This window comes from Lemur catta, chromosome 11, assembly GCF_020740605.2.
Source record: "Lemur catta isolate mLemCat1 chromosome 11, mLemCat1.pri, whole genome shotgun sequence".
NCBI lineage: Eukaryota > Metazoa > Chordata > Mammalia > Primates > Lemuridae > Lemur > Lemur catta.
The window spans coordinates 72576576-72864933 of record NC_059138.1 but is presented as its reverse complement, the minus strand read 5'-3'; the positions used below and the strand labels follow the sequence as shown (position 1 = coordinate 72864933).

The following is a 288358-nucleotide window of genomic DNA, read 5'->3' as shown; positions in this document are numbered from 1 at the left end:
AAATGCAGTGGCAACACCAGGAGCACTGGGTCATCAATTGCTCCCCCAGAGAGGCACGCAGGCCCACAAGTGCCCCTCTCCTGCTCCATGGTCACTGACTCATGATTTGATGGCAGAAGTCAGTGGACCTTCTACACCAAGTGTTCTTGGGATTTTCCTTACCACTTCCCCCACCACTTCCACTGTCTAAATTATACACATCCTTTAGAAGACAGTTCAAGTAAAACCTCCTCCCAGTGGGATGTAACACCTCATGGCATTTTCTTCCCACCTCCCTTTTTGACATTTATCATTCCTACATTGTATCATACTTACATGTGGACTTGCTTTCTCTTTCTTATCAGATTATAGACTCATTGAGGGTAGATCCCACTCTTGATGCATTTGTGTATCCCCAACACAGGGTCTGCCTCCCAGAGAGCACGGTGGATGCCTGCTGAGAGAGTGATGAATGAATGAATGAGTGAATGGATGACATGATTGCTGAACTCTCGATGAGCAAAGCAACAAATCAAGTCAGCCAGGGCAAAATTCTTCTTATCAGTTCTGGGTTGGTTGGTATTTTATCCCAAATAGGAATCCTTATCTTCAAAACTTCTTTTTCAACACCTCAATTTTTATTCCTTGAGCTTAGTAAGAATTATAATAAGAAGAGCAATCACAATTTTCATGACTGGGTCACCCATTTCAGTTCCATATTTTAAATAACATGGATCCATTTTTACCTTAGTAAAGGCCAACTTTGATTGCTTAAATTTGCTTTAATATGCATCTCAGACCTCTTATACCAGACATAAAGCAAAACACCACACAGAAACAGGGTTTCCTAAAACAAATCCCAGACTTGCAGTGACCCTCCCTCCTTCCTTGCTTTCATGTCCCCTGCTTTTCCAGAGGACATTCTTGCGGGATCCTGGCCCCGGCATCGTTTTCTTGCAGGTGCCTACTACAGTTACTCCTTTCCCTCACATTCTGCTTTCTCTGGGAAGGCTCTCAGCCGCCCGCCAGACTGGCCTTGCATGCCTTTGTCAGCTTTAACGTGAGGGGCTGACCTGGCATTAGCACTAGGCCCTCCCTGCAAGGCTTGTTGTCCCAGGCCTGCCTGCCAGGTCTATGCGGACCGTCTGCCAGTACAGAGGAGGTGAGATTCACAGCTGGGTGGGCAATGAAGGACTTCAGATGGCAGATAGGGCATGAGCCGCCAGTGCCGCCTCACACCTGGAGCTCCTCTGGGGTTGCTGTCAGGGACTCACGCGTGACATTTTTGTTATCTAGGCAGAAAGTGTGTTTGGGTTAAACTGCCAGTGCCACCGTGTCACCGAGTTCTCTGCCGAGAGCCCAAGACAGGCGTTCCCTATCAGTGATAGCTACAGCAGGCCAGGATTAGCTGCCTCCCCAAGCAGCTGCTTTCTGCACGCCATAGTGTTTACAGGGCGTCGCAGGCGGCCTCCAGGACTGGCACCAGTATTCCCCCTGAGCTTGCAAGGAGCAAAAACTATTACTAAAGACGCACGAGGAGGAAAAAACATGGCAAAACGTCCTATGACTTCAGAGATGCCTTTCGCAGCAAAGTGTGGTCTCACTGTTAATTAAAAGAGTTAAACTTGGAAACTAGACTTTGATGCAATATGTTGTTTCCATTCTTGGAAATACATTCAAGAGGAGCTAATAAATAATCCATGAATGCTAATCTTTTTAAGTCATTCCAAAGGCATGAAGTCAGCCCCGATAATTGTAAATGCAACGGCTCAGCCTCAACTCCATTAAAATGTAAAGGTGCGAACTGATTAGAGACACTCAACTGCTTTTGATAGAAGTCTTAAATTCAAATGCCACATCATTTGTTTTTAGCAAATGGAGTAATTACAATAATATTTTCTCCATTTTTAAGGTCAGATCTCTTAAATTCTACATGCTTCTGCCTGATTTGAATGCAGCCAGAATCATTTTCCTTGCATTCATTAATTAAATGTGTGTGTTGTTTAAAGGTAATATCCTTGCTTATTTTCTCTGAAGGAGAAATAAATAAATATTCAGGTTGCCTAACTACAAGGTTGGAGGGGAGAGTTGTAACATTATTTCATTTCAGATACTATTAATAAAACTGAAATTAACCTTATTTCCCACCCTAGTAACTCTATTCTTGCAGAGAAAAGGTGGCTTTTGTTTAAGCAAAGTCGTTTTCCTACTGCTATAGCTTGTCAAATCTATGGTAATCTTAACAACCAAAAAAAATTAAAAAAGGATTCACTTGATGATAAAGTCAACACCTTTTAATATTCTTGTAGCATCACTGCCCAAAACAAATTTTGTAAATATTTACCTCTTATGGGAACTATGGTATATTAACAAATAGGTATTTTTCTATGATTTTGGTAAATATATGAGTTTTTAATAGGAGAAAACTATACAGGATTTTATTGCTTCAAGTGCACCTAGCATTTTAAATGAGCCAAAAAAAAAAAGGAACTGATCTCTACTTACTATAAATTAAAAGGTTTCTTTTGCCTCCTACCTCCTGGCTGTCAGGGAGTTAAGCTCTGGGTGTCAGTCACTATGCAGAAGTTAAGTGATGGTGCCGGAAGCAGTTAATCCATTTGTTAGGACAGGCAAGTCTGGTTATAGCTGGACCCAGAAACCTGCAGATGCACCACTCTTCTGTGGTGTCAAAATACTTAAATTTCCTGCAAACACAGAGCTATGGGTCTACTTTTCAGGATTCTACCAAAACCAAAGGATTAAGTGCAATTTAACAAAGCCAGGTAATAATGGCCAGATACAAGCCATTGACTCAACTTGGCCAGTCCCTGGGTAGAGTTCTAACCAGGGGTTCCTATCTGGGAAGCACCTTCTAAAATTCGTATGTGCAGACATTCTGATTCCCAGCTCTAGTGGAACCCAGGTGTCTGTCCTCTGGTGATTCTGGTGTGCCATCCTAGAGAAGAACCACTTGGATTTTATTTTTCATCTGTTTATGTATTAGAAAGAAAACACAGGGGTGAGGGTGGGGGTGGGGGATCGACTTGGAAATGTTTGATGTGGGCTACCAGAAGCTGGGGAGAGGCAGCTCTCACACAGCTGGCAGCCCCAACACAGTGTCACGCAGATCTGCATGCGAGTCCTGCTCATCCAGGCTGCGGAACCTTGGATCCACAATCTATCTTCTCTGCAACTCAGCTTTTCCCTCTGTAAAACAGGATGGCAATACTACCTCCTTCATAAAACTGTTATGAGAATTGCATGACCTAATGAATATGAAATGAAGGTAATTAACAAAACTCTTAGTATGTAAGAAGTGCTAAGTGATTATTATTCATAGATTCGTAGACTGTCTACAGATGGTCTCCAGGGCTGGAAAGGACTTTAAAGGTCTTCTCACCCAATCCTCCTCCAACATCTTGATCCCATCCCGTTGGAAACCTAAAGTTGTTGGCTCAGAGCAGGGATTCCAGATGATATAGTTAGAGAACAGTGAGAAGACTAGTTTGAGTGGAGGGTTTGAAGATAACCTTGTCAAGGGTTTTGAATGTCATTGTTTTAAACAAGGTAGGCAATTAAGGCAAAGCTTCCTTAGTGGGTGTTACCTCCTCCAAGTGCCAGTTAAGGAGCCGGGTGTAGACTTCAAGAAAAGGAGAGGGGGTGGGCAGCGGCAGGAGTGGTTCCATGTTTTAGAGGGAGGGGTGTGAGGTATGGTGGCCTTGACCTGGTGAGGACCGTGAGATAGAAGGAAAGAGCCCGTGGGAGGGGACTCTGAAGTCTAAAGAATGAATTGATGGGGTGGAAGATGAGACAAAGGTGAGTTGAGGCTTATTTCTGTGTCTTGAGTCCGAGCAGAATTCTTTCTGTGTTTCGTGCAGGCCCTGGTGACGAAAATTTCTGCAAAGCTTTTTAAGGTTGTACTGTCTGTCTTCTTAGCGTGTAATGCTTTGATTGCATTTGTCTGTGTTCCTCGGGCTGGATACTTATCACCTGCATGTAGACTCACGTAACTGTGAATTCTGCACACATAGGGATGTAATAAAAAGCAACTGATGCTTATTGAACACTCACCATGTGTGCACCAGAATTAACTTACTTAGTCCTCATAACAACCCTAAGAGGTAGACACTGTCATTATCCCCATTTCACAGATGAGGAAACTAGGGGCACTGAGAGGTCAAGTAACTTCTGAAAGCTAGTCAATGGGGAAGTAGGACCTGAACCCGGGCAGCAGCATGGCTCCAGAGTCCTGGCCCTTGATCCCTGGGGAAGGGTTGAGTACAATTTACCCACAGTCTCACGGCTGAACCGTGACCTTGGGATTCAAACCCAAGTCAGACTCCAAAGCCCAGGCTCTTTCCTTCGTTGCACACCTGGCCCTGGAGACACCATTAGCAATACAAAAACCACGTTCAGTCAACAAGGCAAAGGGGAAATGGGGTTACACTTGTCTGGGGGTTCAGAAAAGCAACTTTGCTGTACCGCAGAGAGGTAAGAGTAAGCAGATTTTCTCTTCATAGAATATAAAACTTGTATGAGAGGAGGCCCTTTTAAAAACCATTTTTAGATTTTTTTTTTTTTGCATGCTAAGCTTACACATACCTAGAAAAAGGATCACAGGGATAAACAGCAAACTATTAAATTGTTGGAGGGTGGGATGAGAGCCTTCTGGAGTATGGACTGTATAAAGGGGCATTTTTCACATTTTTTCATATGTCCCTTCAGTATCGTTTGAGTCTTTCATAATAGCATTGTATTTATATATTATTTTTCCAATTTAAAAATAAATTTTAATAAAGGAGAAAGAAAAACATCAGGTTCTTAGGCAGAAATAAGAAAGTCCTAGTTATCCAATGATATAAACACACGTTTACAATTAGTATTCTGAAGACAAGGAAATAATTCCAATGTAACCAAATATTACATCTATATGTGTGTATGTGCGCAGATACAGATAGACATCTCAGCAGGCTGGCAGGCTGCTTAATTATCCCTCACTTAATTGAAGGAGGAATCTCACAAAAGCTTTATAGATTCCAGGAGGCAAATGTGCAAAACTTGGTAATGCAGAAGAAATGATCCAGTATCAAGAGAAAGCATTTCACCTTTGAAAGAACGGGGAAAAAAAGCCAACAGTGAAGTGCCTGCCAGTTGCTGGTTTGCCACTCACTACAGCCCTCAACTGCAGCCCTTCAGTGACAGCGCTAGCCTCACATGCCAAGGGAGGGCACAGACGGGGTATTTTCACATCAGTTTGCAAGGAAACACACATCTGGTTTGCCTAGGACAGTCCCAGTTTTACCCTTCTATTCTGCCTCATTAATAGTACCCCCTTTCACTCCTAAAAGTATCTGGTTTGGATGATAAATTATATGATCATCTTAGAATAAAGCCTGTATCTTTCTAGGTCCGAGGAACAGAGCTGATGATATGCCTTCTTCCCCGGTGCAGGTGAGAGCCCCAGTCGGACCCACCCTGTGCACAGCAGCTCTGGTCCATCCCTGGTCTTGCTGCCTCTGCATAACCACGGGGAAGTCTCAGTCCTATTATCTCAGCTTGGGTCGAAGTCAGTTCTCCCTGTCCCTTTCATCCCTCCTTAGCACTCCCTTTACCCAAGACTAAGACAAGCTCCCACTGCTCCCCGAAACTTACCTCTCCCCATTGCCCTGCTCAAGGTAGATGAAGGTTTACACAGTAGCTCAGGATTCAGGTGAAGTCCTGGATGAAGGGGAGAGGGGAAACTGAGGTCACCAGAGGCCTCATGACAATGTTAGAGAAGGTAAGCAAACTGCTAGAGTGAAATGAAGCTAGGTATATGGACAGGACATTTGATCCACCCTCAACACCAACGCACCATGCAAATAAGCTATTATGAGCTTGGAGGCTGAATGGACACGCTTGAGGCTCTGACTCAGGGGGTGGGCGGGACATGGTCAATGTATATAACCTGAACTTATGTACCCCCATGATGAGCTGAAATAAAAAAAAAAAAAAACGGTGTATTTCAACTTCAAAAAAAAAAAAAGAAAGAAAGAAAACACACACAGAGGAAGATGTGCTTTTAGGATGATCAAGTGCTTAAGAAAAATAAAAGGAGAAAGGGCATCACTCTGGGCTTCTCTGAGAGGCAGTGTCTGCAGCGGGCAAGAACCACATCCCTGGATTCAGACTCACCTGAGTTTGCAACCCAGCTCAGCCACTAACTACGTAAACCTGTTTTATTATCTGTACAATGGGAGTAATAAAAGCACCAGCCTCAAAACATTGTTGTGAAGTTTTGAAGATTAATGTGATCACGCAGATAAAGGAATCACAGTAATGATTCAATAAATGTTAGCGAGTGTTGCTGTTATTATAGATAGACTGTGACAATGTAATGATAAAGGGACATTGTGACCTTAAAAGAATATTTTACTGGAGCATTGTACATGCTGCATAAATGTTAATTGTTATTATTATTACAATTTTTAGTTCAGCCAGTGTAGCAATTTATCACTGCAATGGCAAGAAATTGCCAATCAGGTTCTCGACAGTAAGTTTGCCACCTTTTGCTGTCACCTTGGTTTTCGCTTTGTGTAGGATGAGAGGCCACTGAAGACCAAGGGTACATCAAGCCTGTGCTCCTGGTGGCCTCTTCCGTGGCTCCCCACCCCAGCTGCGAATGTCCAAGAGACCTTTCTCTACCAACATAACACCTGCTCCAAGGAGAAATCTCCAGAATTTCCCTGGCCCAGCCTTCAGCATTTTCCAGCGTGAATTCGGGAGCACTTCTGATGTGAAGCAAGAGGAGAGGAAGGTAGTGGAGTCATTTAATACTAAGAAGGTTTTTCCCACTGGACAGTTTTACAGCATCATCTTCAAGGATGGCCCTTTCTGACGGCACTATTCTGTTCATTTCATAGTTTGGTGGCAGGAGCAGTAGCGTTTTTACGCTGAAAAATGAAGGCTCTAAAATGAGATGGTAGCTGTAAATTTGTGATGGGTGCTTTGCACCGTTACACTCCTGCTTTGCTGGGACCGCTCCACCTGCAGAAACTTGCAGCTCCATTTGCAGCAGGCTGTACTTGCGGAGGGTGGCTGTTCCAGTGGCACCCAATGCTGGGTGGGGAAGAGACCTAATCCCTTTCTTAGGCATCATCGCCAGCTGCTCTGCCCTCATGGAGAATCTGTTCTCCCTTGGCCTCCCCAGCGCCCCGCTGCCTGGGTTCAAATTCCAGCTCTCTGCTCACCAGCTGTGTGAGCCTGGACAACGACTCCACCTCTGTGAGCCTCCCTCTCCTTATCTGTCAGGTGAGGCTAACAGCAAGACTCTTCTCAGACCGCGGTAGGGATTAAATGAGCTAATGTTTAATCCCAGGGAAGGCCCTGGGCGTCCATAGCAGTCACTTGTAAGTGTCTACCTTTGCCTTAGCGAGCAGACTGGCATGTACCCAGCACCTGCCTTGTGCCACACCCTGGGTCAGGTGCTTTGCTTGTGTATCCTGTTGCATCTTCACGGCCGTGAAGGGTGTAAGCATTGCCATCCCCATGAGCTGAGGTTCAGCGGGTAAAGCCACTTGTCCCAGACCCGCGGTGTAGAGTGGAGAGCTGGGATTCCAACTCGGCCCGTCTGATTGCAGAGTCTTGCTCTTCCTACCACACCCACCACACAGAGGCCTCATAGATAAAGCCTCTCCCGTGGGGCCCAGGGCCTGTGGACAGTGGCCTTGGCTTGGCTGTGGGTCCTTCCCCGGGAGCAGCACAGCAGGGTCTGCCCCGGGCCTTGTGGGTCCCACTGAGCCATTTTAGAGGCAGGATGTGAGGCGAGGGCGCTCACATTCCCAGCTCGGCTTATCTGCTCTGGGGCCTTCCTGGCTCAGCCCTGTGGGTTCCTGACTTGGCACAATGACAGTGACCACGGTGAAGCCGCTGGCTTTGCTCAGGCGCTACTCAGCCTGGGAGCCTGAGAGGAAACAGGAGGGGGCATCGGTTTGTATTTCAAGGGCTGGAGAAGGAGGGATCAGCACTCCAGCTTCACCCCAGCTTCCCAGCCAGCGCCCTCCAGTAAACGCAGCCCTCTCCTTACTCTGCTGCTTCTCCCATTATTCTAAGAACTGAAAATGGAAGGAAAATGATGTTTTACTTTCTCATACCTGGCTCACTCTCCATTGCAAATGGCAGTTCTAGGGACAGCTGTCCACTGCTGTTTTTCACTTATAGTGGTCAGCTGCCCCGGCTACCTGGCAGCCGCTCCCTCTTCTTGGGTCCCGTGTCTGGATGTTCCTCTGGAGAATGGCCTGTCCCCCTCTCTTCGTCCTTGGGCTGTGGGAGGGCACTCACCCCTGCCAGGCGCAGGGCGGGCAGCATGTGACTCAGCCAAAGCGCATTAGAACATCACATTACACTGACCACAGGACTGAGTCAGGACTAGAAATCGGTCCACTGAGATGGAAAGAACCCTTTTCTATAACTTCTCAAAAACCATTTTGAATTGTTTACCATCAAGAGAGGCTATAAAGAACGTTTTCATGTATATTTACATACTTCCTGGCATACCACTGGGGACCCCTGGCAGTACATGTCCCCTATGTGAGAAGCATGGGCCTTCAGGTGAATTCCAGACTCCTGTGCACTCCATAGAAAATTCTTTACAATCTGACATAAACCAATCTATTCAGCCCCAGCTCTTGCCACACTGGGTTTCTTGTCATTTCTGAAACATGCCGCACTCTGCCACTCCTCTGGACCTTTTGCATGAGCTGTTCCCTTACCTGGAATGTCTTTCCCCTTCTATACCTAGAATATTCTACCCAAGCATCCATCTAGAACCACATCAAGTATCTCCTCCTCAAGAAGTTTTTTAACTTTCCAGAATTTTAGCTGCTCTCTCCTTGGTCAGAGCACATATCTTAACCATCTTAACCCTGGCTTTCAGATTCTCTCTTCCTCACTGGACTATGAGCACCTCCTAAATACCTCCATATGCCTAGAAGTTAACACAGGGCCTGAAAAATGATTTACTGGAAGTGTGGATGGATGAATGGATGGGCCATTGAGCTTAGAAAAACCAGCCCATGCAACTGCCACAGCAACCTGCCCCATCAGTAATGGGAAATAACATTTAACCCAGTCCTTGCATGAGTATAATTCTATTAATTGCCAACTTCATAACAATTAATTTCATTGTCCATGCCTGTTAAAGTCTTGAATGCTTAATAACGAAAGGTGCTCTTCCCCCTTAGTCTACCTGCTTCCTGACATCAGCAGTGAGGGGGGCATCTTAGTGCTGCTGCAGAATGGGGCTGGATGCCCACCCACCCCATTTCCTTTCTTTCTTGGGCATATGGCTAGATTGTACTTCTAAGCCTCCCTTGCCATTAGGTGCGGCCATGTGACAGAATTCCAATGAATGGAATATGGATAAAAGTGAAATAACCATTTCCAAGCTTGGCCCATAGAAAACACCCATGTGAGATCCTCTGTGCCCTTTCTCTAGCTCGCTGCTGTAAGTGAAGGGCTCTGAGGTCCTTAGTGGGTAATGGAGGTTCAAGGTGGAGGGAGCCTGGGTCCCTGAATCACCATGTGGAGAGCCAGTGCCACAAACCCACACTGGACTGGATTGTAATGGAGAGAGTTCGTTTTACACTCTTAAACCCAGTGGCGTGCTGGAGCTGCCTTATGTTAGGTTTTGAGAGCCAATTGTTACATTTTGAGGAATTTTCCAAGTCAGTTATTAAACACAGTCATTATTAAAAGTTACATTTTACAAACTTACAATTAAATGCATTATATTTTTAAAAGGTAATGAATATTCAAAACTCATCCCATCCTAATCATTTTACTATATTTAACTATCACATAGTGCTCTTAAGCTTATTTTCATGGAAATACTATGTAATGGGGGTGTTACAAACATTTCTTCCCAACTCTGCATTCAATAATGTCATGCTGGTAGCCTGAAATCAGCCCTAGCGACAAATTGGCAAACACTGCCAACCGGGCTTTGCCCCTACCCAAAACAAAAGATTCAACATTTATCGGTACACGATTGTAAGGTTTACCTGGTACAGGAGCAAGTACTCCCCTAACATGTTGACTTTCTGCTCTAGGAAGAGAGAGCTTAGCAGATTAAATGCACCTTGACTCAAGGCAACTTGGCATACAGGAAAAGCAGCCTGAGTGCCCACAGCATCCCAGGCCCTGGCAGATGAAGAATCCTGCTGATGCGCAACATGCCCAAGCTGAATGTGACATTGCGTGCTTGAGATCCTTGCTAATTTTCAGAGCATGAGATTATTGTGACAGAGGCACAGCGGTTGTCATCGCCTGCTTTCACATGCGTTGGGTGACAAGTGTAAGTAAGAGAGGATAGAAGTACAGATGCTGATTTCAACCCACAGCTCTTGCTAGAGAATACAAAAATGGTGACGCTCTTGGCTCCTACTCTGACTTCTTTGGGGAAGGGAATTTCTCCATGTTTTAACTCTCAGCATAAGCACGCATGTTGGCACCAGTCTCTGGAGTGGACCTATGCAGAGTGCAGAAGCTGAGAAGGGCAGAAGCCGGTGGCCAAGACAGGTCCTGGCTGCAGGTGTGAGGACAGCAGGCTTTGGGCCAGAGCCTGATCCACGGTGTTTGGAATTCGCCAGGTCTGCACATGGCAAAATGATCCAAATAATTATCCTTTGTGGAAGCCATAATATTTCACTTAGAGGAAGGCAGTCGGATCCTTGGGCAGCTCGGCCCTCCTCCGCAGGATATAAACTGCTGAAGTAGACCCCAGAGTGCAGGGCCATTTACGAAGACATCACGCAATTCGCAGGACATTTCAGTGCAGACACTGAATGAACTAATTCTGCTAATAGAGTATTTGATTTAATGGCACATTAAAGGGGAAAGGGGAGTGCTGAACACATCCTTCAGCTCAGCAGCTGATGGGTTACTGTAGATATCATAAGCGAAGGAGCCAATTCTCCCCTGCCTTCAGAACAAGCGAGAGTCGCCAGAGCAGAGGCGGGTCATTTTGCAAGTCGAGTTTTAGTTCAGCAGCTTGGAGCAGAAATCATCAGGTTCATACAGCTCTTCTGCACAAAGTTTATAATGACTGGTTAGAAAGACTCTGACCCATACAATGACCAACAGTTTCTTTCCCTTTTTGGTAAAAAAAAAAAAAAAAAAAAAATGCTAGATCATGCCAGAGAGGAATGAAATAGAAATAGGGGTCACTTGGTGGATCGTCACATTTCCTTTCTGAGTCATTTGCTTTTGATCTTTTGCCCACTGGTTCCTTCTACCATTTCTGAGTGTTCCCAATATGCCAGACTCCGTGCTAAGCTCCTCACATGTGTGCACATGGACTGACGTGTGTTTCCTTGTTTAGCCGGGGAGGGAGGTGCTATCGCAAGCCTGGTTTACAGATGAAGAATCTGAGCACAGAGAAGCACAGTAAATTTCTCAAGGTCCCACAGCTTAGTCAGGGGCAGAACTGGGATTTAAACCCAGATTTCTCTGACCCCAGAAACTGGATTCTTTTTTTTTTTTTAAGACAGAATCTCGCTCTGTTGGCTGGGCTAGAGTGAGTGCCGTGGCGTCAGCCTAGCTCACAGCAACCTCAAACTCCTGGGCTTAAGCGATCCTACTGCCTCAGCCTCCCCAGTAGCTGGGACTACAGGCATGAGCCACCATGCCCGGCTAATTTTTTCTATATATATATTTTAGTTGGCCAGATAATTTCTTTCTATTTTTAGTAGAGACTGGGTCTCGCTCTTGCTCAGGCTGGTCTTGAACTCCTGACCTCGAGTGATCCTCCCACCTCGGCCTCCCAGAGTGCTAGGATTACAGGCGGGAGCCACCGCGCCCGGCCAGGATTCTTAATTAATCCTACAAAGAACTGTCCTTTCAGCTGGAAGGTGGAGGCTAGCAGGGCTCAGCAAACACCATCACCCCCCAAAAAGCCCAAGCTGAAGTCATTTGTTTAGAGAATCAAACAAATATATGTGTGTGTATAACCCCCAAAACATATATATTTGGAGCAAAACTTGTCATTTTTCAATTTTTAATTTAGTGCTTCAATTTAAAAAAAAAGTTCTTGCCTAAAACAACCCAGTGGGAGTTTTATGGCAATTCTTTTTCTTCAATAAAACTTTGCCATCTATCTTTTTTTCCCCAACAGCCAAATTTGAACCCTAATTGGAAAAAGTGGCAAATTTGAATGGTCTTGGTTTGTTCAGTCTATAACTGTTCATTGCCCCCAGCTGCCAGGATACTTTTTCTGAAACTGGAATCTGATCTCTGCAGTCCCTTCAAAGGGTTTTCCATAAAACATGGGCTCCCCTTCCCAGCACCACCAAATCCTCCATCGTGGGACCCAGCTCGCCTCTCACCCCACCTGCCCACCTCCCCTCTGACCTGATTGTACACGCTGCAGCAGGCTCCTTGTAGATTCTCCAGGGCTTTGTACAGGCTACCTTCTCCATTCTTGGACCGGATAATTGAGAGTCCCCGCTGCTTCTTTGAAATCAGCTCAGTGTCAGCTCCTCCTGCCAGTCGTGGCAGACGCCTTCTTCTCCTTGCCCTGTCTGGGTTGGGCCTGCCTCTCTCTGCCTCTATCAAAAGCCTATTGTGGCACTTGTCTCATTTTGTCACCCTGAATCATGAGGACAAGGACAATGTTCTATGCACCATGGTATCTGCAGTGCCTGGCATAGTGATTCAACATTGACTGCATGATAGAATCATCCAGAAAGTCTGATCTGGTTGGTTAGTGGTGGGATAGGGTTGAGAACCTCTGGCCTAACTAAGGTTTTCTGACCAGCTGATTGAATGGATGAATGAATGAGGGTGTGCCTGTAGTTCCAGCTACTAAGGAGGCTAAGGCAGGAGGATCACTTGAGCCCAGGAGTTTGAGTCCAGCCTGGGCAACATAGTGAGACCCCCCCCCTCAAAAAAAGAAAAAGAATGAATGAATGAACAACTGAGGCACACAGTCTTGAGACTCTGGCCTGCCTCCACCATCCCTGGAGACGCATAACTCACTCTGCCCTGGAGTACTTAGAATTTGCCTAACAAGGCTTGAGCACACACGGACTCAGGAGGCTGTGAATTTAGACCCAGATTGTTCATTGACTCTGTGTTTGACTTTAAGACCGCAAGTGAACTTCCACTTCGCCCAATACACAAAATGAGGATGATGATTTCTCCCACAAGAAGGACCCTGAAAAACGCTTTCTGGAACTGGACAGCAGATGTTGTGAAGTTATCGTTTCTGACTCAGAATGATCTCCCTTTTCTCCTTGATCAGCTCAGAATGAAAAAACACTGGAACCCTTGGTGGCAGGAAGGGATGACAGCACCGCCTGATAACCACTGGTGACACCTCCATGTGCTAAGGGCCAATTGTCCTAGCAGGCTACACCCCAGACAGAAGCTTCCTCTTTCTTCCTGTGCGCCCCATCTCTGAGGTCATGGCATTATAGGCAAGTCGAGGAGGCCAGTCATGGAAAGATCCAACCTCCTCCTTTTTCCATTGCTGAGAACTGCAGGGGGCGGGGAAGAGAGAGAGGGAGGGAGAGAGAGAGGGAGGGGGGAGAGAGAGAGTGCCCTTGCTTAACCTGAACTCCTTTGTCCTAATTCGGAGGAGAAAAAAGCCAGCAGTCCTAGAGAGTTTAGCTCACGGAGCCCAATTTCACATGCTATAAAATAGTTGGAAATCTCTTACATTTGAAAAATCACAGCTGTATGCTCTGCCTTCCAGCACCAGGCAGGAGAAATGAGACAAACAAGCTTTGAAAATAAATCTGACTCTCTCGAGGCCCCAGATAGCCGACAAGTGTTCGTCCATCTGCCGTGAGCGTTCACACTGTGAATTCATTGATTTGATAATACTCTGGCATAATTGATTGAGGATGAGGCTGGCTTCTCGACTTGCCTCCATGTTTGCTGTCTGCTATCTTCCAGCATTGCTCTCTCCATTTTCTGTGTGACAGGGAAGGAGAAACCAAAGATTTTTCCAGTACTTTCTGATGGGATGACACATACACTATTGGCTGTCCGGAGACAGTGTACTTTTCCAGTTCTTGAATGGCAAGAACTGTTAGTTGTGTGCTTCCTTCGACTGAAATATTTCTCTCAATCCTCACCATACTGTATACATCCTCTCCACCCACGCTGCCCCGCTGTATTTCTAGGTAGTGAAAAAACTAGAAGTCCATTAATATGCCTGAAGTTTCTCCCTGGTAAGAGGGAGCCTGGCAGAGACCACAGACTGACGCAGAACAATGGTAACTGCAGGATTGTCATATGAGATATTAGCCTGGGGAATAATACTGATCTTTCTCCTCTCAGCAACCGCAACAACCCGTCCGCCTCTCTGCAATTTTGACATTCAGATGTCACCACCATTTCATTAAATGGAATCAAAACAGCTGTGAGGATTGCTGTTTTATTTTATAGCACAAAGTCATCATAACTTACTTTACAAAGCATCTAGCAACTAGCAAGCGTGGCTGAAATGGAAAAGCTGATTGCAGAAGGATGAACATGGAAGAGGAATGGACTGACTGCTAAATGACACAGGGGCTGGAAGAGCTGGCTCACTGGCTGGCCCCTGGCTCACTGAAAATGACCCAGGAACATATGTTCATGTAGTCATTTATAATTGACTATTAATCAAAGATATACCATAGGGCAAGTTGAGTTTAGCACCCAGTAAACAAACACCTGGCTACTAAGATTCAAGTTAGCCTAAGATGGACAGATCACTCCTAGAGGCAGGAGCTTCAGCAGTATAGCAATTCCAGGGACCATTTCCTACCTGTGATATTCAGCCCCTCGCCCTCAAAACAGAGTTTTGTAATCTTGGGAAGCATGACAGCTTCCTCAGCTGAACAGCATGGCCAGAGCAGTGTGGCTAAATGGTTAAGCCATTGACTTTCAGGTGAGGTGGAGGCTAGGTTTGCGTTCTGCCTGTGCTGCTTATTAGCCGCGTGTCACCAGAAAAACCACTTAACCTCTACTTTTTTTCTGTAGTTTACTCATATGTAAAATGGGCTTCATAAGATAGCAGACCTTATCAGTGCCTTGTGCTTACCTTCAACCTTGCCACTTCCAACTGCATTCTTTGCCTTAAGGCTTTTGCTGGTGGTCAGAGCCCACTGTGCCTGCTTGCCTGGCAGGGTGGATGCACCAGAGAACTAATGCTCCCCAGGGGCAGTTCTCAATGAAGGAGGATGGGAATTATGTATAAGCATGTATTAGTGTATAAATACAGCAGCTCCCTTGCTCCGTGAGTGGCTAACTCTAAGACACAGGGTCTACATGGACTCCAAGATTTCTATAGCAGAATCAAGCTCTAGTTGGCCATAATGGTGACTCACTTAGTGACAGACCCTTTATTAGCTGCCTCCTTTCTCTGTCTCAGTTCTCCACTCATCTTCTGGAATTTCGTGCAATCATCTCGCTGCACGTCATATTTATACAATGTGATGGATCAATACCACATTCTGACAAAGTGAACCACTTGCTGTCCCCCAAGGCCACAAGCCCACATCTCCAAGGACAGCACAGCAAATCTCTTTATCACAAAGTCCATTTTCTTCTTGACTTCCAGGATATAATTGGAAATATTTCCACAGGAAAAAAAAATCTGTGAATCAATTTTCCTCTCTTAACCTTGTAGGGTCTTGTGATAATTCAGGCATTCAAAAAATGAGCAACTACACAGCAAGGCCTTAGGGTTCCTTGGTAATGGTACAACTTGAGAATTAGCAGTTATTAGTGGGAAGGTGGAAGTCTAGAGCTTGTTAGCACATTTAGTTGGAACAAAGGTGTTAATGAAAGTAATGTTTGCATTTATTTCTCATCAAGGCTAAATGAAACTGGTAGAAGAGTCAGATCAAGTTCACCTTCTCGGATAAAAGAGCAATTCAGAGCACATACTCTCTTAATAGAGAGACTTATGTAGGAATAACAGCCAATATTATTATTAATTCCCAATATTTTAACTTTGGCTTTTGGATCAGGGCACCTATGCAAAGGAGTGGCCTGGGCACCTGGGGGCCACATACAACGACACAACACGACCTTGCACTTTGCATGGGCTGCCATTTTCTAGATGGCAGTACCAGCGTCAGCTCCCTCTTGGGAGCTGATTCCTCTCTGAGGGTCTATAATCTTTGAGAAGTCTAGTAATTCTGATATGCGTCTCAGAGTATCACTTGTTTCAATCCTTCCCCCTTTTTAATCAGTTCAAAGTCAGACCCATTTCAAAGCTGATGGGCCAGCACCTTCCTGGGGGATTACTCATGATCCTTTTCCTCTTCATTTAAGGGACTTAGGGATGCTTGGTAGACAGCATCTTATTGGAAGCAATGAAACCCTTATAAAGCTTAAGGGATGTTGACAATCCTACTCGGAGCTGTCATAGAATTTCTTCCTCTGGTGTTCTGGACGGCCCCATAACTTCTCTATGGAAAGGGCTGCTTCAGAAAATTGCATTCTTTATGGTGGCAATTCAGTCTCACATATGCGTCCTTGATAGTAAAAGGTATTTAAATTTAGAAGCGTGTTTTGATATAAAGTCTATGGAAACCTCCCTCCCTCCCAGCTTATTTGGATACTCTCACTAACAAAGACCTTGGGGCTGGCTGCTTCATGCCTATTTTGGTTTCCCATTCAATCCATTTTCACTGAAAAGGAGACATAAGCAGTGAAGCCAATATAGTTTTATTGGATCCAATGCACTGCCACTAAAACAAATATATGTACACTCGGGCCAATACATTTTTATTAAAACAAATAGAATTTAATTCAAACCAGCATTCAATACGTTTTCTCAAAGCAATGAAATTAAGCTCTACCAGTACTTCTGCTCAATATGTTTTCCCAATCAAATCCATTTGAACAAAGTGAAATATATTTATCATAGATAACACATTTTTATTAAAAACAAATTCACTGAAGCCAAGTTTCCCTTTGAACCGATAGATAGAAATTTTAACCAATTGCACAATTAGATCATAGAAAGTGGTGTATTTTTACTTTGGCAAAAAGCATTTCGTTTCAGGTCCACTTGAAAACACACTAATATATAATATTAAATAAAAGTTGTTCCAACGGTGTCTCTAATGGAGTATTTTTTTTCAAAGGTATGTCCTTTGGGGTTGAAGCACAATCTAGAAAATTTAAAAAAAAAACACTTAGCGAAAAAGAATAGTACTGGAATAGGATTACAATGCCTTCAGATATTTAATGATTAAATATTTATTCTATCTATGTGTACTTAATAGTGAGGTTATTGGATGTGTTCAAATGCACAAAGACATGCTTGGGGGCATTTTTCAGTTGTGTTTGCTACCATACTACATTATCCAGAAAAATCCTTCCTTATCAGTGTTCAAAAATATTATCAGTTCTTGCCTGTCTGAGGTTAACTGGGGATTTCCATGCATAGAGAGAACTTGATGGAATGGAAGGTCATGTATCTGTGTGGCTCTTTGAAGGGAATTGCAATTTTGGTGTCTAGATCAGAAAGCATATTCAAGTCTTCTGAAGAACCATGCAGAAAGAGAACTACTTCCGAATGCCACACACCTTTTGGGAGGTAACAAACTCACTACAAGCAAGAGCATCCACATACGTTCTCTGTGAGGGCCACTGTGCTCCTGACACGTGGCAGACCCTCAGGTAGAAGCACAGCTAGAGAAATTAAGGCCTATTCCCCTCAAGAAATACTAGGGCTCTAATCGTGGCCCCTGGGAACCCCTCCCTGTCTGCCTTCACAGTGATCCCCACACTCTGTCTTCTCTGCTTCCCTCCTACTCCAAGGCTGCGGGGTTGTGGGACAGAAGCAAAGGATTCTACTCCCTTCACTAAGCAGCCCATAGAATGCTCTTTAAACCAAGACTGTGGGGTCTCGGTACTACTTCCTCCTTCCTATCTGGCAAAGTACAAAAAGTACAGAATGTCCACAATTCATTGGGCAAATAATTCATTGACCTTTTGGGGCACCTTGGCCTTAAATGGACTAGACTTGCCTTCTATCTACCTATCTCTCTCTCTGTCTATCTATTTATTTATTTTAGAGACAAGATCTTGCTTTGTCACCCAGACTGAAGTGCAGTGATGTGATCATAGCTCATTATGTCCTCAAACTCAGTCTCTGGAGTAGCTAGGATTACTGGTGCACCACACCCGGCTAATTTTTTTTTTTCTCTGTACAGATGGGATCTCACTATGTTGCCCAGGATGGTCTCAAACTCCTGAGTTCAAGTGATCCTTCTGCCTCAGCCTCCCAAAGTGCTAGGATTGCAGGCGTGAGCCACCACACACAGAACTGTTTAAAAGAGTAAGATGTTAGAAGCCCAAATATCTAGTACACAGGGGATTGGTTAAATATATTGTAAAAACATATTCCTGATATATTCTGTAGTATTAATATCAATACAGATCACAAGCATTCAAAGTAACATTGCAGAGATACTTAATAGAATGGGAAATATTCATGGTATATTATTAAATTTAAAAAGTTAAAAAAATTATATATAGTAATTCTTTGTAAATTACTACACTTAAAACATTTCTTTGTAAAATAGACATGCATGTCCATGCACAGACAAAAATGTGGGAAGATGACACTAAAATGTTAACAGTGGTTAATGAGTGGTAGAGTTATAGATTTCTCTCTCTCTCTCTTTTAAATATGTATTTTACAAATTTCATACAATAAGTATTACCTCTGATATAAGAAAAAATTGTGTTAAAAGTGGTTATTTTTTAAAATGATGACATTAAGTCCAATTTAAAAGGTAGTGACTTGGGTCTGCTTCTGTAATCTTAATTCTGCCATTCTTACGGAAAGAGTCAGTATTTCACGTCACATACTTTGTCATTTTGCAAGACTCTATTTGAAGGCTTTGTTCAACTGGTCACCCCATGTGCACTTAAGAACCCAGGCAATAAATTCCTCCTTGAGTTTGTTCCAGGAAACAGTGTGGCTCGGCACAAAAGATGTGCATGCTTTATTTTGTCAGATGATATGAACTATGTCACTCCGGATTTTCCCTTTTGCCTTAGCTCAGAGCCATGCCTAGCTGTTTTAATGATCTCATCTCAGATGTCTGGTAACATCTAATTCCTCTGCTCCTTTTCAGTAATTTCAGTTCTATTTTTTCCTCTATCATTCTGGGTTTTTGTTGTGTTTACTTATAAAAGAGATCCAGATGTATTTTGGAAATAGATTTGAATTATAAAAACATCCTATGGAAGCAAATCCTAAATACATATAAATATTTGACCATGATTATGCAAAGAAAGCTCCTATTGTCTTGTGGGGACGTGGTGTGTCCACAGAGCCCCAGCTACACGGGTGAGTGACACCAGAGGAGGAACCCCGGGGAGAACTGAAGCATGGGAGCCATCTCATTTCCCTTGCTCAGGCACAAGATCCTCTGCCTGCTGCCTGGCACTGATAGGGGCAGGTCAGCTTCCCTGCCTGCAGGAGCAGCTGGGGCAGCCTCCCGTGACCTGCAGGCACTGGAGAGTGAACCTAGGCACGGCAGATGTCCTCCCTCCTTCCTTAGGAGTCTCTGTGTGCCCTTCTGGGAATCATTTGCTCTGCTGGGCTTCTTCATGCACCTGGTTCCCAGTCGTGGATTCAGCCCCTTCAGTTCAACTGGGTCCCCCCGTTCAGTGTTTTCCTGTGCCCAGCTGTAAGGGCAGACAATGGAGAAGGAGGAAGGAGAAAGGGATGATGGTGGTAGAGAAAGAGAGATACAGAGAGAGAAACAGAGCAGACATGCACAGAGCACACGGAACGTGTTTAATTAATACTGACATTTATCCAGCTGCACTTGAAACCAGGGTGGGAATAATTGCGGTTCATTGTATTGTTTTAGGTGAAAATGGGAGAAATAAATGGAACTGTCAAAGCTGCAAACCTTCCCATCTTCATTATAAATAAAGAATTAAGAAATGAAAAGCAGTAAGCAAAAAGGCACGGGTTCAGAGATTTCTTTTTCTTCCCCCAAGGCAACGTCCCCACCAACACGTCCTGTTTTCTGTCCTGCTACTTAGAGTTATTTCATTTTCTCCTCCCTTGAGAAGGGTCGCCCAGAGCCCCTCCATCCCACCCCAAGGTTACCTCTCTCCCAGTCTGACTTCTTCATAAACCAGCTGTCCCCTCACTCACCTTCAAAGCCTCCACTCCCCTGCTTTTCTTCCTGATCCTGGGAAATTTCCTTACTCAGAAGCTGTCTGTGCATTAACCAAGCAAAGCCTCTTAATGATCCCTTGAGGTAGATACCTTAACCCCATTTCACAGAGGTGGAAACTAAGCCTCAGAGAAGTTGAGTAATTCAACCTGGGTCACACAACTCTTACATGAACTGAGCCATAGAGCTAAGATTAAAGCCAGTCAGCTGGCTCCAGCTCAAGTGCGCTGCCCTGAGCCTCACTGCTTTCCTGCGAAATCTCAGGGATTGTCTGGCTTAATGTGCACCTGACACAGAAGAGGAAACTGAAGCCCACAGAGGTGAAGTGACTTGCCCAAGGTCACTCCTACTATGCCACTTAGACTGGGGCTTTCTCCACTCCAGCTCATTATATTCAAATGCTTCAGCTGATACATTCAGATGCTAAAAACCTGCCACTAAAATTACTGCCAGCACTTTCTAAGAGAAAGCAGTTTCGTCCTCTTTCCCCATCTTGTTTTTTTAACCAGAAGCCTAATAAATAACACAGCTGTGATTTTTGTTTCAACCCCTTTCATTTCTTCTCCCTGCCCTCAGGTGAGGGTGCCAATGTGTGACAACATGGCTCTAACATGGGCCAGCAAGAGAAGGAAAAGGGTTGGAAAAGACAAGAAGAGAATCAGCTCTCTGCATCACGCCCCTGCCAATGCTCTTTCTCTCTGTGTCTTCTTTTCCACCCGGTGTCCTCCCTGTGTCTCTGGGAATCCAGTCTCAGTCTGTTAGGCTTGGAAAGGGACTGAAGCCAAAGGCTGGCCTGCGAGAGAAAGAGAAGACACACAGGGAACTGAGAATTACTCTGAAACACCCCACCCTCCACGGTGCAGGGAGCAAGTTGGCCGAGTCCCTGCCAGCTGCTGCTTCTCCTGGCTTGAGAAGGGGTCAGCTGCCTGTTTCTATCAGATTCATGGACACTATCAAGAGACCAGTCGGAGACATTTAATATTTGTTGAGACATGGAAGGGTAACCATTGAGTGAGACACATAGGGTGGTAGAAAGAGCATGGACTTGAGAATCCGGTGGGTTTTATTTAGAGTTGGGGCTAAGCACTCTGCTAGTGGTCTTGGGAAGTTATTTAACCTCTGTGAACCTCAGCTTCTCATCTGTAAAAAGAGACACTAGCATACAGTAGGCTACCAATATATATATTTGTTGAATTGAAATGTGAGTATTCAAAATCATTGGGGTTGCTGATTGAAAATAAGCATAATAGCTCAATTCCAGCCCATCTGGAATCCAATTGTCCAGTTTGGAGTTTCAAAGGCAACAAAGATCCTAATGACCAAATGTCACTGGGGTAATCCTAAAATTCATTAGGTGATCTGCAGGCTCCTGCGTGGTGACTGTATACTGGAGGCAATGCACAATGCACATAGTCAGACCTCCCTAAGAGTTTGTTAGACTGATTTGAATTTGCAGCACACTTCCTTTTGAGTAATTGTTGCATGAAGACACTACCACATGCACACACACACACACACACACACACACACACAACAAAGAAACTCACACTATAGTAAGGGAGGTCAAACCGTTACATTCAACCAAAATGAGTTCCTGCAGAGTTCAACAATGAGTCTAAGTTTTCTAATATCCTAATGGACTAGAATATACACAGGCTTTTAAATCATATATTTAGTATCCAAATACTAGCAGGCATTTAACTGAAATCTGGAAGCATTTTGTCAAGAAGGAAAAGAACTAACTAAAGAGAGAGAGAAGTGGCATTTCATAGCTGTTTTACCACATCACACCTTCAGCAAAACCAACCCTATCCTTGCCTCGTCTCTGATGGCTCTGCCAGCAGAGAGAGCGAACTGGAGCAGATTTAAGTTTTAAAATGCCGCCTAATATCATTTGGGCAAATTAGCTTACATGGCTGGACATTGTGCTCCAGCCACAGAGAACGTTCTTTTCCTGTCAGAAGCTCTGACAGCCCACTCCCACGGTGAAATATCATGAACCTCTGAACATTTTTCTTGATTTCTTTAAGAGTGAACATTAGACATATTAAGAACAACAACCCAATCATTAAGCCCTGTGCAGTTCTCCTAGGAGCCAGCTCTATCGCTTTAATCAGATTATGGACAACTCATTCTCATCCCAGCCATTTATCTTTTTTGTTTACGCGCACACCAAGTGGCATTCGTCTTAGCATCAAAAAAATAGTAATCAAAATTGAGAACAACAAAAGACCTTTCATTATTTACAGTGTTAAGTAACATCTATTTGCTTTCATTAGTTGCCAGACAACGGAAGTACACTGGTTCTGATTAAACTTGGCATGTGTTAATTACATCCGAGGCCTGGGGTTGTTTTGTCTACAATAAAGGATTACTTAAAGGTGAAGCCTGAGCTGAAATTTGAGGTGCCCCGGCCTCAGGAGTCACCTGCCTCTGTGTGTCTCCTCAGTGAAAGTTGCCAGCCTCGGAATGGCAGAAGTGGATGTGAGCCTGTCACAGAAAGTTACGGGATTTTTTGGTTTGGTTTTGTTTTTAAGCCCACAGCTTTATCACCCGTTTTATGGGCCCGAGTTAAATGGCAGTACAATGCAGTTTGCTCTCTTACTGCTCAGCGCTAACAGCCATGATGAGCCGTAATTAGAAGTAAAAACCACCACATAAATAATGTGGCAGAAAAATTGCCACTAGGAGAAGCCAGACTTTGGCTATGGGAAACTTCAGCCCGTCCCGAGTATGCATCATACTTAAGGGGCACCGCGTGTTTTAGCTCATATTTGTCTTACTAAAGCCAAAATGGGAGCCATTTGGACTTTCAAACAAGCTTTTAAAAATAGGGAACACAGGTTCAAACAGACTGTCCGCTGCTAAATGTGATGTAGAAACCCATTGTCTGGAGGCCAGGACAGCTACCAGGGATGGGAGGGAGAGCCTGGGAGCCCGGGAGCGAGGAAGGGGAAGGAAACAGTAGAGGAAAAGGAGGCCTGGACTTCTGCCAGCAGGGAGGTCTAGAAATATCTCACTAGAGAGCTGGAGAGTCCCTGCACACCACTGAGAACAGGAGCTTAGACTTCCACTGGGGGAACGAGTGAGGCTGGGACACCTTGCCAATTTCACTTTCATGACCTACACTCAGTGACCAAGTAGGAGCAGGAGACTGACATTTTTCAGCACCTACTGTCTCCTTGGCATTTTATGTCTATTTTCTTTAATTCTCTTAACAGTCTTAGGAAGTCAAGGAAAAGGAAGGGAAAATAAATTGTGTTCTGCACTTGAAAAATGGCATTGAGAAAACAAGGACCAGCAACTAGCTTTCTGCATGTGAGCAGAGTCGGCCTGCCCATTTGCAAAGAGGCAACAGATAAGAATTAACTTCAGGACAGAGGCACATGGCATGGATGCCACAGAATAATCAGAGCCATTTCCTTTTCACCTGAGGTAGCTTTTCTTGTCTCGAGGATTAGGAAACAAACCCAAGATAGTAAACTTGTAACAGAAGGAACATGCTTTGTAGTGGAGTGTTTTTCAAAGCCTGCATCATGTAAAAAAGTTGATTTAACCGTATTAATTTGCTTTTTAAAATGAGTTCTATGTATTTTTTGATTGATCAGCCAGAATAGCTAAGGTGTGATCTTTACGTGGAATGAAAAGAAACATTCTTCTGGGTATTCTAAAAGTCCACACGTGTTCTCTAAAGAGGATGGTTTGCTTTCTTCTTTTCTTCCTTGCTTTGCAAAATCAATCAAATGAGCAAAAATAAAAACCAAAGCAAAAAAAAAATCATTAAAACCCTTGTGTTGAGTTTTCTTTTGTTTTGTTTTGTTTTAGATGTATCTGGTATTAGGCAGTACATTTAGTGAAATGGCTTTAAACTTAAGTAGGTAATACAGCTCCATTTCACACGTGGATTTTGTCTGCATTTACATCTTTGTGGGCCTCATATGGTGTGACATGGACATTTTTTAAATTAAGATATGAAGTGCTCATTTTTTTTTTGTGGACCTGCTATATTCTAACAAATTTACTGCATGTCTCAGAAAACACATAGCTTTGCCAAAGTTGGTGAGTAGCCCAGCATGGTTTATCTCCAGCCCACAGCTCTTTCCATGAATTCAATACTGCAGGCACAATTTAATGCAAACCCAATTTATGACTTAATGCTCTAGGGACCGTAGTGGGAGATTGTTACATTATTCTTTTCTAATCCTATTTGTGTTTTAATTTGCTAAGTCTGTAATGAGGTGCATGCCTTGAATAGATTCAAGATCTTTCACATTGCTTTTGACTTTGTTTAATATAATAGATTTTACAGTTTGTATTAAATACCCAGGTGCTTCGGTCAGTATTATCTCTTTATTTTCTCAACTAGAGTGAATAAAATTACACGATGAAAGTAACTGCGTACATGTTTCCTTGTTTATTGTAATGGTTTATTTCCTATTATAATTCTTGATTCAAATTACATCTAGTTCTTCAAAAGTCAATTCTCCATGGGCTCTTACTTCCCCTTTCCAAACAATTGTTAGCCTCCAAAGAGAATGGAATCTTGGCTGGCAATTGATTAGTTGAATAATAATAGAATATTTTCTAGTCTAATTTATGACACTTCAATTAAACAGAATGGGAGCACATGAGGAAGAAAGGAAGAAGAGAAGGAAGGAAGGAAGGAAGGGAGGGAGGGAGGGAGGGAGGAAAAGAAGGAGGGAGGAAGAGGGAATGAAGGTGCTGTGTCACTGTATGCTGCTATTTTGTTTCTGGTGTTGAGCTGAAATGGACCATCCCTAATCAGAGCTGCTACATCACCCAACTCCACAGTGTGTCATTTGCTGTCCATAACTGTGTTATAGCCAATTATAGCTAAATTCTCTATTCTGTATGCACAATCAAAGGGCGTCTGGAATGCATTTTACTATTTTCTGAATCCTATTATTGCAGATATGTTTATTACATTCAGAAGATGGCTTTCTGAAATTACATTGGAATTGTACGACCCACCTGCCATTTACAAACAAAAGGACCTAAGCATTTCTTAACAAGTAGGAAGTTTATATAGCTCTTTCCTGGTAACTTTTGTCCTGTTATTTTCTTTCATGAGTATTTTTATGAGACTCATTGCACAAGCCTCTATATATTTGTAAAAATACCTAAGCTCTCCAGTTAATGTTTATTTTTAAATTAATAACCCAGAAGGTCAAAAAGGAGTTGGAAACCAGTGTTTTTTGACTCCTGTGGTGGATGCTGGCTATAATATTCATGGTTAATAGTTTCTTCAACTATGAATAAAGTGATTGTAAAACTGATCCCAAATTATAACAATGTGATAGCCTTGAAATAGTTCTTTAGGTTACCCATCAAAAGAAAAAAAATTTCAAGTTACGTCCTTAAATTTCATTTGGGGCCATTTTAAGAGGAAAGTCGGTGGTGTTAGAAAGACACATGATATCTATTTGAAATTGTAGCATCTCATCATTAATTATTAAGGGAGAAATGAAAGTGTTTCTAAACCAAATGCTTTCCTTTTCCCTTCTACTAAAGTTTATGCTCTTAAATTCCTAGCCACCCCCAAGCTTGCTTTATTACTGGTATTTGCCTCCACAGAGCCAGGGGATATTACTACCTTTTTATTTGCTATTTTTACAGGACCCAACAAAGTGCTTTTAAAATATATAACCACTTAATTCAAGTCGAGCTTCTTCAATACTCCTTTCATTCAAGCCCTTTCTAATTTGTTTTCCTCCAGCCAGGAGCCTGGAGAAGACACTGTGATTTATGTTTTCATTTATTTATTTTATTTGGGCTTTTCATTTAAGAAAAGAAATTCTGCCCAACCCCCACCACCCTCAATTCTACCTCATCTCACCCCACCCCACGCCTCTGTATTTGGACCATTAAGACTTTCTCAAGGCCAGACTTCAGAGTCTTAAACTGATGTCTTGGGAGCTTTGACCACAGTCTGGATGAGGCTTGGCCCGCACTCCTTATGCCACTCAGAGTGGCAACAACCCAGTGCTTGCCAGTCCCATCTTCTTGAGGGCAGTGGCTTTGCCTTTTTCGTCCTTTATCACTTCACACCCTGCCCAGGAAAGAGCTCCCAGTACAGAGCCTTGGAGGACTTCAGCCTTTTCCCAAAGATGAGAGATGCTTTGCCATGGAGCTTCAATTCCCACAAAGATGAGATGACAGGTGCGTGCCTCAGCAGCAGGCAAGACAGGCAGGATACTATTGCTCAAATCAAGGTTTTGTTTTTGTTTGGGGGCTGGGAGGTAGAAAAAACTTCTGCATGACATTGATGAGTTTGGGCTTGGGCATCCACAGCAGCCATGGACTGGAGTCACAGTGACTTGAAGTGAGTTACTCCTTCTTTCTACACTGATGCATGGATCCGCCAGTCTGTCAGCAAATACTTATTAAGCACCTACTATATGCCAGGCATTGATTGGGTAACAGGTATTGACATAGACATGATTCGTGCTGCACTGATCTAGCAGGACAAACAGATAAGCATTTACAATAAAGTGTGATAAGCACGATAATAGGGGAAGCCAGGGAAATCATCCCACCAAAAAGGTGATGTATAAGTGACAGGAGATCAGTTTCCTCAAGCATAAAATGGAGGGTAACATAATACCTGCCTCGTGGGGTCCCTATGAGAATAAGTAAGATAGTATACAACCAGGGTTTTGGATTGCTGCCTGCATAAAGTAAAAACCTGCAAAAAAAATGGTAAAGTAATTATTGTCATTATTGCTAAGTACTGCCCCAGGATTCCTAAAGAAATTAATAGTAGAGAATCATGACATTTCACCTGCAAGAATATGCAAGCATTACTCTGTAGTTCTAATTCTTTTTTATAGAGAGAACTAAACAACAGTGTTGTCTGTAGAACATTAAAGTAAATTCGAAGATAAATGAACTAAAATTAATAGGCTCTCTCAAGTAAAAATTGCTGAGCAATAGAGTCTTCATCAAACGCCAGCTTCTCTGGGGCAAAAAGACATCAGACAACTTGGTTCCATCCACTTCAACAGAGGATTCATCTTCCCACTGAATCTTGGACAGCCCCAGCAGAAGAATTTTTCCCCAAAGCATTCTCACCAGTTTATTAAAGGTAATAAAATTTACTTTCATTTAAAGATTGCCAAGAAGCATTTTAAATGAATATTTATACATTGGAACTCATACTTGCTCATTACAACCTCCGAAATGCATTCCCACAGAAACAAACCTTGGCTCCACCTACAATCAAACAAAACCAGCCTTGAGAGACCACGGTTCAGTCCAGGAAGTGTGATGCCTTACTTGACAGCGTGGGTAATGGCATTCTCCAACACAACTCCCCTAGATAAGAAGACAATCAAATATTAAGGCACATGATCTTTGAATACTTACACAAATGTCACAAATATTTGGGGGAAATCATCTGTTAGCTGAGCTGCAGCAGAATTCCTTTTAGGGGAGAGAACTGCCTTCATTTTACCAAGCACTTAGATGGGCCATTTTGGTGACTTTCATACGTGTCCAAGCCAAAGGCAAATTGCTCCACATAATAATGTTGGAGGAATTTTGAGGTTCTGGGAGCACCCCAAGAAGCAGAGAAAGGGGAAGAAAATTTTGACAGAGAGCAACAGAGCAGCTAGTCAGTGGTAAGAGATGTTTAGGAAGAAAGCTGCCAGAGAGATTTACGTAGGTATGGGTATGATAGAGGAACCATTATGAAAAGTGATGTCCAATCTTCAATTCTTAGCAGTCAGTTATTTGACAGACTGGATTGCTGGGTGACATCTGCTACACACACACATATGCATGCCCATGCACACACAGGGAATTGTCCGGATAGGTCTATATACGTTGCATTTTATTAACATTAGTAGTGACTGGAGGCCCTGAAGGGACCTGGGAGTGTCTTCATGGCCACAGGGCACCAAGAGAGATTAGAGGTCAGCAAGAACAAGGGTTTGGAGGAAGAGACCATAAGAATATGAGCCCCTAGAAAGTCACAGAAATCACGGGCAAGACAATGAGATTCATACAACGCACAGACAAAAGAATTCGAGCCAGTTTTACCCCACCTGAGCTGTATATCTATATATGAAATACATCAAGCCCTATTCTTTTATTGGAAATTCTTACTACATCAAGGAAACTGAAAGTTGAAGCAGCTATACTGGATGAGCCCTCACTTTGGATTTTGGAGTAACTGACAAGTTGAAAACATGAACTGGAGCAAATTTTCAGAGTTTCAGAGATGCCAGCAATAGCTGTTTTGCATTCTAATAGTACTGTCTCTTTAAGCATTAATAGGCGAACACTGCCATCAATGAATGGTTGCTGATCTAATGACTAATTGATGGCAAAGAGTCTCTAATGACCTAATAGCTCATTAGGGTTGACTGAGCCAGCAGGGGTCTTCGAAAATGTTTTTCATTCCACTCTGAGGCTTTTCAAGTTTTCCTGTACATATGTCAGACCACTGCCCAGTTTGTTAAACCTACAAATGTGAAACCACAAGAATGGAGCAGATCTATACAGATATACCTTGGAAGCATAAAGGCAAATATGGAACCCACATGACAGAGGTGTGTCACGCTGCCAAAATAACATTATGGGAAGCTCAAGAGAGACATGCTGGGAACCAAATGGATTCCCAATAGGTAATGACTTATGCCAAGAATTGAGTTGTCACCATGATAGTATGGAAACAGCTTCAGGGTGTGTAAATTCACCATTCATTCATCATTTAATAAATCAGTGTTTATTAAAGACCTATTACCCATATGGTAGTATATAGAAATGCTTTATATACATTATGTCAATTTATACAATTGCTATGGTCATTCACATATGAAAAAATTGAGGCTCTGGCAAGTTAGGAGGCTTGAATGACTTATATAACATGTGCTTTATATGTTATAAGTCAGTAAGGAACATATGTAGGACTCAAATCCTGGTCTCTCTCCAAAATTCCTGCTTTTTTTTTTTTTTCTTGCCACATTGTTCCCCATTAGAGTTCAAGCAACTCAAGCACTTTATTTTTTGGAAAAAAATATTTGTCTCTAAAGGTATAAAGAAAGATGATTACTGTTAGTATCCATTTAAAAAGAATAGCCAGTTCCGAGTTTTATGGCAAAGATAGCATGAATAATGAAAATATTCAGGTGAGCCCCAGGTGATGATGATGAAGAATTCTCACTCAGCTCTTCTTTCTGAGTCAGCCCACTCCTGGGCTGTTCCCGGGACAGGATGTCCAATGGATGGATGACTTTCCTTCCTGGCATCAACCGTACCCACCAATGAAGCTGGCACTGCCAGGAAACAGGGTGAGAGATGAGAAGCAAACACCCTGAAAGACCGACCCTATGTGCAGAAGTGTCTCGTTAAATTTGAGAAGATGCTGATTATAATATTTTCCTTTGGCATAACAAACCCCAACCTATGTTTAACTGAACTGGAGTTTTAACTGAAAAAACAGTCATTAGAGAAGCAACCAGTGTATCAGGAGCACAGCCAAGGGATAGATTTCAAGAGAAAGGTATGTCCATAAATTTGGCCAAAATATTTATTCTCCAACTCCCATCTGCCGTGGCTGAGGGCGGTTCCCAGGGGCATTCCTTCCCTGGCACCCCAGGCTTGGCTGAGGCCCAGTGGTGGCGATACTTGCTGTAGGATGCTCAACACGAGTGCCCAGGGGATGTGAACAGGGCTCTCAAAGCATCTGCTACGTCTGCTTTTTATCTAAAAGAATGACCAGAACAGCCCCCAAGCCCACATCTGTCCACGAACACACAGAATAGGAACATATTTTCACCTTAGTAGAGTGTAGTTGATACACACTGCCCAGTACCATGAGAGTATATAATACTAGCATAAACATGCTAAAATATGTCAAGATATGGAAAGGCAGCTGTTTGCTCCTCTTTTGAAGGATTCAGGCAATGTTGGTTGACCTCTATTATAGAACTGGCATATATTAGCTGAAATAATACTTTAACAGTTTTTTAGTACCCAACTATATGTTCTGTTATAAGGAATAGCAAATGTTTAATCATAAATATTTTAATGGCTTCAGGGATTCATGGTATTCAATGACCGTGTTAAATGATAATAATCACATCTGGTTTATTACTATAGTAATTCAGCAGCTTCTCTTCAGCAGTTATTTTTTATTATATGTGCTGTGCTACTGTCATGGTCATTTATAGCAGCAATATTTTAAAGTGGCTCATTTGTTTGTTTAAGGACAGTTTCACAATATATTTCTGTATTAATATACATTTTGTACTATTATTTCCAAGCTGCCACTGGAAAATTGATCCTAGCCTGTTACGACTGGAGAGCCGGGAATACACGCAAAATGTCCAGGCAGAGATGGAGTGGAGCCCCAGATGGGACTGGGGTTATGACAACTGCCATTGAGCCTTATTCATAAATGAGGAAGTGCATTGAGAAAAGAGTTAAGAAATTAATAAATGTAAAGAGAGGACTGCAGATTTGGGGAGGTATTTCAAGTCAAATAACCATCCCAGCGGCAAAGGCATTTAGGAAGAGCCCAAAGACACATGGTTTGCAAGCCCGAGGTGGACGGCAGGCCCTGAAAGGCATCTCATCTCTGTTTCAATAACAAAATGATAGTGAGGAGGCGAGAGTGAAAGCACGTGAAATCACAGGAGTGACGCAAGGGCAGATCAAGGTCACCCGCCGGGTGGCTTCGACACTGACATCAATTTCAAATCTGCTCCAAGCGGGCACCAGGAGTGAATTGCCCAGACGTGGGCGAGCAAGGTCTCCTCCATGGCCTTTCACTGCGATGCTTCGGAGCAGCAGGTGCTACAGCGGGGTGTGTGTGATGCCTGCTGCACTTCTGCCCCTTGTGGCACATCCCAAGGTGTGGCTTGTGATGGGGTAAATACGAGCCTGAAATCATATCGTTCCTTGTGAACGATATATGATTTCATCTATCGTGGGGAGGGGTTCTTAATAACCAGGGGAGTTAATTTTCTGTGACATTCTGCTGAACCAGGTTGTGGAAATTCAGAGGAGCCCGAAGAAAACTGCCAGACCCCTGCTCTGCTTCCTCTTGGCTGGATCCTGATTGGTTGGGTGACAGAGGGCAAATGGCTTTTACGGCTATGAATGATGTATGACCGTAAAATGGTCTGTAACCAGAAGTGCCAACTGACATGCCTGCTGATTTAACGGACACCCAGGGTTATGTTTGTAGAGACGCTTAAATAAACACGTGCTAGGTTTGAGGCCGTTTACTGAGCAATCATTTCTCTCACTCTTCCTTTCCATTTTATTTTACTTCATCATAAAAATGAGGATAGTAAAGCCATGATTCCCTTTTTTATAATAATGAAGATTTACTCATTGCAGTGGCAGTTCCTCTTTCCTCCTTCTGTCCTACTGCGCCTGGCTCTTTTTTCCTTCTTTCTGCCTGCAGGGGTAGCTGTGATGGACTTGGGGAAGCCCGGGCAGGGTTGGCAAGCACAGCCCCTTGAATGAGCTGCCCCTTGGGAATAGAAGAGATGTTGTCTAGTCGCTTTTGCGTTTGGTGAATTAGGAAAATAAAGCCCTGAGATCACGATTAGACCAAGGGAATGGGAAGATTTCTGTCCAGCTACAAATCAGCAAAGGCATCAGAGACGAGGAAGACGACCTTCCCACAATGGTCTCATGCTGGGAAATATCCCATGAGTTCCCTGGTTCTGTAACCTTGGGTTTTCCTGACCCATTTGCTACACCCATCACAGTGATGACTAATACAAAGTTAGAGTTGGGTCTGAGAGCTTAATTTAGATGATTTTCATACGACAATTGAATGGTCATTAGAGGAATATAAATTTTACTGAATGTGGAAGTTTTCTCAAATAAATTGATCAGAAATCTGTAAGACATCATAGAGTAATTCCTGGCTATATCTGTGGAAAATATCACATAGGATCCATTTGACTTTATATTCCACGCTGAGTCAAGAATGGCAAACTAATCCCCAATTTTTTTTTCCACTGGATCTCAACTGGGCCTCATAATCTCTTTCACAAAGCTTCAGCAGACACATTGATATGAGTTGGCACTCAAGATAAAACCTGTTTGCTGTTCCTGGTTTAGAATGTTCGGCTCTTTACTTTCTAAAAGAAATTTACAAAATGTTTTGCCTTTTTCTATTGCTAAAATGTTAATTTTTTTTAATTAATGAAATTATTTGTTTTTTTAAAGAATATATAAATCTGTGAACCCATCTGATTCTAGTGCCTATTGCAATGGGAAATCTTTATCCACTTTCCTCTATGGTAATTGGCCCACTCAAGTTTTCATTTCTTCTTGAATCAATTTTGGTTGTGTTTGCTGGGAAATTATTCATTTTAGGTTTTCAAATTTATTGCTGTAGAGCTGTATGTAGCATTCTCTCAGATTTTCTCTTAGATTTATCTTAGATTTTAACTTAATCCCTTCTGTACCCATAGTTATGTATCCCTTCTCATTGGTAATCTTGTGTATTTTTGCTCTCTTCTTTTTTCTTATTCAGACTTCAAAGGGTTTCTCTATTTTTTTTGTCTTGACAGCCAGCTTTTGGGTTTATTCATTCTTTCTACTATTTGTTTTATTTCTTGTCATTTATTCCAGCTTTTGCCTGTATTCATTTCTCTTTATAATTTTATTTGTTTTTGTGGTGTTGTCACCATGTTTCTAATTTCTTAAAATTGGTACTTAGATTTGTTTTTTATTTTTTGGTCCTTTTTAATAATAGAAGCAGGAGCCAGCAAACTATTATGCATGTGCCAAATTGAACCCATAGTCTGTTTTTGCAGAACTTGGGAGCTAAGAATGATTTTTACTTTGTTTTTGAGACGGTGTTTTGCTTTGCTGCCCGGCTAGAGTGCAGTGGCATTATCACAGCTCAGGTTTTACATTTCTAAAGGGCCGTTAACAAAAGAAAACCAAACAAAAAAGAATCTTTGACAGAGACTATATGGCCCACAAAGCTCTCACCCTTTACAGAAAAGGTTTGCTGACCCTTGATACGAGCATTTAAGGCTATACTTTTCCCTCTGAGTACAGCTTTCACTCTACCCCTGGATTCACATGAATTGTTCTACATCTCTTGCTTCCTAGATACTTTATAATTGACCTATTAATTTTCTCTTTTGTCAAAGGGTTGTTCAAGCGTGTATTTTGTTATGTCTGCTTTTACCCACCTTTTGATTATTTATGTCTAATTTTACAAGCATGTGATAAGAGAATGTGGCCATTCTCTGTTCTTCAGCTTGATATAATTCCTTCCAATTCCTCTATCTGTCTGGCTGTTACTGTCTGGTCCTGAAGGCATTTGGGTTTACTACCTTTGCAGTTTGTTGGTTTGTTTGTTTGTTTTTTGAGACAAAGTCTCACTCTGTCTTCTGGTCTAGGGTGCTATGGCATCAGCCTGGCTCACAGCAACCTCAAACTCCTGGGCTCAAACAATCTTTCTGCCTCAGCCTCCCGAGTAGCTGGGACTACAGATGTGCTCCACCACATTTAGCTAATGTTTTCTATTTTTAGTAGAGATGAGTCCTTACTCTTGCTCAGGCTGGTCTCGAACTCCTCACCTCAAGAGATGTAGTTTGTTTTTTTCTTTTAAGAGACAGGATCTCGCTCTGTCACTCAGGCTGGAGTGCAGTGGCATCATCATAGCTCACTGCAGCCTTAAACTTCTGGGCGTCAGTGATCCTTTCTCCTCAGCCTCCCAAGTAGCTGGGACTACAGGCACCAGCCACTGTGCCTGGCTTGAATTTTTTTATGTAGTATTTTTTAACCTTTCTAAATCCATGTTCCTCCTTTCCCTGAACACTTTTGATAAGATTAAATCCTCTTGCCCTCCTTCAGTAATAATTGGCATTCAACCTAAATTAAATATTGAAAGTAAAATAAAGCAAAGCAATGGGACAAAATAATTGCTGTGTTTCAAAGTGTACACTCCCAAAATATTGACTCTATCCCTAGGGTTAACTGTTACCAATCCATACAAAATTGCTCTGATCAATATGTTGCATTTCTGACCTGGTAGAACTCCACAGACCCCTTATTCACTGTAGTGTCTTCATTATAATTCAGACAACAGAGCTGCTTGGTGTAATGTGAGTGACATATACAAATGTATCTGAACCCAGGCATTGGTAAACCTACTAGCTCAGTAAAATAAAGATGTCCAAGAATTCAGGTCACAAAGGAAGAAGTTACACTTAGAATCCTGATATCATCATCACACACAGTGGAAGAGGTAGAAGAAATGACTTAAGTACCTGGGTTTCAAGGAAAGAAACTTTCGTTCTCTATGAACTATATAGAATTTTTTTAAATCCCATAACAAACATCGTAAGCACTTGCCCAGAAAGACCACCTGGGCATCAAGTCTGAAGGTAGCATTTACCTTTGCAAATTTACCCCTCCAGACTCTGACCTCAGCTCTACAGAAATGTCATTTCATCTATGGCTACAAGTTGACACTGTTTCATGCTAGTAAGTCTCAGAGAGACTAGTATAGTAAATCATATGCCAACTTATGTATTTACTATGAGAAATGGAACTATTGTGTGGATGGAACAGTCACATGTACATGACCAGCACATTGCAATAAAGTCGTTTGTCCTATATTAGCACATTGCCCCTCTCTTGTTCTCTTATGTATTTCTATGGTTATGTCAAAAGTACCACTGAGTTCATCAGTGGATGAATGGATGAATAAAATGTGGTATATCCATACAGTGTAATATTATTTGGCAATAAAAAGGGATAGAGTATTGATACATACTACAACCTAGACAGAACCCTGAAAACCCTATGCTAAGGGAAAAGAGCTTGTCACAAAAGATTGCATATTGTATGAATCCATTTATATTAACTGTCCAGAACATACAAATCCACAGAGACAGAAAGTGAATGGGTGGCTGCCTAGGACTGGGAAGGAGGTGCAGAGTTGGGGAGGGGGAGGTAATTGCTAAAGGGTATGGGGGGTTTGGGGAGGTGATAAAAATGTTCCAAAATTGATTGTGGCAATGGTTGCACAACTCTGTGACTAAATGAAGAATCATTTAATTGCATACTTTAAATCAGCAAATTGTATTGTGTTGAATTATATCTGAATAAAGCTGCTACCAAAAAAGGGTCGCTGAGATGATGTCGGGTTATAGCCCTTCCAGGTTGATATCTTCATATCTTTGTATTTTCATATATGAGCATTTCATTCAAGGGCACAGCCTTTTTACAGAGATGACAGAAGTATAGAAGAGCAAGTGAAACTCAAACACATTTAAAGCCTCTACCTGCATCACAACCACTAACATCCTATTGACTGAGCAAGTCACATGGCAGAACATAACGTCAATGGTGAGGGGATGTATATTTTGCCTACTCTCCCAGGAATCACTGCCAATGACCAAAACAACTTGAGATTTTAAAAACTGCTATGAAATAAATTGAGCCATGATTTTTTTAAAATAGGTCATTAAATATGAAATGTCCGATTTCAAATCAAACGTTTAGTTTATTATATCAATAACAAGAAGCAGTACAATTAATCGAAGTATGCGCCTAAACTATGACACAGTTTTGCCATCTTAGCAGTAGCCGGTTTATGGCAGCAGCAAGGAATCCCAGAGAGGCAGTGGTGATGAAATCACAAAAGACATTTTCCACAACTTGTTGAGAATTGAATATTTTTGCTTGCAAGAAGTGGTCCAAAGCCTGGAAGAAGTGGTTGTCAGTTGGTGCAAGGTCTGGTGAATACAGTGCATGACAGAGAGTTTCCAAGCCCAACCTCTGTAGTTTGAGCAGCGTTGTTTGTGCGATATGTGGTCAAGCATTGTCTTGCAGGAAGATTGGCCTGTCTCTGTTGACCAATCTCGGCTGCTTAATCACAAGCATCCTCATCATTTCATCCAATTGGTTGCAGCAGACATCCACTGTGATTGACTGACCAGGTTTCATAAAGCTGTAGTTGATAATATCAGCACTGGACCACCAGACACCATTAGCTTTTTTTGATGAATATTTGGTTTTGGACTGTGTTTCAGCACTTCCTCCTTATCCAACCACTGTGCCAGATGCATACGATTATCAGAAAGAATGCATTTTTCATCACACGTAATACAGTGTAGAAACAGTTCACCTTTATGTCGTGACAGCAAAGAAAGGCAAGCTTCGAGATGAGTTCTCTGCTGACATTCAATTAATTCACACAGAACCCATCTATCCAGCTTCTTTACCTTGCCCATTTGTTTCAAATGGTCCAATATTGTTGGAATAGTAATGTCAAACCTTGCTGCTAATTCACACATAGGTTGAGATGGATTCACTTCCACTACAGCTTTCAGCTCATCATTATCCACCTTGGTCTCAGGTCACCCACGTGGCTTAAGATTAAAATTACTAGAATGGAACTTCTCAAACCATCGATGTACTATCCATTCACTAGCCACATCCTTTCCAAACACTTCATTGATATTTTGAGCTTTCTGTGCTGCATTGGTTCCACAAAGGAACTCTTTCAAAAATAACACTAATTTTTTATTTATCCATGGTTTCACAAAAATTGCTCTAAAAAAATATTTGAAAGATAATCACAAGCCAAACCATGCATTTGAAAGAATGAGGATGTACATTCACGACAAAAACAAAACAAGAAATGTCAAAGTGAAATGTGAGAGGTATCAACCGTCAAAAATAGTACTTAAGGAAATAGGACATTTCATACTTAATAAGCTTAATATGTTTTGCAGAATTGACTTATCATATCTCTCAAATCTACAATTTTTTTCCCCTCTAGAAAGCTGGAGGATGTATTAGTTAGAATTAGATTGGGCTGAAAGTAACAGACACCCAAAATAACACTGTGCTAAGCAAAATAAAAGTTTGTCTTTCAGAGAAAATACTAGAGGAAGCAGTTCAGGCTGGCATGGCATCTCTGCTCCACGAAGTCTGCAGGTATCCAGGCTCCATCCAGGGAGTGGCTCCTGCTACCACGACCTGAGATGTTGGCCACCACACCTACATTCCATGCAGCAGGATGGAGAAAGGGATAGGGAAGAAAGAGGCAAAGGGCAATGCACCGATCATTAGAAACATTTCTGGGAGCTGTCACACAACACCCCCACATATCTCATTCACCAGAACTTTGTTTCATGGCCGTGCCTAGCAGCAGGGATTGCTGGGAAGTATAATTTATATACTAGATGGTTGGGTGCTTAGATAAAAATTAAGAGTTCTGAGAGAGAGAGAGTGGATATTAAATGGACATCTAGCCATCTCTGCTACAGAGGACAATTATCCCCTATCCTGCCTCCCCTGCATGATACAAGTAGTTTGGGTGTTTGTCATTTTTCATGAGGACTATTACAGATTCTTAGACTGTAGATTTCTAGAAAGACATCATTGCCTAATGTTTACATCTCCAGACTCTGGAATCATGCTGATAGGGCTCAAATCCAAGTAGCCCACATAAGTAGTAGTGTGACCTGGGGATAGTTTTTTTTTCCCTGTATCTCAGTGTCTTTATCAGTAGGGTGGGGATGATAGTAGCACCCACCTCATAGGATCCATTTGAGCATTAAGTGAGCTAAAACATGAGCTATTGTTACTAACTTGTCTCTCTGCTTCCAATCTCAGCCCCTTTCCTTCTGTGATGGAAATCTGATGCTGCCACTCCCTTAAACCCCTAGAAAGTTTTCTTAGTGTATACTTAAAAAAGCCCCAGATCCCTGGTGTGGCCTGGAAGCTCTCTTGTACTCTGGGCCCTGTTGGCCTCTCCTGGCTCGTCTCCCACTTCCCCCATGTGTACCCTGCCTTCGGTGCATCACACCACCTACAGTCTGGGGACAAAGAATGCCCCAGGCCTCCTACTCCCCTCCCTGTGCTTCCTCCATCTCAAAGCCTGCCTCGCCCTCCTGCTTTCCTCCAGACACGGACAGCTGCTCCCTCTCCTGCCTCCCACATATTTCCCATATATGATGAACCGAGATAACCATTACATAAGTGATGTCTCCCTGCACTAGAACTTGGCCTCCTGGTGCACAAGAACCTATAGTATACAGGTCCAAATCCCTAGGAAGAGAGGCCTCAATATTTGTCAAATAAATAAATAAGCACATTTAATACTACATAGATATTTGGCAGTGGGCAAGAGAAGGGAAGAGGTGTCGCAAAGAAAAAAGAGCTTCAAATATAGTTTTCCCAAGTAATATACTCTATAATGCAAAATACACAAACAAACAAAAGCCGTAAAATGCAATGCCAGTAATCACTTTCCAAGTAGGAAGGGCGTCTCTTAGGCATGTTTTATTAATAATATGTATGGCACCAACTCAGAAATGTAAACCCTCTTATTCATTTCAAGGTGTGGAAACTCTGGGAAGCTGTTTCTCTCTGTTGCTGGAAGGTGAGTGCTGCGGGGGAGGATGGACAACCTCCATGAGCGGAATCTATCAGAAGCCTTATTAGAACACCACTCCCATTCAGAGCTCCAACATGTCCTTGCCCTGGCACAAGTGACAGATGATCCTCACATGAGCCACACAGGCCTGTGCACCTGCTGCAACTTGACCCTTTTCCTTCCTGCTCAAGAATCATGGCCAACATTTACAGAGCCTTACTCCGTATGCACACAGGTTGTGGGGGTATCTCCCTTCACATTTAACAACTGAGAATAGATACTACTATTATTACTCCAACTTTATCAATGAAGTACTTACGATGTGCAGAGGGTAAGTGTTAAGAGCTGGGTCCGGAACGCAGGCAGTCCAATTCAATCCAGTCTGTTAATAATTACTGCCATTCAAAGAAACATCAGAATACAAGCAAGTGAGAGTGATATGAATTCACTTTATGGAAAAAATATATTATTCACAACATTAAGTAGTAACAACAACAACAACAACAAAAGCAACTTGTATTTGACCTTCCAACCTATAGGACCATGCTGTCACTGTGTTGTGTTTGAGAGCCATTGCTCCACACCTCCTTTGTTGCCCAGTCTGGTCCAGACTGGGAGGCCTGGGAAGCAGTGTGCATCACATAGCGGGGAAGGCTTTGGAGCCAGCCCGACCTCCTCCACTAACTGCAATCTTGACCAAGACACTTTTCTCAGCCGGGTTTCCCATCTGTAAAGTAGGGATTATAATGCTTTCCACACGAGATGTCACAAAAATTAAATTAAATAATACACAAAAATGGCCCAGAACATAATGAGTGTTCTATAAATGTTTTTCTTTCCTCTAAGGCAACAGGAAAAAACACAGAATGGCTATACATTATCAAAAGTAAACAAGCCAGTTGCTCTAATTTAGCTACAATTGATGTGGGCATCACAAGCCAAGAGTCCACATCTAAGGAAGGCAAAGCACATTTGCTTTGCACCCCACAGATTCTAGAGTTTTGCTCTTAACCACAAATGGCAAATTAGTTCAATTCCAAGGGAACCAAATCCTATTCACTTTCTAAATACATGTAATAGCCAAACATAAGACATTAATCCCTTAGAAAGGATGCTAACTTCAGAGTCAGTCTGTTTAATTAAAAAAAGAAAAGAAAAGAAATCTAAAGCCATTGCATTCCAGAAGCCACTCTGCTGAAGCCAGCGGAAATTGCTGCATTTAACCTACCCGCACCCTGGCTCTCTCCCAGTTAAGGCAAAGTCTCTGACTGAGCTTTAAGAAGTTGGAAAGATCAGTTGGTGGAGACAGATGGAAAGAGTTTATCAACCAGACAAGAGGCCCATGGGAGCATTTCTAATAAGAAAGAAGCCAGTTGAGCCGCTATATATAATTAAAGGTGATTGAAGCGCCTACAGGAGCCAGTCTTGGGGCCACTTGCCTTTTCCCCTACCGGCCCACGCGGGTGCCCACCCCAGATGCACAGCCACTCTCCCATAAGGCATTCACTCCACACAGACCACACTGGCCAGAAGAGGTGGAAAAGCACAGCTTTCTCCCAAGCGTGGAGGAGCAAAGACAGGCACATGTTCCAGAACCTCCGCCACTGCCTTCCCAGCGTGGAAGCGGTTAAGATCCAACGAGAGTGGAGATTCCTCCTTTGCTTACCCCCTAGATCCAAGGTCCCACCCCTAAGGCAGCAGACACCAGTGCTCCCACAAGAAAGCTGTCCAGGGACAGCCACACGCGCTATGCCCAGCGCCCACTCCCAGCCCTCGGAGCTCACAGGAGTGGTCCCGGCCACTGGGACTGCAGGAGCGCGAGCCCCAGCGGCTCGTGGAGAGGCAGAGCTGCCAGGGACAGGAACAGGCTGAGGGCTTCTGACAGGAGCTAGTGCTCTACAGCCCTGCGAAGCACTGTTAAATAAATAGAACCTGTTACACACAGGAGAAAGATGGTGAAAACGAGCAATGATCCCTGCCCTGCCTCTCACTGGCTGGGGGCCCCTAGGTCAATTAGCTTGGCCTCACTCAGCCTCGGTTTCATCATCTGTAGAGTAGGGTTGAAACTATGTATATTACTGAAATTTTGCAAGGATTATATGAGATAATGGATGAAAAGCACTTAGCGCAATAAGCACCATTATGTAGTACGTGGCACCCAATAAGCTCTCAAAAAATCATAGCCATAACTGTTGGTAGGTTTGAGAAGTGAGGGGACAGACACACCCAAGGTTATGCCGGAGATGAGATTCACATCCACACATGTCTGCCTCGAAACCCAGACTCTTTTAAAAAAGTATTATGCAATGTTGGTATATCCCTAAGAACACATAGAATATGTGTAATGTAAGTTATGAAACAAAATAAAATGAGGTCTTCCATAGCCTCCTTTGAGTGACTTGCATAGAGCAGATTATAAGTATTTAGTAAGTGAAAAGTAGGTGAATATTCATATTTAACTCTTCCTTTCTATTTTTCCTAACTTATACCTGCATCTTACAGGGGCTCCCCTTTCTTAATGGAGCAATGGGCAGTGGGTTAATTCTCCCCCAGAATGCTGAAATTGGTGCTGTGACACCTCTGTCCCACCCTCTGTCCCACCCTCTCCTCTATTCTTTCCTGCACTAGCCATTGTTCACACCCTGAGATCGAGTGCAGAGTGCTCTTTTGTTCTCAGGAGACTACACTGTTTGCATCTGTTCAGATTTTCAAGATTTGTGTCCTGTATCTCCGGCTCAGGTGGATTCAGTTTTCTGCCTGCCATTCAGTCGTGCCACCAGATTTTACGGATCACCAACTATGCGCCTGGCATCAGGGATCCAGCAGGGAACTCGAGCTGGGGAAACATAAATAAAAGACCAAAGAGTAAGATCTCTAATCTGTCAGAGGGTGGTGAGTACTGAGGAAAACCCCAATGGGAGAGTGGAAGAGGAAGTGCCGGGGGCTGCCAGGATGACCTGGCCCCGGGGGGGCTGACAGGAAGGCAGCATTTGAGCAAAGACCTGAGGAGGGTGAGGGAGCAGCCTAAAGTGCCCTTTGAGCTCAGATGCCAGGAAGTAGTGGCATGTGGAGGGAAGAGTGTTCCAACCAAAGAGACACTAAGACAGCCAGTGGGGCTGGAGCAGAGCCAGCAAGGGAGAGAGAGGCGCCAAGAGGGCACTGGTGGCCCGTAGGAGGGTCCTGACTCATCCTGCCTTGGGTAGGAAGCCCTTGGAGAGTCCTGAGCAAAGCCTCGCCATGATCTGACCCATCTGAAAAGGCAATCTGGCACCGCTGGTGGAGAGGCAGGGCTGGTGAACGGTGGAGGGCTGGCGGCATGGGCTGGCGAGAGGATGTGGGGTGCTGCGTGCTGTTTGGTGGTGTTTGGAAATGAAATTCCCCATGAAGACCACTGGGCTCGATTCTGCACTGCTCAGCTCATGGGTGCAACTTATTCCCAGGGATTAACTTGCGTATATCCCTGCATAGAATTTGGGGGAAGCCAGTTTGGGGAAATACAAAAGTGTGCCTGGCTTCTCACATGTAAATTGAATTCAACCCCCTTGTAGGTCATCTTCTAAAATGAAAAGCCACACAGATACTGGTCTCAGTTTCCACTCAAAAATTCTCAAAAGCTCCCCTAAGCAGTGAACATACTTTCTCTCCGAGCAAGTCCCTTCACTTTTCCCTTCTTTTCCAAACTCCGTGTCCCTGCAGAGATCTTTGTAGATTTCCTGGGGATGCCCTGAAGCTGTGGGGACCCATGAATCTTGAGTCCTTTGCCCCACACCCTCAGTGCATTGGGACAGCCAGGAACCCAGGCGGCTGGGCCTGGGACACCGTCCAGGAGCAGGTTGTGCGTCTGCAGCTAAGCGAGGGCAGATTGCTGGAGTTTGGTCAAGAGAACAGATGTGCATTATGGGCCAATCTGACCGCAGAGAAACATTTCACAGTACCTTTTAAAGGTGCACAATTGCCTGGTTAAGCCAAGGCAATTTGACACACATTACCTTGTTCATAAACAGAGAGCGAGAGAGGGGGAGAGAGAGCCCTTCCTCCCCAAGGGTGTGCAAACAGTCGGAGAGGAAGCCAAGTGCCTCAGAAATGCCGCAGCAGCACAGCTTCGGGAAACAAATGTCTGTGGAAAGGGCCCAACAGCATATTAATGGCCTGGACGTTACCATACCCAGGCCAGAAGCAAGAAGCTATTGATCGTCTGTTCACTCTTCATTTCAAGGCAGGAGTCACAGGGGACAAGCCTTTTTGAAGGAACCCTCCCCTGCAGACTCCTTCAGCAAATACCTGCCAGACATCTGCTCTTCTGTTTTTCTCTTTTTAAAGTTGTATTTTATTTTTAATTGACCAATAATAATTATACATATTTATTGGGTACAATGTGATGTTTCGCTGCATGTAGACTTAATAGTGCCTGTTGTTCTAGTGATTTTTCAAGGAATCTCAAAGAAGACAAGCATCTTTACTCTTAAGACTCCTACAATAGAGCCCGAGAGACCAGATGTCCACTGAGTGACATGCTCAAGGCAATAGAGCAGGAATCCTGAGAGAAAGGGCTTCGTCAATGAGGCCAGTCCTATATCCTCTCTCTCCACCTGGAATGTTCCCCATCTCCTACCAGGCTATCCTGCCTGGCTTCTGCCATCCCATCGTGTGCACCTAGCGATCTCCATGTTCTTCTCCAAGACTGAGCTCGGGTGTCAATGAAACCTCCCTGAACTCTGACGTCCCAAGCACATGCACTGTCCCCTGCTCCCTGCTCTCAACTCCCGGGGGCACTTACCACACAGATTCTTCTCCATACGTCTGCTTTCTCCACCAAACTACTCACAATGCTTAGCATTGCGTGTGCTCAGTTAATACCGGTGTCCATGAAATGAAAGTCTGGGCTTTGGTTTATCTGAAGGAGCTTAAGGAGAAAATTTCTACAAAAGTATAGGAGAGAATGTGAAAAAAGGCACGGTGTGAACAAAGCAACAGCTATTACTTGCGGTCGGGGCTGTGGCTCACACCTGTGATCCTAGCACTCTGGGAGGCCAAGGCAGGAGGATCTCTTTAGCTCAGGAGTTTGAGAACACCTTGAGCAAGAGCAAGAAAGAGAATCCCTTCTCTACTAAAAATAGAAAAATTAGCCTATAGTCCCAGCTACTCAGGAGACTGAGACAGGAGCATCACTGGAGCCCAGGAGTTTGAGGTTGCTGTGAGCTAGGCTGACGCCACTGCACTCTAGCCCAGCAACGGAGTGAGACTCTGTCTCAAAACAAAACAAAACAAAACAGAACAAAATAAAACAAAACAAAACAACTATTAGTTACTATGTGAGAGATTGAGCCAAGTGCTTTCCGTGATATAAGGAATGGAAAAAAAACCTGAGATTACTCAGCATGGTGTTATTACATATATATTGGTTTTAGTCCATGGTTCCTGGCTCATAATTCCCATAGCCCTTGTTAGAGACTTCTGTTATGATGTTGGGTGTGTCAGGCCTCAGGAACAGGCCTCGGGAAGCAGAATCTGTCTGGCTTTCTCCTGCCCTCCTTTCACTTGCCCAAGTAGGACTCTAAACCCCACCCCACCTTTTTGATTGTGGGTCACAAGACCTTCATTCCAGAGAGGGTCGTGCCCCATATCCTGGAGCCTAATCCCATTTCAACACAGTTGAAAACCCAAGAGGACTGTGTTCAGAGAGCTTTCTCATAGCTGCACACGTGGAGGTTCCTGGAAGGTGCACCCCCCCACCACCCTAGGGAGGCCATGGAACCTCGGCACCTCTTCCCCCATACCTCACCCTATGCATCTCTTCGTCTGAATCCTTTGTCATATCCTTTATGATAAACCAGTAAACATAAGTGTTTTCCTGAGTTCTGTGAGCTGCTCCAGCAAATTAATCAAATCCAAAGACAGGATCATGGTAACCCCAACCTAAAGCTGCTCAGTTGGTCAGAAGTTCTGGAGGCCTGGACCTATAATTGGTGTCGGTGGGGCACAGTTTTGGGGACTGAGCCCTCACCCTGTGGGATCTGACACTGTCTCCAGATAGATGGTGTCAGACTTGAATTAGACGACACCCAGCTGGTTGGTGTCCACTGCTTGGTGGGGGGAGGGAATCCACACATCTAGTCAAAGAAGTCTTCTGTGTCGATGCTTAACAGGGTTTGAGAGTTTTTCTCAAAGCGCCAGAATATAAGTTTTTAAAAGAAAACTGGTTTTTAGATAGGGGATAAGCTTTCCTAGGGGAAAACAATGAGATCTAGAAATGTGGACAGGGCTCTGCCTCACCAATATGGAGGGAGACTCCTGGGGGCCTGGGGGCGGGTGAGATCAGGGGGAGAAGGAAGGTAGGGTGGTTGTAGGAGCCTTGGGGAATTTAAACGAATTAGGTTCCAAAACATGAAAAGGGAGGAGAGAAATACTGTGCACCAGGAGTATGAATATCTGGCACATTCTCTGCACAAAACTTGGGAAATTCACCATCTGGAGTGAGGTGATTTCAAAGAAAGGCATTGCCACCCTGGAATCAAGAGGGAACCCAGAAACCAGCAGATAGAAGGACAGGGAAGCTCTGGGAAGGAATGAGGTTATAGAAAGAAGGGAAATGTAGGAAAGTGAAGGACGACTACAACAGCTTGCTGCACAGGTTAACCGGGGCCAAGATAAAAGACAGACAATGGCTTGGACATCATTAGGGATACTTTGTCCTCTACAAAAAGTCCTATGCTACAGAAAGAGGGTTTGAATCCTAAATCTCAACTAGTGGCTTTAGGAAGGAAAAAGTGATAGTGTGTTACCACAATAGCACCTGAAGAGATCATTCACTCATCCATTCATTCATGCACGGAGCAAATTATTTAGCGGCAAATACGTACACAGTATTCCATTGGGTGCCGTGAGGGCTGAAATGTGACTCTGTATCCAGACCCTCAGCTCTGAGAGCTAAACACAGGAGATCAAGAATACTTTATTAACTGTGCTACAAGGTAAAGAAATAAATGTCATAGGTCATATACTATGAAAGTCCAGAGAAAGGTGAGGTTGTTTCCAAGAAGAGCAATCAGCAAAGGTTTCATGAGGGAAATATCATTTGGGCTGGGCTTTGATGGATAGGTAGAGGTATTTTAAAACTTGGATAAGGTTTTGCACATAGTCAGAATTACATGGGGGTTGTTATTAATATTATGATTAAAGCCAATATTCTTGTAATTACCTGAGGCAATTGGATGCCTTCCCTATAATGGTCCTTCTACTTGGAATGTTCTTCCCCTCCCCCAATTTCTTTCTCGCTGGCCAACTCCCTATTCGTCTTTCAAGATCATCACCTCTCTACAAACATTCCCCTAACCTCTGCCATGCTGTCCCTGTGGTCTGGACCCTGAGCACACCTCTGTAATACACTCGCTGCTCAATCAGGGGCCCATATGTGGCTTCCTGTACATATTGGGAGTATCAGGAGGGCCCTGTCTGGGTTAGATTCACCTTCACAGTCTCAGTGTCAGGTCCGAGCAAACACTGGAGTGATGAAAACGAGATTGGCAAACGTGGAGAGCAGAGATAAGGGCCAAGAAGAGATCTTTGGAAACTGTCTGTATTTTGAAGACAGTATGAAGAAAAACAATCCCAGGGAGAAGTCCTGCTTGCTTACCCCGGCGGTAGACATAGAAAGTGACCTTGAATGTCTTTGGGGCTTCCCTTACTCAATGTTCCACCAGAGAAAAATAGCTCCCCTCTCTCCATGGGGATATCTGGTCACAAACAGATCTCCACTGGAGAGGTCCTTGCCCCTCCACCACACACAATCCCTCCCCAACATAATAATAAATAGTTATGTAGGGCACTGTTTTTATTCCACTGTGTGTGCATCATCTGAGTCTATTTCCTATCCCCCAAAAAGGGAGAAGTGAAGGCAGATATCGATCCATGGGGGACCTTATCCGGAACTGCACACAAATTGTCAATGAGCACTCCCCTGGGTCCAGACAGGAGCCCAGGTGAAGGGGCATCCTTTGTTTAAGGAACTTACAAAGGAAGAATCAAGTCTATTGTTTTGCAATCTAAGATACCATCAGGGCACACAGTTTGGCATTTGCCTCTCTTCTCTAAAACATGGGTCATGCAAGAGGCCCTTTGCTTTGAAAACCAAAACAAAAAACTCACCCTTGCCAACTTACCAAATTACAAGAGGGTGATATAGCTTAATTTTGAAATTAATTCCTTCTCCTTTGGTACCTTCAGGACTCCTCCAGGAAGCACTGGCTGTGCAGAGTTTTTGCTTTCTTTGTGTGTTCCATGGCACCCAATGGCCAGCACTAAGGCATTTTAATCTAGCCTTTTGTAAGGGGGAATGTGCCCATATGCCATTCCAGAGCTTTGTGTGTAACAGATGTCAGCATTCTGTGTTATAAAATGGACACTATTCGTCAACGAAATATAATCCTCAAAGCAAAAAAATGTAGTATGTTGAATTTGTGGTACTATGTAGATAAATGGCCAGTCTCCTACTTCTCCTGGGCATCTGAGCAGGAAAAACACTCACTAAGTAGGAATTGAATTATTCCTTCAAGGATTTTAAGGGAGCTCTTCCTCCCCTGCGGTTTCTTACTTAGGCAATGAATGTACCGTTGCTCTCCAGAGCCTTAGATTGCAGTGAGAATGTGGTCAGGATGTGGGTTTTTTCTTTATGTAACACTTTTCTGTTTTATTTCATGAGAAAATTCAGTTAAGGATTAGTTTATGTAGTTTGAAATCTTGATAAAAATAAAATGCTATTATTTATTCAAATGTTTTTGATTACTTTTTCCTCATTTAATTGTTCTTTTTGAGTCAATTTTATTGAGGTCTAACTATACACAGAATGCCTCAACTTTAAGTATTAATATATAGTCCAATGAGTTTTGAGAGTTGTGTATGCCCATCATGGAATTATCATCCCAATCAAGAAGTAGGCTATTTCCAACACCAAAAAGTTTTCCTGTGCTCTTTTGCAGTCAGTCTGTCCCCTCCCTAACCCCAAGAAACTATTGCTCTGCTTTCGGTGACTCTAGATTAGTTTTGCCTTTTCTGTGAGTTAATATAAACAAAATCATATATTACGTAGTCTTTGGTATCTGCCTCCTTTCACGCAGTATAATGTATTTGAGATTCATCTGTTTCATTTCTTGCATCAGTGATTTTTTTCCTTTTTATTGATGAGTAGTATTCCATGGTGTAGATATCCTACAATTTGCTTTTCCACTCAACAGTGGATGCCCATTTGGGCAAATTGGAAAGATCCAGTTTGTAACTATTTTGAATCAAGCTACTATGAATATTCATGTAAAACAATTTGTGTGGATATATGTTTTTATTTTTCTTGGTTAACTACCAAGAATTGTACTAGAATTGTTGAGTAATATGATAACAGTATATTGAACTTCAGAAGAAATTTCCAAACTCTCTTTTCCAAAGCAGTTGGGCCATTTTTTCATCCCCATCAACATTGTACGAGAGTTCCAATTGCTCCCCACACTCACCAACACTTGGTACTGTGAGTCTTTCTTAATTTTAGCCATTCTCATGAGTATGTAGTGGTATCTCATTGTGGTTTTAGGTTTTATTTTCTTGATAACTGGTGATGTTGAACATCTTTTTATGTGATTTTTGGCCACTTATATATTTTATTTTGTGAAGTTATTGTTCATATCTTTTTCCCATTTTAAAAACTGACTTATTTTTCTTATTAAATCGTAAGGGTTCTTCATGTATTCTGGATTCAAGCTTTTTGTCATATATATGTTTCGTGAACACATATCTTATTTGCCTATACATTTTCTTATGCAATCATTCAAGGAATCAAAATTTTTAATTTTTATCAGGTCAAATTTACCTTTTTTAAATGATTAGTCCTTTTTGTGTCCTCAGAACACTTTACCTAAAACAAGATCATGGAAATTTTCCCCTATCTTTTCTTCTTCCAACTTTTACATTTAGGTCATTTTGATTAATTTTTGTGTATGGTGTGGGGTAAGAGTCAAGATTCTTTTTTTAAAAATAGATATTCGCTTGTTTCTGTACCATTTACTGAATAAAACTGTCCTTTTCCAATTGGATTGCCTTAACACCTTTTTAAAACTCAATTGACCAAATGTATGTTGACCTAGTTCATTGTTTTTCTAAAAATCAAATATTAAACTTTGAATCTGATAGATCTAAAAAATTAAGTTAAATGCTGTTTGAGAAGGTCAAGGAGGGGAATATATTTGAGGTATTTAAAAAATAAAAAAAATAAAAAAGTCCTGAAAAAAATTGTCTGATTCTGTGTGAACCTTCACCACAACCTGAGCCTCAGAGAGCTGAGACTGTGCCTGGCTTAGGCTTGTCTGCCCGGTGCCTGACACATAATAGGTTCCCAGTGTGTGTTTATAGAATGAACAAAAGAATGAATGAGTGAATGAGGTCGGCTTTTTATGGGGCAGCACCATAAAAAGAAACAGAGCTTGGTGAATATTGCTGCGTTTCCCAGCGAGGCTATTTATTTCCAAAAATTCATTCACAGCCACCATAATCACCAAGCGCTTCTTCCTGTAGATGAAATACACAACTTGGAATAGAACCGGAGACTCACATTGCCTTTTGGGGAGGGCAAAATCTCAGTATGGGGGGCTCCTGCTGGGGTTCCTAGCTGCCTCAACTCCTTGACCTGTGCTTCTGTGAGGAACTGCTGAGCTAACAATGCCTCCACAATCTTAGGTGTGCCAAAGAAAAAATTCTTATAATCCAACTCACTTTCTGATTTCGAGCTTTCACTTTTCCAGGACAGAAGAGAGAGCAGAGCGGGCAGCCGACTCACTACCCTCAGCCCGCGCAGGCTGCTGCCGAGAGGGTCCACATTCTTGCCCAGATGGTGCATCTGGGCCTGGCTGCTCTGGTTCTGAGCCATGCAGGTGGCCAGAGTCTCCATAAGGTTCCCCAGCCCTCTCCCCATCTGGGCTGTGGGAGACGGGGCGGTAACTCTGCCTAGGAAAGCAGATGCCCTCGCCCCATGGCCCTGTCCACTCACATCGCCTGGCAGGAGAACTGCTCTCTGGTCTGAGGACGGGAACCTCTGCTGCTTGCTTCTCCCAAACATTCACTCTTTATACCCTGCATCCTCTACACTCTGATCCCATTTGTCCTCGGAGACAATCGACACAGTTGACTAGCTGCTTGAAAGGGAAGATGAAAAGACAAATTTCTGGGGCTAAGAGAGCAAAGGGTCTCCATAAGATGAAGTGTCAGGAACATTGCATGTGATCAATTAATGTTAGTTGTTGATATTATTATTACTATTACTATTACTATTACTATTACTATTAGTGGGGGGTTGGAGAAAGAGGAGCCCGGTCTGTAACAGGAATTAGAAGGAAGCCTTGCCACCACACTGCTGCTCAGGGAGAGAGTGCCAGCCAAGTTTCAACCCATGTGACCACACTTCCATCCAAGACAATTTGAATTAATTTTGTGCATGAAATTTGGTGGGACGCAGTGCCAAATGTTTAACTGAAATCAAGATGCAAACTTCCCTTCATCTACTCGTTTTGTAAATCCTGTCAAAAATAAAATAAAAGCCATTAGGCTTGTCTGGCAACATTTGTCTTTTATGCACCACACTACTCATTGTTCCTGACTCCCTTGTCCTCTGTCTGCGTGCCCCCCTCCCGCTCGCCAGTATTTGTTCTGCTGTATTTATGGGCCCTGGGCAGGGCCAGCATACTGTCAGCTCTACTGACTTTGCCAAGTCTAAGATCCCTTTTAGGGACTTATTTTATTTAAAGACCACCCCATTAATGGGTTTAATGGCCTTTCAATCACTTAGTATGCATTGTCAATGAGGGAGAATCGATTTTCTGAGAATTCCTGTTCTGGGAGGAAAACAAACAGCCCTTCCTTCCCATTGCAATTTGGCCAATGAACAGATGATGCAGAACCAGCTCTGTCCCGGCTCACGGAGCTCTCCTGGCAGGGGGGCCGTGAGGGCGAGGGTGTGGCTCACCCAGCATCACGCTGAGTAAGACTTCTCTGTGCTGCTTTCTCCTTCGGGACTTGACTTGTGGGTCATAGGGACACCTTGCATATGTACTCTGGATGGGCTTGACTGTCGCTCTCACAAAAGACCCACTGGGTTTGTGCCACCCTCTCTGGTAAAGAAGCAAACCATTACCCAGGGAGATTTATGGGATCCTCTTGGTCCACAGTAACAGGGGGAAAATGGCTGGCATTCCAGAGTCCCCGCAAGATGTGGACTTTTCTTGGAACGCCACCATCTTGAGTTCCACAACCTTGAAGCAATGATCAAGCACATATACCCTCCCTGGGGTGACCTCTAATTCCATCAGTATCTGTTGACGACCTTCTGCGTAGAAGACGTTATGCCTGGCACCGTGGGAGATAACGCAGGGGACACAATGACAGTCAAAAGCAGTCTCGGCCAAAACTCAGGTTTGCCCCTTCCACATTAGGATCTCCTTTAGCTGTTGTTATGCACGACTCTCTCTCCTCCCTCTCCTGTTCCTCCACCCCTTTCCTCCTCCCCTTTCTCCTCCTGTTCCTCCCTCTCTTCAGCCTTCTCCCCAGAATCCTGCATTAACCCCCAGATTCTCAGTAACAACAGCTGCGTTGCATGCAGGCTGCTGTGTGCCCGAGTCCCCCTCTCGGCACTCTGCACGCACAGTAAGCCTCACCACAACTCTACGGAAAGGCTATTGTCACTGGTATCCCCATTTTACAGAGAAGGAAGCTGGGTTTAAGGAACATTAAGTCATTAGCTGGGGAACCAGATTCATCTAACTTGAAAACATTTTCTTTTAAATCTTATGCTTCCTTTGTCTTTTCTTGCCTTTTGGGGGCACTTGAACTCCCAGGGAGTCCTGACTAGCAGGCAGCCATTGTCCCACAGTAAGCAAAACAAGTCTGTTTATGTCCAACTAGTTATAATAATAATAGCTGTCACCTATGAAGTGACAATTCTGTGCCAAACACCTTGTATATCTTTTTCCACTTAATTCGCACAAAACTACCTCTAGAGAAGGAGCAAAGGACACCAAGGGGTTAAGTGACTTGCCCAAGTTCTCACGATTATAAGTAATAATAATGGTGAAATTGCTAGCATTGATTGAAGGCTTATTATTACATATGCCAAGCAATGGCCTAAGGTTTTTATATCTATAGATTTTTCATCCTAACAAGGCAAGTAGTATTATTTATAGCTTACAAACCAGGAAACTGAGGCTCAGAGATTTAAAGCAACTTGCCCAAGGTTGTACGCCCTGTAAGTGGTGGAGCCGGCATTTGACACCAGGCAGCCTGATGCTTGTGCTTGTGATAATAGCACCACGGTCACATCCCAAAGCCTGTGTTCTTCATATTGCACCAAAGCCACGTCTGACCTCTCCTAAAGCCTTTTGGAAAACGGCCCATAAGTTTCCCCAAAACAAGTGTTAAAGACAAACCTGGGAAACTTCAGGTTTTGTGGCAGGGCTGTCTCTTAACAATCTCCTACCCTGAACCAGAATTGCATTTGCATTTGTCCTTCTGCAGTAGTTTCCAATTCCCAGGCAGAGCACAATTTAACTGTAAAATTTGCCTTAACTAGGCAGCTGTCTGCTGCAGTCAGGCGCCAGGCTCAGGTGCGACTCCCAGTAGGCTCTCCCGAATCAGCGTGCCAGCCTCTGTAAAGCAATATAAAGTCACCTCCGAGAAATTAGATGCCGCTTGGAAGAGGCATATGCTGCCATGCCCGCTTGTTGTCAGCTCAGAGCACTGCAGGGGGTGCCAATCACGACTCAATTACTCCCAGGACTTCTCTCCTGAAGGCTTCCCTGTCATTTTTGAGAACTGGCGCAGGGCAGACTACCAAATGCCCTGGCCCAGGAGTGTTTCTTGGGATCGTGTCTTGGAGGGGAGGGTTTATAGACTGAATTGTCCTCTCTTCACCGCAGTGTCAAAGGCCATCAGAAGGAGGGATCCCAACATCCTATAGGGAAGGTGATTCTACTCAACAAATGTCACCTGAACCTCTACAATATTTAGGACACCATGCTGGGGATACAAAGGTAAATAGAAAGCACAATGTCAACCCAATGTGACCCCACAACGCGGCTGTATAGTGTACCAGGTACAGTACAGAAAGGCATAACCAATGGAGTTCAGACATCTCCTTAGAGGCGTTAGTTGAAACAAGGGAAACAGATGAGATTATCACAAGAAAGACCATAGAAAACAAGAAAGAAGAGAGAAATGCCCAGAAGGGGGCTTCTACGGAGACCTAAATCTGTGGGACAGAGGAAATGGCAAATATGTCATAGAAAAGGAGAAAGGGGAAAAGAGTAATGGCACAGACTCCCAGGAAGCAGGGGGTGACATGTGGGAGGGACATTTCCATAGTGTCCAGTGAGAACAAAGAAATGATCCAGGAGAAAAGGCCATGGGACCCGGTGCTGGGAGGATGCTGACAACCCTCAGAAAATGGTATTGGGAAAGGGTGACCCACAGTTTGCCCAAGATCAAGGAGTCCCGTGGGTGTTGAAGAAAGTGACTAGAGAGTGAAGACAACTCTTTAGAGACGTTTAATCATGAAAGGAAGCGGAGGTTGAGGCCAGTAGGGTGAGGGGGAGCCGGCCTAAGGGAAGTGTTTGAAGGAGGGAGGAGATCCAGGCATGCCTGCGGGCCCGGAGGGGACAGCTGGAGGACATAAGGGGAGCATGTGTTCTTGCTAGAGCGAGATTCCAGGGCAGCAGGAGGGAACAAAGGCACAGGGGGACAAGCTCACAACAGAAAGGTGGAGAGACACTTCAGAGACAGGAGCAAGGAAAAGGCCAAGCAGCCACATAGTCATTTTCAGATGGAGAAGGGGAAGTGGAAGGAACTTATAACTGGTATCCTTGACTGCACCGTAATATCAAAAATCATCTCCAAAAGAGTGATTATTCTGTGACAAATGATCATCTTCCAATGGCAGATGCTAGAGGAAATGGGGAAAGATTCACTACATTCGTTTGTCATCACTCTGTTCTTTCTCGTTGGTTTTTTTAAAATTACATTTATAATTGTAGTAACTTTCGTTCTTCACACTTCTCTGTCTTTACTTCTTCTTAGAAGTATCTTCTAACCTTCATCTGTGGGATTTGCTTCTTCTCGTTACCATCAACTCTAGATTCCGAGAGGGCTAGTTATCCAGTCTCAAGATGATCTAGGTCTTTCTCTTCCTCCTGTCCATTCCCCTGCTCAGCAGTCCTCCCCCCAGACATGGGCAGCAGACACACAAAAAGCTAAAACTCAAGCCGGTTGCTTTATTACTTATTTTTGGGATCTAGCCAAGTACTGTGAAGCTATTAGCTCGGAAGAGATTGGGGGCTATCTGAGGTCCATAGTTATTTCATTATCCCTGAATGGAACCACCACCCATGGCTCCTCCTTAAGTCAGAAAGATGAAAATGTCTATGTGAGGGGGAAGCACACACGGAGTGAAGGTCCCACTGGCAGAGGTTTAAGTCAGCACCTCTTAGTCTGGCCACCTCCTTGCTTTCACTCTGAGTCTCACTTTCTCATCAGGGCGGCCTAATCTGCAATTCCAGATGCAGCATTTTCAGATTGGAAGCACCAAGAGCTGACACTGCGGTATGAACCGGTCAGCGGTTCTTCCAGTGCCTGGAAGATTCTCCAAATATTCATTAGCGTTATGGTTAGGACAGCGTCTGATGCTTTATTCTCTACCTATCTCATTGACAACTGAGCACAGGACATGATGAGATGGTGTCTGGCTTCTGTTTACTTCTTATTGAACTCTGAGAGGTACGTATTTTCAAAACGCTCTAATAGGTTGTGATGTTGTTCCATAGGTTTGCAAGCTGATACCACCGGCTGATAATGGGTAATAAGTACACAGGATGCCTCCATATTATTTCTTACAACTGCATGTGAATCTATAATTATCTCAGAATAAAAGATGTAATTTAAAAAGGCTCCTCAGGGAGGGGAAATGAAGAGTCTTTCTCAACGGATATAGTGTTTTCAAGACGAAAATGTTTTAGAGATCTGTTGTACAATAATATGAATATATTTAACATTAATGAACTGTACACTCAAAAATGGTTAAGATGGTAAATTCCTATGTTGTGTGTTATGTGGTTTTCTTAAACCATGATTTAAAAAATTTTTAATGTTTTTTAAAAAGTCTTTAAGAATGTCTTACCAGGAGAACAACCAAACCTAACAATGATTTTTATAAGTTCAATACAGCCACTAAAATGGCTAAAATTTAAAAGGCTGACAATGCCAAGTGTTGGCAAGCATGTCAAGGACGTGGAACTCTCATATGCTGCTGGTGGGATATCTGATCACTGTGGAAAATAGCTTGGCCATTTCTTATAAAGTTATATACACTTATAATATGATCCAGAAATCCTACTTGCAAGTATTTATTCAAGAGAAATGAAAACATATGTCCACAAAAAAAGACTTGAACTTAGTCCCTTTATTCAAAATAGCCAAAAACTGGAAACAGCCCCAATATCCATCAACTGGAAAATGGATAAACAAATTATGATATATGCACTGAAATATGTCAGTGCATTAAAATAATTAAAATTACTGATAAATGCTACATGAGTGAATCTCAAAAATATTTATGCTAAATGAAAGAATTTAGACATGAGTGTATACTGTGCAATTCCATTTATTTGAAATTCTAACACAGGTGGTGTTAGTCTGTATGATAGAAAGAAGATCTGTGATTGTCTAGGGAGAAGGGGAATCAAAGGTGGGAGCTGGTTACAAAAAAGCACAAAGGAACCTTTTGGGGTGGTAGAAATAGTCCATATTCTGATTGAGGTGGTGATTACTCGGGTGCTCATGTGTGTATATTTTATGTAAAATATACTTCAATAAAGTTGATTGAGAAAAAACAGAAGGATCCAAGAATCTTTAACCATATCAGAAAATGAAATAAAGCCTAGCTATGATTTTTTTTTTATACTCAATAACTTAACTTCCTAATCCTAAATGCATCTTCAGAAATTATTAGGTACCCTGAGTCGACAGACTCTGGCTTAGATCAGCCAGTAGGGGGAACTCTTTCTCAAATTCAGGCTCCATCAACTCAACAACCTACCAGGTTAATTGCAAAGCTTTGAAGATGTGACTCTTACTGTCTACACATCTGTTCCCTCTCCATAGGTGCAGCTACTCCCCAAGTAGAAGGAGCTCAGAGCATCGCTGTTGAGAAACCAACCCTGTTCCCACTGAGGGATGGCGAAGGAATAGGTCCAGTCCCACTCTGATCTTGAGGAGGAGACTGGTGGATGATTAAGGCTGCTTGTAAACAAGGCCTCCCCTTGGTCCCCAGCCACAGCGTTCAGATCTCTGCCACAGTGTTTGTGCCTGTGCTCCTGTCTCAGGTGCCTGAAAACAGGATCCAGACTTGTTTTTGCTAGTTATTCCATAACCTGGAGCCCCCATGAGACCTAACGTCAGACCACCTAGCCTGCCTGGACTGCCGTTGGCCTGCACCCAGGTTCCCACAATGCGAATCTCTGCCCACACACAGGACTGCACCTGGGACGCTGCCCTACAGGAACTCCTGGAAATCAGGCCTTGCCCATCCCTGCTCTGCCACAGCCTGGCATGCCACCCATCCACCCTCAGTGTCCTCGTCACCAATGCCTGAGGCCTTCCAAGATTTATGAATATCAGGTTCATCCCCCAGGGATGCCCACCCCCTACCAACTCTAGTCTGGTTCTCAAAGGCATTACTTCTAGTCATTGTTCACCAGAAAACACCTTGGTAAGACAATCCATAAGTTCTTAGAGGGCAAATTCCGAGTCTTTGTAAATTAATTCTCTTCATTTTCCATCTAGAATCATGGAACGGTAGATCCAGAGGGGTTTCAGAGCCCATCTGCTCCAGCACCCTGCCATAGCAGCGATTGCTGAGTGGACACGCAGGGTGTACTTTTGAACACTTCCAGTAGGGGGCACTCACTACTTCTCAAGGCTGCCATTATTAGGCAGATAGGGTTGCTAAAATCTCCTTTCTATGAGCTTCAAATTTATCTCCTTGCACATCTGCCTACTATCTTGGTTGCTATTGTTTTGTGAGGAACACAGAATTTTCTCTTCTGTAGGACAGCACTTTAATTGTTCAAAGTCAGCAACCATGTGTTCCTGTCTCCTCTGCTTGTCACATTATTTTTCTCCTGGCTCAGGAAAAAGTCAATTTAGTTTAATTCGGTTCCTACTCAGTTCTAGGCAACATCCTGGTGCTTGGGATGCAAAGATAAATAAGTCACGGCTCCTGCTTTCAAAGAGCTCGTAGGATGAAAGGGAGAGTGGGTGTGTCTGGGGTGGACGCTCAGAGGACTTAGCAGCTCTGGGTGGGGAAGGAAAGAGTGAGAAGGTATTCCAAGCACTGGAAACAGTATGTGCAAAGGCCCAGTGGCATTGCTGGAGAGGTTTGGCAGTGGGGCAGAGGGTAGTGTAATGAGAGATAATGCTGGAGAGGAAAGCAGAACCGGACTGCAAGTCATGCTAACAAGTTTTAAGCAGAGAATGACATATTTCAGTTTGAGAAAGACTTTCTTGACTGCTGTGTACAGAAGCAATTGGAGAAGGACAAGACTGAAGACAGGGATGTCCCTGAAGAGGCCATCATGTGAGCCAAGGGAGAGATGTCACCAGCCATACCTAAGGCAGTAGAAAGAAGTGTACTCAGTGGGGAGGTGCTCAAAATATCAAATCAATAAGACTTGCATGTAGAAGTACAGAAGGAAATTCAAAGCCATTTTTCTGGCTGGACTGGATCATGCTACCCTAAGAAGATAGACAACAGGCAACGAAAAGCAGGAGGGGAGCAGGGGCTTGGGAGTACCACTTGTACATGTTCGGTGTTTGTGGGACACAGGTGATGTTGAGCAGGTAGTGTCACAGCTCAGAGGAGATATCTGGGTGGGAGACTTGGGTGTGTGAGTCATAGGTCCGTAAATGGTTATTGAAGACATGGGTGTGGATGAAGTCAGCCAGCAAATGTGTATAGCGTGACAAGAAAAGGAGACTGAGAACCAAACCCTGGGAAACATTTTTGGGATGAGCACAGAACAGGAAAAGTAGGGAGTGGTAGCAGATGTGAGGAAAAGCAGACGCAACTGTAGCAAAATAAAGTTTCTAAACACTTGGTCATCCTTGGTGCTTCATCCTGTGTGCTTTTTGTTGTTGCTGTTTTGTTCTCTTTTTCAATAACCTTTATTAGCTAGGGAGTTTCAAATGGACATAGTATTCCAGATGTAGTAGAGGAAACTACCTCCTACAACTGGACCCTATACTTCTAAAAATGCAGGCTGTATGTTGTGATGGCTCATATTGAACTTGTCAAACAGAATCATCTGAAGTGTTGCAACAATTAGCCATCAATCAACAGTTATTGAGGCTGATTGTGCTGAGATTTTATATGTAGGAGTATAACACCATTACTGACGCTTCCGGAAACATACGCTGTGGTTGAAGCCATCAGAGACAGATACATAGATAGACATGGATGACCCTGTTTGATTGTCAAAATAAAAACCTGCCACTCCCAGAATCTGACACACCTCCTCATGCCTTTCTGCCTTTTTTTTTTTTTTTTTTTTTTGAGACAGAGTCTCACTCTGTTGCCTGGGCTAGAGTGAGTGCCGTGGCGTCAGCCTAGCTCACAGCAACCTCAAAACTCCTGGGCTCAAGCGATCCTCCTGCCTCAGCCTCCCGAGTAGCTGAGACTACAGGCATGCACCACCATGCCTGGCTAATTTTTTCTATATATATTTTAGTTGGCCAGATAATTTCTTTCTATTTTTTAGTAGAGACAGGGTCTCACTCTTGCTCAGGCTGGTCTCAAACTCCTGAGCTCGAGCGATCCATCTGCCTCGGCCTCCCGGAGTGCTAGGATTACAGGCGTGAGCCACCGCACCCGGCCCCCTTCCTGCCTTGGCTTGTGATATTTCCTCCACCTGGGATTCCCCTCCCTTCTTGTGCTGGTTACCAATTTACTGCCTCTTAGCTCCAAATTTATCCTTTTTGGCTTCTCTGTGAAAATGGATCTGGGCCCTTCAATGATATTTTTTTCTTTGCCCTCTGGCACAATGTTAAGCTTTGTCAGTAGAGGGTGCTAGAGAGACATTGCAGGAGGAAAGGGGGTTTGTTCTTTGTTCCCAGGTGCCTGCTCAGTAGGCTTCCCCAGTGCTGCCCAGGGCCAGCTCCTTGGGGCCAGCAGCTTCTCTTAGCATCCCTCAGCTTAGGGGAGTTTTGTAGCAGAATGCCTCCTGTGAGACACCTTCCCTTGAACAGCTTTCCCCAGTACCCTGGGTGAGAGCATTTCTGACAAGTACCAGGTGGCAAATTTCCAGGAAGTTTCACTGGCACTGCACCACATCTTCTCCACCAATCAGTGACACACAGTCATGCCCCCTCCAAAAAGATCTGCATTTCAGCCCTGGAGATAGTGGCTTCTCCTTATATCTGCTATTCTTGTATGGTTTGGAGTGTTTTTTGCTTCTTACTAGCCAATACTTTGTTACTCCAATTCCTAATATAGTTAATAATTCTTCATATTAAGCTTTCCCTGTTCAAATTATGGTGGAGTTTTGCTCTCCTGCTTGGACCCAGATTGATAAACTTCCCTTGTCTACCAGTTAATCTTCTACTTATTCCTTGAGATTAGACTTAGGCATCATTGCTATACTTTGCCTGACAAAAAGCTCAGTAGGTACATGTTGAATGTTTTTATTCACGCATGAATGAATGAATTCTACTATTGCTTGGAAGTTATTTAGGAGACAAGTTGGCAAGTGAGACTCACCTTTTACTTGATTAATAACGAGAATCCCACAGAGGCCATGGTTGGAAGACTCTGGATTTGGCGTCTTAGGGACAGAGCTTGGCCCTTCTGGAGTCTTGTCATCAACCCAAGCCAGACCTCTGTAGCCATGTCTACCTCCCCACACGGACAACTCTACCTGTCACCTTGCCTGCTTCAGAAAAAGTGGGAACTCAGGGTGCCACACCCCAAACTGGTTTTTACAGCCTAATCTCATGGCACAAAGATGAGAACCAAAGGAAAATTTCCCAAAGATGTTTATCTTTCAGTTGCTCTGATGGCCTTAATAAGCAAATGTTGTTAAATAGTCAACTTTCATATCAATCAGGCAGGTATTTACTGTAACAATTCCCAAACCCTGGTTTTCCATACAGTTGGGTGTTTCCAGTTACCTCCAGAGGTTTTGCAGAACTCTCAAAAAGATCCCAATGGACAATCTTAATTTACTTTATGTTAAAAATTAAATATATGCTTGGTGGCACTTTTAAGAGGCATGAAGTAGGAGTAGGAATGTTACAAAAAGAAAATAACAATAGAGTAGGAAAATTTTACAGCATGGAAATTATTCACCTACATTAGAGGAAAATGCATAAATCAATTGACATTATGTGCCACACTTTTAACCACTTCCAAAACAAGGCCATAAAAAAAAAATCATCATACACACACACACACACACACACACACACACACGCACACACACACACATACACACACACTGGTTTACCTTGCTTTACCTTGCCCACATAGATTACATATATACATAAATATTAGTATATAGAGACAAATATATTTCTCCTATAATATTCATCACAATATTTTACTACCTTTTTGCTATACCTTCATTTCTCTATTCTTGCCTCAGTTTCTCCCATGTACAGAATGTTGTGTTATAAGGATTGAAAAAGTGAACATTTATAAAGTTTTAGTATAGGGCCAGGCACAAATTAAAGACTATTTTAGTGTTAAAAATAATTACATAGGAATAAATTTAACCAAGGAGGCAAAAGATTTGTAGACTGAAAAGTACAAAATGCTGCTAAGAAAAATTAAAGACATAAATAAATGAAAAGACATCTCATGATCATGGACTTAATATTGTTAAGAAGTCAGTACTACCCAAACTGATCTACAGATTCAATGCAATCCCTATTACAATCCCAACAATATTTTTGCAGAAATAGAATAATCCATCCTAAAATACATATGGAATCTCAAGGGACCCAGAATAGCAAAAACAATCCTGAAAAAGAAAAACAAAGTTAAAGGCCTCACACTTCTTGATTTCAAAATTTGCTACAAAGCTATAATAATCAAAAGAGTGGTAGTGGAAGAAAGACATATAGACCAACGAAACAAAATAAAGAACAAAGAAACAAACTTTCACATACATGATCAAATGATTTTCGACAAGGCCGCCAAGACCATTCAATGGGGAAAGGGCAGTCTTTTTCAACAAATGGTGCTGGAAAAACTGGATATCCACAGGCAAACAGATGAAACTGAACCTTTACTTTACAACACATACAAAAATTGAATCATAATGGATCAAAGACCTAAACATAAGAGCTGAAACTATAAAACTTTTAGAAGAAAACATAGGAGAAAGCTTCACGACATTGAATTTGGCAATGATTTCTTGCCAAAGAAGTATAGGCAATAAAAGAAAAAAATAGATAAACTGGACTTGATCAAAATTAAAATCTTTTGTGCATCAAAGAACATTGTCAAGAGAGTGAAAAGGCAACCCACAGAATTGAGGAAAATATTTGCAAATGTTATATTGGATAAGGGGTTAACATCCAGAATATATTAAAAAAAAAAAACCTCCTACAACTCAACAACAACAACCACCACAATTTAAAAATAGGCAAAGAACAATGGTCACTAGGGCCTGAGGGGAGGAGTATGTGAGGAGTTAGTGTTTGATGGGTGCAGAGTTTCAGTTTGGGAGGATGGAAAGTTCTGGAGACGGATGGTAATGGAGGTTGCATGACAAGGTGAATGCATTTTATGCCACTGAACTGTACACTTAAAAATTTTAACAAATGGTAAATTTTATGTTATGCATATTTTGCCATGGTAGAAAAACCTAAAAGATAATAAAATAAAATAAATTAGAAACATGAGATCTGGTGCTTATTATGCACCATGTGCTGTTCTAAATGTCTTTCACATATGACTTGGGTTGAGCCTCTCAACAATTACCCTCATTTTATAGAAATGGAGGCTCAGGGAGTGTAAGTGCTTTGCCCATGGAAATGAAGAGAGTAACTGGTAGAGCTGGGAGAAGGGGCCCGAGAGGTAGGCTCAGGCTCGGCCCCCGTAACCTGCATACCACACATCGTCCCTGCTGGCTAATAAAGTAGAGTGTGACCTGTGTTTGGGGGGGAGGAGGCTACATAAGGAGGGCCCCAGACCAGGCCTCCCCCCAGCCACTGGCTGTCCTTAGGCCTTTGTCCCGCCTGATGAAGGACAGACCAGGAATGCCCTGGGCCAGGGCCTTCTCCTCCCCACCTTACTACCTATGGCAGAGCACTCGAGAGAGATGTAGCCCAGATATAGTCACTATCAATACAAAGGGACATGTGAGGGGAGAGGTTTCTTTAAACATTACCCAAGAACAGGCACAAGGGAGCCTGTGCCCTCTAAAGATGTCTGGTGATTACTTGACCCCTCATTCAGCTACAAATCCTTCCAAGTTAAAAAAAAAATGGAGTAACTAATGCTGTGGATGAATCATTCACTAAAACACCTGTACAATCCGGACTTGGGGAAAATTTTTAGATTGGAGTTTTCAAAATGTTAATGTTTTTACCAATGTGTGTGCTGGTTTTCAATATATTATTAACAAATGGTATCCTGGTCTTTGTTATATTAGTATATTGTATTAATACATTTTTAACTAGTAGTATCATGCTTTTTCACACATTAATATATTTTTGTTTTCTGTAATACCTCTCTCTCTCTGACTATAAAAGAGACCAGTGTCATCACAAAGGCTTTGTATTATTAATATTTATTGAGCACTTACGACATGTAAGCTCATTACATGTATTATTTAATCTTTAGACAATAACATCATTTTTCCTTAACCTCTATGTGTTCCTGAGAAAACACACAGAGTCTAAGTAACCTGCCCAATGTCAAATAGCAAGTAGGGAGAGAACTGAGAGTCACACCAGGCAGTCTGACCCAGATCCTTCCTATAAACTACCCTGGTGACCTCTGCAAGTTTCCGTCTACACTCTTTGGGGCCATTGTCCTCCTCTGTGGATGAAATGAGGATGTTGCATCAGAAGACGTTTAAGGTTTTCTTCCAGCTTGAACATGTCTATTTCCTTGTCCCCACCTGCAAATGGCCCTCCACCAGGGCTTCCCAGACATGTCCACCAGCACTCCTCACCTGGACTCTGGGTGCCATCCCAGCCACTGGGCTGGGAAGGAGAGTTGAGCCTGGATGAAACCAACAGAGTCCCTGAGCTGTTTGTCATCCCGTTGTCCCGCCCCAAACCAGCCTTTGCTCTTCACCTGCATGCACCCCTGAACTGTCTAAATATCTCAACTGTCTTAACAGTTCACCCCACACTCTGAAATGACCCAGGAAAAGAAAGCAACAGATAAAAAGACTCAACACCTGGGAGGAGAAGAGCGTTCAAACTGATATTTTCATTTCACTTGCCTCTTTCCTCTCCTGGATCACAGAATTTCTTCCCACTTGTGAATTTCCTAACAAGCCTGGGCAGTGGCGTGCTGGTAAATGTTTAATAGCAAGCTCCAGGAAAACAAAAAAAAAGCCCTGATCTGAAGCATTTTCTGATTTCTCTAGTTTAAATATTCCCACCATGGCTGATCTCCAGCTACCAACATAAAGTCACTGGACACGAAGCTGGAAAGAGATGTGAGCCAGTAGGGGCTGGTGCCACCACACCCCTAAGTCTGTGTCTTAGTATTTCCTCTGTATGCCCTGTAGCCTAAAGTGTTGTCCATTCATTCATTCTGTGAACGTCTTTAAAATTATACTGGGAATGTGAACAAGGTATCCATTAAAATAGTTACTCATTACAAATCAAAAGCCCTATTCAGTTCATTACAAAACATTGTTTTCCCAGTACTTCCCCCCACAAGACAGGAGAAATGATGGTTTTTCTACATTCAAATAATTGATTTACCCAACTCTGATGAGACAATTTACTTCTCTTGGATTAGCTATTCTCATTAACATCCTAAGCACTGGAAAAAGTGGCATCAGAATAGCTTGACTGATCTAAAGCCCAACCTGCTTTATTGTTGAAAGCTGTCAAAACCAACAGAAAAAATATCACCTCTAGGAAATGCTTACCTAGACATATACCTTCTATAACTTTTTCTATACATTATTATATTCCAGATATATGTGAGATATGAAGAGTATCAACCCTGGTGCCTGACTGCCTAGATTCAAATCATAGTCTCCCAACTTATTAGCTGTGTGATCTTGAGCAAATTGCTTAACCTCTCTGCGCTTTGATTTTCTCACTATAAAATAGAGTAATGACAGTAGCTGTTGTAAAAAATTGAGTAACTGTACATACAACACCCAGAACAACATATAGGAAGTTCTGTATGACTGTTAGCAGTTGTTATCATCAAACACAATCAAGGCTTTCTTGAATGTCGTCTAAGCATCTCTCCAAAAAGATGATGTGGTCCTTAAAGTCTTTTTGCAGTTTGCCCCCCCAGTGCCTCGCACATAGTATGACTTTAATAAATTCTTGTTCAATAAACAAATGGAGTCATTAATTGATTAAATGCAATTGATCAATGTGACTCCAAAACATCCTTGCCACAAATAAACCATTCGATCTGTCATCAGGACGTTAGGCACACTTTATGTCTCCATAAGCCCCTATGAAAGTAGGAAAGGTAATCACGAATAAGGTCTTGGAGTAATTTTTCAGAGCTGTTAGCATATATTTATGTTCAAGAATGTTTATATAAGCTAGAAAAAATGAAAACAACCTAAATGTTCGTCAACAAGGGAAAGGTTGAATACATTATGCTGTAACCATTTGATATTTATGTTCTCAGGAAGTATTTATTAACATGAAAAAATGCCCTAATTGTAATAAGCTAAAAAAGCAACATATAAAATTGTATAAACAATATAATACCAATGTTCTTTTTTTTAAAGTGTGTTTGTATGAAGAAAGAAATAAAAAGAGGCTTATAAGAAATATACTGAAATCATTAATACCTCTCCCTGATTGGTGGGATTTAGGGTGATTTTTTTTAAGTTTTCTCTTGATATGTTTCAATATTTTTCTTTTTTCAAATTACTTCAAAATATTATGGGGGTGCAAAAGTTTTTGATTACATGGATTGCTTTTGTTATGTTTGAGTCAGGGTTATAAGCGTGCCCATCACCCGGGTAATGTTCATTGTACCCATTAGGTAGGTCTTTTCCCATCGCTTCCTTCCTCCTCCCCCTGCTTGATTTCCACTGAGTTTTACTTAAAAATATGAGTGTCATCCTTGTGCAGGGGCCATGCTAATCTTCTGTGTATTGTTCCAATTTTTCATATATGTGCTGCCAAAGCAAGCAAATACTAGATATTTTTTATCTAGTATTCCTAAAAATGATAAAAAGAAAAGAATTGCTTTTAAATAAAATACATCTGAATTATCCACCTAAGAATTAATGTCTCAGGAATGAAATTATGTGTCCCTATGTTCACTGACTTAACCACCCCTGCTGATCTGCTACATCACTCACCTACACACCCACTCAGTCTGATATTCACCGACACCCGTCCCCATCGCATTCCCAACCTCCGAAGTGTTCCAAATCTGACGTGATGGCATAATCTATGTGTTGCAAATATGACACCAACATCCAGCTGTTTGGAGGCACCAGTGATTACCTTAATTTTTCACACTCCTTTCAGATATCTGGCGTTGGGTAAATACAGCCAACCTCACGTAGACATATTTCCAGCTATTAAAAACCAAGCACATTTGTGTTATCTCCTGCCCTTGAGGTGCCTGATACAAGGGAAGCATGATTGAGTACCTTACAGATAAAGCTAAACAAATATGTCTTTTGAAATAGGCTACAGGAAAAACCCACACTGGAGATGTGTGATATACATTAAAATCTAGCTAAATTTGGATAAAAGGTGGGTCTCAATTTAGTGAATTGTGAATCCTACAATATTTGTTTAAGAAAAGCCATTTTATTACTTTAAAGTCCAAATGGGCTTGAAGCACTATATTGTCTAGGTAGAGGTAGTAGGTACGTAATAGGCTCCTGCTTTTAGGAATAGGTAAGAATTATTTATAATGAGCCTATCAGTCAAGTATGATTTGGTCCCTCTGATGTGCCTAAAAACATATTATTCAAGATGATGAAAAGGCAATGTATTCCCTTAAGTAGTGCAATTTTTTGCAATCTTATTTTTACTCTTTTTTTTTTTAAGTGGAATCCAGAACAATTATTTTTATTCTTAATTTGCTTACCTACACCATTCCTCAAGGCGATCTCGGGCCAAAACCTTTCTAAAGCATCATACATTTCAAACAGCTGAGCTAAATCAATAAGGTTTTATAGTACATATTAAAGACACAGGAGAAGAAGATGAGGAGGAAGAGGAGAAGGAAGAGGAAAAGATATAACAAAATGCAGCTGGAGAAACGCACAGAAGTTAGTTCTGGCCCAGCTCCTTTGCTATGGACGGCAAAACCAAGCAGTTCTATTTCATATGAGAAACATCTCAAGACATTGGCACGTCGTGGGATGTGATCACCCCACGTAAGGAGAAACAAGAGAGCAGCTTGGCAGTTCCTGAAACACTTTAGGGAAGGAAATGATTCATATCAATGAATATTGTACTGTGGACCCAAGTCTATTACCTCTGTCGGTGAGTTGATGCTTTCATGGAAAGAACCTATTTACATAATATTTGTTAGTTATCCCATTCACCTTTTCCGTTTTATTCTTCTCCACAGCACGTGTCACTGGCACATACATTTTATTTCATTATTTTTATTTTGTCTGTCTTCCCAGATAGAATGTAAGCTCCATGAAGGTAATAGATTTTGACTTTGTTTCCCTTTGCTTTTGCTGGATGCATTTAGAACATGCCAGTACATTAGAAGTGGTCAAAAAGAATTTGTCGAATGAATCAAACTTCCTCATAGCCAAGGGGCATGTGTCTATGGTGAAAGTCTATGGTGAAGTAGAAAGAGCACCAGATTCAGAGTCCAAAGTAAGAAGCACTTTGCTTGACTCATAGTGACATTCAAGGACCACTTTGGGGGTGGACAATGGGTAGGTGAACAAATGGACTGATGGGTGGATGGATTAGTGGACAATCTGTAAAATGGGGACAACTGTTCATTAATAAACAGTGTGAAAACAGTTGTGACATCTTAGTTGCTCAGTAACCCTATCCTTTTCTTGTAGCTGATGGAGAGAAAGCAGGGACAGGGTGGTGAGAACGCTAGCAGTATAAAACTAGGAAAGAAATTGTTTAATTCCTGTATAAACGAGAGGAGACAGGAATTGAGGCAGAAGTGTATGTTTTTATTCCGCCTTGCAGTGCTGCCAAGGCAAGATCGTGTTTGAGCAGAGGCAGGCGAGAGGCAGGGGTGTGGAGCAGGTAGACAGGCCGCCGGACCAGCCTGCAGTTTCACTTCAGTGGCCTCCTGGAACTGAGAGGCACTCAACTTCAAGCAACGTGACAAAAGCCCTCAATAGTCACTCTGGTCTCAGAAATCTTAGTTCTGGTCATTAAATCTCAAGGGTAATCCAACTCTGGCATTCTTGTTCTTAAATTTGCTCTTCCTGCTACAAGAGCAGAAGCCTTCAGCTGAGAAGACTGCCTTTCTCAGCCCTGCCAAGCTTTCAGGCTTGCGGTGTGGACGGCCTGCTCAGTTAAAGCCAGAGTCGGCTGAGTGCAGCAGCGTTGTCCTCGGGGTGGATGTTGAGGGTGAGCCAGGATACCTCTGAGCAGATCCACTTCGGGTCCAGATAGCTCGGGGTGCTGGCGCTCTTGGAGATATTTCTGGTGCTGGAAAGCAGAGCCAAAGCGGGATGATTAACCACAGTTGGCGCGGGGACCCTGGCTACTGACTTTCTTGGTTGGCTGCTCCCCTCCCTGGCGACTGTGTCCTAGAAGCAGGCCAGAGCGGAGGAGCAGAAGAAAACCCCAGGCCAGCAGTGGGTGGGACCTTGGCCGTTTCAACAGCAGCAGGTGGGTTTTGAAAGATGATCCAGGGTCCGGGGACACAGCTCGTCCTGAAGAACTCTGAATGCCCATTGGTAGCTAACTGGGGTAACCTGGGGTAACCTGGCTGAGAATGGAATTTTTCTAAGGATCTCAAAGTGCCCCAAAGCTATACCTAATGCTGTGATATGCTTAAGAAAATGCCTTTGTTTGGGGACCATAGCCCCTGCTGCGTTAAGTGGTTTAAAAGATAAACCTACCAGTAAGAGACCTTCAGGCTCCCATGGGCACCAACCGCTGTTATTGTGAGTGTGGATTATTCTAAATCTCTGTTGCTGCAGGGCCTGTAGGCGGCTAGACTATATGCAACCTTGAAAACCGAGCCCTCCCATCAAGCGCTGCCAGGAAACTGCCTTTCTCCCAGAGCTCTGCTGACACACATGCTCCTGTGTTAGGAGGCGACGTTCCCACCCCTGTCTATGGGAACGGTAACACTGCACAGATATCCTAAAATACAAAAGAGGAATGAGAACAGCATTGGGGTTGGCTGGTTTCCCACCTGTAATTGACATGGAAACCACACCTGTTAATTTCCAACACACAAAACAAATCTGCTGCGATGTGGCAGATCGGTGTCCCCAAAGTTACCCTCCCCATGCTCTTTGGTGATTACTGTCCCAAGGGACAATCTGTGGAATGAACATGCATCTTGATTTTCACAGGATCACCTGGAACTTGAGTCCCTCAGGTGTTAGAATTTGAACCCCTGGACGCATGGCCAGCACTGTAGTAAACCAGGCAAGGCAGGAGGAGGGAAAGCATGGATTAAAGGAAAAGATCTGGAAACTGCTTTCAGATGAAGTATGAGTATGATTCCCTGCTTAGCTAAAGCCATTGCTCTGGCAATGCCACTGAAAGCTAGAACATGAAGACGAGGTTCCAGAGAGGAGGCGGCTGGGGCCACCCTGAGCTGGGAGCAGGATGGGGGCTACAACTTTACCACATTACTGCACACCCCCACCCCATGAGAGGACAGCAGAATGACGCACTGGACTCAACTGTGAGAGTTTCCCATTCCAGCTACCAATTCGGAAGGGACTCAGGGTCCCTCTCGGGGTGTAGGCAATCACAAGGTCCCCTCCATCTCCCCCTCCCACTGCTCACTCTGGGGTTCAATAGAAGTGTATGGGGGTCACTATATCACAAGCTCAGCCAAGCTTCTCCCCAACCTCACATTCAGCCCACCCCACCGGGACCCAAGCTGGCTGGGTCCCATACCAACAGCCACCATTCCAGCCTAGAACAAGGCCTGGTATATACTAGATGCTTAATAAAAAGTTGTTGAATAAATTGTACTTACTGAATTCTTCCTATGTGCAGATCAACGTGCTAAGAGCTCTAAAATTTTTATTTCATCTATTGTTCGCAAGAACCTTGTGAGGTAAGTATCAACTCATTTTCACATGGAAAGTGCAACTCAGAGATGTTGAACAAATTATCCAAGGTGCTACCACCTGGTATAACTGGAAGTTAAACCTGTCCCCCACTCTGCCATCTTCAAAGACGGGGCTCTTAAACACAACGTTACACTGTTTTTCTGTCCCACTGTTCTTTGAAGGCAGGAAGAGGAACCAGAATACGAAAAGGAGGGAGGGGTAGAAAGTGAGCGGGATTTTCGTACCTCGGCCCTGGCAATGGCCAGGTGGAGCTCGGCCTGGGACCCCAGGACCCGGAGGAGGCCTGTCACAGGCAGCCTATTTCCTTGAGGTTCTACCAACCAAGGGACTCCTGTCCCTCCTCTCTGCCTCTTGGCCCCATCTTTCAGGAAAATGAGGTTGGGAGGGGTGGTCCATGGAATTAAATTCCAAATTATATTTCTTAGGTGGAGGAAGTATAATCTCACTTATAAGTTTGTTTATCCAACATGGATGCATGCAACTGCCTTTAAAGCTGAGTAACTAAGTCCTTCGATATGAATAATCTCACTGTGTGTGTGCACACACACACACACACACACACACTCGCGTTCCTTCAGGATAGATTAGCTGGATCTACCTGGAATTATGCCAGCAGAGCTTTTAAACATATTTCTTTGTGGAACAAGTTGCTGCAGCCCAAACCAGGTAACAACTTTGGGTGGGAACGTTCGACAAGGGGAAGACGCCACCCCTCCTGGTGCTTTTCCACTCTGAGGCTCTAATAAATCAAGCTCCCCTTCAGTCTCCCAGGAAACCTAGCTCAGGATCCAGTCTGTGGGCCTTCATGGGCTGGATGATCCAAAAAAAAAAAAAAGGGCACTGGAAATGGAGCATTCCCAGAAGCTGTCCAGTCTATCAGTGTCATTCAGTCAACCAGATGGCCTCAGTGAGTGTCCCATGACAGGTATGGAAAGTATGAAAAAGTATGAAAGTATTGTATAAGACTCTGCCCTCCATGTCTTGTCATCCGGTTGGGGAGACAACCCGTGCACCTCCAGAGAGGCACCCAGGCAGCCTTAGGTGTCAAATAAGCACTGCAGGCCATGAGGACCAGGGGTGTGCAGAGGCTGCTGAGCCGGCTCTCCAAGGGCTGGGCATCTGGGAAAGCTTGGGCGGACACCACCCACTGCCTTGCAAGATGGCTTAGAGGGGTGAAGAAGGGAGGAGCCCTAGGACGGGTGGGGACCATTTGTACATGTGTGACATGAGCACGCTCATCCCAGCCCAAATGACTGAGGCGGTCACAGGCTTTGATTAGGCAAAGTCAGCAGGGCATCTCGAGCACGCCGGCATGCCCGTGTTCATCTCCGTGACATCACATACCCCAAGCAGCTACACGGGCTGCTGAGTTATGCCTTTTAAGCCAACTCTTTACTTAAGCTGCAAGCTAAACCCCAACCAGATTTGTGAAGAATTATTGTGACATTTCCAATCCTTCATGCAGCGTCTTTGTGATCAAAACCAAAATTGCTTTTGGCTCAAGTCTTGTAGGTTCCCAAACCCCACCCATCGCCAGTATTCTTCCTTTTCTGAGTGTCTCAGACTCAGGTTTCCTTTTCTGTGACATTAGCCGCTGCCTTACCCCAGGCGTCCTCACCGGCAAGGCTCATCGCATGTAGATTAGTGTGGCCTTCCCCCTCCCCACCAAGCTGGTCTTCTGATAACTCATGCACTAAATGTTTTGAAACTGTGCACATCCTTTGACTCTTTAAATCCACTTCTCAAAAATTATTATTTCCTAACTTTTCTCTTCTATTCATTCTTTCGTTTGTTCATCCAATATGTACCAGGAGTCTTGCTAGGCACAGGAGGTTGATAAACAAGCCCAAGACTTGAGGCCCTGAGTGGAACTTACAGTCTAGGTCATTTGTTTGGTTTTTCCCTAATTCAGATTTTTTTTTTTTTTTATTCTTGGTCAAGACATGTCTGTAATACTCTCAGAGTGAATATACGATCACTGTGTCATACTATAAAATAAAAGCTCATTGTCAAAACTGCAGACACAAAATGACAGTTGTCGAGAGAATAACAAAGAAAATTGCCCGAGGTCAGAGGTTTTCAAACAGTTCACCACACCCCAAGAGTCTCAGGAGTGGGGTGTGGACACCCAACAGAGAGCTGGGGACAGGAAGGACTCTCCTGTCCCCAGCACCACCCCCCACACACACACACCTCTCTTCAACCAAGCAGTTCTTTGTCACGTTCTCCATGGTACTTTGGGGCTTCCTAGTAAGATTTATTTGAATAGAATGTTCTGTGACTGAAAAAGTTTGAAAACCACTAGTTATCTCAAGTTTCTAACAGTGCTTCTATTAATATATTTAGTCTGGAAATCTTCCAGACTGGGAGATTTTTTTTCCCCCAAAATCCCTTTAAGTCCTTGTTTAATTAATGGGCTTTAATAATGCCTGATCCATGTTGGGTGTGTAATCAATGGGCAGTGACAACATGAATATGATAAGTAACAAAATCCCACTGACGATGCAGACATGCTGTCCGCAAACAATTTTGCAATATTTGTTAAGTTTCCACAATGTGCTGGGTAACAATCTCTTTTGTCTAATTTTTGAGCCAACAGATTTTATATCCAAACCTCCATCACTCACATGTAACCATTGTGATGATTGTTTTTTACAATATCTGCAAGCCACTTGTACTTCTAAATATTTTATTGAAATAGATTTACTTTATATCTAAATACATTTACTTTGAAATAAAACTTTATGTCACTACCTCTAAATAGAAGACCAGAAACCCCTGCCATAATAAAAGGTAACCTGTAACAAATTCATAATGATGAAAATAATAAATATTTTTCTGTCAGTGTACCTGTCCACTACATTTTGTGAAACACTGTTTGAGCTCAGACTATCACAGCACTCTGCTGAGAAGTTACAAATCAGGTGTAGATTCTTTCTTTCTTCCCCTTCCCTTTGGGGTCCCCCTGCTACCCACACACCCACCCAGTGCCCTCGAAGCACTTCCCTTGCTCTAAGCTAGCCAGCAGCTAATAATTGGTAAGGTGTTAACCTCCTATTTTCACATGTTGACAAGAGTCTATTAATTTTTCAAAACTCAAATATCAGATCTTTATGGGAATTTTAGACATAACGCACAAGAATTATACCATTTAATTAAATCACATACAATGGGTGAATGACTAACCACCTCCTGCTGATAAACCAGCCCTCATGCCTCCACACAGACCCGTAATTAGATTTCCCCCAAGCATGGAAATTTTCCTAAGAATGTATTAAAGCTTTTAGGATTTAACAGATATGGCCTTTTCAGGTTGTGATGACATTTGGGCAAAAGAAGTATGGATCAACCACTTCATTAGTCTACACCTTATTGGCATCACACCTATGGCTACATTCTCCCTCCACCCGCCCAGGAGAGAGGGAGGGGAAGTTGGCCAGGGAGTGTGATGATGGTCATCCTTGCATTGTTCGCCCTCTCGCATTCCAGAAGTCTTTCCTCCCTTGCTGTTCACTAGGAGACCCTTCTCCCGGGGGACTTTGGAAGAGTTGTCATAGGTCAGGTTTCCAGGGACACAGACTCTGAGATGAGATTGTATGCAGGTGGCTATTGGAGAGGGGTCCTGGGAGCCACAGCTGTGAGTGAATGTGGGCAGCAGGACTGGGCCACAGGAGAGGTTGAACTGTGCTTTGGTCCCAGCAGAGGCCTCAGCCAGCCCCACTGGAGCTGGGATGGCCCTTCAGAGCCGGCCCAACGGAGGCAGGGGGGTGGGCCTTTGTACCCCTCAACCCTGGCCAGTCATTGGATGCAAGAAACCCCAGGGAAGGGTCATAACCTTGAGCAAGGCAGCCCTCTTTGGCCAAGGGCAAAGGGATTCAACTATAAGCCAGCAATGAAAACATGGGTAAGCCATAGGGCCTGGTTTCCAGGAAGCTCCTTGTGATGACAAATGATGACTCAGTAGGCCTGCTGGCTGCGAGAGAAGGTGAGAGGCAGTAGTCTAGTGTCCATGTGTGGGGGCGGGGTGGGGCAGCAGCACACCCCATGTGGACCTTGATATTCCACTGTGCCCTTCTGCATTCACCCCTTCTCCTCTGGAAAAGTCCTGGGCAGAAAACAAATGTGGTCTTGATGCCTATTGGGCTATCAATCTTGGGATACAGCATTCAATTTCGAAGTTATTTGACCAAAGCCAAGTTACAAATCTTGAGGGAAGCTGGCTTTCCAGAGAGACAAGGACATTTGAAGGCATAAACTGGGGTGAACTGTATAAGCAAAATCTCAGGAGTCTTTGGTTGCCAACAGTTGGCCAAGCATTTTCTTTCCTTAGGACTAGGGAAATTTTACGTAGAACTGGAACTTGCAGTGCAAAGCCCAAAGTAAACCTGAAGGAGGCATGTGGCTCAGATTTCCTCCTTGGTGTGCTTTCCTCCCCCCAAGCCAGACCACATGGATGAGTGATAAAGCCACGGTCACAAATGGCTTGTCTTCATTCACTTTGTTCTTCTTGGGAAACATGTTGGAGCCTAGAGCATTTCTCTTCCGTATCTACCCTTTGCATGGGTCTGATTCGGGTAGAGAGAAGACCATCATTTTGTAGTACTTCCAGATCAGGGTGACAGGTGTGATGACATAGTTACCATTTGCAGAGCACTTACAACGTGCCAGGCACCATGCGTGCATCCTCTCATTTAATCCTTACCAGCACCCTCTGAGATGGATCAGATTGTTCTCTTTTTGCCCGGAGAAATCAAAGATCAAAGAAATAAGTAATTTGCCACGGACTCACAGACTCCTCACACCTGGTAAAAGACAAAGTCGGAACTTGCACCCAGACCTGCCCTGCTCCAGCCTATTTCTGTGGACGGTTAAGAAGCCCCAGTTCTCCCGTGGCCATGGTGCCACCCTGAAGTTGTCCTTTCACATAAACAGGATATTTCCTGGCAACTTTTGGCATGCCCAGAATCCTGTCCATCTGCATGTCCCGCTCAGATACCCAGGGCTCAGTGCCTCAAAGACAGGGACTTCTCTGCCTCTTTCCCACTTGCCCAGTAACCCCCTGCCATCTCCTCAGCACACCGAGAAGCCTGACAAATGTCACCGACTGACTGGCTGATGTACAAGTGAGGCTAAAAGATAAATCAGCCAAGAAGAGAGCCAGCCCTATTTCCCCGAACTGGCAATGTGTCATTCCAGATAATATTCTTTTATACACCCTGTTTGGTTCTCTTGGCCCAAGCCTCCTTTACCTGCTCTGAAATCTAGATCATCGTTTCCTTGTGTTATGCTGATCATTTATTTTAAAAGATTTTTTTTTTTTGATTCAGGGAGAAAATGCCACTGGTAATTAAGCCTGAGACGGTAATTAATTCCTACAATGGGTGAGGCTCTTCCTCCTGGTGGAGGCATGCCAGCCTGTGCAGACCCGGGTACGAGTGGTCATACCTGTTTATGTATGGCTTGTCCTTCTCCATATTTCACAGATGATAGGATACGGCTCTGCATCTCTTCATGTTAATTCTATTTGAAATACTCCCTACCAACATCTTAGGGCTCTGCCATCTAATAAGTGCAGCCAATTTATTGATAGTAAATCTAGGACAAGACAGACTCACATTGATGTGGGCCACAGGGCATTTAAATTAAACAGGAACTCTCCAGCCATCTGTGTTTTAACTTTTTTATGCCTTGATAATAAGCCCTGTTTAGAATAATTTGCTGTGGAGACTGGGACTTCGTGACTGACAGAGAAAGGCCGGGTATAAACAACCCAAGCAGGCCCCTGAATTTGCGAGAATGTCAGGCGAATTTAGACTCATCATAAAAGAATTCTCAGTGACTGTATTTCAATATGACACTTTTATGGTTTTTTATTTTCTAGCCCATTGCAGCCCCAGAGCCCTGGCATGATTTATATAGCCTGGCAGTGCATAATCTTTTGTATAAGATATACAGGCCTCCGGAGGTTTAATTTCTTTCCTCACTGCCACTGACAGCATTTGTGCTTCCCTTCTCTTCTATTTTCATTTCTAATGAGATATTGGACTTTGCTCAGTGAGAGGTGATATTTCCACATTTGCAGCCTGACAGGCTAAATCACCAGATCTCAGTGGTGAGGATACAAACCCATTTAAACTGTGTCAAAATATTCATGGAGCCCCATTGATTTGGGCAACGGTTATTAGGAAGCTATTTGGAAAGTTCAGGTTTAATTTTTGGAGCTTTCTGCTGCAAAATCACTCAGTTACATCACAGAGAAAATGGCATCAAAAGGATAAAGAAGAGTGGGAGGTGTGGTGTGGTGCATTCATCTTGTTGAGATTATTTTTAGTATACAGATGACCTTCGTTAAAAAAAGAAAACAAAACAAAAACAAAAAACCCAGAACGATACATTGGGAAACATGTAGCATGAAGCAAAGTAAATTCTTCCTGTTGTATATAAATGAATAATATGTCAAGCTATTGAAATGTTTTTTTTAAAAAGCAACAGTGAAAGCAACTGACATAGGAGATTAATGCTTTGCATTGCTACACTGACTTTTACCTCTGCCTTTGATCTTAAATCTAGCTGAAACTATTGCGACAGGAGTTTAACTTCTAAGTAGGATGGGTTCAAATAGCCCTGGTTTGCTTAGTATTCAGATGTGTCACAGAGGAAAATTCCCATCAATAAGGGAGGCAAATGTGGCTGCCCTTGTGAGAGGCCGTCAGGATAGAAATGTAGCAAATGGTCAACTGAGGGAATCTGGGAGCTCCCAGTGGAAATACCCAGGAAGTACACATGGCTGAAGGGACCCTGGATATCAGGCCATTGGAACAAACTGTTTGGATAACCCCTGGACACTGCAAAAGATCAAAGTCCTTTGATGGGACCAAGCACATTTGACCTTTAGATGGTAAAGTCATTTGCAATAGTTGCTTGATTTGTGACCTGGGACTTGATATGAAGTTTATATTTACTGGGGTTAGGGTTCCTAAGTTCACAAGGACCTCATCAAATGGCACACGCAACATACATACACACATGGGGAAATCACTTTGGCAATTTGCAGGCGATAGAGTGTTTTCAGTACCACTTTACAATAAGTGGACATTAATGAATGCTAAATTACAGTGGGATTCCTATGGAACGGCGTATTACATTCACATTAATACCAAATGAGTTCATTGTGAGACACATTATCACAGCAAATATCACAGGAATTAGTGAGGAATTAGGAAATGCCACTGCAATTAGATCCGTGTGGGGAGAAGCGGCCATCCATTCAGATGGCGGGCTACTCACACACCAACACTTTCTGGTCTGGCTTGAGGGAACACTTTGGTGCCAGGAGGCTTGCAAAGTCCTCTGTGAACACAGTATTTCTATGCTAACAGACTTGAGAACTTTTCATAACCCAAGATCCGCAAAATCCCCAAGGGTTGTGGCTGTGTGAGTTCTCTGATGACAGGGCATCCCTAGATCTGGGAAATGTACTCAAATACAGTGAGAAATTCAGGGCAGAAGTAAATTAGAAATTCCTGGAAGTAAAGTTAGTTAAACAGTGGAACAAGCCACTTGAGGAGTGTCCCGGAGTCTCTCTCTCTCTTGAGGGCTTTAAGGACGAGCTTGGCACGAAACAGTCTTCCTTAAGACCCTCTCTTCCTCCAAGGCCGGAGGACTTGACCTCCATGAAAGAAGCCAGGAAAATTCCCAGCAGAGAAGCCATTAAGCTGTCTTCAGAGCAGCAGAGCCCTGTAACAACTCCAGAAACTTTCCCAATGTGCCGATGATTCAAATAGCTTAAAAGAAAAAAATCCAATGTCCTCTTGGGGCAGTTTGCATACATACACACCGAAATGTAATCCAAAACATTCTCCATGGCCAGGATACTAGGGCCCATGAGAAAAGAAAGCCCTATATTATTGCCAAACCTCATGCAGTCAGGGAGGCAGCCCAGTGGGCACAGCCAACACCAGCCCTCCTGAGTGGGCATCCGAGCTCTGCTACAGACTGGTCTGGTTATTTAACCTCTCAAAGACTCAGTTTCCTTAAATGTAAAATGGGACTGGTAATAGGGCTTTATAAAGGTAGCTGTGAGGTTTAAATAAGATAGTGTATGTACAGTATGCAGCACAGTCACGGGCACCTAAGAAGGACATGAGCCAGTTCTATAACCAGTATAACCTCCCCTCCACCTCACCTCTCTCGCCTCTCCTGCCTCATTCCAGCTGCAGTCTTCACCATGCTCCAACACACTGGCACTGCATACCAAACACAAGGTGACTTTCAAAGGCCATGCCATAAATAGAAAAGATGACAGAAGAATGGAGAACCAGTTCAGCTACCATTCCAGATGTGAACACTCCTAGAGCTTCTTCCAAATAAAGCAGCCATTGCATCCCAGAAATTACATCCTAATTGCTAGCCCCAAATTATAATGGACAAAGGACTTTACATTTTTTTTTGCTCCATTTTTTGGTCTTCCCGTGTTTTACTCTTGCAATAAAACTAACAATTAGTTGATCTGCTTGTATTGAGATAGATTATTTGTTCAGCATTTTTTGAGCACTTGCTGAATACAGGCTCTGTGCTAGGCAAAATAGCAAAGGATTGAGTCAGACATGGGCTCTTTACTCAGGAATCCCCTAATCTAGGTAAGATAACCTCCTGAATAAGTTTGCTTTCTACTGGGGGTTCCCAAGGAAAAATTCACTGGTTTATATTTGTAAATGTGATTAAGGCAGTGATGTGCCAGCAAGCAGTTAATGATCAGCTGGGGGTGGGAAGAGAAGCTATCCATATGTATAAGCTGTAAACTTATGGATAGGAAGTTTATTATAAATTTTACTGATTTAAAGGATGTACAGCACATAATTTACAAGTAAAAATAAAATTAGCAAAACTCATTATTGTAATTCCTCATAGTCAATTGATTCTCTCAAAAGGTTTTTGCAGATTTTTGACTGAATACCCATCCAAGGGTACAAGTGATGAACAAGTACAGTTCTGACATGAATAGTGGTTGATATTTTCATTTACATTAATGAGTAGGACAAAAGTGAAAAACGAAGACATATGTCAGAACTATATTCGTTCATCAATGACATGAGTGACATCTTTGCTGAATCAGATAATATTAATAGTTTTCAAATACTGGAAGAATATTTCCTCAAAGTTTTGTGCTATTCACAATGTAACAGCTACAGATATGACAGACACCCTTTTAAACTTAATCTACATTATTAAACATTTTCTCCATCACTATCTTAAGTCCATATAGTCAACAAAACAATAAATCAAGCGCTGATTTGCAGCATTTGCTGATTTCCACAGTGTAAATATTCCTACCCTGGTCAATTTCAAGTTACCAAGGGGATGTCACTGAATACAAAATTGGGACAAGACACATAGTAGCCCACTATTGTATATTTCAATATTGTATATTTCTATCATAAAAATAATCTCCACGGCACAGACAAAAGTAAAATACAGTAAAATAAGTAGGAATCAATGAGTTTTGAGTATTTATGATGTTTGTTTTCGATAGGATTTATCTAATTGTAAGTGTTCCATGAGTTTTCTTCCCAACTCCCATTGGGTGCCTACAAATCTGCGCCATCCTGTCCAGGGGCTACCTTTCAACAGATGTCACCTGAGAGTACAGGCAGGTATGTGGTGCTGTGTACCCAGGCAGAGCTCCCTCCTGGGACAGCATCTTCTCACCTCTGACCCTCCCTGGATGGCCCAATGGATTCTCCTAGTGATCCAACGTCACAGAGGTGGGTCTGTTGCTTCCTAGAAAGCAGCATTTTCCTCAAGTCCCTGGGGGGCTTTGTTACTGAGCAATAGTTTGCGTATTTTTTGTTCTAGAATATTTTTCTTCTTCCCATCTCCCTCCTGTCTCTTCACCACAAATTTGTATTATGCGGCTGATTCTTTTGGAAAGGAGGGAGCAGCATTAATATCATTTCTGATTTGGGCCTTTCTCCTAAGTGGTTATGTTCTTCTCTGAAATATTCCTTGATACCAGAGCCCAAAAGTGGGGAGGAGGAGGAGAGAGAAGATTCTACAAGGCAGGAGCCAGGAGGGAAGAGGGTGGAGCCTGGGTCAGGGCACAGAGCCCGTGGCCTCCCGTCATCTCCCTGCCATCCTTTCGCCACCAACCATTCAATGCCACCCCAAACCTTTTCGTGAGCATCACCTGAGCAATTATTTAAAATGCGGATTCCTGGGCACCACCCTTACACCTGCTGCATTTCTGGGGTTGGGGCCCAGGAGTTTACTTTTCAATAAGCCCCCGAAGGTAATTCCCATGCACGCTCAAATTAGAGCCACTAGGTCAGACCCCACACGCAGAGGCAATCTGACTTCTGTGTACTTCGTAATCCGGGAGTTTTCACACAGCAAGTGAGGATGGCCTTGATTGGTTGGTTCCCCAGGAATCAGGGACCTTCAAAAGTAGTGAGAAATGCATATTACAGAATGATGGTACGATTTTATTTGTCGGCCAAAATTACAGATGAAAGTGAGGAAACCTGGCCTAGATGACAGGAGAAGTCGATAATCAATACGGTAACATAAAGCAATAATGCAGCCGCTACAGCAAAGCCGTCCACCGGGAGCGCAGAGTGCATCATTAGCGCCCCGTTGTAATCAAGCCACAGAATGCAGCTCGCATTAGCCAGGGCAAAGCCTATTCAACGCTGAATATTCTGCCACGTTGCAGGCACATTTATTTTATTTGAAAGAAGAATGGCCCTGTTGCCAAGCCATCAGATGGTAAAAGAGATATATTTGATGGATAATAAAAAAGGGTCTGCCACAGCCTCACAAAATACGTCTCTAATGTAAATGCTTCTTGTACGTGGAATTCATCCCTGGGATGTGTGGATACCTGCAGACAAGGTGGGCAGGGACTGGAGAGCTGCGTGGGGCGAGTCAGGAGCATGGCTGCAGAGGGGGGGACCATTATTTTTAACAATAACAAACAAAAACAAAAAAACCCACTCGGCACACATCACTCACTCTTTCTCAACCTGTTCTCTTGATGCAGATTGACAGCCCTCTTAATATGAAATAAATCAGGCAGGAGAAGGAGTGTCTGGCAGAACATACAGATTGAGGGCTGACTGACAGAACGCCTCCGGAACGCGCTCCATTTGCATTTGCCTTTGTAGCAGCGAACTTGAAAGGATGTCAGGCGCTTTGAAAGGCTGTGAGGATGCTCTTTGAACCTGGAGGATGAATGTTCAACGTGCTTATTTGAGGCTCCCCGTGATGCTGGAGCCCTGCTGCATGTCGCCAAGAACAGGAGCAAGCAGATTCTGCAAATACGGGTGGCCCTTCCAATCTCCCTCCTGACCTTGGGGTAAAAAGGCATTTTATCTAATAACTGGTTTCCCACTTAGTTAGGACCAAGTAATCCTCCCAAGCCAGTGTGCTCACACCGAAGCATTAGGGTCTAGTCACTTCTCACCAGGAACGCTAGCTGGTAATGAGCCGTGACACCTTTCAAGGAGGTGTGTGGTCAGTGGACATCCCTGTCAAGCCCTCCCCCACCTCCGTCCGGTCTGAGAGATGCTGAAGTCCCTGTGGTTAGCTGCCTCCTTGGATTTCCTGGACTGTCTGGTGTTCACAGCCGTCCTGCAAAGCAAATGCCAGTACCCATCAGTCCTGAGACAACCAAAGTGGGTTTCAACATCTCTCACGGCACAGGCAAAGGTGGCCATTTTTGCTGTGAGCAAGAAAATGCTTGAGCGGTAGGAGGTGAGTTGGGAGAAAGCCTGGAGGAGAAATCAGAGAACAAACAGCAGGCAAGCACAGAAAAAGCACGCCATGTTTGGAGGATGTCTTCCTTCTCCAGCCCACACACCTGTCCTCTTCAGCACCCTGGCTCCCTCCCACCTGGAAAGCCTGCTCAGCCCACACACCTGCCAGGCATCCAATCAGCAGTCTGGCTCCTGCTAACTTGGCTCCTTGATCATTCAGCGGTGGTGGCTGAGCACCTATGAAGTCCGGTCAGTGTCCTAGATGCTAGGGCCACCATGACACATAAGTCAGACAAAGCTGCTGTCCCCGTGGACTTACATTCCAGTGGAAGATAATAAAAGAAACAATGCTATTGCAAAGAACATAAGTATAGATTATGATAAATGCTATAAAGAAAAGAGAGTTGCTATCGTAAGTGGTGCTTACCCAGCTATCCAGGAGGCCTACTTCCCATGGAGTGACCAGGGACGGCCTGCCCAAGGAGGTGACGTGTGAGCAGACACCTAAGTCATGCAAAGAATCCAACCACATGATGACAAGCAGAAGGAGCAGACTGGGCCCAGCAAACATGAAGTGCAAGGGCAACGAGCCCAGGAAGCCCTTGGAAGGGTTGAGAATCAGCAGGAGGCCTGTGCAGCTGGGTGCAGGGGACAGGGAGATGAACGAGGGGCCTGCTACAGAGGAGAGTGGGGCAGCTATTGTAGGGCTTCTACTGGGATTTGGAGCCAGTGTGTTTGTCTCCCAATGCCTGTGCAACCTTGGACAACAAAACTGACCTCTCCAGTGGTCTCCAGCTGGGCCAGTGACATCTGCCTCATAGCACCCACCTCATGGGGCTATCATGAAGATTACAGGAGCCCAGGTGGTACATGCAAACTGTCCTACACCATGCCTGGCAGTGTCAGCATTCAAAGAATGTTGACTGCTACTATTATTTTCAAAGACTTGGGTTCATTTGGGGTGGGATGGGAATATTAAATCAGCTTCTTGGGGCCATACGGAGCCAATGTATCTGAGTTCCCTATGATGTCAGGCCACCAAAAGCATTGAAGTGCAATTATAAAGAAATTACTTTCCCAGCAATTAATCACCAGTATAAGATTGCCAATACACATCATTGCAGCATTATGACACGTTGCATCACGCGATCAGAATGTAGAGTAGAAAGGGGACTATTTGTAGCTGACCTTATTCAAGTCAAATCAGCTCAATCAATTGAAAGTCAGTGGGAGTTTTGCCTGAATAAGGGTCAAGACCAATTATCGAAAGCCATAATAAAACAAAAGAATGTTTGTAAAGATATTAGATCTTATAGTGATTTTTCACAGTTCAAAGATATATTGAGGTAGTGCCTCTATAATTCAGGAAATACATTGTCCATAAAGGTTTTCTGTCTAGTCCTTTATTTCAAAAGAGTCTACTTGCATCTTTTTTTTTTTTTACAGATTCAAGAATAGGGTAAAAAAAGCACAAAATGGCTAAAATGTGTATCTAAAACAGAAGACTTCTCACCAACTAAGCACCAATTATGCTAACTTGCTAACTTGGATTATCTGTCCTCTATAGCAGCCCGATAGCAGGAAAATCCTGGAAACCTCTGAAGCCTCATTTTTGCCATAAGATTTCTCCTCCATCTTGTAAGTCCACTTGTGCTTTGGACACTGCAATTGAATCATAACATTGGCTTGAACAAGTTGTAATTAAAATTATAAATCTATCATTAAAAAAAGTTATTCTGTATATTTTAGAGTCAACATTGCCTATGGAATACTTGCTGTTTTTCTATTGTCTGTGACTCTTCCCCCTTCAAGTTTCCTCAAAGCACCAGCAAGAAACTAGAGGAAGTTTCCTTAAACCTGCAAAGGTCTTTCACTGGCTCTGGCTACTGCATCTTTTCTTCTCTGCAGTCTCCAAGCTTAGTTGACACCTGCTAGCTCATCGTCCCCAGGAGTTCAATGGCTCCAACAAAATCATTTGAACTGTGGAACATGGTTGATCAAAATATTTTTATAAAAATATTTCACATGTCTAATTTGGTAAGTATATTTTCAATTTGATGAGGGAACAAAAAGCAAAAATACTTGGTGGACTATAAGCAATTTGGGAGCACAAATCAACGTGATGTATTCTTGCTACTCTTCACATGTCCTGCACTTACAAATTATCCAATAAATAAGCGTTATGTAATTGGTAAGTTACAAAGTTAAATTGCTTTGTCTAGACAGTGAGGATTGATTTGGACTATGTGAGTCAAGCTGACAAAATTAAAGTTCAGATTCTGTGCACAAATAGTAATAATAGTACCTGACATCAAAGCTTGGTACATAATATACAACAGGTTTTTAACAGGACAGAAAGAATCAACTGAAATAATGCAATAAGAGGGTCTCTTGAGATGATACAAGAGTGCAAAGTTGGGGGGACATATTTTGTACAATGGGCTTCTGGATTTAATCAGGTTTGCTGGTCAAGAAGAAGATATAGTAGCCCAGGTTCCTAGAAGAATTAAGCTTGAGATAGAAGCTTATGTGCTGAAACCTTGCTGGGAGGTACAACCCCAGGGAAGCAAAAGTGAGGGAAAGGAGTGATCAGGAAAGAGGAAGATCAAGGGGGTGAGACATCAAGCTGGGCTCCGCTTAGGTGGAAGCACGACTCCCTGCTCAGTTGCACACAATGGCCTCTAGAGAGGCCACATGAACTCTGCATTTTAGGTAGTCTTTCAGGGCAGGGGCGGTGGGCTGGTGGGGTGGAGAACAGGGAAGGACAAGAAGAATAATACTCTGAGAAACACAATTTCTATCACTGAGTCAGTGGATAAATGATTCTTCTCGTCCTTCCCTGCCATAGTCCAGTTGGTCTACTGTGCCAAGGCAAAGGCTGAAGGGAAAAGGTAAGTATGAATGAAACTTGGTATCTTCAGATGGTTCATCAGAGGCAATCTAATCCCTCATGATGGTTAATTTTATGTGCCAACTTAGAGGGTGGTTTCAGATAACATTAACATTTAAATCAGGCCGGGCGCGGTGGCTCACGCCTGTAATCCTAGCTCCGGGAGGCCGAGGCGGGTGGATCGCTCGAGGTCAGGAGTTCGAGACCAGCCTGAGCAAGAGTGAGACCCCGTCTCTACTAAAAATAGAAAGAAATTATCTGGCCAACTAAAAATATATATACAAAAAAATTAGCCGGGCATGGTGGCTCATGCCTGTAGTCCCAGCTACTCGGGAGGCTGAGGCAGTAGGATTGCTTAAGTCCAGGAGTCTGAGGTTGCTGTGAGCTAGGCTGATGCCACGGCACTCACTCTAGCCCGGGCCACAAAGTGAGACTCTGTCTAAAAAAAAAAAAAATAAAAAAAAAAAATAAATCAGTGACACCCTGCCAGCCTTGAGACAGGAATTGTAACATCAGCTCTCCTGGGTCTCAAACTGGTTTCAAGCTGGCCCACACTGCAGATTTTGGACTTGCCAGCCTCCGTAATCACATAAGCCAACTCCTTCAAATAAACCATATGTGTGTTTGTGTGTATATATAAATATAACACACACACACACACACATATATATCCTCCACTGATTCTGTTTCTCTTGATCAAAACCCTCACTAATACACCCCTGTACTTCCACACTGCTCATGCAGAGGTGCAGAGCAGGGTTCTGAGTAGTCCCATGCATCAGTGTCTGCCGGGCAGCCCACGGACAGCCATGAGGCAGGCACTGCCAGGCTTTGCCCATAAAAGGCAGTTGCCATGGTGACCAGGAGGGAGCAAGAGGCTAAGGTCCAGGAGACAGTACAGGTAAGAGGATCTGAGATGGTGCCTAAGGAGTTGATAGTACAGTGGGAAATGCAGAGACCCGGTCCTGGCCTTCAAAAGATATGTTGATAAAACCTTCTACAGTAGCCTTATGGATAAAATGAAGAAATGTGTGCTCATTTTACAGTGGATAAATTTTTAAATAACAAGACAACATAAACTCAAAGAGTATCCATGGTTTAATGCCACTACCTAGATGCATGACTTTGGGAAAGTAATTTGGCTGGTCTAGTTCCTAGTTTATTCATTTTTAAAATGAGCTTTGGATTGATGGTGTGTAAAGCTCCAAAATTCCTATTTTTCTCTATGATTGGACAAAGATATAGAAATTTAGAGAGTACACACTATGACACATTAAATGTCAGGTTCAAAATTTTTAAATATTTCATTAATAGAATAGAAATAATGGGCCAAAATCAATATGATGAAATTTAGCATAACTAAATGTCAAGTATTACATTTATGTCTAATATATTAATTCCACAAGTATAGATTGGGAGAGATTTGGCTTGAGAGTCATTTGTATTCAATAACAACAACAAAATCTCCAACCAACCCTGGAGATTTCTGTTGACCCCAACGTCAGCAGAATGAATCCACTGCTAAATAAGCGTGTATTTATTGGGATCCCTTCATTGAGGGGGAGGTTGGATAAGAAGGATCAGCTGGCCTCTGATGACCCATCTGAAGATTCCAAGTTTGATTCATACTGACCTCTTCCCTCCAGCCTTTGCCTTGGCACAGTAGGCCCAGCTGGATGATGGCACAGGGCACGATCACCACAAGGTCAAGTGCTCTTTTAGGATTTTAATGGGATCACTGAATGGCACAAGGTCACTCAGAGAGCCTCTTGGCTTTTACCTCTCCTCACCCTTCCGGGATGATAGTTCTAGATTGTGGCTCCCACGCCTGGTTTATAAAGTCACCTAAACACAAAGCTCACAGCCAGAAGGCAGCTTCAGGAACCCTCGCTCAGCTCTCCAAGAGTTATAGGCATTAAAAGGTGGTCCCCCGGAGTGTGCAGCCACTCTGCTGACTGGAGCCAAATCTATCTTAAAGTTAGAAATATGATCCAGTTGGGGACTGACTGTGATTTACCACTATCCAAGTACTACAGGGCGCACTTCTTAAAGAAACCATTGTAAATTATTTGTGGCTAATTCTGCTGGTGGATGGAGGGCATGGTATATTCTCAAGTACAAGAGCCCAGCTTGTATCTAATAATTGTTATATCTTCTCTGAAATTTACTGCCGATGTCTCAATTTTAACAATTTAAATAACAAGCTTAACCAAGTGGAACGAGGCTCAGGCAGGCTGGCGCTCTTGATGAAAGCAGGACAACTCTTATGTCTGAGCACATTTTTACTTTGACATGAGCAGTGACACACAGAGATGAAATCTGGTTAAAGCGGCAGCTTTCTCAACCCCATGACAGCTTCTTAGGCTAAGCAAAACAATTTCAAGAGAGTGCACACATATACTTGTTAACTTTACTTAAGAAGACTGATTAGAGGCCATGCTTATGAATATGATAATATAAGGCGGGAGCCAGAAAGGTAAGCCAAAGAGCTGGTAATTGGCACTGCTATTTTCTTCACTTTTAATGGACTGCTCAGTGGTCTTAATCTTTGGGTGCATCCATTTGTTCAGAAACTAGATGGATCTCCTCTGTGCTCCTAGGATTAAAGATAATCACACATTTTTATTTTACCTGCTGTTGAATTGGTGCTGATACACGAGTGGTAAGACATGATTTCCTGAAGATTATACTTTCATTACCCTTTTGACTCTCTTTACTCCATGTCCTGAAAAATGCTCCAATTTCCAAAGATGTTTCATGCCCAAAGTTATATAACACATGCAAAGCAAGGCCTGTTTTGAAGGACACCTTTGCCCTCCTGGCCATTACACAGGTTGTGCAGAGAGATTGCAACATGACTAGCAGAATTTCTCCCAAATTGCAAAGTCTCACAGAAGAGTGAAGAGACCAGCCTATGAGCTGAAAGACCTTGGAAGACTTGCTCTAGCTTTGTAAATCACTGTCTCCTAAAGCAAAGAACTGGATGTACGATCTCAAGTGCATTCTAGATCCACTATCCTATGATCCTACACTCCTACTCTAATGACACTTTAGACTAATTCAAATTCACTTGCATTACTTTAAATGTCAAAGATCTTAATATGGTACAACCACTTTATCAGTTTGGCAGTTTCTTAAAATGTCAACCATACACCTACATGTGATCCATCCATTGTACTTGCGGGCATTTACCCAAGAGAAATGACAGCTGAAGCTTGCACAAAGTCTTGGACACAAATGTTCACAGCAGCTTCATTTCTAATAACCTCAATCTGGAAATAACTCAAATAACCATCAGTAGGTGAATGGATAAATAAATTGTGCTCTGTCTACATAATTGTTGATAAACTCAGCAACATAGATGAATCTCAGAAAAAGTATGCTAGGTGAATGGAGCCAGATGAAAAGAGTACACACTGTATAATCCCATCTATGTAAAATTCCAGAAAATGCAAACTAATCTATAGTGACAGAAAGCAGATCAGTGTTTGCTTGGGGACACAGCGAGTGGGCCAGGAGGACAGAGGGATTACAAAGGGACACAAGAGTGGTGGATATGATCACTATCTTGATTGTGATGATGGTTCTATGGAGCCATGAAAAAATCTATCAAAGTGTACACTTTATATGCACATTGTTGCATGCCAATTATACCTCAATAAAGCAGTTTTTAAAAAGTCTAAATATTGTGCATACACATTAATTCTCATTCTGAGAATTAATCACAGAGAATCAGAAACATATGCTAAAGTATAGAGTATAAGGGCATTCATGGCAACACTATTTTTACATTTTAAAGAATTGGATGCAGCCTAAATGTCTAAAAGAAGAGAACTGATCGGGTAAAGTATGGCACATCTATATGTCGGGTTACAATGACACCATTAAAAGTCATGCTGTAGACAAAGTATTTGTCATGAAAAAAATGTTTGTGATCTATTTCAACGTGGAAAAAGCAAGGTACAAAACAACATATGTAGTATATAATACTGTAATTTGTTTTAAGTCTGTGTTGGAGGTTGATAATTAATCACACTTCTCGCTTCACCTCAGAATTAGAAACCAGTTGAGACAGACTAAAGGGTTGGGCAAATGGAGAGCAAAATACTTGCTTTGTTACTAAGAGTTCTGATTGGAAAATGTAGTTTGGAGTTAAGGCAAAGCAAGCTTTCTATTCTCTTCCTCTATGAATTACCCTTGCCCACCCCAAACTACAGGCCGACTCAGAGCCAGGCGGGGCTGCCCCTGTAAGCCCATCGCTGTGTATTTGTCTCCACTGCTGGGCTACTGGCATGCTTGGTGGGGCCATGGGACACATTACAGAGGGTTTACCATCCCTAGCCCCAACCCATTACACACCATCGTCTCCCCCAAACATTGTGACAACAAAGAAACAGCCCCATATGTTTCCAAGTGCTCCCCCAGCCAGAGATGGTGGTGCTGCCCCTGGCTGATGACCACCGCAGGCGAGCTGAGATGAAAGCTGTGAACTTGAGATGAAAAGGGCATGCAAAAGATTTTCCCTGGTTTCACCCCGTTCCTGCACTGACAGCTCCTTTTCCCATGGGGGTGGGGGAGCTGGGGAGCGAGTGAGGCGGCAAGGGGGGAGGCAGAAGAACGTGCTGTGATGCAGGTTCACTGTGCACCGGTCACCCCCATGTCTGAGTCCAGCGAGAGAGAACACCGACAGACAAGAAGTTACAGGAAGCAGATTTCTTACTTCCCGGTGGGCAGCAAGAGACAACAGAAGCCCAGGATTCATGGAGGGCTGGTCCCCCACCTTTCAGGAAAGTTTTCTGGGATGAATGAGGCCTCATCTGTGTGTGCCCTACTTGCACTGCAGCTGAGGGGCCCTGGCAAGCAGCTTGCACTGGGCTCACACCCTGGGGAAACAGCTCGCTGGGCTAACGCACTGAAGGGCTTCCTGCTTCCAGGGGGCACTAGAACAGAGCAGGGCGTTCCAGGCTGTCCCCCCCATCTCAGGCTGTTGCATTCCCAGCACATTCTACAGTTATTCTTGAGAACTACAAGCGTAAAATCGGGGAGAACTGGGTCGGTCCAAGGCCACCCAGACAACTGTCCTGCACTCTGCCTAGGACTTCTTTTGGAGTGGAAGTTCCAGTTTAGTTGCCCCAGATAGAAACACAGGAAGGAAAAAAGAATGATGCCCCTTATAATCGACACGTCTCTGTAAAGGAAAAGAAAAACAGACTGCAAGGACATATGCCATGCTAATGGCGTGATGGCTACCTCGCCTGGCTAGGTAGTGGGGGGGTAAGATTACAGATGATTACTTTTTTTCTTTGGCTTTGGATTATTTTTAGGTTTTCCAAGTTTTCTGAACAGACTTTTGTTATGGGGCAGGGGAAGACCCTTTTCTTAAATAAGAGGAAAAGTAAACTAAAAGGAAAAAAAAAAAAGTCCTGAGCTTTCCAGACCTGCTGTGCTGGGTAGTATTTGGCCTGAGACTTCTGCTTCCCACTCCATTATTTCTGGGTCAGTGTCATATATTCTGTGAAGATGCCACCCGGGACATGTTGCCCAACATCTGTGACAGGGCTACCCTGAAGATGTCCAAAGTGCTCAGTAAACAGGATTAGATTCTGCTTTTACCTTTCCTTAGCTGAAGAAGAGAGTAGCGTGAAATGATTTTTCTAGAGTAGCCTCCACTTAGCATTCTCCTGGGATTGACATGCAGGCATGTCCTGGATCAGTCTTCTCAAATTGATCAAACCAAAGCCCATAGGCCTCAGTCTATTACAAAACTAAAGTTACCAAAAACTGTAGACATTTAACTATCTAAAGCTTTTAACACCAAAGAAAATACAGTTCAGTATAATAGTGCTATTTATAATATAATTACATTATTTGTTTTTAGGTATTAATTTATAAAGTTTTATCAGTAGTTTTGTCCTACAGTAGGACACAAAGTTGGTGCAAACCATCTTCCTTCTATCCTACTATCCTGTAACTCTATCCATAACCTCATTTTGAAGATAACATCAAATGTCTAAATTTAAGACCCTTTTTGAATGCAAGCTGGTGCCCACATCCCCTCACACCCCACCTCGCCCCCAGGGTTATCTCAGGTTCAAACCCCAGCTGTCACACAGACTCAGTCCCTGCGACAGCCCAGCACTTGAAATGGCGGGGATCCCACAGGAAATGTGGGAGACTTTGCTAGAAGTCCAGCCAGGCAGCATGGAGAAGCTGTCCTGCAAGATCCCGCACACAGTCATTACCAATTCAGAATTTTTGCAATTGGAAAAATAAAAGCTTCTTTACAATAATGGATTTTCCATTTGTGATTGTAGCAAACGCCACAGAGATCACCTGAAACTATTCAAGGGCTAAAAGCAGTCTTCATAAGTGTTGCTTTTAGAAATTCTGGCCAGTCCAATCTCTGTCTGTCCAGTCTGATTCTGGACAGTGTCTTCCACAAAAATCTTACCCAAACACGGACTCTTCTGATGGAAGGGGGTTAAGCCCATCATCCTTTGACTTGGAGGTCCCCATGTTCCTCTGGTCCCTGGGTCCCTGCCACTGAAGTAAGTGACTGCCTTCTCTCTGAGCCACATGCTTCCAGATGCCAGACCCCACCCTCTGCCCCCCAGAAAGGAGAGCAGGAAAAAAATCCTTAAGAGCACACACTCTGAATCCTGCCAGCAAGCACTGGGCTACCAAGAGCCCTAAAGACTGGAACTGAGGCTCAGGTTGGCCGCTGAGGGCCTTGGAGCCAGAGTGGGTTGGGTTTGCTTGGATCCTGGGATATGCTGGGAATTGCATCAGGGATTCTCCCAGATCTTTTTAAACAATCTACAGTAAGAGATACATTTTATATTGTGAGCCAGTATACATATGCCTACAAGTGGACACAGGAACATATAACTGAAACCGGCTTAGTGAAACAATACTTACCTTCACCAAGCACAATGTACTCTCATAGGTTCTATTCTATTCTATTTTTCATTTCTTAAAAAAAGTAATTTATTGCAACCCACTAAAGTGGTGTCACCACCACTAATAGGAAGCAAACTTCAACTTGTGAAGCCCCGGAACCAGGAGCCCAGAAATGCCCTGTTCTGAAAGATCTGAATGGAGTTTTTTGTTTTTTAGAGACAGGGTCTCGCTCTGTTGCCCAGGCTGGAGTGCAGGAGCATCATCATAACTCACTGTAATCTCGAACTCCTGGGCTTAACCAATCCTCCTGCCTCAGCCTCCCAAATAGCTGGGACTACAGCCTCGTGCCAACAGGCCCAGCTGATTTTTCTTACTTTTTGTAGAGATGAGGGTCTCGCTATTTTGCCCAGGCTGGTCTTGAACTCCTGGCCTCAAGTGACCCTCCAACCTCAGCCTCCCAAAGTGCTGGGATTGCAGACATGACCCACCATGCCCAGCCTGAAAGGAGTTTTCTGCATAGCCTGTCCCTCATTAAAATTACTGAAACTTGTCGAGTAGGAAACCAGGGGCCTGGGGACACTGGGGGCATCAGGCTAGCGCTGGGCCGTAACCAGGATGAGCAGAGGACTGCTGGGTGCAGTGAGGCCACCACAAGCAGCAGGAGCAGCATCACGGGCCATGTCCTGTGTCTTGGCTCCAGTCCACACGCTGCCCCACTGTCCCCTCATGGGAAACCATGCTTCAGACCCACGCTGATTTTGCAAATGGAGTCACAAGTCAGGCAGGTAATCGCTAGCAGTGGAAGGATCGGGAAGCCGGGAGACAGCGCTGTAAAGCAGCTGTGAAAATCACGGAGTAACTTGGTAAATGAAAAATCCGCTCAAACCCACAACGAGCACAAAAGCAAGGAATTAAACAACTTTGTAAATAAAGGGATCATTACTCTCAATGCATTAATACACACTTAAGACCTATTGAAAACTTCCCATTTCAAGACAAATGAAGAGCATTATCAGCTCATTTCCCAAGCTGAATGGGCTGTTTTCACAGCCCAGCGCTGGGCATCAGGGACCCTGGTCAGCGGGCTGGCTTGGGTGGCATGCCAGCAGGCCTATGTTGGGGACACATGAGGGGATGGTCCCTGCATTGCTGCTACGGTGAAGGTGGAGTCACAGCCCCGCTTTTCACTCGAGGGAGGTGCTCAGTGCACACCTGCTGAAGTCGGGAGGAAAGTTCTACTCCAGTACACTTGCCTCCTCCAAGTTTCATCATCATTCACCAAATAAGCATAATTGCTCCGTGTTTAAGAGGTGCTGGGAACAGAGGCACTGCTAGTAATTGCCTAATGGGCCTGCGAAATGAGGTGTGAGGCACATCGGTGTGAAAAAAGCAATAGCCACAAGTTTATTAACATTGAAAATTAAAATAAGCTCGGCCCCAGCCAGGCGGTCCTTGCTGAAATGAATCCCATTATCCCTCTAATAACTGTGCGGGGCTCAATTTGATGCCACCCAGGGGGTAGAAAGGCTTCAATACGGGTCACCTCTCTGCCAGCTTCCGGGAGCTGAAGATTCTCTGGTTCACTGGTAACTATCACAGAGGAAATACAAACACCTCCGGCCTTCCTTGCAGCTCCTCCAATTCCACTTAAATTCATCCGGTGTGTGAAGAGCCACGAAAGGCGGAGGCTGGAGAGAATTATCTGTCGTACTGATCTGGGTGCCATTTTTTAATAATTGCTGAATGGAGTTTGCAAAGGTGCGCTGTACCTTTCTGGGCTGGAACGGTACCAGGGCCGTGGGAAGGAGGTCAGGGGCTCTGCTGGGGGACTCAGCAACCAGCCTTATCTTCTTTTTCTCACCCTGATCAGATTGTCAAATATTTCTAGATGCCCAGTGCTAGAAGGAGAGGTGCCCTTGACCTCAAGCTCATCCAGTGTATGCAGGAAATGAGGCTCTCTCAGTAAAATAATCAGAAAACAATCCGCTGTTCAGTGCCTGCTACGCCTGAAGCATAATGACAAGGCAGAGAGGGGAAAGCTGGGGCTGTCCAGGGGGGACACGGATTGCAGGTGAAGGAGAGGGAACTGTGTCGACAGAAGCTGACAGACTTACAGAGGCACTCGGAGGAACCGGAGGGAGACCGGGCAGGCAGCAGGCAGGGTCTGAGCTGGGAACTAGTGGGCAGGAAGCAGGGGTGGGTAGAGACAGCAGCACTGGGAAAACCAGCTGCTAGGGTTTGGGTTGAATTCTGGATTTAAAGTGAATCTTTGGAGGTTTCAAAAAAAAAAAAAAAAAAAAGGAACCACATCATTAAAGGATTTAAATCACTTTACAGTGAATTCTCTTTTAAAATTTATAATTTTTTGTGACTTCTTTCTTACACTAAATAAATGTTCGTTTTTATACATTAAAAATGTCTGAAGTTTAAATTTTAATTCACTTTAAATTTTATGAATTTCATTCACTGCCATTTACTTCAAATGGGCTTTTACTGTTTCCCAAAAACACGACTGTATTCCCCCGCCCATCCACGCCCTTAGTCTCGGGAGACTGTTCTGCACCTTTTTCTCTCGCCTCCAACTTTCCGCACCCCGTGCCTGCTCCCGCAGTTCCCACGGGCTCCCACCCGCCCCCTGTGCCAATAAGGCCTTGCTCCCACCGGTCCCACAGCGGATGTCTCCGTGGCCACCCCGGCCCAGCCTCCCCCTGAGCACCAGAGCTCCTCCCTCACCTCCCCAAGGACGCTGCTCCAGAAGTTCCCCGCCTGGAAGCACACATGCTTCATTGTCTGCCCCTCTATTGTATCCATCCCATCGGCATGCAACCCTGCAGCAATTTCTCTCATCTTAGAAAACATAATCCCTTCTTGACCACACGTTCCAGCCCCATTTCCCTCCCCTTCTCTGCAGCACCAACTGTCTACACCACGGACTCCACTGCCCCTCCTCCCATTCTCTCTTGAACCTGGTCCATTCAGGCTTTAGCCCCACCCCTCAATGGAACCTCTCTGGTGGAAGCACGGATGACTGACTGACGCTGTGATGCTAAACTGGACAGCCAACTCTCCGTTCTCATGTGACTTGAACTTGTAGCAGTTCCTTCACTCTGCTCCCAGAACACTGCTCCTTCTCCATCTCCAGCTGGTTCCTTCCCATGTTTTCAAACTCTAAAAATTATAGTGCCCCAGGGCTGCGTCCTTGGTCCTCTTCTCTCTCTAAACTGTAACCCTAGTGTGTCTCATCCAGTCCCAGGGCTGTAAACACCACCTATTTGCTCGCAAGTCCCAAATTTATGTCTCCAGCCTGGACCACTCCCCCAGACTCCAGAGAGATGGCTACTTGGATGTCAATAGGCATCTTGAATGTAATAGTTGCTCCTGGTTCCCACCTCCCAGCCCCACCCAAGCACACATGCACCAGACCTGCTCCTCCTGCAGCCTTCTCAGCTGATGTCAGTTCCTCCTGTCCTTTCTCTGGAGCACGACCTTACTCACCCCTGACCTCCCTCACACCCCCACATTCCAATCCACCAGCAAACTCAACTGACTATTTTCAAACTATATCCAGACTCTGACCACTTCTCACCACCCCTGCTGCCACCTCCCTGCTCCAAACCACCAGCCCTCGCCAGGATGGCTGCAACTGCCTCTTAACGGGCCTCCCTGCCTCTACCCTTGCCCCACTACAGGCTGTTCCCAACACAGCAGCACAGCTACCCTTTTAAAATAAAAGTCAGATCATGTCATTTCTCTGCTTACATGCTCTGCTTCTAATGACTTCCCAGATCCTCTAGACTAAAATCCATCATTCTGACAATGGCCTAAAAAGTCCTGTACTCTCTGGCCCCAGCTGCCTGTCTGACCCATCTACTGTCCTCTCCCCTCACTCATCTCAGACACACTGACCCCTCGCTGCAGCTCAGACACACCACACACATCCTGCCCCGTGATCTTCACACTTAATGCCCCTTCTGCCCAAGTTTTCCTTGTCAATTTGTTCATTGTCTCTCCACTAGACTATAAGCCCATTTGGGAGAAGGACTTTGTTTCACTTGCTCCTGTGTCAGTGTCTAACATGTAACAGGTGTTCAATAAATACTTGCAGAGTGAGTGTTATTTATTTGAACCCATTTGTTAAAGCACCTATATGCACAAAGAAAACAAAACCTACCTCTGCTCCCTGCATCAGTTGTCAAGTGCACAATGTGCAAGGCCTTGACAAATACCCAGGGTGACACAAAAACTACGTTGAATACATAGTGTTGCTGGCATTCCCCTTTTGTTTGTCCCTGCACCCTTCATGATTATCAGGATGAGTTTATCTCTGCCCTCTGTTCCCTGGCCTAGGAAAAGAGTGTTCTAATGCCAGCTGCTGCCTGGTCGCCTTCCTCCAAAACAGAAGTAATTGACCCTAACTCGCAGTTACCTTCCATTTGGCCAAGGAAGCAGGGCCTGGGATCTTAAGGCTCAGCTCTTCCATTTACTTTCTGTGTGATCTTGGCCGAGTTATTTAATCTCCTGAACCTCAGTTTTCTTAAAAATAGAATGGCAAAAGTAAAGCTAACTTCTAGAGCTATTGCAAGGATGAAATGAAATATAGAATGGATAATACTTGGCACATAGTACTTGCTCACTAAACGTTGGTTTCCTTTCTCTTCCCACCAGAAGGTGACCCTAGAATCACTGTGAAATCAAAACTTTAACCTGACACTTGATCATGGCCTCCAGAGATGCCTGGCTGGGGCTCAGCAGTCATGGAGACCAGCATGGGCTGTTTGGACACGTGTAGGCCTCCCCTGCCCCCCCACCTCCTTTACACAAGCCCACAGAGGGACAGGCTGCCCTTGGCACCCCTCTTGCATTTATGGCAGTCCTTCACCGTCCTGCAAGGGTGGTGAACTGAATTCAGAAAAATGACAGGTCGTTACAAATATATTGCATGTTGTAAAATAAAAGAACGTCCTTGTTGGAAAGCCAAATGACTTACTTTGGAAGCAACTTTAAATGATAGGCATAGGATATTGCAAATGCAGAATGCATGTTACACTTTGGTATAATACTTTAAATATACATGTGGTGCTCTAATATTGATACATGTGGACGTTGGCTTTAATCCTTTAACTGGAATGCTCTCTGACAGTAACTCTCCATTACTCAGCTCTCTATTGATTTGGGTTCATCTCTTAAAGTTCAGGCTTGGAGAATGCTCAGGCCAGGTCTCCGCTGAGAACAACGGCATGGAGTGTTGGTAATTATCCAATGAATTCCAGTAATTATGCCATGAATTACAAATTGCCTAGTGTTTCCCAGAATGTTTAATTCAGGAACACACCTGTGAACTTTCCAGGACACATTTTGGGGAGGAGGTCAGGGAAGAGGGTGTGTCCAGTGGGGTCGTTGCCCAGGTCCTACTGTCCTAGTGCTAGTACGTCTGTATCTCCTCACCCCAACACATTCTTATAAACACATGCAATTTACACAGGCTTCAATTTCTGTCTGCCACTATCCTATCTCTAAGGTAAAAGCTATGAAAAAAAATTAAAAAGCTGCTAAGAAAACCACAACTGGCAGTGTGACCCTGAGTAAGTCACTAGCTGCACTAGATAGTTCAACTCACGTTCTCTGACTACTGTTCTTGAACCAGGACGTTGTCGAAGGTCGCGGACCTCTTCAACAGTTAGGGAACAACAGGCTCTACACTCAGAGCTCACTTTCTTCTGGATCTTTCTGCTTCTGAACCCATCACAAAGGTGAGAAAGACACAAAGCTGATAGATCGAGTTCTCCCAAAGGTGTATTTGATGTGGCCATTCCCAGACTCCTGCAAATCTACTGTTTGTGAGTCCACGATTTGGCAGAGTTTAGAGAAATAGTTTTCCTTATGTTCATTTACAACAACAAACTTCTCAGAGCGAGTGACTGCAAGAAGCCATGTAGTTTTGATGATGAAAGAGTCTGGGAATAAAAACAAAGCCTCTGGATACTTTTGAAGACAATCATCTCTCCCTGTTTCCATGGTACTTTCCTTTGTATTCTGCCATAACAGATATTCATTGCATTTTCTTCCAAATCAGTATGACAATACTAATTAAACTCCTGATATTTCATTTTCCCTTCTGGGCCATGATTCATGTCCAGCCAGATGACCAAAGTAGGATGAACCTGTGGTTCTCTTCAGGGTAACTGTGGGGCAAGAGATAGCTTGTTAAAGCTCTCATTCCTCAGTGCACTCGGTTTTCCTTCCGGTGCAAGTCAGTAGGGCTGGAGGTATTTTTCTCCTCTGCATAATCACAAATGCACTTGCCACAGAAATGGGGACTGTGGGGCCCACTGAGGGGGGGAAGGAGTGGGTGATTCATCACCTCAGTGTTCCACTGAGTATTCATGTGGCAACCGTGGCTACTGGGGCACCAGGGGAGGTATTTGCTTAACAAATGTTTATTGAGCACCTGTTAAGTACCAGCCCTGCACTAGGACCTGGGGCACAGCAGTTAAAAAGGTAGACGTCACCACTGCCTTCACAGAGTGGGCTCTGTGGTGGTCAGAAGGCCAGCGTTCAGATCTAGCCTCCCCGTTTTACCTCTTTGAGTCTCAGTTTACTGTCAACACAATGAAGGTGTCAGCACTACTGCCTACCTGTCTACTTCCTAGGACCAGATAGACATGTTAACACGCTCAGCAAACCATAGATCACTGTGGAAAGATAAAGTTTTGCCACTGCAGAAATTGTTCTCTCATGCTCAAAAGAATGGAAAGCAGGGACTTGAACAGATATTTGTACACCCATGTTCCTAGCAGCATTGTTCACAAGAGCCAAAAGGTGGAAACAGCCTAAATGTCCATCAACAGATGGATAAACAAAATGTGATACATACAGACAGTGGAATATTATTCAACCATAAAACAAGATGAAATTCTGATATGTGCTACAACATGGATGAACCTTGAAAACATTATGCTAAGTGAACTACACCAGACACAAAAGGACAAATATTATATGATTTCACTTACATGCAGTACCTAGAATAGTGAAATTCACAGAGACAGAAAGTGGAATGGTGGTTACTGGAAGCTGTGGGGAGGGGTCAGTGGGGAGTTAGTGCTTAATGGGGACAGAGTTTCAGTTTGGGACGATGAAAAAGTTCTGGAGATGGATAGTGGTGATGCTTGCACAACAATAAGCATGTGCTTTATGCTGCTAAACCGTGCACTTAAAAATGGCTAAAATGGTAAGGAAAAACCCTCTCTCAGGAAAAACCCTGTCAAGGTAGACGCCGAGGTGAAGGAGCAGTTTGGCGTGCCCTCGCTGTCCGGGGCCCATCTTCAGCTCCAGGGAAAGGCTCAGCACCCTGCCTTTGTCAGCACAGTGAGAACTTACCCAACCCTCTGTGGGCACATCCCAGAAGCACAACATGTATGTGTAAGATCAGAACACAGCATTAGCATTTTTAATAGGAAATCACTACCAGGGATCTTCTCAGTCAGTGTCATCATCCTGCTTGTTGGCAAATGTTCACAGAAGCCATATGGCAATCGGAAGGCTGTTTGGTGAACACTGAATCAAGACAGGGAAAACTAAGAGTTTAAGCAGCACCGTGATAGAATGGGATGTTCTTGCTAAAGAAACTTGAATCCTTGACATCTGTTGATTACAGATATGTATGTCTATGGCTTCCATCACTGTATTAGAGAAGCATCTTCTAAGAGGATCAGAAATCATTCAAGTCAATTGACAGCTCCTTCTCCCCTGGACAAGGTTTGGGTGGGCCCTGCTAGCATTTGCCTTTGAGACCTTCCTTTTGTCCTGTTTGCCTGGCTGAACAAGCTTTCTCCTTTCTGGTCAAAGCATTCTTTCTTTAGATTTGCTAATATAACGTTCAAACAAGTCCCATTTGAGTATGTGGGTGGGCTTGGGAACTATTTCAGCTCCTTCAGATAGATGACTTCTAGCTCCTCCACTCTGATCCATTTTGTGTTGAAGATTTAAATTTCAGAGAAGAATGACAGCCCCTCTTTATAGAGTTCTCAGGGACACCTCCTGGAGCCCCCAAACACTTACAACAACTACTATTACCCGTCATTTCCATTTTCTGAGCATATGGATAACTGGGGAGAAGCTAGAAGGTTTCTGTCCTGTGTAGTTGAGCTGAGAATGGAAACCAGAGATGTCTCTGACAGTGACTGATGCAAAGATGATGATCTTGCTGGAGAGGCAAAGCCTTCCCTCTCCAGCTTCTCCTTTAGCTTTGTGTGCCAATAATTGCCCAATGTCCATGAAAAATTGCAGTTGAATCCCAGGCTGAGAGCTCAAAATGGACTTTAGATATTTTTCTTCCTGGCAGGCCCTTGTGAAAAGAAACGAAGGATTGCTGGCAGTGAGACCATCTCCATGGAAATCCACCTGGTGGAGGTCAGGGAAGAAGGCCCAGGGCGAACTTTTACCTTAAGCAGACCAGATCTGCAGATAAACAAGGGGAACCAGGCTTTTGAGCCTGGTCAGTTTCTTAATCCTTGGTAAGCACACACATCACTCCCTGCAAATTCTTCTCCCAAACTGGAATTTACCGGAAGAAATCAATTTATGGAGGCAGCTGTTTCTTCTCCTGCATGTCTTGCATTAAGCAATATAAATTGTACAACTAGCAAGATTGATGGTAATAATATTAAGTCCATAATAATCCAAATCAATTCCATCAAGACCTGGAAAGGTAAGTGGGGAGAAGGTTATGGTAAGGCATAGTTCCTGGGAAGCAGTAATAGTGCTATGCTCTGTGCTAACTGTGACCTAAAGAACATGTTCCCGGGAGTCAGACCAACCTGTGGTTAAATCCCAGCCCTGCTGTCAGGTCATTCTGGGTCAGGTTGGGCCATTTCTTAAATCATAAATTGGGATAATAAGGTTTGATGGGAGACTTAAAATCAGAGAGCCTGGGACAGCGCTCGGCACATAGTGGGTGCTTCATAAGAGGTGGTCCCCACCTCCCTTTCTTCTACCCCAAAGCAAGCACAGCCTAGCTTGCACATTTAACAAGTAGCTCCTACCTCAAACCTCATGTCCTTATATGATACAATAAATCCATACCGTTGCTAAATGGCTTTACAGTGCTTGTGCTATATATCTTAAAATCAAATTGACAGACAAGCATCTAGAAAATCTAAAAGAAACAAACCTTGCCCGTTTCCATGACCCCAAAGCATATCACACCATCAAGGACCGATTTGATAGGAAACTCCCCAATTTATTGCCACCGGGAGCAGAGCTGTGCATGGATCAGCCCAAGAAGTAGCCATACAGGAAACCTGGTTTATAGAGGGTTATGGGAGGAACAAAGAAGGAGAGACTAGAGGTGACTGGCTTGTCCTTGACCTCTGGCTACATCCCAGGGCCACCTTTAGGATGCTCCAACCCCCCTTCACATCAGAGAATGAGGACTTTGAAGATGTAGGAGTTGCCCCTGCTCCAGCAAGGCAAGCTGCTCCGGGACTGACCGAGAGAGGGAGGTAGGAAAGGATTGGGGTGTCCCCTTGCTTCTCTTGTCCTTCCTCAACAGCCCAGATGCACTTATAGGTCCCCCAGGACCACATTGTTTCCTTTTTTAGCTGTCCTTACAATTGAAACTCCCTGAAGAAAGCAATAAAATGAGAGGTACCCTCAGACTGCCATTTGCAGGTGTTCCACCATGCAGCGAGTCATTTGAATCCCCCCTTAGGCCAGTGGATTCACTCCATCTTGTGCTTGCAATTCAGCCGAGACCAGTATTTTCTGATGCACAGCTTTCCTGGAATGTCTCTTTCTCCATTTTTTTGCACGTACCAAAGGAGAAAAATCAATGTTTCCGTCTGCATTATTGGAACCAAAAATAGGCCCTTTTCTCCCCAGTCCACATCATTGCCATGTTACAAATATGTTTTGTGTATCCACCATAAAGGTGGTTATGTCTCCCTCCTGCCTCCTCCTTTCATTATACAAGATTTCCAGTTATTCAGTATTTTGTTCTCATTAGAACACTGCTTGTCACATGTTTTCACCAGAGACATTCATCACCAAGGTCAAAGGGTGAATATCGTGATCTATTACGCTTAGAGGAATCTGATGAAAAGCCACATAATTATCCAATTTAAAGAGAAGCATGTAAAAAAGAAGGGGAGCACTTGCTATAATTTAAATTGTTTTGTTTCCCTGAAGCAAAATTCAGCACCTGATTGACAGGACCTAATGATAATTCTTATTGATATGGTGATGTTAATTGTGGAGAGATATTTAATAAGTCCCATATTCCGGAGGTAAATGCGTGCTCTTAACCTGCACCTGAACCTGATTTTTGATGCAGCATGGGGATGAGGTACAGATACAGATAAGTGAGCACAAGTGGATTTTCAGTCTTGTGTGGCAGAATGGAAATTGGAATCTTCAGAATCTATTAGGAGAACAATTCCACAGTTGCTCACACTTTTATAAATTATACTGTATATTACAGAAAGACACAAAGTCAGGGGAGTTGCAAGAAGAGGATATTGTCGTGACTTTGCAGAGAAGTTTTTAAGGTGGCATTTGGCGATGGTGGTGGTGGTGGTGGTGTTTTTTCAACCAAGGATACACATACAAAAATGTGATCTGTATTCATTTCCAAACAAAATGCACTGAGGAAATCCATGTCCTGAATCACCTCTCTCCCACCCCCAGGTAGGTCAGGCTGACCTGCAGACAGGGAGGCCGACTGAAACGTAGGGCGATTGTTGGAAGAAAATGACTTCTTCCACCATGAACAAAACCATTCAAAAAGGCCTTCATGGGTCTAAATTACAAAAGGAAGTGATCCATAGGGGCAGAAAACATCAACTAGATCTGCATCCCATCATGAGATCGCTGGGCTTCGGGAAACAGCTGCTGGGCTGTGGGTGAAGCTGAGGTCAGTGCCAACGCTGAGAGAGGCCATTTCAAAATCATTATCTGGACAAGAGACAGTGGGTCGCCAGACCTGGTTATGCGTGATTTGACCTGGTAAGCCACTGAGCCATCCCTCACTGAGACACTGCGTGTTTCTCGTGTTTTTACTATGTGCTAACAAAGTTTTAAATATTGGAACTTTAAAACTGCATCTGCTATTGTTGTGAGACAATTGCACCATTTGGGAACTAACACTCATAGGAGCCATCTTTGTGCAAATGATACAAAGTAAAAAAACGAAAGAAACTGTAAAGACAAATAGGCTTGAAAAAAGATAAATAGACTGAAAAAAAGAGAAGTAGGCTTGGAGAAAAATAACCAAAGTGGCTTAAATCTGAGGGAGGGCAAGTTGTGAAATTGAGTTCAAATTATTTTTTTAAAACTCCAGGTTAACTCAGTCACGCATTTTTCTATTACATAGTGAGCATTTTAATATCATGTCCTGGTCAATATAATTATCTGTGCCAAAGCATACTTAACTTCAAAATAATCAAACCAAAGAGAGTTATAACCTGAGTCACAAATGGGTCACTGTCACGGAAAGAAAGCTATTGATCTACAAACAGGGACACAAGAGCCAAAGTGTAATCATTAAAAGGGTGTCACAGAAAACAAGAGTAATTTTTAATGACCAAAATATTAAGAAGGTTCAGAGCATTTCAAGATAAGATTCTTCTTGAGCTTAGCAGCTGGGGTCTGGCACATCGTGAGTGATCAGTAAATCAGCAAAGAACACGAAATTCTTTCTTTTTGCTGTTTTTTGTTTTGTTTTTGCTTTTAATACACACACACACACACACACACACACACACACGCATACACACACTTGGAATATTCCGGATATAAATTACATTGACTTTGAGCCATGTGCTTACCTTACCTGAAAAAAAAGCCAAGTTAATTGGGGACAACCAAATTGATTGCAGGTTATGATACTGATGGCAGCTGAAAGTGCTGCCATGATTTTTGACTTCCTAGGCCAAAGCATTACATCATGCACAGGAGATTATAATTTCTCTGAAGCACACTTCTGGTATCTCACTACCCGAAAAGCGATATGCCAGCAAATTGAAGAGAGTTCAGAGAAAAGCAATAAAAATAATTAAGGAGGCCCTCAGACTGACTGATGGAAAGATGAAAAGAATTAAATGTGGGCTGCCTGGCCCAAAGATGACCCGGGTGGTTATAGGAACATTATGCAGGTATCTGGAGGGACGAAATTCCTGTCTGAGACATGCAGTAGTCCCACAGAATAACAATGCAGTAAACACAACCAACCTGGTGCTGCGCCAGGCAAAACTGAGGTCACATCTGCACTGGGCAGCTGCCAACAGCCACTCTGCGCTTCTGCGTGTCTCTTGGTGTGGGTTCAGGGATGACATAGAGGGTGTCATGTCACCGAGGTTCTCCTATTTCCACTCTATACACTTATCCTCTGCTAGACATCTGGGTCCTTGAAGTGGGCTGCAACCCAAAAAGGAAATGGTAAGGACTGGTTAACATCATGGTTAGGAGTCTGGATTCAAATCTCAGCTCTGGCACTTCCCAGCTAAGTGACCTTGGGAAAGTTACTCAACCTCTCTGAGCAGCTGTTTCCTCACTTGTAAAATGGAGATAGTAATAGTGCCCTATTCCTAGTGATATTGAGTGAAATCATTCACATAAAGCACCTCTCAGTGCCTGGCCTGCAGTAAGTGCTCAATACATGCTCACTATCGTATTGTCTTTTCATATTATAATTAGCAGCAAGGGCAGGAAAAACCTAAGGGTCAACAAAGATCTGACCTTCCTAACAGGGGCTCCAGGCCCTAAAACACTCAACCATGAGTGGCCTGGCTGGTGCCTGAGCAGATGCCACAAAACTTCTCATGTTATTGATATACCTCCCCATCCCCCCAACCAAATGTGCCTGTTTCCTTTATACCTATTATAGGTCGGGGGATCCGGTGGCCCAGTTTGCCCAGGACAGCCCTGGTTTATGGTTGTTGACCCAAGGTGGTTATTAGTAGCACCCTCTTTCCCTCGTGAGGGTCACAGTTATGACAATGCATGATATGGTCACCCTAGTTATGAGCCTCTCATCTTTTTCTCTAAACCTTTCCACCCCACACCACTCTTGATAATGAATTTCATAAGTACAATGAAGTTACCATGAAAAAGTATTTTTCATCAGTCTTGACCTACCCAGGCCAACAGCTTTACCATCTCAGGAGCTGGCGAATGGCTCCATGTCATTCTAGTCTCATACTGTCCAAACTGTAATATGCTCAGGCCAAAGAGCCCAGCCGGTTACTGTGTCCTGGACCAATAAGCCTTCTCCACTCCTACTCTCATTTTAGTTGATTTTCTCTGGAAAATGTCACTGGATCTTCCTTAAGAAGCATAACTGAAATTTTAGATTTTTTTTAAGTGAAAGAAATAGTCTTTTTATGTATTCCAGTGTTTGGAGTCAGGACATCCAGGTTTGAGCTCTAGCTTCATCCTTTACTGCCTGCATGAACTCACGCATCAGTCTCTCAAAGCCTCACTCTCCTCATCTTTATAATGGCAACAATATGGAGATGGTCACGTCATCCACACATAATGACAGCTTTTCTTCTTCCTTCTGAATCTGTATTCCTTCTTCTCTCTTGCGTACTGTCCTGGCTAAGACTTCCCCTACAGTGTTGAATCAACGTGGTGAGGACTGACAGCCTTGCCTTATTCCCACTCTTATGGGAAAGGGGTTTAATATTTCACCACTAAATATTTAACCTGTATATTTTCATAGATGTCCTAGTATCAGGTTGAAGACATTCCCTTCTAGTCCTAGTTTACTAAGTGTCGAGTTTTGCCAAATTCATTTTTTCTGTTTATTGAAATGATCACATACTTTCCCCAATATTCTTTAATTTACTTACTAAATTATAACAATGAATTTTCAAATGTTTAAAGAGTCTCATATTCATGGGATAAATCCCACTTATTGTTGGACTCAATTTGCTAATAGTAGTATTTTGTTAATGACTTAAGTGTCTCATGTTATTGGTATAATGCTTTAAGAAAAGTGTCTTTATTCTCTTCCTGTATTTGACAATCAAATGAGATTGTGAATTCTAACATGTTCTGTAGACTGTAAAGTTTTGTCCATGTGTAGGTTCCAAAGCCGCTGCCTTTTCTAATGATGATAAAAATACATAGCACTAAAGTGGCCTTTGGCAGGGCAGCAGCCCGCAGGCCGGCCAGGAGCCAGCCCCACGACTCATCCCCATTCTCTCACAAGTTCACTCACAACCAGTATCTCAGAGCCCTCCGCCTGTCAGTCTGGCAAAGGCGCCTCCTGGATTTCCCAAGAAGGCCCCCATTTTAAATAGTTCCTCCTGTTGTCAAACCTCATCACACCATGTGTCCCGATTTTGAGTTTAAGGGGTATTTTTCCCTGAACACATTGACTTATTCTTGCCCAAAAAGAAACTCATCTGCCACATTCCTGACGACTCAAGTAGCTCAAAACATTTTCCACAATCTGTCCAAACGCAGGAAATGGTAGGACTTACGATATGCATATTGTTTTAATACATCTATAAATATTTCAGTCTCTACTTAGGAAGTTTAAATTTAAGTAAGGTTCTTCAATTTTGACAAAGTTTATTGACAGTATCCTAATTTATACATCCCTTGCATAATCCCGCATATTCTTTCTTTCACTTATTTCTTCAGCAAATATCTACTGAGCATCTACCATGTGCTAGGTGCTAGGCTCTGGTCTAACTGCAGAGATACAGTGGAGGGCGAGCTGGGAAAGACAATATTCCCGTGAGTCTAGTGTTCGGATTCTGAGCTTGATGCTAAGCCCTATGCTGGCTGCTGAGTAGAGTGGTCCAGACCTCCATGCAGAACCACAGCACTCACTCCCCTAGCTTCTGGGAGTTTGGGCTACCTATAGTTTGCATCTGACACCCTTCCTAGGCCTTGTTCTCAGCCAAAGGGAGCTGCCTCAACCAGATGTGACATTCCCTTCCAGGAGAAGCCACATCTGGTAACTGGTGAATGTGGGGGACATGAAGCCCCACCTTGCCTCCATCTAGGACAACTCTGAGAGGCCATCCTAGCTCCGGATCCTGGCTTCATTACAGCTCGACTCCTTCTTCGGACCCATTCTGCTTCCCTCTCCCCTCACAAGCATTGTTTCCAGAACACTCCCCGAGAAACTTCCTGCACACAAATCCCCATCCCAGTGTCTGTTTACTGGGGGAACTGGCTTAAAACAAGTCCTAAATCCTGATATCTCCTTTTTAAATACTACCTCTGGGAGGTGGTACGAGATTAACTGACTGACTTTATCCATTGTCTGTCTGCAAATGTAGTAGAGCTGGAAAATATACCAAGTTTATTGAAAAAGGAGGAAACATATATTTTTTTCCCAAAATTAAAGCCATAACTGACAATTCTTAGGGAAATCGTCACTCCCAATGAATATACTCCTCAAAAGTTTAATAAACAGGCCGGGCACAGTGGCTCACGCCTGTAATCCTAGCACTCTGGGAGGCCAAGGCGGGCAGATTATTTGAGCTCAGGAGTTCGAGACCAGCCTGAGCAAGAGCGAGACCTCGTCTCTACTAAAAATAGAAAGAAATTATATGGACAACTAAAAATATATATAGAAAAAATTAGCTGGGCATGGTGGCACATGCGTGTAGTCCCAGCTACTTGGGAGGCTGAGGCAGGAGGATCACTTGAGCCCAGGAGTTTGAGGTTGCTGTGAGCTAGGCTGACGCCACGGCACTCACTCTAGCCTGGGCAACAGAGTGAGACTCTGTCTCAAAAAAAAAAAAAAAAGTTTAATAAACAAACAAAACCAGCCACCATCATGAAACAAGAGTTTCCGAAAAACTTGTCTAACATTAAAAGTTCAGATATGAAATGTCACAGACATTAACCTTGGAAATAAATATAGCGCTATTAAATGGGCGGAACTCTTGGCTATGATGTGGGTCATGAACTGCCACAATCTGTGAGATGGCATTTCTGTCTCACACAAGGTCTTTTATAACAGAGCTACCTAGAATCTTCACATGCAGAGCGTGACTGACATGCTGTGTGGTTCATGACATTCTTTCAAGTTTGGTTTCTTTTGGATGGCAGAGCGAAATCCGTCAGCGGTGCAGTGAGACGTCATTGCAAGCCACAAGGCGGACTTCGGCTGGGAAAAGATGAGGATCCCCCACTAGTAGAGGAAAGTACATGGTGTGTGTCTCCAGTGTGTGGTGTGGCAGGTGCTCCGTGAGTGGCTCCTGGTGATGACTGCCTCCTCTCTTGCCCTAAGGTAGTGGTAGCACAGGGAAAAACTGGCGAGCCCTGGATGGTTCATTCATTCATTGAATAAATATTGATTCAGTAGTCAGGCTAAAGCTAAGCCGCATAACAGACTACCAACCATGGTGGCTTAAAAACACACAGGTTTATTCCTCACTCATGTAACATTTCAGGGAAACTGGTCCAAGTTGGGGGAAGCTCTGCCATATGTGGTCATTTAGGCCTGTGTTTTTCTTCCAGTTGCTCTGCCACCCCTCAGAGTGTTGTCCTTGTCTACATGGTCAAGTTGACCATGGGCACCGCCATGCTCCTGCCCTCAGGAGGGGGACGTGAGTACACGTCCAGGGCTGAGGACCGTCTGCCGAGCACATGAGGCAGAAGTTAGACACATCACTTGCTCTCCTGCTCTGCAGGTTGTGATTTTGTCACCCAACAACACAGCCACAAGGGGAGCAGGGGCGTGTGGTCTAGCGGGGCACCTGGCAATGCCAACAATACCAGCTTAGAGCCAGGCATCCTGCTAGGCCCAGATGACCTGTAGTGCTCACAGGCTGGGGGGGAAGAAAATAGATAAGTAGAGAAGTAATTATGAAATATAAAAGTCCAGAAAGAAAATACAAATGGTGTGTAATAAAGACTAATATGGGGTGAGAGGATATGGAAGTGTTTCTGGGGAACCAGTGTAGATGGAGTGGCCGGGTGATATTTAAGCTGAGACCTAAAGGGAAGAATGCATGACTGCATGCAAAAAAAAAAAAAAAAAAAGCACCAGACAGAGGAACGTGCTGCACAAAGTCCCTGAAGGGAGAGAGCTGGGTGTGTCTGAGGCCTGTCCAGAGAGGGGGCTGGAGCAGAGTGAGCGAGGGGAAGAGCTTTGAGCAAAGGATGCAAAGGGAACAGGAAGGATCCTGAAGAACATTGCAGGCCACTGTGAAGAATTTGAATATTTTGAAATAAAAATAATAATAATAAAAAAATAATAAAGTGGGGTTTCTCTTGGAAAAAAAAGAATTTGGATATTTGAAGTGCAGTAGGAAGGCAGGTTATGGGATATGATTTATATCTATAAAATCCCTGTGGCTACTGTGGGGACAATGCAGCCATCAGTATAATCCACCTATTATTCTGAGAAGGGAACTTTAGGGCCAAGAAAGGGAATGTTTATATCTTGTCTCTAAACAATAATTTTAAGATGAAAAATTAATCCCCCGGTAGCCAAAGCTTTTTTGGGTTTTCAGAGGCCCTCCTGAGACCAGCTACACAGGACAGCAGCCTGAAGCCATGATCAAAAATCCAAAGCCTTCAAAAAGGCTTTGCTGGGAGGCAGAGGAGGTGAGAAGCACGTTGTGGGGAGGGCTGGTGAGGGGTGTTATGTGTAGGCCCCTCTCATCTCCACCGTAGAGGGGCTCCCCACACTTTGGACTGCAAGGTTGTTTACCTGACTTGAAACTTCAGGCAGCTGGGGAGCAAGAGTTGGTGTCTGTATCTTCAGGATATAGAAAGATACAAAAAGTAGAAATACTTTCTCTGGTTTTATCTTAATATAAAAAATATATAGATTTATTTGTAACAGAATGATAGGCAAATACCTCTTGTTTGTCTACACCTTTTAAAAATGCAGTCTTGCATTTACAACTCTACAGATGTCAATAATCCCTGAAAGTTGCATAGTTCTTGCTAGCTTACAAAGCCTTTGGCCACATTACCTTATGCAGATACTTGGTTGAATTGAATTTTCTGTAAATGGCTCTTACTAAGAAAATGAATTCAACTGACTAAAAATTGAAATGTATAAATGTCTGCATTACCTATTCATGCATCATAAGCATTTAGTCTTTTAAAATAGTTGGTAGATCCTGATGATTCAAGAGGCCTTGACTTTCTTGGTTTTTTAAAATGGTGACAACTTTGGATGAACTGCTGCACGTTTATAAGTAATTCTGAAACTCTGGAGATAACAGGTTATTTCAAACCTTTCTATGAGAATATACATGCAAACCGTGTCCGCATTAACTCAAATTCTAAATTAGTTGCAGTGTGAACTAATCATTTCGATCATTAAAGCTTGGCCTTGGGATGAAATTAAAGGAGAAACATTTAGGCAGAATCATGGAGAATTACCTTCAAAGTAAAATCCATAAATATTTTCCTAAGGGAAAAAGTGAAAGTATCATCAGTTTCTAAGTAGAAAAAAAAAAATTAGCCTGTGGACCATAGAAAACAGCCTTGTCTCGGAACAGTGAGTTATGTTTTTTTCTACCTCTCATTTTCATTGTAACTAATGTTTCCTAATATATTCAACAAAGAAATGCAAAAGAGAAATCTACATTAGAGGTCTCTGATTTGTCATCCATAGAACAGCTGAAGTAACTGTTCTGGTACAACGGGATTGCCTGGGTATCCATGTCCCAAATGCACCAACCCCAGCACGGTAGGTGTTTCTAGAGAATTAAGGATGTACAAAAGCATGAGTGTGAGAGGAACGATGCAAGAGGGAGAGAATAAAGAAAAACAGGAGAAGAAAAGGCAGTAGAGGGTACCATTTACAGACCACTGCCAACTCACCCTCTTCTTGGGAAACACTGGCTCACCGTTTCTGCAGGAGAGCACACCTGCCTCCCAGGAATTCATTCATTCATCCACATTTTCTGAACGGGACACAGAGCTGGGCCCTGAGATCACAGACATCAGTCGCACAGACGTGGTGGCCCCTGCCTTCCAGGAAATCACGGTCTCGCCAAGGAATGGACATGAAAATTGAACAATCTGAAAAGAGCTCTGCAAGAGGAAAGTGCCACGTGCTGGGAGAGCCTAGAGGAGGTGATTCCTTCTGCTGGAGCTGTGGGTTGTCAGCGCAGGCTTTACAGCCAGTCCCTGAGTGACGAGTGTGCTTTCCCCAAGCAGCAAGGAGGTGAGCCCAAGGGGCTCTGGGAGAGTAAAAGGAGAGAAGGCTCCAAGAAAAGGCGAAGGGCAGCCTATGAGTAACCTGGGCTGAGCTCTGCAGCCAGAGAGGACCCACAGCAGCTTTTAAATCAGAGGAATGGCGTGATGAAGTCTGGGTTTTGGAAAGGTCTCACATTTGCCCCTGGGACACGCCCTGAGCAGAAGATTCTCATCAATGTGAGAGCCCTGCCTTGTTCTAGATCAGTGACTTCTTCCTGGGATACGACAACTGCCTGAGCTCACAGATGCTGTGGGTCATGGAACAGGTGCAGTGAGGATGGCTTGTCTAGGACCTCACCTGGGAAGACCCAAAGCCTGGGGTGACTCCATCACTGGGAGCGGGGATCGTTGGGGGTCCAGGACTGCTGACTGGAGTTCCTCAGAGAGGCACACTCAGAACTGACAGCCAGTGCATCTTGCAGGGAGCCAGGAGTCAAAAATCTGGACACTCCGTGTCTTTTCCATCTTATGGTTGGGAGAGGCGATCTGTAAAACGATTCCTTGCTGCTCCATACTTACCAGTTTTTGGTTTATTTCTTACTGCATCATCCGGCTGTGACTTACCATAAAAAAAGGTCTCCAAGATGTGACTATTCATCCTTTTTCAACTTCTGCTCCCACTCGTACACCCCAAACCTTGCAGCAAACAGTTGCTTGGAGTTGCTTGTAAACACTGGATCCTTTTTCTTGTCTTGCCTTTTCACAGACTCTTTCCTCCACCTGGAATGTTCCCCATGTGCCTGGCAACCTCCTATTTCCGTTTCACAATTCAACCCTAGTATCATCTGGTCTCATAAACCTTTGCTGAGTCCCCAGGTACAGCTAATGCCTTCCTCCTCTCTGCTCCCGACACCTGGCATTCAACTGTGTTCTACACTTAGCGCCCTGCTACAATTAACCATCTTCACTAGCCTGTGAGCCCTCAAAACTCTTATAGGATTTTGTTACTCTTCTCTATCATCTTTCCAGCTCTCAAACATAGCAAGCACATAGGGGATGTTTAACCAATGTGTACTTTTCATAGTGACTTTTGAGTCACCCTTCACATTTTCATAGCATTTTACTGAGCTCACATTAGGAAAGCCCTTTTAACGTCTTTCATCTTCTGCACGGAACAATTCTCTATGTATTATCCCATTTAGAGATGAGAAAACAGAGTTTCAGAGATATGTGTGAGTTGCCAAAGACACTGAGCAAAAAGTGGAGGAGCTAAGACCTGTTCCTGGGCCATCTGATCTGCTCAGAGCTCTTGGATTGCATGACAGCAGGTGCCACTGAGCACCCAGCCTCAAGTTCAAAGATTTATTATAGATACAGTCTGCACCCAGTGCCCAGGGCCATACCTGCTCTTTCTCACACCCCAGTTCCAACCGTTCCTGTCTGAGTACCACTCGGGGAGACAAGCCTAGAGCAGGACTCTCAGAGCCAGGGAAAAGGGACACTGTGGGAATTCACTAAGGGTGGCCTCAGACAACCTGACTCAAGTTCAAACTGTGGTCAAGTCAGCAAGCTAAGGCTGCAACCAGGACTGCAGTGGAAGCGGAAGGATGAGAGTTTGGATTGTTTCTTCTGCAACCCCATCCCTGGCATCAATTTGTGTAGCAAAGCCTACATTAGAGTTCATGTCCTATTGAAATCACCATAAAACCAGAACTATCAGAGCCCAAATTAGTGAGATCTTAAGGTGTTTATGAATTGCCTTCATTTTAATTTAATTAATTTTTTTAACAGAAAATATATTTACAGAGTTTGAAATTCCACAAGCACAAGAGGAAATATAGGAAAAAATTGTTCTTCCCACCCTTGTCCCCTGCCACCAGTTTCCTTTCCCCAAAGGTTATTTCATGAATATTCAAGAAAATATATGTGTGTGTATATATACCCACATATTCTTTTCCCCTGTTTTGAAATGAAGGGCAGACTATTTATACACTGCTCTACATCTTGATTTGTTTTTTTACTGAACAGTATGTCTAGGAATTCCCTACACGTCAGCACACAAAGAGGCGCCTCCATCTTTTTCACAGTTGTGCAGTATCCCATCATATGGCTGAGCCAAAATTTGTTTAACCAGTTCCCTGTGGAGGGGCATTTATTTTGCTTCCCATCTGTTGCTATTATAAACAACGTTGGAATGAATAACCTTATAGATGCATCATTTTGTTCACATGGAAGTAAATCCGTAAGACAGATTCATAGACTTGGAACCACTGGATCCAAGGGTGTGTGCATTTGTAATTTCAGGGGGAGTGTTGCCAAATGACCTTCCATGGACTTTGTACTAATTTAAAATCCTACCAGAGTTGTATGAGAGAGCCTCTTTCCCCATGAAATCTCTGTTATACATAAGCTATCAGGAATGGTCTGAAGATTTAAAGAAGCCAGGAAAACCAAACAACTTCTCTGAACTTAAAAAATAAAAGTGGGAGGAGATGCACATCAAACCCATGATGAAAAAAAAAAATACAATGAGATACCCCACTTCGCACCCACAAAGACAGGTATAATCCAAAAACACAGAAAGTAAGTGCTGGTGGAAATGTGGAGAAATTGGAATCCCATTGCTGGTGGTGCAGCTGTTTGGAAACAAGTGGTTTCTAAAAAGGTTAAATAGAAAATTACCATATGACACAACAATTCCACTCCTAGGTATATACCCCAAAGAACTGAAAGCAGGTACTAACACAAATACCTGTACACGAATGTTCATAGGAGCATTGTTCACAATAGACAAAAGGTGGAAACAACCCAAATATCCACCAAGGGAGGGATGGATAAACAGAATGTGATGTGTACCTACAATGGAAAACTACTCAGCCATAAAAAAGAATGAAATTCTGATACATGCTGCAACAAGGAAGAACCCCAAAAACATAAGTGAAAGAAGCCAGACACAAAAGGTCACATATTGTATGATTACAATTACATGAAACATTTCAGACTAGGTAAATCCAGAGACAGAAGTCAGATTGATGGTTTCCAGGGGCTGAGGGGTGGAAGAAATGGGTAGTGGCTGCTTACGGGGTACAGGGTTTTTTGAAGGGATGATGAAAGGTTTTGGAACTAGATAGGAGTGGCGGTTGCACAACATTGTGGAATGTACTAAATACCACTGAATTGTACACTTTAAAATGTTCACTTTATGTTATGTAAATTTTGCCTCAACAAGGAAACAAATAAAGGTGGAAGTGTCTTCCTGTCACCATTCCCAATATTCTTGGTGGCTGACTTTCTGAATCCCCCTTCCCCAGGCCAGCCTGTCTGTAGAAGGCTGGCTAAGAAGGTCACACGTATTAGTCACTAGCCTGTGCCAGGCGAGGAGCTGCTGCTTTATTTGCATTTTCCCATAGATCTTCACCCCCACCCTGCAAAGTGCATGTCATTATCTTCATTTTACAGATGAGGAAACCGGGATTGGGGAGCGTCAGTAGCTTGCCCAGTGTTACTCAGCTGGAAAGTAGCAAAGGGTGACTCCAAAGCCAAGCCCTTTCCATGAAGTGGCCTAAATGTTTTACGCATCTCAGCAAGAGTCAGGGAACAACAGGCTCTTGCCACCCCGAAGGCCATTCCTAATGAGCCAGCGACCTGGGCTTTTGGCCAGGTTGCTCCTCTGGGAAGCACCCAGCTTCTTCTCCTTCTAGAACCTTCTATATCCAGCTCACTACTGGCATTTCCCTGAAGCCCAGCTTGTCCCTTTCTTGCCCTCCTATTTAACATAGTGAATGAGTTCATGGCTCCCCGTAAATGCTACATGAATTACTCGATCTCAGTGGGTTGGAACAAGTGAAATAAAAAGAATTCATAGTGTTCTGGCTTTGGTGTAATCCAAATTATATTGTTTGAATAAAATAACTTCACCTTATTCCTGCTGTGATATAAAGAATGAGGGCTTTGATGCTAAACAGACCTAGCTGCAAATCCTGGGTCTGCCACTCCCCTGTTTTGTGTTTTTGAAGCCTCAGTTTACTCATCCATAAAATGGGGTTGCAAGATTGTAAGGAGGATTGAATAATGTAGTATGCAATGTGAGAAAATGCCTAGCATATATCATTCAAAAAATATTCATTAAGGACCTACCACATACAAGACAGATGCTCTGTTTTTTTTTTTCTAAAGTAGGAAGGTTTTTTTTTTTAATGTGCAATCCCTGAATTAAGAAACTTCCATTCTAAAAGAAGAAACAGATTGTGGACGAGGGGCCTCACTATTTGAAGGAGGGTGGGTTCTAAGAAGGCTTTCTGAGGAAGTGACCTTGAAGCTGAGACTGAAGGGTAAGTAGGTGTTGGCTGGGGGGAGGGGACATTCTAGCAAAGGGAACAGTGGGTACAAAGGCCCTGAGGGTGAGATGAGGAACTAGCAGGGGACAGTGTGACTGGGCCCAGACATCCAGGGGGAGAGGGACAGGAGACAGCTATCATTCATTGCCAAACACACAGAGTGACCCACCCAGTTCTTCCTGTCCCTACAGCCGCCCTGTTGTGTCTCACCGACTCTGCAACTGTTCTTCCTGCTGGCTTCTGTGGAACCCTCCAGCTCATTCTCAGGACATAGCCACAGGGATTTTTTTAAAGAAGCAACTAAGATCATCACCCTTCATTTAATGCCCTTCATTAAGGGCTGACTGTTGTTTCTAGAAGACTCTCAGACCAGAAGCCCTCACATGGCTCTGCACAGTACAGTCCCTCACCCCCAGCCCCAGGAAGGCTGCAGGGTCATTGCCTCTTCTAAGGACACCTGCCCCACCCACGGGAGGAAGGGGGTGAGAGGGGACAGAAGGGGGTGGGGAGGGAGGTCTGCAGCCCCTATTCACAGAGGCCATTTACCTACAGGCAAGGACCTCTAAGCACCTGCTCACTCACTAAATTCAGATGAGGACGGTAGTATATCGCACATGCGAATGTGCACCTGGCTTGAGAGTCCACATTTTCCTCTGTTTGGCTAGTGGTGTCCTTAGATAAAACATTTTAAACCTTGCACGAGGGAGAAACTCGCCACTGCTTACGGTAGAACTGTGCCTTTCTTTCCTTGCAGTGGCCCGATCCAGGAGCACCTCCAGCTTGGCAGCACCCAGAGCTCTTGCACAGGGTAGAGCTATAACACTTTCAGATACAGACAAGTGATAATTCCCTGTCACGGGCACAAAGCCAAGCTACTTGAGCAGTGTCAGTCAGCCCACGGGGGTCCTGCCATTTACTGAAGACTCCGTTCCAGCTATATAGGAAATAATCCAGTGGCATGAGAAAAAAATGGAAGGGAAATAGTCTGGTTGTCATGTTCTCATTCTGTACAAATGACCAAAGGCATCCTTCCCTGGGCGCCCCTCTTACACTGAAATTCAGGAGACAATATGCATATGGGGTAAGAAGCAGTTTCAACAGACACCATGCAGCTCCCTGTGATGGAGACAATTCTTGCTCAGCAAATAGTCACGTGCTCCCTTCCATTTCCCAGCCTGCCTTGCAGTTAGGGGCCAGGTGACCAGTTCCAGCCTACGAACTGCAAGAAAATTCTGGGGGTCATTCTCAGGCTGAGGCAGTCGAGAGCCAGTCTGCTGCCTCGCTCTGTCTCTCTCTTCCCCTGCTGTGGTCTCACTGAAAGCCACCTACTTCTGAGAGCATAGCTACAAGATGGGACAGAGATGCCCAACACACATCCGACGTTTCACAAACAAGAAATGAGCTTTTATTGCATTAAGTTGCTGAGATTTCAAGGTTTATGTGTTACCACAGCACAGTCTAGCCTGGCCTGATTTGTTCCCACTCTGGGATGCTAGCTGGGAAGCACTTAAAGGTAAGAAACAGTCCTGCCTTCGAGAAGTTTACGGTCTAGATGGGGAGACCAGGCAGGCAGACATTCCACACCAAATGCTAAAGTCCCGGCCACAAAGTTGGCAAGCAGGGATCGTGTGCACACAGAAGCAGCCCCCAAAGCCAGGGTGATTTTACAGGGGAGACAAGAGCACAGGATGACCGGCAAACAGGGGGGGACCGCAGGAATACAACTTTATTGTAAGCATGGTGATCAGGCATTCCTGAGCTGGCATGCTGACTTCGAACTCTGTGATATAGAGTATTTAGAAACATACGGAAAAGTAGGGAGAATAGTGTCATGAACCCTTACTCTACTTCTTACCCAGTTTTGACAACCATCATCATTTGCCACTGTGGTTTGATCTCCTCACGTCTGTCTTCCCCTGTAGTATTTTTTCAATTATCTAATAACCGGCCTGTAGCCAAAAGTCCCCAGTTATCTAAATATATATTACATGTCTTTTTACACTTAGTTTGTTCAAATTAGGACTCAAATAAGTTCTGAACATTCAATCTTGTTGATATGTCCTTAAAGACTGATTTCAGCTATAACAGTTTGCCCCTGCGCATGTTTTTAAATGCCATTTTTACACATTAACTTTATAAACACAGAGTAATGCATTTTTAAGGTCCTGTCTACTCTGTTCTCACATAAAGGCAAAAGAAATCTTGTAAACATCAGCTGAAATATCAAGAGCCACCAAATCATGCTGGGTTTGCAGAGGCCAGACAGTAAAATGTGTGGTCAGACTACACGCAGCAAACACACATGACACGTGGCCCGCTGCGGGGGGGTCAGACATGAAGGCCAGATGGGCCCTGCAGAAAGTGCCTTCCCAAAGAGGAGAGGCCACACAGGATGTGTGTCCATCTCGTTAGCCACGGGGATACATGCAGGTGCCATCCTGACACACGGGAGCTCTAGGGAAGGTTACACTCTATCAGATAAAGAGGAAAGTGGCCCGTGATTCTGATCACTATTGTTGGTTTCTCACCAAGAATAAGTGGCTTCTGTGAGACAGTAGCCAGGAAAGGTACTTGGCCCATGATTCCAAAAAGGAATGACTGCACCCCAAGTTTGGGCCTGTGCCTTTGGCATAAGAACTGCAATACCACCTACTTGGTGAGCAAGTGTGGCTCGAAGGTCTATTCCTGCAAGATTGTCTCATGGCCAAATTCCAAGTTCAGATGATTACCATTTACCGTTATTGCAGAATTGGACAGGATTTTGGAATCTGAGAGAAAGAGAAAGACAGTCAAAGAATGAAGGACAAACAGACAGAGGTGTAGAGGACAAGAATAAGGAAGCATCCATCCCCCCCTATCCACCTACCCTCACAAGACAGAGGCAAGAGCAGCAAGAGGAGGCTGGGATAGGGCCGGGCAGACGGAGCAAAGCACAGAGTGGAGGCAAACACCTCTTTTGAAGCCTGACCGTCCTCTGAACACCACCACTCCAAAAACAGGCCTTCACTTTTACATAAAGAGCACTTGCCAGCCAGCTTCAGCGAATCACCCGTGCTGTGCTCCCGTGATGGGTTTGCACAACCGGCCTTTGTTCTATTCTCCCTGCCACGGTAGAGAGCAATGGGAGCGATCAACACAGCAGCACATCAGATGTGGTTTATTGGTTTACAAGGGGACCCGGATCCTGGAAACCCTGCCAAAGAGAGAGTGGAGAGTGGAAAGGTCCGAGGAGAAAACAGAAGGCTGCAGCCGGGTCACGTGCTAGTTGAGCGGGGCTGTTTGGAGCGGCGTGTAAATGATCAAAAGCAGTTGGGACCCTCTCCCATTCATCACAAAAGATGCTTAAGGCCGGTTCCTTTGAATGCTGTTTTAGTAGTGGTCTCATACAATACATCTTAAGGAACATTTATACTGTGTTCACTGTGCATTCAACTGTGTCCACTTCAAAGGTTTAGCCAAGTATTTTATGGCCATGGTAAAGGGTTCTTATTGATTTAAATTACAAGCTTGGCTCCTGTCAGCTCCACTTGAGGGCAAAAATGCAATAAAATATCCCACAGCACAAGAGACAGACATATCACATTGAAAATCTTAAGAGATCCTTTTCACTATAATCACTCTCAATGATATTTATTTATATGGGCTAGGTTATCAGAGAGATTTGTCTACAATCCTTAGGCTTTGGAGGTTTGTCTCAGATTGAGTGTTTGCCTTTTTAAAACTCTAGTTATGACCCAGGCCACAAAAAAAAAGGTCGTAAGTGCATGCTGTGTCCCCTGTCTTAGAGCTGCCACCCCTCCCCAGCTCCCAACAGAATGGCTTGTTCCAAGAATAGTGACGATGACATACTGGCCATCACGGCTGAAGGATTATGGTTTTCAGTCCTCCGATCATTTGCATATCCAGCAGGCCAGACTCAGATGAATGAGAGCTGTCAAGGCATGAATGACAAGCCCATCAAGGCAATGGAAGGCTGTCCCAGGATTAACTGTCAGAAAGACAAACTTCACTCTGGAGACAGAGACAAGAACAAGCTTTCTACTGGAAGACTCTGTAAATGAGAGGGATTCGAAAGCTGCCAATAGGAAACGCTGTTTATGCTACTCACTAAACCCTGTGAAGATCAGCACAAAAGAAGTCGCCTCATGCTAAGGAAAAGGCAGAAAGCCACAGTAGCGGGCTCTGGTCCGCTTCATTCCCGGCTCCTCTATAATAATATGCCTGCAACATACCCAAGACGGAGCTAACCCCTGGACATACACAGAAAATAGCAAATGACTATTAGGTATCTGACATTTGAAATAACATGTTTCTGGAGGGTTGGCATTACAAGAGTCATTTCACTTCAAAATGTTATTCCTAATGTAATTTTTTAAAATTCATAAGAGGCACTTGCTAGAATTCAGTGTAGCACTAAAGTCACTCAAAAGACAGAGGTCAAATTCATTTCATTTCTTTTATGTTTTCTTCTCTCTGCTAGATGAAATAAATGATTAAGCCTAGAACACTTGGCAGTTCAGCGAATGTGCTCCGTGGCACCATTACAAGATCGATTTTCTCAATACAGGAGTCTTTCTAGGGTGCACATTGCTTAGCTGACATCTGTCGCCGTTGTCATGGCAGCGCTCTCTCCAGCATAGTGAGAGGTCAGGCCTGACAGGGAAGGCCTCGCCAGCTCTACCCCAGTCACTTCAAGGTTAACAGCCAATGGACCAAAGAAATAGGCAATTATAGTACAGTCAATTCCGGTTAAGGAAATATCTGAGAAGTAAATATGTCTGATAAGTGAATGGAAATGAAACAGCCAATGCTATTGATGCAATCCCATAATATCAATGCCTTTTTGTGGTTCGGTTTGGTTGTTGCTTGCAAAATTTCCATGCTCAAAGAAATCTAGCAAGCGAGAGGATAAGCAAAACTTCATTACGCTGCCATTAGCCTCTGTACTTGAAGAATAGAATTCCTACAGACGGATAGATGAATAGCAGAAGAGAAAAGCTTCTTCAAAGAAAAAGTGCAAAGAAAATCCCCTGGGTCTCCATCCCCTGTTGGTTTAGTCCCCTGATATTTCCAGCTGCATGTCTGCCTAAAGAAGGTTCTTAGAATTTCAAAGGAAATTAACTTTAAAATAATATTTCTCATTACTACCTCATACTTACTAGATATATTACTTATCAGAATGAAAACCCTTTCCATAATTTCAACAACCCTGATAAATATCAAATTATTCTTTAAAAATCCCCAATCACTGGCTGGGTGTGGTGGCTCATGCCTGTAATCCTAGCACTCTGGGAGGCCAAGGTGGGAGGATAACTCTAGGTTAGGAGTTCGAGACCAGCCTCAGCAAGAGCGAGACCCTGTCTCTACTAAAAATAGAAAGAAATTAACTGGACAACTAAAAATATATATAGAAAAAATTAACCTGGCATGGTGGCACATGCCTGTTGTCCCAGTTACTCGGGAGGCTGAGGCAGAAGGATTGATTGAGCCCAGGAGTTTGAGGTTGCTGTGAGCTAGGCTGATGCCACTGCACTCTAGCCTGGGCAACAGAGTGAGACTCTGTCTCAAAAAAAAAAAAAAAAAAAAAATCCCCAATCACCAACATGTTAGAATTACTAATTTCCAATGATACACATTTCCACTAAGGCATAAGTTTTGATAGACAGAGGAGAGGTATTATTTTAACAGACATTCTTTGAATAGAATTAGAAAAATGACAAGTGGAACTAAAATGTAAAGATTTTCAATTACAAGTTGCATAGCCCAGGAATTCAGTTACTGACAATGTCTGCAGGTAGCAATACTTGAAATTCATTATGGTACATACATTCATATGACCCACTCCTGATTAAATCTTGTAGTTAGTATAAAGAGAGCTTTAGATTTCATCAGACACCTGAAAGAATGGTAAAGGCTTTTCTTCAGCTGTGAGAATTTATTACAAAGAAGAATGGAAAATTAACAGTTAAAATATGCATGTACATTATATATATACACACACATGTATATATGTATGTATGTGTAGTCATTGTGGTCACTCACCTCGATTTTTGTCCGAATGTTCTTGGCTGTGGTCAGTGTAGACCACAGTGACTGTTGAGGTCTGTGGCCCATTCCTAGTCACATCGAGAGGTGCAATCTCTTTGAACAGTAGTCAAGTTGTACTTGCCAACTTGACCCAAGCTCCCACAAATAAATTGAAGCCATTCATGTGCTCCTCTCACTTCATTTGGAAAGTCAGCATTACTTTGTAAGGGCTACGTATGGATGCAAGAAAGAGTAACCCACTCAAATTAGCTTAAGTACAGAGGATTTTACTGCAAAACTCCTGCAAAGGATTAGAAACGCAGACAGGAAACAAATTATGTGCAGGCCAAATAGGAACTAGAGTTGGAATTGGAAACTCAAAACCAGGGTTATTCTCTAGACATGTGTTTCATCTCTGCCATGCTTTTCTTCTTCTCTCTTTACCTCTCTTTCAGCCAGCTTTCTCTGCTTTCCAGATGGCTTAACTTGGCGTGACCTTTCAGTTCTAGCATCATCCTCATCTTACTCAGTTTCTCAATGTCCCGATTCCAGATTTCTCTGACAGAGTCTGATTAGCTCAGCCTAATCAGGTTTTTGACTGTCCCAAAGTCAAGTGCCCAGTTGGATCTAACCATCCGGGGTAGGGGTCAGAGTGGGTAAGCGGCTCTGAACAGGGTCATGCAGTTTACACATGACCACCAGGCACACCCTTCAGCAAAGGCAAGGCACATACTAAAAACTTATCTTCTGTGTCTTCTACAAAAATCAAGGATGACAAATGAATTAAAAATTCCCCACATGCCCCAAAATTTTTCAGGTAAGCAAGAGTTCTTAAACAAAATGATGCTGAAATAGTTATTCAACAATATAATCATGAATTTGCGTCAGTTGCAGCATTGTCGGAATCATCTCCATCAGTATAAAATGACTACCCCAGCAGAAAAACTGCAGGAACCCCTCCCCCTTCCTAATTACAAGGGAAAAAAATACACACAGAAAAAAATGCTTTGGCCTTCGTCATGGGCTTTTGCCAGCACTGTGTCCTATGTCCCTCTGCACCCTGCGTTTGTCCTGACTTTCAGCTACACAGAACACCTTCCTGGTTTGCTTTTCTCATGCCCCCTCCACGCAGCATTTCTATTCCTTCTTCAGTCTGGGCCAAGCTACAATTAAATACCACTAACACATACAGGCTCTCCAAGAATAACCAGGAAGTAGCGAATGGCCTCTGGAAATGGGGTATTTTCTCAAGCAGGTAGCTCAAATGGACACATGATGCCATTTATTAAGAGAAAGCATGCAAGGCCGGCTCCGATGCCAGCCCCCTCATAAAGCCTGCCCTTGACTCCCCAGGTGAAAGATCAATACCCCTCCTCAGAGGAAGCACTTCTTGTTTCTATCACTGTTTCCCAAATGTGAGAACTTGTGGACCCTTGAAACTACAAGCCCAGTCTCAGAAACAGTGCACTACAAGTTAAACCCTGTCACCCGAGGCGCCATTTGAGCCAGGTCAAGTCATAAACTCAGCACCTGAAATCATGTGGGAGTTCTAGTTTCTTAGTCCAACCTACAGAGGAGCCTTAATATCCCTCTACTAATTATTTAGATGACTGTCAAAATAAAAACACAAATCATCATCATTAGCATCAAATGAAAACTCAATTCTAAATATCTGATTGTTCAGGACTTGTGTAGCCTGGCATAGCCAGAGGGCTCTTACGCCAAATCACCAGGCCCACGTGAGAATTAGCCAGATGCCACTTCCACCATTTTGATTTGACTGTGTAGCTCTGGCTTCTAACAAAAGCCAAACACCCTCTATAGCTTCATAAATTATGTATCTTCTGTTTCCACTTGGTGAAAATCACAAGTCCAGGGCTCGTTTTGGATAGTGATAGATTTCCAACTTGTTCACCTGTAAACCTAGTCAGAACATTCATCCTGGCCAATTCCAGACCCCATGATGCTAGATACGCCATCTGAGCAGGAATGCCTTGTCATCTGCTAAATCGAGAGCACAGGGAACTGGTTTATATGCCAACAGGTGGTGACAAAACACAGTATTGACTCCATCTAAGGATTTTCTACGTATTAATCATCTCTGGTCGAAACTAAAAATGACTTTGGCAGAGATAGAGATGACTATTTTTTATCCTCTGTCTGTCTTATTCTTCTCTGAGTGATTGGTACAACTGGTGCAGTGGCCATTCTTTTCATCCTTCATCCAATACGTAAGATGCCAAGAACCATGTCAGGCATCTGAGAATGTGAGTATTTCATAGCCTAACGGGGAGGCATGTTTGTAAACAGTGGAATGCAGTAGAATGAACTCTGCAATCAAGGTAAATATGAAAGGCAATGAGAAAGAATAAAATGATTAACACTCAGGCATTTCAGCAGAGTATCATAGGACAGAATCTTTTTAGTTGGGTATTGTACTGGTTATATATTGCTGCATAAGAAATTACCCCAAAATGTAACAACTTAAAACAACAAACTTTTTTTCTCCCTTACATTTTCTGTGGGTCAAGAATTCAAGAGCTGGCTCAGGGTTTCTCAGGAGGTTGCGGTCATGGTCACTTATGTGGCTGTCAGCAGGAGGCCTTAGTTCCTTTCATGTGGACTTTTCCATGGGGCTGCTGAGTGTTCTCATGAAATGTCAGCTGCTTTTCCCCGGTATAAGTGAACTCAGAGAGAGAGAAAAGAGAAGCCACAACGCCTTTATGTCCCCCTAATCTTAGACATCACACGCCATCACTTCCTATATCTTCTACTCATTAAAGTTACTAAGTATAGCCCACACTTAAGGGGATGGCAATTAGCCAGCACTTTTTTGAAAGGAGAAGTATTGAGAATGAATAGGCAATCTCTACAAAGAAGCTAAAAGAGAGCTGTCTAAAGGACAGCACATGCTGGTGTAGAAGACCATGGGTCCCAAGAAAAGTGAGGGGGTCACTGTGGGTTTTCAACTTATTTTAGCCTGTTAATTAGACAAAATCTTCCAAGGAAGCCAAGTCTGTAAAACAAATAAAAATAGCTCTGCTAGGCCCAGGTGTGGGGGCTCCTACCTATAAGAACAGCACTTTGGGAAGCCAAAGTAGGAAGATCACTTGAGGCCAGGAGTTCAAGAGTAGCCTGGGCAACATAGTGAGACCCTGTCTCCACAAAAAGTAAAAAAAAAAAAAAAAAAAAAAAAAAGCAGGGTACAGTGGCATGTACCTGTAGTCCTAGCTATTTAGGAAGCTAAGGCAGGAGGATCACTTGAGCCCAGGAGTTCCAGGCTGCAGTGAGTTATGGTGATGCCACTGCACTCCAGCCTGGGTGATGGATCAAGACCCCATATCAAAGGAAAAAAACAAACAAACAAGCTCTGCTATGGCTGAAGCTAGTTGTAGGAGGGAGGAAAGGAACTCTTACACCAAAGCAGCCTTTATGAGAACTCCCTGGAGACCCTAGAACTCACAGAGTTGTCTGGAAAACACTGTTATATGCAATAGCTATTAGTGTTTATCTATAGGTCCAAACCATACTCTGTTGACTTAAAACAATTATCATTTATTCTCACATATCTGCACATCGGCTGGAGATGAGTTCATTTAAGCTGGTGCTCAGCGCCATGGCTCCACTTCAAGTTGCAGGTCAGCTAAAGAGGTAGCAGCCACCACGGAAAGCTTCGCTCATGGAGAGGGCAAAAGCATAAAAGGGCATGAGAGAGCAAGCAGAGAAAAACAAAGCTTTTAAGGCCTAAGATCAGGACTAGCACATTTTTGCCCACATGGGTTTGGCCAAAACAAATTTCATAGATGAGCCCAAAATCAAGGGGTAGGAAAAGACACCACCTACATGATGCTAAAGCAAGGAGCTAAACAATTGGAGCCAATTATTCAATCTATTACATTTTGAGTGCATTTTTCCATAAAAACAAAATTTAAGTTGTAGTTGAGTACCACATTACCTCACCAAAACCAATTTAATGTTAAGAGAAATAACAATTGTGACCTAGAATTGGGTTGTTATGTGATACTGGCATGTTTTTTAAGGAAGCCAAGTTTGTCTTCCCCACTCTCTTTCTTCACCCCCTTCCAAAAATGTTCACGTCGATCTACCTCTTCATGGTTGTCCCAACCACTCACCTCTGTGTCTCATTCACCCCTCACTGTCCCCTCTTACCTAGTTACTTTAGCCCCTAAATTCAGAACATGGAATCCCTCAATGTAGACCCTTCCAGTTGTCTGCCAAAGGGAAAACCATTCGATTAAACCAATTCATACTAACATGTAAATGGCCCATTGCATCACAACACTCCCCTAAGACATTGCCTTTTTAAAGGGGGTTGTCCCATAGCCCAGTGATCCTTCCACTGGTGAGAGCTAAGATAGTGAACACGTGGATAAAATCTTTACAGTCTGAAGTATTTTTAGAAAAGGGGAATATTTCTTAGATAGGCCTGCCAGTTAGCCTCATTTTGGGAAGAATGTGTCATTTATATGTGCACAGCCTGCTGTAGTGACTTTATTACTCTCAGTTCCAATATTTTCTTTTCTCCTCTGTGCTTCTGTGGGGAATTGAATTCACCAGGAGAAGATAAATGTCAGCATTATGATTTACATCTCATTACAGGACACGTGTTGTTTCCCATTTTGGAATTTACTGTGTAGGCCAAATCTTTAAAGATTTTCTCTTTTTTCTTTTGACATTAAAATGACATATTTCAGCATGACGTATGCCTACTTTGGCTAAAGAAGAGCTTAATTATTTGGCCTTTGTAATGGGGTTTCATATAAACATCCCTATTTCAAACAAACAAACAAATTATTTTCCTGAGAACATTGCTATTAATCATCTTTGATAATGTGTTTACTTTTAAAGACAGATTATACAGATTCCAAGTATTAAATTTTAGTAATGCCACTTTTCTACCCTGTTCACATGTATGTCTACACAGACAAAGGAAAGAGGAAAGTTGAGGATTGGAGATACCACATAAATGACTGATATGAATAATTTGGATCAAAAAATATAGTATTATTGATCCTGAGGTATGAATATATGTATGGGTGTTCATTTCTGCTGATGTTTTTATAACAAAAAATAGCAATGCCTATGACAATATTATTATGTCATATTTTAGTCATTTTGAATAGCCTTAGAAGTAGTCAATATCCTCCCCCATCACTTTGCCAAAAATCTATGGCATCTGTGATAAGCTACATGAGGGGGTGCCATTAGGAACAGTTATTTCTCTTCTAGTCTTGTCAAATGCCAATAACCATAGCATTGATTTCAGGTAGGTTATGTTAAGTTAGGATTTGGGAAGCTTTGATTCAAGAACTCCCTCTCATATTTTTTTTTACATTAACCAAAGTGGTTATCCAAATTTCATGCTATCCTTTGCTTCTTGCCAACCAAAATTCTGATTAAATCTAAATGCAATCAAAACTCTCAGTGAGGAGGACTGTGAAAGGGTGTGTGTAATAAGGAATTAGAAAGGTAAGTTCCACCCCATACCCTGGCTCATTTAGAATGAGCTCATAAGTGAATGGCTAAAATGAAGCATGGACAATGTATACATGTAGCAAAACATCATCCTGTACCCCATAAATGTATACAATTATTATATGTCAATTAAAAATATAATAAAGTTCATGAATGAGAATGCCAATAAAAAATTGGATTAAATTTTAAAATGAGGTATGGGGTTCAGAGCAAAGGTTCAAATTCCAGATCCCATGTTTATCAGCCATAACTTAGGCAAGTTTCTTAATTCTCCATGCCTCAATTTTTTACCTGCTAAGTGGAGATAATAGTACATGCCTCTTACAGCAACTGTAAAGACTGAAAGAGTTCAGATATGCAAAGTGTTCAGAATAGTGCCTGGTACCTAGTAAGCGCTACAAGTCTGCTGTCTTTGTCATTGTTCTCATCATCACCGTCATCATCATCTGTGGATTCCTGTGAGCCATACAGTCTCTCGTGCCTCCTAACTTGGATGTTTGAGAGCAGCCAGATCAGCTCATAGTTGATTCAAATTTTTGAGTTTCTTCTTGAACATCGCTGTTGGAAATGTAGATTGCACTAAGATCTTGGTAAGATCTAAGAAAGTTGGAGATGCTCATTCCTTATGTGCTAGCAAGGCTACTCCCAGGCAAATACAATGAAGAAACTCTTAGACCTGTGCACTGAGACATTTGTATTAGAATATTCATGGCAATGTGGTTTGTGATTAAAAAAAAAAAAGGAGACATCCAGAGGGTCATGGATGGACTTATCCAACAAAAGAATGGATAAGTCTTAGAGCAGAAGTCCCGAATCTTTCTGGCACCAGGGACCAGTTTGATGGAAGATAATTTTTCCATGAATAGGTGGGGCAGGGGTGGTGGTGGAGGGGGCCACGGGGGACTGGGGGGAAGGGGGAGAGCTCAGGCGGTGACGCACAGCCCTGTTTTCCTAACAGGCCGTGGACCGGTACCAGCCTCGGCTCCAGGGTTGGAGACCACAGTCTTAGAGTATTCATGCAACAGAATAACAAACAGTTGTAAAAATTAATAAAGTAGGCAACAAGTCTCAACTTGGACAAATCTCACAAATATAATACTGAGTGGAGAAAAAGCAATCCATAGAAGAATATATCAGTATAATTTCATTTACATATGGTTCAAACACATGCAAACCTTGTTTTTAAAAAGCAGGAGAATGACAGGCACAAAATCATGCTAGCAGTTAGTAGACAGCAGTCACCAGATGGTGGTTAGTAGACAGTAAGAGGGGTGTTACCGGAGTCTCAGTGGTCGTAATGATATATTTCTTGATTTGGGTGGGTAGATACATAGACATTCATTTTATTGCAACACCTTACAACTCACATATATTATGAATTTATAAATATTTTAACATCTTAAATTCTAAAGTTCTCCATTGAAAAATAATAATAAAACTACTCCCATTTTTCTCAGGTGGCTCTTCTGGCCCCAGTTTCTCCTCTTCATGGCGCAGGGTGCTATTTTGTGGGTACTTCTCCTTAGGGATGTGCAGTAGGGCTAGGTCACGGGATACTCTGCTTCTATGGACATTTCTGTTTATTTTTTAAATATAAGAATGCAATATCATGCCAAAATGACATGGTGCCTCTTCTCACAAACATTACTTTACCTGTCACCTCGCATGGCAGGAGGTGGGTTTAATTAATGGAAGCACAGATCCACCCCAGTCCCATTGCCCAACTGTTGCTGTCACTCTGGTGCCTGAAAGCCTCAACACGGTCTGCTCACTTCAGGCGGCTTCTCTTCTGTTTTACCCTCAAGGCTGTCGTGTTCACTACCTTTGCATTATAAACCACCCCCAGTTCTTTTGAAAGTCAGAGAGCTATCAATCTTAAATTTAAAACAGCAATGAGGGAATGGCCCCTCCGGGATGAAAACCCACCTCCCCTGATTACAGGTTCAGTAATTGAACATCCTCTAAATGGGATTCCAATCCATACGTGGTGCTCATTATGTACCAACATGCAAGAGGAGCACGGGGGAGACAGGATTGAACCGCTGGAAGCTGCAGCTGGCGCTCGAATGCAGTCATGGGAGCCTGTCCTCAGCGAAGGCCAAGAACGCCCCGCCTGCCCCTCCCCTGCAGCCACCCAGGGCTTCTCTTTGCATTATTTATTTATTTCTGAGGCTTGGGGGTGGGAGAGGAAAGAGAGGAAGAAAAGGAAGTGATTTTTCTTCTTAATAGGCTTGCTCTTCTTGCTCTTGGTAGAATCAATGTGAGTGGGATTGAACTCAGTCCCTAATATCCCCTTCCCTCCAAACTGCTTCCTTCCATTGTAAATAATTCAGACAAAATAAAATAATCATGTGCTGGTAATTACCACTACCCCCACCCCAAAAGTGAACGATTGCTGCAATGCCACCCTCCTGGATGTTGCAGCGGCCGAGCGTGGTACCTGCGCCCGCAGCGAGCTGAGGCTGGGACGGGTGGCACACGAAGGTGCGGGCAGGAGGGCTGTTTGGTTGTCATTCCTAAGAAGAAGGGCAATGAGACGATGTCGCTCTGCCTCCATGGAAAGGGCTGGCACTCTGCTAAGGGGCCTGGAAGCAGCACAAACTTGAAAAGGCTGCTCTAAACCAAATTCTCCTCATTTTTTACTCTAATTTCCATATTTCTATCTTTGCGCATGGGAATAAAACGTTTATAAGTAGCTCTAAGGCACACACACACACACACACACACACACACACACACACAAGCACACAAGTATGCCTTTACTCCCAGCCTCACTTCTTCCCATAATTTTTACCTAGTGAGTTTATTTCTTCATATAAACACCTTGCTCACCTGTGTGGGCCTCATTAACAGGATTTAGGAGAGGGGTAAATGGTTGTTTTGCTTCGGAACATCAATAAAGCTCAGGCAGGGATGGCACAGGGTATAATAGGAGAATGAACATTCTCGATCCTGTGGAACAAAGTGGTGGCAACTCACCAAAAAAGGCCGGGAGAGAGGCTCTCCCAACAAAACCATGTATGTGAGCAGTCTGGGATGAGGGATGTATAGGAGAAGGCATCTCATTCAGATACCAGTGATGTACAGGGAAATAAATTTCTGCTTAATAATAGTTCTTGCAAAAAAGATTCTCTGCAGACTCATCATCTTCATGGAGAATTAAAGAAACTGTAAACAATAATTTTGGAAACAGCATGGACAGGACTGGTATAATCCCAGCTTGTTATTGGTATTTGGCATGTGGCCGTTAAAGAAGATGCTGGAAACAAGAGGCTGAACTTTTGTCTACACATAAAGGCAAAAATCCCGGCTCTTCCTTCTTGCTGTCACTCACGCCTCTGAAGCTGGTGGGAAAAGCCATGAGGAGCACAGGGACGTGACCTTCGAAGCCCAACCATTCTCCAGGCTGCCCCAGTAGAGTGGGAGAAACTGATCCCTTCTGGATGATTCTTTTGTCAGGGTCAACGGTGGCAGAGGCAAGAGATTCTAAATCTGACCTGTCCAGTAGAGTAGCCACTAGCCACGTGTAGCTATTTACACATAAATTAATTAAAGTTTTAAACAATGTAAAGTTCGGTTCCCCAGTCACACTGGCCACATTTCCAGTGCTCAATGGTCACACCTGGCTAGGCACTTCATGTGCTTAGTAAATGTAACTCTCAGTTTTCCTAATTTTCCCCTTCTATTTGTTGTTCTTAATTACTAACATAGTGAAGATTTTAGAGAAGGAAAAACAGCATAGTCTGGGTGATATTTTCATATTCTAAAAAGACAGTAGTAATTGCCATGATAATATGAATAATCTGCATTAAATTGTTGCAAAATAGATTATGTGGAAGAAATTCAACAATATCAACATTTTATGGAAAGGTGAGATATGGGTACCATAACCACCTGTTCCACCTGAGAGGACCAGGGCCAGGCCTGAGGTTTTCTGTCCCCAACCTTCACCGCTGATTCTAGGATGACTCTATCAGGGGACAGGGACCGTGGCTGGCTCTGGGGGTACAAATGACCCAGACAGAAAATGCCAAGCTCACTACTGACCCAGGAAGTGGGAAGTAAAACAACAGGATGCCCTGGAAGGGCTTTCAGCTGGGTAGGGTGCGAGCCTTCACGCTGCATGTAGCTCACTGGATGTGTTTCAAGATATAAACAATTCTGACTTCATATTATTTTAAATGCCACACTTAAATAATACAAATATTAGGATACTGAAAAATATCAGTATTTTTACTTTAAAAATAGCATGGAATATTGGTATACTGCATTTATTATTATAATGGCTAGGGAAAAGAGGCACTCACATTTCTTATTTTTATAGTTTGAATATGAGCAGGAATTTCAAAAAGATGTCTTTGGACAACCAGAATGTTATTCATCCATTTCAAATCTTATTCATCCTTTTTAAGGGACTCTGATACCTGGCATGACTTGTGTTCACCTTGATTTTTCACTTCAGTATCCTGCACACTTGTTCCATCACTTATTTGTTCCTCCACCCTTTATCCTTTGTTTGTCCATACAAGTTTTTTCTTCTCAACCAAAACACATTAAGCACCTGCTCTATGTAAGGCACTGCGTGCAATGCTGTGGGAGATATAAGGATGCATCAAAAACCTCCCCAACTAGCAGCCTAGATGAGTTGCTCCTTCCTGTGTTCACCAGTCACGCTCCCAACCAGTATAGACGCTGACAGTTGCCATGTGCCAGGCACTGTGCTAGGATCTGATAAGCTTTGTTTTAAGGTTTTGCAGTCTCAAAGGAGAGAGAAACAAGCATGGTTACTATAATAAAGGCAGGGCATGGTCATGGCCATGGGAGAAGTACAGAGAGAGAAAGAGCTTGTGGGTTTAGAAGCAGGGGAGCCAGTCCCAGCAGGGAGAGCAGGACAGCTTCACAGAAGAGGTAGCATTTGAGCCGGACCTTGGAAAAGAATGTCACTGGAGGTGTGCTAAGTCAGGAAGACAGGAAAAGGGGGGCTGTATTTGGAGAACACAAACTGGGGACCTCAATTTAGCAGATGGTAAACTGAGGAAAGGGAAGAGGTGGAGAAAAGGCCAGAAAGGCAGGTTATTCGGTGGCAGAGGACCTGAATGCCAGGCAGGGCCAGAAATTCATATGCTGCTGCCATTCCAGTGGAAGGCAGACTCTAGCACCTGCCTGTGCTGATGAAGGCAGATCACTTTATCCATACTTGTAAATACTTAAGAGCCGCTGTCTATTACACCCACTCCGTGATTGGTGCTCCATGTTACAGGAAGTAATTATGTCATCAGTTATAATGCCAGGCATCTACTTACATTCCAACTTAGTTCCTCTCGTTTCCTTAAATGTTTACCTGATGGTTCAATTCATCTTCGGAGTGATAGCTCTTTTACAAAAGTCGCACAGTTACCCCAGAAAAGTGAAACAAAGGATTCATCCTTAACGAGCAGAGATTTGTAGCGTGGGTGGTAGGAAGAACCCTGGACCTGAAGCCAGAAGACAATTTAGGCCTGGCTCTGTCATTTCACAGCTGGACACGCTGGGCAAAACATATGCATGCTCTGAACCGCAATTTCTTATCTTGCTGTAAAAAGGAGGGAGATAATGATGTCTGTCCTCACTAAGCTACAAAACACTGGGAAAATAGAAACTGTTATTACATTTAGATAAGAGTTTGGAAGAGTTAGTATTGATTCATCAACTGACAAAAATAAATCCAGAACAACTTTTTCTTTGTGAATTATGTCCTTTTCCTCTTCAAAGTACCAATATGCTTTCAAATATAAAGCTACTATTTCTTTTTTTTTTTTTAGCTTTTAAAAAAAATTATGGGTACATAATCATTGTACATATTTTAAAGCTACTATTTCTTTTAAAATATCTCATATCTGTGCACATTGAGACGATTTCTTCTGCTTTTTTCTGATTCTTTCCTTCCTGGCTTTTATTTGTTTCTTAATTAATTGAGGAGGTAGTGATTTAATTTTTTTTTTTTTTTTGAGGAGAAGGAAAGAGGAGTTTATTAATTTGCTGGCAAATGAGGAGGTTGGCAGACTCTTGTCTCAAAATACCAACATCCTGCTTCTGAGCAGAAGTACAGAGCTTTTAAAGGTTCTGATTCATACCCTCTTCGGCTAAGACAATCTCGTGGTCTCCACCCACACAATTCCTTCAGCCATCTCCTATGGCACAGAGAACAAAAGACACTCCCCTGCCCCTCCCAACCACTGGCCTGAGGCAGGGATATAGGTTTTCAAAAAGGGTGAGGGGGTTTTGAAGGGATAGAAAATATTTTTACTCTTTTGCAGGCCATTTTCTCCGTTGCATATTCTCCACTGTCAATTTTACCCTTCCATATCTACGGGAGGAGGGGCGATGTAGTCATCAAGCTATTTCCTGATGAATTTTAGATGGAAGGTACAGATTATCAGGTGAAAAAGGGCTTAGCAATAACTATAACCGTGAGGATCGACAAGGTGAAATGGACTGTCGCCTTGCACACAATGTCTGATACAAGGTTGGGCTGGAAAAGAAACATGGGACCTCTGAGCACAGAGCTATTAGTCGTAGCCTGTAGGTGATCTGAGAGAGGAGTTTCCGCAAATTCAGAAATCATGTACAGAAATACTTGCATTATATCAAACAAGATTTAAGATAACACACCCAGCAGTAAGACATCAACAGAAAAGGTGATAGCCCTGGGAAAATCCTCACTAAGGAGTTGTCCCTATATCCTATAGACAGAACAAATAACCAAAGAAAGATTAGAGAAATTATCATCACTTTCATTTTTTTCTTTTTCTCAGATATTTTATCGCCTAAAGGCTGGCCCCTCCACTGGGGGCCGCACCTCTTCACTTTGGTATAATGGACCCAAGCTTTCACTTCTGACAGTGTTAACGAGGCGTGAGTTGTTAGAGGCACTTCATAGGGTCCCCTCCACTTTTCCGCTTCCAACTGGGGCAGGGACCTGAAAGAGGCAAACTCATGTGTAGTAATTCGTACCTGACCTGCTCATTTGACATATTGTTTTACTCTATTTTCTTTTACTCGTGGTTATATTACCATACCTACCTCGGGGTGTTAGAAAGGGTCTCTCATAAACTATTTCTTAGTGGCTTAACTTAAGCCTGCTTCTAGAGGGCTACCCTTATCCAAAGGAGGGCAAGCGGCAATATCTTATCCCACTATAGATGGGTTTCCTGTATCAGTTCCAGGATGAGTGCAATTTCTATTCTAGGTGCAGGGCTTTGTTTACTTGCTGGGTTACCTCTGCTACAAAGGAGGGTTTATTATTACTCTTGCAAAATGTCCAGGGCTCCATGGAAAGTGCTCCTGGGTGCTGTTGGCAATGGGGTGTCTGTTGACGTTCTTGCTCTAGGAGGAGGAGCTGCTGAGTCGTCTCTGTACCTGTCTGTCCATGGCCTCCATCGCCAGCATGTCATTCTGCATTTGCTTGGCCTCTGTCCCCGGACTGCTGATACCCATCATCCCGTCGTTCTCCGAGCCCTGTTCCTGTATGCGTGCAGGAACTCGGCAAAGGCCGTGTCAGCTCCTGGTAGGAGCCCGTCTTGGAGTGAGTTCCTCCAGAAGGATTCTGATAATCTTAGATGCTCCTATCTTTCCTCCAGGTAGGACAAGCCTCTACCGAACCTGAAAAGGTACCTACCAATGTAAGCCTAGGCATCTGAGTGAAACTGCCAGTCATTGAGGAGGTGGACTCCTACATATTGAGCTCCTGGTGTAGCAAGATGCCTTTCTGTCTTTGGACCACACCAAGCACATAAACAGGAGGTATAAATGGGGTCCTCTCAAATAAGGTCCCACCAAACCATCAAGGCATCACACTCCCAATGTGTATATTCATGTAGGTGCCTCATAAGAGGCCAAATCAAAGCTTTGGGAAGGAGATGAATCTATGAGAATTTTGTCTCCATTTAACTGGGCCATCCCAGATGTCAGAGCCCCAGTCTTTAGCTTTAAAGGAGATTTAAATTTAGTTGGGGTATCAAGGCCCCAGAGAACAGATCTCCTCCGGTGGCCTCCTTAGCAGCTCTGCCAGAGACCTGATTTTTTTTGCCATGTTGGCCACCGGTTGGGGTCAGTCATGGCTTGTATCAAGGCCATTATTTTAGTGGCATACTTAATATCTTTATTTCCTGCCATCAAGAGATGCCATTTCTTTCAAATGGCACTATGAGCATGCACAATCATAAAAGCATATTTAGAGTCCGTATAAAGGTTTACCTTTTTCCTCTCTATAACTGCCACTCAGCTTCCTGGGCTGAAGTCCCAGGTGGCAGTGCCACTGCTATGATCACCAGCCCCTCATTTTCCACAAAGCTGCTCCCATCAGTGAAAAAGATCCCCCACTGCTCCCTATCTGTCCGGGCATGGCTGGTGCCAGGTCGGGGCTGCAGCCCGGGAGAAGGGCCCCCCACCAGACAGCTTCTGTTCACGCAGGTTGGCAACGATGAAATCCCCACTGTCAATTTTTCCCAGGGCTCCTGCAGAGATGGAGGCAGGGGGCCCCTTCCCCCTCTTTCATCCCTTGAGTCCTGGACTTAAAAAAAAAAAAAAAAATCTCTCCTGAGGGCTTCTTGCTACCTGGAGGCTTTTGCAACTTTTGAGCAATGTTCCTTTCCAGGTTCTTCTTCTTTACAAAAAGTCAGTCTGGGAAGCTTTTTCACCCATTCCTTTTGACTGTCTCAAAAGTCCCTGCTGGTTGTTCTTGCACGTTCAAGCCCCCTATCTGATATTGCTGCAAATTGCCCACCCTGGCTATGGGTTCCCTCTGGACCAAATTGATTTGCTGCTGGGAGAGATCATTCTGAATCCCAAGTCATAATTTAGTGGGCATGGGATTGAAGAGTTAGTTCAGGCAGCACCCTTCCCTGGCCCCTCCCATGGTGCCAAGATGGTGGCAGCAGAAGGCATTTCGTCCCCCTTGCTGCGCACCAATCCCAGGAGGGCCACATGCTCCTGTCCTCCCTCCTGCCTGGTCCACCCCTGGGCTGTGGCCCCACCTGCTGCCTCACCCTGGCCAGCTGTGGCGGTTCCAGTGGAGGAGGGAGGACTTCATTTATCAAAAATCATACAAACACAGATCATTTGGTATACCATAAAGAGTGAGTTTATTTCAAGCAAAGAGCTTGAGAATCAACATTTTAACTCTATAGTGGCAGGTCGACCATTTGAGCTCTGGATTTTAAAAGAACCAACAGCTCAGAATAAACCACGGACCATCAACCACCACTTTTCCTCACACTCCAGACAAGTGGTATCACAATAATCTTTGGGCATAAGTACAAAAATTCACCAGACAAAAACTCACAAATAATCAAACACAAACAATATAGGGAATTCCCAACAGAAATAATCTAAAATTCCACAGCCTATCAATCAAATGGGAATTTTCATTTAATGGCTGCTTCTCCTCACACTCCAGCACCTACATTGGATTATAATAACACCATTCTCTTTACACGTAGGTTTATAACCGTTAAGTTAACCGTTCAGCCAAAGTTTCTCCCAAGGGACTTTGAGATAGAACTTTCCTGTGTTGCAGCAAAACTTTACAAGCAAACAAACACAGACAATACAGGGAATCCCCAACACAAATTGCCACAGCCAACCAAATGAGAATCACAAAACAAGAACTGGATTCTCAATTGAGAATTAGCAGTCCTAATCCAAAAGGGGACAAAGTGAGAACCAAATTCTCTCAGACAAAAGAACCAACATCTCCCAATCCCCCCTGGATCCCTGGGAACCGCAAATGAGCTCAATCCAAACCAAATTCCCTAGTTCCACTCAACCTCTTGACTTCCAACTCCAAATCACCTCCTCAAAACAAATCCAACAGGGAGTTCTGAACCCCCAGCCCCATATGGGTGGAAACAGGGTCTTGGTGTTCTGGGGAACTTTACTTACAAATGGCCATGGCTGTCATGACGCTTCCCAAATCTGTTCCTTGTCCTCAACTCAGTTCAGGTTGCAGGGAGCTGCATCTATTTCAGGGAGACAGAGACAGGAGTTCCCCAGAGCTAAAACAGGCTCCAGCAGCTTCTGGGGCCATCCCTTGCTCTCTCACCTCAAAAGCAAGTTCCTCCTACCCGCAAAGACCCACTGCTTTGACCCGGGGCTGTTCCCTGCCTCTGCCAGCAGTCATGGGGTGCCATTCCACCCTGGCGCTGATGGGGCCCACCCAGGGATGCCAAATTCTGTTACTGAAAGTTTGGCATTTATCCCCAAGGCCACATCAGAAGAATGAGGACGAGTGGTTTGAGGAGAAGGAAAGAGGGGTTTTATTAATTCACTGGCAAATGAGGAGGTTGGCAGATTCCCATCTTAAGGTACCAATGTCCTTGTGATTTAAATTTTGAAACGTATAATGAATGTTTTGAATATCTACTATGTGCTTAAAATGATAATCCTGACCAGGAAGTATACAGAAGCAATATTGAGCATGGGCCCTGACCACAAAGATATTATAGTCTAATAAGTTGCTTAAGGTAATTTATGTTGTTGCATTATGTGTGCAGTTAGAAAAACAAAATAAAAGAATAACTAAAGGCTAAATTGTGGTAGAGACCACATGTGCTCCTGAGTGTAGAAAAAGAAAGAATTCACAGTAGGCAGGAGCAGCTGGAGAAGGCTTCATGCCGTAGGTGAGTTCTGGGTGAGCCCTGAAGGCCAAGCAGGGTTTGGATGGCGGGCAGGTGGAGTGCACCTGGGCACGGAGAAGGCGAGACAATGGTTAGGAGCAGTACAGGACTGTGGGACAATGAGAAATTGGCCAGGTCAAGTGGAGAGAAAACACTGGAGTGTCCAGGGGAATTATAGTGGGCCAGATGATGAAGGACTCAAAAGTTTAGCTCTGTTCAACAAATGCCTTTTGACAAATTATACTATTTTTGGTCACATGTAACTCACTGCAGTGGGTAGAAGATGACACAAGTCATCTGGGACAGAGGACTAAGTCTCCTGAGAATTAAGTATTTACATCCTCTCATTTGAGTGATATAAATCAGCTGAGGAACCTCCTGGGGAAAACCAAACAAGTCAACATCTTGAACTCTGTTTTTAAAACTGTTGGTCAGACAATTGAGTACATGTCTTGAGAGGGGAGGCACAGAAGCCAGGTTGGGAGGAGGGCTGAGAGATGGCAGGACAGAGTTCACCAAGAAGGATGGGGTCTGGCAGGACCCCCTTTGAAGAGGGCCTGAGATCCAGACATGGTGATCTTGGATAACTGGCAGTGCCTGGGGCCTGGAGCACCTGCCCCAGCTAACCTGATGGTGTCTATACATCTGTGTAGGAACTGAGAGGGGGGACTTAATACATTGCTTTAGCACCTCAGTGCCCAAGAAACAATGTTTTGGGACCCCACTCTTACTGTAACACAATGGAGGGAGCATGCCCACTTCCAGGAGACCACCAAGCAGTGACAGCACTCATGAAAACTGATCATATCAGTGGGGACAGGCCAATCTTTCATAAGCGCACTTGAGCAAGCGAAGGATGCCCAGACAGCAGGCCAGATAGAGACAACAAAGACCAGAAGTATTGTTATAGATTAGATACCTTAGCAAAAATATGTACTTTATCCCCAACCCCTTGGCTTTGGGCGTGGCCAAGCAAATTGCTTTGACTAACAGGATGTCAGCAGATGGGACACAGTTAAGGCTTCAGGTGTGCTTGTGTGACGGGGCTTTCTCTCTAGTGTTTCTTTTACCACCTTGAGAAGAATATGTTCCAGTTAGCTCCTTGGGCCAACGTGGAGCTGACCCAGACCTGCAGGATGTAGTATAGCAGACCTCAGCCAGTCTACAGACCCATGACAATACATGACATAATATAATTCACACAAACCAGGAATCCAACATTCCACACACTGGGATTGCCCCTCCTACCTTAGTGAGTGCACCTGTCAATAAAGAAGTTATACACAATAAGAAACTGTGAAAAGGGCCCGACACAGAATGTTGTTTTGTTTTTTCCATTAAAAACAATGACTTACTCCAGCTTTGGCAAAACTTAAACACAACTGTGGAAGAAAAAAGCTCAAACTGGCCCAGACTACAGGTTAGGTTCTGCAGTGGAAATTTTTGGAGCTTACGTAATTTTTTTTCAGAGAATTTTTCATTTTCTTTTTTAACTTATTATTTTGAAATAACTTTAGACTTACAAAAAGTTGCAAAAATAGTACAGACAGTTCCTGTATTCCTTCACCCAGCTTCCCCTAATGCTAATATAGTACATGATCATAGTATCATTATCAAAACCAGAAATTTAATTAACTAAACTTCAGACTTTATTTGCATTTCACCAGTTTTTATACTAATGTCCTTTTCCTGTTGTGGGATCCAATCCAGAACCCCACATTATTTTGTCTCATTAATCTATTCCAACCTGTAATAGTTCTTCAGTCTTCCTTGACATAGATGACCTTGACACTTTTGAAGAGTACTGGTCAGGTATTTTGTAGAATGGGTTTGTCTGACAGTTTTTCATGACTAGAGTGAGATTTTGCATTTTTAGTAAGACGAGCACAAAAATGTGTGTCCTTCCTAGTACGTCTTGTCTGCAGGGGACGGGGACACTGTCTTGTTACTTAAGTGATGTTAACCTTGATCACTTGGTTAAGGGAATATCTGCTAGGTTTCACCATTGTAACGTTAGTGTTTTTCCTTTGTAATTAATAATTATCTTGGGAAAGATACGGTGAGACTATACAAATATCCTGTTTCTCCTCAAACCTTCGCCTGCTGATTTTAGCCTCCATCAGTGGAACTTGCCTGCAACAGTTATCATTGCAGTGTTTGCCTAACAGTAGCTCACACACCTGAACCTAGAGGGACGCAGCTAATGAACCGTCCCTTCACTTCCCAGCCCCAATCTAACCAATAATGAGATCTGAACTCAGTGTGCAAGGGGGTAAGAAAGGTCCAGTTCCTGAAACTAAGGAGTCTCAGCCACAATTTCTGGGCTGCTTTGCAGGGTCAGCTGAACAGCAGCTGACAGATCTTGCTTAGGAGAACAGCCGGGAGCACAACCAACTTCCATGCTAATCAAGGTGAATAGAGCCATGACACAGAACAGAAATCCACAGGACTCTGTTTAACACAACCAGGGATTCAACTTACTCAGCCAGCTACCTTGTTTTCCATTTGTAATTAGAGTCACAAAGCAATGGCCTCCTCCTGTGCTACCCCACAAGCAGAGCCCCAGACAACATCCTCATTTTCAATAACTCTTCCCCTTTATCTCACTCTGCCTGATGCTTAATAAGCTGATTGCTATTTACTTTGGACCAACAGCTAATCTGTTAATGATTGATTTTAAATTTTTACAGTCATTTGTCTCTGGCAGGACCTGGGACTGCAAAAGGCAGTCCTTTCCTACCTGATGAATTGGCTTTTTCTTTAGGAAAAAAAAAAAGAAAAGGAAAGAAAAGAAAAGAAGAAAGATTTAAGTCTAAAGTCTTCATGGTTGCATTCTGCTGATGATTAGCATTCCATGAGAAATTTCAATGCAAGAAAAGAAATGGTAACTCTTCCTGTGAAATTCATCTGCCATTGAAATTGTCAGCAAATAATCTAAGTGGACATTTTACTAATGGTAGCATGGGGTAAAGACCCTCTTCAATATGAAGTAAATTGTAATTGTACTATAAATTTACAGAGCCTAAAATTCTTAATTAACAAAATTGATGCTCATTGTCCAACTGGAATGGGATATCTAAACTAATGCCATTGCAGTCCTTTAAAATGATCTAATTGGCACACCATGTGATATGTGCATTTTGTGTAGGATATATGCAGAAAAGCAAATTTTGCTTTCCTTTTAAAAAAAAAGATGCGTGAATAGACAATGGTTGTTTTAATTGGTATCACACAGCAGTGCTCTGCAATTTAATCACTGCTTCTAAAAATGGAACCATGGATAACCACTGCGTTCTGGAAAGTGGAGGGAACGCCACGCACAAGAGTGCTGTGCACATTTATAAACATCGCTTCTTCCACAAAGTTAAGCTTTCCTCAGAGATGCCATCTCTGATTTTGCAAATAAGAATGACCCCCAGGGCTTGCACTCCTATCAAATATTTATTAAAATGCACCCCAAGACCTCTCATCTCAAAATGGAATTAAACTCCGATTGTCTCTGAAAGATGAGCGTGATTTCAAATGTGAACCAGCACGTGGACGATGTGAAAAGGAAGGACATTGGGCAAAGTGGTGTTTTGGTATCTGTATGTGGTGGCAGGTCTTCCTGGAGAGCCAGTGTTATAAATTAACAGATGAGACATTTTGCAGAGCCTCTAAAAGGAAAGGCTAAACTGTTTGAAGGATAAAAGCCCTAATCCTATTAATATTTTAGATCCTGCAAGACATTGAGGCTCCATCTGCTGTCAGCAATACCTGAGAAAGAACCAAGGCAACTAGGGGACAGAAACCACGGTCTCCCAATGGTCTACTGACCTTCTTGAGAGGCAGATATCATGTGACAGCAATTGCCTATCTCAGCAGACATGCTGGAAACAGGAGAAAGTGTTAAATATAACCAGGTAGACAGTGATGAATTGACATACTGAAAAATCGAACGCTTCAGTAATCAGCCTAAGGATCTGATATCAACAACATTTTTCAGTTTTGTCCAAATTCATTGAAAGGTGTACTTTAGCAAGTTCACTTCTCATTGGCAAGACCTTTCATCTTTATGCTGCTTTTCTGATTGGATTCGGTGTCATCATCGGTTTGGGTGGCTCTGTGCACAGGACGCAGACAGACTGGGATGAGCACAAATAAAAATGGGTTTTACCCCAACATTAATTTTAAAACTATTAAATATCTATCAAAATGGTTATTTAGAAAGAGTTATTAAAGCCGTGGTATATGAAAATGCATCAGGTACTGTGTCCTAACGGCACAGTAAACCTGAAATATTGAAATATTACCCTCTATTTTGCAGTAAGAAGCTTGTATAACTATCATTCTAATTACAGAACTCTAATTAATGTCTACGTGGCTTCAGATAACTTCATTAAATCTTTAGAATATTTATATTATCCAAAGACAATCTCCATCCATTAGAATAAAGAAATCCTTTAAAATAGCTTCTTTAAATGCTGCTGATATGTTTTTCTTTTTATGAGACACGTAAGGCATAAAAATTACTTTCAGGTTTCATTCATCTCTATAGCAGTATTCCAAAAATTCATTAACTTAAAAACATTTTTTTTCTGGTACAGATGTAACAGGGCTGTCAGCTGAGATCATTCCCTCCTTTGAGGTTTAAATAAAAACTGGCTCAAGCCTCCATCCCACATCCTGTGGGAAGGCCAATGTCCTCCCCTAGATGCCTGAGAATTCCTGACAGCATACATTCTCATGTCACTTCTCTGTCCCCAATGGCTTCCTTTGGCTGGATTCTTGATCTCACTTGTCTCTCATCTCTTACGGCTGCCCCATGCCAACCTAGATTTTGAATATAACCCCCTTCTTTTTTTATTTCTGCCAATATTAATAAAAAAAACATTCAAATAAAGTATTTGTGTGAAGCAGACTTCCCATTCCCTAAGTTGCCCATTGGGTCCCCTCACTTGCTGCCATTTTGTTTTGTCCCTCACTTCATCCGTCTGCCCTCTTCTTTCTCCTCTGCTCTCCCCCAACCCCAAGTTCCTATAAACTTCCACCAAGCAGTTTGCTATCTCTCTGTCCAGCCCCAGACTGTCCAGGCTATCTCCTGAGGGCCTTATCTTCATAGCCAAATGCTTCCATTAAGGTATCAGTCAGTCTCCTCCCTGAAAGGAATTCCTGGCTAGCTCTTAAAATAACAGCATTTTCCTTCAAGCTGCCCATATATCACAAGAAACATCTGAGTCTTTACTGCAAACATTCAGGAAAAGAAAGACAAAGGACAACCAATTTTGTGATAAGCACCATAGGAGAGCAGGGAAGGCCTACAACAAACAAGAATATAAAGTCAGAATTTGGGGGCACTGTAACTTGGGGGTAGGGCTTTGAGGGGATGCTGCTTTCAAATTCACCCTGGCAAGGGGCTATAAAAGGATTGATTCATAGAACAGCCAGAGACCCACATTGATCGGGTAATGAGCCTCCATCCTGATACCTTCCTAAGACTCTAAGCTCCTGGCTTTTCCCAGAAAGTTCTGTGTGGGAGCTCCATAAATGGTGCCTTATGTGCAACTGACTCATTTCCCATTGCAGACTAAGGCAGAACCTAAGATGAGAGAATGCCCGGCTGCTTGGAGGGGTAGAAAGAATTCCAGGAACTGACAAGAAGTCAATTGCTTTTGCTTCATTCCCAGCTTGAGTATAGGAGATAAAGCATCTCTCCAAGGCCCGTGAGGTTCAGACTGCTAAGAACTATGAGGACAATAACGCAACGTGTGACTCACACACCCACATTAGATCAACAGCCTTAGCACAATGTTAAAGCCCCAGATCCATGAACAGAAATAGAGCGTGACTCAAAACATTGGAAAATTCAGACACATCCTAACCTCTATTGAGATAACTCATGTAGAAGAATTTTACTTTAAAATGCCTTAATACGTTGCTATTCAGTGCATTTTTTTTTCTGCCTCTTGTAGCAAAGTAATGACGATTTCTAAACAAATGACAGAAGTTAAGTCAACTAGGTCCAAGCCTAAACAAAAAATTGGACCGGGCGCGATGGCTCACGCCTGTAATCCTAGCACTTTGGGAGGCCGAGGCAGGTGGATTGTTTGAGCTCAGGAGTTCAAGATCAGCCTGAGCAAGAGCGAGACCCTGTCTCTACTAAAAATAGAAAGAAATTATATGGACAGCTAAAAATATATATAGAAAAATTAGCCGGGCATGATGGCGCATGCTTGTAGTCCCAGCTACTCAGGAGGCTGAGGCAGGAGGATCTCTTGAGCCCAGGAGTTTGAGGTTGCTGTGAGCTAGGTGACACCACGGCACTCTAGCCCGGGCAACAGAGTGAGACTCTGTCTCAAAAAAAAAAAAAAATTGTATCTTAATTCAGTGCTGGAAGTGTATAATCAGCATCTCCTATGTTTAACTCAATGAGAGGCAAAAGTAAGAATGCCTGTCAATATACACTGGAATAAAATCATTGCAAAGTGCTTGAGAGGGAATAGAGTTAATTAATTAATAACAAGTTTTATTTAAATGTCATAACCCATAAAACATTTACCCAGCTGTAACATGGCTGTTCTATCAGGGACATGCTGGAGGAAACTTGCATGTGCACTGAGGACAACGTTGCATTTCAAGGGCCCTGGACAGAAAGTGACTTGCCACACACTTAATCAACTGATCGAACAAGGTCCTTTGAATCATAACGTAAATGATTCAATTTATTCATGTTGAATTCATATATTCAATATATGATTAAAATGGCAAACATTTTTATAATAATAAATAGTAAATATTTTATATTATTACTATAAGCCAGGCACTGTTTTAAGAACTTTACATATACTAACTCATGTACTCAACACAACAGTATAAAGTAGGTGCTACTATTATTCCCATTTTACAGATGAGGAGCCAAGGCATGGAGAGAGATAATATAACTCACTCAAGGTCACCAATAACAAACAGCAAAGCTGGGATATGGACTCAGGCAGTCTGGCTACCCAGACTTCTGTGCCATATGCTGCTTTCACTAAACGTGGGCTCACAGCTGAACCTCAACACTTCACAGTAGGCCCCAGAAACAAGGACAGGCTTCCTGCATTCTGATTACCAACTAAATACCTACGAATCAGTTAAGTACCCTGCGGTCTGGGGACTCAAGAAATTCAACTCACAAATTCAAAGTAACTGCAAGAAGGGTAATAGCTGAATTAAAGGATTTGCATTCCAAAGTATTTTAGAATATACTGGTTTGGTTCATTCCCAATGTATATAGTGCCATCAACCACAGGCCATTTAAGTGTGCCAAGTATAGGTTCCAGGGGTCTGCCTAAATAAATAGATAAATATTTTTTGCATACAAGATTTGATAAATGAGAATTTAAAAAATAATTTAACATTTTCCCTACATTCCTACTTGGACTGTTTGTTGTGGGAGGATCGCTTGGGGCCAGGAGTTAAGACCAGCATGACCTTGTCTCTACAAAAAGATAGGAAAATTAGCTGGGCATGGTGACACATGCCTGTAGTCTCAGCTACTCAGGAGGCTGAGGCAGAAGGATCGCTTGACCTCAGGAGTTTGAGGTTGCAGTGAGCTATGATGAAGCCACTGCACTCTAGCCCTGGCAACAGAGGGAGACACTGTCTCAAAGATCAAAAAACAAAAACACTAGCCTGGCCAAGTAAACTAGTGCACACTCTGAATTGATGGAGGCTACATTAATGAGATTATACTGCAACAGTCATGGTGGGTCTGAATCTCTAACTTGACCCATGAAATAATTGGAGCACAGCAAAATATACCTTACCCTACATTTAAGCACCTCCTTTGACACAGCCAGTTGACAACCCTAAATCCATCTGTGCTTGAATCAGGCAGCTGAGTAGGGTACATTTTTCCCCAACTCTCAAAAATTCCCTCTTTATTTATATCCCCAGCCTTTAATCTGCATATAACATAAACACTCACTTGTTCATGCACTTGTTTAATTAACTTTTGTTTAATCATTCTTTTTTTCCTAGGACTCCAAAAAATAGGTGTATCCAACACTGCTGGCAGCCCTCACTTCTTCGTTTTTGACAAAGGCCAGAATCTGTTCAGGTATCCACCCTTCCCACATGTGACTCACGGTTAATCCTAGCTGGGCCAAGCTTGCGACTGGTTTAGGCATGGGCAAGTAAGCAAAAGTCAGCTGGAGGGTTTCTGGGACAGATTTCTGCACTCTTGAAAAGACATAGGAGGAAGAGAGAGGCTCTCTCTGCTTGGGCTGGGCGTCGCTCTGTCTGGATGTGATGCCGGGAACTACAGGAGCCATTTATGATTATGAAGGCAGCTGCCCTGAGCAAGACAGAGCAAGAATGGTGGGGGGAGGGGAGGTAGGAGGGGATGGGTAAAATCACACACTATTGGGGTATGGGCAGGGTACGAAAGCAATTTATGTAACCAAATCATTTGTACCCCCATAATATTCTGAAATAAAAAAATAATAAAAAATAAATCATTTTTAATGTTTAAAAAAAAAGAGCAAGAAGATGGGAAGGACCTAGGCCAGAGAATGTTTGTGAGCCATCCAATTAACCACCCAGAACCTCTATACTTCCAAACTTTTCTGGTTGTATGAAATAATAGACGTCCTCGTTGGTTTGCCTAGTTCAGTCAGGGCTTTCTGGTGCTCAGAGCTAAAAAGGTCCTGTAGGGAGACAGCAGGAAATGTGACTGTATAATTCACTCTAATTAATTTGTTCAACATATATTAGTTAAGTATCCACTATCACCAGGCACTGTTCTAGAACATGGGGATAGAGCAATAAATATAATGGACAAATCCCTGCCTTTATGGAACATGTGTTCTGGTGGGCAATTCACTTTGTACAATGCCTGGTACAGTAGTCTCCTCTTATCCGCAGGGGACATGTTCCAAGACTCCCAGTGGATGCCTGAAGCAGTGGGTAGTACTGAACCCTTCAGATACTATGTTTCTCCCTGCACAAACACACCTATGACAAAGTTTAATTTATAAATTAGGTAAGAGATTAACAACAATAATTAATGACAAAATAGAACAATTATAACAATACGCCAGCATCAACTGCTCTTGTACTCTGGGGCCATTGTTTAGTAAAATAAGGGTTGCCTGGACACAAGCACTGCAATACCAGGACAGTCCACCTGATGATACCCGAGATAGCTACACAGGGACTAACCAGCAGGTAGTGTATACAGTGAGGATATGCTGGACAAAGACCTCTGTCCTGGGCAGGATGGAATGGGACAGCATGAGGTTTCATTACACTATTCAGAACAGTGTGTGATTTAAAACTTACAAATTGTTTATTTCTGGAATTTTCCATTTAATATTTTTAGACCAAGGGTAATCAAAACCATAGAAAAGCACTGTCCACCTAGCACAGCGCAAAGTGGGAGAAAGAAGACATCCAGTGCCAGAGGGATGGGAAGAAAGTTGCATTTACAACTTTTCAAAGGCTCTCTCATTCAGTCACCATAGTCACGTGGTGAGGTTGGTGTTATGGTCCCCATTTTACAGATGAAGACACTGCGGCTCAGCGATCAGAAGCAGCGGATCCAGGCTAAGAATTCAGGTCTTCAGACACCAACTCTGGCCCTCTCTCTACCCTCCTGCTCCATCCATCTGCAAGGTAGGGTGTGGGTCAGTAGTAGTGGCAGAACGAGAGACCCACCGGGTCCTGTGTGCTGGGAGGTGGACATGTCATGGATACATGTCTCCTCCCTGGTCTCAGGCCATTGTGTGCCCCGTGAGGACTGTAAACAGGACAAGGCAGTAAAATTCAGGACGACCTCAAACAGATGGACATCTGGCCGCTGTGAGATAAACACTTAGAGCTTCTGATGAGCTGGTGACCATGCAGGAAGGAGCAGAGCTGGGTGCTCTCAAGGGTTTGTGATTTCCTGGCCTGTCACCTCTAATCCAGGCTGCCCTGCAAGGGACGTGGCCCCAACCTCCATAGAAGGCAAACACTAACCACTCCTGGATGACAAAGAGGCTGATAAAAAAGAGGGGATGCCTCTTCCCTTGAGAACTACATGTCTTGCGCTAATAACAAGGAAAGGAATCCTTCCAAAAACATCTGCTTGTGTGCTGTTTAGTGACACAGTGATAGTGGCTTCCAATTTATTGAGCACTTGATACACACCAGGAAATATGAAAAGTTTTTTCTCTGTAGGATCATATTATGAAGTTAATTCTATTGATTTTCCTGTTTTTACAGATGAGGAAACCAAGACTCAGGGAGTCTTACTAATTTGGCAAGGATCTCAGAATAAATAAGAACAGCTGGGATTTCAACCAAGTTTATCTCTCAGCTGCTGTTCTGCACTCTTCCCTGTGAAGGTTTTTTGAGTTGCAAGGCCCACGTGCTTGCATTCTAGGGCAGTACTTCTCAGTAGATTCAAGGTGAAGGATGAGTTTGCTTGTTTGTTTTGTCCCATTTCTGTAGATTTATACAGAATCCTAAAATGCCTACAGAGTCCCATCACATAAAATTCATAACCTGACCTGGTCTATGTACTACAAGATGGTCCTCTGACCACTTCTTGGATGATACAGCAATGTCCAATTGCTATGAAGGTTTCCAAACATTTCCTCTCAGTTTCTGTATTGCCTCCTTGTGGACCAGTAGCAAATAGTTTACAGACAGGTACTGTTTGCCCAGCACTTATATATGACACTTAACCTGAAAAGGCAAGAGGACCACTTTATAATGATGAGTGTTTATATGCACAGGCGTACTGCAGAGAAAGGAAGCCCAACATTCTAAAATCCAAATGAAAAAGGGGAGAAAAAGGAAGCAAAGACTTTTATAAAAGGTGGTTCACAGACCTAAAAGTATCTTTCATGTTATAAACCAGTAAGATGCAATTGTCCAACAGTAGAAGAACAGAAAAATATTTCTGGTAAGGGCATTCATTGGCATAGTATACAGCCAATGGAGGGTATATTGTCAACTCAGGCTGCCATAACAAATACCACAGACTGGGCGACTTCTAAACAACAGACATTTATTTTCTCACAGTTCTGGAAGCTAGAAGCCCCAGATCAAGGGCCAGCAAGGGAAGTTTCTGGTAAGGGCACTCTTTCTAGCTTGTAGATGCCTTTGTGTCCTCACACAGCAATGAGTGAGTTCTCTCGTATCGCCTCTTACAAGGACTCTAACCCTATGGAATGAGGGCCCCATTCTGATGACCTCATTTAACCTTCATTAATTCCATAAAGGCACTGTATCCAAACACAGTCAAATTAGGGGTTAGGGCTTCAACATATAAATTCTGGAGGGACACAATTCCGTCCATAGCAGAGGCACAGTATCAAAAAAATTTTAATGAGAAAATACCTATGCTATAACGTTAAATAGAAAATAAGATTAGCATATAAAATTATACATCCAGTATGATCCCACCTCTAACACATCAAAACCTATCAAGAAAGGACTTTATCAACCATCTTGTCCTTAATTGTAAATTGGTAGATTATTTTAGCTAGCAGCTTCCATTAATCTTTTTCTTAGTGTACTTAATAATATCTCCTTTACTTATTTTAAGAAAGCTGTTATAAATACATCCTTACTAAGGTGTAAATGACTGATAACTCCTATTAGCTCCCAGGGAACAGTTGCCTTTTAATAGGAGACATTAGCTGACAGGAATTAATTGCTAGATTTTAGCTATCAGCAATGCAATAGGAATAGTACTTTGAAATCAGGTATCACAGGAGGCTTTTTTGAATTCCTGATATTGTGTGGTATAAATCTCTCAAGCCTGGTCCCAGCTCTTCTCTTACAATGAAAACACTAGAGTCTTGGCCTGTACCAAGAATTCGTGAGACCAAGAATATAGATGGCTGCCTCGTTCATCCACTTAGTAGGTTAATAGGTGGAAGCTTTAAATTATTTAGGATTTAAAACTCACCCACTTTCCAAAAAAATTTGAAAACACTCAAGAAAATTAAAGCAATGCAATTAAAAACAGAATAGAAACAGTTTACAGTGGCCAAACGATAGAAATAAAGATATTACCATAACAGAGCAACACATTTGGTTTAAGTTTCCCTCTCAGGACACAGCCTGACTTTTCACTTAATAAAAATTTGCTGATCAATTCTATCTCCCATAACACTTCCCACAGTAGGTGTTCAAAATGAATAAATTTAATCAAAACGCACCAACTGCAAGGTTTAGCTATCTCCTCCTAAGGAGGAGATCAATACCCAAATAATGAAGTATTTTGTAAATTCCAAAGCAACCGCCTGTTCTGATTGTTTTATTTTTCCTCCAAAGCCATTTAAAGCATCTGAGGCCTGCTGTACATTATGCGTTATCGCTTTATAATGTATTTAGAACTCAACAGACTCCCCTTCCCCTCACCTCACTATCAGATGATCCACATAGGTCAAATTTGGTGTCAAGCGAATTAAAGTGTTCTTTTATTATCCAAAGTAATTGTTTGTGTATTAAAAGGCCATTATGCTGAATTGGTTATGTTGGTGATTATGCCATTAAGCATGGGGGCTACCTATTGGTTTAGCTGAATGCCCGTGTTTGTGAAAGTCTTCTTTAAACTCTCTTATATGTGGCAAATCATTCTTAACTGGGTGCTCCAAATGGTCTGTGTACCTCAGATGTATTTTTCTAAGTCATTAGCACGTTGAAGCCCTTCCTCCAATTCCCCAATGGTCCATTAATTAACAGTGTAAGAAGAAGGAATTAGGCCTCCCATTGTGATGCGGCTGGGACTAAACCTTTGGGCAGTGCCGGTGCTCAGGACCAGCCATTGGTTGAGCTCCCTTATTCACATCAAATATGCTACCACAGGGGGCGGAGGGGGCTCACTGGAACAGTGCTTTTATTAAGAGGTGGTTTTCTTTTTAATCTACTGGTTAAGAATATTTTTTTGAAAGCTTCAAGGAATCTCAACATCATAAGGAATCTTGAGACAAACTCATTAGCTGGGCCTTCCAGTAGCTTCCACATCTGAAGACCCACTAAGTGTGAAGGCCCACATTTGGCAATTCAACACTTAGACATCACTGCAAGGTTTCCTATTTTACAGATGGGGAAAGAAGCTTAGAGAGAAGAATTTAGCAAAAACCCATGGCAACTTGGAAGCTATGTCAATGATCCACTTGGGTTTGTCTCTAAAACACAGGCTTCTATCACACACAAACCACAGCCATCCAGCTCCAAGCTTACATTTTATGCCAAGAGGTAGCTTGTCTAAGAACATACCTAAGAACCACATAGTTAATCATTAACCAACAAAACCCTGTAAAATTCCCAGAAATAAACTTTCCAAGAAACATGAAAAATCTATTTGTGAAACACACACAGAAAAGGACATTCAAACAAAGGCTTGAACAACTGGCAAACCATGTCTCATTCTCACATAAAAAGACTGACAATTATGAAGAAGCCAATTCTCCCCAAATTAATCTATAAATTTATATAAATTATAAAATTAGAATGAAAATCCCAGCATGATTTTTTGTGAAACTTTGAAAATAATTGTGAAGTTCATCTAGAGTAATAGACATTCAAGAATAGCCAGGAAAATTCTAAAAATGAATAGTAATGAGATATTAAAATGTGTGGTGCTGGCACAAAAACAAACAGATTGATCAAATGACCGTGATTGGACCCAGAAAGCATGTGTGGACATTTAGTACATAACCAAAGTAGCATTTTATACCAGTGGGACTAAGATAAATTATTCAAAAAATGGTCTTGAAAAAACTAGCTAGCCATTTGGAAAAAATAAATAGAGCTGAATCCCAGTCTCATTCTCTACACTGAGTTAAATTCCAGAGGGATCAACAATTTAAATGTAAAAGTTGGAACTATAAAAGTAATAAGGGGAAAACAGATGAAGTTTTATTATCCTGGAAAAATGGCACTCTTTCTTATCATGCGTTGAAGGCCAGAAATGAAAAAGAAAAAACTTGATAAATTTTGTTTCACAAAAAATGTAAAACCTCTATAGCTAAAAAAAAAAAAATTTACAGGTAAATGACATTCTGAGAACAAATTTGACTTTTAAAAGGTTACTATTACTAATCTTAAAAAGAGAGTACGTAAAATAGTTTCTTCTCTATATTCCAACATTGTTTGATTTTTTTATAGTGAGCATATACCATTTTTCTGCTGAGAAAATGGTATGTCAAACATTTTTCTCACAAGAAAATGGTGAGAAAAATAATGAGGCTATTTTTATTTTTAACAGATGTTTAACCATGCCTACTTCTTCCAGCATATAACTCCCAATATCTGAAAGAATCAAACAATAACTTTAGATCACACAACTGTAACCCCTAAACACAGGGGTTCTCAAAGTTTGATATGCTTGAGAATCATCCCAGGAGGTTTCATTACTGATTTTAGGAGTAAAGGAATTTGCCTTTAAAATTTAACAAGCATCTCAATGTGTCAAGTCTGCTAACCTTACTTTGAAAACTATTGTAGTAACATATCCAATCACAGAATATTTTAACCTGCAAAAAAGGACACTGGGAGACTATCTCTAAATTTACCAGAAGATGTAGAAATACCCAGTGCTTCTCACAGCAGCTACATTGGGCATTGAAGAATTTCTTTCTCTGTTTCATAGCTTTGGTGGCTTTTGGAACACTAATTCTGAGATGTATAACTTTCTTCTCTCCCAAGTTTCTCCAAGAAGGAGCCAGACTCCACAATCACACCAGAGCTCCAGAAATACCACCTAAACAGCTATTATGATGTTAGTCTCAATAACCTTGGTAAATGGCCAGGAAAAATTTTTAGGGTGATGTCTTAGCAGTTGAAGACTAACAACTAGAATTACTTTCATCTGGTTGTCATGGGCCCAGATGGGTACTTTTGGATCTCCTGGTTATACTGATACAGAAATACTTGAGTTTCCTGGCACCTGATGATATGTATGAAATACTCTGCCAGTTGCTCTGCTCCATACTGGTTGAGGGACATGCTCTTCCACAATGACCATTCTTCCAAAACAATCTGTAGTCTGGGATTAATCTGGGAGTGGATCTTTGATGAAAAATTCTGCTGTCTAAGTAAAGATTGCAGGTCCCCAAAATCCTGACAATGGTGTGGGATTGGCACCTTCTCACCTAGGCAATAAGAGGATACTCTCTTCATACTATCAACAACCTGGTACTGCCCTTTGATCTTTTTAAAAAAATCAGAAATTTATTTTCACAGGCCAGGTCTTGCTCCATGTCAATGAAAATATCAAATTTGATTCAAACAGGAGTCTCCTTGGAGGTCTTTGCCATGAATTCCACATACAAGGTGATCTCACAGGAAGCTCTTCTGGAAGTCCCCAGTATCAGCCTGGGACAGATGACTTGACTCTGTGAGGTTTCAGCAGAGCCCCTCAGACCTCTTGTTTCCATTTGTAAAATTCAAGACTCTAAACAGTGACCGACGTGGCCGACAAGACAGCCTTCTTCAATAACTCAACAATTCCAACAAACTCCCTCATCTTAGGGAAGTCACTAGTCACAAGAGAAGTTATTATGGCACACGTTTGGTCCTATGGGCAGTCTGCTTGTTTATTTGCCTCAAAAACAACATGGAACACTCTGACTCTAAAAATTGGGAGAATTATGTAAAGTTCATCTGAAAGTTAGCACAGACTTTAAATAAGTCTCTCATTCTTTTGGTCAAGATGGGCTGAATAGTAATTCTCAAAGAGTACTGGTGTCAGCTAGAAGGGAGGTCTCTGATCAATAGGCCACAGGGTTTTTCTCTATCTTTAGACACTGCCTCAGTCAAAATGTTTCCCTTTGCCACAGAGGAGGATATGGATGGCAAGCTTATCAAGTCCAATAAAATTCATTCTGCATATGAATCCCAGGAAACAGGACACTTGACATCCGAGTCTGCAATGTACTTCAGAGAAACCATTTAAGCAATGTCTGTTCAACTTTCAGAGTGGAGATAAGATTCCATTGCATATAAAGGGTAATTACCAAAAGATTTATACTGCCTGCCATTTTGTTTTCTTCATTTTCACTAGTATCCTCTTTGTTTTTCTTTTTTTATTTTTTTTCCAAAAAGTGTATGAAGCCTTTGAGGTCACAGGAGGTGCCCATAGCAGTTAGTTGCAGCAAATTATAAGCAGCCACTTACTACCATCTTAAAGGCATACCCTGAGATATCACACAGTGCTCCTCGGCACAGAGAATGGAAGATAAAGTCCTTGCAGGCAAGTTCAAAACCTGTAGCTCAAAGGCCATAGGATTTTAGAGCTGATTAAAATATTAGAAATCATCTAGACTATATTAGAAATTGTCTAGCCATTTTACAATGGAGGCACTGTAAAGCTATGGGATTTTCATGACTTACAGATCTCCTACTACAGTTCAGATATAGAGTCTGGATGAGAACCCCCACTCCTTCCCTCTGTCTCATCACTTTATGCTCCAGGACACCTGACCCAATGCCTCCATGTAGGTTCCTTCCCTCTGTTCTCCTCCCATCCCCAACATGTAACCCTTACGAACCAATCACACCAACATTCCCAACAAGCTCCACCCTTTTCATTGTGGTTTCCTCTGTCTAGAAGTCCTTCCTTGGTCTGGAAATCATTCCCTGCTCATCTTCGAAGACCCAGCTCAAATATCAAACTTTGGGGAAACTTTTTTACTCCATCAGAGTTAGTTGCTCAATGATCACATTGCCTTCACGTGTGAATTTTCAGACTGGTTGACATCCCACTGTCTCTCCCACTCTGAGCTCCTGGGAGCGAGGATTACATGTTAGCAACACTGAATGCCAAGCTTCCCGTAGAGCCAGGCATATGGCAGACAGTAAATGGCCAATTAAAACAAGCAAAAAAACAATGAAAACAACTCTAGACCAGGTCCCATGCCACAATTCTGTGGAAGCCACACAGATAAAAAGACAAAGCTCCTCCTCTCAAGGGACTTACAATCCAGTGGAGGAGACACTCATAACTTCTCATTAAATATTTGCTGAATCATGAATTAATGTGAGCTAATCCCAATTCTCCCATGTTGATAGGCTATTACCAAAATTCAACTGATCTCAGCTTGATTTGTGGCTCTATCATTTTTCAATCTTGACTAATAGGACTTACTACTTTGTAGTTTGACTTCCTCACTTTGCTGCATTTATCACCGTCCCCAGTGCTGGGTTCTCAGTGTAAAGCTGTGCAGAGAAATTGTTGGGGAAATTCACTATCATACTTCAGAAGTGCCTTCCAGGATAAAACGTCGTACTGGCCTGGAGTGGGAAGATAGGCATATATACAGTTAGTTGGAGTGTAAGATGATCAACTTGGCAATATCTGTATTTTAAATGTACGTCTCTTTGTCCCAGCATTTCCACTGCTAAAAATTTATCCTATGAATATACTTGCACAAATTTTCCAAAGCAAATGTATAAGGATAATCATTACAGTGATGGTTGAAATAGCATAAATTTTAAAATTGTTATACCCATACCCTGGAATTCCGTGCAGTCATTTCAAAGGATGCGACAGATCTACATGTGCTGAGAAGAAGGGAAGTTCAATGTACACTGATGCATCACTTAACGATGCAGATACTTTCTGAGAAATGCGTCATTAGGTGATTTCATTGTTCTGAGAACATTATAGAGCGTATTAACACAAACCTAGATGATATAGCCTACTTCTTGCCTAGGCAATATGGTACAGCCTATTGCTCCAAGGCTACAAACCTATCCAGCATGTTACTATGCTGAATACTGAAGGCAACTATAACACAATGGTAAGTATTCGTGTATCCAAACATAAAAAAGGTAAAGTAAAAATACAGTTTAAAAGACAATAAATGGTACACCTATACAGGGCATTTACCATGAATAGAGCTTGCAGGACTGGAAGTGGCTCTGGGTGAGTCGGTGAGCGAGTGGTGAGTGAATGTCAAGGCCTGGGACATTAATGTACACTACTGCAGACCTTATAAGCACTGTACACTGAGGCCACACTAAATTTATTTTTAAATTTTTTTCTTTCTTCAATAATAAATTAACCTTAGCTTACTACAATTTTTTTACCTTATAAACTTTTTAATTTTTTTAACTTTTTGATTCTTTTATAATAACACCTAGCTCAAAACAAACACGTTGTACAGCTGTACAAAAAATATTTTCTTAATTCCTTATTCTACAAGTTTTTTTCTATTTTCAATTTTGTTTTTACTTTTTTTATTTTTTTACTTTTTAAAATTTTTTCGTTAAAGACTAAGATACAAACACACACCTTAGCCTAGGCTTACACAGGGTCAGGATCACCAGTATCATTGTCTTCCACTCCCACATCTTGTCCCACTGGAAGATCTTTAGGGCAATGATACACATGGAGCTGTCATCTCCTATGATAACAATGCCTTCTTCTGGAACAGCTCCTGAAGGACCCACCTGAGGCTTTTTTACAGTTAACTTTATATTTATATATAAAGTTATGTATCTATAAACATATATGGAATACACTCTAAGTAATGATAAACAATATAGTATAGTAAATACATAAACCAGTAATAGTCATTTATTATCAAGTATGATGTACAGTACATAATTGTATGTGCTATACTTTTATAGACTGGCAGCACAGTAGGTTTGTTTAAACAGCATCACCACACACATGAGTAATGCATTGCATTACAATGTTGAGATGGCTACAACATCACTAGGCAACAGGAATTTTTCATCTCCATGATAACCTTATGGGACCACCATCATATATGTACTTTATCACCGACCAAGACATTGTTATTTGGCACAAAACTTTATATCTACTCTGTTTATACAAATGGGTAATGCCAAACATTACTCTTTAATGTTTTATATTTTAAATTAATAATTTCAATTAATAATACAGAGTCATGTGCCCCATAGAGTTGGCTGTAACAGTGGTGGTATAGAAGAGAGGAAGGAGAGGCAGAATTCATTTTTTATTCGTATATGTCTGCATATATGTGCCTTTCAGGAGTTATTTTGTTGCACACTAAACTTGCTGACATGCCATTTAGAAAAGTGAATACTGTGTATGCACTGTAACAACTATTTCACAAGTATTTTTGGTGTACATTGTCCCTCAGCATGCACAGGCTGCGGAGTAAGGGCATCCTGGAGTGTTTCAATTATTTTACTATTGAACATATTACATTTATGATTTTTTAAAAGTGTCTTCCATCTTCTTACCATCTTTGTCTTGTTTTATCTATTTCAGTCTAGCCAACTAGGATTTCTCAGGACGGAGGTTATTTATTCCATGTAACTCCTGACCTCATATGCATCTCCCAAGCTTATTCTCCCCAAGCCACTTTCTCACTTTAAATATGAACTTTCCTAGGTCTTTAGCCATGATTAACCAGATGAAACCATCAGGACATGGACTCCCAATCCAGGTATTGAATTACAAAAAGGACATTTGGAGGAAAAAAATGCTAACTCGATTGCATCAGTTAAAACATCAACAAACATTAGCGATGCCACAGTGTCACGAAGCAGGAGGTCAAAGACCCATGCACCCTTCACCAGGAGTCACGGTGGGACTTAACTGGCGCAGTTCTGGTTCTGCCCTTAGGACCAGGAACACTCCACTCTCAATGAAAGTGCATAAGACACCACCATTATCCCCGGATCATTGCCACGATAGACCCAAACAACTCCAGTCTATCGTGTCAATGTGTATTCTGGGAGTCTTTAACACATGGATCATTGGCGAGCTGTGCCATAAAAGCCCTGTAGGAGCCATGGCCGTGTATGGAATCAATGCACACTCGGGGACTCCCCCATGCCTGGATCATTTGCCACTCATCGTGGCAATGCATACTCCGGGAGCCCTTACTCCGCAGCCTGTGCATGCTGAGGGACAATGTACACCAAAAATACTTGTGAAATAGTTGTTACAGTGCATACACAGTATTCACTTTTCTAAATGGCATGTCAGCAAGTTTAGTGTGCAACAAAATAACTCCTGAAAGGCACAAAATGCTCCTAGAGGCCCACCTTCACACACTATGGTTGCTCCATGGCATTGTGGAACAGCTGTGGGGAGTGAGTTTTCCTTTACAGTCAACAAAGGGAAAAGGAACAGACAGTCTTGTAATCTAGGCTACTGCTCTACTCAGTGTTGTCAGGGTTTTCAATATAATCGCAAATACTTCCTAATTATTTTTCTGGATGTTTGATGCCTAAGATCCAAGGACTTTCCCTCTATCCCAAAGCATCTGCTGTGTAAGGTGAGAGAGCAGGGTCAGAGGAAAGCTCCTTGGGCCCTAACCCTCTGGACTATTGCTGTCTAATAGGAATACAACACTAGCCATGTGTATAGTTTTAAATGTTCTTTGTAGCCAAATTTTGTAAAAAAGTAAAAATAAATCTAATTGATTATAATACTATATTTTTTCACCCAGTAGACCTAAAATATCATTTCAATATCCCATCACTATGTTCAAATCATTAATGAGACAGTTTACATTCTTTTTTCCCATACACAGTCTTTACAATGACGACTGTATTTTCCACTTGGAGAACATCTTGATTTGGATTAGCCACATTTCAAGTGCTCAGTAGCCTCCTGTGGTCAGCTGCTGCCCCAGTGGGCAGCACAGCTACAGAGGCTTAGGAACATGAACCCCACGAGCTTAAATGGTCACTGTTCCTTCAACTACCTGTCTCAAGGCAGGCCTGCGTGTCTTTCCACCTCATTTCCCTCCCAGTGCTGCAACTGTTGAACAGCCTTTTCTCAGCAGCCTTGAGTGCATGGCTATGTTTTGGTTTTTGCAACCATAAAAACGACCACAAATACGCATTCGGAAAGAGGGAAGAAAACTACTACAGGCCCAAACGGTAATGTTAGCATTAGGTCATCTTTCCTGGAGATGGAGAAGCAGCGGGGAGCAAGGGGCTGCGGGGGAGGGAGGGAGAGGACAGGCGTGGCGCCGCCTGAGTGTGAGGATGGCGGCCTCGCTGCAGCCACTAACCCTTTCCCCAAATGTGTCGCCAGCAGGGCAACGGGCCGTACACCCCATGGTCACTGGCGGTGGGCTCTGGAAGGGTCGTTGGTTTCTGAGGCTGAGTCTAGCCAGAGACACAAAGGAGGAGGGGGAGAGGGGAGGGACACGCAGACAAAGACGCGGGGGAGGAAGGGAAGCGGGCGCGGGCGGGAGGCAGCGAAACGGGCAGGTCGATTTGAATATCAGGCTCTGCCACACTCGGGGCGCCGCTGACAACTTCATTACCTCCGCATATAAAAATGACTGCCGGGGAATGCAAATGGCTCACGGTCTCGGCCGCCCGCCCGGGTCCCGCCGCCGGCTGCGGGCGGAGGCCCCGGGAACGCGCTGCTGTCCCGCATAATCCAGGGCCGCCCCCGCCCCGCGCCCCGGGCTGGGAGACTCGCCCGGCGGGGCCCGGGGTGGGGAAGGGAAGGGTGGCTGCTTAGCTCTGAGGGTCGCTCGTCCGTGGCAAGCAAATGCCTTGCCTCTTGACTCTGGCATGCAATTAATGCTGCGGAAATGCCAGGCAAATGAGAGTACTCGGTGGGTAAGATGCGTAACCTCGAACCCTGACACAAAAGGCTGGACCCCACTGGTCTCCGTCCGGCACGCCCACGGTGATTAAATGGGACGTCTGCATCCCTAGCGCCCCACTTTCGCTCTGAGGGGGGGCGTGGTGCTTCCTGCTCCCCAGGCCTTTGGCACAGGCTGCCACCAGGACTATGCTGTGTCACTGTGCAGAACCCACCTCCCAAATTCCCAGCCTAGCCGAGCTCCCCATATGACGACTGAGGCAGGTCGTGCGCGGAGGAAAAGGGGTCTTCACAGAGCCTCTCTGCCTCCAGCTTAGAGAAAGAGGGCAGGACTCACTCCTTGGCAAGAAGTCACCCCCTGCCTTCTGACAGCTCCCCTTATCACATTTGGGCCCCTTGCAGACTTCTTGAGGGCAGAAGATAGGTCACCTTTTTTTTGATAACAGCAACAACAATAATAATAGTAAACATCCACTCATTTTATGCAAGGCACTATGCCAGCTGCTTTACCTACATTGTTTCTGTCACAACAGCCCTATTGCTCTCCTGGAAACCGAGGCTTGGAAAAGCCTTGTAGGGGATCCAGGGTAACCCATCTAGGCAGGGGTGGGGCACGCCTGAGAGACCAGGCACCTCTGCACTCTCAACCACTCTGCAGTATCTGTTCTGGGGCCCTTCTTGCAGATCATGAGGCTGTCCATACTCCTTGCTCCCCACCCCATCCTCCTTCCTCCCTCTCCCTCTTGGTCCAGGGATAAATCCCAAATAGTCTAAATCTGTTGTAACCAACCCTTTCCCTTGTCCAGGCATTGGTTTAGAAAAGAGCATGTGACCAGGCCTGGACAATGCCACACAAGGGGACATCTGCTGGGGTTTCTGAGAAATGCCTCCTTGCTCTAAAAAAGACCCAGCGGAGCTCGGTGGCGCCTGGTCTGTAGTCCCAGGTGCTTGGGAGGCTGAGGCAGGAGTTGATCCCAGGAGTTGGAGGCTACAGTGAGCTATGATCAGTCCGCTACAATCCAGCCTGGGCAACAGAGCAAGGCCCTGTCTCTAAAACAGATAGATAGATAGATAGACAGATACATACATACATACATATATACATCTATACATACATACATACCTGTGGAAGCCGTTCCCATTTCTTCTGCTGGGTGATATGTGTCTACCACTTGGTATCCACGGAGGGGCCAGGCAACAAAGCTAGCTTTGCAGAGATTTGCAGGGTTTAGGGGTTCAGTAAGCTCAGAGGAGAGTTAAAGTTTAGGAGAGTCATGTTCTAGTCCTATCTCTCCCATCAATGAAATCATGCTGCCTCATGTTTGTTCAGGAACATATTTCAGGGTTAATTCCTATTTGAAACAAGAGAAGATATAAAGAAGTAAGCAAATGAAAACTCCAGAAATTTGGTCCTGTCTCTTCCCTGCTCTATGTTTCTGTGTCTTCATCAAAGAGCGTCTGCTTCTGGGCACTTCAGTGGAACCTCATACTTCCAGCTTCTCTTCCTGGGCGCTCACCTCTAACCTCCTTCAGCCTCAAGGCTCTAAAGCAGCTTTTCCCAACTCCCTTTTCCCTCAAGACAGCATCTCTCTGCCTACACAGGCAAGGCACCCAGGAGCATCAGACCCTTATCCAACCATCCTGCACTCCCACACCCAGGTATCTGAGCTTGACTGCCTTTGAAATGTTTACTGGCCTTCATCAAGTAGTCTCTTTGAAGAATTTGCATCCAGTTTTAAACTTTTGGGAAAACAATGGCTACTTAACCAGTCACTTACTGTTAATAGTATCATTTGGCAGCTGCTTTAAAACAATCTGAATTAGAATGAAATTGTTTATTGTTTCATTAAAACCATGCACACTTTTCACTAAAATATGGAAAAAACCTATATAAAATGCATACTATATGCTTTATTAGTTCATCCAGAGTCAGCAAGTGGCGACTAGCTTAAATATCTGTTTCTCCCTGACAAGGAAAGGAAGCCCAACTCCTTAGCAAGATATTCAAGACCCTCTACAATCTGCATCTAACCCCCCTCCAGCCTTATTTGTCTACCACCATACACCTCCAAATCATACTGCTGCATTTCCCCTCCCATGACACAGACTTCAGTATGTTGGGTGCCCGTATTCTCTAGAATGCCCTTGAACTCCTTGTCCCACTGTTCAAGCATCACTGATCCTTCCAGGTCCAGGTTAAACACCACCTCTTCCAAGAAGATTTTTCCATTCCTCATCTATAATGACACAAAATATTCAGTTACTTAGTATTTGTTCTCAGCAATATTAAGCATATGTTTTATTTATTGACACCCAGTATTCTTAAAATAATACACATTTCCAAACAGTTGGAGGGCTTAAATATTAGCACGCAAATAAGTAAAATGGGTGATAAATATTATCAGCAGAATTGTATAAACCTCAGTCCCAGCTTAAAGATGAGCTGTTCTCTTAGATGTGCTAAAATAAAGCTCATTATACCTTTTGTTTTTGTTAGGATAACTTTGATTTAAGAAATAGAAAATCTGTTCTAGCTTTAAAAACATGGAAAATGTGGTATATATGTAGGAAGTCCCAAGGTAGCAGATGCTAAGGTTGGTTAATTCAGCAGCTCAAAAATGTCTAATGTTGTTAAGTTCTTCTCATCTTTCCACTGTGCCATCCTCAGCTTGTTGACCTTGTGCTTAACTAGTTCTCAAGGTCTCAAAATGGCTGCCATAGTTCCAGGCATCGCTTTAAGCCAAAAGAGACACACCGTTCTTCCCTTAAATTTCTTAAGAGTGGGAAAATTATAACAGACGATGCCTCAGAATTCTTTTTCTCTTATCTCATTGGCCAGACTGGGGTATATGGCTATCTCTGAATTATCACTGGCAAAGGAGAGGAGATTATCATAATTGATAACTAATCAGGATTTACCTTGGAGTTACATTGGGGGTGGGCAGCAAGAGAGCAGGAAATAGGACAGGCAATGCCAAAACAAAAGCTGAATTTTAGCCAATTTCCCAGTCATCTATTCCTGCGTGCAAACCATTCCAAAGCATAGTGGCTTAAAAATATTTTATTTTTTGTCAAGAATCTGTGCTGGGCTCCCAAGGAGTAAGGGAGGACTGCTGTTGAGTAGGCACTAAAAGTCACAGTAATTTATAATGGTTTATTACTTGAAAATCAAAAATAACTATATTTTGATTGTTCTTGTATTGGTTCTTTCTACAAATCAGAGTGTTTGATAAGAAGTGTATCTATTGATTTAGTCAATAGCAAATTGATTGGATGAATTCAACTGATAATTTTCTTAGGGCATGGTAAAATTATATTTGCTCTTTTGCTTTGTTTTTCCCCCCTAAATAGCTAGCCATATTATGGACCCTGGATAAGATTTTTCCTTTAATGACATTAATGCTTGACTGAACTAAGCCTGTTGTTTTTTGGTTTTTGTTTTTTTCTTTTTTTTCTTAGAGATAGGATCTCTGTTGCCCAGGCTGGAGTACAATGGCAAGATCATAGCTCACTGTAACCTCAAACTCCTGTGCTGGGATCAAGGAATCCTTCTGTCTCAGCCTCCCAAGTAGCTAGGACTACAGGTGTACACCACCACGCCAGCTAATTTTTAAAATTTTTTATAGACAGGGTCTCACTATGTTGTCCAGGCTGGTCTCAAACTCCTTGTCTCAAGTGATCTTCCCAGCTCAGACTCCCAAAGTGCTGGAATTACAGGCATGAGCCATTGTGCCTGGCCTGAATTAAGCCATTTTTGCCTTAAGTTCTTCAGTCTGTAGATATTTGAGGACTAAGTCAGGAGGATAACAAATAATCTCTTTGATTTAGCAAATAATTTGATAACTAGATTATTCATCATGAGAATATTACTTTTTTGAAAACCTGTAAATCACAGAAGCATTTGAAAATAAAATTATGAAATAGCCATTCCCTTCTTTCCACTGAGGCAGGTAGAAAAACTGCAACATATATTCTTTGTTTCATAATGTTACTTCCTTATCCTAAATAGACCTTCTAGTTCTCATTTAATTTTTATATATGTAAGGCGAGAAAGTTCTTAAGTGGTGCCTATAGTTAGACTCATGTCATTTACTAAAATAACATCTCGACTTCCTTTTGTGATTATATCTTTCATCTTCTAATAAGTGTATAACTGCCTCTATAACAATACCTAGTCAGATGATGAATGTTCATACAATAATACTCTCCCTTTTTTTTCAAAACGTTCATCTCCTTGCACAAAAATCTGATGTATTCCAACACCATCTCTGAGAATCATAGACCAGCAAAGCCAGAATGACAGCCCCCTAATTTGATAAGGTGGAGAAACTGAGGCTCTGGAGTTTCTGGAAGTTGCCAGACTAGTTAGTGACAGAGTGGGATCTCATTATCTTGTTTTTTTTTTCTGGTTGATTGCCCTTTACACCACACAGTGCTATTAATGATTAACATTAAGGATAGAACTAAGTCTAACCAGGTGATCAAGTCAGATTCTTTATATGGAGTTGGTAGCACCCACTCAGCCAGGTCCCTGCAGGGGCAGAATTCATACTCTACTCTCAGGGACAGAAAAAGCCTAACGTACCCAGAAACCCCACTTGGTACACCCTTCAAGCCCCACTCACAGGTACAGTGAGGACTCCACAGATCCCTGTTTCATTCCGTGTGCCAGCACCCCAGGCAAACTCCTGGGTTCGAGGAATGTACTTGACAAAGTGCTTCCCTCCTTTCCCGTTCAGCTAGTGCAGAAGGAGGAAATGGAGATGCGCAGCTGGTAATGCGTTGCTTGCCGTCTTTGGACCTTCATGGTGAATTTAAAGCCAAATCTTAAGATTGGAATCTGACAGTCCCATCGTAAATGTAGGTTTTTACTTCCCCAATATTAGCTGAATTTTCCCTCTTAAATAATTGTTTGGATTTGGAACCCCTGGGGCCTGTATTTTTTCAATACGGAATTTGCAGCATTCATTCAAACCCACAACTCATTTGTTCAATCACACATTTCTAAACAGGAAAAAGTAAAATTGCTCCAATTCACTACTGTTTTTAAACGATCAAAACACAACTCAGAAAATGAAGCCTAACTGCTACTATTCTTCCCCTTCTTTTCCTCCTCCTTCTTTTTCAACCAACAATTGCTATAATCCACACTAATGAGGTAGACTGTATTAAGAATTTTCTTCACTTAACATTTCTCATTATTAATAAATTTTGCACTGACAACTATAAAGTGAACACTTTGGATTTATGCACCTAACCTAATTACATATGCTGCATGTACGCATTTCATTATTTACTTGACAGATTCATTCCTTGATATAATAAATAATTAAACAAGAATCAAATATTAACAATCAGATACATGTTAATTCTCCTCAAATCTATAGAAACAAACTGTATTTTTTATCTTCAGTTCAACAAGCACTGATTAAAATTTCTTCATTAGGCAAATTTCATAAGCAAAGTTCTTCATCCACTTTTCTTACTTTCACTGGAAATTAAACCTGGAACAAATTATTCCAGGATTACTTCGTGGAAAAAAATGAATGTAACAGTATTTCTAACAAGCCATTGGATTTGTAATCTTTCACAAGCATGGCTGTATCTCATATATGAAACATTAATCTGTGTGTTTGTTAGAAATCTTCAAATATGGTTTTATGATATGCCAGAAGCCAGCACCATGTTGGTTGCTAGTGGTATGTTACCAGAGATGTCTTGTCTTGTGGGATAATAGTTTTAACCAAACAATAATTTTATAACTTGTTTAAAGAATCATTTCTAGGCGTTATGGATAATGATAAAACTCAATTTATTGGGCCTGAAAATTTACCCTGAGGTCAAAGTATAGCTTTTGCTTTTTTCACTATAATGAGCCAGGTTTAAATTTTTTTATTCATGTATATCAACATCTTCATTGATCAAACAATTCTCACATTTTATCAAATTTGCTTTGGTAGAGCATACCATACAATTTCATCATTTAAAAAATATTAAAGATTCATAGATAGCCACATTATTCATAATAGAAGATTAATGCCAGGCTGACAGGTTTTTGTAAAGATCTGACTCTTTTTTTCTAAGTGTATATACCATATCTATGTGAAATGTACCCCTGATGTTGCATATTGATTACTCCCTTCTCTTCTCTTCTAATGCTAAAGAGAGAATATTATGAAATGATTGTCAGGGTTAGTGTGCCTCTGACCTACACATGTACTATTAATAATTTATGAGCTGATTTGAAATACAGCACCAAGAAACCAACTAAGGACCACAGCGGCTGCCTAGGATGACATAGACTCTGGGTTGACAGCATGTGCACCCAGATTTTGAGATTCTGTTTGTTAAAATGCGTAGAAAGGCACAAATGCTCTAAATGCCAGGATTAACTGAATGGAAGGAAGCCATGCTTCTTTGTTAGAAATTTCAAGTAGCTACATTTATGTCTTTTCATCCTATCCTTTCTGTGACATGAAATTTCCTTTTTAAATTATTTAATCAGGTTGTCAAGTGAACTCATATTGTCCATAAACATTAGAGAATCTAAATTCAAATAATATGAAGATACAGAGAGCGAACGATCAAGTCTTTCTTCTTATTTCCAACATGCCTTCAGACCCAAAGGTTGGTATGTGTCCTTCCAGACTGTTCTCTATGCTCATGCAAAGATAGAGGTAGAAAGAGAGAGTTTCCCTTACCCTCAGATATGGTATCACACTCTCTCTGCAAACTGTGCTGCAACTTGTTTTTTTCACTCAACAACATTATCAAAGACTTTCTCCCATTTCAGCACATACATTTGTAGCTTATTTTTTAAACAATGTAGTGTTCTATTTTAGAGATGCACCATGGCTCATTTATCCATTCCCTTATCAATAGATTGCCAAGCTATCTCAGATTTTTCATAAATTAAAAAAACAATGCCACATACACTAAACATACATGCTTATGCACTTGCTCAACTATGTCACTCTGTTAGAGTCCTAAAAGTGGAATTGCTAGATCAGTAACCGATTAGATTAAATCTACTTGATCCATTAATTAGGCGAGGATATGTAAGTATTCCTATTTAGGATTTAAATAATGTAACATTTCTTTAATAGATATGCTCATAATATTTAAGTATATTTGTTAAAAAGTATACTTTTAAAACTTTAATAATATGGAGTAATTTAGAAAAAGATTAAAGTTAAATTATTTTCATATGAGCAGCTTTATGCAAAAGCAACTACAGTCTAAGTTTTTTAATGCTTTAGCAATATGTCACCAAGCCATATGTATATGTATGTATTATGTATTATTTTTAAATCAATGTCCAAAGCAACCACTCTTCATTTTAGCAATACTGCATGCAACTAACATTTGAAAAGTGCATTTATAGAGATTGACAACTGTTAAACTACTGAACGCTTTTCAGAATATATTCAAAAAAATCTATGTGTGAAAACATTACATCTAGGAAATCTAATTATAAACAATGCTGTTATGTTTATTTGAAACCATCACAAGCAAGTATATTTATCAAATTCTCTGCTTTTAACCTAAATTGTTTGAAGCCTTCTGCAAACAGTATAATGGCTACCTAGTGCATCTGTCAAGTTCTATTACATGAACGAGAATATGCTTTCAGAAAAGATGCCTTGCATCTGATGACAGGCACTTCCTATCTGCTAGGATTCATAAAAATTGGAACATTGATCATTTCTCGTAGAGATTTTCTTTAGCAAGAAGATAAAGGGAAACCTTGTTATGCCAAATGACTTACTAGTCAAAAGTAGCCAGGACATTGAAACCTGGAAACTAGTTAATGGTTTGTAACAAGTCAGAAATAAAGATGTTCAACTAAGAAAATGACATTAAGCAGCACTGGCTACAAGAGAAAAGAGCAGCCTGTCAGAATCATGCAAGGGCTGTGGTGACAGGTAGACAATAAAATGGGATGACACGGGTTCCTCTCAGTGGGGGTGTTTTGAACAGCTTTCTCTTGGGAGTTTCCATGCACTTCCATTGTAGGAAACCTTCCCACTAAAAATGGCAGCAGGCCCCTTGGAGGTCTTATTAAAATTCTCCTCCTGCGTTATAAAGTGTGTTGTCTAAGGCAGGTGACAGCACGCGAACAGTTAATTCTCCATTGTTTAAAGGAAAGGAGGGACAACAGTCACACCAGTAAGGTAGCTCGGCAGCTGACATAGCCCAGTCATATTGCACAGTGGGCATCGTGACACAGGAAATGAGTCAGAGGGGAAAATCAGTCCACAATCCCACCTAGAATGGCAGACAGCAGGAATCCAAACAGAAGCAATATGGTACATATGAATATTTCATATTCAGATTGGTATCCATTATATCTGCAAGTGAATTTCATATACGAGCTTAAATCTCCATAGTGTATAGTTCAAAGGCATCATTAGGATGAACATTGTTTTCATTTTTAAAAGAAATTTTCTTCCATTCACTTTCTGCCACAGAACTGCAGCTATAACAGTGTACCTCTACCTACCTCATTATGGGTCATAAAGGATATGCTATGAAAAAATTGAAAGAAAGCAAAGGACCCACTGATTGCTCAATGAGTTCCTTAATACCAGTAATTTCAAGGGCTGGATCTGATCTACTTTATCCAGAATAGTGCTACCGCTGTTTTTTACTTAACCCTGTTTCAATGTAAATCTATGTCTTTTCATATATGTCTATTTAAAGACTTATAATACCACTAAATTAATTTCCAATAGAGTAATAGCTGTTAGTACAGTCTTCTAAAGCATTTCTCTCTTTTTTTATTCTATTCCCAATGTATTTTAAGCTGTATGACAAAATAAACATTTCATAACCTTTTTCAGATAAAATTTTTTTCTACTAATGTCATTTCAGCCAGTGGGAGGTCTATATTTTCTACACTGCAGTTCTACATTTAAAATTATTTCTGCTATAGATTAGTTGTCCCTTTGTGAGCTATGAAAGACAAAATCTTAGCCTCTTTAAGCCTGTCTTGTTTGACAGCATGCAATATTTACATGAAATAAAAAGCAAATATTTGTTCTCTTCATACAAGCTGTCAGCACAAACTTGGGTTGTTTAGAAACTTGTTCCTACAAACAGAATTGGTGTTTACTACATGACATATGATAAAAGGTCAACATTAGGTAAAATCAAAATTATTTTTAAAGGGCCAGGAATAGTGGCTCACACCTATAATCCTACCACTCTGGGAGGCCGAGGCGGGAGGATTGCTTGAGCTCAGGAGTTCGAGACCAGCCTGAACAAGAGCAAGACCCCTTCTCTACTAAAAATAGAAAAATTAGCTGGGCGTCCTGGCACATGCCTGTAGTCCCAGCTACGTGGGAGGATCGCTTGAACCCAGGAGTTTGAGGTTGCAGTGAGCTGTGATGATGCCAATACACTCTGCCCAGGATGACAGAGCGAGACTCTGTCTCAAAAAAAAAAACAAAAAATTATTTAAAAATGGAAAAAGAGTTGACATGCACTTTTGAATCAAAGTGATCATGTTATGCCATAAATGACATAGGACATTGATAATTAAAACTTCTTTGTTTAAGAAAGCATGGGCTTAATTTTAGTTGCTTGCTTACCAGTGTATTAACTTTAGGTCCACCACAGGGATAAGTAAAAGAAAATATTGTTTGTTTCCCTAAAATGTTTCCAATTAAAGTTGCTTTTCAGCTCTGCTCCAGGGAATTTCCTAGTAGCTAATAGGAACATACTCTGAAGTCAAGCAAGCTGAGCATTCCTGATACCACTGCCACCTAATCAGGGCCACTTGAGCCACCACCTCCAGTTGCCCAACAAAGTCACGCTTCTGCTTAAGAAACTGATGCTTCCTGAATTTGCAGGAGCAGTGATTTACCACAAGATGTTTTGGGGGGCAAATTCACTTTCCTCCCACTTCTAGGATTTGCACTGTCACGGCTGCCTGGGGCAATGCCTCAAGCCTGAGGGCAAATTGCACCCGGCCCCTAGATCCACTCTGTTCTGATGTCACAGGGATGGAACTTGTTCTGTTGCCTGTGGACAGTGTCCCATCTGGTGAACACACATTTTAATACGTAAACTCTATTTCCAGGAATAATACCTATTGGGGTATTAACAAGAAAATAGAATCTCTACAAGATTCCCTGAAAAGAAACCCTGTCGGTGCCACTCATTTTTACCTTCAAAGACAAGGCCCTGTAATTACTTTCTTCTCCTCATTTCCTTGTCTGGATAAAGCAACAAGATCAAAAGAACCTATCCATTTTCCCCAGATACCTTCCAAAATGTACATTGCTTTGCAGGCTGGGATCAGAAATTTCATTATCTGTATTTGTGTTAGTAATTCACTGCACAAAGAGAACAGGAGCAGAGGAGGAGAGCAAGAACTGGAAGCAAACATCAGACAGACAATTGTATATATGCAAATGCTTGCAAATTTCTGCCAGCATCTCCCTATCTATAACGAAGCAACATGGAAGTCTATTCATCCCTCCAGCTTCTTTGCTGCCAAATGTGGTTGTGATTTTGGAGGAAAATATTCAGAAGATGTTGAATTTTCAGCCACTGGGACTAAATCTAAGTCAAAACCTATGACATAAAAGACTACTGCACAAATAAAATCAGTGATTTTCTAGAAAGACACAGATATGCAACCTCCTGGCTAGAAAAGGTAAAAAACAAGATTGGCTTGTGAGGGGGCAGGGGAAGGGAATGGTTGCACACAGCTCTCCAGCCCAAGTGACAGAGAACTGAAATGTTGTCTCTTGTCTGCAAGGTTGTGCATTTGCATAAATACCCTGGGTGAGAAAGGGGTAGGGAAAATCAGGAAAACAGGCTTGATAAAAAAAAAAAAAAAAAAAGCCTCACATTCAAATTCATAAATACATGTGCTCACTTTCAAATATATATGCGCGGTGTTTGAAAATGACAGCAAGAATCATCATGTATTTTTTTCTCTTAAAAGCAATTATTTCCAAATAATAATGGTTATAGAAATATTCATGACTTCCTTTATTCTTATATATTTATTCTACCCACTGCAAATCAGTAATAATGGTAATAATTCACACATATACATGTCTCTTACATACAGTAATTTAGTGCAGTCGCAAAATTATGCTTTGAAGTAGGGTCAGTATTATGCCCATTTTACAGATGAAGAAACTGAAGCTCAGTAGTTCAGAGAGTTACCCAAATTTACATAACTAATAAGTGGCAGGGCTAGAATTCAAATTCCCATGATTGACTCTGAATCCCAAGAGTCCGCACCAAGAAGCCGTGCAACATTACCAAAGAGAACTCGCTCCAAATGTCATGGTCTTGGCCATTTCTTACCTCTCAGCAACATTGGACCATGCTGCCCACTGCTGCGTTCTTGAAACTCTCCACTTTCTTTAGTCTTGGGGATTGCTCTTTGGTTTGCCTTCTGCCTTTTAGATTTTCTCAGTCACCTCCAAGTTCTCCTCTTCCTGAGTCTTCTGTCCACCCTACTCTAAATCTCTGCTATCAGTGAGCAATCTCACCAGTTTCCATTCCTTCATGTATTCATTCAACAAAAATGTTTTGAGTACCTCCCACGTCTAGGCGTGTGGCACACCACAGTGAACAACAGCCTATCTCCCTCCTCAAATGGAGTTTATATAGTCACAGGGGGGCAGAGGAGATAGATAAACAAAAATAGATATCTATTTAGATATAGGTGGTAAATCTATGGAGAATAGAAAGCAGAGAAGAGGAATGCAGAAGGCAGGGGTAAAGGAGATTGCAATTTGGGGTCAAGGAAGGCCTCACTGAGTTAACAGTTGTATAAAGATATCCTTTGTCAATGTTCCTCTCAGAGGATTTCCAAATTTGCATCTCTGAGCTCTCTTCTGATTCCAACCACACATTTTCTCCTCTGGGCATATCATCTCTCCTGTACCCACACGCTGAAGTCACCCTAGCTGCACCTGAATTCATCTTTCCTTTCTCATCCTCCTATGTCTCTTCTTGTGCTCCTGACTCTGATTAATAGTACCACCATCCTTTACAGCACAAATATGCACTCAGCCAGTAAATATGTTAAATATAAGGAGCACCTTCTAAGTGAGTGCACTACACTAGGTACTAAGAGAATACATTGGTCTCATAAGAGCTATTTTCCCCTTAAGAAGCTGTGTCTAGGGAGACCATAGAGGGAAATGATTAAGGGTTTAGGAACAGACCTGTGTTCAATCCCACCTCTTCAATTAATCAGCATTTGTCTATACAATGGGAATAACGGTACCCACCTCACATTAATGTTACAGTGGTCCCCCTTATGCGAGGGGATACATTCCAAGACCCCCAGTGGATGCCTGAAACCTGTGATAGTACTGAACCCTTTATATACTGTCTTTTTTTCCTACACATACATGCCTATGATAAAGTTTAATTTATAAATTAGGCACAGTAAGAGATTAACAACTAACATTAAAATAGAACAATTGTAACAACATACTGTAATAAATGTTATGTGAATGTGGTCTCTCTCTCAAAATATCTTATTATACTGTACTGTACTCACCTATTTTCAAACTTTAGTTGACTACCAGTAACTGAAACCGCAGAAAGTGACAAGGGGGGACTACTGTATAGGGATTAGATGCAACTGCACAGGTGCAGTGAGCAAGTGAGTGAATGAATGAATAAACCAGTGAATAACGTGCTTACTGCAGTGCTTGACATGAGAAATGCCCAATAGGTTTAAGTGATGTCATCAAGACCCATTCTCTTCATCTCTCAGCCCTATTACCCTTGTGCTTGCTCCAGCCTCGGGCAGTGGCAGGTTGGCTTCCCAGAGCTCCAGGCCTACATTCTATCCAGCCATCCCTTGGGATGAAAGAGAGTTTCTTTCCTCAACAGTTGCACAAAAGTCATTGGTTTTGATTGGGTCATGTGACCACTTCTGAGCCAATCGTGTGGGCCAGGAAAATACCATTGCTCTAACTGGCTAGGTTTGGGATGCAGCCCCTCTAGGGATGGAGGTTGAATCAGCTCCACTTAAGTGAAGAGAGGTGGCCCCTGATGAATATCAAGAGACTTACAGGAAGAGAATGGAGAGTGGGCAGGTAGGACAATGAATGTTCACTACCCTTAACTATGGCACCTGATTCATTCTGTGTTGCATTATGGTTAGATGTTTTCATGTGTATCTGACCTCATGAGAACAAGGACTGAATGTTTGTTATCACTGCATCTGCTGGAGGACCCAGGTCAATCTCCTGAATATAGTACATGCTCAATAATATCTTTAAAATCATGAATTGATTCATTAAACCAGTCTAAATTAGTTCTTCTTTTGCTCATTTAAAGTTCCATGGTATATTGTTCTCTTCTTATTACATTAAATTACATAAAGTCTCACACACACATGCACCTTGTAACACTTTAAAAGACAGACATAGGATCCAACAGCAGAAGCAAATAAACCATTGTCACAATTTACATACATATTGACATTCTCTCCTCTAAAATCATTATCTCAGCTAATTTTACCCAGGTGAGAAAAAGAGCAAGAGTCAGTGGTGCCTTTCTAAGTCCCTTCATTTTGGAATTCTGTTTTTGTTCAGGAAATGTTGCATTTGCTGAAAATGCAAGTGTGTAAGGCTCACTGTAGCCTTTCACAAGGTGTCAGTATGCCATCGGCATCATTTGGATCTTCCGAGTGTAGAAATGTCCTTGGTCTTTCCCTCAGTAACTTGATTTCAATCTCTACAGCCTTATTCAAGGACATCCTCTCAAATTCTATAATCCCAAGGGTGGCATTCTCTCCTTCTTCCCGGGCACACTGCTGCCCAGCTAGAGACATTTCCCAGCCTTGCTTGCATCTGGTGTGGCCATGCGACTGAGTTCTCACTAAGTAATGTAGTGATGTGCACAATTTCCAGATCATCTTCTTAAAGATGTCTGGGATTTGATTTTAAATAATATAGCAAATGTGGAGAGCATATTTGGGGGATATAAATTATATAAATTCGACCATATGAAGACAACTGTGGAAGCTGAGTGATGGGCACACAGAGATGTGTTATATTACATTATAACTACATTTGTGTATGTTTGAAAATGCCTGTTGGAAAATAAATTAAAAGGTGCTTGCCCCAGTCATGTTCTGGTGTTTCCTTCTCACTGGCTAAAGAGAAAGCTGACCGGAGTAGCCTTGGAAAGCGTATGTTGAGGATGGCAGAGCCACTCCACCAGCCTGGGTTCCTGAATGACCTCCTGGAGCAGGGCTTTCCCACCTGCCTTGGAGAGTTACCTGAAAGAGAAATTGATTTCTTACTCCTTTGAGCCATTGCAATCTGGGTCTCTTTGTTACAGTTTAGCTCCTTACGTATTTCCATTTCATTTAAAACAGTCTCCTATAACAGACAGTATAATCTTACCTGCCTTCACCAACCCTTTACTTTTTCTGGCTCTCTTATAGGTCAGCACAATGTTAGGACTCAATAAATGTTTACTGTGGTTACATTTTTTGTTGCTCTAGAGGTCAGGCTGAACCATAAGCTACACAGATACCTAGATTCCACTCAACCTGAAATTAAACTGCTCACAATACAACTCACTGTGAAAACTTTTACACAAATGTCACCTTTGAGTTTGAAGGTCCATTATTTATAGTTAGGGACTAACTTTAGATTCAGAAAAGAATCATAATTTATAGCAAAACGTAGGATGAAATGCTAATGTTGAGAACATTTCGACTAGAAAATAGTTAAGGAAACTTTAATTTCTTTTCAAAAATATAAATATAGTTGTATTGTAAAAACCCTGTAGGTTGACTCCAACCCGTAGACGTGTTTTGTCTTTCCCTCCCCAAATGTGGCACAGTTCAACACAGTTTTGTCAGGACTTTTAAATTTCAGTGTGCTTAGAGAGTACCAGAGTGTCCTCCTTCCCTTGTGGCCTCGAACAAGGCCTCCTTACACATTCACCCTGAGGCCTCAGTGATCTGGCCATAGATTGGGCTCAGCATGGAGCATGAGGCACAGAGAGTTAAAATAATTTTCTAAAACGAGTGGTTATCCCTTGTCATGGATTGCCAAAGAAGGTCACAGACTCCTCCTTCTCCAGTGGTCCTTAGAAATAAGGTTGATTTTCACACAGTGGCTTTTAGGTGAGGTCCCCTGAAGATTAGGGGACAAACTTGGCAGACAGACCTACAGGGAGGAAAGCAAAAGTTGGATGCAAGCTAGTGTTCCTGATTACTAAACAAAGTTAGCAGTTTCAGGAAGCTCTATTTACAGAGTTAGACTGCAGGCTGCACATTGAGACACCCAGTCCTGCCAGCCTGCTCCCTCCCCTCCCAGGCCCCTACTCCTCAAGAGAATTCTGTCCTTGTCACACTAGTTAGTTCCTAGGCTGTGGTTCCGTGAGCTGGAACCAGAGTGGAGAGGAACAGAGTGGATCAGAGACTGCCATGTCACATTTACACCGGGAGGTACTGGAAGAAGAGTGAGGAATCGATAAGGAGGGTTAGAGAAAAGGAGAAAGACAAGAGCCAGTGTGGGCTGGGTTTGGAAATTTAGAAAGAGGCGAAAGTTGTCAGGAGTTTGAAAAGAAACTGAAGAGGAATGGGAGATAGATAGACAGACAGACAGACAGATAGGCCTGGGCATGGTGGCTCCCTCCTCTAGCACTCAGGGAGGCAGAGCCAGGAGATCGCTTGAGCTCAGGAGTTGGAGACCAGCTTGAGCAAGAGGGAGATCCTGTCTCTACTAAAAATAGAAAAATTTTAGCCAGGTGTGGTGGTGTGTGCTTGTAGTCCCAGTTACTCAGGAGGCTGAGACCAGAGGATTGCTTGAGCCCAGGAGTTTGAGGTTGCTGTGAGCTATGATGACGCCACAGCACTCCAGCCTGGGTGACCTACCAAGACTCTGTCTCAAAAAAAAGGTAGACAGTTAGATAGATACATAGATAGATAAGAGTTATGCATCATATAATGACATATCAGTCAAGGACAGACTGCCTGTACAACTGTGGCCCCATAAAATTACAATGAAGCTGCCCTATACAGATGTACCATTTTTTATCTTTTATGCCGTATTTTTACTGTATCTTTTCTATGTTAAGATATGCAAATAAGCCAGGTGCGGTGGCTCACATCTACAATCCTAGCACTCTGGGAGGCCGAGGCGGGAGGATTGCTCACGGTCAGGAGTTTGAGACCAGCCTGAGCAAGAGCAAGACCCCGTCTCTACTAAAAATAGAAAGAAATTATCTGGCCAACTAAAAATATATATAGAAAAAATTAGCTGGGCATGGTGGCACATGCTTGTAGTCCCAGCTACTCAGGAGGCTGAGGTAGGAGGATTGCTTGAGCCCAGGAGTTTGAGGTTGCTGTGAGCTAGGCTGACGCCATGGCACTCTAGCCCGGGCAACAGAGCGAGACTCTGTCTCAAAAAAAAAAAAAAAAAGATACACAAATACTTACCATTGTGTTGCAATCGCCTGCAGTATTCAGGTCAGTAACATGCCATGCATGTTTGTAGCCTAGGAACAACAGGCTGTACCATATAGCCCAGGTGTGTAGTAGGTGCTACCATCTCGGTTTGTGTAAGTACATGCTATGATGTTCGCACATCAACAAAATCACCTAACAATGCATTTCTCAGAATGTATCCCTGTCATTAAGCAACATATGACTGTATATGGTCCCCAATTTATGATGATTTGACTTATAATTTTTCAACTTTAAACAATGGTGTAAACTCCACATGCATTTAGTAGAAACCATACTTTGAGTACCCATACAAACATTCTTTTTTTCGCTTTCAGTATAGCATTCAATAAATTACATGAGATATTTAACACTTTATTATAAAATAGCCTTTGTGTTAGGTGATTTTGCCCAACTGTAGGCTAACATAAGCATTCTGAACATGTTTAAGGTAGGCTAGGCTAAGCGATGATGTTCAGTTGGTTAGTGTATTAAATACATTTTTGACTTCCAATATTTTCAACTAATGATGGCTTTATTGGGCTGGAGCCCCAAGAAAAGTCAAGTAGTATTGGAAGAGAAAGAAAGAGAGAGAGAGAGAGGACAGAGGCTCTTAAGAAGTTTGGCGAGTTAAAATGAGACTTCTTTGGCGTTTTTTAGGAGACCTGAGTAAAGTTTTAAATTACTTTTCAATTACTTTTTAAAAGTCATACTGGGCTTCAACTTTATATGGGTTTATATGACATAGCAGCAGACATTTGGAGAAAGCGCTAATACCATATAGTATTTCAACTCATAGTAGTTCAGAAATAAGTTGGCCAAAAGAAATATTTTACTAAAATATTTCATTGAATGGTATTTTTTATCAAGGAAAAGAGTAATTTCCAGCAAAGCATTTATTGACTGCCATGTAGACTTCACGAATGGACACTATCACCATTTCGGAGTTCTCTTACCAAAAAGAAATGGAAAACAAGTTGCTGTAACTTGGAAATAGGGTACACAGAGGATTCGCATTTGCCCTCAGGGCAGCTGAGGTTTCCCAAATTTAAGGAGGCACATCTCTGACTTACTTAATACCATACTCTAAGCTCTTTTTCTGCTGATTTGGCTGGTTCTGCCACAGGAAAGGAGCTTTAGGAAGGGTCTGTGGGCCTTTTGCCTACCCTATGCCAGTAATTCATTGTGGACTCTAGAATGTGTTTTGTATTAAACTGTGGGCTGGGGGCAGGGGCGGGGAGGAGGAGGCCAGAGACGAAATGTAGTCCTCACTCTCCAGGAACTACACCAGAAGAAAGGGACAGACAGGTGACTCAACCATGCAGTGCAGGGCTACTAGAAAGGCACATGACGATGCAAGGCGGATGTGCTAGGAAACACTGAGAACCGGCATCTGACGTGTCGTGGGTGTGGTCAGAGTGGGCATCCGAGCACAGAGACATTTAACCAGAGTCCTGAACAGCTAGTAGGAATTAGCCGAGCAAGAGGGCATTCGCTGGGAGGGGGGATGGAAAAGACCTCTCCAAGCAGAGGGAACATGCCCGATTTCATATACACCTCACACCCGCCCCCATGTTGCAGTATTATTGTCATGCTGTAAATGTAAAAACAAACTCCAAAAGGATAAGTGACTCTCCCCAGGTGTAAGCAATGAAACTGAGATTGAAATTTTGCACCAAACTCCCTGCCTGTCTACAGAACCTGGTCTCTGAAAGGGAACCCTCATCTAGTGATATCCACTCATGTTCCTCCCAGCTTGGCCTTAGGAACACCCAGGGTGAATGCAAGTGCCCCTTAATCATTCTGAGAAGAAACCCAAAATATTTAGATTCAAAGGAACACAGAAGTTTAGCCTCTCTTCTTTGAATCAGTTTAGGAAAACTGCACACAATACCCCTACACAAACACACACTTAGAGATTCACAGTGAGGCTGGGCGTGGTGGCTCACGCCTGTAATCCTAGCACTCCAGGAGGCTGAGATGGGAAGATTGCTGGAGGTCAGGAGTTCGAGAGAGATTCACAGTGAACATTAATATATGAGAGACACTAAGAAGTCCTGCAGAAGATTAATGTTAAACTTTGTTTAACTCAACGTGTCTTAAATGTAATTGACCATGGAAACCATCCTACCATATCCACCCCTATTCTAGTAATACTTATTAGCATCCCTCAGAACTAGTGCTTTAGAGAACAGCTTCAGCTGTGGTCCCCAACCCACAGGCCTCAGACCAGTACTGATCTGTGGCCTCTTAGGACCTGGGTCACACAGCAGGAGGTGAGCCTCCAGCGAGCAAGTGAAGCTTCATCTGTATTTACAGCTGCTCCCCATCACTGCCATCACCGCATAAGCTCTACCTCCTGTCAGATCAGTGGCAGCATTAGATTGTCATAGGAGCTCAAACCCTACTGTAAACTGTGCATGCTAGGGACCAAGGTTGCACGCTCCTTGTGAGAATCTAATGCCTGATGATCTGAGGTGGAGCTGACGCGGTGATGCTAGTGCTGGGGAGCAGCAGCAAATACAGATTATCATTAGCAGAGAAGTTTGACTGCACAATAAATGTAATGTGCTTGAATCACCCCGAGCCCATTCCCTCCTACCAGTCTGTGGATAAATTGTCTTCCATGAAACTGGTCCCTGGTGCCCAAAAGGTTGGGGACGGGTGCCTTTAGGACATTATGTGTCAAATCTTTTTATTGTACTGATGAGTAAACTGAGGTCCAGAGAGGTTAGGAGGTGCCTTTGGGTACATGCCAACAGCAGAGCCAGAATCTGATTCACCAGACTTCCTTCCAGATCAACACTCTCTCTGATAAATCACACTTCAGTATGTCTATTCCATACCTCTGATATACAAATAGTACACACAGCACGAGTTGATAACTTTGTAATTGTCAACTTACAAATCACTCTTTTAAAAAAATACAAAGAAATACCTAGGTGAGAGCTGAGATCTTGTATACAAACCTGAAGTGTGTTTATATACACTATTAATTGCCCTTGTCATCGTTTATACTAGTTATCCAAGCCTTGCTGATACTAGTTGTTTATCTTCATTGCCTTCCTGCTGAAATAATAATACCAATAACAACTACTAGCTCTCTTCTTTTTCTCTCAATGTGAAGGATAACATTAATATATTGATGCAAATTTCTAGCGTTTGTCTTTATGTGTTCATTTAAATGGAGCCAAAGCTGAAGAAATCACTTGTGAACAAGATAATCACAAACAAATCTTTGTATCAAGTACTTCATTGATGGATCAAATCCCATTATCACTAAGTAAAAAAAAAAAAAATCTTTACTTTGGAATTTGGTTGAATCAAGACCCCAGAAAAAAGAGAGGGGAAAGGGGCTTGGAGATCTTTCTGTTCTTGCAAAGATTTATAACAACATTTGTTATATTCAAATGTAAAAATTATGTTTGACTGGAAATTTTAAAAGGTAATATACAAATTAAATAAATATAATTCCAAAACAATCAGTACCTAAATTTAAACAGCATTCATGAGTAATAACATATTAGGAAAGGTCAATGGGCTTTCTGTCTAGAAAGTTAAATATTCAGAGCCTGAGCTTTGTATTTGTTACCAAAGGCTTCTTTATCAGCAGAAGGAGGTAAATGATTCCCTGCAAATGTTTTAAACACACAACTTTGCTTATCTTCCTGTATTAATGATCCTTATGGCAGTTGTTATATTAACCTTATCACATAGTACAGCAATAAAGGGAAACTATTGTGAAGGAAGGAAAAAAAAAAACCATTTCCTTTAATCTCTGGGACTTTTTTTTCAGCCTAGCAATTTTCTGATTGTCACAGGAGAGGAAAAATGAAAGTCAGATTTTTCTACCGAGTTTTCTTAAAATCTCAAATAAGAAACTGGACATTTTCAAATGGGTGATTCATTAAACATCATATCACGTAAAGAGGACACAGATTAGATTATTGACTAAATGGGCTAAAGGCTCATTATGTGAGCTCTGGGTTTCATGGGGTCCACTAAAGTGCTCTGACCAGGAGACAGGAAGTGGCTCCTGAGAAAGCCAGTCTCCCCTTCAGGGCTCTGAACAGCTCATGTATGGCTATGACATTACAAAAAAAATCCCGTTTGCCCCTCATAAGACTTCTAGTACCTTCTTCGTCCAGTTTCTGTGTGCACATACAGGAAATTCAAAGCTCTGTCTTTTAATCCCGTTTTAACTTTGACAACAATACCAAACCTGACCCTGAGACCCTTCTGCCTTCTCTTCTCTCACGGTGCTTGAGAAATCAGCTAACTTTATGATTGAAATTAATGTTTTCATTCAACTGCAAATGTTTGAGCTCAACCCTCATGCTAACAGAACGAACACAGGGTCCTACCGCTCCCTCGGCCAGGTAATATGCTTTTTTTCCGTTTTTTTTCTTTTTTTTTTCATTATCCCTTTAATGCAGAGCAGGGCTACTGATTACAAAGAGGCAGTTTGACTCCAGCAATAGGTCTTCTTCACTAATCCTCACTGTCATGGAAATTCCAGCTGCTACAAGAATAAGAGGCTCAATCCATATTTGCCAGCTCTAATATGAAATCTGTCAGAGCCCAAATTAATGAGTTCCAAATTCCTTACATCACGATAACAGGTTAAGACTGGTCAATTAATTACATAAATCCTTCCCGATTCATTGTGCGTTTGCAGCCCAGATTGTGTCTTACATTACTCCATGACACAAGGCCTTTTGGCTCCTGTTGTTGCACAGAAAGGCCCCATTTAAGTGGAGGCTGCCTGCCACGGCAAAATGTTAAATGTCACACGTTAAATTTGCACTTTTCTATAATTGCTTTTGTTAAAAAAAAAAAATTAAATGAAAGCACAGGGCTCCCAGTACACCGTTATGCAAGAGGGCTGGGACTGTACTCCATGGATCCCAGGCCAGGCAAGTGTCTGTGTTTTACCTCTTAACAGTTCACACAGATGCCCTGGGACTGGGTGCTCTGTAGGGAGCAGAACCCAGAATGTGCATATTTGTGAAAATAAACCATTTCCCTGAGAGCTTAGATTCTTGTCTCTGTGAAACATTAAAATAAGATTCTTTACATAGCCAACTTCCTTTGTCTGCCAGTAAAAGTATTAGATATATTAAACACAGTTGATTTAATCACCTTTCAGGAAATACACTATACAAGTGGGTATATATTATACTTGCATAGGTCTTTGCCTTCAAAAAGATGTTCCTGATAGCTTTGCTATTTGGATTTTGGTACACACCTGCAGAGAACAGAATAATTGAAGTGTCACAGGACTTCAAAAGTATCCAGGCCAAACCTTTTCCTTTTAAAAAACAGCAAAATATGCTTGGAATCACAGCTAGTTAGAACTCGACCTGGAACTGCAACCTCCAGATTCCTAGGGCAGACCCTTTTCACCCGACTACATGTCTCTGTAGACCTTTATGCATTCAGGTGCTCTGTACCAAATGGAAACAGTTCCAGTTGTGTTTCCTGAATCATCTTTTTGCGGGACAGGGTTTCTACGAACACACGAGTGAGCGAATGATGCTCCTAAGCACAGACTGAAACCCATGTGGGGCGCAGGTTCTTTCTACTTGGGAGCCTAGCACCACTCCACCGCGCAGGCAGCCAGCCAGCCAGACCCCCGGCGGCCGGACTCCACAGGGGCTGCAGCCGCTGCGCTGGCCCGCCAACGCCCCCTTCTGTCCTCCGGCGGCCTTGCACCCGATGTCACCGGCCGCGCGGTTCCTTTTTCTGGGGCAAAGAACACATCTCCGCTTCTGCGCCCCAAGACTAACAGGGTGGGGAACTTGTACCTCCCGCCTGTACCCACCAACACACACACACACACACACACACACACACACACACACACACACACGTACCACCCTGACCCACGGCCGTGTCTGGGCCCGGGGGCACGCGCTTCTTCCCCAGCGGCCCAGTCCCGCCACCAGGCGCGACTGTCGCCCCCGCTCAGGACGGGAGGGGCAGGTTAACGCGACGGCGCGCCCGCGGGGCAGGTTTTCGGCTCCTGGGTGGACTAGAAAAGAACAGGGTTAACTCATGTGTGCTGTTCGCGTGCAAATGAAAACATTTCGGACGCGGGGGGCTTTGCCGCAGCCCCACCGCGTCCGCGGGTGCTCGCGGGGCCCCTCCAGGGCTCAGCCACACCCAGGCCGGGGCGGCGCGTCGTCGCCCTCTCTCGGGCCGGGCGGCGGGGCAGGGGCCGCAGCGCCGCGCGAGCGTCTGCGGAACAAAGGCTGCTGGCCGGCCCGGGCTAGGGGACGCCGCCCCGCGGCCGCCCCGCACCCAGCCGTCGGGCGGCGCGGCCCGCTCCACGGGCACTCCCAACCCGGAGGGCCCGTGCGAGCCTGGAAGCCGGGAGGCCCGGGGGTCATGGGTATTCAAAGCTGCCTCCCACACCAAACCCACTCCCCCGAAGCCCTTCAGCATTAGTATTTTATCGCTATTACTATCTTTTTTTCCAGCGGCCAGAGTTGCCATCCTGACGCTGTGGGGGGCCCCGCGGTGCCCACGGAGCAGGTGGGGCAGGGCAGCTGCGGGCCCGTGCTGTAAATCGCGGTCTTTTTGTGGTTGTTGTTCCCACTCACCACCCGCAGCCCCCCTCCTCCCGGTTTTTCCCCCCTCTTTCCACTGCGCGGTTGCTATGGGTTACCAGGGCGGTTGCCATGGGTTACCGGACCGAGGCCGGCTGGCTGGCTGGCTACCTGCCGCCCAGTCGCCGCCGCCGGCGGAGCGGCCCGGGCGGGGGGAGGCGGGAGCGCGCGTGTGCGGGACGCGGCGCGGGGGAGTGTGCGCGAGCCGCGAGGCACCGCAGCCAACAGGCGGCCGAGGGTGCAGCCGCGGGAGCGCCGCCGCCGGTGGGGTGGGGGGCAAAGCTATAAAGAAGGCCCAGAGGTAAGAAACCAGCAAAAACACAACCACAAATTATGCCCGTGCTGTGCCTCTCGCAGCAAAGACAAGCGGTGTGGGGTTTTGGAGGAAGCTACACTTCTCGTCGGGGGAGAAAGGGTATTTTCCTCTTTAGCATAAGCCATTTGCATAGTGTCTTTAGATCAGAGTTTAAATTCAGCAGAAAATTGCAGTTTATATATATATATATATTTTTTTTTTTTCTTTCTCTTTTCCTCTCTGTCCGTTGAAAAGAAGTCTTTGGAATTTGGGAGAAAGAGAAAGGGTCATTAACTACCAGAGTTTGTGGAGCTAAAATAAATTAGTGTCCAATGCACTGTTCCTAACAGTGATCTAGAAAAGTTTCCAGTAAGAGTGAAGAGCAATTGTGTCTGACTTAAGGGAACAATGGTGACTCGTTTGTAAGATGCATATGGCAAAGACTAGAACCAAAGTCCGTTGTAAATATATCCAATGTTAAAGAAATTGCTGCTTATTTACATCCTTCTAAAATTTTTTAATTCCACTCTATTAAAATGTACTTTCTTATCATCTTTATTTGCAAAGAAAATTGTATCTATGGTTTGAATATCATGTTGCAATAACTAATTTCAGACAGCATTTTGTATTTGAAAATGTGTTTATATATAATAAACTAAGAAAAGGTCTATATTCCAAACAAAAACACAAAATTGTATTGAAATAAATCGTTTCCTTCGTTGAAAAGATGCATTGTATTCATAGGATACCAACTAAGTAATTCAAATATTAAGAGGAAGATTAATATTTAAAGAAACAGAATAAGGTTTTGTTATATTTGTCTTTAAATTTTAGAGGCCTCTTATGAAAAGGGGTCTTTCTTTACAGCTCAAATACTGAAAACCTTTTTTGTACCACAGTAGCTCAATAATGATGAATCCTTAAGGCACCAACAAAACAAACTGAATTCAAAACAACATCCAATTTACTGTTGGATATAACAGTAATCATGGCTAGGTTAAATGAATTTGTTTAAATTCTTAATAGTCACAAAAGAATTTTGTTCTTTTACTTTATGTTACTTGTTTGTATTTAATTTTTCAATAAAATGTGAACTAGACTTGAAAAGCTCTGGCAAGATATTTAATATCTTAAGGAACAATAACTGCTTAAAGATAAACATTTGTGTTTTTACCTAGTAATTTTTAAAACTTGAAATTTTGACAAGAAATAAATCACTTTCTTCTAAGCGGGACTTTGAAAGAGGCCTTAAGTAACAGGTTGTCGACTTTCATTTTTGACACCTTTGAGTTGTATATAAGTCTAATTATAAAATAAAACACATAAGCTGGCTTTCCAGGCAAATAGTTTACCCTTTCAGAATTAGTGAGGGAATAGTTTTGCTGTATGTAAATCATAAAGCATCCAGGATTAGAATTCTTTCCATTGAAGTCACATTAAAAATAGTGCTAAATAAACCTCTATGCTATTTAGCTACATAAGTAATTACTTTCTTTTCCTGAAGAAAGTTTTATAAAAACATGCCAGAGGAAAATAAGAGACAAAGCAAGAAAACCACTGGAAGCTGAAGTTCATCTAAATATATCAGCTGCAAGAAATCTGTTTTAAGACGCCAGTGCTTAGATAGCAAAACCAAACCACAGCTAAAAGCTTCAAATATGTACAACTATAGTGAATACTAAACCAAGTTTTACCAGAGTTCTTCATAAAAAATTACTGATAATTCAAAAACACACTTGAGTTTTGGTCTAAGTCAGAAGAAATATATTCTCTTGTATAAAATAAGGGATCTGGCAAAGTTGATTTTTTTTTCATGTTTAATGTGAAAATGATGATCTCATGACATTTACATATCAAATATTGAGGCAGTACTTATTATTGATGGTTATCTTACATCATCTAAAAATAACATGACAATTGGTAGCACAGTAGTATAGCTTTTCAAAACTGCTGTAAAACAGAAGTATTGTGAATTCAAATACATATTGCTGAGGGGCTGGGGATAGCTCTTAAATGCCCAGATGGCAAACTTTACATGTTAGCAAGATAAGAAATTGCTAAATCTTTTCATTTCCTGTGTTAAAATAATGAAGATCCAAGACACATTAAATCACAATGTTTACAGAGATTTAATAATGTTTAAACCAAACCATAAAAAAGGATAAATTAAAGAAATCATTCTTATTCAAAATTTAATTTTTTTCTGTTGATTTGTAGTTTTCTGGTTTTTTTTTTCTGTTGGTTCTTTGAAACAAGCATGGTAAAGACTTTCTAAAAATACAATAATAGTTAAAATGAAATGGTTACTTTTTATACCAGCCTCTGTTACTCTCCAATTAGGCTGAGTAACATTTAATTAAAGCAACAAGTTATCCAGTTATATGAAAATATCTTCCCGTTAGTTTCACAGAGATATTTTTGTTCCATTCAACAAAAAAGAAACTTGGGTAATTATCTCAAGAAAATGCTGCCTCATCTGAAATTTGAAGTTCAAAGTAGTTTATCTAAGACATACAATCTTTGGGCCACTAAAAACAAACAAAAAAGACATTTTATTAAAATTATACCAATCTTCATGTACCTGCTTAAAAATAAAGGACTTTTAAAAAATGAATACTTAATTATGAAATTAGCAGGTTGACATCTTTTTCTAATTTTGGAAATATTTGTTAGTAAAATTAAATTTATTAATTTTTATAAGATCCTTCTTTTGACTTAAGATAAGCAATAAGTAGCCACCACTGATACTGAATGTTATTTAGTGATAAGAAATTGCACGTTTAGTCAGAAAATAAATCATTAACCTATAATTCTAATTACACAAGGATAATGAAAACAAATGATTTATTTCCAGAAACCATTTGTTTAAGCTGATTTTGGACAATGAAAATGTATTTCTGAATCTATATATTGCGATTATAAGTAAAATTACTAGCACTATTTCTGTTTTTTCTAAGATGTAAACATTATTTTAATACATCTCTATTTATAAGATATATTTCCCATCTAAGTGTGAAATAGAATACTGTCAAGATTAAATATTCTTAAAATATATCAGTCAAACACCCAAAAGCAAAGTGTTTTGCCAGTGCACAGAAGATATCCACAAAATAGCAGCCACATGTCTGAGAGAAGCAGTCTGGTCTATGCTGTTTACTCTTCAAAGTGGTTAATATATATGCTGTGTTTACAGTAACACTGCCCCACAGATACAAGAAAGAATGCTCTATCTTGATTTTAAATGCTACCTATTTACCTATCTTTTAAAATTCAATAAAACCAACTAGGTTTTTTTTTAACATATAAATCATTTCATTTGAGGGGAGGATCTTGTTTACCAATAATGTTCGCCCATAAAGGATACTATTGCATTCACAGGACTTTAGCTTGATACAGAAGCTTGGCTAAAATAAGACAACGTAAAAATACCACGAATAAATAACTCCATGTCTTTAAGAATTTTAAATACCTAACATCATGACTGAGCTTTAGGTAAGAGTATATTATGTATTAGCAAGCTTTTCTTCCCTATGACTGGACATAATTTGCTATTCCTAAAACAGTAACATTAGAATTATTTTTCAGGATTCCTGTGGAGCTGTACTTGTTTTACATCCATGTGAACTGCTGTCATCACTACTGTGTCCAAGCCCAGAGGATGAACTGGAAAAGAAGAGAGGGGGAAAATAATAAAAAGAGGAAATTGGTTTTCACAACACACTCAAAGCCTGAGTAACAGAGGAGAACTTTAATTATCTCCAGTCACAAAGAGAGACAGGAAATTTGGACTTTTAATTAGCCATTTGGAGTGCAGTTGGATATTTTTTTAGCTAGATAATTTAAACGCGAATAATTCAAGTCTGACTAAATGAAAGTCACATAATCAGAATGCAGATAATTGAATTTCTACTGCATTCATTAATTCGGTGTGGAGGTGTGTGTGAAGACTACTATGATGAGCTGTCACAGCTCAATAAAATCTCAGTCAATTAATTTTTTCATTATCTTAGTATTACATCAACAAAAAAGTGAAGTACGTGTATATTTCTATAGACATGCATATGTGCAGTATGTGTTATATAAATACATACACATTCAATCAAAACGCAAGGAAATACCTTTCTGAATCATAATCTATATCATTTTCTTTTTTTCCTTCTTCATCTTCTTCGGGGAAACGTCTGTTCATCAAGGCAAACTTGTGAATTGCTTCTTCCACAGAGTACTTAGTCTGCCCAGAAACACACGCCTCAATGTCTTCTGAATTCAGCTGGCTCTGCAAGAAGAGGTGAAGGCTGCTATCTGAAAGCAACAGTGCATTTTGTAGGACTCTATGGAAAGGAAAAAAAGGAAAAATAATCGGTGAACAGGAATGGTCAGTTATAGGGTAGGAGAAAGAAAAACATTAGAAATGTACCGCTGAAGTAATTTCTCTACTGTGGTAAACTTTGCATCAATTATGGGCTCTGCCTATTAAAGGGATGAAAGCATATGTTAACTTTTATTCAATTATTTGGAAATTTAGGTGAGTCAAAACATGAAGCTAATAGTTAAGAACATCTGTTAAAAGAATAACTTCAAGGACATTTCTTCAATTTAACCATCTGTTATGACCATGTGGATTAATTATGGAAATATTTTGCTTATATAGTCATAGAAATTTATTCTACTTAAAAAAAATTTATTGCCAACAGCATGTCAATTCAGTGATCTTTATTGGATAGGCTGCCATGAAACATCAAAACTTTCAACTACTATTAAAAATTATATGAAAAAGTCAATACATTGCTCAGCATGTTTTACATTTTAGAACTTTACAAGTACGTTTATGTACATAAGTACATGTTTACAAGGGCTCATGTAAGAGGCAGTTTTTTTTTTTTTTTAATATCTAAAGTTGACTACAAATTTCTCCAAAACTTCAGGGCACTGCATCTCTACGTTGTCAAAATGAGTAACCTAATAAAATTGATTCCAGCCAATTTTATAAGTTAAAATATGATAATTTTGTGATGAGTACATACTGCTCTTCTCACATTCCAGATCAAAGTTTACAAAGATAGTACAAATTTCAACTAGTGCATTAGAACTACACAGAAGAGTAAAAACTATCCTTTACCAAAATCTGTACATGTACAAATTCATACTATCAGTGAATATGTTTTTTTCTGAAATGCATGTCTTAGAATATGAAATCCAGTCAAAGTATACCTTTATATTTAAATAAAAAACTGGTTTTATCTTTTTAGCAAAGATTTTGGCATTATGATAATTTAATAGCTATTAATAGTTCAATAATGACAGAACAGGAGACACTAAGACCACATGTAGGGGACAAAACGAGAACACTAAAACCCAAGTATAATTTTGCCCAACATGGGATTTTTCATATACAGATCTATGAGAAATAGATCATGTGTTTCAGACCAAATGAACCTTACCTTATATCCTGCATGTTTAAACAAGCAATTAGGAAAGTAAATTTCTTTGGCCATTAATATCAATTTAGTTAAAATCCAAGGTCATTAGAATACCAACCAAGTCCTTTTCTTCAAAATAAAGCAGAATTATTTCTGTAAGAAGGACATGTCTAAAAGTGCAGAGTATCAAAACCAAAACCTAGCCGTCCCCTTTGCTTCAACAGGCTTACAAACATAGTTTGAGAAAATATTCTTTACTGGTCTACTAAAAGGAAAAGTAAAACCTTTGTGCTTTTTAAAAAGCAAAGTCTCAAGCAAAACAGCTAAATACTTCCTTTCCTTCTGTGTCCTCTGCCCTGGGTTCTCCCAGAAGAAGACTATGTCACATGATAAAGATTAATTTACCAAGTACAAGTAGCTAAGTAGTAAATCCCTTTTACTACTCTTCAAGATTTATTTTCTACATTTACAAATGTTTACCATTCTTGTTTTAAACACATCAAATTAAGAGAAGAGTTATATGGCAACATCCCATTAATATTAACTTGGATTCGCTGTAAAGTTTGAGCAGAGTGTTTCCTGTGGCCTTCTGTCAGTGGCTTCCTGCCAGCCATAATACAAGTAACTGTTCATAGGATTATACTCACTGCTTTGTTTCTCTTGGGATTGTGTTTTATTTTCTTTATAAAATAATGGGTAATCTTTAAAATTGATTTTAGATGGTTTGAGGCATTACACCACAAAAGTAATGAGCACTAATGCCAATGATATTGGACACAAATTCATTTTAGCTTTATTTCATGTCTGAAGCAATTTTACTGAGCCTTGAACCGCTCACGCGCTGTTATTAACTTGCTAGTAACCTAACACATGGGTACAGCAAACAAAAGTGATCAGAGTCCAGGTTGATCGGGACCTCAAGGCTACTGTCCTTTTTCTTGCGCTATAATTCAATTTCCAATTTTACTGTACATTAGACTCATTATTTCCCAGTGTTTTCTTTTCTGCTCAATACTGCCATCTGGAGGACACACAGGTGAAAAAAGAGGGAGCCTGGCCCACCCAGCTCACAATTCTGAAGATGTGGCTGGGGAAGGAACACGAGAACACTCACACAGGGCCAGGGTTCAAACACAGTGGGTCTGCTAGGCACAGTTTCGGTTTTTTGGAATCTCCCCTCTCACTCACTGGCTAATGTATGTCACCCTACTCTATGGGTATGAGTTTTAAATAAGCAACGGTAACCTTTTAATTTATGCTTTTTACTTTATAATCAGGTGTTTCATTCTGAAATTTAAAATTCGGTCAGGCTTCCGCCTGTAATCCTAGCACTCTGGGAGGCCAATGCAGGAGGATCCCTGGAGGCCAGGAGTTCAAGATCAGCCTGGGCAACATAGCGAGACCTCATCTCTAAAAAAAATATAAAATATCAGCCAGACATGGTGGCATGCACCTATAGTCTTAGCTACTCAGGAGGCTAAGGCAGGAGGATCACCTGAGCTCAGGAAATTGAGGCTGCAGTGAGCTAAGATTGTGCCACTGTACTCCAGCCTGGGCAACAGAGCAAGACCTTGACTCTAAAAGAAAAAAAAAATTAAAAAATTAAAATGCAAAATTTTGAGAGTGTTTTCCCATCTCATTCAGTAGGCATAACTAGTTCATTCTGAATACTATTGGGTTTACTGTCTATCAGAGAGGGTTGTGATTACCACTATTATAATATTAAATCCTATTTTTTCCTCAGTCATATTTGTGCCACATGTTCCACAAACAAATTGAATAACAGAAAATCAACTTCAAACTTAACATAAAGAGTACTTTGTAAAACAGTCAATAAAATGTCATTTTTAGAAGCCTTCATAAAAATAAAATGTATATGATTTTCAAGCCTTTGTAAAAGGAGCAAAAAATAGTGTCTAGGATTTTAAAGGAATTTCTGAAAAGATATTTACAACATGATTCAAAAGTTATTTCCTTCCCCCTAACAACTTTAAACAACGTAAAACCTGTTTTTTCCTTGAATTGGACACAGTTGAAAATCTGGTTTTCCACCACATGATTTTATTAGGTATGTTGTATCTTGGTTTAGTTGAGAACAATATATAGCTATACAAGATCATTTAGTCCTAGCAAAAGATGTCCTGGGTCTACAGAGCCCAATACGATGACATACATACACATCTGTATAGTATGTGGAAGATTCGCAGTTTGATGTAGAAAAAAATTAACTCAGCCTGTTTAGCTGAGTTAATTTAAAAATAAATAGCTGAAAAAAATAAAACCTACAAATCTTCATTGAAGATATTCATGATCTGTGCTGTGGTGCCCTCTATTGAACACAAAGATTTATAAAAGGGATGTGTGTGTGTGTGTGTGTGTGTGTAAACTAGCTGTACCATTTTAATGGTAGCCTTTTGTAAAAAACTTTTATATTCTTTAAATTTTTAAGAAATATACAACCATTATACAAAAGTCTAAATTGTAGGGTAAATGTGGTTGTATTAATGGTATGAATTCAGTGAAGAAGGAAGGCTGGCTCTGATTCATGAATAAACCTATTCAAACCTAAATTGAAAATCCCATTCAAATCTAAAATCTCACTCAAATCTAAAAACTTAGTAGGAATTCCGTTATTCATAGTTGGAAACTTACCAACAGCATTTATAATTTTAGTCTATAAACTTCCCTTTTCTATACCTATTAGGAATGACTTTCAATTTATGATTAGTCAGGGCAAAGAACACAAAAGGAAGATTATAGTTGTGACTGAAGAAAAATGAATATATTTGAAAAATCTCACAATTGTACTGACCAAATTTAGTTAGTATTTAAGAATTCTGCTAATTTTAAATTTGCCAGTTCCTAGGATGAATATAGTGCCTCCACCTTTTGTATAGTTTCCTTCTTTGTAAAATTGAGATAATACCCAACTCCTACGATTTTTGTGAGTATTGAGATAAAACATGTAAAATGCCAAACATGTAGCAAATGTTCAATAAATGGTAGAAATTATTCTTATTTGGTTCCTAGTGAAAGAATTTTCTAATTACAAATGACCTTAAAATGAAAAAAGTACATTTTATACACACACACACACACACACATAAAGAGACATTTTGGTTTTAAAAGGTTTGAACGTATTTAGTGCTTCTGAATCACAACTTCAAAACTTACATAAAAAAACAGATCTTAAATATATGTTAAAATCTACAGTATCAGCATAGTTCAAATTTTAATGCTGTGGTTCCGAAAGTTCCTCTATAAACAAGGTACAGGCTACTGATGGGTGGCCGTACTTAATGCATAACCAGTGGAGCCTCAGAGGACATAAAGCTGGGGTCAGGATACAGTGCACATCACATGCAGTCTCCCAAAGTGGGCCTGGGCTGGGTGGGGGAGGGTGGTCACACAGGCAAAGACACGGAAGGTTGCTACAGCCACGCAAACTGGATGAAGAACAGGAGAGCTGTGCATCGGAATTTGAGGAACACAGAGAGGAGGGTGAGGGATCAGGAGAGGCCACGGATGATCAGGAACCCTGACTCATGGGAGACCTGGAACTCAGCTCCTCAAGCTCCCAAACCAGGACCCTTTCCACTGTATCATGCGCATCAAATATAACCAGCAAACAGTCAAACGATACAGCGTGCAAAAATAACGTAGATCAAGCATACCCTCACAATGACTGAATGACACTCACTGAGTCATTAATTTTGGTAGATCAACTGTGGATGGAAATATTATGTTCAAAACTATGAAGTGATCCCTGGTCAAAAACACACACCCTGTGCTTAACTAGCAACATAAATTCTGGGCTCATGCTGTGTTTTCACCTCAAATAAGGAGACTTCTCTACAGAAGACAAGCTGCTCCCAGTGCTGGCAGGGACTGCGGGACTCAGCCACCCCTGCCCAGGCCTCATTGGTGACGGCCAGGCTGCAGCTCCCCAGGGCAGCATCTAGAGTGACAGGCCACTCTGCAAACTTGGGCTGCAGGGACCACATCTGAAGGGAGAGGCCATCAGCCACCTGGGCCTTGTAGAGGCAACAATTAAAATCAGAGCTGTCTTCAAAGGGAAAGTGCAGGAAAAACTTGACCAGGTCTTTGTACTGTCATGCCTGTGATACCCCCAAAAATTCCACTATAATGTTTTTGGAGGACTTGGCTCCGCTAATCAGTTCTTCCGGTCTCTTCTCATTTTTATTTCTCCAGCTTCTCTTCCTTTCCCCACTCTCCCTCGATTTATAATCTTGGATCTTTCTAGATGTCTCTACCACACCTTCAAAGGAAGGGCATTATGTCAATCTAATTGAAATAAATATTAATATTCATGTGTATAATTAATATCCACACCCATTACGTGTGAGCCAAATGAAGAGAAGGCAGTATATTTTTTCAGGCTTGCTCTAGGGTCCTACTTAGTGAACTCAAAAGGAGATGACTTCATATCCTGAAACTACTAGAATAAGAGTGAGAGATCAGGAGACTGGGCCCTGCTGCTACCTAGTAGTCACATGAGTCAGCCTATTTCCTTATCTATAAAGAATAAGAAATTAGAAAAACAAGCTCAAAGCTACTTCTTATCTAACTGCATTAAAACAATAACCAACATTTAGACAGTACACATCATATGCAAGACACTACTGTGAATGCTTTCTATTCATTAACTATAATGTAGGTACTATTATTACCCCATTTTACAGATAGGAAAACACAAGCATAGCAGAGCCAGGATCTGAACCCAGGCAGCCTGGCCTCAGAGTCTATAAGCAAATCAGTGCATTACACTGCTTCCCATGGAACAGGTATTCTAGCATTCCAAAGGGGGCAGGGGAAAGGAAAATCATAGTAGTGTGAATTCAAGTAGCTCTAACTGCAGTGGCCACCGTCACAGAGTATTCCAGAGTTAATAACCCACTGGGACTATTCAAACACCACCAACTACTCCTCTATAAACATTCCCTCTGAAGATTAGAGTTAAGCCATTCATTTAAAGGAGCCCAGAAGGGCATTAGCAGCCTATTGTAGAGCTTATTTTGGTCTGTCAATCCTAAATGTCGTAAATGAAGACCGTTTTTAAGAAGTGCCTTTTTATAATTAGGCATATGTTTCTTGGAAATTTCTACTTTGGTCAGCTACACTCCCAAGTAATTTGGATCTGCTTTACAGCGTAAGGAACCATATATTATCTGACTCAATTATTATCGTTCATTGTCTTCTTTCTAGAAGACTTGGTCCCAAATATGTACCATATGATGTGAGCCACAAGATGGTGCTCTAATATAGGAAATGGACTACTGAGCTTAGCCCTAGAGCAGACTATCAGCATTTCAGAAATTAATATTCTCCCCTGCATGATCACACAGCTCTTGCAAAGCATTTTGCTCTCAGCTCTTGTCCAGCCACGGGAGTTTCCATGTACACTTACTTTCTGAGGAAATCTTCCAAACCCTGCCGACGCTGATCCACATGCTGGCGATTGTTCATGTTGAAAAATAGGTTTTTAGATGGAAGTTCTGGCAGTTGTCTTATGAGAAAGAAAAAAACATTTTTAAATGATCAAATCAAGGTGGTTTCATTACAGAAATCCCTCAAAGTGAAGGCAAATTATGCATGATGACCATCTCATAGCTATTATATAGGTATTATTCTATATTTTATAGCTATATAATAAGGATATGAGGAAATCAGTTAAAAAAACCCCATCTTTAAACATTTCTAAAGCCTTTCATGGTCATTACCTATAAAATCCTGGTGAAATCCAAGTGATAAATTTTAAATTCAGATTCAGTAGCTACAAAACTAACTCAAGTTATATATATTGCAGTCAAAAAGAAAGCCTATAAAATCCTTCATATCTTATATATCTTAATGCCTATCAATTTTTAAATATTGAACACAATAATAAAGTCTGCTCAATATACTCTTTAAAATCACTTACACCAGCAATGCATTATTTTGGAGTCTCTGCCTCAGCCACACAAATTCTCTGTATCTTCTTCGTACACAGGATGTTTTCATTGTAAAACACATGCTATTAGTCTGCACAGAAAAATAGAAAAATATGAGCCTCACACAAGGAAACAAGGCTTTTCTTATATCTATAACTCACAATATGATCCCAATATCCATTCTAAATAGGATTTAAACCACCAAAAATATATTTACATTTATGCGAGTACTCTGAAATCTTGCACATAACCCACTAACATAACAGCCCTGTAGACAGTCAGGATGACATGAATGAGCAGTGTTGTCCCAAGGCAAGGCGTGACCTGGCACTTTCTGGGTCCTGAAGGAGCCTCCTGCTCACCTGACTATGAGCACTCCTTTCAAGGATGAATCACAAAAATAAACAAACTCTAAGGTATAAATGATCAGTAAGAGCTCAGGATCAACCATTGCATTTTAACACCATCCACGTAGCTGGAGGAGCCTTTGAAGATTATAAGACACCTCATGGCCCTTTACAAGATATATCAGAACTCTTCATCTCGACACGACCATCCCTACAGACCACACAAATCATCAGAAATCCAGAAATCATTTTTAAACTAGAGAACGGCACTTCCCTTCTCTGCTAGCTGTGAGAGGGAGCGTGCTCTGAGCCATGGGTGGCTGTGTGGCATCTGGTATAGAGGACAGGCAGCCCAGAACTGCAGGCCTGGCTCTGCTACAGGGCAAGTCTCTTACACTTCAGTTCCCTTAGTGCTAAAAACAGGATCAGCTAGTAAGTATCTGCTTCACTGGGTGGTTGTCAGGATTGATAATAAACACTTGGCAAATGTTATCTATTAATATTCTTATTAGTTACTAAGCGTTGGTTTCCTTCCAGCTACCCTAAGGCAGACTTGGAAAAAGCCACTTATGGAGTCCCCATCCTAAGCTAAGCCACAATGCTTTTCCTTTGGGTAAACCATAAGACAGGCAAATATTCTCCTTTGGGTAAAATAAGAAACTAGCAAATATTTGTGTCTGCTGGTTTTTGAAAATAAGACATCCCTATTCTCTATATTTATTTCAAAATTCTATTTTTTTAATTTTTACATTACCAAATAAGAATTTTTTGCCCCCGAGATTTATATTATTTCAAAAATTAGTATTCTACCACTTAATAAGCCCAGCACTTGTTTTTCTTGGGAAATCTAAGTAATTATGTGCCTTAGTTTTTAAAATGTTCCCATGAAACGTATGGCAAGTTCCTGGTATTCCTGAACTTTAGATAAAGTTCACAAGACCTCAGAATGTAGTGAGGTTAAGAGACTCACCCCCAAAGTGCGTTTAAATCCCACTATCTTTGATGATATGGCAGCAAAACACAGTGGAAGGAGTTGGTGGCACGGTAACATTCGTGGGCGAATTTCAGAGCACAACAGGGCCTCCCTCTAACGTTCTCCTTGGGGGCTAAGCCAGCAGAGCGTGTCACAACAGAATCAGTGCCTTAATGAGGCTTGAGCAGGTATCCTCTCAGTACCCTCTCCCCAGAGAGTACCAGACCACTGCAGGGACTCCTGACATCTCGGTTACAGGCTAGGCCAATTTAAACTCCCTTTAATTTCTCTGCTCACAATCATCATGGATGTCAATAACTAAAGATCTACCTGGTACCTACATCAGACTAAGGACCATCCCTAAAGTACTTCATTTGCAGAGATGTTAGGGGAGTATCCATGATAGACTACTCAGCTCTACAGTCTACTAGTTTAAAATTCCAAGTAAACGTTAAGATTTCAGAGTTAACTGATATCATTTCCCTTGAGGGTAATTTAAATAAGCTAAGCCCCAGCTTCTCTACCTGCAAAGCTCTATGGGTACAGCATTTAAGAGAGGCCAACTACAACTCTCCAGCCTTGGCATTCACTTTTTTTTATTTTTATTTTTATGTTTTTTGAGACAGGGTTTTGCTCTGTCGTCCAGGCTAGAGTGCAGTGGCACCATCATAGCTCACTGCAGCTACAAACTCCTGGGCTCCAGTGATCCTCCTGCCTCAGCCTCCCAAGTAGCCGGGACTACAGGTGCATACCACCATGCCTGGCTAATTTTTAAATTTTTTGTAGGGAAGGGGTTCCGCTATGTTGCCCAGGCTGGTCTCAAACTCCCAGGCTTAGGAGATCTTCCAGCCTCTGCCTCCCAAAGTGCCCACCATCCACTTTTAATTGCACAACAGGGGGAAGCCTCTGCAGAATTAGACAATACTGAGATCACTGATTGATTAAATTCCTCTAAATCTATTTGCTTGTTTCTGCTACCCACCAAGCCAAAAAGATTTATCCATTGTCAATTTATTAGCATTTCAGAGAAGTGCCAAACACCATCAAATAATAATTGTGGAAGCCATTGTTTCTGGTTCCAGATGGAGATTTCTGAATTCACATGCTATCTATATAGCAGAGAAGAATCTACACTTTCATTAACTCCTGAGAATAAATTTCATGCCTATCATAAAGTATGTGATAAGGACTCACAAATTTTTTTAAGAGAAAGTTAAAAGGCAACTAAAGAATTTTATTTTATTTTAAGTGCTTATTCTTATAAGCCCATAATTTTCCACACAGAATGCAACTCTGGTGTGAGTAAAACCAAAACAAATAAAAATACATGGCATGTCTTGGCAATGGCCTCTAGCACAATCAAAAGAGCAGTTCTGAGCTTTTACTTTGTTTATTTCCTAGGTTGGAGAAACTCGGGGGGAAAAAAAAACAGAAAGCAGAATAAGGAAAAAAAGGTTTATGGTTAGTATTTGGGAGTCCAGTATATTAATTTAGCTATTTACAATGAGAAGATTAAATGATGGCTAAATTTTACTTCAATCACCTGTGCTATGGAGTCACAGATATAATCTGAGCTAGTTTCTATGCTCCCAAATTTGAACTCATTTAGTTTGCAGTTGGTTTGCATCTGATTTAGATGCAAAAAGTGACTATCTTCAAGACCACGAGTCCACGAGCCAATGAACTATCCTGAGGGCCAAATCTGGTCTGCCACTGGCCTTTTTGCAAATAAAGTTTTATTGGAACACAATCATGCTCATTCATTTCTCCATTGTCTATGGCTCCTTTCCACCTACAACAGCAAAAATGAGTAATTTTGACAGAGACTGTGTGGCCCACAAAGCTGAAGATATTTACTACCTTTACAGAAAAGATTCACAGACCTTTGTTCAAGATGATCATAAACGGCCACACACTACACGTTGTTCAAGTAATTTTGATACAGTAGTAACCAAGCAAGGTACACCACTTCTAGTTGTTTACTGATCACCTTAATTACTCACAATGTAGACAAATTAATTGCACATATTCATTTCCTACTTTCTGATTCTAAGTATAAAACACTACACATCACTTTTCCAAAGAACTCCATATTCTCTCAAAATTTAAGATTTTTTAGACATTATATTATCTAGAAATACGCTATAGCAGATCACAAAGAAATACCATTAATGAGCTATAAATATTCTTTAACCATAAATTTTGGATCTATTCACATCTTCATATGTGATGGCAATAAGCATTAATATGAATATTAATAAAAATACAATAAGGAATTCAAACAAGTATTTTTTCAACTTTAGGAACCATCTTACTACTTCATTTAAGATACAAACATTAGCTGTAATAATTCCAATTCAGTTCTTTGAATTAGGAAAACTTTTACAAATTTCAATTTTAAGTACATAACAGTATCCCTTAAAATGTATGCTACCTAAAATTACTATATCTATTAAAGACTTGCTGCATACTTACATGAATACATATCTCATAGTCAATATAAGAATGCCAAAAGTCCTCCTTCTGAATCCTGGGATCTCGAACCCAGACGCTCACGAATTCCTGTAACGGCATCATAAACAGAAATCTGCTTCAGAATTGCCAGTCGGACTAGAAAGAGCTGAGAGAAATGACTGCACTAGAACAAAACTGAAACGTGGTTGCAATCCTTTAAAAAACAAGAAGTAAAGTCAATGAATCAGGCACCACAGGCAAGTCTAGAAAACACTTTTGCCACAAATGGAATTTCTTAAATAATGCAATACTGAGCTGGACATATTTTTGAATAGTTTTACAGGTTATTTGAAGGCAATAGAGTATACTCTGAAACTGATTTTTAATTTTTAATGATGAAAAATAGATTCACCTTTCCTCAAATTTTAAAAGCAGTCATTTCTGACTTGCTTCATCTCTATAAATTAAAATTATGGGCCCTGCCTGGTAAATCACTTCCTAGAACACAAATAAGAAAGCGTAGCAAAGGTCCCGTGCAAGGTAAGCAATTAGAGTTGAAATTAACTTTGTGCATCCAACCCAGCCTCATGAGAATAAGTGGTAACAACTTATTAATAGAAAGATGAACACCTTCTTTTACACAATACTCTTCTATTTTTAAAATATATTTACCATATATTAAATCACTTCATCTTTATAACATTTTTGTGTTATAGGTAAAAGTTAGAGATGGGAAAAAATATATACAGTAGATATTATAATTTTGTTCCTTTGTAAAAATAATAAGAGGAGGAAATACAGGGTAAAATTTAAAACAACACATTTCAAAAAGTGCTCATAACTAAATAGGTTCAATTTAAAAATATGAAAATGTACAGCAAAGAAGTATTAGGTTTGCCATGATAAATGTTAAAATCTATCTTATTCAGTGATCATAAGTTTGCTAACTGAATTTCATTTGAAATATTTTAACTTTTTGTTAAGATTGGGGCTTCCAGGCTGAAATTTAGGCCTCTCTGGTGCTTTGGGCACATCTGAGAGGCAGGGCTACAAAGGTTCTAGAGCAGAAGAGTAAGAAAGATTATGGGGTTTTCTGGACAAAGCACCTCCACTTTGTTATGCAGATAATAAAAGGAGAATTTTCAGTACAGAAGACTTTTCAAAAATCAGAAAAGTAGTCTACATTGCCCAAAAATAACTTTTGCCACCTATCAAACTTCATCTTCTAGGACAACATACACTTTGTTCTTACATTTAAGACTTCCATCCCACTGCTTGTTCTCAGTAGATAGGTAGTAGGAGTTAATGTTCCAAAAAGTCTTATTTTAAAATCTTTTCACTATGTATTTTTTAAAAATCATTTAGGAGACACAGAAACAGAATAAAAACAAGATAACAATATATTGATGCTCTAAACGTTTTGGCCATTATTTCTTAAAAGTACATTCTAAGTTATGAGAGGCGCTATAAAAACAATTTTTAAAGCAAAGTATCTGTAATATCCCCTAATTACATACACGGTGATTGGGTCAGGGATAAAGTAGATCCCACCCAGAGACAGAAACAGAAGCAAAATCCAGGCACTCTGCTCTTAGTCTTTGTTTTTCACCTCCGTCTCCTGTCAGTGTGTATCTGTGTGTGTGTGTGTGTATGCGTGTTAAACTCATTCACTTGTAGTACTTTTCACATATCTACAGTTCTTAGAATGAATGAATCAGTCAATCATCAATGAATCAATAAACACAAAGGCAAGTAAGTTTGGAATAGGAGAGAAGACCACAAGTCCAGAGTGGACCATGTTGCCCACCCTCACCCCCAACCCTAAACACACACACTCAGAGCTGCTCCCTGACTTCCATGGGCCCTGGGCACTTTGGCCTCCATCGGTCCTTTCCTCCACAAAAAAATATCACAAATCATACTTTAAAACTACACTGGTATAAAGATGAATATATTAACAGTATATATTAAAATCTTTCCTTTGACCTAACAGTTCGTTTTTATTCTTCTGATTTTGAAAGAAATTACATTTTCATGGGCCCCCAAAAGTCATGTGGGCCCTGGGCACTGCGTCTGATGAAGAAGTCGGCCCTGCCTTCATTCTGAGCTGGTGGGATGCTGACAACAGCAGTCCAGGTCACCCTGGCCCCTCCAGCCAGACTACGGTGATGGGTCCCAGTCACCAGATCACATGTAAGCCATGCTTCCTCAGAGGGTGCTGGCAGTTCCATTTTTCCATTGAAGAGGCAGAAGTTCTTGGATATACCAAAAAGGGAAATTAACTATTTCCAAGAGCTCTATATTCCACATTGACAGCAGAAGACATGCACCTGTTATGGAAATAGTAGGGCTTCACACAGAGTAAACAAAAATGAAAAGGCAAGGAAACACATTTTTCAATTTGCTACAATTTGTGATTTTAAAAAAAAGGTTTTTAAACTAAAACTGTAAAATCCACAGTTACTACGATGCCACATTCCCCCTGACCATTCAACATATTATTAATCAATGATGGTAGTAAAGACAAATAGTTCTGGGAAAAAAATCAGAGTTTTTTCCCTCTATTTGTTGCCTATTGTCCAGATATTAACATAGAGACTTTGAGCAGCATGTCCCATTTCATGGAAAGAACACTGAATTTATAGTCACATGACTAAGGGTAAATTCTGGCTCACTCACTTCTTCCTAAATTATGAATTTATTTGCTGAGCCTCAGTTTCCATATCTGGAAAATGGGAATAATTCCTGTCCAATCTATCTCAGCTGTTTGTTAGGTGGGTCAAATTATAAAATACTGGTGAAAGCAATGGGAAATTTTTCATTAAGTGCTCTATGAGTATAAAGTCTTACTACATAAAAAGAAAAATGTTTGCCAACCCAAAGCATTGAGGTCTTTCCACAGATGGGAAGTCTAAACTGCCACAGTTTAGACTATCTTATATGACTTGAGTGCATGGCACATTAATTGGCATTAAGTAATTAAGAAATGCTAAAAAAAATATTAATTCAAAAATTCAGTCGCAAACACTCTAACAGTATAATTTTTCAGTAAAAGGCAGAGTGACCTAATGATTTCACAGTACTTCCTCAGAATAGGCACTTCATAGTATATGTAAAAGGACAGACATCATAATGACAAATTGTGGTAAAGAATCTATTTTCCTCATTTCAGTGGGTTGGAATTCTTGGACTCTACCATTATTATTACTCCTTAAGTCTAATTATTGTCTAGGAGAAACTATGTTAAATACAAATTCTAAAACCATGCTGGAAAAAAACATCTTCCAAGAACACAGCAATGCATTTTAAATGCATACTCAAAATCACTGCAGCATCAAGACTCCAAATATTTTTTTTCAATCCTGAACATCTTTAATTTGGTTAGAGTGCTAAACGTCACTGTTCTTTAGTGGATGGCAAGCTTTTCTTCCTTCTCTGGTCCCTGAAACATTGCTGTGCCTGAGAGCCATCCTAGGCTGCCATTCTTCACACCCTGTTGCAATGCTAGGGTGACCTCATCCAAACACATTCAACCAACCTACATGAGCTGCTGATTCCCACAGCTCCATCCCAGTCCTGGCATCACTCCCAGGTACCCAGCCTCTGGCCTGATCCACCGAGAAGTTCCATGAGCCTCAGTGCCCACAGCCTTCCTACCTCACCCTGCTCCCCTCTCAGTGAAGAGCATCCCCCACCAACCTCAGCCAGAAACCCAGTTTTCCCAGACTTCTTTTTCACTCACCCCCCAATATCACACTGACCAAGTCCTTCAGATTCACTCTCCTTGGAACCACTCACAACTCTATTCGCTCTACTACTGCCTTGGTTCAAGGACCTCTTGCCCAACATTAACAAAAGCTGCTAATGGAACTCTGAATCCATATCCAATGCATCCCTTACACTAAGACAAAAATGGCTCTAAAATTTACACCTGATGATGTTGTTTCCCTGCTGAAAATCCTTCAAAGGCTGCCCCATAACCTTCAAGATCAAGTTTAAACTCCTTGGGTAGCACAATACAGCCTTTCATAATTTTCACTCTACTTATCTCCAAAGTCTAAGCTTAGGTCCCCATGCACAACATGCCATTCCACAGTTCCATGCCCTTGAACACACTGTTCTCTCTGCCTGGATTGCTATCCCCACCCTATTTCCTTTTTTTTTTTTTTTTTTTTTTGGTTTCGTTTTCTCTTTCCTTTTACTATTATTTGCTCACTCCAATTCATTTTTCAAATGCAATTCAGTCACCACTCCTTCTGGAAATCCTTCTCAGACTCACCCAGTCTGATTTTTTTGACCCTCCTTTGAGCCCTTAATGCCTCTGGGCACACCTTGGGCATAATCCCTACTCACCACACTGTAAGCTTACCGTGCAATAATTACCTGTAGGCTTCCTGTCCCAGACACTAAGCTCCTGTAGGGCAGCTTAGGCTGTGTTGTAAGACTTGAGTGCCTCAAACATTCAATACAGTCCATTAATATAGTATCATTTAATGAATAAACGAATGCCTGCAGGAATAAACAAATTGCCTTCAAGGAAAAAAAAAAGAGATCAAACTTCAGCTGAAATTTAAAAAAACCCTCATCCATTTGGGTTCTTGGGCTCCATGAATTAAAGATAAGTTACTTAGCAGCTAGTTTAAAGTTTATCTTAATTTAACAAACTCCTTCCTCTGAGGGTGTGCCAATTAACAGCATAAGGATACAAGAGCAATGTTTAAGATCTATGAGAACAAACTGTTTTCTAGCACGCTGAAGAACTCCAGAAGCACCTATTTACATAGAAATAATTGAAAATCATTCTGATAGCTTCAATAACTTAGTCCTCTAAGACTTGTACCAGGCAACAATTTGTTAGCCTAGTTGGAGTTAAAATATGTACTTGAAAGCAATAAAAGTACATTTATTTTAAAATATTCTATAATTCAGATGGCTCTCCCTCCCCTGCCCTGCAATTAGTAGGAATTAGTGAAGTTTCACCACACTCCCAGCAACGAATAGCACACCCAGGAAGCCAAGGTTCACCTATAATCTCTTAATTAGACGCATCTCTCACGACACTGCCCACCATCCTTCAAGGGAATGTTGACAGCCTGTCAGCCACAGAGGACAGCTCCAGAGCCCCTTACCTAGAATCATATGGATTTCCCATGAAAATTGCTTCAGCAGCAGCAGTTAGTCAATTTAATAACCTTATTAAACACTTTAACGACTCCTTGGGCCTAATGACTATATCTAGTATAAAAGAAAAAGCTAGGCAGAGTAGAATTAAAAATTTAAACTAACTGATCCTTACTGTTCTCCATGTGAAAACAGAGTTCTGAAGACAGACAGACTACTAGACTCTTTGAAAAGCTAATTCCTGTGTTCTCTTATGATAATCATGATTTGATTTCAATGTACCTGCTTTTTCTCCCACCCCCACCCCAGGTTCAACCATTATCCATTTCTTCCTTGTCTTTTTTTTCTTTAGCCCTGATATGAGATGAAGTTAATAGTAAAATAGCTATATTGTGTAGAGCACTTAAAATGTTCCAGGAACTGCACTATTTCACATGTTTTCCTTCACTCTTTACAAAAATCCTAAGAGCTCAGTATCATCCCATTTTACAGATAAGAAAAATGAGGCTTCTAAAGCTTAAGCAACTAGCCCAAAGTCAAATGACCATTAAGGCTGAGCTAGGTTTCAAACTCAGGTCTGCCTTGTTCCAAAGCCTATACTCTCAAACATGTTGTATCTAGTGGTTTTTTTAGCAATAATAAATATTAGACAATTTCCAATTTCACTATAATTACATTGTTTTGCAGGGGAGAAAATTATCTGCTTTCCTATTAGCTAAAATAACAATTCAAACAACATACTCTTCTAAACTGTTCCTCTAGTCTCTCAAAGTTTCATATTTCATTTTTGTACTTCTAGCACTAAGCACAGTACTACCACACAGTAAGTGCATATTAAATATTGAGAGTTAACCAATTGATTAAAAAGAAGATTTTTTAAGAAGGTGTACAGGTTTTCCACACTAAAAATTATAAGACACTGTTGAAAGAAATCAAGGAAGAGACATACTATGTTCATAAATTGGAAGACCCACCACAGTAGCAATAAATCCTCCCCAAATTGATCAACAGGTTTAACACAATTCCTATAAAAATCCCAGCAACATTTTCTGAAGACACAGATGGGCCTGTTCTAAAATGTATATGGAAAGAGAAAGACCCTAGAATAGCCAAAATAATTTTTAAAAAGAATAAAATGAGAAGACTCCCTCTTCCTGATGTTAAGGCTACAGAGGTCAAGACACTAGGGTACTGGCAGAGGGACAGACACGGAGATCGACAGAAAAAGACAAATATGCCCAAATGATTTTTTTATAAAGGTGCAAAAACAATTCAATGGAAGAGGAAAATCCTTTTCAACAAATGGTTCTGGAACAAGTGGACATCCATAGTCCAAAAGATGAACCTCGACCTAAATCTTGCGCCTTATGCAAAAATTAATGCAAAATGAATCACAGATTGAAATGTAAAACATAAAACTATACACCTCAGAAAAAAAACAGAAAATCTTTCAGGCCCAGGACTAGGTGAAGAGTCCTTAGGCTTGATCCCAAAAGGGCAATCCATATAAGAAAAAAGTAATAAACTGGGCTTCACCAAAACTAAAAACCTTTGCTCTGCAAAGACCCTGTCAAGAAGTTAAAAAGACAAATTATAGATTGGAATACAATATTTGCAAATCACACATCCCACAAGGACTTGTATCTAGAATGTATTTAAAAAAAAAAAAAAACTCTTGAAACTCAACATTTTAAAAAAAAGAATTCAATTAGAAAACAGACAGAAGACATAAAGAGACATTTCATTAAAGAGGACATACAGATGGCAAACAAGCACAGGGAAAGATGTTTGACATCATTAACCACCAAGGAAATATAAATTAGCACTACAATGATATATCATATACACCTATTACAGTTCCTAGTGGTATTATCACTATTTTTTATTTTAGCCATTGTGATAGCTGTGGGTTTTTTAGTTTTTCATCATAGCCTAAGATGAGTAAGGGCTAATCGTAAAAATATTTATTTAGATTACAAAAAGATGAGTATGGGCAACACTAATTAAGCAGAATGTCTAGGTATTAGGTGAATATTAATTTTTCGTGCCTTTGATGAGAATTTTCTATCACAAAAATGAAAACTTGTTTCAACTTGTGCTTACATCTTGGGATATTTTTTTCCCTGATCCAGTGTAGTATTTTACATGTTTATGTATTTAAACTGGATACTCATTCATTCATTCAATTAAAATATACTGCCCACCAACTATGTGCTAGGCACTTTCCTACACAACTAATGATTACAGAATTTATTGCCTCAATGTCTTCTTAATCACCAGAATTCTATTCAGGACCCCCACATAACAATCTCACAACTAAAATCTAGCCCATTTCACACACTATATTCTTTACAAATAACAAACTTGAAAGGCAGACAGAACGTATCAAATAATCTTCCTTTATTTCCTAATAACAATTATGATAAATAACTTAAAAGACACACAAGGGATGTTGTTTGCCACATTACAGCTTGGAGTATGTTTAAATGCCATCCTCTGGTGGTTTTGAATAATTATGTCTTACAAAGCTTTTATTATTTCAGGATAAACAACTGTGGATGAGATTTAGCCAGACCCACCTTTCACACGACTTATAATAGCTCATGATGTTGCAAGTTTCTTACCACAAGTAATGTCTCAAATCAGGGGGAGTTACCTTTTTGTATCTCATAATACATTAGGAAAAGTATAGTTAAAAAAAATAAAAACCCTCATCTTTTGCAAGAAGAAATACTTGGCATCCTGTGCTGAACTACACCACAAAGATGCAATTAGCAAAATCCAGAGTGTGAAAACCTCTACAGGACAAACAATACAGTTTCTTCAATCAATAAACTGCAAAAGAGGAAAAAGGGAGAAATAATGACTTTAAGCAACATATCAACCAAAGGCTACGTGTGGTCCTTATGTGACTCATAATTAGAACAACCATGTATATATATTTTTTTAAATAATCAGGGAAATTTGAACACTGCCTGAATATTTGATGATGTGAAGGAATTGTTTAATTATTTAAAATGTGATAATGTGGTTCGTTTTTTAAAAAGATCATGTTTTAGAAATGCATACAGAAATATTTACAGATGAAATTAAGTAACGTCCAGAATTTGTTTCTAAACAATTGACTGTGTCATAGCAGAAGGAAATATGTCGGGGGTGGAGGGATCTTGGCCATAAGTTAATAATGAGTTAGTAAATTATGGAAGCTGGGTGATGGGTACATGTAGGTTCCTTATATTATTCTCTCTACTTTGTATATACTTTGGTTTTTTGTTTGTTTGTTGCCATGTTGCCCAGGCTGGAGTGCAGTGGCTCACAAGCGTGATCATAGTACACTATAGCCTCGAACTCCTGGCCTCAAGAGATCCTCCTACCTCAGCCTCCTGAGTAGTAGCTGGGACTACAGGTGCACGCCACCACACCTGGCTTTACTTTGTGTATGTTTAAAATATCATAATAAAAAGTTAAAACCAAAAAAGTGAAAAAAAAGGGTGGATGGTCATCCCAAGCAGACTATTTCGTGAAAAAACAAATGTAGTACTCTGAAGTACAAGTCAGAAACATGGATCTGAAAATGTCAATCACTTGTTCAACATTTATAAATACTGCTAAATAATGATACCTTAATACTGATCTGCCACTAAAAAGTAAGATTTTTCATTACTGTAGAAACAAAATATGTATGAAGTCAAAAAGAGAAGGAGAAAATTCCAATTAACACAGATGTGTACACCATGAAAATGAAGTCCCCTCCTACTTGATTTCCAGGGTTTCTGTCCACCTATCCAGGACTTTTATATATTTACTGTATATTTTATAAATGTAATTTTTCTTTTTTCTTTTTTTTGAGATGGGATCTAGCTATGTTTCCCAAGCTAGTCTCAAACTCCTGGGCTCAAGCAATCCTCCTGCCTCAGCTGCCCAATTAGCTGGGACTATAGGCATGTACCACCATGCCCAGCTTATGCAATTTTTAAACACAAATGAGAGTATACCATAAATACTGTTTTGTATCTTGTTTTATACACTGTATAATCTTTCAGAAATCTTTATATGTGAGCATGCGTAGGTCAACATTATTTGTTTTAAAATAAACTTTTTCTTTTACAAGTTTTAAATGTAGAGAAAAATCACAAAGATACTACAGAGAGTTCCTATACAGCCCACTCCCAGTTTCCCCTATGATTAACCTTTTATATTAGTACAGTGCCTTTGTTACAGTTAATGAACCATTATTGATATGTTGTTATTAACAGAAATTCATACTTTATTCAGATTTCTTTAGCTTTAACCTAATGTCATTTATCTCTTCCAGGATCACCCAGGACACCACATTATAATTAGTCATCGTGTTTCCTTAGGCTTCTCTTGGCTATGACAATTTCTCAGACTTTCTTGTTTTTGATGACCTGAACAATTTTGAAAAGCACTGGTAGGTATTTTGTAGAATGTCCCCCAGTTGGGATTGTCTGATGTCTGTCTCAGGATTAAACTGGTGTTACAGGTTTTAGGGAGGAAGACCATAGAGGTGAAGTGACATTTTCATAACATCGTATCAAGGGTACGTACTGTCAACGTGACTTATCACTGCTGACGTTAACCTTGGTCACCTGGCTGAGGTGGTGTCTATCAGATTTCTCCACTGTAAAGTTACTCTTTCTTCATTTCTTAACAAATGTCAAGATGAATTTATATTTACTAATTTTTCTTTTTCTAAGTCACTTCTAATGTAATCACAGCCAGCGAAGTTTTTCTTGAAATGTGTTAGAATGCTAAACTGGAACAGTGAGATATTAAACTATAAATTCTATCTGATCTCAATTTCCTAAAAATGATATATGCATATGTACAGAAAAAGACTGGAAGAAATAGCCCAAACTCTTATTTTTTCCTTTATACTTTTTCAGAAATGTTCTGCAGTGAACAATTCTTTTAAAATACGGGAGAAGGGAAAAAAAAAAAGGAAGGAGGATCTTTCTTCGGGACAGGCTCAGAAAAAAATATCAGAGTCCTCAAAGTAACTGTGACACAATGCAGAGCTCAGAATGATAGCAACGTTCTCAGAAACCTGGTGTCTGTTGTGAAGATAATATTCCCAGCTGGTTTTCTTTTCTTACAGAAGAATATAGATTGCCTATTACGGAAACCTATTTTTTCAAATAGGCAAACTTAATAACTGGGCATAATAGAGACTGAGAAAAGGAAGAAAGGAAGGGAGGGAGGGAGAAGAAGGAAAGAAGGAGGGGAAAGGGAACAACAAATGTAGGTTTTGGGGAGCGGGAGAATGTTTTGTCTTGCTTTATTGTTTCCCTTTAAAGTACCCAGCGCCACAAGACACCAGGTGGTATCCTTTATTCACTAATGATATTCACTGGTTCCAGTCCAGTCAGTTTCTAATCAGTTTCCCAATATCAAAACCACGCTTTCCTAGAGCAAGTATGAAATATTACCATTGGTCAGTATAGGCATCTCTTGAACACATTAATATCACCCCTGGAAGCTATTCATCCAAAATGTCCACACATCCCTCCCACCTCTCCCTGTAGCCCCCTGTGTCCTCCCTCAGTGGTAGGACCCTCGTCATTCTGCAACTCTCCCCGGCCCACTGGGCCATACTCCACTCGGGGTATTCCCTACCAAGAAACTGATGGATTTATTGTCACTATGGTGACAATAACTGGCAGTTGCCTAGGAGTTGCTGTTATACCCAGTAAGAAATACATACATTTTGAAGGGGAAAAGACCTGTATCCTAAAGGTATAAATCTCCAATGGGAGAATGCAGCCATCATGACCCAAGAGAGCAGGACAGATACACCCCTACCAACACACACACAAACACACACACACACACACACACATGCGCACACACGCACACGAGGGGTTTCTCCTACCCTTCGGGTCACATCACACAGGTAGGAATTTTGTTCCAGTTACACCAAGTGAGCCCTGGGCCGAGGAACAAGCCCACCCAGAGCCTTTATGGAAGGAGCAGCATACCAGGCACATGGGCTAGAATGTCAGACTCCGTGCACCAGACTGTATCCAGCAGGAGGAAACTGCTGATTCACACACCGAAGAAAATGAGTTCAACGAGGCTGAGGAAGGGTCCTCAGTAGTGCAGAAGAATCAGACTGCTCACTCTGGATGTTAGAAAATAAAAAGAACAAAACTGCCTGGCTCCACAAAATACACTGTCTGAAACGTGCTTCCTGTCACAGCCACCTGCCTTTCCAATCGGATTCTGGGTTCTGTCTCATTAAACAGAAGAGTTGATTCAGTTGGGTCCATCTAATTATTCTTATTAAAATATGTAACCATAATATTTTAATTGTAAATTAAAGTTGCATGCATGAATGAATCTGAATTCATTTTAATTTTACGATGGCCCAGTGCCAAGGCCTTTTTATGGGGAAGATCCATCAGCTCGGATACTGCTCTCCTGGGAATTCAAACCAATGTGCAAATGGAACATGTTTAACTAACAAGGGAGACTCTCACTCCTTCTTCTCCTCTCTCTAGATTTATTATGGTAATAAAGCTGTTTTAACAAGAGAGGCTGCATTTGATTCCTCACCCCCCAAATCTTAAAAAAAAAAAAAAAATTACCTCAAGGGTGGCACTACCAGTCACGCCTGGGCTGTATGAATCTTGAACAAAGATGGTAAATGGGTCTCAGATCACACGCCAACCTCATGAATAATTAGTAACGTCTGTTGTGGGCACACACCCACTGCACCCTTGGTCTGGATTCCAGAACAATCCATGATATTGCATTTGGTCCTTACATATTTGAGTAGGTGGGACCCGAATCATTTTCCTCTAAATAAAAACCAGCCACTAGGACCCTAAAAGGCTCAACCGACACCTCCTCTACTTCTAGCTGGCATTAACTATAGGGTGCTGTTGGGATAGACAATGAGATAAAAATACCTTTTGTAATTGAGGCTTTCTGAAGCCTCTGCTTAACTTCTAAGCTGAGGCCTGAAGGATAAGGCAAAGTTAGCCAGTCAATGCAGTGTGAAGGCTGGGGGAAAAGACTATTCTAGGCAGCGGGCAAAACATCCGTGAAAGTCCAGGGGATGAGAGTGCATAGGGCATTCAGAGCTCTGAAATAAGCTCTGAAATAAGGAGCGAGAAGTGCACGGGGTAGGGGATGGGAGGCAGGAAATAAATCTGGAGGAAAAAAAGCAGGTGTGGATCCTGCAGGGCCCTAGAAACCACCTGCAGGTGTTTTGACTTTAGGAGCAATGGATTAGAAGCCAGAAGATCATTCTCGTTACATGTGGAAAAATGGATTGATGTGTGATGAACAGTAAAACATTACGGTACATCCAGAATATAACTGTGCTATGTTTATTTCTTGCTGACAGAGGCTAAAGTAAATTTTTGAACATTTTACCTCGTTCTACTTGGAGTATTTTTTCCTTTTCCATTGAAGAACTTTCCAGTTTAAAATTCCTTAATGTTATAATATTATTATATAATTAGTTATAAGAAAGGATCTTTTCAAAGTCAATGGCATGCTTTCTTTATGTAGTTGGCTAAAATTTGTGTCTAGTTTTTTATTCATTGAAATGAATTTATAATAGAAACCAAGTGATTAAGCCAACCAACCAAAAAAAAATGCTTCTTATAATTAGGAAAAAAACCTTTGTTGGCTTCATTGATAGGTATTCCCCACCTCTACCCGCCCCACCCCCAACAGAGAAACATTTCAAGTGTGCCTTTGGAATAGTGCTGGCGGTGGGCACGGCCCCGCTCCCTTGCACAGCCTGGCCAGTGGTGTCAGACCAGCACAGAGGTGTGGTGAGGAGTACACCTCACCCAAAGACGGGTCTAACCTTTGCCCTCGGCTACTGGGAGGTGATCTCTGGGCCCCAGGAATGTCCTGATGGGAACATCTCTGTTTGCCTGGGGCTCTAACCAGCGCACAGTCTAACCATGTGATTATGATGGAGAATTTGGGCCATGCCTGCGTCAGTACTGACCTCCGGAGCACATGGAGACTAACGGTATCAGTGCGACCCCAGGAAGGGTGGAGACAAAAAGTCAGCCACATCGACAGCCCGTGACTGAACCCCAATAAAAACTCTGAACACCACAGGCTCAGCCAAGCTTCCCTGGTAGCACTACTGTGCACTGTCACACATTGACGCTGGCAGGGCTACCCCACCCATGACTCCCTGGGGAGAGGATGACCAGAAACTCCGCACTGGGGCCCTCCCTGGCTTAACCCTATTCATCTGCCTCCTCCTTTTGGCTGGTTCTAATCTGTGTTCTTTCCCTATAACAAACAGCATCTGGGAGTGTAAGAGCTCTCAGTGAGTTCTGTGAGTTTTCTCGTAAATTACCGATCCTGAGTGTGGTTTTGGGAGCCCCTCAGACTTGCAAGAGATGTTGGAAGTGAGGGCAGTCCTGTGGGGACTGTGCCCTTAGCCTTATGGTTTAGTTAACTTCATGGAGCAGGTATTTCCTGCAGCAAGCAGCTTGGAACTGTTTGGTACAAGATGGGGAAAAAATATGCCTGGTGTTGGTATGGTGTAGGGTCACCTCTCGGGGTGGAAGTTAGGGGGACTGACTGGAAAGGGCACAGGGTACCCTGTGTGGTGCTGGGGTGCTGGTCTATACTTTGATATGAGTGGTAGTTACACAGGTGTATACATAAGTAAAAATCCATTGAGCCACACATATAAGGGCACTTTAAGCATTTTCCTATACATATTGTAGCCCAGTTCTTAAAAGTTAAAAAACAAACAAACCAAAAACACTGCCATTAAAAATGGGGGAGCCCAGCCTATTATGAAAGGGTGGAAGTGAGCTGGACTCCCAGGGAGAACCTGAACCCAAAGACAGGGCTGAAAGAAAGGATGTGAGATCCTGCAAAGGCATTTCTGGGTAGATTCTCTGACATGGATTGGTTAGTGCTCTCAACTTGGGCGAGGTGGCCCGGGGACCACGGGACTGTGTGATTTGTGTGTGCCGTACATGTGCACGTGTGTGCGTGCATGTGAGTGTGCACACTCCCTAGACAGGCTCAGGTGCTGCTTTTCCACATCTTCAGGCTCACCAAGTGATGATGTGCACTGTGCCATAGTAGGCCGGGTAGGACAATGGGTATTTCCAAGGGAGGGACGCTCAGAGTGTGGTGGTTGTCCCACCCTCCTCCCTGTCAGACGCAAGCTCAGGAAACCAGGCTGTGGTCAGGACAGCTCGCCTGAACTGTATGCACCCAAGCCCAGAGATCCAAGAGCAACAGAGGGCAAAAGTGAAATTAACAGCAGGGGGTTCCCCGGGGTTTTTACCCAAAGGAGAAAGAATTCAGGGATGAGGCAATGGCGTGCAAAACCAAGAAAGAGGGGAAGAGCCTGGGAGAATTCTAGTCCCAGGGAAAGATTGTATGAGCAGCGGTGGGACAGCATGACACAGCTCAGTCATGGGAGCCAGAAGCTGAAGGCCACGGGTGCAGGGGCAGTGGGACTGGGCACAGGAGGTGGGCATCCTGCTCTTTGATTAGCCCTCCTCTAGGATGCCACGGCTTTACGGTTAGTGAATGAAGAGCCATCCTGTGCAAGCCAAAACACATGGGTCATTTATGTTTGGATTTGTGATGACATACCTCTTTCTGTTGTTCCGGAAACATCTTCAGCACAGGACACGATCAATCTGAAAAATAAGATATCCACAGTAGGTGATTTGAAAGCTCCAAACAGAGTGGATATGCCTCTCACAGCCCCCCTACCGTGAGAGAGCCGCCTCCCAGTCCCTGACAGGTGAACCTCTGTCCCTCCCTCGCTCCCAGCCACTGCTGGTGGAACCAAGGTGAACATCGTCGGCACTAGGGGTGGGGGACTCTGGATCATGGTGAGTCCAAGGCAGCTGGATGATAACAAGCCCTCAAACTGCAAGGCTTAGAGAATCAGAGCAGCCCTGAGGGTGGGGGATGCTGGGAGGCAGCAGGAGAGGAGGAAGAATGGAAACGACACCCACAGAGATCCGCCACTAGAAGCAGCCCTGGCAGTTTTACCAGAAACTCAAACCTTCAAGGCCCAGGTCATCCCTGCAACAGTTAAACTACTCCAGAGGTCAGACAAGAATTGGTGTGGCCCAAAGAGAGGGGAAAGCAGGACCTTGCTTCCGACCCCGCAGTCAGTGCAGCCAGGCTGTCGCTTGATTCCAGGCCGTGCATGTCCCTGGGGTTGTCCATTGTTCTTTAAACCCATTTGTTACATAAGCTCATTGGAGTTAACAACTGCTCCCTCACCAAAAAAAAAAAAAAAAAAATTAAAATTCCCTGTTTCTACCCACACATATGTATTCTTACAACTGAAAGGTGACTATGACCACAGGTTCACTATTTGCCTATATTTTGATATCATATGTGTGAACCCATTTTCTGGATACGTATTCTCACCCACAAATATTTCCAGAGTTTCTACTAATGTCCTGGCATAGTAAGGAACACAAGAAGCCAGAACACAGCTCCAGCCTCTGGTCCCATCTGGAGTCACTGACAAGATGACTTCATAACTAAAAAGTGGAAAGGAAAGGACTGGGCGCCCTGTTAGAAGAATGGAAGAACATACAACACAGATAAACCTGGAGGACGTCATGCTAAGTGAAATAAGCCAGTCCCAAGAAGATGACTACTGTGTGATTCCACTTATTCATGAAGTACCTGGGGTAGTCAAATTCAGAGACAGAAAGAACGGTGGTTGCCAAGGGCTGCAGGGAGAGAGGGAAGGAGGGTTGTTTCATGGGTACAGAGTCTCAGTTGTGCAAGATGAAAAGCATTCTGAAGACTGGATGCAAAGCAATGTGAACGGACTTAACATGACTGAAACAGTACACAGAAATGGCTGAGATGGTAAATTTTAGGTTCTGTGTGTGTTACCCAATTTTTTTTTTTTTTTTGAGACAGAGTCTCGCTCTGTTGCCCAGGCTAGAGTGAATGCCGTGGTGTCAGCCTAGCTCACAGCAACCTCAAACTCCTGTGCTTAAGCAATCCTACTGCCTCAGCCTCCCGAGTAGCTGGGACTACAGGCATGCACCACCATGCCCGGCTAATTTTTTCTATATATATTTTTAGTTGGCCAGATAATTTCTTTCTATTTTTTAGTAGAGACGGGGTCTCACTCTTGCTCAGGCTGGTCTCGAACTCCTGACCTGGAGCGATCCACCCGCCTCGGCCTCCCAGAGTGCTAGGATTACAGGCGTGAGCCACCACGCCCGGCCTTCAATTTTTAAAATTTTTTAAAAGAATGGACTAAGTGAGGGAGGAGGGGTTTACTGAGAAAGTGACACTCCAGCTGAGGCCTAAAAGAATAATGTGGGTTAGCCAGGAAAGTGAAAGGAGAAAAACACTCTAAGCAGAGGGCCTGGCGAGTGCGAAGGGGCAGAGGCCAGGAGGAGCAGCTCAAGAGCCCCGGTAATCCCGGGATCCTTGCACCAGATCCAAGGTCGCCACGGGTTCCACCATCTTGGGATCTGGCATGTTCCCTACACACATCATGTGGCTCCACACAGCCAGACCTCTGTGCAGCTGGCTCCTCTGCCCTCACACCCTCACCCTTTCCAGACTCCAACAAACTCCGACTCCTCTCCACTGTTCTGTGCAGAAAGCCCAAAGCGTGTTGTGCAGTCCCCTGTTAATATTTTTTTTTTTTTTGAGACAGAGTCTCACTCTGTTTCCTGGGCTAGAGTGCAGTGGTGTGAGCTCACAGCAACCTCAAACTCCCGGGCTCAAGCAATCCTGCTGCCTCAGCCTCCTGAGTTTCTGGGACTACAGGTGCACACCAGGACGCCCGGCTAATTTTTCTATTTTTAGTGGAGACAGAGTCTCACTCTTGCTCAAGCTGGTCTCAAACTCCGGAGCTCAAGTGATCCTCCCACCTCAGCTCTGTTAATATTAACCTCACTGGCATCATCTCTGTATACTCTCTGTCTCTCCCATTTGACTGAATTTCTCCAACAAAGCATATCTGTGTTTCCTTGTTTAATCAAAGTTCACAACCATCCTATGAGGGAGAGTTGAGTATCCTCACTTCACAGGTAAGAAAACGGAAGGCCAGAGGGATTCAGCTGTGCAAGGTCACACAAGGGAGTGAGAAAGTGAGAGAGTGCAAGTTCAATTTCAACCCAAGCCAGTCTGCTTCCCAACATTATCATTCCACTGCCTAAGGCTGGCCCTGAGACTGTGATGGGGACAAATGCTTCAGTGTTAGGGTCATAATTCTCCCCAAAAAGCTTGAGATTTTCCCACCCGGGGAAAAGGACTCTGCAGTTCTAATAGGGAGCTGATAATTGGCCACCTTAAGATGCTATAGAGCAAGTCAAACATGAAACAGGGAAACTATGAAAAGTTTAAACCAGTTCCAAAACATCACAATGAACCACCACAGTCAACTTTTAATAGTATAAATCTGAACAGTGAAATTGAGGGGTGAGGGGGGACCAGAGACACTTTCATTTTTTAAACTCTATCCACTTCCATACTGTTTGAATTTTCCCTGTTAACACATATTAATTTTATACTTTTAAAGTAATAATTATTTAAAATAAGTTATATACCATAATGCTATCAGAAGAAATAATGATTCTAACATAAATTATGGAAGATTTTTATTTCATATGAAATAAACAGCAGATTCAAATGTATGAAGAGATACTACCTTCATAAACAAGAGAAAGTGTCAACTGGAACTAGACCATGCCATGGCATTTACTGGTGGAAAGAAGGAAATTAAATGATAGCACAGTTGTAGGGTTTGAGATAAAAGGTCAATCGCTGGGCCGGGCGCGGTGGCTCATACCTGAAATCCCAGCACTATGGGAGGCTGAGGCAGGCGGATCGTTTGAGCTCAGGAGTTCGAGGCCAGCCTGAGCAAGAGTGAGACCCCGTCTCTACTAAAAATAGAAAGAAATGATTTAGACAGCTAAAAATATATATAGAAAAAATTAGCCGGGCATGGTGGCTCATGCCTGTAGTCCCAGCTACTCAGGAGGCTGAGGCAGGAGGATCACCTGAGCCCAGGAGTTTGAGGTTGCTGTGAGCAAGGCTGATGCCACGGCACTCACTCTAGCCCAGGCAACAAAGTGAGACTCAAAAAAATAAAAAAAAAAAGAAAAGGTCAATCACCTATAATCTAGCAAACCAAAGCTGCCCATCAGAAATTGTCCCCTGACAAAACTATGCCCTTTAGGTGGGTTGTACAATTTTAGATCTGTTTAGATTCCCAAATTTCCCAGACTAGCCTGTATGTCTGTCATAATAATGTACATAGAGAATTCTTGTCTCCCTGAAGGATTGTTATGCCAACAAGGATGGAGGTCTACCTCCCAGTGGCTACAGCTAGGCTGTCTCTGGCGTATTTTATCTCCCCTCTACCACTGAGGTACCATATCAACCTGGATGGTCACCATTCTCCTCCCCTCTTACCTTCACTGCAAGAATTATTAAACCATATCAAACATCAGGGATGATTCCTCAAACCTGCTTGCCCAGTTACAGCTGGATACACACAGATGACAGATACGTGCGTTGTCCCCTCCCTGGGACACATGGCAGTTCTGAAGACTCATCTAAGAGACTCAATGTGTCTCTCCACAACTGCACCACTGCCTTGACAGCATGATACACAGATGTACCAAATCCAAGATCTTCAGCAGAAAACTGCCTCCATTTTCTAGCTTGGAATATTTTTTCTACAAAACGCAAAATGTCTGTGAAGCAAAAATAAAATTCTAGAGAGGAGAGGTGGGCAAACCTCTTCTATGAAGGGCTAAATAGTAAATATTTGAGGCTTTGTGGGCCACAGGTTTCTGCAGTACCCACTCAAGTCTGCAGTACCCACTCATAGATGATGCCTAATTGAATGAACATGGCTGGCTTCCAGTAAAACTTGATCTACAAAAACTGGCGGCTGTAGAGTGCAGACCCCTGCTCCAGAGCAAGCAAGTGTTCTGCCTTTGATACTAAACCTTAATAAAACCCTTTCTGAGATCAACAGAAAGAAACATGCTAAGCTTGATCAATAGCCTATGGGCACTCTCCTCTCTGCAAATAAACTACTGACAGAAAGTTTGTGGACTATACACGTGAGCACAGTGAGAAAGTATTACATATGTTTTCAAATGATGAAATAAGTAATAACAAGTACGGTTAACAAAATTCTTTAAAATAAAAAATGGCAAAGGGTTTGTTATCTAAACCACAAGTCCTGTTAATCGTCGCACAGACAGCCAATAACTGAGAGGACAAGGACTGCCAAAGAATAAAGGAAGTTTTAATACGAAGGACATCTTGTGAGGAGAACGAGAGAAGCAGCCTCAAATCCGTCTCCCCCACTAGTGGAGAGTCCAGGCTTTGTAAGGAGGGGCTGTGAGCATTGGGCAGGTAGTAGTGTAATTAACAAGGGGCTACGGGCATTGGGGCAGGTGAGTCTTGGCATCAGGAAGTCTGCCCAAGAGCCTTCACAATCTCAGCTCCTCATCTTGCAGAAATCCCCTCATTTCTGGGAAATAACTGAGAAGGGTCAAGAGTTGACCTACTGGCCTGAGAATCTAAACCAGGACAGGGAAAGGATTATAAAAAACACATAAGGGCCGTTGAAATTTGTTCATAGAGCCAGTTACAGCCTTTTCTAAATCTTTAGATGAGATGTTCTGTTGGCCTATAAAAGACATAAAAGATTTCAGGAGTTTTGCAGGGCTTTGCCTTGAAGGAATATGTGAACATGTTAGTTCACATATCAAAAGCTGCCTTGCCTCAGGAGGGCATCTCACTGGTCAGGAGCGTTTGCATGGTGACGCTGTCTCAGACCTGAAGGCTGCTTGCGCCTGCCACCTCTGTAGGACAAGGATCAGTGGGTGGTCACAGGTTGAGAACTGATCAAAGAATGCCCAACCATCCGACAGACACCTGCAGCTAGAGACAACTGGCCTAAGGGGCAGTTCCTGCTTCACTCCTGACTACTTGTCTCAATCAACAAAAAACTAGATAAAGAAACAAAGAGCCACTATATTTCTGTTTAGCCTTTCCGCTAAGGTATAATTTTATCTTAGGACTTAGAAGTTTATCTTAAAAAGATTTTGTAACCGTTTGCTCACATAGATAGAGTTAATTAAGGGAGCTCCAGAAGCTTTGGGGGAGACTTTAAACCTAAACGAACTACCTGTTATTATGCAAATCTGTTACTACTGGCAACTGATTTCTGCACCAATAAATACTGATGTGGGACTTCGCTCAGGGCCTCACAGCTCATGGGAATGCTGGAGGACTCCCTGGCTCCCCCATCTTTTAAAACTATACTTTCATCTCTGTGTCTTCTTTTATTTCTATATTCTCTATTTTCTATTTCTATTATTTCCATATTCCTTGCGACGACCCCTGCCAAAAGGACCTGATTTTGCTGGGAGTGTAGCTAACTCCCTGCAATGTTCCCCAATTCATGAATCACTAATAAAAGCTAGTGAGATTTTTAAACTAAATTTGTTGTAACTTGTGTCTTTTGACAAGATCAAACTCAACAACAAAAAAACAAATAATCTGATTAAAAAATGGACAAAGGACTTGACAGACATTTCTCCAAAGATGTTATATAAATGGTCAGTAAGCATATGAAAACACACTCGACATCACTAATCATTACGGAAATGTAAATCAAAACCACAATGAGAAACCACCTCAAACCCATTAGGATAGCTACTTAAAAAAAAAGTATTGGTGAGGATATGGAGAAATTGGAACCTTTGTGCTAGTGGGAATGCAAAATAGTGAAAAAGACCATCTCTCCTCTGATTAAAAAAAAAAATAGGCAAAAGACCAACCAAAATAAAATGGTACATGTGTTGTAGAAAACAGTATAGAAGTTCCTCAAAAAATTAAAAACAGTATTGTTAAAAATTAAAAACAGTATTGTTAAGTGATTTTTTTAAAGTATGTATTTACTTATTACTTATTTAAGAACTGGAGCCCATACATGACAAAGTTAACAGTGGTCATTTCTGAGTGGTAGGATTATGACTGATTTTTACTTCCTTCTTTTCTGCATTTTTTCAAAAAGATTATGATGCAATTGTTACTTTTAAACTAAAAAAAAAAAAGGAAATATTTTTAAAAAGAAAGTAAAACCTAAAGTGCTCAAGTACTTTTTACTATTCTTCTCCCAAAAAAACAAACAGCTAAGTTAATTTCGCTCTTGCTGTGTTTCATTTCCTCCCACAATGTTCAGCTATTTTTCTATTTAAATTTTAAAAATCACTGGCTTCTTACTTTCAGCTCTCAAGGAGAGTCCATCAGTGAGCTTATTTCAAATTCAAGATTTAGTTTAGTGCTAGGTTTTCTCGTACCTGCTCTCAATGTTACCTATGCCCTTTGCACGGCAGTGGGCACGGCTGTGGCGGTGCCAGAGCCCTCCCAGATCTCCCCTGTGGCAGCTCTATAGGTAACCTATTTTTGTAACCCTCCCCAGACACAGGTGACTAGATCAAGGACGGGCGTCAAACTCCAGGGAAGCCAATCCACAGGGTTGCAGGTGCCTAAGTCACGGGCTGGCACGAAAAGAAGAAGGGCTGGGCAATGGCTCCCTCCTAGTATTTGAACTAAAAAAACACTGTGAGACTCAGCAGTCCTTTGGGAACTGAGGCTGGAAAGTGATGAAAGAGAAATTGGAGAGATAATGATGTCACAGCTGGAGTTCTGAGGGACCAGAGGTTATACATGATGCAGATAAAAGATATTAAAGACCAATGAAACTGGCCACCAGAAAAGCCGAATAATAGGAGTCAGCTGCAGTTGCTAAAATCCACAGGGCTGCTTGGGGCCAGCCCAGCACCCAAAGCTCTTACTTTACCAGTGGCTTCTGTGTCCAGCATCTCCTGGGCTCTGATGCACAGTGGTCCTTGAGGGAAGCCCCAATTTGTGCAATCGAAAAAATTGACTGTTGTCGAAACCACAAGGGGGTTTCAGTCTAGGTCCAGTTGCTCCTCGCACGAAGATCCAATTAATGAGACAATGAGGACTGCCAAAGAAGAAAGGAATTTTTTTTTTTTTTTTTGAGACATTGTCTCATTCTGTTGCCTGGGCCAGAGTGCCATGGCATCAGCCTAGCTCACAGCAACCTCAAACTCCTGGGCTCAAGGAATCCTCCTGCCTCAGCCTCCCGAGTAGCTGGGACGACAGGCGTGTACCACCAAGCCTGTCTAATTTTTCTATTTCTTATAGACACGGGTCTTGCTATGTTGCTGAAGCTGGTCTTAAACTCCTGGCCTCAAGCAATCCTCCCTCCTCGGCCTCCCAGAGTGCCAGGATTATAGGCGAGAGCCACCTCGACTGCCAGAAAGGAATTTTTAATACGACAGACAACAGATGTCTTGTCATCTTGTTGGAGAGAATGGGAAAGCTGCCTCAAATCGAGAGATCTTGGGCTTTTAAAGGAGCAGCCATGTGCCTTGAGGCAGGTTGTGGGGGATGGTGAACCTTGGTTTCAGGACATCTGCCCTGGGGCCTTCAGAATCTCAGCTCTTTTATCTTGCAGAAAATCCACCACTTCTGGGAAACAACTCGAAAGGTCAAGAAGTTAGTTAAAGGAAAGGATTATTAAAAAATAGATACGGGTCATTGAAATTGTTCATAAAGCAGTTGCACAGCGAAAAAGGAAAAGGAAGTAGAGCTGCACTGAAACACGCAAGCTGGGCTGAAGCTGGGCAGCCATGCGCGTTCGGGGAAGGTCTGCAGCACGGGCAGAATCATCTCCAAACCAGACCCACATTGTCTCCCTCAGCCCCAGCTTAGAACTAAAAAAAGACAAACTAAGATGGGAAAACAAGCAGAACTCCGAAATTCAGCTAAAGTTAGAAACACAAATAAAATCGAAGTTTTTCCACCGTTTATCACAAAAGAAAAGAATAAAGAGGATACAGCATTTTGTTTTTAAGGTTTATTAGCAGTGTAAAAAATATTGGTTCATAGGACATCAATCCATGAAGCTACTAACTTGCTAATCTCTATAACATATGAGTTCCAGTTATGGTCATAAACATGATGGTAGGCCAAATTTAGGGTTTAAAATCCAGGAATAACAAAAAAAAAGTATAGAATTTTAACCTCACAATTATTTTGGTGTCAGGACTAAACTCTGATCTTTTTCTTTTGCCCAAATTCCATTCTAAGGGGGCCTGGTGAGTCACGCCTACAAGATAAAATCTCACTAAACAGGCCGGGCGGTGGCTCAGGCCTGTAATCCTAGCACTCTGGGAGGCCGAGGCAGGTGGATCGCTCGAGGTCAGGAGTTCGAGATCAGCCTCAGCAAGAGCGAGACCCCGTCTCCACTAAAAATAGAAAGAAATTATATGGCTAATTATATGGCTATAAAAATCTGTATAGAAAAAAATTAGCCGGGCATAGTGGCACGTGCCTGTAGTCCCAGCTACTCGGGAGGCTGAGGCAGTAGGATCGCTTAAGCCCAGGAGTTTGAGGTTGCTGTGAGCTAGGCTGACGCCAGGGCACTCACTCTGGCCCGGGCAACAAAGTGAGACTCTGTCTCAAAAAAAAAAAAAAAAAAAAAAAAATCTCACTAAACAGGTTTTGTTAACCCAATATAATGTGGTTTACTTCCCAACCTGATTCCAGTGTAGCATCACATGAAAGATAGAAGACCCTTATCTTAACTCCTTTCTGCTGACTCTTGCTCTTTTAGACAAAGCGTAACTTTTCCAGCCAATTGTCAGCTAAAGAATCCCTAAACCCACCTATGACCTGTAAGCCCCCAATTTGAGATGTCCCACCTTTTCCAGCCAAACCAAAGTATGCCTTCCATGTATTGATTTATGACTTTACCTGTAATTCCTGTATCCCTGAAATGTAGAAAACCAAACTGTAACCCAACCACAGCAAGTCCACTTGTTCTAGGCTTCTTGGGTGTGGCTCCAGGCCATGGTCCTCAAATTTAGCGCAGAATAAATCTCTTTAAATTACTTTACAGAGTTTGGCTTCTTTTCCATTGACAGGTGTCATTTAGGAAAAGTGCTACCTTAGACTTGCGGATGCTCGGGACATACCTGCATGTGCATGTCAGGCCTGACTTCCAACTCCCCTCATGCTCACACTAGGGAGAGCCACTACCGTTACTGGAATAAACAGAATCAAAGGAAAGAAGCCACAAAAAGCAGATACAGGGGAGGGGAACTGACCACTGGAGCAGGCACATGAGTAATAGGACTTCCTAACTTGTATTGTGACATCCTCTCTCCTCAAAAACCGCCCTGACCTCCCAAATCGAATCCAAAAGTATTTTTCCCACTGCTAACTTCTCTTTTTATGCTACCAAAGTTCTCTTAATTAGTGACCAGTTTGGGCTAATAATCTTCCTCTTCTGGAACAGTAGATAAAGCTCAGAAATTGGAGAGGGGGTATTAGTAATTGAAATATTAGAGTGAGTTAGTCCAATCAGATTACCTTCCTACTAACTGAGCGCTATCTTTAGCTACTTACTCCTCAGCACCTCCCCACCTCTCACGCAACCACTGCACAGGACTTTGATCAGGATGGAAAAGAGGGAACCATTTGTAGCTGGGTGCATGGAGTTCTTTGCAGGCTGGTGTATCCCTCAGTGCCCTGCCCCAGGATGGTAAAAGACCTGAAAACACAGTCTCCTGAAGAACAGCAGAAAGTGCCCTGCCCTCTGTCCTGCCAACAACTGAGGAGGTCTTTTTTCAATTCTACTCATTCAACCTCTTCACCTGGTAAAAAGACTTTGCAGAAGTACTATCACAACTTCCCATCAAAGTACTACCTGAATGATAGCATTAAAAGAATGAAATACCTAGGATTACATTTAACAGAAGCAGCACAAACTATATTACTCTGAAAACTAGAAAATGTTGTTGAAAGAAATTAAAGGAATCTAAATAAATGGAAAAACATCACATGTTCATGGATTGGAAGACCTAACATTGTTAAAATGGCAATACTGCCCAAACTGACCTATAGATTTGATGCTATTGCTATCAGAATCCCAGCTGACTTCTTTGTACAAATTGACAAGCCAATTTTAAGATTCATAGGAATTTCAAGAGAACCAAAATAGCCAAACAATCCTAAAAAAGGAGAACAAAGTAGCAGGACTAGGACTCCCACATCCCAATTTCAAAACTTACTAAAAGCTGCAGTACTCAATGCAGTGTGGTATTGGCACAAGGATAAAGAAATAGATCAATGGAATAGAATTGAGAGTCCAGAAACAAACCCACACCAACTGATTGTCAACTGATTTTCAACAAGGGTGCCAAAACCACTCAATGGAGAAAGAATAGTCTTTTCAACAAATGGGACTGGGACAAGTGGATGCCACATGCAAAACAATGAAGCTGGACTCCTATGTTACATCATTTACCAGGATTTGTTTGTTTGTTTGTTTTTTGGTTTGGGGGGATGTTTTGTTTTGTTTTGTTTTTGAGACAAGGTCTTGCTGTGTTACCCCAGCTAGAGTGCAGTGGTGTCATCGTAGCTCACTGCAACCTCAAACTCCTGGACCCAAGTGATTCTCCTGCCTCAGCCTCCTGAGTAGCAGGGAATACAGGCAATACAGGCGCACACCACCACACCCAGCTAATTTTTCTATTTTTTGTAGAGATGAGGTCTCACTCTTGCTCAGGCTGGTCTCAAACTCCTGACCTCAAGCGATCCTCCCTCCACAGCCTGCCAGAGTGCTAGGATTACAGGCGTGAGCTGCAGTGCCTGGCCAAGCCCAGGAGTTTGATGTTGCAGTGAGCTATGATAATGCCACTTACACTCTAGCTGGGGTGACAGAGTGAGACTCTGTCGGAAGGAAGGAAGGAAGGAAGGAAGGAAGGAAGGAAGGAAGGAAGGAAGGAAGGAAGGAAAAAGAAAGAAAGAGAGAGAGAAAGAAAGAAAGAAAGAGAGAAAGAAGAATCAAAAAGTCAAATAATAACGAATGTTGGCAAGAATATAGAGAAATCAGAACCTTCATCCATTACCGGTAGAAATGTAAAATGGTGCGGCCACTTTGAAAAACAATCTGGCAGTTTCTCAAATGATTCAACATAAAGTTACCATTTGACTTAGCAACCCCTAGGTATACGTCCAAGAGAAATGAAAACTTGACCACATAAATATTCACAGCAGCATAATTAATAACAGCCAAAAAGCAGAATCAACCCAAATGTCTATCAACAGACAAACAAAATGTGGTATATACAATGGAATATTATGCAAAAATACAAAGGTGAAAGGGATGACCTTGCAAAACTAACAGGAAAATACCTAATCCCACATAGGAAAATACCTAATCCTACAATTTCCCCAGTAACAGTTAAAGATCCATCCTATGAGCTCTCTCGCTAATAGTCACCCTGCAGGAGTTCTGTTTTGCACAACTTCTGGAAAAGCTTAATGGACAGAAAAGAGATGTAAATCTTTCTCTTTCAAAATTGTTTTTTTGAGAATCTGCTTTTACAGAGTTCCTGAGTAAACAGCAGAAGAACGAGCTACAGCCTCAAACATATCTTGAGGACAGAGTCACATCTCCTGTGATAATCCCCTCTCCAAGAAAAGGCAGGAAACCAACAAGACATCCTTGCAGTTTTTGCCCTGCTGCCAAGAATGAAGAAAGGAGTGGAAGCAGATGCAGCGATTTCTCGACTATACCCTGGCCTTTTTACAACCCCCTTTAAAAGGCCCTGATAGTTGCTTTTTGGGGCCAGCACATTCTTCCTCTTTCCACCTCCCTGCTGGTCCTTTTCCCTTCCCCTGGGGAAAATTAAACCTTTCCTTTCTATCCTAATCTCTGTCTGGAGAAATCTTTCCCAAAACCCACGTGCACCGGGATTTCTGCCCTAACATTTGGTGGAAATGTCCCCCCACGGGGACTAAAACTAAATGATTTCTAATCTCTGTGTGAGAAATCTTTCTCCACCCGCACCGTGAGCACCTACTGGCCTTTCCACCCTAACAGAGGAATGAAGTTCTGATACATGTTACTACTTGGATGAACCTTGAAAACATCACACTGAGCGAAAGAAGCCTGTTACTTAAGTCCACGTATTATACAGCTCCATTCACATGAAAGTTGAAAACAGAGACAACTACAGAGACAGAATGCAAATTACTGTTGCCTGGGACTGGGCGGCGGGGGGAGGGGACAAACTTAGAGGAACGAAAATATTCTAAAATTGCCTGTGGTGATAGTTGCACACTTCTGTGAATATACTAAAAACCATTGAATTGTATGTACAGTCCAAATGGGTGAATTGCATGGTATTTGGCTCATGTCACACTAAAGCTGTTTTTAAAAAGTGCCACCTGAAACTCTGGGCCTACCCCATTTCACACGTGGCCCTCGGGTCCAGAATTCCCACATCCTCAAGCCACAACCGCCCAAGCTGAACGGCCTCCAGGCAGCACCCATCCTCTGGGGTTCTCCCATCCCTACCTGGGTCCCACCCCAGCCTGTATCTGGGCTCTCCTCTTCTAATCCTTTCCACTATGCCTCAGAACTCATCCTAAAACCAGGAAATGCCCACGTTCACCCCCATCTCAGCGCTTTATCTTAGCTGGGCCCCAGCTTCTCCCCTTCCCTGTAACCCTCCCAAGTGCAAGCTGCACAGGTCCTCATGCACTCCCGCATCTCAAGACCCGAGAAAACCAAATCCCCCTGCGACTATATCTCCAGGCACTAACCTCTCCAGAAGTACCTGGAACCTAGGAGTGTGACCAGCTCCCTCCTCCTCACTTCCCAGCAGGACTGGCTGCTCTCCAGGTTCCGGCTCCTCTGTCCTTTGTTTTAACCGACCCCTTCACACCGTCTTTCCCACTTTTCCTTGATCTCCTGCAAGGAGGACCTTATTTGTGAACAATGACCTAACATTCCCGCTGGCCTTGGCCTAGCTCCTCACCTGTCACCTAGCCTTTTGTTCCCAACCCCCATGGGGCCACAACCCTGGCCAGGAACTACTGTTCTCTCAAATGTAAAGCTAGAAGTCCCCTCTGACTCAGGGCCCACCCGGCCTTATCTCACTTCCTCATTCTCACACAATCTGCTCTTCCACTTGAATGAAACCACCAGAACTCTGACCTGCCCTTTCTATTCTCCTTCTACCATTACAAAGGCCCTCCTTCAGCACCCTGAGTCTCCTGCCCCTTTGACACACCAGCAGCTTGTACCTGACAACCCCCAGACGTGGATTGACCTAACCTTTGTATCCTCTATTTTCTATCCCACGCCACCCACCACGGAAGAAAAATCCCACCGTTTCTGTGACCAGCTCCATGCCCAGGCTGCAGGTTCCAGCCTCAGTGGGGCTCTCCAGGGCTCAGGAATCCTTCCACTCATGCCAGCAGCTTTGGACCTTACCCCTCGCCTCCAGCCTCCCGCCTCCTCCCCCTCCATTCCCCCTCGCCAGAAATTCCCAGGTCCCCCCAGCTGACAACCATACCTCCCACTTCTTCAAAACAGTAAGAAACCATGTTACATTCTCCACCTTGGCTCTCTGCCTCCTTGAAATCTACCCATATGTTCACCCACTTCCCCTCAGTCTCAGTGAGAAGCACCAAACTATCCAATCTTCAGGGTCTTGTCCCCCACCTCTTCTAAAACCTTGAGCCATCAATTATCCCAGCGCTCAGTAACTCCAACTCCAAGAGCTTTTCTCCTGGACTCTTAGCATCTAGGCCCTTCCTCCTTCCCCAACAAACAAGCTCAGGCTCCTCTCATCTCAACAGAGATGGGCAGCCCTGGCTAACTCATTCAACCAGTATTTCCTGGGTACCTATTAATACCAGACACTGTAGACATCAGAGATGACCAGGGCCCTAACTTCACTTGCAACACAATGGGAGGAGACAAAGTAAACATGTAAACAAATAAACGAACAAGATCATGAATACACTTAAGGAAGAAAACAAAATAGGGTGATGTGACTCAGAGTGACCATGGGGACTTGGTGGGGACTAATTTACATCTGGGTGGTCAGGGAGGGCTTCTCAGAGGAGGTGACATTGACCTGAAGCCTGAAAGGCAAGAGGGAGCCAGTGACAAGGCAGTCTGGGGAAAGGACACTCAAGGAAGAGGGAGCAGCCAATGCCAAAGCCCAAAGGCAGAAGGAGCTTGGCCTGTCTGGAGGACAGAAGGAAGCCCGCGTGGCAGGAGTGTGGGGGATGAGGGGAAGAGCTCAGAGAGGGAGCAGGGCCTGGTCAGGGTGGTCCTACAGACCACAGTGAGGAATCTGGAAGCCACTGGAGCATTTTCAGCAGGTGCGTCACCTAACCCGACTTATGATTTAGAAGGATCCCCCTGGCTGCTGGGGGGAGAACAGGCTGTAGGGAGGCAGGGCAGAAGCAGTGAGCGCTGTACGGTGGCTAACAGTGTGGGCCAGAGGTGAGGGTGGCTCAGACAGAGGAGCAACAGCGGGGGTGTATATGAGGGGAAGTGAGTGTTGGTGTGTTTCCTTGTTTGTGCTCATTCAGTGGAGGGGACAAAAATGAATATGGGCGGCTGCCAGGAGAGAGGGACCACAGCATCTCTTCAAGGATCCTGTGAGCTACGCCGCAGGGAAGGAGACAGGCACTCAATGCAGCTAGGGGCCTGCAGCTGACGCGGTGAGGCCCAGAGTCGGGGAGAAGGCATCCTCCTCACTTCTGCACTACCTCCCCACGGATGGCCTTGAAGTGCACAGACAGCAGCATGTCCTTGGTGGGGGACAGGTGCAGTTTCAGTGGTGAGGCACCACATGTGGTTCCCAGCAGAAGCCACAGACTCATTGTCACCTTCCACTTTGATCAGGGCAGTTCCCCAACAGGCCACTGGCAGCCCTCTGCTCTCGCACTCTACACTCACTCTCTGTTTTGGCTACCACTCCCGTATCACGTACAAAGGCGTCCAGAATCAGAATTGCTTTTGAAGCTAGACTAGTGGACGTCTCCATCCAGACATCCTACAGATAACTCAAACTTACTGTGTCCAACCAGGCTGGTTGCCACATGATAATTTTTCCCTGCCCTTCGGCAGCCTAGCCAATTCTACCATCTCCTGTGTCGCCCATTTTAATCAATAATGTCAGCATCCACACAGTGACTCAAGTGAGAATCCTAGAAACTATCTTTGATTGCTTCCTTTCCCAATCCAATCGGTCAGCAAACCCGACAATCCTCTCTCTAAATGCCTCCTAAGTCCATTCCCGTCTCTCAGATTCCAACATCACTGGCATAGGCCCAGCTGTCATCAGTTCTCTTCTGGACTCTAGCTGGAGTAATGGCAGATTCCATGGGTAGGGTCCAACATACACAAGAGCTCCGTAAATGATTTTTGAATAAACGAGAAAAAGAATTGCATGAATGAATAAAATGAGTGAGCAAATGAGTGAGGATATCAATGAATAAATAAACAAAAGAAAAAAATGCATGTTGTACAGAGACAAAGAAAGCTAAGGCATATACAGCCTAATGGAGAAGACGGAACCAAGCAGGTACAAGGCATCAGGCGATAAAGCATGTGTTACATGAGGAGGAGGAGGACAGAAACTAACACCTGCTGAGTGTCTTCCAGCTGGCAAGTACTAAACCAGGTACTTCACACAGTCTCCCACGCAGCTCACCCAGCAGCCACATGATATATTGCACTTTAGATGGGGACACTGATATTCAAAGAAGTTGGATAACTGCCCAGGTCATCCAACACACAACCCATGCTGGTTAGCGGACATAGGCTTACTGGAAAGGTCACATTTCAAAAGATAATTAACACACGGAGAGTGCTTCTGATGGACAGTCACTGTTTGTTCTAAGCACGCTATATATGTGCTTATAAAAATGGTAGGTACTAACATTATTCCCCTTTCACAGTTAAGAAAACAGAGGCACAAAGAATTAAAGGTAGAACTACCATTTGATCCAACAATCCCACTACTGGGCATCTACCCAAAGGAAAAAAAGACATTCTATAATAAAAACATCTGCACTCGAATGTTTATAGCAGCACAATTCACAATTCACAATTGCAAAGATGTAGAAACAACCAAGTGCCCATCAATACATAAGTGGATTATTAATAACAAAATGTGGTATATGTATACCATGGACTACTACTCAGCCACAAAAATAAATGATGAACTACTTCTTGTATTATCCTGGATGGAACGGGAGCCCATTCTTCTAAGTAAAGTATCACAAGAAGAGAAAAAATAGCACCACATGTACTCATCATTAAATAGGTACTAACTGATCAACATTTATGTGCACATATGGAAGTAACATTCATCGGGTGTTGGGCAGGTGGGAGGGGGGAAAGAGAGTATGGGCAAATTCACACCCATCAGGTGCAGTGCATGACATCTGGGGGTTGGGCACGCTTGTAGCTCTGACTCGGGCAGTGCAACGGCAATATAGGTAACCAAAGCATTTGTACCCCTGTAATACTCTGAAATAAAAAAGAAATTAATTTAATTTAACTTAAATTAAAATATGCCAACTGAAAAAAAAAGAAAAGAAAACAGAAGCATATTAAAGTTAATGGTAATTTGTCAAAGGTCGTATTGCTACTAAGCAACAGAATTGGAACTTGAACCCAGGCAGTCTTGCTCTGGTGTCCTTGTTGGCCATCCCTGTAACCTTATGTTTTATTGCCTTATTGAAGGAGGTCCGATGGGAGAGGGGCATTCCAGGTGCAAAGTACAATATAACTTCATGCAGGGAGGCAAGAAGGTGAAAGTCATGTTTGTGGACAGGAGGTGAAGGTGATTCATTGTGCCTGGATCAAGGGGATGGTGGAAAAGGAGACTCCAAAGAAATGAGGGGATCAGACACAAGGCCTCCTGCCCCCTGGTCCAGGGCCATATGCCTGTCTTTTTCTGTTGTTGGATACAGGATCTTGCTCTGTCATCCAGGCTGGAGTATGGTGGTGCAATCACACCTCACTGCAGTCTCAAACTCCTCGGCTCAAGGAATCCTCCAGTCTCAGCCTCCCAAGTAGCTAAGACTACAGGTACATACCACTACACCTGGTTAATTTTTTATATTATTATTTTTGTAGAGATAGGGTCTCACTATATTACCCAGGCTGGTCTTGAACTCCTGGCCTCAAGCAATCTCCCACCTTGGCCTCTCAGAGTGCTGGGACTACAGGTGTGAGCCACCACACCTGGGCCCACATGCCTGTCTTGTTTGATATTTAAAGTGCCTCCCTCTTTCACAAGGTAGTGAACACTTAGAGGAGAGTGTTCAGTCTCTTTTCTTAACCAAAGTATCTAGTTCTCTCATATTTGAAAGTGGAAAAGCTAAAAAGCAAAGGAATAACTGATGTGTCCAAGGTCTTACCATCAACTGAATGGCACAACTGCCCACAGTCCACAGAGATAAGTATCAGCACCCTGACCCCTTGGCATTTGTTTTTCTTTTTTTTTCTTTTTTTTTCCAGCTTTGATGGGCCTGAAACCCGTGGCACTTATTTTTAATACAGTTTTAGTTTTAAAAGACTACTTATAACATATTTTCTCAAATCTCTAACTTTGTGTCACAGTACTTCAAATGTGAGCCAATTAAATTGTCATTTGTATGCCCCACTACTATGAAGCCACATACAAGTCCATCAAATATAACTATATTCAGCAAACTTTAGTACAAAAAAAAAATTAAAAGGCTGATCCTGAAAACTAAACTTTAACTTTAATATTGCTTTGGGAAAGGCAAAAGAGAACAGGCCTGCCCAGTAATCTAAACAAGCCTTTGGGTCATTTTGAACCTACTAAGATCCTAATCTTATCGGTTACAGGAAAAAGTCATGGTGGAGTCTGTGCAAGTGCTATTCTAGTTCCTTACTTCATGGGAATCTGGGGTGGGAGGGAATTATCACGGCTTCAAAGCCTCTCTGCTTGATTAAAGCCATCCTCTGAGACCAGCGTCCCCATGGGCATTCCCACCGCATCAAGAAGCAGAAGACACTTAAGTGCTGAGTGAAAGAGTCATAGACATGTTCTCTGATCTCTGAAAGTAAATATTCTAAAGCAAGATCATTCTTTTTACATATTTTTAAATTTGAATTAATTTTAAAATAATATAATTCAGGAAGTTTGAAAAACAGGAAAGTAAAAATGTCGCCAATGACAAGGGTCACCACATAGACTGGGTTGCTCAGGGCAGTCCTGGTTCTCACCTGCCACCGTGCAACAGCACTCCCCTTCCCCTCACAGACACTTGAAGGGTGCTCAAAAGTGTCATGATTCAGACCACAAATTATTTCTGGTTACCCTACCCAAAGATCATCACCATAAGCAATCATTATCACAATTTTGGTTTATTTCCTCATAGTCTTTTTCTCAACATGCATATGTTCTATCCTTACAATTGTGTTTTTACAAGCCCCCATTTTATTTTCTTCAATTCTCATTACAACAAAAATATCATTCCATGTTTCTAGATAATCAGTTATCTCAGTTAGCTCACTGTCCCTCACACATGCCAAGTTCATTCTCATCCCAGGGCCTCTGCACTTACTATTCCCTCTTTTTGGAAGGTTTTTCCCTAGATTTTTTTCTGGCTGTGTCCTCAGCTCATATGTCTTCAAAGTTATCTTTGCTGCAGTACCTTAACCAAAGTTTTCTCCCCTAAGTCACTCTCTTTCGGATCACACTGTTTTATTTTACTGATAGCACTTAACACGATCTGAATCTATGTTATTTATCTGTTTTTATGTATTTTTCCTGTACTGTGAGCTCCAAGAGGGCAGAGACTCTGGCTTGTTCACTGTGGCACTCAAGTGCCCAGCACATAATCGTACATGGGCAACAAGTACCTGCAGACGGATGAGCCAACACTGGACAAGAGAGTCCCTATGAGAACAGATCCTTATTCCATCCTCAAAGTATCATAAAACCTTTTCGTTTATTCTGCAAAATGACCAATTAGTACTATTAAGTGTAAATAATAAAATAAAATGTTCATCTGAGTACACATCGTCAACACCAATAAGCAATATCATCTGGATTCAAGGAATTGAATTTTTGCTTTTTAAGACCCCCAAAAACATAAAGGAAAAAACCTTTAGCAGTCTGAGGTAGATGATAGAGGTTCCTAAATGGTACTTAGGTCCATGATCAAATTTCTAAAGGTCCACAGCAAAATGGGAATAAGAAAAATGATGCTTTGAACTTTTTTATAAAGCGAAAAGCTGTCAATTTTAAAGACCCCCCTTTATTCTGAGATTATGTCTTTCCTATTTGGGGGATGCCAAAATATTCTTTCTTTTATAAAATGACAAGGAGTGCATCTGATAGGTTTGGATGGTATTTACGACCTTTACATAAAAACCAAAAAGTTACCAATCCTGTGCAAGAGTTTCAACCTTCTTTTTTAAATTTAGGCAATCCAAGATTTCCACAAATCTGGGTACCACTCATCTCGGCATTCCCCAAAACCCTTCTCAAGTGTGCACTGTGAAAGGGTTTTCCTGGACCCTAGTGGTACCAACTCCAATCTGGTAGGACTGGCTGCCTGCCTGGAGTGCTAAGAAAGATCCTGAGGGCCTGTCTGGCTCACTAGAAAAGGGATCAATCATTTAGTGATGTCTGCCATGGTGGGGAGGATGGTTGGGACCTGGGGAATGAAGGCAAGGGAGATTGGCACGAGCAACGCATCTCACGAAGGGTAACCCTTGCCCCTGGCCTAAAACATGTCAGAGCCCAATAACCATTTGGTAAAATATAACCGAAAAAAAATAGCGATGTGTTCAGTCTTTTAAGGAGAAGACAATGAAGTCATGTGGTCAGCAGGGCTCACTCCCTCCCTCCTGGTACATGATTCATTTCCAGCCTCAATAAAACCTCAGAATGCTGTCAATGCTAAATTCATTACGTGGAGGGTCTGCAGTACACCCGGAAAGGAACTCATGGCCATGGTAGGATGGCCAGGAAAGGGCTCAGTGGGAAAGAGTCACAAAACTGGCAAAATTAAACAAAGCCAGCAGGAATCTTCAATGAAAGCCGATCTTGTGATCTTGTCAGCAATCCAAAGTCCAAAGATTAACAAAATACCAAGAAGGAAAACAAATGCCCTCGGGGAGGGGGAAAGAAAACCAGGAGCAGACTTGACATATTGGAGTTCTCTGTTCATCTGGATTGAAGCAAGATTCAAGGTTTAAATTCGTAAGTTCGAAAAGGATGAGAAAGTTGGGGATCATCATCCCCATGCAGTAATTCTGCCTAGGAACGGGGCTCTGAGCTCCATGCCGCTCTGCCTGCCTCACAGAAACAGAAAACGGACACAGAGGTGTGATTCCACAGGGGACGGGCCACCGTTCAGGCTTCCGCCATTATTCAGATGTGAGCATCCTGACCCTGAAGTCTAGAGCTCACACACCCTTCGACTCAGCATCCCTACTTCTAGGAAGGTATCCTGCAGAAAGACTCGCACCCTGAGGCAAAGCCACCAGTGCAAGGCTGCTCACGGAGCCAAGTTTATAACTGGACAGGCTGAGGCCACTCAAATGCCCATTAGTAAGGAAATGATTAAATAAACTATGACGGATTCATGGAATACCTAATAGCTCAAAAGATAGAGGTAAATCTGCAAGTGCTGAGGTGGGGAGATGTCCATGACGCACAAAGTGGAAACAGCAAATCAACAAACAATACGTAGTGTGATTCTGTTAAGTGTCTACATATTTCTATGCTTAGAAATGCACAGAAAAAGATTCCAGGCCCAGCAAGGTGGCTCCCGCCTGTAATCCTAGCACTCTGGGAGGCCGAGGCCGGTGGATCGCTCAAGGTCAGGAGTTCGAGACCAGCCTGAGCAAGAGCGAGACTCCGTCTCTACTAAAAAATAGAAAGAAATTATCTGGCCAACTAAAATATATATAGAAAAAATTAGCCGGGCATGCTAGCACATGCCTGTAGTCCCAGCTACCCGGGAGGCTGAGGCAGTAGGATTGCTTAAGCCCAGGAGTTTGAGGTTGCTGTGAGCTAGGCTGACACCACGGCACTCTAGCCTGGGCAACAGAGTGAGAGTCTTTCTCAAAAAAAAAAAAAAAGATTCCAGAAGGATATATGCCAAAGTGAATAGAACTGGGAGGAGGGGGAATTTTGACTTTTTTTACTTTGTACATTCCTTGATTAATAACTTTTTCAAAAACTGTATTACTTTTGTGACTTAAAAATATAAACAAATATATAAATACAAATAACATATACATTTAAATATAGGAAATAAACAAGAGCTCCCACAATCATTTTTGTTCCTCTTTTGCTCAATCAGGAAAAACCAATTATTAGGAAAGGAAACATGTCCTGGGGAAGTGACCAGTTGACTTCCTCTTTCTAGTGGCTTTTGACATTTCTCCCTGCCTTAGTTGGCATATCAGGTTGTATTTTTATTTAGTTCTGATAAGTCAAAATCCACACTTATTTTTTGAAGCAGGATTCACATTAGAAGAAAAACAAAATAAGAAGCGTGGAGCAAATCCCGGTGGTTTAGAAGCGAGCTAAGCCCAGCCCAATACCAGTCAGTGGTGGAGTCAGGTGCTAACAGCCAAAGCTCAGCTGGCCTTAGGTCTCATTGACAGTATTTCCAACTCCACCCATACTGCCTACTTCCATCTCTGAATATACCATTTATTTGCAATTTATCCTCGCCTAGCTTCCAAATGGATTTGAAGGAGTTCCCAAATGGATTTAAGGCAACGAACAACAGTTGACCTGAAAATGGTAAAGCTGTTAACATAGGAAATGAAGTACAGAAATAGTAAGAATGAAGAATAAATAAAAGTGCTATTTTAAATATAAATTCCTAATATTTCATGAGCATATTTAATCTTCGGTTAATATACACTAGAGTTTCTTAAGGTCTGTACTGTAAAACCAAAGCTTATAGCAATCAGGTAAATAACAATCCAGAAAGACATTGCTACAGTATCCACTTCTACTGATTAGGTAACTAAATCTAAATTCAATAAGCTTCATATCTTTAGAGGCCTCTGACCTCACACTTTTCATAAGCCACTCTCATGACCATGAAAGAATAATAATCCTCTTGCCACATACCTCCCTTGCTACACTGACACAGGGGTTTGATCATCTTCAATAACAAACTTGAAAGGCAATATCAAAGTGTTTAGAGCTCAGATTTAGAGTCATTCACATCTTCGTTCAAATTCCAGTTATGCCACTCATGGCTTTGTGACCTCGGACAAGTTACTTAATCTCTCTGAGCTTCAGTGTTCTCATGTGGAAAAAAAGGGATCTTAATAGTGCCTATTTCATAGGGTTGCTTATAAGGATTAAATCAAATAATGTACTTAAAGCTCTTAGCAAGTATGCAATAAAAATGATGTATGACCACTGGCTGAACTCTTGGTACCTTTTTCTTCAAAATGTAAGGACAATGGATAAAGAAAACTATATGATTCCAATAAAAAGCTAGATTGGATATTTGCATATACACATACATCTCTACAAATTAGAGAGAGAAAAGCAAGACTTGCCTTTCTGAAAGGATGCACAGGGATCCTGCACATTTAACTATAAGAAATAGCCATACATAACTGCAGATACTGCAGCAAAAATCACGGGGCAAATGGAGTATGGTACTAGTACAGAAAACATGCATTAGCCTTGCTATTCATGACTGACTGCCATAGGAAATACAGAAGATGTGATCCAATAACACTTGCATCTTAAAATTCTAGTATATTACAGTATATTATAAGTGCTTCCAAGAAAGCCCCATTCTGAATGTGACTTAACACCAATGGCTCCATAAGGGCCTTTCCCACATCTTAGATGCTGAGGACACTTGGTCTATTTGAAGACAATCAGTACACCTCCCTTCAGGCTCCCATTTTCCATATTAATTATTCCCAGGTATTTAGGGAATCTTACTACAGAATAAGAGAAGATTTAAATAAGTGTCTTTTTAAAGTGTCCTGTAAAATGATCAGAAAACACAAATTGTAATAAAAACAGCTACCATTCATGACTATGTGTCAGCCCGGTTCTGAGTATGTTATGTGCACTGCCTCATTTAATTCTCACAATCACCCATTTTACAAACTGAAGATACTAAAGAGATGAAGGCATTTGTTCAAGGTCATCACTACAAGGTCACCAACTTGCTCAAGGGCAATGCTGAAATTCAAACTCACCTGTCACTAGTTAACAATACTCGCTTTTCAGATGGGTTACAATCTCACTAACCCAGGAGAGCTTGCCCTAACTCCTTCCAACAAGGTCAAATACCCCTGGATAGACTTCCCTTGTACTATCACCCTCCTCTGTACCTCTGATCATAAGAATAAAAGATTATTCTCTGAATAAAAATATCATTACCCTTATTCAGGTAAATATTGAATTAACATCTAACTCCTCATCAAATTGTTAAGCTCTGGACAACACAGTTACTCATTGTTCTTGTTTATTGAAGATCTCTAGCTCCTATTATAGTATCAAGCATGTAATCGGTTCTCCATACACATTTACACTGATTGAATAAACAGAGAAAAACAGTGTTCAGAAGTACCTAGCCACTTAGGACACTGCAATAAGGAAGCACAGGCTGCCCCGTGTTTATCCACATGTGCAAGAGGATGCTGAGGCAAAGGTGTTCTTGGGGACTGGAAGAGAATCTCAAAACACAAAACCTCACAGTGGTGAGACACAGCAGCACCTGCACATTTGAAGGAGGGCAATATGAGCGATGGGCTTAGCCACCACCTCCGGAGTCACTCCACCTGGGCTCAAATCCTGCTAAGTGACCCTGGGCCGCCTGTTAACCCTCTGTGTGCCTCAGTATCCTCACCTGTAAAACAGTGATTGACAACAGAGCCTAATTCTATATGGTTATTGTGTGAGACAAGCAAGTTAATACATGAAAAAAACCTAGACTAAAGCCTAGCTCATAACAAGCACATAATAACTGCTGTTCATGATTACTATTAGGTTTGGGAAAAAACAAAAAAAAAAGAAAATAACTAGGGGTTTGTCATTTTTTTCCCCCACTGGAACAAGCCCAGGGAACATGGGTGTCCAAAGGCTACAAGAGTTAAGGAACAAGGGCTTTCTTTCCCTCTGGCCACTTAATATAAGGCAAACCCATCAAGGTGAAAAAATAATGTAATTATATCCATGATTCATTGTTCCCATCCATACCCTGGGTATCTGGAAAATCTTGGGTTACTTTCAGGTCTGAAATCATGTGATCCCAATCCAATTTACTTCTTAAGGTAGATCAAGAATCCAAAACTACCATCCGTGGGATAAAATCAGATTCTATTTTTTAACTCTAGGTAGAATATTAAGCAAATAAGGTGTAAAAATATATTCTTAAATATAAATTTGACATAAGGATCAAAATCTCAAATTTGGCAGCCTCAATTCCATTTATGTAAAAGAAAACACCTCTTTTAAAGTTGCTTTCCTAATAGAAAATATAAACTCATTTGATTTTGTATTATATTAGCTATCCTGCAATTTAAAAATGTTACTGAGTATTTTGTGATTTTTAAAAAGCTATAATGACATTATGGGGAGAAATGAGGATATTTTAATATGGACATGTTTATTAGATGATGTATAAAATTTAATTTCCTGGTGTGATAATGGCATTATCTAGAAGAAGGCCTTTGTTCCTAGGTTCTGAACTCATATAAACAAATATTCCCATGATTGAATCTATAGGGCTTTCTGAGCTCCCAAACACACAGATTTATTATTTACTCCTGATCAACCCAATTAACAAGTTTTGTCTGAATCCATTTTCCCAAGCATTTCGGTTGACTCTTTTCACAAATATGGCTTTTTCTATTTTGATTATTCTTCCTGCTATTTTAATCTACTTTCTATTCCCTCCCTCAGATTTTTTTCTTCTTAAAATACTTTAAGTAGAATCACATGCGGTTCACACTTTCAACTTCAAAACTGAAGGCCACTGGAAATAAAGGAAACTATATACTACAAAAATAGTTACTAAATCTCAGCACTTCCTCACAACAAGTCAATGTCACAAGGAAAAGCCCAAGGGTTTTAGAGCAATATATTTTAAACAAGCCACACAGGACCCATATATATAAAAATGTTGAGCCAGTAGAAGCATTAAGTCCTATATGAGAATGGACTACCCTTTGAAAACATAGCCATCCACAAGCCGTTTCGGTCTAGCAAAACAAAAAGGAGTAACTTTTTTTAAAAGAAAAGGGTATCTGCTACCTCTTAGAAATTCAGATTCTTAATGAACTCAGGATTTGATTATCAGTCTGATGACAGGATTGACTTCACAATGTGTTTTATTTTTATGTCACAGGGGGCAATGATCTTTTAAGAGGAGAATGTGAAGATAAGAGGTGGGGTTTTGTTAACATGAATGTTCAAGAAAAAGACAGACTTTGTCACACTGGTTTGGCAGAGCCCGAAATTCGTCTAATGCCTAAATTATTTAACCGTTTGTTAACATGAAGACTTTACAGCCTCATAAATCCTCTGAATATTCTTTTCAGAGAGTCCCAGATATAGCAGGTCCGCCCATGCTGGCAAAACAATCATGAAAATCTCAGTTAAGCAAACTCTTCGCCAAGAGAGGCGCATAGGGTGAAGCGAAGCAATAGCCTTGGGAAGAGAAGACTTCAGTTTCCAGGTTCTAACAAGATTAGGTATCTGCTAGATGAGGTTCTAGAGATCTTCTGCACAACACTGTACCTATAGCTAACAGTACTGTATTATACACTGAAAATTTGTTAAGGGGGTAGATCTCCTGTTAAGTGTTCTTAACGCAATAAAGTAAATTTTAAAAAAAAACATCAGGGACCTGCTAAATGATTTTCTAGTTAGGCTTGTTCTCTTTTTGTGGCTGCATACTATTCTACTGTGTGGATGTACCATACTTCATTTCACCAGCCCCCACTGACAGACACTCAAGTATTATTATAAACAGCACTCAGTGAATACTCGTGTTGAGTATATCTGAAGGATAAATTTCTATAAGTGACAATTTCTGGATTGAGCAAGATCATGTGAATTATTAACTCTGACAGATATTAGTAGGTGCCCTCTGCAGGGAACGAATATATATATTCACCAAACATATATATATAAGTGAGTTACTTTCCCATATCTTCCCAAACATGATTAGTTTTCAAAAAGGTTTTATCTTTGCCAATCCCAGATAGGCAAAAAGTGGCATCTTTCAGTGTGATTTAATTGGTATTTTTTTTCAATTATGCATGAGGTCCAGCATTTTTCATGTGTTTAGGAGCCACTAATTCCTTTTATACAAATTGTTTGTTCATATTCTTTGGTCAGATTTCCTGTAGAATACTTGTTCTTTTCCTTACTGATTTGTAGGAGTTCTTTTTTGTATTAGTTAGGGAAATGAATACATAATACATAACATTCAGTGCAAATATATTTTTCTGGTTTGTAATCTCTTTTGTTTTGCTTATGGTGGTTTTGCTATGCCATTTTTTTCTTTTTTTTTTTTAGGTAATGAATTTTATCAAGCTTTTCTTTATGGCTTCTAGGTTTTGCACATTTACAAAGACCATTTCTACCCCAAAGTTATAAAAATATTCTCCTTCAGATTCTTCTAGAGACCTGTCATCTGTGAACAGTGAAAAGTTCAGTTCTATGGTCATGAATTATATCCTGGCCATAATGTGCTATTGGTCATAATGTATGAAAACTAAATTCAATTTTTTAAAGTAATTTTTATTTTCTGATATTCTATAGTTTATAAAGCACTGTCCCACAACAGTTGGCAAGGCAGCCAGTGCAAGATTTATTTGTCCCATGTTACCAGAGAGGTTAAATTACTGCCCAAAGCCACACCACACAGTACAGACACAAACTCAGGACTCCCGAATGCCAGAAGTCTCTCCTCTCCCCTCTACTGCCTCTCTCAACAAAAGGACAACACCCCATGCATTAAAATCTTAGAGGACATCTCCAAAGTCTTTTCCAAATAACTTCAAAAGAATACGAATAATAACTTTCTATTCAAAAACAGTGTTTATTTAAGTGGGCCACCAACAGTGATCCAATTAAACAGTGACTCATCCTCAAAGGTCCACGCCAATGTTCTCATCAATTGACAGAATTCCATGTTCCTAAAGTGTGGCTGTATATATAACCTTTCAATTGAAAAGTAAAAGAACGTTTCCAGATGCGCCGCAATTCTGAGTGCATTGTGAGGAGCAGCGAGCGCTTCTCAACTGGGGAAGTGGAGAAAGCAAGGTGTATCCAAATCACAGCTCTTTGCAAGTCACACATACCCCAAGACACCCCCCACCACAACGGCCCCACACCGGGAGCACACTGCATGCCCCCTCAAGTGTGCTGACGATGGGAAAAATATCCACTGTTCAGAGGGTAGGGTCTGTACTTGTGCAATCCCCACAAACCACACCATCCCTTGGGTTCTCCAACCAGCCCCTTTGTTTAATTCTTTCGAGCTCGTCCATTCTCTTCCATTCGCACTAACCAGGCCAGTTCCACCCAACCCCGGCTCCCTCCCATGCTTCAGGTCTTGGTTTAGAGAAGCCATCCCTGACCATCCACTGACGCAGACTCCCCAGCAATGCTCCTAATGCTCTATCCTTTGATTTTCTCCTAAGGCTTTGGTCACAGTCAGTATTATTTTCTTATTTATCCATTAATCTATTTTCTTGTGTATTGCCTGTCCTCTCAAAAGTCCTGTGAGGGCAGGGACTTTGTCCTAATTATTTATGCTTTAAAACCCTAGCCCTTAGGGCAGTGCCTGGCATACCATCAGTGCCTAATAAATATGGGGTAAATTAAATTTGATTGAACTAGTTCCAGTTAATGTTCTCCACTTCATCACCATCAAGTTTCTGAGCAGCCCTGCCACCTGGGGTGACAAGGACTGGCTTAAGAACAACATACCCTGCCTCCTGCCAACCCACTCATGAGCCCACTCACTTAGTCACTCATCCTGTGAGGAAAGAAAGCGTTTGGTCAGCGACAGCCCAGAGTGCAATGCCTTAAACACCACGTGTCTTCCCCTATTGTTTTCTCTCCTTCCTACCTAACTCCTCTGGACTGTTGAGGGTGAGATTGGGGAATTATGTTAAAATTATGCCATTAAAAAGCCAAAACAGCAACCAGACCGAAAAAAAAGTGATTGTTTACTATGTGCCAGACACTGTGCAGAGCTTGCAACACGAATTATCCCATGTAGTCCTCATGACAGCCCCACAGGCCAGGTATCATGATTACTCCAATTTTACAAAGAGGGAAAAGGAAAAGGTACCCAAGGTCATGTAACTGGTGAGTGAAGAAGCCATGATTCAGACCCAAGTAGACAGACTCAGAAGAGCCCTCACCCTTATCAGACGGTACCCCCTACATCTAACAGGGCATCCAATCTTCCTCCTTAGAAATAAATGCTTAGAAGATAGCAATGAAGGCCGCTCACACTTATAGTCCCAGTCATTTGGGAGACTAAGGCAGTAGGATTGCTTGAGCCCAGGAGTTCAAAGTTGCAGTGAGCTATGATCACACCACTGCACTCCACTCTGGGCATCAGAGTAAGATCCTGTCTCTAAAAAAAAATAAAATACAACAAAATTTAAAAAGATAGGATGAGTGAAGAAGACCAACCAATAAATTGCGTCGTCCATGGTTCAAAATGCTTTAGGGATGTGGGGCAAGGGCAGAGTTCTGCCTGTATATGAACCTGGGAAAAGCCAACAGCCAGACACCTGAAAAAGACTTTCTCGTATTCAAATAGGAGGTAAAACTGAGAGAAGTGTGGACCTGTTTAGGGTCATTAGTTACAAAGGGCCACAACGACAAGTCAATCCAATAAGTAATCACTGAGAGCCTGTTGTGTGATAGTTCTAGGTTTGGCCCTGGCAAGGGATGTTTTTTTTAAAACAAGGTGTGTCTGTGTCACTCAGCTGGAGTACAGTGTCACAATCATAGCTCACTGCAGCCTTGGACTCCTGGGTCATTATCCTCCTGCCTCAGCCTCCAAGTAGCTGGGACTGCAGACACATGCCACCATGCCTGGCTGATTTTTCTTATTTTTGTAGAGGCAGGATCTCATTATGTTGCCGAGGCTGGTCTCGAGCTCCTAGCCTCAAGTGATCCTCCGACCTCCATCCTGGCCTCCCTAAGTGCTGGGATTGCAGAGGAGCCACCACGCCGGAGGGATATTTTTTTTAACAAACAGTCCTTGAGTCCTAAGACCTAAAGATGTCAAGACATAGATACAAAACAGCTCACTTGTAATGCAATGCTCATGGTATGTGCCTGAAGAAACTAACTGATAACAGGGCTCCCTTCCAGAAGGAGGGCTTCTTAGAGAAGGGCTTGGCCAGGTCTTGCTATCACATTAGGACAAGCAGAGCAAACAGGACCAGCCTGCGATGACTAAGAAGCAGTAATGCTTTCGGGAAAAGTGAGGGGACGAGCACCCCAGGAGTGGAGGGCCTGTGTTGGCAAGGAGGTCTATCTGGAAGGGCTGAGTGGAAAAATTCAAGCGCTAAGCATTTTTTGCTATTCTCTTACTCAACAACAATCAACACAGAAGATTTCTGTGACCAGATGTGTGGGGATTTCTCCCAGCCAACAAGCAAGCAATCAATTCTACAACAGACACCAGCTGGGTGTCCCCCATTTCAATTCTGACACTATCTACCTGGAGATAATGTCAGAACCCACAGGTTGAGGCTCAGTCCCACAAGACTGCCCCTGCTTCTGTTGCCAATTGCAAAGCCCCAGTTGTTTTTCCCGTGCTTCTAACCAATGGGCTATAAATCAGGGGTCCCATGACACCTCCCTTGGGTTTGAATAATTTGCTAGAGCAGCTCACAGAACTCAGGGAAACCTGTTTACTGGTTTATACAAAGCATATTACAAAGAATGCAGATACAGAGATGTATAGGGTGAGGCACTGGGGAAGGGACATGGAGCTTCCATGCCACCCTCCAAGAATCTGCACATGTTCAGCTATCCAGAAGTTTTCCATACTCCATCCTCTTGGACTTTTTATGGAGATTTCACTGGATAGTCATCACTGACAACCATGTAAAAACGTGATTGGACAAAAACGGTACGATCCAATACTAACAGACTGAGCAGGGGAAGCCCAGCGAGGGCTATCTGTACAGATTCTTCTTGGCCCCGCTCTGTAGCATTCCTTCTCCCAGGGTACAGAGCAGGATCCTTTCTAAAATAGGGGTCTTATGACCTCCAATCAGACAAGGTAGATCAGAGAATTTTTTTATGGAAAGGAGGGGGAAGATTAGCAGTGGAGAGAAAAACGAACAGGTGAAAAGAGGGCAGGACAAGCTCAGAGAGAGATTCTGTTTCCTGAGGCTGTTCCCAAGGCCTAAAGTGCCCCAACATTGTAATGAGAGCTACAGGAGTTATGAGCCAGGAACCATGGGTGAACACCTATATATATTTATAATATATCTAAATCTGTATATTATCTCTCATAGTGTCACAGGCTGTGATGGGCATTTTAGGATGGGGAAGTTCCTGAAGGATAAGAGGAGGAATCTGGACTTCTATCCTGTTGGAAGGCAGAGATGGGGTAAGTAGAGGCTTGACATGATGACGATGATGGGTCTGTGATGGGGGAGGATGGCTTGCCAGGGAGAGAAATTACAGGCCATGAGCTCCAGCAGGGGACTGCTGGAAGACACCAGCCAAGGGAAGAGCTCCTGGACTCAGGTGGGCAGCGGGAATGGAAAAGCACACTTGAAAACAAGAAGCAGAGCCGAGGTTTTCTAGGCAGTGAAACGATTCTGTATGACATGACAATGCTGGATACATGGCATTACACATTTGCCAAAACCCTTAGAACATGCAACACCAAGAATGAACCCTAATGCAAACTCTGGGTGATACTGATGTGTCCATGCAGGTTCTTCAACTGTGACAAATGTACCACTCTGGTGTTCATGTTGATAATGGGCTAAGTACTCTGTACTTTCTGTTGAATTTTGCTGAAACTGCTCTAAAAAACAGACTATTAAAATAAATAACAGGAAGAAGTTGGACACGAGGCATGATGGAGAAAAGGGCGTCAAAGGTGACTCACGGGCCGGATGACTGGAAGAAGCCTGGTGTCCCCAGCAGACTGGGGAAGTTGGAAAGTGAGGCCTGTTTTTAGAGGTTCAACTGGGAACATGTTAGGATGATGGAGGACAGAGGGCAGCCGCAGAGAGCTGTCTTCAGCACCTGGAGAACAGCTTGGGGCTGAGATAAGGAAAGGGGACAGGTATGCAGATTAGAGAAAAAATTCAACATGATATGTTCTGCTTTTAAACCGAGTGAGAAATTCTCTTTTAAAAAAGGAAAAGCATTGCAACACACTGGAAATAAACTTGCCAGCACCCTGGCTATCTGTGTCTTGACAACCCATTGACGGGGAGCAGTTTCAGTTACTTGTAAGAACAGGAACCATGGGCAGTTGTGTAGGATCTTCTTGTCAAGTTCACATCTACCCAAAATGACATCAGTTCAAATATGAAGAACTGGCACAAAAGACTTCACTTCTGAGCAAGGAGTGTCCCGCTAAAATGCACAGGAAGGGCACAATCCCTGGGAAAGGGGGTATAACTGTTCACCTGCAAACCACCTGGCTGTGAATTCACATTCTACCCTTTGCCAAGGGAAATTATTTAACCTCTGTGTGCTTCAGTTTCCTTAAGAGGGGGATAACAGCCTACCTTATGGATCTGCTGTAAAGATCACATTAGCAAACACGGAGGCATGTGCCCAACTCCTACTGTGCCAGAAGTTGTCACTGTTCACGCTCTGCCTTAGACTTTTCCAGGCTCCTCCCCCATGCGAACAATGCTGAGGTGCCTTCCTCATGATCACCGAGCATTTGTTCCTTTAAAAAAACTTTCTCTTCAAGTATCTTTTTCGTCAGATGGGATAACAGTATTCAGAGAAACAGAATATTTTAAATCTATATGCTCTGAAACGCAGCCCGCGCATGTGAAACACACACTGGGGCCATTCCCTGCAAGCGTCAGATCATTTACTCATGGCTGTCCAATGCCTTGATCCAAGAAGCCTAAGGTAAGTCATACGGAAAGTCCTTTTAAGAGTGAGAGAAAGGCCGGGTGTGGTGGCTCACACCTGTAATCCTAGCACTTTGGGAGGCTGAGGTGGAAGATGACTTAAGGTCAAGAGTTCAAAATCAGCCTGAGCAAGAGTGAAACCCTGTCTCTGCGAAAAGTAGAAAAATAAGCCATGCATGGCATGGTGGCGCACCTGTATTCTCAGCTACTCAGCAGGCTGAGGCAGGAGGATCGCTTGAGCCCAGGAGTTTGAGGTTGCAGTGAGCTAGGATGACACCATTGCACTCCAGCCTGGGTGACAGAGCAAGACTCTGTCTCAAAAAAAAAAAAAGTGAGAGAAATGCCAAAGTTACTGTGGTTAAGCTCTTATTTGCCAGAAGTACTGACCATAGTCTAAGGGCAGTTGACATGTGTCTGTCTACATACTCAGTTTGGCAAAGTTCTCAAAGCAGAGGTCACAGTTTTTCAATGTTTCCGGTCTGCACCTGATTGTAAATCATTAAATCGGTTTCCCAGAATAGAAACTTTCCTGTGTGTTTGGGCAGAAGGAGCTCAGTTTCTCAGGGTCTGATCATCCGAAAACAAGAACCAGAGCTATGGTAATGCTGCCCACCCCAGCCCAGGTGTCGACCTTTGGGGACAGCAGAACAGCTCGCCTCCTCCCCAGCTCTTCCAAGTGGCACTCTACAGTAAGAGCTGCTGTATCAGTAAGGAAGGGGAAGATATTACGGTATGGTAAAAAACTTTCTGTGTGTTTATATCTTCCAAGGAGTGTAGGCTCCATACAAAGCCCTTTGTTTTGCCCTGTACTTTGATGGATGTGGATTTCTAAGTCTAAGAAAGGAACTAGGAAGCAGCCACAGTTACAGAGGGAAAGACTGGAGCTCAGGGAAAGCGAGGGGGGAGGGAATGAGGGGCAGGGATGTCCCAGGTCAGGCGCCCTACACGGTGACTCCTCCCCTAACCCAGTAAAGTCACTTTGTGGCGTGCATTTCTCCATCAATGAGGGAAGGGGCTGAGTCTGTGTCAGGGCTGACACCAGGGTAAAGAGAGAAAGACCGCACGAGCCCTCCCCCCACACCCCAGGGATTAGCAGAAAACCTGGCCAAGGCTTAATAAGCTCTCGGAGGAACAGGAACCCAGATAACACCTGTGTCAAAAGACAATGTGTCTTTCTTCCCCAACAGTAATGAAACATAGTCTGATTATACTATTTAACATCTAAACACCACAGGAATGCACTGAAAAGCAAAGAAGTCAGAAGCATTTGTGTTCACCTCCCGGGTCACACACAGCCCCAAGTTCTTCCAGGGAAAGGTGGTAAACTGGGGCTGCGACAAACAAGCCCAGTTGATAATTCTGGTGTGCCTCGCAGACACACCCATGCTGCTTTCAAACTGGTCCCCAGTCAGGCTTGTACAGTGTGATCCCACCCCAACTCTCTCGCATCTGCCCACAGCCCTGGGCAGCCACCAGGCTCAGCCATTTACACAACACATGGCAGGACTGGAGCAAATCAGAGGACCGGCATGTCCCATTGCATGTCCTTTAGAACTGCGGTCCCCAACCCCCGGGCTGTGGACAGGTACCGGTCTGCAGCCTGTTAGAGATGGAGCCACAAAGCTCTGCCGGCCCCACCTGGGTTTGTCGAAGGAGGTGAGTGGCGGGCGGAGCAAGGGAATCTTTATCTATATGATGGCCACTCCCCACCGCTTGCATCACCACCTGAGCTCCACCTCTCCCCTCAACCCCCCGGGCCCCCCCACCTGTGGAAATTGTCTTCCATGAAACTGGTCCCCGGTGCCAAAAGGGTGGGGAACCACCGCTTTAGATTACTCTGACTGCCTTTGGGAAAATAGATCAGAGGGGAGCAAAGTAGAACAAGAGAGACTGGATGTGAGAGTAATGAGGGCAGCCTGTGATTAGTGGGGAGGGGATTGGAATCAGAGAATCAAGTAAGACTTTGAGAAGGCTCGGACATGGGGTGAAGATGAGAAATGGCTAGGTTTCGGGCCCGCACAAATGAACGGAGGGCAGAGGCCTATATTCAGACAGGGAAGGTTGGAGAAGACGGTACTGGGGCAGAGGAGGAATGACCAGAGTCCACAGAAGCCAAGTGTCCGAGCCCACATCTGCACCAGCACCTCCACGCTCCCCTACCTCATTTTGTCTTCTCAACCCTGTGCTCTTTTCCTTACAGGAAAGAACTCTGTAGGGTCTAAGCGTCAGGCCCTACAAAACAGGGGAGGGGAGGGGAGGATCAACAGCACTGGGCAAGTTAATCTGAGATGACTGTGACACATCCAAGGAGCCACAGTCAAATTCAGCGTTCAATGTCTAAACCTGGAGTTCTCGGGAGACAGCTAGACGTCTGCATCCGGGAATTAGCAGTTTATCAACAATACTTAACAGAATAAAACCAGCTTGTCCAGTGTTTGTCGTGGCCTCTGGAATAAGATACAGATTCCCAGGTCTCATCCCAGACCTACTAAATTAGAATACTGAGACCCAAAAATCTGCCTTAACAAGTTTCCCAGATAATTGCTATGCATGAAAATGTTGGAAAACAGATCTTGGAAGAGAGTGCAGAGAAGAGGAAGAGGACCCAGGACAAGCCCTGAGGAGCTGCTAATTGCAGGGATCTGGGATCAGAGGCACCAGCAAGGGAATGGAGCAGCAGTGCCCAGAGGAGAGGAGAGCTGAGGAGTTCACAGTCACAGAGGCAGAAAGTAAAGAAGGGGGTGGGGGGAGCCCTGAGAGATGCATCAGAGGACAATGAGCATTTGAATGGAAAATCACATGCAGTCAGGGCCAGGCAGGCCACACAGAGCCAGCATGCAAGTAGAGAAACCCCAGGGAGAGGCACAGAGAAGGGAAGTTAGAGATCTGGAAGCCTTTGGGAGATGAGGGAAAGAGCAACATTGGTTTCTGACTTTCTAGGTCCACACAGTTGTCTCTGAGTTGTCTGTGGTATCCTTGCAATAAGCCCCCATTGCCGATGCTAACTTTAGAGAGGGGGTCTCTCTTCCTTACAATCAGCCACAGCTGAAGCACAAAGGGATGAATGAGCAGGAATACTGTAAATCTTGAAAGAAGAATGAAAAAGCCTTTCAAAGTCTTTTGGTGGTCTGCCACCACTAGAGCTGAAGCTAATGCATTCCAATTCCCAGTAGCTGACTTTAGTTGAGGAGAATCCAAACCACAGTGTTACCTCTGATCTCCCTTGAGGGTCTCCCCTCTCTCTCTCTCTCTCTCTCTCTCTCTCCCTCATTTCTGAGACTATCAGAAATAGATCTTGCCTAGAGATGGCAAAACTGGGGTCAGAGCTCCAAGTGCAGCCCTTGTCAGAATTCAGCAGACGTGGTCACAGGAATCGAGGTCTGGGGAAGCAGCAGAAAACATGTGGAAAGCAGCCATGCTGGTGAAAACAAAGGACAAGAGCACACAACGCACAAGATGAGTAAGAGATCACACCAGGGGTCCGGGCCGTACTTAGTGGACAGGCAGGCCAGGCTGAGTGCTTAACAGAGTAGCCGTGCAAACCTGTGAAAAGGGAGGCCGGCTGCAGGCAGAGGGAGGCCAGCCGAATGGAAACCAGTGCTAAGGTGGGGTTGCCTCAGAGCTGCAGGGGAGGTACTTCCCACCGTCACTGCTGGAGTCAAGCTGGGTAGGGTCTGCCTCCTGCCTGCAAAGGAGGTGGCTCTCATTTTAGGGCAAGTGCCTCACATAGATGATAGCTGTGTAAGGTTCTGGGCCCAGGAGGCTTAAGTTGTGGCTTTCCACGTTTTCTCTGATACCAACAGAACTACAGGCAAATGCTACAGGGGCCTTTGCAGAATCAAGAAAGCATAAAGAGGCACAAAGAAGGAAAATGTATATCTGAGACAGAAAAGTGGGAAAGGAGGATGGAAAAAAGGAGATGAAAATAACCTTGCACCACTGATCTTAAAGTTAGAATCTCTAAAGTTTTACATCTACCTCATGGTTCCTCTAAATAAACCAAGACAAAGCCCTGGTGGTCCATGATGTCAGTGAAAAAATTTATAACCCAGCCCCCAAATTACAGCCTTTTATAACCTACATGGATTATGTTTGAGGATCAGAAGTGGAAACCTCAGAGTCCTGTACCTAATAAGGTACCCAGTATGGCTTTTACATTTTCCCTCAATAGTTGTATCAGAGAAAGTGTCATCTTGGCTCTAAAAGCAAACACAATGGTGGGAATCTTAAGATAGAGTGCTGAAGAAAAAAACGGGCATGGGAACAGCTGTGAGTTCAAGTCATGAAATATCTCTGAACTGGAGATAATGGCCTATTGCACAAAAATTCCTATTTCATAGGATTAAACGAGACAATGTAAATCAAAGTGGCCAGGGCAGTGTGTGGCACATGACAAGTACCAAACAGGTGTCCCCCTCTCTTTCCGAAAACATGTAAGCATGCCAAACAAATATTAATATAAAGTGCTCCTGGAAGCAAGTCAGAAAGCTTTATCACTCCCTGGACACAGGACTGGTCCTTGGCCAAGTATGTCTTTGGCCTTTGGCACCCCTTTGGTTCCCCTCACCCCCTTTTCTGTTCTCCCACCACCAGGAATCCACGGCTTCCTAATGGAGGGCATCTTGGGAGCTAATAGGAATTTAATACGAATTTCCAGCCTGACTCTGAAAGAGACCCAAGAGTTCCCTTTTTTATCTTACTAAGGGATCCAGACTGCCTGGGGGGAAAACAAACCACAAGGATATCTACATATGTAGTTTACTTTAAGTTCCACTGTTAACCAGCCAGATTTCTTGCGTGCCAGAGAATATACACATTTTTAACTACACAAATCTGGACTGTTAATGCCAGAAAGCCCAGGTTTGACAATCCCTGTGTGTGTGTGTGTGTGTGTTTTGGGAAGAGGGCCGGTATGCTGAGAAAACACCAACTATGAAAGGGTAACAGGACTAGTTTTGTGCTATACCCAGGAAACAAAGCTAAATTGAGAGATGCATGCTGATTTTTTTAAGTGCTTAAGGAACACATTATCTTGGGTAGACACCCTTTGGAACTAAGCAATATTCTTGCTATTAATACATAACAATTTCTACCTTCAGGAGTGGAAGCTGGGACAAACCTTTGGAATGAGTAGCCAAAAAGGCAGCTGAGCATACTCATCTGATCCAGAAGGCCAGGCTTCTACTCAAGTGCAGACCATACCCTACCCAGCGAGCCCAGCTGGGAGGCTCTAGGCAAGAGGGCCTTATTAACACTTTAAATCATTTTGTTATTTTTTTCACAGGCATTCTTAAGTATTATTTTTGTGTTTCAGTATTACATACTCATTTTTTAAAAATAAAAGATTATTTTGCTACTTTTTTATAAGTTTAAAATTATTTCAAAATCTAAAATTTTTAAAAAATAGGAATATATTGCTGAAATCCTCTATACTATCATTCCCTTTCTAATTGTACTCTCCATAGGTAATGACTGTCTACAATTAGGGGCATATCCTTCCAGATTTTATTTTTTCAAAAATTGAGGTCATTTATCTCCTCCTGTTCTGCACTTTGCTTTCATTACTTAATACATGTTATAGACCGCGTCCCCTCCAAATTCATAACAGTAGAGCCCTAAACCCCAATGTGTTGGTATTTGGAGATGGGGCCTTTGGGAGGTGATTAGGTTTAGATGAGGTCAAAAGGATGGGGCCCTCGTGATAGGATTAGTGTTAGAAGAGACACCAGAGAGCTTGTTCTCTTTCCCTCTCTACCATGAGGACACAGCAAGAAGGCAGCTATCTGCAAGCCAGGAGGAGAGCCCTCACCAGGAATTGAATCAGCCAGCATTTCCCAGCCTCCAAAACTGTAAGAAATAAATTTCTGTTGTTTAAGCCACCCAGTCTATGGTATTTTGTTATAGCAGCCCAAACTGACTAATATAATATATAATGGACATTTTCCCTATCAGCTCATTTATAGCAACTTCCTTCTTTTTTCAAATAGGCAAGTATTTCTGAGGAATAAGGTCCTAGAAGTGGAAGTACTGATCAGAAAGTATGCAAATTTTAAAACATTATAAACACTGCAAAGTGCCTTCCCAAGAGACTGTACGAAGTTATACTCCCCCCAAAAATATATGATGACAATCTACTTTCCCACACTTTCACCAACACTAGATACTATCAGCCTACACAAAAATGGTTTCATGGCTGATTTTAATCCACACTTATCTAATTATTAATGAGGTTAAGCATTTTTGTATACATAAGCGAATTATCTATGAATAGCCTTTGTCCGTATCCCTATTAGATTATTTCTTTCTATTGATTTCTCAAACTTTGTGCTTGTTCCAACTATTTGCTCTACTACTTTGTCATCTGCCTTTTAACTTTGTTTATGGCATCTTTTTTCTCACTAAAGTATAATGTTTCATGAATTACATCTATCAATATTTTCTTTTATGGTTTCTGAGTTTCATTAAACTGAGGTCTTTCCTACCCCAAAGTTATTCTTAAAAACCATCTCCTATAATTTTGATTTTGACATTTAATCTTTCATCTAAATGGAATTTATAATACTTTTGTGAATGGTATGAGGCAGGGATCTAATTTTTTTCCCAAGTGGACAGCCAACTGTACCAACAGACTGTACCACAGTCAATTTTATCTTACACTCAATTCCTATCTTTACAATGGAACCATCTCTGGACTTCCTAATACTGGTCCCAGGTGATATATTTTTATAGCTGGCTGCACAAGCCCCTCCTCAGTACTCTTTCCAAAATGTATTGCCTATTTTTACAAATCTATTTTTCCAGGTAAACCTTATTATCAGTTTGTAAAATTTAATCCACAGTAATGAGCTGGCCTAAACTAATAAAGGTCTCATGACCTATTATTCTTCTTTTGTCGTTGGAGCATCAACCTGTAGCTAGGAGATGGCCTTACTTCCCAGTGGGTCACACACTACATAGAAATCTCAGACTGCAGGGAATTTCATTTGAATTTATAAATCTCTCAGCAAAAACGTTCCAACACGACAATTTTACCAAGAGGTCTGAATGGCTGCCTTGTGCCTCAACCAACGCGTGCTCTGAAACTTTCCCTTTCTCTCCAAACAGCTTGTATTCTCCTGGCTTATCTCAGAGTTGTAGATTCCTATCCCAAATCAGAGTACAGTGGCTCAGCTAATAAGATAACATGCCAAAAGATGTTGTATTTTGATAGGTGCTCCCGGAAAGCTTCGCTAGTCTCTCACGTGCTGTGGCAGCCTGGTGGGAGAGCTGGGGGTCTTTGGCATTTCATAATTTATTCACCTGCCACCATTTACTCCACAGGGAACTGTGGAGGTATAATGGAAAGAAGATGAGACTGGAAATCAGGAGACCTGAGTTTGAGTCCCCTTTCTCCCTCTATTAGCTGTGCAGTTCAGATTAAGTTATTCTGCTTCTCCACCAGACCCCAGTGGCCTCATATGTAGAATGAGACTATTGGAATATAATAGTCATTACTAACCTTTCCACCCTGGGTGATCCTTTAAGAATCTGAAGAAAGCTATGGATTCTCTCCCCCAAAATAATGCACTTTCGCACATGAACATGAAATCACATAATTGTGGGGGGTTCAAAGACCCCCATAAAGCCTATCTCTAAGGTCTAGATCGCTGAGGCTTACTACAAACTGTTAAAGACAAAGAGAATACAACAGAAAAATATACAGAATCACAAAGCCTTAAGTAAATGAAACCCTGCTCTGAACCAGTTCTCTGCCTTTCATAAGTGGTTGTGAAACCACAGCCCTGACACCAAAAGAGGAAAAAGAAGTCATTTCCCCCACTAGCTTAACTAGCAAAGTGAACCCTTAAAATTAAAGTAGCAATCCTAGGGCTGAGAAAAGATACAGAGCACGCCAAGGTAGAATTGCTGTAGTAGAACACTAGCATTACTCTTTAATTAATTAAACACTTTTATTCGAAAAAGAATGAAGGTGTTTATTTCAAGCTTCAGGATACCAAACTCAGGAGGCCTTCCCATTAGTAAAATAAGAGGAAGTGTGTACCACAGCCCAGAGCGGTTGGCAGAGAAGCAGTGTGCCAGTCAACAGACCCCTGGTGAGGCGTAGTGGCAGCCTGAGCAGGTCCGACTCTTTCAACATCAACCTGATGTGGTAACCAGGAAGTAAGGATGAAATGGAGGGGCACAAGAAACAGGATGAGTAGCTGAGGCGGTGCTAATCACGTCATTTCACATCTTCACATATTTACTTCTACATGTATTCTATTTTTATATCTTTATTAAAAACAGCCCTGCCGGGGCACGATGGCTCACACTTGTAATCCCAGCACCTTGAGCCCAGGAGTTGACACCAGCCTGGGCAACAGTGAAATGCCATCTCTATAAAATAAATTTTAAAAATTAGCAAGGTACGGTGTGATCCCCCGTAGTCCCAGCTACTTGAGAGGCTGAGGCAGGAGGATCGTTTGAGCCCAGGAGTTCAAGGCTGCAGTGAGCTGTGATTTTGCCACCACACTCCAGCTGCAACAGAGCAAGTCCCAACAGAACCGTGTCCCAAAAAATAAATTGATTAATTAATTAATTTAATTAAAAAGCAGGCCTATCAGCCAGTCTTAAGTCTACCATTCCTTTAAAAAAATAAATAAATAAAGGTCCAGCTGCATACATGCCTTAGGAATAGACATCACTGGAAGTGACAGCAGAACCACAGCGGGAGTCCCTCACCTCCACTCTCTTACTGAGGAGTCTCATCAGAGGTGGTCAGTAGTCTAGGGGTGGTACCCTGTTCTCACTGGCCACCAGCTCAGCCCCTCTGGTCCAGCCTTCTCCCAAGAGAGCAGGGGGAGTTCATGCAATCCAAACCCAGGTAACACGGCCACACCCAACAAGCGGACAGAACTCCGGAGTGGGGGTCAGAAGCCCACAGGCTCTAGGCCTGTTTCTCCTGCCATCTGGCTGAACGACCCTGGTCTCCACGCCCCTCCCCGGGCCTTAGCCTCCTTGTCTGTAAAATGAAAGGTTTGATGGTGATCATGTGCAAAGCCTCCTTCCTGCTCTAAATTTCTAATTCTGTTATTCTTAAGTGTGAACGTGTCTTGCAGAAACAGACAAACAGGACATGTTGCTCTCTGTTCCATAACCATCCCCCTCGATAATCAATGTAATTTTACAAAAGTATGATGCATCCATAACTGAAAAACAGGCTGTTGCTTTTCGTGTCACCAAACCAGATAACGTCAATGTGAATCTTCCCTCAGGCCTTTTCCCTCCATCCCATAATCCCACGAAAAACCTTGCCTACCCCTCCCAATTTCTAAACTCAAAGCTACCCTTTCGTGAATAATTATAATAATAATAATAAAATACCCACCCAAACCCGGCCTGGTGGAAGGTGCCACAGCACCACTTTTGGAATCCAGAATTTCAGTCTGCCCCACCCTCTCCCCGAGGTGTTTTCAGCCAGGAACCCCTGGATCGACACGTTCCATCTCCCCCTACCCCCCCAGGAAACAAGCCCACCATTTCCTCCTCCCCCGCACACCTCGGCTGGACAAACGGCAGCTCCTCCGCGCCAATCCCAGGGGCCCCAAACCTCAGCCGAGCCGCAGGGGAGCCGGCACCTGGGCGCAGCGGGAAGGGACCCCCGCACCTGGGAAAGGAAGGGGCGGCCGGCGCGTCCCCCGGCCGCGATGCCCACCCCGGCGGCGCAGGGAGGCCTGCCGGCAGGTCCCCTGTCACTTACGGGCAGCTCCTCCCCGCGGGGCAGGACTGGGCAAGGCAGAGCAGGGCCGGCGGGCTGCGGAGTTTGCTGACTCAAAGGCGCGGCGGCGGCGGCGGCGAGCGCCCGGGAGCGCACCCGAGCGCAGCCCCGCGCTCCCCGCGCACGTAGCGGCCCCGCGCCCGCGCCCAGCGCCCGCCGCCCGCGTGTGGCCGCCCGGCCTGCCGCTTCCGCCGGCCCCGCGCCGCCCGGCCCGGGTGGGGCCGCCGCCCCGCGGCCGAGAGGCGGCCCCGAGCGGGTCCCGCTGGGCAGTGGGTAAGGCCGCCTGGGGGCGCGTGGCGCTCCAGAGCCGGAGCCGGTGGCCTTCGTCCCTGAAACCGCGATGGAGGGGAAATAACCCCATTTGCGCGGACGCTGAGGCTGCAGGCGTGCGAGCGGCACCCTTGGGAATCACCACTTGAAAGCCACCTTGGGCTTCCTAACCCGGTGCCTTTGCTGGAGGAGAGGACTGCTGATGGGGAGAGGGATGGATAAATAACGTGATAAACAAGAGGGCAGACTGTTAATAGTGGGATACAGGTACTGGGCATATGGGTGTTTACTGTAAAATTCTTTCAACTTTTCTGTATGTTTAAAATTTCTCATAATAAAACATTTGGGGGGAAAACCATGAGATCTGCCAAGGAACCTGAAGCATTTCTCAAATGTCACCTTGGACTGGGTCAGATCCACCTGTTTACATGCAAAATCGCAATAATCACTTAAAACTGTAACTGGGTGACTAAATGACACAGAATTAACAAACGTTGCCTAATATTTCACTTTTCAAGCATGAATTTTCCCATTAGACACAGCTTGCTGCCAATTATTAGTCAGGAGCCATACCAGGCCTACCTGAAAATGTACATATCTTCACTCTACCTCTATGTTGACTCCATAATAAAACTTATAAAAATACAACGTTGTATCTTAACATCTTGGATCCCAAACTTGTATGGCTGAACCCTGAATCACTGTTATTTAATTTCCTAAAATTGCGCCCAAGTCTTAACACACAAGTGAATGTAACCTTGACTGATTTTGAAAATCAAATTAAAATATATTTTCCAAATTCTTGTCCCTGTGCTCCACAAAGAAAAGCATTGATTGGAATACAAAATGCAGCACGTATCTAAGGTCCTCAGAGATTCTGCAAAATTAAAATCTTTCTGAATTTATTGTCAAGTGCATAATTTTACAGTTGTAGACAGAGCAACAAACAACCCTTGGAGAGTCTAAAGGAAGTCATTTAAAGATCTGTTAAAATTATGGCCCTAACAGAAAGGTAGACTATGAAAATAATTCAGAAAAGAACGGAGCAATAAGAAATTATTTTAATCCAATTCAGCAGCTGGGTTGTAGTTCTAGTTTAAGAACAATAACTCACAACCCAAATCCAGGGGACTGACTCAAGTGACGGTTGTCTTTTTTAGCTTGAAGTATTTCTGTTTCACCACCAGTGAGGTTGGGTAAACACTGGAATTCTAACGGTAATTAAGAAACCCTGCCTACTGATAAGGTCACCATAAAAGTCGCCTTTAAGAAGAAATATCAAAATTCTTAGTAGGCGTGCATTTTAATCCTGGAAAGACTGGACTAAGTACGAAATGTTTGAGTCAAGCCCATAATATTAATACTTTGTTTTAAAGAAGCTGGGCATATTTGGAATTCTGTGTGCATATAATATTAAAGAGAACTTGGCCTACCAGAGTAACCATTTGCCTTGCACTTTTAAGTTTAAAATGTGTAATTTAATAGATACCTATATGCTAATGATTTTAAGATAAAGTCTTGCTAAGTTAATAAACAGTATTGGAGCAGATTTACCACATTTATAAACTTAATTAGATGTCGAATTACTTGTTAATCAAAGAGCTTAACAAGGGAAACAAATATATTAAATTCATGAATGAAGTTTAAAATGTTTAGAGGTGAATATGTTTGTTAATGTGATCAAACATTAATCAAATGGCTCTTTGCTTGTTAAAATTTGCTGGAGTTATAAATAGAAAATGAGATTAGTATGATATTATAAAATATATATTTGGCATACAACTCCTAAAATCCTACGTGGGGCCAGTGGTTTAATCAATCATGCCTATGTAATGAAGGCTCCATAAAAATACAAAAAGGACAGAGTTCAGAGAGCTTCCAGATATCTGAATGTGTGCAGGTTCCTGGAGGGTGGTGCGATAGGGGAAGGCTTGGGAACTCCAGGCCCCTTCCTATCCCTTGACCTATGCATCTCTCCATCTTTGTAATGCCCTTTACAATAAACCAGTAAGCGTTTAAGTGTTTCTCTGACTTCTGTGAGCTGCTCTAGCAAGTTAATCAAACCCAAGAAGCGGGTCATGGGATCCCAATTTATAGCCCGTCAGTCACAAGCACAGGTGAAACAACCTGGAGCGATTTCAGTTGCCAGCGAAAGTGAGGGGCGATCTTGTGGGACCGAACCTCAACCTGCAGGACCTGATGCTATTTCCGGAAAGTGTCAGAACTGAACTGGGCTGGAGGTCACTCAGCTCGTGTCTGCTGCAGAATTCACTTGATTGTTCGTGACCACATACATTTGGTCACAGAAGTCTTCTGTGTTGATTATGAGAAAGGGGAAAAACTGTTTTTCCACACAGTAAATCAAACTTTAAAAACTAAGGAAAAATTATGCTATTAAACTTGTAACTTTAATAAATCAAATACTCTAAAAATAACATCAAGGCTGGGCGCCGTGGTTCATGCCTGTAATCCTAGAACTCTGGGAGGCCTAGGCAGGAGGATTGCTTGAGCTCAGGAGTTTGAGACCAGCCTGAGCAAGAGTGTGACACCATCTCTACTAAAAATAGAAAAATTTAGCCAGGTGTGGTGGTAAGTGCCTGTAGTCCCAGCTACCCGGGAGGCTGAGGCAGGAAGATCGCTTGAGCCCAGGAATTTGAGGTTGCAGTGAGCTATGATGACGCTGTTGCACTCTAGCTGGGCAACAGAGCGAGACTCCATCTCTAAATAAATAAACAAATAAAATAACATGAAAATAATATTTTCTGTGTATAAAAACTATGAAAGGCACAAAAAAATTCACATAACAATGATTACCATTTCTGTCTCTCTGGGCATAATTTCTTTATGCTGGGGATCAGTCGTATTTTATATTTATGTCTCATAGAATATTTTCTCAGTTCTTTGTATGTAGGATTGTAATAGAAGCATTTGAGAAACTCACTTCCTTGTTATATTTGTGGTGGATATACCACTGACAAGCGTTCATTCAGCCTTTTACCCGCCAAAATCCTGCCTCAAGTGTGGCTTTCTATGGTCAAGCTAACTGGGTTCAAATCTTAGCTTTACCACTGTTCACTATGAAACCGTGGGAAAATAACTTAAACTTTCTAGCCTCATTTCCTCACCTGAAAAAGAAGAATGATAATAATACCCCCAGCCTCACAGGGTTGTTGTGGAAGTTAAATGAAGTAACCCAGATAAAGCTCTCAGAACCGTGATGGGTACATAGTAAGTGTTCATTAAATTTTAGCTGTTACTGTAACTTGATCCTCTTCTCTAATCTCTACCATCTCCAAGGCAAGTGCACTTTGTTAGACACATTATGGAAAGCCACCTCCACTGTCTGTCCTTCCTGCATCTCTTGGGAAAATTGCAAAATCCATAGACAGTAAAAATGGAAGTTGTTTGGACTCGGTGGTCAGAGATTATAATTAACGGATACTATATATAACATTATATTTAAAACACTTTACCTTTACGTTTACATGAATGGTCCTGTTTTCTTGAGAAACACTATTACACGAGATATTTATAATGTACAGAAGACAGTTTTGATCATTCACCATAAAGTAATGAGATGTGAGGAAAAATTTTAAAATTGACAAATAATTTGGATTTTGATTTCTGATCTTCCAATTATAATTATTTTTTTAAAGCATGAAGGCATATAGATTAATTTGATTGAAAATAATTACTCTTGAATATAAATCTAATATGGTTTTTCAAAATATTTATCCTATGCACCCCTCCCCAAAAAAGACTTGAAAAAAGTTTTGAGCCAGCTTACCTATTTGTAAGATAAAGAGGTTTAGACTTCACATCCATCTACCTCCCCCATCTTCCTTATTTTTCTTAGTGGACTACTATTCTCCCAGTTAACACCCCAAACCTGCTAAAGTTGGCACTGCCTTTGACCCACTCCCTTCGCTTGATCCACTCTGGTCCAAGTCCCATTCATTTCATCTTGGCCAGGTTGAAACCAGCTCCATGAACAAAAACGCCTTTTTGCAGTTCTCTTATGTTTCAAGTTCCAGGCCAGTAAGATTTACTGACCAGAACTTTTTAACTTTCTGTTTCACTGATCTCTTCCTTTTTGAATTGTTTTTCCAGAAATGGCAGAACATCCTTGCAGCCATGAGATAACTACAAGGCCTTACTTACACCATCTGATTGCTCAGAGAAGTCAAGATAAGCAACATTCCACCAAAAATCTTGCTCAAGGACCAGCTGAGCAACCTACTCCCCACAACCCACACGTACGCAAGACTGAAAAGATGACCAGTATTACCCTCTAGCTCATTATACCACTAAAATCTCTGCCCTGGGAGGGGCTTATCTGCCATTTATTGATCACGTGGTTGTATGTGCCAGTATGATTTCTTGCTGTGCTTGCATGCTCTGTAGTCCACCCCAAACATGTAATGGTGCTCACTCACTTCATGCGTGATTCATTTCATCTCTAGAAAAACCCCTGACCCTGTCAGTTGGGGAGGTGGATTTGAAGCAGTCCTCCCACCTCCCGGTTGACATACTCTGCAATAAACTTTTTTTCCTTGACAATCCTCATTGTCTCAATAAGTGGCTTTCTGTATACTGAGCCTAGGAACAAAAACTCCTTTGCAGGTTCATTAACGTTAAAGATCGAGGTGGAACTCACCCTCTGCTTTCCATCCTCCTGTGGACGCTCTCAACTCTCAGAATCCTACAACAGCCTTTCTTTAGTGGTCCAATTAAGTAGTTTTCAAACATCTTTAGCAATAGGACGTTTTCATCAAATGAACCCCATTTATAAAATAGAAAAATAGTATTTCATAACTATACATTTATTTGATGAACTCAATTTTGTTGCATTTGCTTATAGTAAAGAAATCACTGACCACTGGAAGCTGTTTCAGTGAACACCAGCATTTGAAACTAGGAGTTTGTGAATGATCATAGGAATCTCCTATCGGTGTCAACATGTAACTTTTTTCTTTATTTGATTGCTCAATATTGAGAAAATTCTAATTTAATCAAAGGGGTAGTTGCAAATTGTAACAGTTTATAAACAGTTTAAGATTTTCTTCAATCTAAACTATTCATAAATTTGAAAGAGGAGTAGCTGAAATTTTTCTTCAAAGATGAAGCACTAAGAATATCTAACACATCCTCACATTTTACCACAAATAGAAAATGCAGGTAAGAAGACAAATCCTTATAAGTGCTAAAATGTCTATATTGGGAATTATCACTGGAAGACGTGCTGTGTGTTCACTTGTCCTTACATGAACAACAGGAGTACATACTCAAGCAGAGAGGTGGGTACCTTGCCCAATATGGCACAGGACCCACTCATGGAATGCATGCCGCAGTGATGTCCTGTCCCTTTTGCTCTATCAAAATAGTTTTATTCCTTAAAAGGAAAAAAAAAAGAAGAAAAGAATAAAACCAAAATAAACTTTGCCTTATCAAAAACTGCATTTTAAAAGCATTTGTTTCAATGGCAAATTTTATCTTATTATTATTATTATACAAACTAAAAATAATAAATTGGCTAGTTAAAACTGACAAAAACAAAACACAAACCCAGTCCCAATCATCTAATGTCTATACCTTTGATATAAATTGTAGTATGGTAGAATTAGCACCATCAGTCAAGAGACCAGTAGAGAAGCCATCCACTTGGATGGAGCAGCTCAGGGCTCATGCTCTACATGTGCTGTAGCCTGTAAGTTGCGATATGCATGGTACTAGTTCTGGATATTGGGTACGTTACAATCAATAACCATGTGGAGGTGGTAGAATATAGTGGTTAAGGCTCACGCTTTAGTGCCAAAAAGCTTCCTTCTAAGCCCAAAGTTTCTACTTAGTGCCAGAGAACCTTCAGCAAGTCACTTCAACTTTCCAAGCCTCAGTTTTATTGGTGAAATAGTACCTACCCCATAGGTTTGTTTTTAAGAGACAATATAATAGATGTAAATTACTTAACTCAGTACTGCAGCAGAGTAGTAAGAAAGAGCTTTATAAATATTATTTAGATATAATTGTTTTTAATGCATATCTCATCTCTCTCCTGAATAAACAGTTGTGTAGTATCCAAATCTCATGACAACTCTTTCAGAAGAGAACATGCTTATATTAATTTATACAGTTTTCTGTGAACAAGCATACACAGACTGAAATTTTTTTAAACAACCAGTATATGTATGAAATATCTCTGAAAGAATGAACTTCAGTGAGGTGAAGTAAGGGAGGAGGGGCAAGGGTGGAAGATTACTTTTGCTTTATATCCTTTGAATCATTCTAATGTTATGTGGAGTGTGTTCAAAAATATATAAACAAAGAGACAAGCACTGAAGGTATTGTAGAGGCAGCAAAACTCCACCTCCATCTTCTTTTAGGCTGGGCTGGAGAATTAAATTGGCATAAGACAGATTAACAGGAGAAAAGCATACACACATACAAGTTTTAATATAGGCTTTTATAGGAAATGAAGACCCAAAGAAGCAGTTCGAGTCAATTGCTTACATAACTGCTTTGGACAAAGAATGGTGAATTGTGAAAAAATAACGAAATTATGTGCAGAGGCTTAAAAGATCAAGTTATTTTAACAAGGTCTGTACAGAATTTTCTAGGTCTTGACTTCCTGTCCTTGATAAGAATACTGTATCTTTCACATGGCAATTTCCTCTCCTGTTTTCAAGAAACAGAATGAAAGTCAGAGTGATCTTCTTGCACCTGTTTGATTTTGTTTGTTTTGGGGGTGTTTTCTTGGGAGTTAGTTCTTTAGTACCTTTGATTCAAAATAGTCAATATGCCAGAGCAGCATATTTTGGGGTGGCATAGTCTTAACTCCTTTTGTATGAACGGATAATTTACAAAAGAGGAAGTACCAATGCTGCTAAACATAAAAGGAGAATCCATTTTTCAACAGTTAGCTTAGTCAAAAAATTTTTTAATTGACAGCATCACATGTTGACAGCAGACATTTTCATGCTCTGCTCATGAGAGTGTAAAATGGAAAAGCAATTATCAGTGTCCTAACAAAACTAAAATCAGTATGGCCGATGGCCCAACGATATCACTTCTCAGTATCTCTCCTACCGAAACCCTCACACAAGTGCCTGAGAAGACATGTGCAAGGATGGACATTGCAGCATTGTTGGTAACAGCAAAAAAATGAAGCAAGTTAAATGTTCATCAATACAGGAATGTTTAAATAACCTATAGTACATTCATAGTGTGGAATACTATGCATCAAATTAAAAAATGAGGTAAGTCTATATGCATTGACATTGAAAGATCTTCAAGACATATTGACTGAGAAAGGCAAGATAGAAAATATAGTGTGCTACTATATATGTATATATATAAGAAGTTTTAAAATTATAAAACTTGTTCTATTTGTATATGTACATATATTTATGCATGTGAATATATGGTCTAGAAGGACAACTTCAAGCTTTTAAAAGAGGTTACCTCTGGGGAGAAGAATGACTCAACCCTCCTGCTAGCCCATATCAAATACCTTTGTGAGAATTTTTTAAAAGCTCCCTTTCTTCCAGACAATTTACTGCCATCTGCTGGAAAACTATCATTAAAAAATGTAAAAATTTACTACCATGTGAATAGTGCCCCCTGGGGTTGTTCATGGCACAACCTACACAATCAACCCTGGCCATCAATGGGGTGACATGTCACAGCCAGACCAACCTCAGATCCACAACCTGCACAATCTTACTCTGTGGGCCTAGAGAACATTTTCTTTTTCTGAACTGATTGAACTTCTTACAACGAGACTTAGAGCAAGTTTTATTTTGAGGTTTATACAACAAAAGTTAATGTGGCCATATGGATAAACACTAGTTTTCAATGTGTTAAAATTTATTATGTAACATTCCAGTGTGCAGAGGTGACTAAGTTTCAATGAGGTGAGGTTTGTGAGTTATATTGTGGGTTATATCATTGCTGAAATCAAATACTTACTGCTTCCAAGTACAGGGAGGATTTGGGCAGCAGCATGCTTGGGTACTAGAAAAGACAAAGTAACTACCTCTCAGATCCTTCCTTTCAGATAGCAGAAAAGCAGCAAATTTTTGCATAACAAAATGTCATTTCTGAGTACCAGGCATTCCCTTTCTTTGCTTTATATTTCAAATCATGTTTTGGAGGCAGGAAGAATTGGTAAGGTATTTGCAGCAATTGCTCATGCTTTTGCAACATTAAACAATTTAAATTATCATTAAAGCCTGGGCTGGGTGGCTCACACCTGTAATCCTAGCACTTTGGGAGGCTGAGGGGAGGATCACTTGGGGCTAGGAGTTCGAGACCAGCCTGGACAACATGGCTCTAAAAAAAATTTAAAAACTAGCCAGGAATGGTGGCACATAACTATAGCCCCAGGTACTCAGGAGGCTGAGACAGGAAGATCACTTGAGCCTAGGAGTTTAAGGTTGCAGTGAGCTATGACACCATTGCACTCTAGCCTGGGCAACAGAGTGAGACCCTGTCTCAAAACAAAACACCATTAAATTTCTATATATGTGGGTTTAAACATAATGAGCAAAATATGATACTGATTCTTTATAGATTAGAATTGTGAAGAATTTTATTTGTATGGAAATGTTGAATAATATATCATGAATTTTTCAAAAAATCACATTAAAAAGGTCAGTTTATTTAAATAATTTCATTTAACAATTTTATGCTTATTAAATATATAATTTATTTTTGCTTTTTAATTTTAATAGGTGATATTGAATGTTTTAGAAGAAGAATAACTTTTGGAAAACACATATGGAACTTTTAATAAAAAGCAATTGATGGGGCAGAGAAACAGGAAGAAGGAAACAGTTATGGAAAACAAAAAGGAGGAAATGGTTACAGAAAAATAAGGAAAGGAACACTTCTTTCAGTCTTAAAGAATTGGGTAATCAGGTCATGGAACACTGACCACCACCAGGTTAAGGAACTTTCCCCACAGCCCGTATAAGATAACCTTTAAGTCATGTCCAAACATAGACAGGAATTCAGCCCTAATTATAACTGACCTTTACCTAAACATCAACTACTAGCATATAGAAAGGAAGACACAGAAGTAGACAGGGTCTTCTCCACTCGCGGAGACAGACCCATTTCACCTTAGGAAACGCCTTTGCTTTCCTCTCCTATACTATCTTATAATAAAAGCTGCTTAAGTAGATATATTCAGCATCTGCCCTTTTCTCTCCGTCACATCAGCCCAGGCTTGCCATTCCTCCAAACTCGGAGCCAAAGAACCAGGGAAGAAATCCACCCTGACATTTGGGTGCTGAAACCTGGGATAGAAAATCTGCTTGACAGGTAAGGTAATGGAGAGTTTGCTTCTCTTTGCTTTTTCTTTGGTTTTCTTTACTTCTCTCTGCTTTGCGCGGAGCTTGGAGTAATGCAGACTGTCTGCCTGGCTGTGGAGGCTCTCCGTCCTAACCTTTTTCCATTCCTCTGTCCCCGGGTATGGACCCCGGCCACCCTGGACAGTGTTCGCCTTTGGATGAAGCCTGGAACACCTAACTCCTCCTTCTGCCCTTTTTGTTTCATTTCTTGCCAACAGATGGTCTTTACTTGCCGGCTCAAGAATGCTCTCTTTAAACATTTATGGGCCTGCTTCACTATGAGCTCCAGGGGCGTTCTACCTACACCTTTCTCCACAGGAGGAAATCGAATAGTTTTAAATCTTTTCTTAGCTGCCTTAAAACACCACCACCACCACCACCACCCCGCAGAGGCACCAGAAAATCCTTTGAGGTTGAGTCAATGGGCCACCCTCTCCCTCTGGTCACTGGTAAAAGCTGAGGCAGATTGGGAGGCCACCCGGGCTAGGGAGCTTTTGGAGGCGAAGGCTAAGAAGTGGCATTGCCAACCAGGAAGAATACTGGCTAGGAAAAAAGGGGGTAGATCAGTGGCACGCACCTGCATGGGACATGGCCTAACTAAGCAAGCAATATCAAGCCAGGTGCTGTTTCGGGCCTCCACGGTCAGATGAGGGACCCCGGAGGGAAAATATGGGGACAAGGAAGGCATGTGAGATGGCCTCAACATCTCCACGTGAAATACTCTAACTGTCCAAGAGTGGGACACCTTCATGGACAGCCTTGGTGAGAGGCCCACCAGGAACAAGGACACCGTTCCTCCAGGTAGTCTACCTCTGCTTCTCTTCTCATAAATAGCCATGGGACAAGGAGTGTCAATTCCCTCAAACTCGCCCTAGGGATGCCTGTTACAAAATTGGAAGACCCTTGGATTTGACAGCCTTTGAAAACAGAAGGCAGTTTTTCTGCGCAATACCATCTAGCCTCAATATCAACTAGGATGGTGAATCTTGGCCAGTAAATGGGAATTTGAGTTGTAACACCATTTTACAATTAGATTTGTTTTGCCGGGGAGAAGGGAAATGGTCAGAGGTCCCATATATTCAAGCTTTTATGTATTTGAGATAATCTCGAATACTGTGAATCTTGTGTGGAGAAGTGTGAGATTAAGAGACAGGAGGGAGGGACAAAGGGTGAACGCCAGGCCCCTTCTGGGCTCCAGTCCCTCCATCAGGAAAACAAAAAAGGAACAGAGGAGGCAGAGAGGGAAACTGTAGCCTGGGCCAGGGACAGCCACAGGAGTTGCCACCTGGTTACCACATTCCATCTCCTCTCTATCCACCTACTCCTCACCCGCCTCCAATAGTCCTCTCCAGGAAGTGTCAGGACCAACCTGACAGGCCGGTAAGAGTACATGTTTCCTTCTCCATGGGGGGCTTAGAAATATGTAAGGAAAAACTGGGAAGTTTTTCAGCAGATCCAGGGAGGTTTATAGAAGATTTTCAACATTTGTTGGTCATCTTTGACCTTACGTGGAAGCATGTGTGGGTTTTGATGTCACACTGCTGCTCCACGGATGAGAGAAATAGAATGTGGGCAGCAGGACAAGTATATGGAAATCAGCTCCATGCTGTTAACCAAAACCTTCCAATAGGAAACCAAGCAGTCTCCCAGACAGACCTTGAGTGGAATTACCAGTGGGATCAGCCCGGGGGATAGCTCTGTGATTTGCTTAACTGGCGTAATGAGAGCCATTCAAGTAAAACCTACAAATTTTTCAAAACTCACTGAGGTGGTACAAGGTAAAGAAGAAAGTCCAGCAATGTTTAGAGAGAGACTTAAGGAAGCTGTTCTTTCGGAAATACGCTAACATGGACCCAGACTCCAGAGCGGCAGTGACAGTGATTAATACTCACTAGCCCTGGGACCTCAAACTGATCCTACCCAATTACTGACGGTGGCCTCCACTGTCTACAGTAACAGAGATTTGAAGGTAACACAGAGAACCGCCAAAAGGCCAAATTGTTGGGCTGCCCAGGCTGGCCTGGCCACTCCCAGAGCCCTGAGGGGAGGTGAAAAGACATGCTAGCAATGCAGGAAACCTGGGCACGTCAGAAACGAATGCCCGGAGGCTGACAGCTGTGCAGAAAACAGGGCTAGGAAAGCTGTACTGCCACAAACCCTTTGTCCCAGATATGGACAATTTGGCCACTGGGGTAGGGACTGCCCTTTGGCCTCCAGGGACCGGGGGACTTCCCAGGCCCTAGTGGTGCGGGACAACCAGGCCTGAAGGGGCCCAAGTTCAGCACAGGCTCCCACCCATACCATCAACATCTCCCACAAAGAACCCCGGGGAACCTCGAATGTGGCCCGTAAGCAAATATCCTTTTTATTGGATATAGGAGCCACCTAGTCAGTCATCAAAACCTTTGGCGGGCCTCTGTCACCCTCCTGTGGTGGTAGGCATTGATGAATGCCCAATTAAGAGATATTATACTCTTGCATTGCTATGTAGCTGGGAAGGAATACTGATCACCAATTCTTACTTATTCCTGAAGTCCCAATATCTTTATTGAGAAGAGATTTCCTAGTTAAACTGGGTCTCCAATTACAATTATTTCCCCATGCCATTATGTGGATGAGCAACACTCAAGACAACTTTGATAGAGAACAAAAATTGCCTGCGGGTCTGGAGGACTTAGACCCTGTGGTCTGGGCTGCTGCAAAGCCGTAAGGGGTTCTGCTGGTGCAGGTTTCCCTCAAACCAGGAATCCCCTTTCCCCGTAAGGGACAATATGCCTTGTCCCCAGAAGGACAACAGGGAATTGCTCCAATAGTCTAACAACTACTGGAGGCTGGAATGCTAATTGAGGGTTCATCCCCTTGTAATACTCCAAGTTTGGCTATAAAGAAACCCAGTGGAAAGTGCAGACTTGTTCAGGACTTAAGGATAATTAATGAGGCAGTGATATCTTTACACCTGGTGGTCCCAAACCTATATACAATTATTACCCAAATCCCACCGGAATCACCCTACTTTTCAATCCTTGATTTAAAAGATGCTTTCTTTACAATCCCCTTACACCCAGTCAATTTCTGTTTGCCTTTGAATGGGAGTACCCAACCACTGGGAGAACTAGAGAGTTAATGTGAACTGTCCTTCCCCAAGGATATCAAGATAGCCCTCACTTATTTGGGGAAGCATTACAAAAACTACCTACAGGGCTAAGATTAGAACCTCCCAGTGCTATTGTACAATATGCGGATGATACTCTCATTTGCAGTCCTTCCTATGAAGAGTCAATTATAAACTCTAAGAGAGTACTGGAATTTTGGGGAGAAGAGGGTTTCAAGGTCTCAAGGGAAAAGGCTCGATTGTATATGTCTGGAGTGACCTATTTGGAGTTTATCATTAATCCAGGACAATGGAGACTCTCCTCCGACAGGACACAGGTTATTTGTTCCCTGGAAAGTCCGAGTACCAGGAAAAAACTGAGGCAGTTTCTTGGAATGGCTGGATACTGTAAGGTGTGGATTCCCCGATTTGGGAAAATTCCTAAACCTCTGTATGTGGCTTTAAGAGGAAATGAGGATGAAATCTTACTGTAGGAAAAAGAACAATAGAAGTCTTTCCGGGACTTAAAAACGGCTCTTACTCAAGCACCAGCCCTAGGTATACCAAACCTAGACAAGCCCTTTATTCTGTATGTTGATGAGAAAAAGAAAGTAGCTGTGGAAGTATTAGGCCAAGAATTTGGAGAAGATTGGCGCCCGGTGGGCTATTTTTCTAAAAACCTGGATCCGGTGGCTGAAGGCTGGCCTCACTGCTTAAGAGTGTTGGCAGCGGTGGCTACCCTAGTTGAAGAGGCACAGAAATTAGTTTCCTCCAGAACTCTTAAGGTCCATACGCATAACCTGGCATCCCTGTTCACTAAAGGAGGACTGGGATGGCTCTCCAACAGCCAGGTGTTAAAATATCAACTCCTTCTAAAAGAACACCCAGACATTGCTCTGGAAACATGCACTATCGTAAACCCAGCCACTCTCACCCCAACTGAACTAGGAAAGCTAGATCCAATTAACCATATCTGTGAAGAGTCCACTTCCATGGGGTTAACAGGAAGAACGGACTTAAAAGATACCCTCCTGGCCGGGCGCGGTGGCTCACGCCTGTAATCCTAGCCCTCTGGGAGGCCGAGGTGGGTGGATCGTTCGAGGTCAGGAGTTCGAGACCAGCGTGAGCAAGACCCCCGTCTCTACTAAAAATAGAAAGAAATTAGATGGCCAACTAAAAATATATATAGAAAAAATTAGCTGGGCATGGTGGTGCATGCCTGTAGTCCCAGCTACTCGGGAGGCTGAGGCAGGAGGATCGCTTAAGCCCAGGAGTTTGAGGTTGCTGTGAGCTAGGCTGACGCCACGGCACTCACTCTAGCCCGGGCAACAAAGTGACACTCTGTCTCAAAAAAAAAAAAAAAGAAAAGAAAAAAAAAGATACCCTCCTGACAGATCCAGAGGACCTTTGGTTTACTGATGGTAGCAGTATGGTAATTAATCGGCGCCAAAGGGCTGATTACACTATTGTTTCCCATACTCAATTTCTTGAAAGTGGCCCGTTACCACCAAATACTTCAGCTCCAAAGGCGGAATTAATTGCTTTAAGGCAGGCACTAGAGCTGGCTAAGGACAAAAGGATCCAGATCTACACCAATAGCAAATATGCCTTCATGGTTTTACACGCTCATGGTCAAATATGGAGAGACAGAGGATTACTCTCTGCCAGAAACTGTCCCATAAAACATGGAGAAGATCACACCTGTAATCCTAGCACTCTGAGAGGCTGAAGCAGGAGGATCGCTTGAGGTCAGGAGTTTGAGACCAACCTGAGCAAGAGTGAGATCCCCATCTCTATTTAAAAAGAAAAAAGAAACAGAAAAACATGGAGAAGAAAAACAGAGGCTATTATAACAGTCCATCTACCTAGGGAAATCTCTGTTATACATTGCAAAGGCCACCAGAAGGAGGAATATGTGGCTCAAGGAAATAATAAAGCTGATCAAGAAGCCAAAAGGGTGGCCCAAAAAATTGAGCCTATATCTACAATGTTACCAGTTATACCTACCCCATTAGAGAATCTGGACAGGCCAGTGTACTCCAAACGGGAGGAGGAATGGGCCAAAGGAAAGGGATGTTCTTTCATCCCCACTGGCTGGTGGGAGCATGGGGGGACGTCTTTTATTCCTTCTAACATCTCTTGGAAAGTAGTCTCTAGTTTTCATCAGTCCTTCCATGTAGGGGCTAAATCCTTAAAGATGCTCTTAGAGAGAATAGCCAATTATACAAAAATTGGACAAACAGGTTAAACAGGTCACCAGCTCATGTTACCTTTGTATCCAGAATAATCCACAAGGGGGAGCTCAGCCATCTCAGTTGCTAGAACTGGTCTAACGACCAGGCCAATACACAGGAGAGGACTGGCAAATGGACTTTACTGTTATGAACAAATGTAAAGACTATAAATATCGTTTAGTTTTAGTGGATACTTTCTCAGGATGGGTGGAGGCCTTTCCAACCCGAACTGAAGAAGCAACAGAGGTATGTAAGATATTGTTAAGATCATACCTCTTTCCTCTAAGTATTCAAAGTAATAATAGGGCAACATTTACAGCCAAAATTACCTGAAGACTAGCTACTGCCTTAGGAACAGATTATTATTTACATACTTCCTGGCGGCCGCAGGCCTGAGGTAAGGTTGAAAGGACCAATCAGAATGTAAAGAGAACCTTAGCCAGACCAGGCGCGGTGGCTCACGCCTGTAATCCTAGCACTCTGGGAGGCCGAGGTGGGTGGATTTCTCAAGGTCAGGAGTTCAAGACCAGCCTCAGCAAGAGCAAGACCTTGTCTCTACTAAAAATAGAAAGAAATTATCTGGCCAACTAAAATATATATATGGAAAAAAATTAGCCGGGCATGGTGGCGCATGCCTGTAGTCCCAGCTACTCAGGAGGCTGAGGCAGTAGGATCGCTTAAGCCCAGGAGTTTGAGGTTGCTGTGAGCTAGGCTGACGCCACAGCACTCACTCTAGCCCGGGCAACACAGCGAGACTCTGTCTCAAAAAAAAAAAAAAAAAAGAGAACCTTAGCCAAGCTATGCCAGGAAACCCAAACCAGTTGGGTTCAAAACCTTCCTATTGCCTTAATGAGAATTCATGTCTCTCCTTAGGAGATACTAAAACTTAAAACTTAGTGCTTTTGAACTTTTATATGGCCGACTTTTCCAGGTCCAAGTACTTAGAGAATGTACAGAAGCCGACTATCTTCTAGAACATATTATAGACTTGGGGAAGGTACAACAAGGTATATTAGATTTTGGACAGCAAGTAATATCTAGTCCCCAAAAAGAGAATGTGGTTTCCCCTATTCAACCTGGAGACTGGGTATTGTTGAAAGATTGGAGAGAAAGGGGCCCACAAACCCAATTGGAACCACTATGAAAAGGTCCCTATCAAGTTCTTTTATCTACCCCTACAGGAGTCAAATTAAAAGGGATCAAGAGTTGGGTACATATCTCCAGAGTCAAGCTGGTGGATGTTCAAGATCAGAAACCAACGACGAAACTGAGACCACGGATTTATACTACTGCAAACCAACAGACGATTTGAAACTCCTGTTCAAAAAGGTGAAACCTAACTAATATAATGTGGATTTACTTCCTTATCTTAATCCCAGCCTTTACAAAGGGAAAAGACTGGAGTCACAACTTTCTAGTAAATATCTCACAGGTAATAGCGAAGGGGGAGAACCTATCTAACTGCTGGGTATGCCATGACAATCCTACAACTCCTACTGGGTTATACCACTCCCTCTTAGTGAAACCCCTCTTAAATCACACTCTCATACAAAAGCTGAATTTCACCATCTCAGTTCCTAAGGTACCCCATAGAACTTTTACACAACTCTTAAAATGGGAGACACCTCCCCCGCTATGCTTCCAACTAACCTCCAAAATTTACACTCCTCTTAGTGTTTCCACAACATCCCTTATCTGTAAACACTCGGGTTGTACTCCGTGTTATAATGACACTCATGTGCAACGGGTCAATCTCAGTTCCCTATTAGACAATACGCTAAACTTAAACATCTCCACTTTCACACCTGAAAATATGTTCAAGCCTATAAATTGGTCTCATCTTGTATGCAAGCCAAATTATGACTCTCATTGTCGCCCGAACAAAACTCACTGTTGTTGGGATTATACCCACAACCCAGGGATCAATAAAACTCCTCCCCATTGTGCTTCCTGGAAACTGGGGAAACCTTACCATTTAGAAATACCACACTTTCAGACACCTCCAGCCTACCGGAACAACACTCGTCTCACCCTCGGCCCTTTAGGCAAATGTGTTCAGAATCTAACACTCCCTTGGAAGAAACACTATTTGACCCCACATAAAACATTCACACCAGCTCCTTCAGGTACGGTTTGGCTCTGTGGCACCCCCAACAACCTCCTTGAGGGAAAACCAATAGAAGCCCTGGCTCTATCCCACTTGGATAATAGCCAACATGGAGGAGAATGCACACTAGGATTAATCACTCCCTCAGGAATTTCTGTATGGAACAATACTAAAGAAATCCCATCATCCACCACCAGTTTAAGCCGTTCTAAACGTGATATAGGATTGATAATAGAGGGTGTTGTGGAAGCCATAATGGCACTGGCACAATTGGCTGGATTTACCTATCATGAGGTGACTTTACAAAGTATCACTAAGATGGTGAAGGAGATTAATTCTAAAACAGCTGCCAAATTGTCTGAACTATCTAAATCACTTGATTCACTGGCTGGAGTTGTGTTAGATAATCGCATTGCTCTTGATTATATTCTGGCAGAACAAGGCGGAGTTTGCACTATTATTAATAAAACATGTTGTGTGTATATAAACAATTCTGGTCTAGTAGAGACCAATATTAAGCAAATCTATGAACAAGCAAAATGGCTTCATAAATTCAATGCCCCTATGAAATCAGAGAATGTGTTTTCATCATTTTTATCTAATATGACTTGGTTATTGCCACTACTGGGACCCCTGGTATCGCTTATTCTATTATTAATATTTGGCCCATGTCTGTTCAATCTTCTAGTTACATTTATATCTTCCAGACTTCAACAGTTTCATCTTAAACTGATGATGATCAAAGGTTTCCAACCGCTTCCTCGGGAACAAGATTCTCAGCTGCTGAAGGCTTTAGACCTCCATTGTTCTGCCATCAAACTCCAGGAACATACCGTGTAGGGACAGGTTAGAAGAGAGACAAGAAGAGGCCCATAGGTAGGGACAACACCCCTTTTCAGCAGGAAGTAGATACAGAAGATGGATCATCTGTCCCTTTTCCCTGAAAGAATTCAGGCCTACTTGTCTCTCAGAGGGGAATGATAGAGGCAGAAAAACAAGAAGGAGGAAGCAGTTATAGAAAACAAAGGAGGAAATGGTTATGGAAAAATAAGGAAAGGAACGCTTCTTTCAATCTTAAAGAATGGGGTAATTAGGCCATGGAACACTGACCACCAGGTTATGGAACTTTCCCCACAGCCCGTATAACATAACCTTTAAGTTATGCCCAAACATAGACAGGAATTCAGTCCTAAGTATAACTGACCTTTACCTAAACATAAACTACTAGCATATAGAAAGGAAGACACAGAAGTAGGGTCTTCTCCACTCGCAGAAACAGACCCATTTCCCCTTGAGAAACACCTTTGCTTTCCTCTCCTATACTATCTTATAATAAAAGCTGCTTAAGTAGACATAGTAGGCATCTGTCCTTTTCTCTCCATCACATCAACCCAGGCTTGCAATTCCTCCAAGCTAGGAGCCGAAGAACCAGGGAAAGAAATCTACCCTGACACTATCGTCAAATTTTGTTCATTTGACTATAGCTACAACTTATTTTTAATTCTTTAGATCATTACTGTCAACAGAAGACAAATTATGTGAAATTTTGATTATAACAATAAAATTAATGACTTAGGTAAAGTTAAGAAAAATAACTTTATGGAATAAATATATAATGATTTATGAATTATGAATGCATTTATTTTATCATTCATATAAACGTCACCTGTTCATCAATAGAACACCCAGACATGCCCAATAATCATTAAATTCAGTCACCTTTGATAATTTTACCAAATGTCAATCACATAAAAACATGACTATGAATATATTTTTCAATGTTGATATTATGAAGGTAGATCTGTCAAGGTAGGAGAAGAGATTACATTTCATTTAACAGTTTTTCAGCTTGATTTATAACTTGTATATATTTAGACATTTGATATGCATGTCTCCATTGTACACTTGGCCCAGGATCTATAAATGTTAGAGGCACATTTATGAAGATACGTATATGAAATTAATATCATGTGATGCAGAAATATCATTTAAACATGCATCTTAGATCTAAATGTGAAAGTTAAAACTATTCAACTTCTAGATGAAAAATTAGGAAGCTATTTGCTGGAGGCAGGCAAAAAGTTTTTAAAACAGGGCATAAAAAGCATTAATCATTATGAAAAATTCAATAAATTGGACTACATTAAAATTAGGGTCTGTTCATCAAAAGACACCATTAAGAGAGTGAAAAAATTCGCCAGAGTGGGAGAAAATGTTTGCAATATATAAATCTGACAATGGATTTGTATCTATAACAGGGGTGGGGAACCTGCAGTGTTAAGGCCACATGTGGCCTTCTAGGTCCTTAAGTGTGGCCTTTTAACTGAATCCAAATTTTACAGAACAAATCCTTTTATTTTCATTAATACATTTTTGTTCATCTTTTATATTTTTATTTTTAAAACAAGCATATTTAAAATACCAAAGAATAAAATAAGCTTCAACAAAATAATCCTCCCAGATTGACTGGCACAGTTAGAACATTAGTAAGCCATGAGGGCTAAATTGGCGGCTGCTATGCTCATGATTAAGTTCTAACTTTCCCTGCCTGACTGGTGCCACTACCTCATGAGGCTGGTTAGCAAGAGTTTATGGGGGTCAAGTACACCAGTCTGTTACCAGCTTTTCACAACAGCACACTGTGTTTCTGTTTGAAGTGGAATTTGTGAATACTTGCACAGCTTGGCAGTATTTTTTAATTCTTTCTGCTTAACAGCCCATATCATGTCAAGGAAGACCAAGAGAATGCTGAAGGGAGAAAACAGATTTTTTAAATGAGGACTGAGAATTGCAATTGCAACATTATCTTGTTTCTGCTAAAGATAAGATGATTTGCTTGCTCTGTGATACTGTAATATCAACATTAAAGAAATTCAATGCTCATCAGAATTACAACACTCATAAGGACCACAAATATTTTAAATTAAAGGGAGAGGTGTGAAAGGTTGTCTTGCAGAAATTTATTTATTTATTTATTTATTTATTTTTGAGACAGAGTCTCATTCTGTTGCCCTGGCTAGAGTGCCGTGGTGTCAGCCTAGCTCACAGCAACCTCAAACTCCTGGGCTCAAGCAATCCTTCTGCCTCAGCCTCCCGAGTAGCTGGGACTACAGGCATGCGCCACCATGCCCGGCTAATTTTTTCTATATATTTTTAGTTGTCCAGCTAATTTCTTTCTATTTTTTTTAGTAGAGACAGGGGTCTCTCCCTTGCTCAGGCTGGTCTCGAACTCTTGAGCTCAAACGATCCACCTACCTCTGGCCTCCCAGAGTGCTAGGATTATAGGCGTGAGCCACTGCGTCCAACTCTGTCTTGCAGAAATTAAAAGATGAAAAGCAAAAGCAAAGAATTCTTTCAAGCAGCAATAAGATCTGGAAATAATGCCACTGAAGCAACTTATAAAGTAGCTTATATACTCAGGAAAAAAAGGAAGCCATTCAGTGATGTAGAAACTGTGAAAGAATGCATTGCCAAAGCTATAGAATGCTTAGACCCCAATAATGTTTCAAAGTGCAAACAACTGCCTCTTTCAAGGAGAACCATAACTAATCAGAAGCATTAGCCTTCAACTTAACAGAGCAACTTCATGCAATACTTCATAAAGAAAATACATATTATTCAATCACTTTGGATGAATCAACCGATACTGATTAGGCACAGGTTTTATGCTTCATTTGAGTCATAACAGAAGATTTTCTTTGCTATGCAGAGTTACTCACTTTGGGCAATCTTCTGAACAGAACATGGGGAATAGGTATCTTCAACAACTTTCAAAATAAATGTTGAGAAGTTGGACTGAATTTGGTAAATTTAATGAATATCTGTACAGATGGTGCACCTTCCATGATAGGAAAACATGAAGGGTTTATTGCACAGATAAAAAAATGTATTAATAGATCCAGATGCTCTCATTTCTGACAAAAAATGCAAGCATTTCAAAGAAAGTTATGTTTTTTCAAAACACTTCAAAAGAAAATTTCGGATGAACATTTTCCCCAGTTAGCAAAGGTCACTGATGAGCAGGATGATATATGCAAATCATTTGAAGAATACGTAGCTGTTATAGATCTGTTAATTGGAGAATACAATGAAAGTTTCACTGACTTTGAGAATCATGACATCACACTCAAATTAGCATTTCAGCCTTGCTTAGTTGATATCACCAAGGCACCTAAGGAACTATAAATGGAATTGTTGAGCTCTCAGAAGATGACATTTTAAAGTCATTGTTTGTTGCCAAGAAAGATCCAACTAAAATGTGGAGAAATGCAGAATACTCATGCCTTCAGCAACATGCCCGAAAAATGCTTTCTTGCATCTCAACCACTTATTGCTTCGAATCTACATTCTCCTACCTAACCGAAATCGAGATACCCTTAAGGTCACAAATGACTGATACCCACCTCGAAGATAAACTGAAACTGTGGACCTCCATGCTGCAACCAAATATTCAAATGGTTTCCAACAAAAAACAGACACAACAAAGTCTTTAAAAGGTTAGTTAACTTTAAACTTAACAAATAGTTTTTATTCTTTCCCGAATTATTAAGTACATAGTAGTTTGATTTTTACAGAATAATGTACATTTTTAAGTATATCTAATTGAAGTTTCTTGAATTCGGCCTTATTTGATTACAGCTAAATTAATGGGGACTTCCAACATGAAAAGATTCCCCACCCCTGATCTAGAATACATAAACAACTTTTTAAAAAAAAAAAATAGGGTCTTGCTCTGTCACCCAGGGTATAGAGTACAGTGGCACAATCACAGCTTACTGCACCCTCAAACTCCTGGGCTTAAGCGATCCTTCTGCCTCAGCCTCCCAAGTACCTGAGACTACAGGTGTGTACCACCGCTCCTGACTCAAACAACTTGTTAAAATCAATCTTTTTTAAGAAGCCAGACAACTTGATAGAAAAATGGGCCAAGTCTTGAATTTCCCAGATGATATGAAAATGAACAAAAGGTATATAAACATATTTTTAAAAAGTGTTCAATCTTTTATTATTTATCAGTGAAATATACATTGAAACCACTAACCACAATTAGACTAACAATACTAAATTTTGCTGAGGATGTGGAGCAACTGGAACTCACAATCCACTTTGGAAAATCATTTGATATGACCTACTAAAGTTGAAGACATACATACCCTTTGGCCTAGTAAATGTACTCCTGGATTTATGCCCAGCAGAAATGTACATTTCACTACATAACATGTATAAGAATGTTCCTTGCAACACTATTCATAATATCCCCAAATTGTCAATAACCCAAATGACCATCAACATCAGAAGAGATAAATAAATTGTGGTAATTCCTATAACAGTAAGCGTGAACGTACACCTATTGCTGTATAAAACAGTATGGATGACTCTCATTAGCATGACGTTTAGTGAAAGAAGCCAAACACAAAGAGTGTATAAAATACAAAACATGCAAAAGCACCCTGGAATAACCACTGGGGTCAGGTCTGTGGTTCTGCTGGACCTGACAATCATCCTGGCCTCCTCTTCATAAGATTATGTTTTCGTTGCTTTGGTGTTTGACAACTTCTTTTTCCTGCCTCTCAAGTGTCCTGATAAGCATCACTGGAAAATACATATGGAACTTCAAGAATTTCCTTGCTCCACATTTACATAAGCATGAATTGCAACAAGAACTTGAGGAATATAACTTCCATGAGGGTCTTCATTCACCATAGGCAGACTTTTCCCTGGGCCAACATAATCTGACTTTACAGCCCTGAGAAATACACTTGAGCCAACAATAAAGGATTTTATTTGGCTGAATCCATCACAGTGGAATAAGTGGCCTTTGTGAGCAAATTTTCTGTAATCTCAACTAGATGTGACTATTGCATTAATTCCTGCACAGTGATGCATTTTTCTCATTAAACACACCTTGTATGCAGTATCCTGAACTACTGCCAAGCCACTCTGATCCACAGAGACAATTGATGGTACCCACTGGAGGCAGCAGCAGGAACAGCTTTTTGGAGATAGTTAAAAGGCAGAGAATGTAGGATGGAGCAAGACTCAGGGATGGGGTGGGATGGAGTGAGAGAGTATTTGTGTATATGATTCATTCCTTTTTTAAAAAAGGAGACTGAAATGCAATGGTTTGTTATTTTGTCTGTATGAAAATACGTCAGGTCAAAACATCAACATCAGCTGCAACGAGCTGGCATCAAGATAATTGTGTTAACAGGGTCACATACTGTAATAACAGGTCACGTATAGTCTGACTCCTTTTTCTTTTCTCATGTTTGACTGCTGACAGCTTTTAAGTCTCACACTTTCCTCTTCCCCTTCTTTTCACATGTGGGCGAGCTGATAAGAAAAGCCAGTTCTCTCCTCTTTGGCACCAGCAGGAAGTCCAAACACACAGAGAACCCTTACTTGACCCTACCTCCATTATCCCCCCAGGCCCATCTCCTTTCACTGCTCTCTCAAGCTATTTTGGGGCCTGCTTGGAATTCCCTACTCTCCCCAGAAAGTCTCATTGTGTGAGTAATAAGCCTTTGCATGCCCTTTTGGGAGGGCATCAGTCTCAACATCCGAACCAAATTCTAAGTGGGGGTCCATACTATTTCTTCCAAGTGGCCATAGCATGTACCCTTAACAAATGCCACTTGCCTCAAATTCTTAGAGATGCACTAGGGTTTAAAAATAACCCTAGATGAAGGCCCACAAATGAGCTCGATCTGTAAGTATAAAAAAAGGTACATCTGCATTAATGCCCAAATCATAATGTTTTGAGTTGTCACCTTTGTGAGAGCAGAACCTCAGCTTCCCTCTCCCCGGAACCCTCCCCAGTATCTTTGGAAGCCCCCATAAGGGTCCCCATGTGTGTTTATAAATTTGTCAGCCTCAGCCACCACCTGGAATCACAATGTTCTTCCTCTTCTGCTCCAAGAATCATATGTTGATGTCCACTGCCCGTAAAGTTACTTCAAAGAAGTTTCCAGTCGTTGCTCTGATGGAGGCAAATTGGGGGAGAAACCTGGTCTCTTTCTTCGCATGTGAGCTTCAACCCTGATCAAGCCCAGATGTTCTCCCACATTGCTCTCCAGTGGGTGACACAGACAGCCCCAGTCAAATCCACCCACTGCCATGGCACTGTGCAGGAGAGGACTGGTAGGCCTTTCCCTGATACAAGGAGGCTTGGAGGAGCAGTTCAGGGAATCAGACAACTTCACAGCTTCAGAATGGTTTTCTGCAAGGCTTACGTCCCACGAGCTATGGTCTCCTCTCTATCCCCTGGCTGGCACTAGCAATACATGACAAATATCCCAGCAGCATACAGTCTCTGTCTCCACAGTGACAGGCAGGCCTGCTGGGGCACACTTTCCAGCTTCCCTCCACAGGACAAAATTCGAGTGCCCTCAAGCAAGTTCATTAAAGAAACAAAAATGGATAAAGAGAAAATGGGGGAAATGAAGGAGCAACTAATCTGAAAATGAACAAAATAAAACTTCATTTGTTAACAAAATGAAGTTAACAAAAGCAAGAGAAAATATGTAAGGATGGAAAGAAGTTCATAATATAGCATCTAGTGAAAAAAAAGCAGGTTATAAAAAGTATGTCAATTATGGTTTCTTTTTTTTTTTTTTTTGAGACAGGCTCCCACTCTGTTGCCCGGGCTAGAATGCAGGGGTGTCATCATAGCTCACTGCAACCTCAAATTCCTGGGCTCAAGCAATCCTCCTGTCTTAGCCTCCCAAGTAGCTGGGACCACAGGCACGCGCCCCCACGCCCAGATAATTTTTTCTATTTTTAGTAGAGCCAGGGTCTCGCTTTTACTCCGTCTGGTCTCGAACTCCTGAGCTCAAGCCATCCTCCAGCCTCGGTCTCCCACAGTGCTAGGATTATAGGCATGAGCCACTGCGCCCAGCCTGACTCCAATTTTAAAAGAAGTTCTACTATGAGTAAAATACTAACAAACAGCATTGCATGCTACAGAGAAATCTTTCATGAAAGGAAGAGTCAATCAATGCAGCAAACTTCATTGTTGTCTTATTTTAAGAAGTTGCCACAGCCACTCAGCCTTCAGCAACCACCACCCTGATCAGTCAGCAGCCACCAACACTGAGGCAAGACTCTCCACCAGCAAAAAGATTATAACTTGCTAAAGGCTCAAATAATCGTTAGCATTTTTATCAATAATGTATTTTAAAATTAAGATATGTACATTAGTTTTTGGACATAATGCTATTGCACAATTTATAGACTACAGTAGAGTGTAAACATAACTTTTGTATGTACTAGGAAACCAAAAAGTTTGTGTGACTTGCTTTATTGCAACATTCACTTTATTGCAGTGGTCTGGAACTGGACCTGCAATATCTCCAATGTATGCTTATATACAAATGTCCAATAAGCATGCGAAAAGATACTCAAAATTACTAGTCATTAGGAAAATGCAAATCAAAGCCACAAACTTCATAACCACTAGCTTGGCTAAAATCAAAATGACACACAATAGCAAGTACTGGTTAGGATGTGGAGAAATTGGGAGCTCTATACACTGCTGGTAGAAATGTAAAATGGTGTAGCCATTTGGAAAACAGCCTGGCAGTTCCTCAAGAGGTTAAACTAAGTGTTATGATATGACTCCTTGGGTATATATTGCAGAGAAATGAAAACATGTCTACACAGAAACTTGTACATGAATGTTCACAGCAGCATTATTTATAATAGCCAAAAAGTGAAAACAACCCAAATGTTTATCAACTGATGCATTCATAACAAACAGTAAATAATATGTGGTATATCCATCCATGTAATAAAACATTATTCTACAATAAAAAGGAATTAAGCACTGATACACGTTAAAATATGGATGAACCTTTAAAACATTACGCTAAGTGAAAGAAGCCAGTCACAAAAGACCATATATTCAAATGTTCCCAACATAAAGCAATGATAAATGTTTCAGGTGAATCATGTCCCAATTACCCTGACTTGATTATTATATGTTATATGCTTGTATCAAAATATAACATGTACTCCATGAATATGTACAATTATAATGTATCAATAAAAAATTTTAAAAAGACCATATATTGCATGATTCCAATTATATAAAATGTCCAGAAAAGGCAAGTATATAGAGATATTATCGGGTGCTAAGCTTTTCTTCCCATGTTTTTCACAATGACATTAGTTGAATTTGTGTCACATGTATGGTTAAGGATGAAAAATAAATACCTGGTAAAACAAGGACAATAATCTGAAAATTAGAGGCACCAAGTTTCTCTGAAAGGATTCTTGAGGCGGCCACAGGTCTTGCTCACAATGAGACCCATTGCTGCTGAGAAAACACATCTGTTTCGATCTGTTAACACCTGCCATGAATTGGTGCCCTGTGTGCCAGGCATTCTTGTATACCATCTTACTCAATCCTTCAACACCCCTGCCACGCCAGGGGTCAAAGTGCATAAATGTTTAATAGGGGGAAACACAGGCTTTCCCTGTTATATGTTGCTTTGCCACTGCAATAACCCATTTACTTGCCATGGCTGGAGAATAAAATGTTACGAGTTTTCTATTAATAGATAAGATAAAAAAGATGAAGACCGCTGCTTACCCACAACAGCCTGCAACAAAGTCCATAGTCATGATTATTATAAAGGTGGTATAAGCCCGTTATTAAAGCCCAATACTTCACAGGTAGGGAGACCCTTACAACTCACAGTCAGACCTCTTTTCCTTATATTTACTGAAATTCTGGACCATCTGGTAGCACAGAACGCAGAAGGGGACAGGAAATGTTAGAGGTAGGTATCATGACACCAGAAAGGAAAGATAAAAACTTTTTGAAAATAAGTCTAGTCTGAAAAGATGCCTGAAGTCCCAACAACACTACAAGGATGATGTCCGCCTTCCCCTCCAGACTGAGCTTCCTGAGGGCAAGGACTGTTCCTGTAGACAGCTGAATTCCAGAGACAGTGCCTTACACAGGCTCTAGGTCCTCAGTAAATAGTCATTAGGATGGGAGAGTGCGGAAAAAAGTCTCCAACTGTGTTTTTCCCCTGCTCTCACACCGCAATAATTAATACAGAAGACTCCTGTGACCAAGTATGGGGGTTTTCCCCATATCCCATGCAGCAGATACCAGCAGGGCATCCTCTATTTCAATTCTGACGCCGTCTACCGGGAGATAGCGTTAGGTCCCATGGGTTGAGGGCTCAGTCCCCAAGACTGACCCCTCCTTCCCACCAGCCGCAAATCCAGGCCTCTGGGATTTCTAACTGGCTGCAGATTGGGATTCCCTCAACTTCCTCTTTGGGTTTGACTAATTTACTAGAACAGCTCACAGAAGTCAGGAAAACATTTACTTACATTTACAGGTTTATTACAATGGATATCTTAAAGGATACAAATAAACAGCCAGATGAAGAGACATATGGGGTGAGGTCTGGAAAGGTCCCAAGCACAGGAGCTTCTGTTCCTGTGGAGCTGGGGTGCGCCACCCTCCCGGCACATGGATGAATTCTTGTTCACCTTCCTGTCTGCCTCCACATGTTCACCTCTCCAGAAGTTCTCCAAACCCTGTCCTTTTGGGTTTTTATGGTGGCTTCATTACCTAGGCATGTGTAGAAATGTGATTGGATAAAAAGTACATGATCTTAACCCAACAAGGCCTGTATGTTCAGATTTTCCCTGGCCTCTCTGTGTAGCTTTCCTTCCTCCAGGGTATGGGGCAGGACCTTTTCTGGAATGAGGGTCTTTTGATCCACAATCAGATTAGAGTCCTGCCTTGGGCAGGTGAAAGGAGGGCAGGAGAAAGTCAGAAAGAGAGATTCTATTTCCTAAGACCTATTCCTGGGGCCTAAGGCACCCCAACATTATAACAAGGACCATGGGAGTTATGAGCCAGGAATCACGGATGCAAACCAGTATATATATCATAACACCACAGAGAGGGAAAAGGAGGGAGCAAGCTGAAAGAACACTCTTGAAGAAACCCTGCCAAGAAAGCCCCAATTGGCTGATCCTAAGGGCAATCTTTTTTCTGTAGAAATAAATTCCCAAATAAATAACAGAATTGTGTAGAGAAGAGAGGCAGGATGTGTGAATTTTTCCATGTAATATCTATTTCATAACACAAAGAGAATTGTGAAAAGAAAAACACAAATTTTATGAGAAAAAAGCCTGTATCTTTGCATCAAGCGTCCAAAGAAAGGGCCTCTTCTTCCCCAGGAACACACTGGCGAAGCCTTAACGAGATTATAGCTTGATTCTGGAATGTTTTTAAATTTTACTATCTAGAGAGACTGTTTCAGTTTCCAGTTGAGAGAAAATAAAATTAACAACAGAAATATTCCATTCCTTTGTAATCAATACGGGTAACAGTTAATTGTGTGAGGAAATAGTGAGATGAAGTGAATCGCCATGTGTCCTGTTCTAGTGGCTCATTTGGATCATTTACCTTTTTTTTTTTCTTTGAGATAGAGTCTCACTCTGTTGCCCGGGCTAGAGTGAGTACCGTGGCGTCAGCCTAGCTCACAGCAACCTCAAACTCCTGGGCTTAAGCGATCCTTCTGCCTCAGCCTCCTGAGTAGCTGGGACTAGCCTGTGCCACCATGCCTGGCTAATTTTTTTCTTTATGTATTTTTAGATGTCCAAATCATTTCTTTCTATTTTTAACAGAGACAGAGTCTCACTCTTGCTCAGGCTGGTCTCAAACTCCTGACCTCAAGCGATCCTCCCACCTCGGCCTCCCAGAGTGCTAGGATTACAGGCGTGAGCCACCGCGCCCAGTCCATTTGCCTTTCTTTAGTCTCATTGTGATTCACCTTTCCCAGAAGTTAGTGTGGACCAAAGGAAGTCAGTCACGAGCTGTCCTGGAGTATTTTCCCTATACAGAAATGAAATGTATTTCAGTTGTGTATCAATACTTTAGTGTAAAACATCACCTCCAAGCTGGGCATGGTGGCTCATGCCTGTGATCCTAGGTACTCCAGAGATTGAGGTGGGAGGATCGCTTGAGCCCAGAAGTTTAAGACCAGCCTGGGCAACACAGCAACACCCCATCTCAAAACAAAACCAAAAATTTTTTAAAAATCACCTTCATACTTACTTGTGTTTTCTTTTTCTTTTTTTTTTTTTTTTTTTTTGAGACAGAGTCTCACTTTGTTGCCCGGGCTAGAGTGAGTGCCGTGGCATCAGCCTAGCTCACAGCAACCTCAGACTCCTGGGCTTAAGCGATCCTACTGCCTCAGCCTCCCGAGTAGCTGGGACTACAGGCATGAGCCACCATGCCCGGCTAATTTTTTTGTATATATATTTTTAGTTGGCCAGATAATTTCTTTCTATTTTTTTAGTAGAGACGGGGTCTCACTCTTGCTCAGGCTGGTCTCGAACTCCTGACCTCGAGCGATCCACCCGCCTCGGCCTCCCAGAGCTAGGATTACAGGCGTGAGCCACCGCGCCCGGCCCTTATTTTTCTTTTTTTAGAGACAGGGTCTCACTCTATCACCCAGGCTGGAGTGCAGTGGTGTGACCATCGCTCACTGCAGCTTGAAACTCATGGGCTCAAGCGATCTTCCTGCCTCAGCCTCCTGAATAGCTGAGACTGCAGGTGCACGCCACTATGCCCTGCTAATTTTTTTTATTTTTTGTAGAGACAGGGTCGCCATGTTGCCCAGGCTGGTCTTGAACTCCTGGGCTCAAGCAATCCTCCCACTTCGGCCTCCCAAAGTGCTGAGATTATAGGCATGAGCCACCATACCTGGACCCTACTTGTGTTTAAAACAGATTGAAATGTCTTTTTTCTTCACAGTTCCTTCTGTGTAAGAAAGGCCATCAAAGTAAACCCCGAACCATAGACCATCATAATCTCTCCTTAGCTCCTTCTTTGGTTTATATTTATCTTCCTTTGTTCATTCATTCAACAGGTACTTATTGAACATATATTTTGTTTCACCCCACAAGCTAGCTTTTTCACTAGACATTGTCCCTTTCTTCATGAATCTACCCGTCTATTAGGAGAGATGAATGTTAAGATAATGAAGTCCAATCTGTTTTAAGTGCTATGAAGGAAAAATATCAAGTGTTATGAAAGTAAAAACCAAGAGTACTGACCTTGTCTGGCAGAATCAGGAAAGGTTTCACTGAAGAATGAGATTTGACATACTATCTGGTGTTTCAGGCACGTGAAATAGTTATGTACAAATTCCTTGTGCTTCAACACAGGCTTGGCAGGACTGCTGTTGAGATAAAACTGCAAAGGTGGTTACAAGAGATGAAGCTACAAAAGTGCTTATAGGGTCTTGTAGGCAGGTTAGGGATTTTGGACTAAATCCTTAAACATCGTGAAACCAGTGAAAAGTTTTAGATAGAACAGGAATATGATCAGATTTCCATTTTGAGAAATATTTATCTGAATAGCATTTGGAAACAGAGTGAATGCGAGGAGACTAGTTAGAAAGCGATTACAAATGGTAACTGGGGTAGGGTGTGGACGTTGAGTATGAAGAACATTGAAAGTTTTAAGAAGTATTTAGAAATCAAATTTGACAGTTGTGGTTAAGTGTCAGGGGTTTACTCAGCAGTAATTTCAGAGGAGAAGAATATTATTCTCATAATGCTTGAGAGGTAGTGTTAGGTAGATACGATCTCTGGCTCTTCTAGGAACAAGGGTGCCCTGCTTTGGTGCTGTCTCCAGCAATTGCTCCACCTGGGAAGAAGGATAAGGGCAGGCACTCCATTTTTGTGTTGCCCCACCCTTAATCCTGTCCCAAGCAACTGCTGCACCTGGGGAAGGAGGGAAAGCTTTATCAATCCGGGAATTCCCCAGCCCAGGCATGATAGGATTTGGTAGTGACCTAGAGTAACCTAAGGGTAATCATTATGCCATTAGCTTGAATGTGCATTGTGCATAGGCCTCCCAGGGCAGTGGGCCTGCCAGAAAATGAAATGTAGCCACCCCATCCTTTCATGTAGGGCTGAGAAAGAGGAGTGGTATGTAGCCAGGACAAATTACCTAGACTGCAGTATGGAAACAGGGGTGGTCCCAAATATAAACTTGTGTAAAGATTTTAAGCTGGTACACCCAGCAATTTTTTTCTACCAGGCAGAACAAATTTTTGGTGGTCCTTCTTAGAGGACCTACATACCTTTCATCCAGGGAATCTTTCCTTTCCATCATATGATCCTTTTCACACTCTTCTCTCAATACCTCGTGGACACTTTGAATGTCTCCATTAATAATTTCATAATGCATAAGACAACACCCTCTTTTGGGGGTGGTTGGAATTTGTTCATGTTGAGCAAATCTAGCTAAAAGTCTGATACATTGTCATTCCCCTTCCATTAAGATCCTAGAAAGGTGCTAAGTTTCAAAAACAGAAAAAACAATAGTTCAAGATAGAACATACAATGAAGACGGTATTTGGAAGAGTAGAAGGAAAACACAACTCTTCAGCCTCAGAGCTCTGCTGTTGCTGGTTCTCAGCCGAACACAGTGGCCACATGGACATAGTATTGTGGGACAGAACCACAAGAACTAAGTTAATAGACTCCTTATAAGTTTAATTTCTACTAGACAGTGAAGGAGCAGCTTTGAAAGAGGAAGTGCAGTAAGCACCAAGTTAGGGTAAACACAGGGTTAATCCTGATATGGAAACACAAGGAGTCAAAGCAGGTTAAGGAAGAAAGAAAAGGAGCATGACTGTGTAATTTCTTGCTGGTAGTATCACTCTTTCCTTGCGTCCTTCCCTGTGTCTCTCCACGTTCTAACATCTAGTTAGATTTTACCCTACAGCAGTTTAAACCCAATATTTATAATCAGGGAAGAAAATTACATCCTTAAGTTGTTCTCAGACTTGTTTTGAATTCTTGGTGTTCTGGTGGGTCCTCAGCTCTCTACCTGAAAGGTAGAGAAAGAACTGCAAGGGGGCAGAGGACTACACACCACAGTGAGATCTGGGGGCTGGGGAATCCATTTAGATGCAGGAACTGGCCTCCATCCTCTAAGCTTCAGCCATAATGAACCATCATGGCAGGATAATATTTTAAAGAGATGAGATCACAGTCTTCCTCCCCTCCCCTAGTGTCTTCCTTTTGTTTTTTCTTTTCCCCATTCAAGAAAAATCAGAACTATCATTGAGTCTCCTGACATTAGTTTCTAAAACCCTAATAATTAGCTAAATGTTCCTGAGTGAAACATCAAGAGAAAGGAAGTATGACTATTAAGAACGCATTTGGCCCCACAATACTCTGAAATAAAAAATAAAAGAATGCATTTGGGTGTTGGCGAGGTGGCTCATGCCTGTAATCCTAGCATTCTGGGAGGCTGAGGGCGGAGGGGGGTGGCGAGGACTGCTTGAGGCCAGGAATTCAAGACCAGCCTGGGCAATAGCGAGACCCCCTCTCTACAAAAAAAAAAAAAAAAAAAAAAATTAGCCGGGCATGGTGCCTGTAGTCCTCAGTCCTCCGGCTGAGTCAGGAGGCTCACTTAAGCCCACGAGTTTGAGTTTGTAGTGAGCTATGATAACATCACTGCACTTTAGCCCTGGCAGCAGCAGAGCAAGCCTCAATCTCCAAAAAAAAAAAAAAAAAAGAAAAGAAAGAAAATGCATTTGGCCCAAAAATCAATGATTTAATTGAGAAAGTTTCTTTTTTCTCACATGACAAGAAGTCCTGAGGTAAGGCTCTGCTCTTTGGCTTCAGAGGCTCTTTCAGAGGCTTCAGAGGCATCTCTGAGTTCTCTGCCTTCTACTCTTGGCTGTGAGGTGGCTGCAGCAGCTCCCAACATCACATCCTCTCAGGTGGAGCAGGTGTCAGTAGAACACCCATACCCCGTGGCATGTACCATTTTCATGGATGCTGGCCCAACTTCAAGCTGCTAGCACCCACTGAATCCTTGCCTAAGGGCTTTCACAAAATATGGCTTGGGGATCACTTGAACCCAGGAATTTGAGGTTGCAGAGAGCTATGATGACACCAGGGCACTCTAGCCCTGGCAACAGAGTGAGATCCTGCCATAAATGAATGAATGAATAAATAAATAAATAAATAAACCTACCTCTGTGAGCAGCCCTCAAACAATAGGACATCTCCATTCTATCAGTCACCACTCACATCCTCAGTTCCAAGCCTCATGGTTCCTGTCTAGTTTAGCTACTCTGTACAATGCAGGTGGAGGACCAGAAATCCCTGCAAAGGCTAGGATCCCTGTGTTGGGGACCAGCCTGCCTGGCCCCTACTTGGTACATACCAAGTTTGAGGCCTATTCCACATTTCTCCCAGAATCTATTCCAGATCCCATTTACTCCCTTCCCCCTCCTGGATTCCCAGCATAGTCTCTTCCCAAAAGCAGGAATAGCCATTTTTAAGCAGTTTCCTTTTTTCAAATTCTGTAAAAAAGAACATAAAAAGATATAGACATGTAAAGAGCCTAACTACCTGCTTGGAGTACAGGGGATAGGAATTCAAAGAAAACAAAATATAGACTAGTAACATCTAAAGATATTATCTATCTTGGCTGAACGTGGTGGCTCACACCCATAATCCCAGTGCTTTGGGAGGCCAAGCAGGGAGGATCACTTGAGGCCAGGAGTTTAAGACCAGCCTGGGCAACATAGTAAAACCCTATCTTTAAAAATAAATAAATAAATAAATGAGAAATTATGCAGCCCCAAATCTAAGTGGTTCATTTAATAACTTGAGACCAGAGGATCACTTGAGGCCAGGAGTTCAAGACCAGCCTGGGCAACATAGTAAAACCCTTTCTTTAAAAATAAATAAATAAACAAGTAATAAATTATCCAGCCCCAAATCTAAGTGGTTCATTTAATAGCTCGAGACCAGATCCTTGCTTGTGCTAGCAGAACAGTGGTGAAATTACTTGTAAGATGATGTATTGTCCTTATTGCTTATGTGGAGCAGATCCAGCCACAGTCATGTCCACACAACATAAGCACCAAATCTGAAAAATTATCCTGGATATAAACTCTTCATTGATTTAGCTTCTGATTTGAAAGAACTAACTAGATGCTTCTAATGCTCTACCAACTAATTTGGTTGTGTGAATTCTTATAATTTTATAATTTTATGTTGCCTCAGCATTCATTTTGAGTATAAATTGGACTTTCCCATACCAGGAACAGGGCTTAGTCACGCTTGACAGTTTCCTGTTCTACAACCCTTCACCTCACTCCATTTCCTCAATGTGGCCGATCCAGATATCTGCCTTATACAGCTGCTCCCTGGGGACCGCCTCCCTATGGGACAGCTAGATGCAGCCTACATGACTGATCTCTCAGTCACTGCATGACCTTCTGGAACTCGTGCCTGCTTGCTTTAAACCCACCAGTTAAAACTCCCCTTGGGAAGCCTGTTTGTATAACTCCCTGGACCTGTCAGGGTGGCAGTCTGCCCTCGGTTCTTGGTGTGCTCTTGGCCAAAGAATGACCAGACACACCAAAGTGTCAAGTCCAGACTATTATCTTGGAAAAAATCTCCAGCAGGGCCAATACGACGGAGCAAGCCCAGGAAGGAAGCAGTTTCACAAGAGCAGCTCTTTTATTTTTTTTAATTTTTTTTCTTTTGTTTTTGAGACAGAGTCTCATTCTGTTGACCTGGCTAGAGTGCCATGGCGTCAGCCTAGCTCACAGCAACCTCAAACTCCTGGGCTCAAGCGATCCTCCTGCCTCAGCCTCCTGAGTTGCTGGGACTACAGGCATGTGCCACCATGCCCAGCTAATTTTTTCTGTATATATTTTTAGTTTTCCATATAATTTCTTTCTATTTTTAGTAGAGACGGGGTCTCGCTGTTGCTCAGGCTGGTCTCCAACTCCTGACCTCGAGTGATCCACCCACCTTGGCCTCCCAGAGTGCTAGGATTACAGGCATGAGCCACCGGGCCCACCCTGTCTTGCAGAAAGAGCGGCCAAGAGCAGCTCTTTATTGTAGAACAAAATGAGTCTGTCTTTGCACGTGGAGGCAGACCGACTCACTCTCTGACTGACCTACTCACCGAATTCTCGGATTGTTTCCTTTTATTAGTCCAGTCCAGAGGAGAGGTCTTGAGAGGTGTGGGATGTTATCAGATGATCAACAGGTGT

General features: G+C 42.3%; 1 protein-coding gene, 2 long non-coding RNA genes and 1 other non-coding gene across 11 annotated transcripts; 1 reads left to right on the top strand and 3 right to left on the bottom strand.

Moving 5' to 3' along the window:
- Window positions 1–64890: 64890 nt before the first annotated feature.
- LOC123647828 lies at window positions 64891–64994 on the bottom strand. Its single transcript, XR_006738367.1, has one exon. It is a non-coding gene; the product is annotated as a U6 spliceosomal RNA (small nuclear RNA).
- A 1973-nt stretch (window positions 64995–66967) lies between these two features.
- LOC123647222 lies at window positions 66968–157740 on the bottom strand. Its single transcript, XR_006738169.1, has 3 exons — window positions 157509–157740; window positions 153374–153519; window positions 66968–67464 (listed from the first exon to the last, which is right to left on the bottom strand). It is a non-coding gene; the product is annotated as an uncharacterized LOC123647222 (long non-coding RNA).
- Window positions 157741–181171: 23431 nt separating this feature from the next.
- LOC123647221 lies at window positions 181172–185938 on the top strand. The gene is made up of 2 exons (XR_006738168.1): window positions 181172–181277; window positions 184743–185938. It is a non-coding gene; the product is annotated as an uncharacterized LOC123647221 (long non-coding RNA).
- Window positions 183380–253333, bottom strand: SNX10 (sorting nexin 10). 8 transcript variants are annotated; one of them, XM_045564519.1, is made up of 8 exons: window positions 253212–253333; window positions 218271–218443; window positions 211042–211088; window positions 196324–196410; window positions 192519–192619; window positions 192006–192104; window positions 185276–185488; window positions 183380–184820 (listed from the first exon to the last, which is right to left on the bottom strand). In XM_045564519.1, the coding sequence occupies exons 3-8, from the start codon at window positions 211063–211065 to the stop codon at window positions 184739–184741; spliced, it is 606 nt and encodes a 201-aa protein (XP_045420475.1). In that variant the 5' UTR covers window positions 211066–211088; window positions 218271–218443; window positions 253212–253333; the 3' UTR covers window positions 183380–184738. The 8 variants fall into 8 exon arrangements, with proteins under 8 accessions (XP_045420475.1, XP_045420474.1, XP_045420478.1 ...); XM_045564518.1 differs by lacking the exon at window positions 253212–253333 and adding an exon at window positions 253011–253203; XM_045564522.1 differs by lacking the exon at window positions 253212–253333 and adding an exon at window positions 253011–253203 and having other exon boundaries at window positions 218276–218443.
- Between the last annotated feature and the right edge of the window lie 35025 nt (window positions 253334–288358).

Excerpts from the sequence above, each read along its gene's own strand:
- SNX10 (XM_045564516.1), bottom strand. The coding sequence starts at position 200,778 with ATGGACTGTATTGAATGTTTGAGGCACTCAAGTCTTACAACACAGCCT. Across the intron at positions 192,620-196,323 it reads ACTATGAGATATGTATTCAT|ACTAATAGCATGTGTTTTAC; the intron begins GTAAGTATGCAG and ends TTTTCTGTGCAG. Across the intron at positions 192,105-192,518 it reads CAAAATAATGCATTGCTGGT|ACAACTGCCAGAACTTCCAT; the intron begins GTAAGTGATTTT and ends CTTTCTCATAAG.